The sequence below is a fragment of the Canis lupus genome, chromosome 28 (assembly GCF_003254725.2).
Source record: "Canis lupus dingo isolate Sandy chromosome 28, ASM325472v2, whole genome shotgun sequence".
NCBI classification, from domain to species: Eukaryota; Metazoa; Chordata; class Mammalia; order Carnivora; family Canidae; genus Canis; species Canis lupus.
Window position 1 is genome coordinate 31,606,747 of NC_064270.1, and position 253,433 is coordinate 31,860,179.

General features: G+C 41.5%; 1 protein-coding gene across 12 annotated transcripts; it reads right to left on the bottom strand.

Annotated features, from left to right (window-relative positions):
- Window positions 1–77,684: 77,684 nt before the first annotated feature.
- ATE1 (arginyltransferase 1) lies at window positions 77,685–239,813 on the bottom strand. 12 transcript variants are annotated; one of them, XM_049103402.1, is made up of 13 exons: window positions 239,605–239,701; window positions 238,768–238,840; window positions 236,785–236,848; window positions 233,903–233,965; window positions 229,137–229,240; window positions 227,873–228,127; window positions 223,227–223,459; window positions 220,159–220,287; window positions 194,028–194,060; window positions 167,212–167,393; window positions 162,972–163,071; window positions 122,018–122,138; window positions 77,685–81,053 (listed from the first exon to the last, which is right to left on the bottom strand). In XM_049103402.1, the coding sequence occupies exons 2-13, from the start codon at window positions 238,799–238,801 to the stop codon at window positions 80,875–80,877; spliced, it is 1,497 nt and encodes a 498-aa protein (XP_048959359.1). In that variant the 5' UTR covers window positions 238,802–238,840; window positions 239,605–239,701; the 3' UTR covers window positions 77,685–80,874. The 12 variants fall into 12 exon arrangements, 11 of the variants coding, with proteins under 11 accessions (XP_048959359.1, XP_048959358.1, XP_025323246.1 ...); XM_049103401.1 differs by lacking the exon at window positions 239,605–239,701 and adding an exon at window positions 239,068–239,201; XR_007406804.1 differs by lacking the exon at window positions 238,768–238,840 and adding an exon at window positions 162,545–162,593 and having other exon boundaries at window positions 81,025–81,053; window positions 239,605–239,789.
- Between the last annotated feature and the right edge of the window lie 13,620 nt (window positions 239,814–253,433).

Below are 253,433 nucleotides of genomic sequence, written 5' to 3' on the forward strand. Positions count from 1 at the left end.
TAAAATGGAAAAGCTCCATGAAACCAGAAGCCATAGCATTGGTATGACTAGTTCATCAGACCACTGGTCAACGCAAGAAAGCAGAAAGGTGATGGTAGGTAAGACGCAGAAGACGGGAACACAGAACAGGAGATCTGAGCCAGCGTATTAGCGCCCATCCCTGGCCAACTGGGCTTGTGCAGTCAGAACACCTGTTGGGTCCTAGGAGAACAAGGGTGCTTACCCTAGGGAGGAAGTGGACAGAAAGCTCTGGAACACCTTCCCCTAGACCCATGACCACAAGATCAGAGCCAGGAAGAGCCAATGTGACATGAGAGGGAGAAGACATGAAATCACCGACTCCAGTGGATGCATCAGCCCCAATGAGTTCAGGCCAACCAGATAACTCTGTTTATCAAACAAGCACTTGGGTGAGCACCAAGCCACCCACCCACCAGGGTCCGGAGAGTACTGAGACATTGTCAGGTAAGTCTGGATGCAGAGAGGGGAGGAATGGAGGAAGCAGTCTAGGCAAGGGCTAGCCTGAAGACAGAGGTGCCTGATGCTGGGGTGGGAGCACAGGCCACGGAGGGGCTAGCATCAGGGTGATGGGGAGCAGTAGGCACCTGCTGTACAGGTTAGCTGCCTACTGGGAACGGAAGGGAAGGGAGGGGAGATGGAGGGAGAGGGGAGGGAAGGAGGAAGGCGGGTGGCGGGAAGGAAGGGGAGGCGGCCAGGAGGCTGGGACTGAGTACAGAGAAGTGGATATGCGGCTCACGGACCGGGGAGCAGCCTGTGCCAGCCCAGTGCTGTCCAGCTCGGTCCTCGGCGCCCCCAGCCTGCCCAGAGCCCATCAATGGCGCTTTTGTGATTCAGGTACAAGCTGCAGCCCCTCCTCTGCCCCGGATGGAGAGCTCAAGGCCTCACATCATCTGGTACCCACACAGGGGACTCAGAGGGCAGGGAGGCAGCCTCTCTCACTGGCACCAGAAGCTACAAACAACCGATGATCACTGCCCCTTTGTGTGGGAACAATGGGATCCCCAAGAGCCCTTCCCCGGGTGGGAGAGGAAGTCTCAGGACAATGACCTCCCTTCCCCCATTTCCGAGTCTGCATGAAAATATAGGGATGGAAGAAATCTCCATGTCATAAAGTCTCAGGGGCCTAGTGACCTAGGCAGGCCCCAGGTCCCACCTGTATGTTGTCATCACCTCTGACACGGTGCCTGCCCGGCCACCTTCTCATCTGACACGCGGCCCACACCTTATGGGACACCTCTCTTTTCTTATCAGAACTTATCACTGTTGGACACTACAGTGTAGCTACTTACTTGTGTGTTGTCGGACTCTCTCTTTACCGAAATGCAAGCTCATTAGAAGCAGAGAATTTGTCTCCTTCAGCACAGAATTCCCAGATACTTAGTAGGTCCTCAATAAATATTTGTGGGAGGACTCTGACCCCCGTAACTTCCCACACTGCACTTGCTCTCCCCCACCCCTTAAAACTCGGGGCTCCACTAACACTGTTCCGTGGTTCTAGAACACATGTCCAACCCCGCCTTTGTCTGGACAGGTGTCATTTACTCTCCAGCATTTAGCTTGATGGATTCTCCTCCAGATGTTCGCTCTGCAGCCCCAGTGCAGACTCAGCACCTTGGTACAGGCCATTAGATTTGCTCTCATGTATTGAAATTATCTGCTCATGCATGACTGTTTCATTCCATGGAACCAGATGCTTCTTGGAGGTAGGAGGAAAAAATGGTACCTTTAATTTTACTAATTTCAAATTAATATTCAGCATTTCCATCAATTATGAACATGGGCCTCAAGCCGCAGTGTTAGCAGTGACTACTGTCACCAACCCAAATCTCAGTTTTTTATCATCTTAGAACTGTTGCAGACATTGTAGAATAGCATTTGCCCTCATCATTGCCTTGAAATGTAGCTATTACTGTAATTGTGACTGTCCTTATTATACCCACACTGAATCTCATCAGTGAAGAAGCATTATTATCCTACCCTACATCTTAAATATTTTCATAACCATTGAAATTGTATTTCAATACCCCTGCCGTCCTTTGTAATCTTGTGTATTTTCTTTCATGCATTTAAAACCATTATTCTGAGGTCACTGGATGACGGAGGGGTCCCCGTCTCCCACAATGAACAAGACCAGATGCATCTCCCCTAGAACTGCGCTCCATGGGGTGAGATAGAGAATGAACACATGCACAAATGAATAATAATGTAATTTCACATCGTGAGCACTACCATGTGAAAATAGGGCAGGGTAAGAGATGCGGGACAACTGGGTGGCAGAGGGGGAACTGTCTGGATGGTGGCTCAGGAAAGCCTTTCAGAGGGTAGGACGTTTGAGCAGAGATCAAGATGAGAAAACGTGACTGGTACGAAGAGCCTGGGGACGGACACCACAGCAAATGCAAAGGCCTGAGTGGGACATGCACAGTGTGGCCGGAGGGGGCAGGAGGGGGTCGGATATGCGGAGGAGAAGGGGAGCCCGCTGGGAGAGACCTGCAGGCCTCTGCAAACCTGATGCAGAGCTGGGGTTTCATCCTGAGGGTAATGGGGGCTAGCAGAGGCATGACAGTAAAAAAGCAGAGACATTTCCCAATCAGTTGAAAAGCTCATTTTGACTGCCTTAAGGAGTTGGAAACAGAGGCTAGTGAAGAAGCCATGGTACTCACCCAGCCAAGAAACACGGGATCCTTGGACCAGCATGGGAGCTGGAAAGGGGATAGAAAGTGGTTGGATCTGGAATATATTTTGAAAACAGAGATGACAGGACTTCTGATGGACTGGAGGCCATGGGAGGAGGAGGAGGGCTGAAGGAGAAGAACCAAGGCAGCTCCTGGCTGGGGGCCTCGGCAGTGGAGGGTGGCAGTGCCAAGACGGAGAAGCCAAAGAAGGGAGCAAGTGGGGGAAGCCTGGAGCTCTGCTCCTGACTGCACGGGGTGAAACCAAATCCCAGGGCGCCTGGTGGCTCAGTTGGGCAGGTGTCTGTCTTCAGCTCAGGTCATGATCTCCGAGTACTGGGGATCGAGCCCCGCATCCGGCTCCCTGCTCATTGGGGAGTCTGCTCCTCTCTCTGCCCTCCACCCCCCCCCCATGTGCTCGCACATGCGCATGCATGCTCTCTCAGTCTCTCCACTAAATAAATAAAATCTTAAAAAAAAAAATACAAATCCTCCACAACCTGGGCCAACCCCACTGCCCACCCCTGTCCAGCTCGACTCTTAAGGCAAATACTCTGCCCTAGCCGAGTCTGTTTGCTCCGGAGCACTCCCTGTTTCCCACTCCACTCTTGCCAAGGACCCCAACCCTCTACTCACACGTGAGGACCCTCACACGTGAGAACCCTCTACTCACACGTGAGGACCCCCTCTTCCATGCAGACTCCCTGCAGTCCCTCGTTCCTCCGAACCCCTGCACTCTCCGGTCCCCTTGTCCAACGCAGTGCACCTGTCCACTCTGCTGGTCACTTTGCTTCCATCCTCTCTCCAGGTGGCGTCAGTCCTCTAGGGGTAGGTGTGGTGTCCCCCTGATGCTCATAGAGCCCGGTGCACATGGAGGCGTTCCCGGGCTAGTGCTGATGCATCTCAGATGTTGATCCACAATCAGAGCATCCTGGGTCTGCCAACAGCTGGAGCCATTGGTTTTGAAATCTTTGCTTGGTGGTCCCCTAACTACCAAGGGATAGTTGGTAGTTAGGGGAAGCCATGGGAGGAGGAGGAGGGTTACTATAAACTAAATATAGGTAGTTATTATAAAATATGAAATTCAGAACAGTTTCTTTGTCTCCTTTTTTTCCCTGATACCAGCCCATAAAGTGTTACCCCTCCTTTACAGGTAACTGAGTTATTATAAAATATGACCTTATAAAGTATCTGTGAAGTTCTGAAATTCTTTTAAGCTTATCCCAGGGTCGTTTTAAGCAGAAAACTCCCCGTGGGCTTAGTTCTATCGGTAGCACAGATGGATACAAGACCAACACCCAGTCTGGTTAGAATTTCTTAACTAGTTTTCAGATCCCTTTGGCAAGGCAAAATCGGGGGGGGGGGGGGGGGGCGGTCCTTTCAAAGCCAAGCCTCCGCATCTACAGGTTCCTAGCGATGAGGAGGGGGAGAGATGAGTCTGCATGTCTCTGGAGCCACTGGTTTTCTTTCTGCCTCCCAACCACCCTACCCAGTGCCGGCAGCTGGTTCCGTGTAGCAGTCTAGAATCGCGCATGTGTCCCAGTTTCCCACAAACACTGCAACTTGGTCTTCATCCTCAGCATGGACATTTCCAATCGCCTGCCAGGTCCAGAGCGCACATCCACTGCTGTTTCACGGCAAGATACAACCCTAAGGACTGTCATGCCCTGGAGACAAAGACAACCCTGAAGTTCAAAAGTACATTCTGTTTGTACAAGGAAAGCCCCCCCCCCACCCCATCCTGCCTAAGCATCCACCAAGCTGGCAACCAGCTGCGCACACACAAACTCAACCTGGAAATCAAGCAGCTTCCAAGGATTCAAGGTGGGGTGATGTCCCAGCAGCTCCACATTGTGGTAACTGGAGGAACGCTCCCACCTGGGCATCTCCACTCATCTTTGACAGAGGGGCAGGTGATCGGACGGTGGACTCATTCATGGATCCCACAAAGAACTGGGAAGCCTTCGTACACAACAAGGGCAGGGGGCAGCTGCAGAAAGCTCTGGCTGGTTCTCCTCCCTCAATGTCCTCAAACTCTAGTCCAGAGGGGAGAGGAACCCACCAAGCCCTGCTTCTGGGTGCAGTATGGAGGTGCAGTCACCAGCTTCTAGACCAGCCCCGGGGAAGGGCTCCAGGGAGGACCCGGACACGAGAAGTAATGCTGGGGACGTGACAGGGGCCGTGTGTCTGACTTCAGGTCGTGGTTCTGCTCGGCTCTTCGAATTCTCAGGCTCCTGGTGAGTGAAATAAGCGCCAGCTTCTGGGGAAGACAGAATGGAGTCTTGCATCCCAGCCCAGGCCCCGAGCCACTTTTTCACCTGGGCATGTTCACTACCTCTCTGGTGCTTGGTTTTATCCTCTGTAAAGGAGGGGTAATATTTTATGGGCTGGTATCAGGGGAAAAAAAGGAGACAAAGAAACTGTTCTGAATTTCAGAGAGCCATGCCTGGCCCACAGCAGCCGCTCAGTGAATGGTAGCGATTGATCTTACGAAGCAAGACCCGAACAGTAATTGGAAGACGTTCAGCCCTCCAGGGCCACACCCAAAGGAGGGAAGGCAGGGTCTCAATGAGGCAGCCACCAACACAAGCGATCCTAGGGCGGGATGCATTTGTTCAGTCTTTTTGCCACTCACTTCTGGTGTCATTTCCCAGGCCCGCGTTCGCAGCTGTGAACTGGCCTGCCAGCCCCCCGGGGCCTGTGTTGTGCCCACCAAGCAGTGCGGGGCGGAGGGAAGCACGCATGCCAGGGAGAGAGGAGCCCTGATGGATGTGAAGCAGACCAAGGAAAGCTTTGCCGGCCAGATAGATTTTTGCAGCCTATTGATTTTGGAAGCCCATTTGCAGAACTCATCTAAGGCTCGTCCAGGAGGCCTGTCCACAGCGCGGCGCCTGGAAAAATGAAGCAGAACACTTGTTAATTCCTTCTGTGGCTCCGCGGCCACCGGGCTGTGCCAGCCCCTGCTCCAGTGACTGCGAGGCTTGCTCGCTGCACACTTCTGCTTCTCCAGGCTGCCCCAGGCCCCAAGTGAGACAGCCAATTCCCTGCCTGTGTTACAGAAAACCGCAAGTGTATAAGCAGACCAGGGAGGCAGCTGAGGCCAATTGTACCTATTATAAGTAACACTTAATTTTATTCTTTTGATCTGTATTTTTCTCTGAATAAAAATGCATTTCAGAGTAGTAGGAGGTAAGTAGGACAGTGAGCCTAATCAATCTTGTGAAAATGTTAGCCTCCCACGTATGTGCCTGTCACAGTACCCAGACCATCAGCTCCCGGTTAGAATAGTGACCTACCTGGCCGGTCATGCTGTAGTCACCCCTGAATTCCTGTGTTCCTCTGTATGGACGAGGCACATTCAAATTAAAGCCATCAGACCCACTGCAGGTTTTACCTGTAGACAGAAGGTCAGTTATAACATCCGATTTGCTCTCTCTTTCAAAAGGCACCTGTTTTTGTTTCTTGTGGGGTTTTTTTAGTTAGTTAACCAGACCTAGGGTTGAACCTTAACCCTGCCACCTGCTAACTGCTCGATCTTGGGCAACAAAACCTCTGCATGTTTTGTCAGCACCATCTGGGAATGTTACCTACTTCATAGGATTGCTGTAAAACGTACTGCAAGGACTCTATGGTGCATCATTATTGAACCATGAGTGAACTCAGAAAAAAGATGCTGTCAATTAGGCCGTGATGCACCATCACTTAGCACAGGGGTTGGCATGCTATTTTTGTATGGCCCACGAGCTAAGAATGGCTTTTATATTTGCAAATTTTTTTAAACACACTATAAAACAATATTTCGTGACACATAGAAATTGTATGACACCCAAATTTCAGTGTCTATAAATGAATATTATAGGATATTTATACACATATAGGAGCACGGTCATGCCCATTCAATTACCTGTTGTCTATGGTGCTACAACAGCAGAGCTGAGTAGCTGTGATGGAGACTCACAGAGACCCTAAAACATTTACTGGCCCTTTATAGAAAATTTTGCTAAACTTTGGCTTAGAATATTAACTTTGTCCTTATCAAACAAACTCTTTTAGATTTATTTAGATAGTTTTTTAATTAGACACCATTCTATTGCATTCCTCATGAAATGAGATGTATAAGTGAATTAAATTGGCTAGGGGCACTTGGGTAGCTCAGTCGGTTAAGTGTCTGACTCTTGGGTTTCGGCTCAGGTCATGATCTCAGGGTTGTGGGATCAAGCCCCGCATCAGGCTCCACCCTCAGTGCAGAGTCTGTTTAAGACTCTTTCTCCCCCTCCCTCTGCCCCGCCTCCTGCTCGTGTTCCCTCTCAAATAAATAAATCTTTAAAAAAAATAAAAATTAAAAATTAAAAATTAAAAAATAAATAAAACAAATTGGCTAAAATATTCCCAAATCTTCTCATTCAGAGCCCTATTCTTCTTAATTATCTTTTTTTAAGTATTTATTTAGTGATCTCTACACCCAACATGGGGCTCAAATTCCCAACCCTGAGATCAAGAGTTGCATGCCAGCCAGGTGCCCCTACAATTATCTTTTTAATCAAGACTTGTTACCATCCATGTTTTTCCACACAGTACTGTCCTCTGTGCCTGTTGGAGACATAGCATTGCTTAAAATCCTCATTCTGGAAGTATGTAGATTCTCTTAAAAGAGTTCTCCTCATTATCTCTAGAATTTTTGTCAAAGACGCTGACCCTGCAAGTAGTGATGTTCACGCACAGGTAGGAACATCTACAGCTGTCTCTGTGGCTGACAGCTGGGATGAAACCATGCTGGGTTTTTTCATGCTAAAATGTGCGTGTGTTGGGGGAATATGCACAGTTGAATGTGTGAAATATGAGGCTTGGCACGTTGCCTGGCCTGAAGGAATACTCAAGCCACACGAGGATCCCCTCTCTCCACACCCTCGTTTATGAGATGCTTTGGTTGCAAGCAACAGAAACCAGCTCCGCGTGATTTAAGGGTTTATTTGGAAGGATGGAGGTGCTAATGGAGCTGAAGAAAAGGCTGAACATCTGCCTCCAGGTTTTAGAGCAGGGGAAGACTTCAAGAAAGAACTCCGAGAAATCTTCACATAGGAGGAGGGCTGGAAGGGATCCTGGAGGGGCACGGGATTCAGAGAGGCAGAGAGCGTCCATCCCAGCTGGAAGGAAGGCATCGGTTTATTGGGTGCCTACCATGTGCTGGGCACTGTGCATACATATAGGACCGATGGCAGGGCACTCAAGCAGAGTGGTGGGAGATAGGGAGAGAGGCCAATTTCTGGAAGGTTTTAGCACAAGATGGAAAAAGTCCCCAGTTTTTATAAACAGGATCCCATCCAAAGCTCTAGAAGGTTTGTTTGGTTATCCTGGCCCTGGCTTTTCACAAGCTGGGGGTGGCCAGTTTATTGGATAGACCTCCAGAAGCTCGTGTCATTGACTCTCCAGATAGTTCCTATCTTCCGACTCGACTTTGCGAGCCTAGATGAGGAGTGTGTGGAGGCCCACTCCTACTGCGGACTCTGAGAAAGCAAAAGCAGAGGACCGGCTCCCGGGAAGGACAGGTCCCCGGGCAGGAAGGTGCTGTACTGGGAGGCCCGGCAGGCAGCCAGCTGCTTGGTGGTATGAAGCAGCCCAGAATTTCCGTGGGGAGAGCCAAGTGTGGAAGCAGCCCTTAAAGCGTCTCTTCCAACTGTTCCAGCAGCCAGGGAGCACGGTGCCAGGTGCAACGCTGACAGAGTGACCCAGGGGAGCATCGGAATCAACACTTGGCCCAGGGGGTCTGGCCGCAGGTCAGCAACAACACAGGTGGCAGCGATAGCAGGAAGGGAGCACTGGGGTTCCGGAGGGGCGAGAGAAAGCGCACATCCGCTGGGCCCACGCACCGTGCAGCTCGAACCCACGGAGTGATGGAAGCTCCGCTCCCTGCCCGAGAACAGCACCGTCTTTGTACTGCTTCCAGAGTCCCACTGTTGGTCGGGGAGCACAGGCTCTCACTCATCTTCGCCGGCTGTCTGGGAGAAACTTCGAATCCTGCTTCCGAATCCAATGCTACACCTGTCCATCTGATTCAGTTGCGTGACTCCTTCCAAAAATAGTAACATTAAAACTCTCTTGCCCTCATGTCCTGACTGAAGGATGTGCCAGTTCAGGTCTTTCCGGGTCGGGCAGAGGCAACCCGAGCCCATGGGAGCCAGGGCCTCCCACACGTGGAGCATGTAGCGTCTTGGTCCTGGGAAGCCCCACAGAGCAGAGGAATGGGGCCCGGGCTGCTTTATAAACCACGCCCGCTAGAAAGTCCCAGAGCTCTTCTCTTTGGCCTCACAACACCTCCTCCCCAACCAGTCCCTCTTCCTGATCCCCCTCCTCTGGTAAGTCAAGTCAACTTAACCAATATTTATTGAGCAGCTACTATGGCGAGCTTTGGGGATACAAATACAGATAAACATCTCGGCTTGAACTGCGATTGCCTTCTAGCTGAAGGTGGGGTTCGGGGGACATAAATAATAAACCTAATATGTAAGTAATTTATACAGCGTGGCATAGGGAACCTGTGGGGATTAACAGAGTCCATAGATGGAAAAGACCAAGAACCATGACTTCACACTGAGCGCTCCCTGGGTACCAGCTAATGTTACCAGAGGCAGCGGGGAGGAAGGGCTGAGCAAGCCAGCCCGATGCCCGGCTCCCGCCCCACCTCTGCTGTGAACCCCTGCAGGGCCTGGCCAGTGCAGCTCACTGCTCTGGGCTGCAGCCTCCCCGCTGTGCTATGGGGGGAACAATCGTACCTACCACCCAGGGCTGTTGCGGGGATCAAATGAGCTGATACAGCAAAGCCCTTAGTGGGGTGCAGGCCCAGCTTCTACGTCCCGTGCTTGTTAACCCTCTTCTCTGCCCCCCCATTGCTGACTATTGCAACGAGAGCCCTCCTCAAGGCCAGCTGAGATGTCACCCCAGTGAACACTGCTTACTCTGCCCAAGGCACTGCACTGCTTTGTTTTTAAACTTCTTATTTTGAAATCGTTTCAAGCTGACAGCTAAAAGAAAAGCCGCAGGAATGATATAGAGGACCTCTACGGACCCCGTACCCGCCATTCATCAGTTTCTAACATTTGGCTCCTTGTGTTCTCTCGCTGTCTTTTTTCCCCCTTCTGGATCATTTGATAAAGATGGCAGATATCATGCCCCTTTGCCCCTTAGACTTCTGTGTGAGATCCCTAAAAACAAAGACATTCTTTCAGGCAACCACAGCACAGTCCTCACATTCTGGAATTTCACATTGACATAATATTTGAATCAACAGTCCAGATTCCAGTTCTGCCCATTGTCCCAATCGTATCCCTTACAGCATTTTTTTTTTCCCCTCTAGTCCAGAATCTCATACAGAATCACATACTAGATTTAGTTGTCACGTGTGCTTGGGGACTTAGGACTCAGCTGCAGAAAGGCATGGTGTCCTGTCCCTAACATTTACCAGACCCATGCCAGAGCGCCAAAGGAGGCACACAAACCATAGGTCTAAATATCTAAAGGTTGTTTTTGTAAAAACTGTTCATCAAAATATGTTCTCTCCTCCTTCAAAGCAACTGGAAGGCCCAGTTTCCAATGTAGAACTCTTGGACTCCCTGGGGTTCTGTGTTGGAATCCACGACTGGGAAGAGCAGCGTCCCGTCTCTGGCCTGTAGCCTGCCCCCCTTCTCTTGCCATCCAGACTCTGTCCCCCATCATTAGGAGCCTTGTACGCACACAAATGGACACCCCAGTCTGTACTTCCAAGTTTCATCTGTACCCCACAAATGGCTGCCCTTGGTGCTCACATCAGTGATGTAATAGGGAGGAGGCCTCCTCAGGTCCATGTGGCCCAAGAATTCTGGCCTTGGTTATGGATGGCATTGGCCATATGTGGCATGCCTTGGAAGGGGAGAGGAGGCATGGGCTCCAGCTGGCCCCACAGACTCCTTACCCTGTAGAGATGGATGAGTGGAAGGAGCATGAGAGCAGGGCCCTGGAATCGAACAGAGATCCCTCTGTCTAGGCCAGAGGGTAGTACCGAAATCATGGTCTCTGTTCAAGAGTTTAGAGTCTAACAAAGAAGATACACAGATCATCATAATCCCATGAGGTCAGTGCTCAGGAGAGGTGAGCCTACACCGTTACTACTTCAGGGTCCTTACTTACCCCTGTCTTATGGCAGCAACTCTGTCATGTGTATACGCATCATCACCCTTCTTGACTTGCCTTGATGACGAGAACTGTGTTTTTTGGATCTACATTTCTTACACTTAGTATAGTGCATGTAACAGCATAGCCCTTCAGAAGACAAGGACTAGATGAATGAAGGAACACACAGCCGATGAATGGATGGGTGGATGGGCAGATGGATGAATGGATTGGTTTATGGATAGATGGGTGATTAGATGAATGGCTAGGTGAAAGGATGGATGTCTGGATGGGTGAATAGGTAGTGGATGGACAGATGGATGGACAGACAGGTATATGATTGGATGGATGGATGTATTTATGGATAGATGGATGAATAGATAGATGGACGGATGTTTAGATGGGTGAATGATGGGTGAATGGTCAATTTCTGGTCTTTCCTGAACAGCAGATCAAGGGAAAGGCAGGGCAGTGATAGGAACTGTCAGTCCTAGAAGGGGTCCGGAGGCTGTTATGTGACTGGCCAAAGTCACATAACCAGAGGGTTATCAACAGCAGAGTTCAAAAGACAACCTAATATTCTTGACATTTGGAATCATCACTTCCGCTATGAAATGGAGCCTCTCCTGACCTTCAGCATCATAAAGCCTGACACTCCCCTCCCTAGATCCATGGGGAACCTTCTGTTGGAGTTACTGAATGCCCTCCCTGGCCCCTGTGGCTGTGACCAGCCTACCCTTTTGTTCAGCCCTAGCACCCTCCTCCTCTGGGGAGCCTCCTTGATTACTCCTCCCTTTCCAGCCCCCAGCCCCGACGGTTAGGTCTGTAGTGTTGCTTCTGTGAACTTCCATTTAGCTCACGTGACCTTGTCACCTCTCCCTATCGACCTGCACAATACATCTTATTTCCTCAACTACATGGGGCTGTGGCGTCTGTCCGTGGCACCTCCTCAGGAGCCTATCAGTTGCTGCATAGCTTCTGCTCCATCAATCTTTGATATTTGAGCTCCAGGACTGGTGGGGTTGAAGCACTCTACACGGCCATAAAAATTGGGTCATTGACAATTAATCTCTCCAAGTTTCCATGTGAAACCTCTTGCTACATGCCTAAGAATTGTAGCACTTTGAAAAATATATATTTCTCATTAGCCATTCCTGCCGCCTCAGCTTTCAGCAAAAACTTAGAGCATAAAAGCCAATTTACCACATGCTCCCAAACGATTCACAGATTTGAAACAGCAACAAAGACTAGGGACTGGCCACATGCAGGAAGGAAAAAAAAGACGACAAAGAAGATTAATTGCCTTTGGAAATAAAAGATAATCATTGAGAGCACAGTGATAGTATGTGCCAGTGGGAAAGCATTTTCAGAAATACCATATTCGCGTCGTGGAGAGCTGGACCCAAGCTCCCACTGTGACATCAAAGGGCCAAGTCATGTGGCTGGTAACGGGGATGGTGGGGGAAGACCTAATAATAGTCCTGTTCTTGCTAACTCTGCACATTTTGGCATCAAAACGTCCCCTCCACGGGTTGTCCCTGGAGAGGTTGGCAAATAGCCAGGTCATTCTCACCTGGAGACCTGCTCAGCTCTGGGGGCTTCTTAAGGCCTGTGAGGGGGGCAGCAGTGGGGGGGCAGTTTGTCAGTGGTCGCAGCATCTGACCCCAGGAGAAAGCAAGAGAAATCAGAGGGGAATAAGTGGGAGAGAACACATTGCCCACTCTCACCCGGACCTCTCCAGACCTCCAGCCAGGTGCCCCCACCCTCCCACGCCTCTCTCTCGCTGGGACTGGCAGCCAGCTCTCAAAGAGCAACGGGGACAGGAAACAGCAGCAGATCCACAGCTGGGTGCTGGAAAGCTGGCGCACAGGAGGCTGAGGATGGGAGGAAATTTGTTTTGGATGTGCGATCCAGATGGTGGGGGTGCCGCGGGGAGAGAACTGGGGCAAGATAAGAAGATACAGTGATTTAACTAGAAAGGGGGGGTGCTCAGGGCCAGGAGTGTCAGAGCTCTCTCATCACAGCTGCAGAAGCCACCTCTCCTTCTGCCAGCACAGCCTGCCGGCGCTCAGCCCAGCCACATCGTGATTTAATCGGCCTAGGGTCCACAGTTACTCGGCCAATAGCGCAGCCACCAGCCACATGTGGCTCTTGAGCACTTGAAATATGGTTCATCCCGTTTGAGACGCACCCAAAGCACAAAATACGCTCCTGATTTCAAAGAACTAGTATGAAAAAAAAAAAGTGCAATATCTCATTGATGATTTTTGTATTGATTACAAATTGAAACAATATGATTTGCATACATGGTTTAAATAAAAAGGCAAACACTAACTTCACTGTTTCTTTTTACTCTCTTGAATGTGGTGACTAGAAAATCGGAAATTACATATGTGGCTCATAGTTGTGGCTCACATTGTATTTCCATTGATCGGTGCTGGTCTATATCCTTATGTACTAGCTCCACACACCAAGTTCCAATAATTCCATCCAATTCAATGAACACCCGAGGTGCAGGATACCACTGAGGATATAAAGATGGTCTCAAAACATCACTGCCTATTAGAAATCGCTTGCTGAGTTCTTAAAACTCCCCACTTGGCTGTACAGACTAATGATGTTGGAATCTCAGGGCTTGGGACCTCAGACCTCAGTGTTCCTATAAAGGCCTCCATAGGGTTCCAACGTACAGTCAGATTGAGAACCAGAGCCTTAACACATGGGGCTCAATAGTTAGTGAAACAGAGGGATCTGAAACCCTACTGTGTAACGCAGCCTGGGATAGTCAATGTGGGAGGTTCCAGAGCCATGGAGGAGAGGAGAGGAAGGCGTGGCTCCATTTGGGAATCAGTACAAAGTGGGATTTAGATAAGGCATTGAGCTGGGAGCTCCTAGGTTGAGGTGAGCTGAGGATGCAGGTGAGTCACCAGGCAGAGAGGAGCCCAGGCTGGGACTGAGGCTGGGAGGGCAGAGCGTTTCTGAGTCTGGAGCTCTAGGAGAAGGCAATTCTCACAGAGGGGTCAAGGTTAGAAAGGCAGCAGGGCCAGATCCTACAGGTCTTTGAAACCCAGGATGCAGGACTGAGGAATCTGGAAAGGCTGAGTGAGGGAGTTGGGCACAGACTGGAAGGTGACAGATTCGGGGGCAGGGAGTGGAGACGGGGAGAGGGACGAGAGACACAGAGCCTGCCACGGAGCGGCCACATGGCCCGCTCTCTGACTAGATGGTCGCCCCTGGAGGTGGCTGTACCCTAGCCCCGTTCTAAGTAGGCCCATGGCAAGCATCAGTTCAACAAACCAGTCAGAGTTTCAAAGAAACTGCCAGCATTCAGCTCCCCCCCTGGCTGCTAGAAGGAGCAGGGAAAGGTAAGAGCATTACCTTCAGTTTGCCCATAGTTTCTGGCTTCTACCCCCAAACGGTGGCCCTTCAAGGCAGTAGGGTTTGCACACAGGGACCCGCGGTGGGGAACTAAGGGCCCATTGTGGTTCTAAGGAGCCGGCCTTACACTGGCACCTGTGCCCTCCAGGCTGCTGAAGAAACCCAGCTGGAGCACATGTATTTCCAATTTCAAGATTCCTTGTCCTCACAGGCAGCAAACCTGGGCCCACTCACCCCACCCTCACCCCAGTGTGTCCTTGCTTACTGACGCAACAGCATCGCATCCTGCCCTAAAATACCCCATTCACACATACACAACTTTTTTTTAAGATAGATTTATTTATTTATTTATTTATTTATTTATTTATTTGAGAGAGCGCGAACGAGTGGGGTGAGGAGCAAAGGGAGAGGGGGAAGAGAGAGAGAATCCTCAAGCAGACTCCCTGATGAGTGCAGAGCCCAATGTGGGGCTCGATCCCAGGACCCCAAGATCATGACCTGAACCGAAATCAAGAGCCGAGGAGCACCTGGGTGGCTCAGTGAGCGTCTGCCTTCGGCTCAGGTCATGATCCCAGGGTCCTGAGATTGAGCCCCCCCATCTGGCTCCACACTCAGCGGGGAGCCTGCTTCTCCCTCTCCCTCTCCCTGCCACTCCCCCTGCTTGAGCTCACGTGTGCTCTCTATCAAATAAATAACATTTAAATAAAAAATATTTAAATATTAAATAAATGAAACATTTAAAAAATAAATAAAATCAAGAGCCGAGCTGCCCAGGTGCCCCCCACCCCGTGCATAACTTTTAGGGCAGTCAAAGCATGATGTGCTGCTTCGAGTTGTCGAAACATTTAGAATTGCATCTTCCAGGGAAAGGCATGAGTGGGTCTCTAAATGCTGCTGTCCGCCCAACCTCAGGGCAAGTAAGGCCCATTGCAAAATAGACGGTGGGTTGCTTGGGCCGCCTCAGCGTCCAGCAGCCTGACAGCTCTGCGCCAGCCCGAAGAAGTAAATGTGAGACACCAGGGTCAATGCGATCGTTAATAAGAGCCTCGTTCTGTAAGCCATGGGATGGGCTCGAAGAAATGTCTATTAATCGCGACTCTGCTAACACAGCCACTCCCCACTGCCGCAGGCTTCCTGCCAACGAGGCATGTAGCATTCCTGCACAGGAGAATTCCCCTGGGAGCACCTGGTTTTCTCGCAGAAGGACGCTGAGCCTTTCCCTCTGCGCCTGGCCCCTCTGCCAAGCTGACTAATTTGCCTCCCGGGGCCTCCGGAGCCTGAGCAGAAACCAGCTCAGGAAGCAAAGCTCCGGGGCGCGCTCCCAGGATGCAGTTGCTGAGGATGCTCGGACGGCCTTCCTCTCCGGTCCGGTCCCTGGGCTTCCCCTGCTTCTCCTCTAGCTCTTCAGTGCATCACTTGCTGCAGCAGAGGACACTCGGGGCTGCGGGAGGCACTGAACTTTAACCCGCCGAGCAGTGGGGGAAATGGGAACAGTCAGCGAGGACAGGGCCAGGGGGATCTCCCCCTCCCCGGCTGGTCCCCATCCCACCGGAGCCCGAAGCCCAGAGGTGGGAGGAGCCAGCCAGGTTGTCCCCGCACAGGAGACCTGACAAATGACCAAATGCCAGGGGTTTCGTATGGCACCTGCCCCGGGGAAGGACTGTAAACACAGACAATACATTTTAATGAATTTTCCTTGAAGATTCTGGAAGATTCTTTTTTTTTTTTTTAAGATTTATTTATTTATTTATGATAGACAGAGAGAGAGAGAGAGAGAGAGAGAGAGGCAGAGACACAGGAGGAGGGAGAAGCAGGCTCCATGCCGGGAGCCCGACGCGGGACTCGATCCCGGGACTCCAGGATCGCACCCTGGGCCAAAGGCAGGCGCTAAACCGCTGAGCCACCCAGGGATCCCCGATTCTGGAAGATTCTATAGCTGATTCTGGCTCTTACTTTATAGACAGGCAAACATTTTGGAGAGTTTTAAGTGGTTAACTGAATTCACACAATACAAACAGGCCCCGGGGTCCATCCAAACCTGCACATACTTGCAAGCTGACACGAGGCAAAATCATCCTTGTAGCTTCACCTTCCTCAAGAGTCTTTTTCCGGCTCCATCGGTTCAGCCCCTATCCATGGAGCATCCATCACCGTCTCCGCTGCGGGACATGGCATCTGGCAGATAGTTGTCGCTACGGTAAACATTTTTGTTTTTTTTTGTTTTTTGTTTTTTTTTTTTTTTTTTACTTTTTTTTTTTAATTTTTTTAATTTTTATTTATTTATGATAGTCACAGAGAGAGAGAGGCAGAGACACAGGCAGAGGGAGAAGCAGGCTCCATGCACCGGGAGCCCGATGTGGGATTCGATCCCGGGTCTCCAGGATCATGCCCTGGGCCAAAGGCAGGCGCCAAACCACTGCGCCACCCAGGGATCCCCGGTAAACATTTTTGAATAAATGACAGAGAAGACAGAGTCATTATTCTGAAAGGACTCACAGACCAGGGAGGAGGGGCTATGAAGCAAACCTTGGTCATGTAGCATGGAAGGTGCCAGAGCCAGGGGCGGTGGGGAGAGTGGGGGGATGGCCGTGGCCCCCAAGGGAAGAAGGGCTGGGCTGTTGGGCTGTCTGGGAGAGGAGGCCTGCCCAGGTGTGGAAGATTCTAGGAGTTTGTCCCGACGACAAGGGGTAGGGGCCTCCTGTGAAAGGAAAGCCCACTAGGTTCACCCAAGGAAAAGCAGCTGATTCCAGCCTGTGAGTATCGACTGGTGTCACCGTCCCCGTCCTAAGGGCCCAGCTGCGGCTCAGCACCAGACCTGGGGGCATTCGGTGCTGCACCTGAGCCCGTAGGGTAGCCACCAGGTAACTAACCCCCCGGGGAAAGTAATGAGCACAGCCTTTCTGGGGAACAACAGCTCTGATCCCAGCTGACCTCAGTCTGTAGACTTGACCGCCCCCCACCCCTGCTGAAGAGAAGCCCCCATGTGCCACGTGAGACCCTACTAACCTGGCCCCGGCCACCCTTCCGCCCTCGCCTCGCCCCTGCCCACTCCGCTCCGACTCGGTCGTGCGGCCAGGTTTGTGTGCCCGCACTCTGGCTGGTGGCCCTGCCCACACCTTCCCTGCTTCGTGTCCGCTCAGCTCGTCCTGCTTAAGGCCCTCGGGAACTTCTGACTCTCTCTTCTCTTCTGACTCTTCTCTTCTACATCTGTGGCTGCATATTAGATCACCCCAGGGCCTTTTAAAACATTATCAGCTCTAACTGGCCCCAGACCAGTGAATCAGACTCTCCGGGTGGGGCCTGGGTCCCAGGGCTGCCTTAACAAAGTCCCACCAGCTAGATGAGGTGGGGGGGTAGCGGGGTGGTGGCGCCTAAACAACCAAAATTTATTGTCTCACAGTTCGAGAGGCTGGAAGTCCAAGACCAAGGTGTCGGCTGGGTCGGTTCCTTCTGAGGCCTCCCTCCTTGGTGTGCAGATGGCATCTTCTTCCTGTGTCTTCACGTTGTCTTTCCTCTGTGCCAAGCTCCTGGTCCAAATTGCTCCTGTTATAAGGACACCAGTCATGTTGGATTAGGACCTACCCTGATGACCTCATCTCAACTCGATTACCTTTTTTTTTTTTTTTTTAAGATTTTATTTATTTATGAGAGACACACAGAGAGAGGCAGAGACATAGGCAGAGGGAGAAGCAGGCTCCCCTTGAGGAGCCCAATGCAAGACTCGATCCCAGGACCCCGGGGTCACAAACTGAGCCAAAGGCAGACATTCAACCACTGAGCCCCCCAGGGGCCCCTCGGTTACTTTTCTAAAGACCCTATCTCCAAACAAGGTCACATTCTGAGCGACTGGGGGTTCAAACTTCAGCCTGTGAATTCAGGGATTGAATTAGGGAACACAGCTCGACCCCCAGCAAGGGCTGTGCACGCGTCTCAGGCGCTGCCGCCTGGGCCTGGGCTCAGGACCTTGTTCTAAGCTGACGGGGGGCCCACACTGGTAGTGCTCCTGAGAACACTGGGGTGTCAGGGGTTCTGCTCTGCTCTGAGTGACGGCCCCCGAGCCCTGGGCAGTAGACACACCAAGAGGTCCTTTGTTTCTGCGTTAGAGAGTCACAGAAATAGGAGTCCTGGTAGAGGTGCAGTGAAAGTTTCAGACCCCTCCCCAGTTTTAGCCATTTAATTTTCTATTTTCTATTCTTTTCCTCAAAGAAGGCCTCCCCACACTGGAAAAGCCTCACAAAACCTGGATCACAGAACTTTTCCACGGTCGGGAAGGCTTCCTCACAGAGCCCATGGGGACCAGCCTTCCTCCAGGTCATCTGGGCCCATCCTTCGCATGGAACGCTGATCCTTAGGGTCGCCACACAGCAGCCTAGTCCCATGTAAGCAGTTTCCCCAGAAAGCCCACTCAAGGGGATCCCTTGGTGGCTCAGAGGTTTGGCGCCTGCCTTTGGCCCAGGGCATGATTCTGGAGTCCCAGGATCAAGTCCCACATCGGGCATCCTGCATGGAGCCTGCTTCTCCCTCTGCCTGTGTCTCTGCTTCTCTCTCTCTCTCTCTCTCTGTGTCTCTTATGAAAATAAATAAATAAATAAATAAATAAATAAATAAATAAATAAATAAAATCTTTAAAAAATAAAAATAAAAAGAAAGCCCATTCAAGTGTCTGTTTACATCTTCCTGGTCAGAACTGGACACATGGTCCCCTAGCTGGAAGGGAGCTGGGACTGCAGGGTTTTTTTAGCTGGGCTCGTGGCCTCCCCGAACAAAACGATAGGCACCTAGCACTGTCCACCATGGCTCTCCACATCCGCGGTGTCTGAGTGGCCCCTGTCTGTTTCCCACTGAGATCTGCTTGTCCTCTGGGCAGTGGGGGAGCTGGACCAGAGGACGGGGTGGCCTGAGGCCAGGACCTAAGGCACAGATAATGGGGGGGCATCGGAGACAAAAGGAAGGCTATTCAGGGGGAGGAACAGCACGAGCAAAGGATGGCAGTGGGAAAGGATGGGACCCGGGGGTACTTGGTAAAGCGCTCAGCACGGTTGCAACACAGGGTAGCGAGATAGAAGGCGAGGGCAGAGGGGGAAGGCCTTGAAGCTTCCACAACCCTGATCCACCATAACAGGAATGGCACCTGGGGGCTTCCAGAGCCAGCTTGACCAAAGAAGTACCGTTTGCCACATGACTAAGCCTGACAACTAGTTCACTCTCCTAGCTATTCACTCTCTATTCTGGATGGAAAACAACGCTGGCCTTGTTTTCTAGAAAATTCCTCCTGAAGGTGCATATTTGGGAGAGAGGAAATACTCTGTGCAAATAATCTCTCTCTTGCATTGATGGCCCTTCGCCCCCCTCTCTCTCTGTCTCTCCCTCTCCACACACACGCTTTTGACAACTTGGAGGGCCAGGGTGCCTTCACCGGCCTGCATGTGTCGGCCGGCAGACTGACTGCCCGCTCTTGCTGCTTGCTTGGAGCTGAGCCATCAGCAGTAATTTGCTACAGAAATTGTGGTAAGACAGACATGAAGGCGGCCATCAGGGCAGACATGGGGCCTTGCTCTGCTTCAGTGGGGAACAGACTCCTGACGCCACCTCCCCATCCCAGCTCAGGGGTGGATCTGAGCGAGGCGGGTGCTCAGCCCAGCAGCAGCAGGAGAGAGTGAGATGAAAGCTTCTGGCAATCTCCCTGTGGCTGATACCAGCCCGGGGTGAGCAGGAGAAGTAAGACACATCTGCCCTACCAAAGGGAGAGAAGTGGCACCAGAAACTGGCGGATGTGAGGCCCGTACCTGGGGTCATCTGTCTTCAGGCTCCGAGGTTGTCCCGGCATGCCAGGAGCTCCTGGGGGAAACAGCCCCTCCGTCCCGAGACGTGCCCTAAACTGGGTGTAGCCTTGAATCATCATGTAACTTGGGTGGGGTGGAAAGTCTTCCAGGACTTAGCCAAAGGCAGAGCAGGTGCAGAAGCTCCTCTCCCTCCTCCCTGAGTGCTGCTGTGGGTTGCACTCCTCCCAGGAGGAAACAGGGGAGCTTCTCGTTCCAAGCTGGCTGCCTGCAGAAGCTAGGGATTCAGATCTGCTGTTTTGGAAGGACACCCGGGTGCCGGAGGGGCTGAAGGGGGAAACAACCCCCCCCTTTACAGGTGTTTCTTTGACTTTTACAGGACAGCCAAGCTCCTGGGCTGCTCCTGCCAAAACAAGTCTAAGAGAATGAAGGCAAAGCTGAGCCCCGAGCAAAGGGGCTTCTCACGATCCTTAATGTGATAGTTTTTGCTGTCACTATGGCAGGAAAAACTGACCCTCTGATGAATGTCACTGGCAAGGGTGACCATGACCCTTGGTTGAGTTCTCAAAATGCCCATATCCCAGGGCTAGTCTTATGCCCACCAGCCTGAGAAGCACCTGCCTAACCCACGTGGGAAGATATACAGAGTAAAAGATACAGCCTGGCTTCAAGTCCTACTCGTTGTTGTGCGACCCCAGACTGCTTGCTTGACCCCTCTGTGCCTTGGTTTTCTCATCTGTAAAGCAGGTGCAACCGTACTGGCCAGAGTGTGCGAACTGAAGGAAATAGTGCATTTGATGTGCTGAGCCACTCCACCTGGCACACAGCAGAGCCTCCAGAAAGAAAATTGGCTGCTACTTTTGTTAATAAGTATGTTAGGGTGCTTGAGAGATGCCTAGGCTAATGGAAATAATTTTCGTTCTTGGAACGTAGGCTGCCAATTTGACAGTCCTGCCAGTGGTCCTTCCTCCTAGCTCCTCTGAGTGCCATCCTTCAACTCAGAAGGGACTTTGCCAACCCTCCTGCAAGCTGTCTACTGCATGCCTTGAGCAGCCAGTTTTTTGGTGTTAAGGAATGGTCTTACGGGTATTTCCTTACCATGGAAGCCCAAAGAGCTGGGAGCTATGACTTGTCCAGTAAATCCATAGAAAACCACATCCCAATGACTTTCCTTAAGTATAAAGAGATGCTCAACCTTCCTCATGAAAAAAAAAATGGCATAATTTAAATCCTGTTAGATACCATATTTCACCTTCCAGATTAATAGGACTCAAAAACACTGCCAACATCCTACGTGTACATTATTAGGAGGCTGGTTTGGTCCATTATGGGTCATGCGGACCATGAAGAAGAATGAAGGAAACCGTATCTGAGGTATTTGCTTAAACCGAGCACCAAACAGTGAGGACAATGTGCTACTGTGCAGGTAAAAAGAAGTAGGAGAGCGTTTGCATGTGTCATGGAGTATGTGTAGACTATCTCTGGAATATTCCCATCAAGTCAAGGGGGAGCACTGGTCACCTCTGGGGAAGGAAAGTAGGTCCAGGTGAGTCTGCTTCCCTTTGGTCCCTCTTGACTTTCTGCTTTGAAAACTTTTATCCTTTTGTAGTGGGTGGCTGGCCATCCCCTCATGGCTTCATCTAAACCTAACCCCCACCCAGAGGCCCCATCTCCAAATACCATCACAACGGGGGTTAGGGCTTCAGCATGTGACTCAACAAACGTTGAGTTCATAGTGGCACAACCACTGAAGCCCATGAAGGCTGGAGAGGGAGGCTCAGGTTTGGCGTAGAGCACAGTGTCTTCAGTACATGAGGATTTCGGTTTACCGGATGATGGTATGGACCTGGGAAAAAAGACCGGGGGATCTAGGATCTCATCCGGCCACTCCAGGATTTTCCCCACTAGACAGCCACAAGTGTGTCCCAAGGGTCATTGCTTTTCTCTGACTTGGTAACTATTGGGATTAAGGGCGAATGGGGAAAACGGAATCAAAGATGACCCCAAGATTTCAAGAAAATGGGGGTGGGTGACAGGAAGGGCCGCTGAGGAAGGTCCTGATTTCTTGGAGATGCAGGGTGGGTGGGATGTGGGACATGTGGGTGGCATTCAAATCTGGCCATATTGGGTTCATATACTGGGCAAGTCACTCCATCAGGGAAAGATACTCCAAGAATCAGAGAAGTGCAAGGTGGCTGCCTGGAGGCCACTGGACAGGCAAACACTGAGCCCCTACTACACACCAGGAAGCACCTGGTACAGTACTGCTGGGGTTCCCCTCTGAGGCAGCATTTGACAGTTTCCCTTCTACCTGGATAACCCCAAAATAAAGAGCTGGAGACGGAAGCAGAGAAGCCTGAGACTGAATCCTGTGCTGAACTGAACCTCATTTCTGTACCCATGAAACGAGCATAAAATACCTTCCCCAGAAGGATGCAGGGTGATGTATTTCAAAGCATGGTGCCTGGGACCCCTGGGTGGCGCAGCGGTTTGATGCCTGCCTTTGGCCCAGGGCGCGATCCTGGAGACTCGGGATCGAATCCCACATCGGGCTCCCTGCATGGAGCCTGCTTCTCCCTCTGCCTGTGTCTCTGCCTCTCTCTCTCTCTCTGTGACTATCATGAATAAATAAATAAAATCTGGGATCCCTGGGTGGCATAGCGGTTTGGCACCTGCCTTTGGCCCAGGGCGCGGTCCTGGAGATCCGGGATCGAGTCCCACATCAGGCTCCCGGTGCATGGAGCCTGCTTCTCCCTCTGCCTGTGTCTCTGCCTCTCTCTCTCTGTGTGTGACTATCATAAATAAATAAAAATTAAAAAAAAATAAATAAAAATAAATAAATAAATAAATAAATAAATAAATAAAATCTTTAATATAAAAAAAAAAGCATGGTGCCTGACACCAATAAGGACTTTTAGCAAATATTTTATCAGTATTAAATTATCATGTTAATATTAAATTAAGTATCAAAATTTCACGTAATGTAAAATTATATAGTTGTACTATACAAAACCATATATTTAATATGTAATTATATACAATAGTATAATATATATAACAATTATTAAATTTATTGTAATAAATTAATATTTAATAATATTTAATAATAATAATTATTAAATGTCTAATATGTTTATATTTAATATTTGATTTTAATATCTATTATCTAATATTATTAACTGATGCTTAGTGGTTAATAGCAAGGACCTTGGAGCCAGACCATATAGGTTCAAATCCCCTAGTGGTTAGATCTCAGTTTCCATCCATAAAATGGGACTGTCATGAGGATTAGCTGAGCTACTAGGTGACAAGCACTCAAGACCGTGGTGGTAGGGAAGTATTAGCTAGTGTCACTAAGCCAGTCCTAATACTACTGGACGTGAAGTTGGGCGAGGGTCTTAGCACGCAGAGCACCCATCTATGGGTGATGTCACCTTTACTGTCACCACATAAAATACAGTGTGACATCTTCCACTTCTTTCACCACTTCTTTTTTTTTTTTTTAAAGATTAATTTTAGAGAGAGACTGAGCATGAGTGGGGGGAGGGGTAGAGAGAGGGGAAGACAAGCAGACTCCCTGCTGAGTGGGGGATCCCCTCCCCAACGCAGGGCCCAAGATCATGACCTGAGCCAAAACCAAGAGTTGGACACTCAACACTCAACTGAGCCACCCAGGCGCCCTTTCCTTCCCCACTTGTTTAATGAGGTTAAGCTGAGATCCTGCTTTTCCTCGTGCTCAGCTTCCTGGAGCTGGAGGCTGCTGTCACACGGAGGGCCCTCTGGTCCCAGGGGGCACCTGGCCGGTCCTCCTGCAGCCTGTGTCCACCAGGCCTCAGGGGGCTTCCTGTTAGTTAGAACAAGGCCCGTGGTGCCTGGTGGTGGGAATCCCAGATTCAGGATGGGCGGCCTCCTCGGGAGACCCCACAGTCCCACTCGGGGAGCTAATGGAGCCTCTTAGGGAGAAAATTAAGGTGCCAACCTTTGTGACCCAATACCGCCAGCCACGGGAGGATCAGTCAGCTCAGATTGGGGACCAACATTCAGAAACAGCCTGTGAAAAGCTGCTGGCAATCTAGAGGGAAGGAATCACAAAAAAAGTAGGCGAGGCCTGAGATGGGGGTGGAGGGAGGACCCTCCTCCTCACCTGATCCAAGGAGAGAAACAGGCTCTGAGGGGAAGAAAGGTCAGGGAAGGGACCCTGTGGTCCTTTGTGGAGACAGTTGTCCTGGCTTCTCAGGACAACGGGAGGGGGTTTGCTGGCACAGAGCTTGGGATGTCAGGCTCGTTTCCCAAAGCACTGGAAAACCCTGAGATCTGAAGTCGAATCTGAGTGAGGTGGAGAGAGAAGATGCCCTGGAACTGAACCCCCCACCTCCTAATCAGGGCCTCGAGTTTCAGATATCCCAAAGCACCCCTAAACCCGAGGCACTCTGGCTAAATCCAATGCACAGGGACTTCCTGCCCTACGGGTTTAGGGACTTCACTGTTGGTGCCACAAGTTCCCATCGTGACTTGCTAACCCCCTGCCAAAGAGGCCCCAGCCCCAAACACCAGGGTACGGAGAGGCCCCGAGTCTGGGGTAGTTGAGGCTGTAAGGCTAGGCTCCGGCAGCCCGGCCACAGAAATAGAAGCTATTTTACACGCTTCCTAGAACCTGCACAAGATGACAGCCCCTGGGGCCCGGAGCATGAAGGAAGACCAGACTGTTTTACTGCGTTCTAGAAGCTCCTTTCCTCAGAATGTCTCAGAATGTCTTATCTACACCCTGGCTCCCACAGGATGGTCCAGCTCTAGGACCATCTGTTGCTCCCACTGGCCCATAGGTCCTGCCACTGCGCCTGGGCTTCTGGGGTTCCCTCCACCTGGGTGTCCCTGCCCCTCCCCACAGCCACCTGCACTTCCCTGGTCAGAATCCTTGCTGCTGAGAAACCCAATGACACAGCCTATGTGAGGTGCACAGCAGAGGACTAGAAGGCCAGACCCCCAGGAAGCTGGGAGTCTCGAAGGTGCCCAAGATTTACAGGAAAGTAGTGCAGGCCCCAGGTGACACCCAAGGAAACAGCTTAAAACACCCAGCTCCAGAGCAGAAAAGAGAACCCCCAGTGTAGGGGCAAGGGGGGCTGGTGCCCAGAGGGGGGCTCAGCCTCTGACAGAGGCCAGCACAGCCCTGAGGCTGACCACGGGGCCCTCGCAGAAGTCCCCTGGCAGGAAGCTCAGGAGCGGAGAGAAACACCCAGCGAGACTGAAGAAGGGGCTACACTTCCCTGGCTCTCAAACAATGGCATTTTTAAAAACTTTTTTTATTTTGAAATAATTATAGATACACAGGAAGTTGCAAAAATAGTGCAAAGGGGAGGCCCTGTACCCTTTACCCAGTCTCCCCCCATGATAACATCTCGCATCACTGAAGCTCGACATCAAAACCAGGAAGCCGCTGCTGCCTTTGGGACAATTCACAGCCCTCATTCAGGCCTAAACAATGGCATTTTAGTCACCTCTTGAAACGGTGTTAAACAATAGCTGCATTGCCAGGAATTTCAACACTGCTCTCAAAGTGGCTTGGCGCACCTGGCTAGGGGGACCAGTGTCGCAGAGGCCCAGGAAACTCTGTCCTCCCCTCTGCCTTCGACTCCTGATGAGAGCCTTGAAGGCAGGGGCAAAAGGACACTCCCTCCACCCCCCCACCTCCCCCAGTTTCACCAGAAGCCAAGGAGAACAGGTTGACAAGGAGAGAAGGGGAAACAGAGGCAGGCCACCAGCCTTCCTGCTCTTGCTCTGTGCTGGGAGCAGGTGAACAGGCGGACGTCGGTGCCGAACCTGCATCTCGGTGGCGGGTTCTTTAGTCTCTTGCCCGCCCGCCTTAGGACAAGTCCTTGCAGTCTTGTGCCTCAGTCTTTTCGTCTGTGAAATGGATGCATTAACAGGTGGGAACCTACTGCACAGGCCCACGAGGAGGATTCGGTGAGGTGATATTTGTAAAGAGCTCGGACACCTATTGGGCACCTAATAACTCTACACATGTGCTTGATAAACTAAAGCTAAAAATCAAAATGAGATAAAATATCCATAAGTGACTTTTCAGGAGAGCAAAGCAGGTGTTTTTCCATATAGCCCAGAGTACTTGAGGCTTTGGGGAAGCACGGAGGTCTTTGAGAGAGCATTTAATTGCTATGGAGGACTTTTTTGCTCCTAAAATCAACGAAATAGGTAAATAAACTGGAGATGATTGAAGATGACTAACCACGTGCTCTGAATATGGTGGTATTTGAGAACAACCATCAACCTCACCATGGGGGCCTTGTCACCAGTAGTGCTGTTGTCCCTAGTCCTGGTGCCTGTCCTCATCCCTTGTAGGATGAGCAAGACCTAACTATACCAGGTCTACGGAGTCTCCGTAGGGAGCTCCACAAGGCTAGGGGTCAATCTGGACATTTATTCAATACTTGGTTCATTGTCAGAAAGTCCATCAGCCCTGAAAGGACACAGGCAGACTGTTACCGGGGAATTTCTAACAATGAAAGAGGATTCCAGTTAGTGGCCATTGCAGGATAACCAGCCTGATCCCAGAAAGGGACGTGCCCCGGGGCTCATCTGCTGGTTGAGACGGGCTGGGAAGACCTACGGGCCAGGGGTTGACTCTCAGCTGGGCCACACTCTCTCTGGGGCCGTTCAGAGAAAGCCAGAAATCCTTTTCAGCCCAGACCACAGCAGCTGGGACTGGGAAGTAGGAGGTTAAACAGATTATGCGCTCAACAGCGGGGAGCTCCTAATAGACCCTATTCAAAGGGGACCTAAGACCCAAGGATTCCACAACAGAATCTGGCAAACCCACAGTGCTTTATTTCATTATAGTGGTTGAAAAGGAAAGCTACGATTTTTTTTTAATTGTGATAAAATATAAGTCATATCAAGTTTACCATTCCAATCCGTGGCATTAATTACATTCACAGTGTTGTGCTAATATCACTACTGTTTATTTCCAATTTTTTTTTCAACACCTTAAACAGAGACTCTGTCTCCATTAAGCAATAACTCTCCATTCTTCCCTCCCATGACCCCTGGTAAACTCTGGTCCACTCTTCGTCTCTATGAATTTGCCTACTCGAGATATCTCATGTAAGTGAGACCATATAATATAATATTCTGTGTCTGGCTTATTTCACCTGGCATAATGTTTCCAAGATTAATCCATGTTGTATCCACATATATATGTGTGTCAATTCTTCTTTATAAGGCTGAATAATATTCCCTGGTGTGCATGGACCACATTTTGTTTGTCCATTCGTCTGTTGATGGACACTTAGGCTGCTTCCACCTTTTGGTGATCGTGAATCATGGAACACAGATACGTAAGTCTCTGAAGTCCCTGTTTTCTAGTATTTTGAATGTATACCTAGGAGTGGAATTGCTAGGTTAGGTGGTAAGGAAAGTTTCCATTTTGCTTCAGAGCTTTACTTTCTTGGCCAAGGCTTGTCCTAGACTACCAGAAGGAGCCACATGGGCCACACGTCCCATAGGCCATGCTGCTGGAGCTCAATCATGAATTAACTTGTGCTTTTCTTTCTTTTTTAAGATTTTATTTATTTATTTGAGAGAACAAAGCAAGAAGGGGGGGCGGGAGAAGCAGACTCCACACTGAGCAGGGAGTGTGATGCAGGGCTCCATCCCAGGACCTCAGGATCATGACCTGAGCCAAAGACAGATGCTTAACCAACTGAGCCACCCAGGAGCCCCTAGCTTGTGCCTTTCTTACAGCAAATGGCTCATACCTTGAGCTTTGACTGCAGCATGATTGAGAAAAGTGAACCAAGTAAGACCCAAGGAGAAGGTGAAGGGAACATGAACCCCTTCCGCATAGGAAGCCTCTGGCACAGAGAAGCTCACCAGGCACCTGGGAGGAAGCGCAGAGCTGGGGCTCGGGAGGATGCCCTCTGCAGGGATTGAAAGCCCAGCTCAGTGAGACACATCTCCTCCTTAGAAGCTACTAATATTTGTTTTAAAATGAGCAGCTCCTACCAGCACCATGACACTTTTTCATCACCAATGAGTTTAGGAGAGCCCCCCCGCCCACCTTTTTTAATCAATTTTACTTACTCATGCAAGGCTCCATGATTTAGGCTGAGGGCTCAATCTCCATCTGTCATGAGCGGAAACACCCTGGCACTTCCTGGAAAGGTAGCCTTTGCAGGTGTTTGGGGATATGACCTTGCATTCACCTGTTCTGTGAGGGTTAAATGCGGTGATTGATGAGAAGCACTGAGCATAGCACCTGCACGTGAGTGAGTTCTGGGAATGAATTTTATTCAACGGATACTAAGAGTAGCCTGAACGCTGCTCTCAGGTTGCTTACAGTCTAGGAGGGATGGTTTCAAGCCCAGAAGCAAGGAAGGTCTTACAGATGGGGCATTTGAGTTGGGGGGGGCATAGGTGGGGGTGAAGCCCAAGGGATTTGACCAAGGTGTGTGAGAGCAGTGCACGACCCCTGTGGCACAGCCCCAGTGGCACACACGTGTGTGCATCACAGACCAGGAAGCTTGTTAGAAATGCAGATTTTCTGGCCCCATCCCCAGAGAGAGCAGCTTAGGAGGTGTGGAGCCCTGGAGCGAGGCTGGGAAGCTGCAGTATTAATCAGTCCTTTGGGGGATCTCAGTGCAGGTGGCTCTTGGGTAGGGTTTGGGGGTTGCTGGCCAGATGGGAGGGGAGCAAGTTAGGAGGAATTAAATTTAGATGAGTCACGACCTCAGAAGGTCTTGAATCAGGAGCACCTGGGTGGCTCAGGGATTGATCCCAGGGTCCAGAGATCGAGTCCCACATCAGGCTCCTCACAGGGAGTTTCTCCCTCTGCTTGTGTCTCTGGTTTTCTCTGTGTCTCTCATGAATAAGTAAATAAAATATTTAAAAAAAAAAAAAAAAAAAGGTCTTGAACCAGAGTGAAGGTATGGGTGGGAACAGAAGTTCAAAGGAGAGAAAATAGGACTTTGAATGGTCCTTCTGGTACCTGCCACCTCATGGATGAACCTGGAAGCAGGTGAAGGAAGCCAAGCAGGAAGGGTAGCTATTGTCTGACTCTATTTACACAAAATATGCAGAATAGGGACATCTGTAGAGAGAGAAATCTGAATAGTGGTTGCTAGTGTTTGGGGGAGGAGGGTGGAGGTGACTTCTGATGGAGATAAGGCTCCTTTTAGGGTGGTAAAAATGTTCTGGAAGTAGACAGTGATGATGGCTGCACAGGGTTGCGAATGCAACAAATGCCACCAAGCTGTCCCATTTAAAACTGTTAAGATGGCAATTTTTTTTATAAGGTTCTTTTTTTTTTTTAAGATTTTATTTATTTATTCATGATAGAGAGAGAGGCAGAGACACAGGCAGAGGGAGAAGCAGGCTCCATACAGGGAGCCCAACATGGGACTCTATCTGGGGTCTCCAGGATCCGGCCCCGGGGTGAAGGCCACGCTAAACCGCTGAGCCACGGGGGCTGCCCCAAGATGGCAAATTTTATAGTATATGTATTTTACCAGAATAAAATTAAAAGTAACTGAGCATGTTTTCACATGGGTCTGTTTTTTGTTTGTCTGAAGAGAAAGAGGGAGAGAGCATGCAAGCATGGGGAGGGGGAGAGGGAGGGAATCTCTCGCAGACTCTGCGCTGAGCAGGGAGCCCAACACGGGCTCGGTCTCACCACCCTGAGGTCATGACCTGGGCCGAAATCAAGAGCCGGATGCTTAACCGACCGAGCCACCCAGGCGCCCCACATGGGTCCCTGTTATAGAGCGTGAAAGGTGACTTTCCCCTGTTCCAGCATAGAACATGGGGTCGGTGGTCCCAACCAGCCAGTGTCGCAGGGTATCTTACCTATATTATTTTGAGGGTAGTTGCTCAGGACCCCTGTGGGGGATTTCTGCAAAAAAAGAGTCCGGAGAAATAAAGCCTAAGGTGTAAAAGATGTGCTGAAATGCATACCCACAATCTCCCTCTCTCTGCCCGCACACAGCACGGCGTCTTGAGGGAGGTCCACCATCAAAGCTGCTTCACGCTCTTATTTTTGCTGGCAGGAGAGAGCAGGAGGCAGAAAGGAGGAACTGCAGACACTGGGGCCTTCTGGGCAGAACCAGTGCTCCGGCCTGCTGCAAAGAGGACAGGATCCTGGGCAAGGGGGCCAGGCCCGAGCCTCCGGGATGCGGCCTACAGAGCTCAGGCTTCGCTGCTGCTCCTACGTCCCAGGGGCTACAGTCCCCCTTCTCTGAAGGAAGCAGAGCAGAGGAATCCCTCCTACACCGAGACTCAAGGCCTTGGAAACCAAGCTAATGGCCTGGCCGGCTCTCGTGGCAGATACTCAAGTGCCCGTGGAGCCAGCCAACACAAACAGGGCTTTCAAAGCAGCCTCTAGAAGCCATGTGTACCTAGTACCCAGTTCCTGTGCCCACCTGAAGGTGTGGGAACTCGACACCACCTGCAGAGACGCCGTGCCCCCCTCCCCACCCCGTCCCCCCGCCCCCGGGTGGGCTCCTTCAGGAAGGAACGCTGTCAGAAATATTAGTTTAGCTGCTGGCCCTGAGGGGCGAGAATGCTAGAAGGCTCTGGTGGGTATAAAGGACCGCTGTTTTCTTTTTCTTTCCTCATGGTAGGTTACAAGCTCTGATGAAAGGATGGACTTTGATCCCACTCTCAGCCATCCCCAGGAAAGGGAGAGCCAAGGAGAGAGCCAGCAAAGCCAGGAACCTGCCACGAATGATGCAGAGTCAGCAGAAAGCCATCTCCCTCGATGTGGAAAGAAATTGTTGCTGGGGACTCACTGAGTCCTTCCAGAAGGTTACATTTTAGGAATCACCACACCTCAATGTTTTCTGCTTGGGCTCCAGAGACCCAGAGAGTCTCTATAGCTGTGCATTCTTGCCAGAGGTTCGCCAGCACTCCTGAAACGGCTCGCTTGAACCCAAATCCATTCATTCGTTCGTTCATGGTTCATTCTCTGTATACAGAACTGGCCCAGGGGCATCTCTGGGTGGCTCAGCGGTTTAGCACCTGCCTTCTGCCCAGGATCGAGTCCCACGTCGGGCTCCCTGCATGGAGCCTGCTTCCCCCTCTGCCTGTGTCTCTGCCTCTCTGTGTGTGCGTGTGTGTGTGTCTCTCATGAATAAATTAAAATAAAATAAAATAATAAAAGAAAAGAAAAGAACTGGCCCAGGTACAGTGGAAGCTCCAGCCCAGCCCAGGCTCAGTACCCCTCTAAGTAACGGACACGGAACACATACCTGCTGAGCAAATGAATGACTGAATGAAACTTGGTTTTCTTTTATTTTTTTTTAAGACTTTATTTATTTATTCATGAGAGACACACAGAGAGAGGCAGAGACACAGGCAGAGGGAGAAGCAGGCTCCATGCAAGGAGCCCCACTTGATCCCAGGCCCCCAGGATCACACCCTGGGCTGAAGGTGGCGCTAAACCACTAAGCCATGGGGGGGGGGGCGGGGGGCTGCCCTGAAACTTGGTTTTCAAGACTCACAATCCAGTTGGGATGACCACAAACACAAGGGTAGTTATATGAAATAAATAATACTGTGAGAAAGAGTCAGATTAGGGGCCAGAGCGTGTACGGATGGTCACCTCAGCTCATAAGGAAAGCATCACTCCATCAACAGGAATCTATTTTAGTTCCATTGACTGTGAGAACCTGCGGGGGCTCATCCCTCCTGAGCAGCTGGAAAGAATCGAGTTGTAAAGGACACACTTGGCGGGAGTTGGGTGGGGGGTGTCTTAGAAAACCAGCAAGCAAGAGAACTCAAAGCCCTCCAAACCTGGAGAGGCGGAGGCCACCACCTGCTTTCCAACATGTCACAGGGAATCCAGGCAATACTTCCCGGGAAAGGTTTAAAGGATTTTTTAAGAGAAAGTCGCCTTTGATAGAGTTTGCACAAAATGTGTTGTAACGGCTGCGTTCATGGAAGACCCAGCTGCATCTTTATACAAAGCATTCAGCCAGCGAGGCATTGTATGGGAGAAGGAAGCAGAGGCCTTTGAAGCTGGTTGTGTTTCTTTGGGTGGCTTAGATTTTCCTGGGTGACTGGTTTTCGCATATCCATCTTCTGGTTCTAACTTGGCCTCCACCAAGCCAGAGACTTAGGCTCTACCTTGTTGCTTATTAACTAGGAGGAATGTATGTGGGGCTTTTCGGTGCTTTCAAGAACTTTGCCATTGTAACAGAGCTGATTTATGGTTCTGCTTTTACAGCTCCAACCCTGTTTCAATTTGCCCAGAGAAGCGGAGGTCTCTCCTCTGTACAATGCACCAATTACTCATGGATCCCAAGTGAGGCACAAAGGAAGGGGAAACCCAGTTGCCAGGGGTGGGGGCTGCTGCGATCCTTCCCAGGTCAGGAGTCCTGGATAAAACGTGGACAACAAACTGTGGGCGATGCTATAGAATTCCCCACCCTAGGGCAATTGAGGCACGCAATCCCCAGGCGGGTAGAACCTACTTATTTCTAGGACTGTTCCAATCCGATCACACTTTTCAAGAACAGCTAAAACATGCCTCCCGCCAACCGGAGGAAGTCACTTCACACTTGCTCATCAATATTTTCCTCTCACCCTGCCTGATAGTCAATAGGGCACCTGTTGAATGTCCTAACAGAGGGAGAAATAAGCACGACTCACTTCTGAGAAGGGAGACGGGCAAGTCCTCTCATTAGCCAGATAGGTTTCTTCTGGGTGAAAATAAAAATCGCAAGCCTGGGAATCAAAGGCGAATCCAGCCTTGAAGGGCTTCTGGTGGCTTCGTGGGGGATTGGCTGGGGTTGCAAAGGGAAGGTCCATGCTGACCCATCTGGCTTCCCACCACTGCTGAGGCTATTCATTCCTTAATTAGAAGGGCTTTGGGATTTTTCAAAGGCCTTTTAAAGGAGTCTTGCTTACTCCTTTACTCCAACCAAGGAGCCAGGACTTCTGCTTCTGGAACTTGCCTCTACTACTTACTGTTACCACTGCTTCAACTTCCTCTTCTTATTAAACAGCTAGATTTGAAGATTTTTGCATCTATAAGTGTACGTGCCATTTCTGGGCTTTATTTACTGGCATTTATCAGAGATAGCCTCCTTCCCTTCTGCTTTTTAAAATTTGCTTTTAAGGGATGCCTCGGTGGCTCAGTGGTTGAGCATCTGCCTTCAGCTCAGGATGTGATCCCAGTTGGGGGATTGAGTCCTGCATAGAGCTCCTGCGGGGAGCCTGTGTCTCTGCCTCTCTCTGTGTCTCTCATGAATAAATAAATAAAATCTTAAAAAAAAAATTAAAAAAATAAAATTTGCTTTGAATGTAAAGAATTTTTTTACCTGAAAAAAAAAAAAGGTTAAGCACACCATTGATGCCAACCTTGGACCCTCAAAGGAAGAGTGATTGCTCTCAGGGCTGGAGTCTTCGACACCCATCCCAGCCCCCACCCTGCTGTCCGGTGGTGGCACACTGGGGACAGCTCCGTTTATTACAGCGCTTGCCTCTAGGTATAAAAATCTTGAACAACTGCTCTTGTAGGCAAATCTGCAAACTGCCTGAGCTTGCCACATGCTGAAGGGGAAGGGGAAGCCGACACGCTGCCAGGTTTCTCCTGGAGGGCATTAAATCGCAGCGGCCAAGCATAAAAGGAGGCTTTGCTCAGAGCACAGACCCCCAATTCGCCTACGTGGCGGCTTATGCTGCGGACCCCTTACTATTTTCGATTTTTAAAATAAATAACCCTGAGGGGAAAGCTGGCTTTACGTCAACGCACAGAAATTTAATTTTAACTTCTATGAATACAGCTATTAACCAGACGGTCCCTTTCGGGTAAGAAGGGCTCCTACCAGCGGAGACCTTGGCTGGGACTCGAGCTCATGTGTTTCCAGAGCAGTCCAGTGTGTGCATCTGAGAGTGTGTATTTTAAGAAGGGGAAATAGCATTGCACAACCGAGCACCTTTTACTTCTCTGTCTCTCATTCAAAGAATTCTTTCCAGATCCTATCACCTTGAGTAAGGAACTCCCAAAGCAGAAACTCCCCCGTGCTCCAAAGGGAAAGGCACATGACTCCCAAGTTTGAAGGGGACAATCCCGGACCACGGCGCCGAGCCCTAGTTCTGATTCAGGAGGCCCAGCTCTCAAAGCAGGTTGCAAAAGGGCAGTTGTGAAAGCAGCTCTGTGCATGCAGCCCAGCTCAGAGGATGGCCCCGGCATTCCCCCAGAGGAAACAATTACTAGGCTCGGAGGGGAGTTTGGGTGAAAGAACAGTTCATCAGGCTGAGAAGAGTGCATTTAGCAGCATCAATAGTTTGTATGTCAGAAAGGGCACAAGACAATTTTAAAGAAGCCTGCACAGCAGAGAGACCTTTTTCCCCAATTATATTTTTTCTGCAGCATTCCCACACTTTCAATTTTTAAAAGTGAGCAGCAGAAGGGAAATTTCACTGTAATATCTTGGGTCCATTTGTTCTTTGTCGAAAATACTGTTTTTCTACCAAAGGCTGATGGCTTGTACGGGGTCCCCCCCATACCCTATGTTACCCCCACCCCCACCCGCCTTCTAAGAAATCAATAAGACATGCTTGGCTAAGGCAGTCTATCTATTCCGTTATCAAAAGTCCTAGATCTAGTTTAAACCTACAAAACAATGTATCCTGAACGGGTTTGAAATGTGGCTCAACCAACAAAGTGGTTTTTATGGAATACCTGGATATGATAAACACGTGGCCCATTAGGGCAGAAGAGGCCCCTTGGTTCATGCAGTCACATCAACCTCCTTTTCTTTCCTCCCACTAACCAGGATAGGCAGAAGGAGTCCGCTGGTTAAGTCATAGCCCAGGAATATCACAGCTTGCTTCTTAATTTGCGATCCTTCTCTATGAGCTTGGACAAGTTAATTGACATCTAGTTTCCTGACTTAACCTCTCTGCAAAATGGAGGCTTTAGAAGTTTCAGCTACAGAACGAAATGACTATAATTCAAATATAACACTTCTTTGCAAATCAAGGTCAAGTTTAGGAATTTGTGAGAATTATTTGCGGGTCCCCCAAACTGCCCAGCCCCAACCAGCATTCATCTTAGCGCCAGTCCTCTGTCTTAGCAGAAAGCCCCAGTCTAGTCTCTGAGGCTTAGAAGGGATCCCATTTGTCTTCATCTCCTTCGTCCCCATCCTTTGGGTACAATTTTGCAAATGTTTTCATAAACTCCTCCTCTAATAATATCTCCTTTATGCCCACACTGGCCCCACCCTTTGGCATGGCCATTGCATGACACTAAGAAATGGTTATCTTTATTTTTTCTTTTTTTTAAAGATTTATTTATTTATTTATGAGAGAGAGAGAGAGAGAGAGAGAGAGAGAGAGAGGCAAAGACACAGGAGGAGGGAGAAGCAGGCTCCATGCCCGGAACCCGATGTGGGACTCCAGGATCGTGCCCTGGGCCAAAGGCGGGTGCTAAACCGCTGAGCCACCCAGGGATCCCCCTTTTTCTCTTTTTAAAAAAAGATTTTATTTATTTATTCATGAAAGACACAGAGAGAGGCAGAGACACAGGGAGAGGGAGAAGCAGGTTCCCCATGGGGAGCCCAATGCAGGACCTGATCCCAGGACCCCGGGATCACGACCTGAGCCAAAGGCAGACGCTCAACCACTGAGCCACCCAGGTGCCCCAAGAAATGGTTATCTAAGCCAGACTGCTTATCACAAAGATCTTCTGCCTCAGTCTCCCCTGTCTGTAAGGATATGCATAATAATCCTGTTCTTGTGTGTGTGCATGTGGATACAGCCATTTCTACATTGGCTTTGAATTCCTTAGAAGATGCTAGGTTCTGGCTTAATTTTTAATTTCTTATTACATGTGTCACTTCAGAAGAGGAGTAGCAGCAATAAGAACAATAAAAGCCAGGGGTGAGCTTGCAAGGAGAATGATACCAATTACCACACATCCAGATCATAGCTCTGAAAAAGCAGCTGAGGACAGGAATTAAGATGCTGAAGCTTTTTAAGTCTTGTAAGTACAATTCTTTGAAACCCACTATCTTTCAAAAACATCGTAATGATCTTGCCATCACGACTTCAAACAGTCCTAATGAAACCCACAGAGAAAGACACGCACAGCTTCCCAGTGGTAAGGGGAAGAGATTCCCTTCGAAAATTAATAGAAAGTAGACGAGTCATTACACGTAGCCGTCCTGTTGCTACAATAAATTATTACATTGTTGTAGGCTTTTATAAAATTAGATACCACAGTAGCAGGGGGAAAAAAAATGAAACCCTGTCTCCTTTATCGGAAGGATCAGTGGAAACTGAAATAACTCCATCCTGAGAGAGGATTAAATTCTAACCTTTCCAAAAAAACGTCACTGAAATGAAAAAGCCCATCGAACAGGGTGCTTCGTGCTGGAGCCTGAGCCTGCCTCGGAGATGTGTACTGTGATAGGCACCCTGCCTGCCTGTTCCTGCAGGTCCTAACGAGATGATGTCTTTCTTATACCCACCTGCCTGTCTCACATCCAGGCTGGATGACAGCTAATAGCCAGCAGCTCAGAGCAGGGAGCAGCCTGGCTGGTTTGAACTAGTTTAAAATGACACATGTAGCTTCCTTATCACACATTTTGATAGGTTCATGGCTCCCCTTACTGATCAGATACCCGGGGAAAAATATCTTTGGGATAATTCTCATTGCTCAGCTCCCTCCTTAAGGAGCATATCAACCGTCTTGATCTAATTAAATTGCAAAGAAAACGTCTCTTCCAATGGCCTCCCAGACCACCGCGTTACCACAGGTAACACCAGCTCGGCGGGATTTGGTTTACGCGTTGGTCTTGTCTGGACTAGAGGAATTGTATCTTCTGAAATTCTTTGATAATTGGTATTCCTTCTTTTTGTTCCAAAGAGCCTTAAAAGCTTGGGCCCCTGCCTTTCACATCCTTTGCATGCCTATGTACCTGATGACTGGTCCCATGGAACAGCCCAGAGGACGTGCTAAGGACCCCTCCGTGAGGGTCTTCTCTCATTAAGCCTCCAGGAAGCCTTCTGCTTCTTCATTGCTCTTCTTCTTTTTTTTTTTTTTTAAAGATTTATTTATTTATTTATGATAGAGAGAGGCAGAGACACAGGAGGAGACTGACGCAGGACTCGATCCCGGGACTCCAGGATCGCGCCCTGGGCCAAAGGCAGGCGCTAAACCGCCGAGCCACCCAGGGATCCCCTTCATTGCTCTTCAAGTGAGAAAGTGCAGCAGGAGAGATGCAGCTCCAGAAAGATAAGCCACCAAAGACCTGCTGCTTCTCTGGGAAAATCAGCTGGAAGAAATCTTAGGAGCGGCTCAGGCAGGTCTCCCATTTTATGAATGAAAAAGCAGAGGGACAGAGAGGTCTTGTGATTGCCCGATCAGATTGCATTCCTCCCCGACCTACACCCTGGGGGGGGGGTGTTTCTCTGCTCTCTTGCCACTCCCCATGGAATGCCCTCTCGGAGACTTTGGCTCCTCTACTCTGTGACAGGCCCATCCCAGCTAAAGCCCGGCCAACGGCCACAAGCCAATAGCCAGCGACAGCATGCCAAGCCCAGGGAGTGAGGCAGCCGATGCCACCTGGAGCCAAGACAAGTTGGCCCCTCCAACCCCTTACCCAGACTGCAAAATCCTCGACAAACCAATGGTGGCTTTAAGTCACTTTGTTTTAGGGTGGTGTTTGCTGCACAGCAATGGATAACCAACCACTCTCTGAAATGATCTTGATGATATACTTATTCACTTTCCATGACATTCCTCCCCTTCCCCCCACCACCCCGCCATTAGGACATGAGTTCCATGAACTTATCCATGTTATCCCGGGACCTCCAGCACTCAGCACGGTGCCTGGCCCCCAATATATACTCAATAAATATTATTTGCATGAATGAATGAATGAATGAGAGAGGTCGTACAAGTTTTGACCGGTTATGCCTCAAAACCCAGTGTCCTGCTCCTAATCTTCATCCTGTTCTATTATCCCCAGGTACCACCATTACATGAATTTCTCTCATGAATCATCCGCTTTGGTCTTTAGCGGGGATTTAAGTCCTAGAGTCTGCGTGATTTACTCAAGTATATGTCTTTAATGCCTAAGGAAACATGCTCAAGGCTAAACATATCTCTAGCTAATCATTCAGAGATTGATTCCCATGGACGCTACAGTAATCCTAGTGGACATCTATCGAGCACATCTACGGCTCAAGCTCTGCCTTCAGCCCTTTATATGCATCAACCCCTTTTCAGTACCCTATGAGATGGGTACTGTTACTTTTACAGACTGAGACCCAGAGATGGGGAGAGAGTCCCTAACTTGCCCACGGTCACTCAGCTAAGTGATTCATAAAGCCGGTGGGTGGGGCTGGCAAGTGTGCCCAGCAGAGTGGGAAAAGGATCCTCCCACCTTGGAAACTGAGCAGGCCCTCTGCTGTTTTTGTTTTTTAAGATTTTATTTATTTATTTGACAGAGAGAGAGAGACAGAGAACACAAGCAGGGGGAGCAGCAGGCAGAGGGTAGAGGGAGAAGCAGACTCCCCTCTGAGCAGGGAGCCCGATGTGGGGCTCGATCCCAGGACCCTGGGATCATGACCTAAACCGAAGGCAGATGCTTCACTGACTGAGCCACCCAGGTGCCCCTCCTCTGCTGGTTTTATCAGAGCTGAGCATGGTTACCCATCCCTCCCTGGTCTGGCTCCTTAAAGACTTGAGACCAGGCTGGAGGCTGCTGCTGTGATGGGTTTCCTAGAATGGGGATGGCCTCTTATCAAAGGCTGGGAAGGTAATAGAGCAAATAGCTCATCTGTCTGTCTCTTTTTATTTTTTTTTAAGATAGATAGATGATAGATAGATAGATAGAGATTGATTGATTTGAGAGAGAGAGCGCTCAGATGGAGGGAGGGGCAGAGGGAGAGAGAGAGTTAGGGAGAGAAGCAGACTCCGCTGAATGCACAGCCCGACCTGGAGCTCGGACTCACGACCTTGAGATCATGACTTGAGCTGATCAAGAGTTGCACGCTTTAACCAACTAAGCCACCCAGGTACCCCCTTCTCGCTCATCTTCTTAAGCCAAGTTTCCAGAGTTTCCTCCAGCCCAACCACAAGGGCACACTTGCCTTCGGGCAGAGGCTGGTATGTGGGTGCAGGGGGAGATGTCTGCAGGTCCACACAGAGAAGCGTCCAGACCCTGAGGTAGAGGTGCAGCCCCGATGTCCTCCGTGGGCGCACCCTGCAATCCAGCACTCCGTCTTCAGTTCAGCGTGGCTCACGGCTGCCGGGCAGCCAGCACGACCGGGCACGGCGCCGAGTAAGGCCTTTCCTCGCATGGTCAGGAAAGCAGAGCCTGAGAATCGGCGGTGACCCGAGGACGGGGTGCTGGAGTTTCCTTGGAGCCTGGATGACTTTATTTCCAAAGTGTATCTTAAAAAGCCGTAGGGTCCCGCCCTCTGGAGCAAAAGCAAAGAAAAAAAAATTTCTTTTTTTTTGGTCTTCTATTTCTGTATTCAGGCAGGAAACCCACCTCGAGGGCACCGGCTAAGATGACCCTTCGTAGGAGCTCCGCGGCCTCTGGGGCTTAGCATCTCCGGACGGAGGCGAAATAAGCAGCCACCTGGTCTGGCACAAGCAAGCAGAGTTTCTGCTTCACGGGCTCGTTCGTGCCAACCTGGTGCCTTTTATCCCCCCCCAGCCACTGCCCTAGAGCCCATATCCTCTCCCTGCAGCCAGCTGCCTGGGATCGGTGGGAATTACGTGGCTGGATGGAGAATGGGTGTGGGGAGAAATGCCTTCCCTGGGGCTTCGGGTCTAGCAAGATACCAGTGATCAAAGGGAAGACAGAGGCCTGGATGTGCCCGAGTCGGAGAGGGCGCACCTGTGGGAGGGAACCCAGGCCGGGCCTGCCCCCGGGGCAGTCAGGAGAGAGGGCTCTGCAGGCTGCCTGCTCCCCCGCACACCCCGGGACAAAGGCCCTCTCAGGCTTTCTCTGGGTCCTGAATGTGAGTAAATCACCACTGCAGCCGAGAACAGTGTGTGTGCCAGACTCAGCTTCTCTTTAAAAACGGTTCTGGTGGGCCTGGGTGGCTCAGTGGGTTAAGCACCTGCCCTCGGTGACGATCCTGGGGTCCTGGGATCGAGCCCCGCATCCCTGGGGCTCCCTGCTCCGCGGGGAGTCTGCTTCTCCCTCTCCCTCTGCTCCTGCCCCTGCTCGTGCTCTTTCTCTCAAATAAATAAATTATAAAAATCTTTAAAAAAAAAAAAAAAAAAGGGATTCCCCAGGTGGCTCAGTGGTTTAGCACCACCTTCGGCCCAGGGCATGATCCTGGAGACCCAGGATCGAGTCCCGCAACAGGCTCCCTACATGGAGCCTGCTTCTCCCTCTGCTGTGTCTCTGCCTCTCTCTCTCTGTGTCTCTCATGAATAAATAAATAAAATCTTAAAAAAAAAAAAAAGCGTCCTTAACCTTGGTGTTTTAAAACACAAACAAAAGGAAACAGGAGTGATCCTTGTTTATTTCCCTCGTGGACTTTATAAACACACCGTCCCGACCATCCACAGCCTCTGCCGTAAGCTCCAGAAGACAGCCTTTCTTCTCAGGGAAGTTTTGAAAGTTTTTACCGGTTTGAAGAGTGAGAGGAGCCTTCTAACTAAACTTGTTATTTTCAGCTCAGCAAGAGCTTCATTCAATTCTTGGGCTTCAGAAATCACGAGAACTGGGCTGAGGTCCCAGCTGCCACTGCCCGGCCGGGTGACCCGGGCACGCTGCTCAGCATGCAGGCCCCTCTTCTATCAAACGTGGCCCGTCGTGCAGATGATAGGACGGCACCCCCAGAGCCTGCATGGAGATCCCAGCCTTCGAGGTCACTGTTATCAGTTCTGTGCACGTTCGGCTGACGGGGACAGGAGGCTCAGAGCAAAGGACAGTCATTTGCCAGGTTCCCTGGAGGACACTTGAAATTTTACCTTTGAGGTTGGCAGGACTGTGAGCTTCTCATTCCAGAGGAAAATGCAGTTCCAACAGCGTGGAGGGGCAGCCCAGGGCCATAGTGTGTGTGTGTGGGGGGGGGGGGTTGGCCTGCGGGGTGTGGAAAATCAGTGCCTTTTGATTGCTAGCCCATGGGACAGTGTCCCTGTTGGCGTGGGTCTGCCAAGGAGGAGTGACAGGGATGAGGGCCCAGAGGGCAGCCACTTCAAGAATGTATTTCCAATCCTTCAAGTCACTCTTTGTAAGTTAAAATGGGCAAATTACTAATATAATTATTATCTTCAATTTAAAAAAAAAAACTTTATTTATTTATTCATGAGAGAGAGAGAGAGAGAGGCAGAGACACAGGCAGAGGGAGAAGCAGGCTCCATGCAGGGAGCTCAATGCAGACTCGATCCTCGGACTCCAGGATCACACCCTGGGCCAAAGGCAGAAGCTCAACCACTGAGCCATCCAAGCGTCCTTATTATCTTCAAATTTTAATGAACTCTGGTATGGCTATGACTTACAGACATATTTCAGGTAAGTATTTCTCTCTCTTTTTTTAAGATTTGATTTTTTTTTTAAAGTATTTCTCTCTCCTTAAGAACAGGTATCCAGACTACCTCTTGTCCCTCTTTTTAAAAACAGAACTTCTGCTTTTCAGCTGGGCACATGGTTACTCAGAATAGAAACCAGATCTCCCTGATTCGCTTGCAACCAGATATAGCGAAGCTATAAATTAACTTGTGGCAAGTAGGATGTTAGAGGAAGTGGAGTGTGCAGTTTTTCTGCTTTTCTGGCTGATTGGTAGGTTAATGTGATGGCTGGGGCTTAAGCAGCCATTTTGGACCATGAGGTATAAGCTAAAGCTGGCAGAGAAGCAAGAGAAAAGAAGCCAAGATCATGGGGCCATCTCAACCTAGATTGCCTATCCTTGGACCTAATTAATAGAGAAAAATAAACTCTCTCATATGAGCCCATATTACTCTGGATTTCCTGTCATGACCAAATTGAATCCTGCCCATCTTTCCATTTATCCCCCATGGAGCCATCTCCAACCACTTATGACCCTTTCCCCTCGGTGGTTGTGACCTCTCTTTCTGACCTTATTTTTAAGATCTCTCTCATTGATTATATGCCTTTACTTCAAGACGTCAAGCCAAGACTTGATGGATTCAGTGTTTGTGCTTTAAAGACCTTTTTTTTTATAAGGTTTTATTTATTTATTCATAGACACACAGAGAGGCAGAGACACAGGCAGAGAGAGAAGCAGGCTCCATACAGGAAACCCGATGTGGGACTCGATCCCGGGACCCAGGATCACCGGGGCTGCCCGCTTTAAAGACTTTTGATGAGTTGAATGGGAAATCTTGATATTTGTCAAATCTCTTAGAATAATTTAAAAGGTCCATGTAGCTTTATATACCCTGCAAAAAAACAGTCATTTGTGCTACCACCTGAGAACAAGATTTTACTGGTAGAATCAAACCCCCAACTTTCTCCCAGTCTCACCCTTCCTGAGACCTCTCAAAAAACAACCACATATCCAGGTATACCTGCAAAAGGCTTAACATATCAGCATTTCCCCTTTGTTTTTGGATTACTGAAAGAATCTCTGCATTTCTGAAAATTCACACAAACATTGAGGGCTTTTTTATTTTAGCAAACCATCTTACCCCTCCTCCTATTCTCACCCCCTCCCCCCCAAAAAAAAACCAAAACCCACACTGAACTCACTGTCTCATTCACAGGAGCAGGCTGCTTGGCCCTCAACCCGACATAGGCCTAGATTTTTCCCCTTAGGTATTGCCAAGGAGGTGTTTGCAGTTTTCCAAAATGCAGCCCTGAGAGGAATTACTGAAAGACATTCGGCAAAGTAAATACAAAATAAAATGCAGGAGCTTAAAATATTCCAAGTGCCCTGACCATCTATCATGAGCTGACTCTCCTCGGAAGAAACCAGCACACACATAGCTCCCACAATCTCTCCACTGCTTCAAATATCCATGTGTGTGTGTGTGTGTGTGTGTGTGAGAGAGAGAGAGAGAGAGAGAGAGAGAGAGAGAGAGAGAGAGATGCTGTGTTCATTTTGTTGATACCAATTTGAACAAGGGCTTTAGGAAAAAACTTTCCTGGGAGCTGTGACAAGTTCTACCTCTGCCTCCAAATTAATTCAGAATTCAGTCCTCAAGCTCACACCTACTCATCTGGGGACTGTGCTGCGGGCCCAGAGAGTGGAGTCTTCGGAGCCTGACAAGGACAAGGCTGATGAAGGTTGAAAAAACCAGGCCTACGAGAAAGGCTGAAGGTGTGCTGGATCGATTGGGACTGCAGAAGGCAGAGTGAAAAAGGTTTTAAAATAACCCGCAGGTGACAAAGCCTTCAACGGACAGAGTCTGTTCTCCAACTTGGGAGAAGACGTTCCCCATAAAAGACCCGGAAGGAAGAATGAAAGATTAAGGTACAACAAAGGCATAATGTCCTAGCTGGTGGGACCATTAGTCGAGGGACAGGGAAAGGCAACCCTCGCTCATTCCCTGTGCATCTTTATTTTATTTTTTTAATTTATTTGAGAGGGAGAGAGAGCATGAGAGCTCAAAAGCAGGGGGAGGGAGAAGCAGACTCCCTGCCAAGCAGGGAGCCTCACATGGGGCTCGATCCCAGGACCCCGAGATCATGACCTGAGCCGAAGGCAGATGTTTAACCGACTGAGCCCCTCAGGGGCCCCTCCCTGCACATCCTTTAAAGGACAGAAGCCACTCACCTGAGCACAGAGCTGGAGGGTCGCAGGAGACATCTCCACCTCTGGTGTGACAACGGCAAACCAGGTCACCTCCCAGCCCAAGATTTCATGTCCTGCATCTCCTGGGCGCGGGCAGCTCCTTTCAAGGTGACATTCGTGAAGTCTCTGAAAGCACGAGGGGCAGGTGTTGAGTGAGCACCACGCATTATCTCTGGTCTGTGAAGTGCCAGCTTTCCCCAAGCCCAGAGCTTCCTATTGTTTGCCCGTCAACAACTAGCCCCACGGCGATGCGGCCCATGCTTGAAAATATTTATTTTAATGGAAAATAAACACTGGTAGGTAAACTCAAGCAAAAGTGCCGTATTGAGGGAAAATATCCCATTTATTCCAATATGCCTGTAAAAATGGTCACTGGAAAAACTAGCAAGTAAACCCCGAGAGATGCAGGGCAGTGTGGGGGCCTTGGGAAAGGTAACTTTTTCCCTCTTTGTTCCAGTTATAGATAGTTTGGGTTCTGAGTGTAAACTGGCCCACTAACCCACAGCCACGGCTGACGCTATTACACATGCATAAAAGTGAGGAAATTCAGTTATGAATCCCATTGCCACAGTAACTCACACACATCATGCAATCTGTTTGTAACGTGCACTACCGAACGTCGTGTTAACTTTTATGGTCTCTATTACATATGTGTGATGTGAAAACGTTATAGCAGGAGAGGGAGTCATAATTCTGAATTTTCTGATAGTTATGACTTTCAAGTGAGTGTAAAATGGCTACTCTTTTCCCCTTGGTTTTTCTTGCTTTCTGGTTGAGTCTGCTTTTCATTGTATCTTGGTTTCTCAGAACTTCTCTGGCAGATCCTTTACTGCATTACAGAGATGGATTATTTTATTTACCTCTGTCCAAAAAACATTTAGTAAGTGCCTAGTATGGGAAGAGGAGCTGCAGGAGATACAGAAGTGCCTAAATACCTTTTGTGTTCTCGATTTTCAACACGGTACACAGTAGGGCCGTGACAGACACACAAAGGTGGGGAGAAGGTACTTCCTGATGGTGCTTCTGACCTCACAGAGGGCAAGAAAGGGGCAGGAATTCAAATGTGTTCACCGCTACACAGCAATGTGCTAGGTAGCTTAGGGACATTATTTTTGTTGTTGTTGTTTGTTTGTTTGTTGTTGTTGTTGTTGTTTTTGCTTAGGGACATTATATTTTGTCCCCTACATTTTATACGAAAGGCATTATCCCATTTTATTTTATTTTTTAAATTTTATTTATTTATTCATGAGACACACACACACACAGAGAGAGAGAAGCAGAGACACAGGCAGAGGGAGAAGCAGGCTTCACGCAGGAAGCCTGATGTGGGACTCGATCCTGGGACCCAGGATCATGCCCTGGGCCGAAGGCAAGCGCTAAACTTCTGAGCCACCCAGGGATCCCCCATTATCCCATTTTAAAGATGGACAAACTGAGGCCCACACAGCTAATACTAGCCACCAAGTAGTGGAAGCTGGATCGGACCTTCAGTTTGAATAACCGAAAGCTCACTCTCTTTTCTATCATCTCAGGTATCTTCCGCCATCCCAAGCTAGGTCTTGAAGAATATGTAGGTTTTATTTTTGAAATCTTTTTTTTGTTTGTTTGTTTTTTCTTCCATCCCTAACGCAGAATAGATTTAATATTAAGAATTCAGGAAGCACGCGGGGCGCCTCGGTGGCACAGTCGGTTGAGCATCCGACTCTCGGTTTTGGCTCAGGTCACGATCTCAGGGTTGTGGAATCAAGCCCCACGTTGGGGTCCACACCCAGTGTAGAGTCTGCTTGAGATTCTCTCTCTCCCTCTTCCTCTGCCCCTCCTGCTCGTGTGCGCTCTCTCTCTCTAAAATGAATACATGAATCTTTAGAAGAAAATCCAGGAAACACAGAATGTAGAAAGAAGGAAAAAATGCTTATGACTCCAGTCCCCAGAAACTACCACTCCGAATATTTTAGTGTCTTTTTCCTCAAAAGTTTTTCCTGAATCAGAGCTTTTAGCTATTTATTGTTTATTATACAAGTGTTGTTCTTTTACATGAAAGTGTTCATGTCTATGTTTTTTGAGAGAGAGAGAGCAGGAGGGGCAGAGGGAGAGAGAGAATCTTAAGCAGTCTCCATGTCCAGTGCAGAGCCCAATGTGGGGCCCGATCTCATGACCCTGAGGTCGTGACCTGAGCTGAAATCAAGAGTTGGACACTTAACCGACTGAGCCACCCAGGTGCCCTTTCATGATTTTCTTTTTCAATTTAGCATAAAACTGTTCCAGGTGGGGAGAGTACATCAGGTGAGTGGGAGGTGAGTGGAAAGGTATGTGGGGTGGTGGACACAGCAAAGACAGGGCATGGGGCACCCAGCATGCCACAGAGCTTGGCTGAAGCTTCTGAGAGCAGGTGCGCTCCAATCAGGAGCTCCCAAGTGCTTGGTTTCAGGGCTGAGCTCTGTTCCATGAGACACATATATGCACACTCTTCAGCATATGGACAGCATCTGAGAAACGTTAAACACACTTGGATGCGGAGACGCCGAGGGGGGATCTAACTGCAGTTGTGCCCCGGGCCTGTTATGCAGGCAGCAGTCCGAGGTAGGGCAACAGAAGGCATGTAGGATTCTTCTTACAACACCCACCAGGGGAGGGAAGGGCGGTCTGAAGGGAGGCAGGTGCAGAATACGAAGAAGGAAGAATATGGATGAGTGAAACATGGACTGGAGCTGTGCAGGTATTGTGATCCCAAACTCCAAAGGCAGGAGCTCAGCGAAGCTTCGAGTTGTAAGAGCTGAAAATAAAATCGAACTATTTCCTGTTTGGTTTTTAGGTACTCGTTTGAGACCGATTGCAAGTAAGGGAAACCCTCCATTGCCATCCTAAGACAAATCTGCATGATGTTTCGTTAATTTTGTACATTTTTATCACTTCTAATGCATGGGGGAGGCATCCACATGACCACATCTTGGCATAGAATTCTCGGCTTTCTCCCTAAAGCCGGGGACAGAGGTGGCAGGTGCTCCTGACACACGGAGGCTGGGCTTCACAAGTGGTGGGTGTGAAAGCACGGAGGACCATGTCCCTGGGAATAAGTGGCTGCAAACATCTCGGTGTGGTTCCTGTCACCGGTGTTATAATTTTTTGTTTCTATGTCTCACTCCTCTAGTTGTGAATTTCTTGGGCGCACACCGTGTGTCGCCTGTATTCTAAGCACCTGGCACAGTGGCAAACAGAGTGAGCCCTCGATAAGTTGTTCTTGGATGAAGGAATCGTGTGTGCACGTGTGTGTAATCACACGTCCATGCCTATGTGTGTACCTATATACGGTTGTCTGTATATGGATATGTGTACGTGTGTATATATGCTCCTGTGTGTACGCAGATTCGTCTATTAAGGTGTATCTGCCCCTCGTCTGGCTGTACTACCCCCATTCCTGACCTGAGCAGCTTAAGAAAGAGACCTTGCGGGATCCCTGGGTGGCGCAGCGGTTTAGCGCCTGCCTTGGGCCCAGGGCGCGATCCTGGAGACCCGGGATCCAATCCCACGTCGGGCTCCCAGTGCATGGAGCCTGCGTCTCCCTCTGCCTGTGTCTCTGTCTCTCTCTCTCTCTGTGTGTGACTATCATAAATAAAAAAAAAAAAAAAAAAAAAGAGAGACCTTGCTTACTCACCAGGGCTCTGTTCTCCTAGACGGGCAGGCCTTGCTTCGCCCAAGTGTTCTGAAAGAAATTCCCTGCAAATCAGAATTTTCTACGTTGAATCCAATTCTGAATGTACTGAAGGAGTCTGTGACCGAGTGTATCCCTCACACGTACTTTTGCAAAGTGCACTTTATAGAAACGCACGTCAGCAATCTTAGATTTGTCTGTTTTCAAATGCAAGATCGATACACCATGTATGCTTCAACCTGGGGCAGGCCTCCCCCGCTTCCACTTCAAACTTTGCTCATCCCCCAGGGCAGCTGGAACAAGGACTCTCCTTACTTGCTTGTACAGGGCGGGGGTGGCTCAGTGGAACGTAGCAGAGGATCCACGTGGGGATGTCCTGGGCCCTCCAACACCGGGGTGCCTAGGATGAGTGACAAGAATGGGCATAGCCCCTCATCATGCTTAGCACAGAAGTTTTACCAAATAATATAATAGTTCCACTTCTGCTCCATTAAACGTGTCAATAGCATGTAACACTGAAGCCGGATATTAGTGCAGAGGACAAAGGTGGGCCTCTCAGAAGGGACTGACCACTATGTGTGTGCCGACCTTGCTTGAATGGCAGGGACTTTGGTTTAGAAACAGGATGTGCGTTTTCCTCCGAGAGAGAGAGGAAAATGGAGAGAGTTTGGCTGTGGCCTCGGCTGTCCTCACAGGGCCTTCGCACCTGCTTCTTCCGTCACACGTCATCCACATGTCCAGCAGAGTTGGGCAATTGTTTGGGGGAAGGTTGCAAGTTTGTCCAGGCTGTCATAACACAATGGCACAGACTGGGTGGCTCAGAGGAGAGGAATGTATGTTCTCACAGCTCTGGAGGCTGGAAGTCCAACATCAAAGTGCTGGTTGGTTTGGTTCCTTCGGAGGCTTCTCTCCTCGGCTTGCAGATGGCCACCTTCTTGCAGTGTCTTCACATGTGCTTCTTCCTTTGCACACACACTTCCGGTGTCTGTCTGTCCACCCTCTTCTTTCAAGGACGCCGGCCAGAGTGGACGAGGCTCACCCACCCTAACGGCCTGCTGTTGACTTACCTCCCCCCAAAGATCCCATCTCCAAAGGCAGGCACCCACTAAGGGGCCTGGGGGTCTAACTTCAACTCATGAATTCAGACGGGGACCCACCGGGGCCTGTAACAGGAGCGCACTCTCCACGGCCGAACACCGCCTATCCTATGCACGTTCTACAGGTGTGAGCACCAGGACATGGAAGCACCTGCCTGCCGGGACCTGCCTCCCCACCCCCCTTGCCCAACCACAAACCAGTCAAAGAAGAAGAAGACCTGCTCTTTGCAAAGTCCTCACCAGGGGAGCAGCGCTGTGAGCCTGAAATCTGTCTCTAAGATACGCAGTGTCCACCCAGGGAGAAAAGCGGCTCCCCTCACCCATGTAATTAATTCTCCATGCTGAAGCTATTCCCTGGTGTCGATTCCCACTGCCTTCTACCCCCCCCACCCCCCCACCCCCACCCCAACCATCTCTGGCACAGTCAAAAGCAGGTTGACGCTGACAGGCGATTATGCAGGCCCATGAATTCATAATTCAAAATAAACCCATCAAAACATTTGCTCTTACTTTTAACCCCATTGTCCCCCGAGTGGAAATGTTAACACACAACAGCAGAAGAGATAAATATGGCAGACAAAAGTTTTCCCACAGCCTTTAGCCCCTTAAACATTCTAATCCCATTGAGGATATTTATGCCTGGCCAAACACTGCCACTGGGGGCTGGGCTCCTGCCGGTGGCCCCCTCGCAGCGCCCGCCGCCTTTGTAGAGACCAGCTGCCCGTTGCTATGGCGATTTGGTTACGGAAGGGCAAAGCAGGGCACCTAACCCAAGTGCTTTTTTAACCAAACCACATGCTTATTAAAAGAAAGGAGAAAGTTTCCATTAAAATATCTGGGCTGATTACATTTGGAAACTTAATAACATGTGTTGACTCAAATGACTCCCATTGAACTGAACCCCAGCAGGACTTAAGAGTTCACCGGGAGAACAAATATCTCTGATGAAACTTGGCATCTTAACCCTGTTTAACATTTTAATTAAGAAGGGAAAATTCGGTGTCATTTGCTTTTCTGCGGTCTCCAGGAGCGGCAGGGGACATGCTTGAGAATTCCTCCGAGAGGGCAGGCGGAAAGAAATACATTAGCTAATTAGGGATGATGCAAACATCTATATACAAGATATATACGTGCCACTGCTTGCTTTCCTCGCCCGCCTTCTCTGCTGCGTTTCTCCTACCAGACAGATTTCTTAGAAGAGGGTGCGTGAGTGTACCTGCTGCTTCCTCTTAATACTGTTAATTGACAATTAAAGTATCGCTTGGGTCTTTTGACTCTACCCAGCTACAGAAGAGCCGGGACAGGGGCACACATCTACAGCCCCGCTCTTGGGAAATGCCCAGAATTTGCTAACTTCAGAAAACTCTGTCCAAGCCTGCATTTCATAAACATCAAAACTCATCCTTTTTTTTTTTTTTTTTTTTTATGAGCCTTTCCTTTTTCTGGCCACGCAGGCACCCTGGGGAAAGTTTCTTAGGATGGCCCAGTTAAGCAGAAAATATTATCTTCCCTGTTTTGCAAATGAGCTTGTGAAAGGGAGTTTAAAACAGCGGCCAGGGAAGGGCCGCGGCCGGCAGTGGCGGTGGGGACAGCGGTCGCCTCTCCGCCTGGGTCTACTGGCTCGTCCCAGTTTTGGGGGGAAAAAAGCACATTGAAACAAAAAACAGTAGGAGAGTCGGCTTCGCCGGAGGACGTATAGAGATCCCCGGTGTATTTCCAACCCGAATAAGAGCCAGAGGCTTTGTCTCTCTGTTTTAGTTGGTGTCGCTTTGCTCGGAAACCCTGAGTCCACCCTGTGCCCTGAGTTTGGGTTAATTTTCAGCTGGGGGCTCCCGTTGACGTCCCTTCACATGCCACCCGGTCCTGCGTGGCCGAGCGTGCCCCTCCTGGGAAGCCTCCGGGCCCTGCTTGGCCTGCCTTCTCCCAGGGCCCCAGGGAAAGCGATGCCCCCCAGCCCCCCCATCTTGGGGCCCCAAAGGGATGGGAAGAACTGAGCTATGTGTTAATTGCGTTAAGGCGCTTTCTCTAATGAAATAGTGGCTTTCTCCATAGCAACGGTGATTAGAAGATGCAGAATGGCAGGTCGTCGGGGCCGTCTGGCTGGGAAGTGACGGCCACTTTACAGGACAATTCAGCGCAGAGAGAAGTTTATTGTGTACATTTCACCTAAGCTGACTGCTCAGGTCACACTCCCCAAAGCCGCTTTCTCCCCCTCCGAGCGCTATTTTCAGGCTGACTTGGGGGAGGGAGCCACTGGGATATTTGCTGCCTGGCTGGGGGGAGGGAGGAGTGGTCGATGGGGGTGGAGGAGAGAGAGAGAGAGAGAGAGAGAGAGAGAGAGAGAGAGGAGAGACCTAGGAGAGTTCAGAGGATGGAGGAGAAAAAAACCCCAAAGCTTGCAGCTTGAATGTAAGGCCGCTCTCAAGAAGCTCCCTGCTTCATTAAGCATCTTTAAAAATGCTCATTGAGATGCCCAGAGGCGGTAAGGTGAATTCCCTTTCCATCTTGTGCACCTTTTCTAAAGCGCACGGCCTTCCTGCTCCATACACTGTGGGGTAAGCGATTTTCCAAGTTGGAGGGAGGGGGGAATAAACGTCATCTGGGCCAAACAGGGTAAGATAACAGATTGCAGAACAGGGTAAGATAATGGTCCTAACAGATTGCAGGACCCCAAGCGGGCGGGCAGGAGGCATCCTTCCCACGCTGCTCTCTCCTGCTACTTTCACAGCCAGGTTCTGGGGCTCGTCTCTCTCGTAGATAAACCAGAAATATGACAGGGTGGTTGCTACGACCCAGCTCACACACAGACCACGCCTCTGATGCCCACTTCAGGAGGGATGGAAAGGCCACCCTTCAGAGGTAATGGACTAAGACTTGCCAGGAGGCACTCCCAGGAGGTGAAGCACATTTTGGAATACGAAAAGAAACTAAATATAATCGTGATTTAAAAGTCCAGACTCAAGCCTGCACATAGCCCAAAATATGTTCTCAACTTATAATGGAATCAGATTGCAATGTATCCAGTTTAAGAGCATGGGCTCTGGAGTCCTGGGCCTGGGTTAGATTCCTGGCACTGCTCGCTCAGCTGTCTAAGATGAGAATTAAAAGGAGAGAATTCTGTAGAACACTGACTTCCCGGCATGTAGCAACTGCCCCAAAATTATAATAAAAACGATCATTTTTATTATGCAAAGTAATGCTGTATTACCTATGCATACCACTCTATGACTCAGAAAGTGCTTCCACTTATCTTCCCTCTTATAATCTTCCTAACGACTCTGGGCTATTCCGATAAGCCCTGGTTGTGCCTCGCTGGAGTGAGATCAAAGCTCTGCACCAGGCACTGCCAGGTCAAGCAGAAAAGGCCAGTTGCTGAGGACAAAACAAACTGAGAAATCCAAACTTCAGAATCCAGCCCTGGGAACTGGAAGTGTTCTAGGCTATGGGATACAGGGGTGAACAAGGGCAGAACAGTCCTGCCAACCTGGGGCTGGCAATTCAGGTCCACATGGGAGAGGTGAAGGGAGCAGTGGGAATGCAGAGCAGAGGCAGTTGACCCAGGCCCAAGGAAGGAAAGAAATCCTATTTTTATTAACGAAATAGGATTTAAAAAAAAATAACAATCTTATTTTTATTAACAAAATGTTAAAGATAACATACTTAAAGGGTCTTTAAATGTTTAGATTCTCTAGGAAATGAAAATGCTATTTATACTGGCATAAAGTATAATTATTCACACTTTCAAAAGTGTTTGAAGAAAACTGGATGAAGGCCACAAATCTAAATGTTTATAATGCCAAGAAATCTGTGTGCTACTGTGATTTGTTTTCTACTTAGAAAATAAGTCATTTCAAAAATTATTATGACCCAAACTTTCCAATCCTAAGGGAAAACTTCAAGTTCTAAACAAAAGCTAATATACAATTTAGTTTGAGCAAACAACTTTCTAATTACATTCTGTACACGGCCCGTTATCTGGGTATTTAGTCTGGGTATTTAAATGCTCAACATTCCCCAAAGGTATTTACCCAAACAGTTGCAGGAGCATCTGTTACAGATTATTGAAGACTATAGTGGTCTCCAAGACTGATACTACCCCGACCGCCACCCCGAGAGCAGACAGTCCCTCCAATGTGGTCACCTGTACCCTTAAAGTGTGGTGTTTAAAAACGTGGTCCAAGACCCAGTGGTTTCTGCTCCATCTGGGAGCTTATTAGAAATGCAAAACTCGGGACACCTGGGTGGCTCTAGCAGTTGGGCACCTGCCTTCGGCCCAGGGCGTCATCCTGAAGTCCCGGAATCGAGTTGGCTCCCTGCGTGGAGCCTGCTTCTGTCTCTGCCTCTCTGTGTCTCTCATGAATGAATAAATAAAATCTCAAAAAAAAAAAAATGCAAAACTCCAACATCCCCACCCCCTCCCTGTGCCTTTTTAAAAAAATTTTTAAATGTAAAAAAATTTTTTAATCTAATAAAACCTAGAGATCACTATTTTTTTAATTTTTAAAGATTTTATTTATTTATTTGAGAGAAGAGAGGGACAGCACAGGGGCAGAGGGAGAGGGAAAAGCAGACTCCCAGTTGAGCAGAGAACGTGTGGGGCTAAATCCCAGGACCCCAGGATCATGACCTGAGCCAAAGGCAGGCGTTTAACCACTGAGCCACCCAGGTGACTTTGATTTTTTTTTTTAACATATTTTAAAGGAACTGTTGTCACAATACTCAGGACAAATGTGACAGTTCACTAACAGGCAAGAGTACAACTCCTATCATCCTAGGATAGCCTCTCTCTAGGAAGAGCTAGTTCATAAACTAACTCAGACAAGGGTGGGGGAGCTAGGCCTTAGCCGATAAGAACAAACTCAAAGCTACTAGCCTCAGTCCCCCATCCATATGCTCCATCCCTTCCCACTATTTGCACAACCCTGGTCCTGAGTTAGACCTTCCACTTTCTAATTCAAATACGCATATGAGTCACCAGGGATCTTATTAAAATGGAGATCCTGATTCAGTAGGCACGTGGTTTGCACAAAGCAGAGGGAAAAGGCACACGGGCTGACCAGAGACTGCATATCCTAGCCTCCCTTGCAGCTAGGCATGGCCACGTGACTCAGTCCTGGCCATTGGTAGAAAAGGGGAAGTGAAATGTACAGCTTCCGGGAGCTGACCTGAAAAGGTAAGAGCCCGCCTTTCTCTCCTCCACTTGTCTTGCTGGCTGGCTGGAGCCTCGTGGAAGAGGATGGAGCAGCAATCCTAGGTCACGGAGGGGCATCCACATGCTAAGGATGGCAGAGCAAAGAAGAGGCTGGATAAGTGGCAAGTGTGTAACTTGTACCAGCTTTACCTCCCGATCACTACAACACGACTTTATTTCTCTATCTCTTACCATACCACCTTTGTCTATATATGTGATTTCTCATGACGGACTGCAAGCTTTTTGTGGACAAGGACCAAATCCTATTTCTTTTTACACTCTTTACATTGTCTGGTTGCATATCTTGCCGGTGACAGTAGGTACACAAAACTCAGTTAAAATGAATGAGCGGATGAACTAATGAATCAATGAATGACTGACTTCTTATCAAGAAGCACTTGCTAACCTCCCACTGGCCAAAGATGGTTCTCTAGGAGCTTCAATAAGGATGATAATCACAATAGATTAAAACTCATAGGACATGCTCGAATATGTTAAATATGCTTGGATATGCATATATAGTATATAAAATTATATCTACATATTGCCGAAACCGTATAGGAAGGGCTTCTAGGTAAAGGGCTTCCCATAAGGTTCCATTTTATGACCTGCATGGGATTTTGGCAGCTGTTTGTCTTATTATAGTTTACTAAGCTATTTTTTGGTTTTTGGTTTTTTATTTTTTAAAAATTTTTATTTGTTCTCAGAGACACAGAGAGAGAGGCAGGGACACAGGCAGGGGGAGAAGCAGGCTCCCTGTGGGGAACCGGATGTGGAACTCGATCCCAGGACCCTGGGATCACGACCTGAGCCAAAGGCAGACAGTCAACCACTGAGCCACCTACTTGCCCCTAAGCTATTTTTTAAAAGATGTAAGTGACTCCCCCATACACAGGGATCATGCTGAGGTGCCATGACTGTCACTCTGTGGCTATGCCACCTATGGAAAAGACTCCAAATTGGCCATGTCCCCCTTAACTAGTCTCAGCTCAGAATTAAAAAAAAAAAAAAAAAAAAGGCTTAGGATCTGGTTAGATCAACTTCACTTCCATCATTTTACAGATGGGAACACTCTGTTTCAAAGGGTTAGTTCAGAACTACTAAATCACACTATGACCATATCTTGTATTTCCTACCCTACCCATGCTCTCTTCTCTCTGTCGCCCGTCATGCATGGACATACTGACCATCATACCATGAAGGTTAAAATATTAAAATCAGAGTGATTTTCCTGCTTTCTTCTACACTTAGTTCAAAATCTAGAGGATTCCACGAGGACACTTTTCATAATTAAATAACCTGATTCAATATTCATTTAAGATAATATTCATTTACCTTTAGTCACTACTGCTATTTAAGTATAAGGACATAATCTCCTTTGGTAAAAAGTTGAAATAAAATTAATTCATTCGATTAATGAAAAATCCAAATGGTAAAAAAAACCTGAAAAGCTGTAAAACTAACTTTAAAGGCTATTTCCAGTTTCTCCATCCAAACCATAGTTATTGCTACCTCTTTGCACACCTCCAGAAAATAACTGACACAACTATGTATGTGTGGTATATCCATAAGTAGATAAGTATAGTCCTTAGAATTATTTTACATAAACTAGATATTATATACAGATCAGTCTTTATTTTGCATTTGTCACTTAGTGACACATTTGGGGAAGATTTCTATTTTATTTTATTTACTTTTTTTTTTGAAGATTTCTATTTTAGCATGTAAAGCTGTACTTAGTGTTTTTTAATGGCTGGATCATATTATATTATACTTCTGTTCCATAATTTATTTAACTATCCTTTACCCATTTAGTTCTTGCCATTTTATGCTACCATAGACATGCTGAAGTGAACATCCTAGTACAGAGGTTGTTGTGTAATTTTCAAGGATGTTCATAGGGTGGATTTCTTAGCAACAAAATTGTTAGATCAAAGGATATGTGCTTTTTGAATTTTGAGAGATATTGTCAAAACTCCTCTCTGTTTCACAAAGTTTTACACTCCCCACAATAATGTACTTAGTGCTTAATTCCCCACATCATTCATAGCCTGGGGTATCACCACACTTACATTTTTGACAATTGAGTAAGTGAAAAATTGTACATCACTGGTGGTTTGGCTTGCATTTCTTCAATCATGAGTGAAGTTGCTTATCATATCATGTGCTTATTGGTAACTTTACTTTTTTTCTGTGAATTGCAGGGTCAAAATCCTTTGTATGTTTTTTTTTTTTTTTCCTTACTGGACTTGTATTTCCTCTTAAAAGGATTAGAAACCTAGAATTCTGATTCAGATGCCTTCAAGGATGACTTTCCTTTTATTACCAAAAGGATTAACTTCATATGGCATAACATTAGCTTCTCTATTTTAAAATTTGGTCACTCTGGAATGTTTACCATTATACAATGTGGTTAGGTAACATAAGAAAGAACCAGTTATTATACTTCCTTACCATTTTCATGATAGTTTCTTGACATCTTTTTAGCCATAAAATTTAATCTAATTCTTAATAATTGTGTTATGCAAATTATATGGATTTAATCTTTTAATCCCCTTCTCAAATCCAGCAAAAGTTTGTCACATGGAGACTTCTTACCACATTCAATACAAAATATATAATGAGCATACCAGACTTCTCTGAGACCCAATTTCCCTACCTGTGATGGAAGAGGGCTGAACTAGATGTTCCCTGAATTTGCAGTTCTTTTTAGATCCAGCATCCTGTGAAGCTGTGCCCACAAACCATGAGCTCAAATAGAATCAGTTTAGGCCTAAAAGGAGGCCAGGTTATGTGGAACGAGAATAATGTCTAACATGAAAATCTGATAATAGGTGACCGAAAAGCTTCCTTTAGTCTTATGGCAATGGGACATGTAAAGATACCTGCAGACCCACCCCATCTGGACTTCACAGTTTCCAAAACATTCTTTGCAACTATGGATGAGGCCACTCAAACCCCACTGGATCATTTCTTTGTTGGCTGAATCCTCAGTGAGATCCTAGTTCCCTGTGCACATGCAATTAATTGTCCCAAATACAAATGAAGAAACTAGGACACTCAAGCAAATCCCCACATAGTGTGCAAATCCCCACATAGTGTGCTTTTTAACTGAAAGCCCATTTCAGTAAGTGTATTGCTGGCAACAGTGTTAGCATTATTATTCTAAGACTGGTATGTGTGTGTTGCAGGATAAAGTAAATGAGTAATTATATTGGTATCATTGGGGACTGAGACTTTTCAACATGGTGAAAAGAGATGTAGGCAGATACGAGATTGGTTCCAGTAAGTAATATATAGAGAGCCCTAAATTTGGGTTAGAAATACTATTATGAACTCATGCTACAGTTTATTGTTTTAAAAAGTATTTCCTAGGTTTGTCCCTTGAAAGGGCCTAAAGTGACCACCAGCCCAGTAGCAGTGAATATCCTTAGTACCCAGTTTGTGGTCTCTAAATACCATTTCCCACTAAAAAGCTCCAAGACTTGGGGCACCTGGGTGGCTCAGTGGTTGAGCATCTGCCTTCTGCTCAGGGCATGATCCAAAGGTCCCGAGATTGAGTCCCATATCAGGCCCCCTGAAGGGAGTCTGCTGCTCCCTCTGCCTATGTCTCTGCCCCTCTCATGAATAAATAAATAAAATCTTAAAAAAAAAAAAAAGCCCCAAGAGTCCTAAGAGAAGTGGCTTCCTCCAGAATTGGGCAGAAATTTGAAAGATGAGTTTGGAACAACTTATCCTACCAAAAACAACTGAAGCTTTCAAAGGCTTCTGGGATTCTGTCAAAAGGCCACAGCAACAAATCTGAAATGGAAACCATAACTCAAAGATAGGGCTAACTGAATGATCACTTAAGAAAAATAACTCTAAGGGAGCCTGGGGAGCTCAGTTGGTTAAGCATCTGCCTTCAGGTGAGGTCATGATCCCAGGGTCCTGGGATTGAGCCCTGCATCAGGCTCCCTGCTCAGTGACAAGTCTGCTTCTCCCTCTGCCACTCCCCCTGCTTGTGTGCACTCTCTCTCTGTGTCAAATAAATAAAAAAGAATAATAATTATAATGGATTAAGACCCACCAATTCTGTTTACATCCATAAGTTCATATGATATTTTAAAACAAACTTATTGGGATCCCTGGGTGGCGCAGCGGTTTGGCGCCTGCCTTTGGCTCAGGGCGCGATCCTGGAGACCCGGGATCGAATCCCACGTCGGGCTCCCGGTGCATGGGGCCTGCTTCTCCCTCTGCCTGTGTCTCTGCCTCTCTCTCTCTCTCTCTCTCTGTGACTATCATAAATAAATTAAAAAAAAATTAAAAAAAAAATAAAACAAACTTATTGGTTACTTTTGGAATGTGCTAGGAAATCAACTCCTTATTTTGAAAGTTGCTAAATAACAAGAATGAAGCACTTAGCCTAGTTTTTCTATATGAACTGTGCTTTGGGGTCAAATAGTTGATGATGTAAGTTATCTTTATAGATAACAAGTGAAGATGAAATGATAAAATCAGAATATCACTATTTTCAACCCCTAACTAAATAATGCATCTAGGCAATAATCACTAATGGCTGCTAATATCAAAAAGAGAAACAGCCAGACCTTTTTTTTTTTTTTTTCACTCTATTGAGAGAACACCATTACCTATGAAGGAGTCTTATTAAAAACCCCAAACCTGGATTTCATTAAGCCTTGAGATGGAATCAGCAATTGACAAAAAATACAGGGGAAAGAGGAACAGGTGCAATGACACCATGGGGACATAACCAACAAAGTCCAGACTTTGAGAAACTCTGCAGGACAAATGACCAGGTTTCTTCAACAAGTAATTCCAAGGGGGGGAAATGTACAGAGGGGACTTCAGATGAAAATAAACCTAAAAGACATATTAACTGGGATCCCTGGGTGGCGCAGCGGTTTGGCGCCTGCCTTTGGCCCAGGGCGCGATCCTGGAGACCTGGGATCGAATCCCACGTCAGGCTCCCGGTGCATGGAGCCTGCTTCTCCCTCTGCCTATGTCTCTGCCTCTCTCTCTCTCTCTCTCTGTATGACTATCATAAATAAATTTTTAAAAAAATTAAAAAAAAGACATATTAACTGATTGCAAATGAGGGGACCTAATTTGGATCCTAATTTAAACAATTAGTAAAACAATTTATAAGATAACTGAGGCAATGCTAATACCAAACATTCAGTGAGGTAGAGGAATTGTTGATGATTGCAAAAATGGAGCTATGGCAATGAATGCTAATGGTTTATGGTTAATTATTTTAAGAACATAGTGTCTTTTAAAGATACACGCTGTAATATTTCTTGATGGAATGATATGACATCAGAGTTTTATTTTATTTTTTTTAAGATTTTATTTATTTATTTATTTATTTATTTATTTATTTATTTATTTATGAGAATACACAGATAGGAGAGAGAGAGAGAGAGAGAGGGAGGCAGAGACACAGAGGGAGAAGCAGGCTCCATGCAGGGAGCCCGACATGGGACTCGATCCCAGATGTCTAGGATCACACCCTGGACTGAAGGCAGCACTAAACCACTGGGCTACCTGGGCTGCCCAACATCAGAGTTTTATTAAAAATAATTCAGCCCACTATTTGCTTTGACGTGGATGGAACTGGAGGGTATGATGCTGAGTGAAATAAGTCAGTCAGAGAAGGACAATCATATGGTCTCACTCATATGTGGACTATAAGAAATAGTGAAAGGGAGTATAAGGAAATGAGGGGAACTGAGTGGAAAATCAGAGAGGAAGACAAACTGTGAGAGACTCTTGACTCTGGGAAACAAACAAAGGGTTGTGGAAGGGGAGTTGGGTGGGGGGATGGGGTGACTGGGAGACGGGCACTGAGTGGGGCACGTGATGGGATGAGCACTGGGGGTCATACTAATGTTGGCAAATCGAACTTCAATAAACAAATGTAAAAAAAATAAAAAATAAAAAAATAAATTCCAATTACACATAAAAAATAATAATAATTCGGAATGAGGAGGGGAGTTGAGGTAAAGGCAGAGCAGTACAATACAGGAGACGATCGTTGTTGAGGCTGTGTGATGGGTATACGGGGGCTCCTTATATTACTCTAACTTATATGTTTGAAATCTTCCATCATGAGAAATTTCTCTTTTTTTACAGTTACCTGCAATCCCAAGGGTGCTAAGTCTCCACTTTCTGATCTGACATTGAGCACCCTGAATGAGCCCACTGGCCCCTTTCAATAATCCCAGTAAATGAAGAAACTTTTGGTCACAACTCTTGTGCAGTTGACATTGCTCATGAGGTCCGTGTGTTGGACAATGGAATTGTCCATTCTCTCTTACACAACAGCCTCATTGACCTAAAGAAATACACCTCTGGGGCACCTGGTTGGCATCTAACTCATAGTTTTGGCTCAGTTCATGATCTTGGGGTCTTGGGATCGAGCCCTGTGCTCAACAGGGAGTCTGCTCGCTCATTCTCTCCCCCCCCCCCCCGTCCCTCCCCTTGCTCACATGCTCTTTCTAAAATAATATTTTAAAAAATTAAAGAAATACACTCTGACCAGAGGGACCCTGGAAAGGACCTGCCTACACACACACACACACACACCTAAGAAGGGGGTGGTGAACAAGACATTGTAATGATAATTCTGGACGTCTAGCTCCCTCCTTTCCATCCTCAAACTCTCAAAGCTCAACCTTTCCTCCTTTGGGAGTCCTCATTCCTGGAGAAATGAATGTATGTCCCATAGAGTCATAGCACAGAAAGGATTTTCAAGAGGTTCAATCCAGCCTTCAACTGGGATGTGTAGATAAGGGGGTGGGGGTGGCCCATGCAGCCAGCATCGGAGAGCTTCCACCCTCAGCCTGTGGTCTTTTCCTCTGACCATTTCTCTACTCTCTCTTATTACTCTTGGGTTACTTGTGAATTCGTTGGTTAACCCTATGGTGAAATATGGTGCAACAGTGACTTTAGTCCTCAAAGAAGACCTGGCCCCTATTGCAAAAGTGTATCATCACTGTCCCGTTCTGCAGAGGGACACCTTCTTGATGACTGTAACCTGTGAAGCTGTACAATTTAAATAATTTGCAACATAGAATCAAAAGAACATTCTCTGATTCTAATCATTGTACTGGAACTATATGAGACACACACACACACACAGATAGAGACAGAGAAGGAGAGAGAGACAGAAAGAGAAAGGCAAAGTATTAATAATTGAGGAACCCAGGTAAAAGATTTGCAGTGGTTCTTTGTACTATTCTTACAAATTTTCCACACGCTTGAAATTATTTAAAAATACAAACTGTTAAAGCATGATGAGGAATCTGAGACTTAGGCCCACTGGTGCTAGAACCCAGCACTTTCCCGTGGCAGCCCAGTGCTGTCCCATTCCCTGTGAGCAAGGCAGTGTGTGCTTCTAGAAGGAGACAGTGTCTGGCACCCAAGGAAGAAGTGATTCCTTCTCAAGGGCAGGAGATGAGTGGAATCAAAAGCTAGAGCCGTCAGCACTCTCTTAGGCCAGAAGCCTGGGGACCTTTATTACCAAAACAAAATAACGACAATCAGAACAAAACAAATATTCCGTATAGTTTAATCTTTATTTTTACAGGATTTGGCAGGAGCCGTAAGGTCTGGAACGGTGGGCCTTTTGGGGAACTCTGTATTTATTAAAATGGTCTGGACACTGCTTCATATTATTCTTTCTCTTCCTTTGAAGCAGGAATGGAAAGTCTCCTGATAAATGGGCAGCGCATGGTCCAGATTTGTGTAACTAGTCTCGTATCCTTTTATGCTCCAGCACCAAAATGTACTCCTGCGGTTCACCTTCTTGAGATTCTAGGTTCTCAGCTACCTAAACTTGCTACAAATCCTGTGCCAAGTACAGCACATGGACCCTCGGTCATGTCAACAACAGGACAAAGTTTCACCTGGAAAGTTTCATCTGAAAGAACCTTATAAATATTATAGAGTTACTGCAGGGGACCTAATTCATCCTTCTTAGAGGAGAGGTGGAGTTCCTGCCCTTGGAGTTTATATTTTGTTATTCTACAAGTTCCACATAGTTTACAAAGTTAACTTCTTCTGCCAAATACTGAAATTCATCTTCATGAAACAGTACAACCGACAACCGGGTTGCTATATCATAATGCAAGCTTAATTTAAAAATTATTTTAAAAATTTAACTGTTGAAACACATGTTACCAAAGCTACTACCATCTTAACCATCTAAAATGTACAGTCCAAAAAAAAATAAAAAATAAAAAAAATAAAATGTACAGTCCAGTAGTGTTACATACAGTCTCGTTGTTGGGCAACCAAATATCTAGGACTTTTTCATCTTGCAAAACTGAAACTCTGTACTCACAAAATAACGACTCCCCATTGGCCTTCCTCCCTCTCTGTCCCCATGAATTTAACTCCTCTGGATAGATCCATGGAACCACACGGGTTTTGGCTTTCTGCAACTGGCTTGTTCCACTTAGCATAATGCTGTTAAGTTTCATCTATGTTGTAGCCTGTGTCGGAACATACTCCCTCCTTAAGGCTGGCTAGTGTTCCATGATGTGTACTCACGTTTTCTCCCACCATTCATCCCTGGGGGATGCTTGAGTTGCCTTCACCCTCTGGCAATTGTGATAAATGCTGCCGTGAACTGGGTGACAAATATCTATCTGAGATCCTGCTTTCTTTCTTTCTTTTTCTTATATTTTATTTGTTTATTTGAGAGAGAGAGAGAGAGAGCACAAGCAGGGGGAGCAGCAGGCAGAGGGAGAGGAACAAGCAGACTCTCCACTGAGCAGGGAGCCAGACACGGGGCTCGATCCCAAGAGCCCAGGATCATGACCCAACCCAAAGGCAAACACTCAACCAACTGAGGTACTCAGGTACCCCAAGATCCTGCTTTCAATCTTTTGTATATATACCCACTAGAGGAATTGCTGGATTATATGGTAATCCTATTTTTATTTTTATTTATTTTTATTTTTTTTAAATTTTTATTTATTTATGATAGTCACGCAGAGAGAGAGAGAGAGAGAGAGAGAGAGAGAGGCAGAGACACAGGCAGAGGGAGAAGCAGGCTCCATGCACCGGGAGCCCGACGTGGGATTCGATCCCGGGTCTCCAGGACCACGCCCTGGGCCAAAGGCAGGCGCCAAACCGCTGCGCCACCCAGGGATCCCGGTAATCCAATTTTTAACGTTTTGAGGAACCACCTGTATCATTTTGCATTCCCACCAACAGTACGCAAGGGTTCCAATTTCTTCACATGCTCACCAACACTTGTTCTGATTTTTTTTTATAGAAGCCATCCTAATGAGTATGAGGTTAAACTTTTATGTTTAGAGTTTAATTGTACAATGAAAGGCTGGCTCAAAGAAATATCAGGAACTGGTGAAAAGACATGGAAGGCGTTGTCCTTTTTTTTTTTTTTTAAGAGTTTATTTTTAAGTAATCTCTACGTCCAACGTGGGCTCCAGCTTACAACCCTGAGATCAAGAGGGTGCGCCCCACCGACCGAGCCGGCCCAGGCATCTCTACCTTATTTTATTTTACAGAGCAATGTCCTTTGCCAATTACTCAGCAAGACAGCGCTGCTTTGGAGAAAACACCGAAGCTGCAAGGCCGTGAGGAGCCGCTTGCCCTGGCTGAGCTGAGAGCCAGCGGGTAGGCAGACTTTGCCCGAGTCGGGGAGGAAAGCATCGGGGTGCTAGGACTTCGCTGGAGATGAATGGATGGGGCTCAAGTGACTCGGTGTCAGACGCGCGAGAGAGGCGTCAGTGATGCCACCCAGGCTGCAAGTGGGTGAAGGCGGGGCCGGGGATCAGTGGCATCGAGTACGCAGAGTGAAGGGGCAGGAGCTGGAGAGGCTGTCAGGAGGCCCCGCGATGACACCACGGACGGAGGTAAAAAGAAGTCAGGCGACTTGGCCGGAACAAAGGAATTTTTATTAATCTGTCCCACGTAGGCTCGTACCGCCGACTATTCCACCCGGAGCAGAGCCAGAAACCGCCCCCCCCCCCCCACAGCTTTGGCCGAAGGGGCCAGCTGAGGCGCCCACGGAGGCGGGCGGGGGGTGGGGGCGATGCGCGGCTCTCAGCACCCTGCTCGGGGACCCTCCGCTCTGCCCTCTGCGCGACGAAATCCGCGGGGCCGGGGCGGGCTGCAGGCAGGGCCCCTCCGAGGGAAGCAGGGCCAGCAGGCGGGCGGCGGTACCCCCTGGCTGGGGGCGCGGCCCCCAGCAGCAGGCAGTGAGGACGAGTCACGGAGGGGAGTGTAAGGAATCCGAAGCGCATTCTCCAAGCTGGAAACGCTACCTTCATGCATCCGACGTGTTGTCAACGGAGTGTGCCACCAGCTGTGTTGTCAACGGAGTGTACCACCAGCTGTTCTCCAGCCATAGAGCGGGGAAGGCGCATGGTGTGCAGAAATTCTGGAGTCCCTAGCACCCTGCCTTCTATAGAACCAGCAGCCAGCTTCCAATTCAACAGCAGGGACTACCCTTGGCCTATCACACGTAATGAATATTTGCAGAACGTGTGTGTGTGTGTATGTGTGTGTGTGTGTGTGTGTGTGTGTGTGCGCGTGGATGTGGGCTTGCATGCAATGCGGACGCATTTGGTTTTCATTGTCCTTAACTGCCTGGAGGAGTAAAAGCTCTCTCTTCCCTGGAGAGGACGTGTGGGTCAGCCCATACGTTTTCCAAGCACAGCATGTGGCTTCTGTCACATGTCCCTTATTAACATCCGTGGGAGCTGGCGGGGGGGGGGGGGTCATCTGGGAACGCATGGCCCCGAACTCCCTGAGGAGAGGGGGCACTAGCACCAGCTTTAGTAGCCGGAGCAACACGTAGTGCGGTGTCTTATGCCAGACCAGGGCCCCGCAGTCCTGAGGTGAGTGGCTGGTTAGGCCCCGCGGCGCCCTGCGGCCCAGCACCTGCCTGTCCAGTATGCATCTAGTGGTCACACCGAGAAGAGGTGGGCCGACGCCTGGGGAGAGCATCTGGCACACACGGGCCCTCTGGGGCGGACAGCAGGGCGCGGCCTGGAGCCCCCAACACCAGCCTCATCCGAACGGGCTCAGGGAGAACCCGGGCTCCGGCATCGACAAAAGTCACCTTGCACGTAAGAAAGGTGTAGGTGGCGATCTTCCAGTTTTGTTCCCACAAAGGGGAGGAAAAAACCCAAAACCACGATATCAATAAAATGAATATTTGCTTTTTTCTTATCATTTGAGACCTGGACCAGCCACCTTGACTACCATGCATGGGTTTCTGCACTTCTCAATAAAGAAAAAGTGATCATTATATGATGGATGTCCGTCTACATTCTCAGAGAAAAGCCTGGAGTGACCTTAGCTGAGAACGCCTATTATATTGATTCCTGGTATAAGCAGAATTTCACGGGGTGCCCGGCTGGCTTAGGGGGTAGAATGTGTGATTCTTGATCTCAGAGTTGTGGGGTCGAGCCCCACGCTGGGCATAGAGAGGACTTGAAAAAAAAAGAAAAAGAATTTCAAATTTTACTCTGTCCTTTCTTATTTTTTTAAACATTTTCATTTATTTATTTGAGAGAGAGCCAGAGGGGGTTGGCAGGGAGGAGGGAGAAGCAGACTCCCCACTGAGCAGGGAGCCCAATGCGGGGCTCCAACCCAGGACCCCGGGATCACGCCCTGAGCCAAGAGCAGATGCTCGACCCACTGAGCCACCCAGGTGCCCCTGTCCTTTCTCTTTATTATTTTTTTAAAGATTTTATTTATTTATCCATGAGAGACACAGAGAGAGAGAGAGACAGAGAGAGACAGAGAGAGAGACAGAGAGAGGCAGAGACACAGGCAGAGGGAGAAGCAGGCTCCAGGTAGGGAGCCCGACGCGGGACTCGATCTTAGGTCTCCAGGATCACGCCCTGAGCCAAAGGCAGGCACCCGACCGACTGAGCCACCCAGGGATCCCCCTCCTTTCTCATTTTTATCTTCTTTTTGTCCTCTGGTAAATCCTGCTCGATCACTCAGCAGGTGCTCCCCGCGGCCCACGGGGGCTGTCTGCGGCCCGGCGACAGGACCTCTGTTCCCGGAGCCACCAGCCCACCAGGAGCCCGACAGCATAACCAACGGGAAACCTGGTCTGCAGGGAGCAGGTCTCACCCACCCCGACTGCAACGGCACCCGAACTGCCATGTCGCACGCACGCCGGTGGGTGGGCGCTAATTTAAATAGTGGGGTCAGAGGCTCCCGGGGTGGCCGGCGGGGAGCTGGTTCTTCCCCAGGCCAGGTGAGGGGAGGACACCTGTCCCACCCACAGCTCTCTGCTGTCAGAGCCGGTGTCCCCTGGTGCCCCGTCCTGCTCATTGGCCCCAGGCGGCTCGCTGCCTCTCCCCCTCCCGTGTGTGTGCGCGCGTGTGCACACGTGTGATATGTGCACGTTTTCTTTTCACCGTCGAGTCAATTTTCTTAGCCTTGCCCCCATTCTCAGCTCCTGAAACGCCCCCGCGCCCTCCTTCCAGCCGCAGTCTCGCTCTTCCCGGATCACCCGTCCCGCTCACGTCCACCCTCCCTTCTAGGCCCTAAGGCTCAAAATTGGCGGCTGCCTCGTGGACTCTTCCCCCGGGGACACGCGACCAGCGGCCCCTGCCCGCAGTCCCGGGGGCTACTCACCCCAGGAGGAGGAGGGCTGCGGGGATGGCGGGGGTGCGGACCTCTCCCGCTCGCCCCCTCTCTTGGTCTCGGGGTCCTTTCTCGGGGGGCCCAGAGCTCCTCGTCCTCACAGCCCGGCGGCAAAGGCGCGTGAGTGTTGGGGTGGACCCCAGCAGCTGTCCCTACTCCGGTGCCGGGGCACCCCCCTGGGCCCGGCGGAGAGCACCCCACCTGCACGCCGACCGCCCCCAAGGGCCAGCGGAGCCCCTTGCTCCCTCCTCCCGCTTCCTCCCTCAGTGCACCCCGGCCCCAGGAGCGCCGCCCCAAGCCCGCCTGGCTGTTCTGACACACCGCGTGCACCTGCTGCCCCCGGCCCCCTCTCCTCTTCTGGGGACCTCCCTCCTCTCTTGGTTTTAGCGCACCCCTTACGAAGCTCGGCGGGAAGGCCATTGCTTGTCCGCACTGACAGCGCAGGGATTTGGGGTTTTACACTTAACAGTCCAGGAAGCAGCATTCCAGAGAGGAGATGGCACCCCCCGGAGAAGCAAGGGTGGCCGTCAGCAAACCTCACCAGGCGGCAGCTCGGTCAGGGGCCGGTCAGGGGCGCCCGCAGCCCACGCTCTAACGGAAGTGACTGCGCTGCAGGTGCTCTAGGAAGACTGGAGAAGCACTGATGTCAAGGACTTTTCAATGCTTTTCTACCAGATTTTTTTTTTTTTTGCAACTGGAGTTTTGCAACTGGAACTGGTTCACCAGCTAAGTTGGCCACATACTCGGTTGCATCTCCCTGGGGCTTGTTCTCGTGGGGGGCACCCCTGCCCATCTGTCCGGCCTCCCCCTGGGTGCTCCCTGTAGGAGAGGCTTAGGATTCTTGCATATTCCGTCCGAGGTCTCCTGGTGAAAACAACAAACCGAAGTTTAGCTGGTGGTAAGAAATAATCCGGGGATCCCTGGGTGGCGCAGCGGTTTGGCGCCTGCCTTTGGCCCAGGGCGTGGTCCTGGAGACCCGGGATCGAATCCCACGTCGGGCTCCCAGTGCATGGAGCCTGCTTCTCCCTCTGCCTGTGTCTCTGCCTCTCTCTCTCTCTCTCTCTGTGACTATCATGAATAAATAAATAAAATCTAAAAAAAAAAAAAAAAAAAAAAGAAATAATCCGGCTGGCTGATTTCGTGGTGGGTGTGCTCTGTTTCTGTCCGGGGAGGTGAGGATGTGGCTTCTCTGCTGCGGCTGGGACTCTGCTCCTTCCAGCCATAGCTACGCCCCACTGCCGTCCACAGTGGTTCCCCGGGGCTGCCAGAGAGGCCGTCGTTTGCCCCTGGTGGCATGTCAGTGTAGGAGCCACCCATCAGGTGCTTCCCTCTGCCTTCCACTGTAGCACCCAGGACTTTCTTTCTAGTTCTTGATATTCCAGCCAAGTTAAACTGCACGCTGCCCCTAAGCATGCCCTGTGTCTGCCTCTGCACGGGCTCTTACTCTGTTCCTTCTGCTGGGAATGCCCTGACCCTCCTTTCTCAGAATTGACCGTAGGTCAAAGATCAACTCCCTCAAGAAATGGCTTTGACTGCCTTCAGTTAGATGCAAGCTTTTCTTCCCGAGAGCACCCACTGGATTTCATCTATACTCTTAGACCTTAGTTCTCCTTCCAGCTCACCGTTTGGAGTCTACCCTCCATGACTGTGGTCTCCTGAAAAGCAAAAGAACCCAACTTGCCCCATCTCTGAATCTTTAGTAATGCCACGTGTTCTCACACTCATGGTTTCTTACTCAACACACATGCTTCAGCAGACCTTCCCTGAACATCCTTAGCAAAGCGGTCTTATGTGCCACCTAACACACTAATCCAGCATTCTTACTAATCCATTTATTATAAATTGTCTCTCTCTCTTCCTAGAATGAAATTCTAAGAAGACAGGGACTCAGACGTGTTCACTTCTGTGGCACAGACAACACTTGGTACAGGACAGGTCCTCAGAAAGTTGCTGGGTGAATGGATGAATCAATCAAAACATGAATGAATGAAGCCTCTGTGTAACTTGGATTTTGCCAAGAGAGAGCTTTCCGAGAACAAGCATGTTGAGAGCCTCTAGCCTCTGGGAGGGGTGTTGGTCTGCAGCCCTGTGATGTCCGGGGTTAGTATGAGGGCTGTTTGCCCTGGAACCATGCCTGCCCCCAGTTGTAAGGGGCATGGCCTACCGCTCGGCCATGTGGCCATTCTCGGCAAGTGCCACGGTGTCCTCATCTCCCTAAGCAGGACGCCATCCACATGAGCCAAGCTACACGTGTCACACAGTTGGGCCTGTCCTTCAGTGCCTTGTGAGCTTCGAGGAGAAGCAGTGGCCTCAGACAATTTAGGAAGAGTTAACAGAATTTAAGACCAGGTGAAAGAAATAGCAAGGACGTCTTTGTGATTAATGCTAAGTCTCTCCTTAGCACCTCCACCTGAGCGCTCTCAGGGAACCCCCCCCCCCCCGGTGGGTGAAGTCCTGAGGGAGGGCGACTGGCTCACCAATATGCTTGGGTGGTGGTGAGGGCTCTCTTCTGCACTTGCACAGGGTGATTTGCAAAGGTTTTCTCCTTTTAAGATCTCGCTTAGGCGCAGGGGAACTGCTCCCTGGGTGCAGAGCGTGTCAGTGTGTGTAAGACGGCCTCTGTGTCCTTTGCAAGAATGTCTTACCATATGCAAAATGAATTAAGGGGAGAAGTCCAAATTAAATAGGGATTACACTGATCCACCTTAAGAATTTTCAATTCATATTGGTCCTTTTGGGGGGGGAGCGCTAAACCAAAACAGGCCTGCCCTCAAGTCCTGGGGTCCACATGCCCATTAGCCCAGGAATTCCTTATGCAAAACAGCCAAATGTCCCCAGACAAGTCCTCTGTGCATGCACCCCTGGCTGCCAAGACACGTCAGCACCCCGGCATGCCCTGGGTCCTTTATTCCTTTTTCTCACTGTTCATTTGGCAGCAGGTGACCATGAAGGTAGCTGTTCAGACACAAATATCCACACAAGCATACTCTTCACCTCTGGTGACCTAAGAAGCTATTCAGCACGTACCTATCCCCCCTCCACACTCCCCCCATCTGTGAACACGCCATCAAGCAGAAGCACGGATGCATCTCTTGGAGATCACCCTCCATCACTGCCCCATTGCAAAACAGACTGGTTATATTTCTAAGGTTATACAGAGAAACTCCTCATTTTATGTACATCAGATTTACAACTCTTCTTTATGGGCATTTCCGTTGTTCTTTACGTGTTAAGAGCCTGCAGGTTCAATAGATCCCACTGTGGACTCACTTCCCAGGCATGCTTTCTCAACCTTTCCACTGAGTGCTGGGAGGCTGACTCTAAGGAGCAGGCCGGCCTGGGGGCCTGGGGGCCTGGGGCTGGGTCTCGGCACCTACCTGACACAAGCATTCTTTCTCTAGGGAGATTTCTCAGATGAATCCAACCTCTGGCCGGCTTTCTGAGGGTAGCATGCATCATTCCTATGGCCCGACGTGTGCTGGTTTTCTCAAACCTTAAGAATTGCGACAGGAAGAAGGTCTATCGGATATTGTAGACCAGGTGCTCCCTGGGAGGTGGCACCTGGTCTGGACCTTGCAGATTTAAATGTCTGCAGCTGGAAGAGATTGGGCAAGACTGGTGAGACTGAGCAAAGGTAAGAAATGGCGAGATGGCCGTGAGTGGGGTTTTTGGAAGGGAGATGTAGCAAAAGGTGGAGAAAGAAGTTGGGCACGCTGGTGGGGCGGTCGAGGCCTCATGCAGTAGGTGATGCAGAGCTGTCTGATGTGGGACCAGGAGAGACGGATCAGAGTCAGACGAGTGATGGGCACATAAACAGGCTGGGAAGGTTGGCAGGCTATTGCGGTGATCCTAGTAAGAGGCACTGGGGGGCCTGGCCTGGCCCAGTGAGGCTGGAGACACGGAGAGACTGGGCTACTGCCTTAGGCCTGGAGATCCCAGAGCTAAATCACCAACCAATATAAAATGTTGCAAATGTGCAGATTTGCTTTGCGGTTGCTTTCCTTGCAGAAAGAAGACTTAATTTCAAAGACAACCCAGATCCAAAAAAAAAATCAAGGGTGTGGGAAATAAGAAATACAACTTATATCAAAAACATTGGCCCAACTGGACCAAAAGGGACCTCCCTTCCCAGGCAGGTTTAGTCAAGGGGGTTGGAAAACAGCAAGAAAGTTTCCTTCTGCCCCCTGGTGGCTTTCGGGAGGGCTGAACTGGAAGGGCAGAAACCAGCAAGGGGATCCGTTTTTCCACCTTGTGACCAATGTCAACGGAGCAAACACCACTCCAGCCGCCAGGAAGACGGTTCAGACGTGCTGACCTCTCAGGGTTTCTGCCTGAGGTGGGGGAGCAGAGGCCGGGCCACCGCCGGGGTCGCCTCGCTGAGCGTGAGCAGGTGGCTGTGCCCACCGCCCAGCTGGACAGAGATGCCAGCTCCGGGCCCGCTGAGCAGTCGCTAGAACGTGACCTGTGCGCAGAGCGCCCCTGACGGTGCTCAGGAAACCGCTGCACGGGCCTCCGTGCGCAGGCGGCTGGCCGGGGGCTGGGCGCACAGCTCTGCACACAACACGCTTTGAATTAGGTTGGGGTTGTTTGCTTTGGGGGTGGGGGGGGAAGAGCCACCAAAGCCACCAATCTATTTCCAGCTTCGGCCTGCCAGCCCACCTCCTGCTCCCCCTCCCCATCACATCGCTACTTGTCCACTCGAAAAAATGTGATTTCCTGCCCTTTTGGATGATGCTCTTCGGCTAACGTGTGGCCCTGCGAAAAGCCAATTTTAAGAGGTCGTGCCTCTTCCAGAATCTGCCTTGGTGCAGACGAATCATGCCGAAGGCCGAGGGGGGGAAACGCAGGAGCCGTCGGGGGCTGGCTGAAAACAGTCCGGTCATTATTGGTTAAACCGTAACTGGATAGGGCAGCCCGCTGGGCCGAGCAACGGGCGCAGCCCTCGGAGCACAGCCTGCTTTTCCAGAGCCTGTTGTTGGGTTTTGCCTGACACAAAACAAACAAAAATGCGCATAATTGTACCAGGCCTCCAAACCCATTTTATTCTCCCATTATACCCAGGAAATCCTGAATAGTGGCGCCACTGGGGAGTGAGGCCCTCCGTGGGTTCCTATGAATAATTGTTTACCCACAGTCTATTAGGGAAAGGCCGGCCAGGAGAAAGTGCTTACCTTCTACCGTTAGTGTCCTCTGTGGACGCAGGCATTTCAAAGGGATTCTAATTCCATAGGCTTGAAGACCTGTTTCCATATGGTGAGTTTCGCCGAGAACTGTAATTTATCCAGTTAATAGGATCTTTTTTGTTACTTTAACAATTTCGAATAGAAAGATTTGAATGCATTATACACTTTTTCCCGTATTAGAGTATATGTTACGCACTGAAACTGGCCCCTTGACAATTCAGCATTGTCATTCCCAGGGTCAACTCCGATTGACCCGACAATGATGTGTGCTCAGGGGCTGTTGAGATGTTTGGGGTTCTATGCCTCGGATTACTAGGGTTTATGCTTTCTTTTTTCTTTAATATTTTGTTAATATTTTCATCACTTTTCTTTCTGTCGACATCTGCTTTGGGGAAGATGCAATGGGCTGCAGAGCAGTGGCCCGGCGAGGCCACTTCTACATGGCAACTGTCCTCGACCTCTGCCAGCTGGGCTCCCGCCTGCCCAATTCACCTCTCCTGATGAGGAAGCCGAGGTTTGCTTGCCTGCTGGTCCTTGTCTAAGGTCACACAACTAGTTAAGGGATCCTGGAACTTGACAGTCCAGCTGGTCAGGAGAGTCCAGGCTCCCTCCATGTTTTGTGAGCTTTTTTTGGTTTTTGGTTTCTTTCACTTACTAAGGTTAATAAAAGGAAGTGGTTTCTAGTGGAATGTGGTCAGAAGGTTGATCGAGGTCTGCTGCTGGCCCTCCGCACACTACAGTCCATCTTCCCTCCTGCAGACCAGGCTCCCAGTGCCACTGTCCACGGGGGCAGGGTTGAATGTCAACGGGCAGACAGGGAGAGCTGGCCAGGAGGTGATGTACCCCCTTCCAGTAACATGTCATTTCCAGTTCACTTTATCCTTTTACTTTGGCACCAACAATTTCTTCTCCTTATGCCACATGGCCCAAGTGGCTTTCCCGTGAGTAGGGCATGAGCTCTAGAGGGGGGATGCAAGCCCAATTTAGCTTCTAAGAGGCAAGTTTGTTTCTTTTTTTTAAACCTTACTTTTAGGGATTTCTGTTCCAGATGGTGAAGTGGCTGGATAAGCAACCTGCAGATAAGCAAGGCCCAAGATTCATCATCACTCACAGATAATGCTGACATAGAACAGTTTCCATATCTTAACAAAGGCAGTAAAGGAGTAATAGAAATGAATAATGTGCTCATTATCGTAAGCTCAAAGTGTTCTCCAGGCTTTCTCTTCCCAACTTGGATCCTTTATTTCCAAACTTCCTTGACAGCATCTTTGGTGACATTATCAGAAATATTAATTACCTCAAACATGAACCACCAGCGGCTGTAGATGCAGAGCTCGTAACTACACAGTTGGCCACACACTGATGTTTCTCTGGCCTTCTTATAAAAAGCATATGGAATAGACTTAAGTAAATCACAATGTGGCTCTCAAGAATAGGCAGGAGACCAGGGAGGCTAGAGATAGTAATTCTGAATTCCTGTAGGCACCGCCCTGCATGCGGTGCAGAGCCCCTGGTGGCCACAGACCAATCTCAGGGGCTTCTTCAGACCTCCCACCGCCAGCTCTGCTCATGGGTGGCCACAAACAGTTTGGTGAAGTGAATCCAAACGAATGTCTCCATATCTAAATAATGTGCCTCTAGTGAAATTCCACAAAGCTCTTCATGTTGAGGACATTGATACAGTTTGGGTCAGAAGTAGAGTGTACTAGGAAAAAAACACCAACAGTAATCAAAATAACCCTTAAAAATACAATAGTAAAGGAATAAAAAATCTTTAAGGCAGATCTGTAAATCAATGTAGTCTGTCTTCGGGACTTATTCATGTGAGGTAACCACCAGCTGTGTATTCAACGGTACAAGAGACATGTGTAATGAGGACTTATTTTTCTCATTTTCTTTTGCACACAGCTTCACTGCATATTTTGGGGTAGGCTTCTTGTGAGAGATGCATTTAAATCCTTTTATTGGTATAGATTCAAAGATTTTTACTGATACATTTATAAAACACTTTTTTTCTACTTGATCAAAAATAAACATGTAACTAGAACTAGAAACCTGAAAGAAAATTTGAGATGCAAAATAAAATAGAAATGATAGGGGTGCCTGGGTGGCTCAGTTGGTTAAGTATCGGACTCTTGGTTTCGGCTCAGGTCGTGATCTCAGGGTTGGAGGTTTGAGTCCCGAGTCGGACTCCCTGCTTGGTAGGGAATCTGCTTCTCTTTCTCCCTCTGCTTGTGCTCTCTCTCAACTAAATAAATAAAATATTTTTTAAAAAAGGAAATAATAGTAAAGCACAAATACTTTAGAAATATTTCTGGATTAATTTCTCAGTCATTCAAATTGTTCATTAAACATTATCTCTGCACATAGCTTAACTTCAAAGATTTTATTTGAGATGGGAGGAGGGGCAGAGGGAGAGAGAATCTCAAGGTACACCAGCCCCCTTTGTAGTAAAAAATCTGCAGATAACTTTTGACTCCCCCAAAATTTAACTCCTAATAGCCTACTGTTGATGGGAAGCCTTACTGATAACATAAACAGTCAACACGTATTTTCTATGTTATATGTATCATATACTGTATTCCTAAAATAAAATATGCTCTCTTGGAGAAAACACATGTTATTAAGAAAATCAAGGGACGCCTGGGGCTGGCTCAGTGGTTGAGCATCTGCCTTTGGCTTGGGTCATGACCCAAGGGTCCTGAGATCGAGTCCTGCATTGGGCTCTCTGTGGGGAGCCTGCTTCTCCCTCTGCCTATGTCTCTGCCTCTCTTTGTCTCTCATGAATAAATAAAATCTTTAAAAAAAAAGAAAATCGAGGAAAATACATTGTCAGTATAGTACTGTACCTATTGAAAAAAACCCCACATAGAAGTGGACTCACCCATGCAACCCCAAGTTGTTCGAGAGGCAATGCTGAAAGTGTATAGAATTGTCCATATACAACTGAGCTAGGGTCCTTAAGCTCTGAATTCACAAACCTAAAATGCTATTTTTATTTCATGATCAAAAAGCTCTGTTAGTTGAGAGATGCTATTCAGACTCACTGAATACTGAATTAACAAAGTGTGATGAATGGGACTTCATGAAGTATTCATGAGTCCTCATTTAATGCTAATTAAATAAAATTTTATGAAAGGCCAGTGTTAAATGATTTTAAGACCCTGGCACTGACTAGCAAAAGCACGAAAAATTAAGGTCCAGAGGGAAACATGATCCAAAATCACAGAGTTGAATTATGCAAGCAGGAAGTACAACATTTATACCTTTTGGGTATGGTAGCTTAGCACACAACATATTAACTAGTTTTAGAAACCACTTTTTGCCTATTGGCCTTAATCACACTGTAATGATCAAAGAACCAGGTATTTGTGCAAGTCACTCATGGTCTGCTTAATGCATACTAGATGAGGGAAGCCACCTTGGAGGAGGTGGCTGAAACATTTATTATTGAATTCCATATAAAGGGTAATTCTTAAAAAGTCACAAATGCAGGATGCCTGGGTGACTCAGCGGTTCAGCATCTGCCTTCGGCTTACGGCGTGATCTCGGGGTCCTGGGATCGAGTCCCGCATCAGGCTCCCTGCCGGGGGCCTGCTTCTCCCTCTGTCTGTGTCTCTGCCTCTCTCTCTGTGCCTCTCATGAATAAATTAAAAAAAAATCACAAATGCCACAAAAGATTTGCTGCACTGGGTTTCATTTTTTAAAAGATTTTATTTGAGAGAGAAGGAGAGAGAGAGAGCGCATACGAGAAGAGGGGCAGAAGGGGAGGGAGAGAAAGAGAGAATCTCAAGCAGACTCCCTGTTGAGCTCCGAGCCCAACACGGGGCTCAATCCCACGACCTGGAGATCAGGACCTGAGCCAAAATCAAGAGTCAGGTGCTTACCCAACAGCCCTCCAAGCGCCCCAGGTTTTGTATTGTTTACAGCACTTCCATTTGGAATTGCTTCTTCACATTGCAGGTGGAGAGATGTGGTGAGAAACCCAAGTGTAAAAATCTGCAAGCTATTTTGAAGTTCTAAAGGAGTGAAAATTTGGCATGCAAAATATACTTAGAAACTTTAATTCCTGGTCTAATTGGAAATTAGACCATCAATAGGAAACTATTTCCTGGACAGGACTGGACTGAAGATACCAACTGTGACAACCAAGTGAATATAAAAATGCAATTTTACTTTGAAGTAAATCTTAAAAAGCCAACATATTTTTCAAAGTAAAAAACTTAGCTAAATTAATGATGGCCCACTGTTTTCAGGTATCCCATTTTTTAAAAAGATTTTATTTGACAGAGAGAGCACAGCAGGGGAAGCAGCAGAGGCGGAGGGAGAAGCAGGACTCCCCACTGAGCAAGGAGCCAGACACAGGGCTCCATCCCGGGATCCTGAGATCACGACCTGAACCCAAGGCAGATGCTTAACCGACTGAGCCCCCCCTGCACCCCTCAGGTACCCATTTTAAGGGCTTCTGTTGTATAAAGAATCAATGAATCAGAACCTTAATTTGTTTTAAATAACCCTAAGTTTTTAAATAAGGCATTTTCTAATTGGAGATTTTAGAGGCATTCAAACTATAAAAATGGTAGGATAGTCTCCCAGAAAATATTTAGTTGAGGGACAATGAGAGGAGGTGGTACTAAGTTTTAAAAGCTACATAAATAAATAAATAAATAAATAAATAAATAAATAAATAAATAAATAAATAAATACTACACATTTTCTGAACCTTTGAGTTCGGAGGAAATCCCTACTGTTGGGGAAAGGCACAGGGACGGGCTATGAGAGAGGTAAGAACCACGTGACAGGGTGTGAACCATTAATGGTCAATTGCAACTCCGAGTGCCCATGAGGGTGGGGGGAGGCTCAAGTCTTAAGCTCCCTTTCTCAAAAGATAACTAGACACAGCGGACTATCATTGGACAGCCATTAAAACTATTATATTCTTCCTCATTTATTTTCATGTTCAAAATAGATTAAAATGTGCAAAATTATGAAACAATATACATGGCATGATTCCATTTTTATTTAAAAATAAAACAAGACATATACATACACGTAGGTAGAAAAAAGTCTGAAAGGGTACAACGTAAAAATGTGAATGGCAGTGGTGATGGTTACTGATGGCATAGTAAGTGATCTTGTATTTTTTTCAGTATATTTTTCTATACTGCCTAAGCACTCCCTGGTGAACCCTGCCCCCTTTAAATAAGAAAAACAACAAAGCTATTTCCATTCTGGAAAAAAAAAATGTCAGTGGGACTTATAATCAATATTTAAATCACCTGGAAAATAGGCTTCATTTTTACCCCAAACCTACTAGGGTCCTCTTTACTATAAAAAGACAAAACACTGGGCAGCCTGGGTGGCCCAGCAGTTTAGCGCTGCCTGTGGCCCAGGGCATGATCCTGGAGTCCCAGGATCGAGTCCCATATCAGGCTCCCTGCATGGAGCCTGCTTCTCCCTTTGCCTGTGTCTCTACCTCTCTCTCTCTGTTTCTCATGAATATAAAAAAAAAAAACTTAAAAAAAACCCCCCAAAACACTTGTAAATGTGTTCCATAAATATACTGTGGACTATTTGTGAATGATAAAAGCAAATTTTGCTTTATGAGACATTTATGAAAATTTCTCTATAAACTAAGCTTTTTAAGAGAAATTATATTTGAGTTTGCTATCTAGATCCTATTTCTAATCCCTGTGGGTAAAAGAATGTCTATTTCCCAATTTATCATGTGAAATCCAGATGTTTCACTTTTTTTTTTTTTAGGTATTTATTCATTCATTCATTCATTCATTCATGAGAGACACAGAGAGAGAGAGAAAGAGAGAGAGAGAGAGGCAGGGGCAGAGGGAGAAGCAGGCTCCATGTAGGGAGCCTGACGTAGGACTTAATCCCAGGCCTCCAGGATCGCACCCTGGGCTGAAGGCAGACGCTCCACCACTGAGCCACCCAGGCGTCCTCAGATGTTTCACTTAAAGTGAGATTTATTTTTATTTATTCCTGAGAAAGCAATCCATCATGCTTTGACTTGGGTAACCAAATGATCTGGAATTCCCATAATTACTGTAAATGAGATACGATGATTCATATAGCCAATGTTTTCTGCATATTCACTACAGGTAAAATGTAGTAAAAAACTGAAAAGTATGGAAACATAGGTCTTTTAAAAGTACTGACCAGCTGGAGCCACTGGAGATAGAAACAGCTTTATTTTTTTCCATTCAAGCTTTATCAAATGGACTGTTCAAAATGCATACACAAGAGCAAAAAAATATCACATGCAATCAAACTTGTTTTGCTTTACAGTCACTGGTTTTCTTTTGGAAAAGAATACATATTTGAATAAATTCTAATTCAAACATTATGTTTCCATTTCATTTCCTTTTCTTTAAAGTTAGCAACCACCAACACATTCTAGATAACTGATCATATTCTTTCTCATTCTTATTCACACTGAAATAGTATAAAGCCTATAAAATCAAACCATATACTGCTCAGAAATCTGAAAAGGTTCATTTACATAATAGAGTCCGATATGTTAAGAAACAGCACACAAGTGATATTTTGAAAAATGGATAAAAAATAGGATACACTGTCTGAAAGCAAAGATAAACAGTAATAATTTCTTATCTAAATAATTTTAATCAAATGAATAATATATTCATTTGGTAATAGCCTCTTTTATAGAATATTTAAAAAAGTGCTCAGATTACATTTTAAAAAAATAACAAAAATCTCACAGAACTGGGAGAATTTAAATAAAGATGGCAGCTGGGAAACCTTGATTACATTTCTGCTCCCAAGACAAGGAGGCAGGTGTGAATTTACCTGCATCCAGAAAGGAACGACAACTCTAAGACGGTAAACACACAGCTTCTAGCCTTGAAAAGATAGAAACTGTCTTTGAAAGGTTCTCGAGTGTCTTTCTTTGGATGAAAGCCATTAACATAAAACCAGATTTCTCAGCTAGACTGCATGTCGACTGACAAAGCAGGGTCACTTGCCTTGCTGTCCTTTCCTAGCACGCGATTAATCCTCACTCAGCCAGGGCTCAAAGGAACAAATAATTAACTCATTAGGATCAATAGACAGTCTATTTCCAAAAGAACAGCACATGAATACAGTAACGGAGTAAGAGTTTTTGCGCCCAGCTCTCTCTGGTGGCTCACTGCAGCCAACCTTGACCACTGCCGCCCTCAGGCGCAGCATCCCGGTTCTCAGACAGGAGTGATGGATCACTTTCCTCTGAAGGAACCCTAACTGAATTCTGCAGGAGGAAACCAGAGTTGTGGTATGATGTAAGAGTCAAGTTTTCTCTTCAAGGCATACTCAAGAGTTGTGATCTTTAGTGCTGCCGTCCTGCCAATCATGGGGATGAAAGTGGGGGTGATGAGGTGGCATCAACGTGAATGTTCCAAAGCCAAGAGTACCAAGATCCCACCCCACCGCGCTGACTTTCCACGTACTCAGATTACTTGTAACACTTCTCAAGTCCCACCTGGAAATGTCTTCCACAATTCAGGTATGCCCACAAAATGGTGTATAGAACATAATTCTATTTATAAGAAAATTATATGTGTGTAGACATATAACAATTTTTTCTCTGGTATGGTTGAACTTCAGATTATATTTTACTTTCTTATTTATGGTTTTACTAATGTTTTAATTGCTTACAGTGAGTATCATTTTGTAATCCTAAAAACATTAAGCTATCTTCAACTTATGAGGGCAAAAGAAAAAAAGTTCTGTAGATTCTGAAGGCAGTTCCAAACAAGAGCCCATCAAATACTCTTGGGAGACTATTTTGTAGAACAAAATCCCAAAGAATGAAAAATCTATGTGATCAGAGAAAATGGCTTTCCCTGCTACTCTATCCTCAGTTGGCAATGTGTCTGTACACGGCAGGTGTTACACAGACACACACACACACCCTCTCAGAAATGAATAAATACACAGTTTATTTGGATGTTGAATTTTAAAATCAATGTTTCATAACCCTTCTTTTAGCTAACTGAAATTATTTTCTAATGTCTTATCTAAATTCAGTGCATTTAGGAGACAAAAGTTTCACATCAGTAGTGGGTTTCAAAGTACTACGTTTTATAATACGGTTTAAAAAAAAGATCAATAGGAAATAAGCAAAATGGGGAATGGAATGAACCCAGTGGCCAAGCAGCCGGCAGCAGATGGGGATCGGCTGAGAAAGAGCAGAGGAAACTAACCCTCCCCGGTCCTTGATCGACTCCAACACAACTGGGTCCTAACTGTGACCTGATCCGCCTGAGTCTCCTCCTTCCCCCAGCACAGTGCCTGCCAGCCTGATGGTGGTGGACAAGGGACATTTGCTGACTGGGTGAGGGGCCAGAAGAAGGTGAGGAGAAGGAGCTAGCATGTGCTGATTCCCAAATCAAAGGGCAAGACATGGATTGCTCCACCTCTTGCCCTAGAATAGAGGTCAAAGTGATTCCTACGCTTCATTAAACGTGATTTGTAGCCCAGCTATAACGTGGTCAGATATTAACTAATTTTTAATCAATAACCAAGGGCAAGTGTCCTGAGTTCTAAGGAATGAAAAAATTAGTGTAAAGTCACTTCTGATGGGTCTTAGGTCAAGGCAGGAGCCAACATTAAAAACAAAAACAAAAAAACAAAGACCTACAAAAACCTCCATTTCTTAGATTTTTAAAAATAGAGCAAATAATATATACAACTAGGATAATCATATATCTTGTTGTCCAAACTGGGATACTTTTGAGAGCAAAATTATATGAGAGTAATAATTATTCTAGAACAAAACAAGCATGTCAAGACAACAGACACGATGGGGACTGTCCTGGGTAAATGAACATGTGATGTTCACACGTCGTCCTTTCTTTCAGGTTTGTATTTTCTTTTTCTGAGTTTTCCATTAACTATATAACATTCGGCAGTAAGACTGAGCTGAGTAACAATAGTTTCGTTCTCCTGAGAGGACGTTTTTGAAGAGATAAAACCGACTCCCCACCTTCTTCCCCATCTTTACAGTCTCGTAGCAGAAACTAATGTCGTAAATGGATCTGAGGAAAGCCTGCTGTAATTTCTTTCACAAAACAAGCACAACGGTGATTTAAATGACTTAAGATCCACTTATTAATTTTGTTTTCCAAAAGAGTAACACGAGACATTTATACCGTATCTTGTTCATAAAGCAAACTTCCAAAATGATAAAGCCCCACTCAGAGGTTAGGGCACAACATATTTTTAAAATCTTTATATTAACCAGGAGAGTCTCACAAATACATTGCCACAAATATTTTAGAAAAGCCATAGAAGAGTCTAAATAAAAATCATCTATACTGGGGGTAGGCTGGGGGTCTCCCCAGGTGCAGCGTGGGTACCGGTCAGTTCCGCAGCAGCAGCATCCGCTCGGAGCACACCTGCCCCACCAGGCCCGCATACTGCAGCACGGCCGCCTCCTCGCTTGGGTCCTTCTGCTGCTTCTTATAGATGCCGTAGGGCATTATGGCTTTCCTATGGAACACCTGCAAACGGTCGGGTTCCTTACTGCGACCTTCGTCCACTGCAAGGACAAAAAAAAAACAGTCGTTAAGGAAAGCCCCATGTGAAACTCCTCTTCGTATCTGAATTGAACAGTATTCAATTTGAGTAACAATGATGTATGAAGAGGTCCTCCTTGAGCAGGAAGGATGTTTAAGCGAGAGTGTGTGGGGTTTGGACTAAGGATGCTAGTGGTGATACTCTGCTGCAAGGTCCCTCCCCCGAGAGCGGATTCAGGAGGAATTGGAGGCAATTAAAAAACTGGCCTTCAACACACTATTTTCTCTTAATGGTCAAGTTTACCACCCCGTTCCTGAGTCTGAACTGATTCTGTCTCTCCTCCATGCCCACGTACTGTCTGAGGTTTTCATCGCTGCAATGAAGCTTTCTGTGACCCAGTGGCTTGGGCAGACTGGAGCTGAGCTGGTCCTGGCACTGGGGGTGCAGGTTCTGGGGGCGGGGAGCAGATCCTTACAGGACGGGGCAGGGATGGCTGGCAGCTCCGGCTCTTGGTTCTCCTCTTTTGTCACTGAAACAGAGCCCTGGCTTCTATAGGACACATGGGTGGCCTGGAGGAAAGAAAGCCTGTGTCCCAGCCTGGCCAACAGGATACAAGCAGAAGTGTTCTGTGGAGGTTTCTGTGCATCTCTTAGGAGAAGAGCTGGTCTGTGCCCTTCAACCCTTCCTTCACTGTGCTGCTTGCAACGTTAATGTCATGGCAGGAGCAATCTCTCTCTCTCTCTCTCTCTCTGAGCCTGACATTAGATTTCCCTTAGGTCAGCAACAACAAAGCCAGAAGGAACCTGGGTGCCTGAGGACTCTGTGTAATAAAACTACTACACCAGCCCTGGCCTGCCTATGTAAAGAATTTCATAGAAAGAAGCAGCTATCTTGTTTAAGGTTTCTACTACTGGCAGTTGCTCCTAATTCTAACTAATACAGGGAACAATTTTACACTACCTACTAGAATGTACGATGTCTTCCATCACTGACTCAGGCCACGGCTAACAATTGTCCTACGGCTGCGGTTTTCAACCCTGACTACATACTGGAATCATCCAAGGAACTTTTAAAAAATATCAAAAAAGCCCTGGATCCCATCCCCAGACATCCTGACTGAGAAATTGGTCTGAATAAAACCTAAGCATCAGTATTTTCTTAAGCCTTTTAAAGTGGGTTGAGTTGGGGCGCCTGGGTGGCTCAGTCAGTTAAGTGCCAGGCTCTTGGTTTTGGCTTAGGTCACAATCTCAGGGTCATGAAATCAAGCCCCCCCCCCCCCCACCATTGGGCTCAGCACTCTTGTTGAGATTCTTTTCCCCACTTTCCCCCACTTACAACTCTCTCTCTACAATAAATGAATAGACAAAATTTAAAAAATGATTTAAAAAATAAGTTGGTTTGAGAACCACTGTTGTAGAAAAATACACATGCTAGTATTTATATATGTGCCTAAGGATGTTTATAGTCATACTCTCTGCAATACTGAAAAACTGGAAACAACCCGAATGTTCACTAATGGGGAACTGGTCAAATTGTTAAGGTAAATGCATATAATAAAATGTTACATAGCTATTAAAAAAAGACAAAGGAAGAGGCTGTTAAGTGAAAAAAAGAAAAGGTACAGAGTAAACTACTGTTATTTATAAGCCTAGTATATGCACAGGAAAAATCTGAGCAAATATGCATCAACCTTTTTACAATACTTGCCTAGAAAGACCCCTTCTTTCTCCAGAAAAACATGGCTCGCCCTCTTGCTTCATCAGATTATTTCAAATGCTGGCTCTTCAGAGGGCCTTCTCTGACTCTATAAAACAGCATCCCCGCTTTGTTCTCCTGAACTCCCTTCACTGCACGGACTACCACCTGACATACATATTTATTGCCTGTTTCCTTTTCCACTCAAAAGTCCTATGAGAATACAAATTAAATGAAAAAATTTTGACTGCTCTGCCCACTAATATTTCCCCAGAGTCTAGTACAATGCCTGACAGTAGGTTCCCTATACATATTCGGTGAATGAATGAATGAGTCTATCTCTGGGGGCAGCAGTATAACCGGGGCCTTTCACGGTGTAGGAAACATACACACATATACATACTCTCACCATTTCGTGGATTGTCTATAATTGGCATAAGGCTTTTATAATTTTAAAAAGTTGTTTTTAAGGTTGATTTACACATTTTGTTTTTGTTAATTTGGGTCTTCTGAAAATGAAAAGTAGAAATGCTAGTTTCCTTTTCAACAGAAGGACTGTTTTAGAAGATTTCTCAGGGCTTTCAGCTGTAAACTTCAAGTCAAATCACAAAGGTCCTGATGGCTTTCACAATAGAGTTGCTATGAATTCAACATTTTATTGGGCACCTCACACGAGGCTCTATGTTTTTGAATATTTACACCGCTTTTTATTATGTAATGGAAGCAACAATTAAATGTTTATTCTTCCTCAACTGATGCTGTTTCCTCTACTGGGTATTCATGAATTAATCTGGATTAATCATCCAAGATCAGTTCAGAAGACCCAGAAGTCACACTATACTTTCAATATCTAAAAGCAAGAGATAGAGAGAACCCATTTTACGGACTTGTATCATAGGATTATCTCAATCATCAGAAGATGATGAAGTGAGTTAGGGCATTCCAAAATTGACTGCACTCTACACCTGTTCAGAAATTTGTTATAGGGAGATAGATGCAAGCTAATCATGTACTGTTGCCCCAAAAGATGTTCTACATTGTCAGAGAAGGCCACGTTGGTCCACATGGAACCTGCTTGGGAAGGTATGCTGACATGAAGGGAAGGGGAACACCCAGGATGCTAGCCAGAGGGCCCTCAGGTCCACAGAACTGAGTGTTGGTGTAGTTAGATTTTCACTTTCCCCAGGACACGTTCAGAGGCGATCAAAGCAGAGGATAGAATCCATCCTCTCACTCCTGCTGTTTTATCTCCAGTGCCATGTCTGGGCCTCTGCCCTCCCTGCTTCTACTGTTTGGCTCTGTGCTGCAAGAGGCTGTAGTGAAGGGAGATGGAGCCACGGTTTCTCCCCAAAACCTTTCCTCTTTCTTCCCTGGCTCTGCTTCTTGGCAGCAGCTCCAGCTACTCTTGAAGTGGTCAAGGTTCCAGCTTCTGTTGGTAGCCCTGGCGTGGCTCAGGAGTGACCCATAGTGGTGATGGCTTCTGGCTGCTGCTCATCTCTGCGTCACTGTGCCTTGCCCGGCTCTCAGCAACACTACACTATCTGTTATCCCCAATTTCCTGCATTAAATGTTCTCTGTTGTAAGTACCTGAAGTGGTTTTGGTGTTCTTGGTGAACATACCAACCCCAAAATACGTATTCTTAACAAATTACTTTGTCCAGCTGAAGAAGAAAATCCACATACTTTAACACAATGAAATATTTAGCATTTACTAGGTTTCCACACCCTTTACTAGGGCAAGTGATAAAGGAAAAAGGCAACAACCTGGTTCTTGATGTCAATTTCAGGCATGTTAATATCCAAACACTGCAACAGACAAGTACAAACAGAAATCTGGTAAAGGTCACTGAGAACAGCAAAGGAGAGAAGAACACTGGCAAAACTGTACAAAATCTTCTAAATCTAAAATGTTGAATTTTTCAAACTGGAATTTTAAAGTATGTCTGATGAGAGAAAGCAGCAGAAAAATGTTCACCTTTAGCCCAGAAGGCTGACCTAGAGCCCCCCCCCCCCGAGTTCGGATAAGGATCAAATATGTGCTGGTCGCTACATTTTTAAAGGGTCTCACGACTGCCTGTAACATCTCACCAACAGTTAAAATCAAGCTGAATGATAAGCACCAGAGAAATCTTGCAAAAGTAGTTTTAGGAGTAGAGATTTGAAGATATTTATGATCTAATACTCCATGCATGTTCCCTCCCCCTTGAGTACCAAGCCTATAACCACCAGCTTTCTACAGCAAACATGCACCTCTTTTCTGACCCCGGGTCCTATCCCAGTGCTGTAATAAAAGCATCTTTTTGCACCAAAATCATCTCAAAAATTCTTTCTTGACTATTTGCTGATGGCCCTACAACATATCTATATTTAGCTTTATGTGGGACCCAGGAAATTTAACAAAAATCCCCTACCCCTGGACAAGCAGAGCAGGACTAACTCCATTTTGTGCTACACCCGCCACCTCCTGTATCACCCCCACATGACCTGCTTATTGCATAGGGCACTGCCCCACCCTAGTCAAGCAGAGGGCACACCCTAATTGGAAATCCGGCTCAGTGATGGGCCGGTTCAAATGGATACTTTAGGGTAAAATGTAATTCAATCGGCCACCTGCCTGTAGACCTACATGACTGTGCAACTTTCTGCGCATCCCATTGGCCACTGGCCCCTATAAAGTTGCTAAGCCTCTTAGTCTCAGGGTCCAAGTCCCTGCTCTGCTGTGTCGGATATACTTGGACCCAGGCTCGAGCTTGTAAATAAACCCTCATGTGTTCGGTGTTGGCTCCTCTGTAGTTTCTCGGATTCACAATCTTGGGCACAACACTTTATAGAATGATGTGTAACCATTTAAAGCTTTATCCTAAAATATTTTAGGACAAACATACTTTAAGATTCAAACTGGAACCCTCTAGCAAATAAAAATGTAAGATCTGATATGCCATCATTTTATCTAGAATGAAATGGAACTCTCTAACTTTTATTCTTTTCTAATATGATACATAAAAATAAAAATAGATTAGGAAAAACCCCATCATTGTGTAGAATTTATAGCAAGTATTTTAAAATGCTCCTCCAACAGAGTAGGAAATTTTGTAGCGTTTCGTTTGTCAAAATACAGATTTCATTTCTCTTTATTAAGGTTACAGGAAGAGTTTTAAAATTATATGCATGTCAAATTTGGGAGAAAGACTACAAATATGCAAGCTCAAACCACTGAATTCCAAGTGGGCTTGTGATGTCACTGCATCTATTGTTAAACATATATAATTAATTTTCGTAAAACGTCTAACTTAACTTCTAGCCTTTTTAGAGAGCTTTATAGCACAGAAATCAATCAAGTCCCCCCCACCCCCGTTCTTTTTACTCCAATTACTTTTGAGGCCTTGTTCTGAGTCAAAGTAGTCAAATGCACAATACACTTAAAAAGTAGGTATCAACTAGCTATTCACTTTTTAATGTCATATGCAATTACAAAAAAGAGATAAAAATGAATTTTAAAATCCTCTCCCCATTCTAATTAGTGTTAATAAATCCAAGTCATTTGAAGATGCAAATATATTTGGTTGTGGTGCTCAAATACCTTGGAAATGTGTGAGGTTAGTGCTATCATCACTAACACTAACTAAATGGCACTGACTCAATCACCAATTCACTGATCTAAAGCTTTTTATTAATTTATTGAAATACAAATTAATTTTCTTAATTACCTCAAATTCTTTAGTTTCTCCATTAAAACACTTTGACCATACAAAAGGCACTGAAACATCATAAAGATAAGAAGTAGCACTAACGCATTTCTTTCCCCACCTAAAAAGACTTAAATTGCAAGTCAAACTTGAAATGTAAACTAGAATTCTGCCCAAAGATGAGACTCCACAGCTGCCAGAAAGAGAGGATGCAGGGCCACATAGTAAGAGAAACAAAGGAAGGGTATACTTTTATAAATGTTTTAAAACTTGACATTTCAATAACTTGAACTAACTCAACAAATTTCCTGGGAGCTATTCTACATAAATACCCAATAATAAGCATATTAATTCTTAAATTTTAGATTTTTTAATCATAAAAGTAATGCTTGTAAAAACTCAAAGAATGTAGAAATAGAGTGATGTCAGGCCCCCACACAGAGCCCTTTCTCTCCTGCTCTTCTCTCTGCCTCACCAAACTTCCACCCACATTACCAGTGCTTAACAATTTCAGAGGATGCATTTAAATATTAGTTTTGGATCACATTCTACCTATACCTTAAATTAAGGCCAAAAAATCAAATCCGTCACTCTTTCAATGGGTATACTGTATTAAACTTCAGAAACTGGGGTGCCTGGGTGGCTCAGTTGGTTAAATGTCTCTTTACCGACTCTTTGGTTCAGGTCATGATCTCAGGGTGGTGAGATCAAGTCCCACATCAGGCTCCACGTTGAGTGTGGAGTCTGCTTAAGATTCTCTGCCTTTTCCTCTGCCCCTCCCTCCTGTTTGTCTGTGTATTCTTCCTTTCTCTAAAAAAAACAAAGTAGAAAATAAAGTCTAATTGCTAAAAAACAAAACAAAACAAAACAAAACACTTCAAAAACCACTGATTATCAATATAGACAAAATACAATTCACTTCTGGGCTTAACAATCTGCAGTGTTGTTATCACTAGTTACATTTGCAATGAAAGCTAATTTTGATTCTTAGTGTGTTTACTAAAACCAATTTAAAACCTAAACAAGAAAAATCCTTCCAAATACTGAAAATACCAAAAATAAGTTATGATTTATTTACTAAAGTAAAAAAAAAAATTGCATCCCAATCCTCACAAAACCATTTATGATCACCTTCAATCACTTGCCTGACAAATACCATCAGTGCTTGTAGACAAAAACCTACACAGCTAAATCCATACAGTACAACAGGCCTCTTCTTCTTTTTTTTAAAATAAAGGTTTTATTTATTTGACAGAGAGCAAGAGAGAGAAAGCGTGAGAGTAAGAAAGAAGCAGGGGGAGCAGGAGAGGGAGAAGCAGGCTCCCCGCTGAGCAGGAAGCCAAATGTGGGACTCAGTCACAGGATTCCAGGATCATGACCCAAACGGAAAGCAGATACTCAACCGAATCACCCAGGTGCCCAACAGGCATCGTCTTGAGGGGGCCCCAAAGAGATTAGAAAAATCCATTCTGAGATTAAAGACCATTTGCCATCTCAACCAAGGGAAACTGCCAGCTTACTGAGAGGTCTTCGAAATGTGTGCCAACAAGGATCTCTTCCACTTTTTCTTTCTCTAATGTATCACGATTTAATTTTGTAAAATAAAAACCAAAACAATCCTGCAAATTCTCTGAGTTGAACATTTGATTACTGGCAATATAAATATGCTGTTAGATCTATGATGTTTTAATCTTCAAGGAAAACTCGTCATGATGGGCAACGACTGCTTGATATTTAGTTATAGGAGATGAAATGTGCCTTACAAGTGCTTTCCAAGGAAAAGAATCTAGAGATCAAAGCTTTACTTGTTTTTACGGGGATTTAACTCATTCATTATTCTTAAAATGTCTAGGTTTTCCAGAAGATGATGAAACAGTCTACTTTCTTATTTATTGCTACAGCATTATTACATAAACATGAAAACAAATTACATACTTTATAGTTTCTCATCAAGATGGTGGTACAGGTGGCAGACCTGGCAATGTCAATGAAGCTAAACAGAGTTGGGTAAAATTGTGAAATAATGGAAGAATGTGAAATTTTGGAGAGGCAAGATAGAACTCAACTCTGAAACCAAACTCAAGTCTGGAAAGTTCAAAACCAAATATGATTCAGAATATTTCTGAGTGACAGGTAGTATTAATAAATGTTTCAATCACTGTGGGGAGGAAGGGGACAATCTATGAAAGGAATATTTCAGTCTGGACAGAAAAGGGCCAGGCAAAAGAACACACAGTATATGTGACAGAAATGAACTCAGCTCAATTAGCTAATTCTTCAAGTCCACTTGGTGGGGAGACTTAAACATTTGCTTTGGGAATCCAAAAGCAATCAGAGAGAATTACAGTTTTGTAATCCATAAGGAATAACATTGCTAGTCATTTCACTTGGAATGTTCTTTTGGACAAAATGAAAACAAATCTAAGCTTAGCTTATGTAAAATACCATTTAATTATAGCTGTATTGATATGTAATTCTCTGACCATACAAATCATCCACTTAAAGTGAATTATTCAATGGTCTTCAGTATATTCACAGACCTGTGCAGCCATCACCACAATTTGTAGACCATTTTTGACATTCCAAAAAGAAACCCCATACCTGTTAACAGTCCCCATCCCCCTCAATGTCCCTAGTCCCAAGACCAATCTATTTTATCTCTGTACACGTTCTTTTGTGACTTCTTTTACTGAGCAAAGTGTTTTCAAGGTGTGTCCATACTGCAGCATGAATTAGCACTTCCTTCCTTTTTATTACCAAATAATAAGTCATTGCATGGACACGGTGTTTTTTACTTATCCTGTTAATGGACAAATGGGTTACTTATCCTTTTAGACTATTATAATGTTATGAACATTTGTCAGAGTTTCTGTGTGTTTTCCCTTTTCAATATACCTAGGAGTGAAACTGCTGGGTCATATGATAACTCTGTGTTGAACCTACTGAAGAAATGCAAGACCGTTTTCCAAAGTGGCTGTACTGTTTTATATTCTACTGGCAGTGTATAAGAGTTCCAGTTTTTTCACATCTTCATCAACATTTGTTATTGCCTGTCTTTTTGACTACAGTCACTCTGAATGGGAATGAAATATCTTACTGTGGTTTTAGTTTGCATCTCCCTGATGGCTAATGATGCTGAGTTTCTTTTCATGTGTTTGTTAGCCATTCACATATCTTCTTTGGAGAAATGTATATTCACATCATTTGCCCATTTGAATCTGAGCTTTTTATTGAGTGATAAGAGTTGTTTATATATTCTGGATACTAGATCCTTATCAGATATGATATGCAAATACACCCTCCTATTCTATGGATTGTCTGTTGATGGTGTCTCTGGAACTATAAAAGTTTTTAAATTTTAACGAAATCTAATTTATTCATTCTTCCACTTTGTTGCTTGTGTTTTGGGTGTCATATTTAAGAAACCATGCCTAATCCATGGCTATGATGATTTCTTCCTATTTTTTCTAAGAGTTTTATGGTTTTAGCTCTTACATTTTGGTACAACCCATTTTGAGTTCATTCTTGTATATGTTGTGAAATAGGGAACCAATTTCATTCTTTTGTGTGTAGATATTCAGGACTATATGTTGAAAAGATTATTTTTCTCTTGCTGAACTGTCTTGGTATCATTTTTGAAAATCAACCAGAAGTATGAGAGTTAATTTCTGGACTCTCAATCCTAGTCCACAGACATATATATGTTTGTCTATATGACACAACCACACAATTTTAATTTTATTCTAAAAGATTGTTCAGCTATTTGGGTTCTTTTTTTTTTTTTAAGATTTTATTTATTTATTTGTGAGAGACACACACAGAGAGAGAGAGAGAGAGAGAGAGAAGCAGAGACACAGGCAGAGGGAGAAGCAGGCTCCCTGCAGGAAGTCTGATGTAGGACTCAATCCCAGGACTCCAGGATCACGCCCTGGGCCGCTGGCAGGCACTAAACCGCTAAGCCACCCAGGGATCCCTCCCCTTTCAAAGATTTTATTTATTTCAGAGAGAGTGTATGAGCACAAGCAGGGTGGGGTAGACAGAGCAGAGGGAAAGAGAGAAGCAGACTCCCCGGTGAACAGGGAGTCCAAGGTGAGGCTTGATCCCAGGACCCCAGGATCATGACTTGAGCTGAAGGCAGATGCTTAAATGGATTCAGCCATCCAGGCAACCCTGGGTTTCTTTAATTTTCAGGTGAATTTTAGAATTGTCAATTTCTGCACAGTAGCCAGATGTTATTTTAGTAAGGATTGCATTTAATCTGTAGATCAGTTTGAGGAGTATTGTCATTTCACCAATATAAAGTCCTCTAATCCATAAACATGGGATGTTTTTCCATTTACTCAGGTCTTCTGTAATTTCTTTCAAAAATATTTTGTATTTTTCAGATTGTAAGTTTTATACTTCTCTGTTAAATTTATTCCTAACAGTAATTCTTTCTGATGCTATTATAAGTGAAATAGTAAATTTAATTTCCCTTTTAGATTGTTCATTGCAAGTGTATTGAAATAAAGCTGATTTTTGTTACTCCAACTAGTTAACATACAGTGTAACATTAGTTACAAGTGTACAATATAGTGATTCCACACTTCCACACATCACCTGGTACTCATCACAACAGGTGCCCTCCTCCGTCCCCATCATCTATTTAACCCATCCTCCCATCCACCTTCCCTCTGGTACGTGTATTGATCTTTTATCCAGCAATCTTGGTGAACTCATTTATTAGTTCTGATAGTTTTTTAGTACATTCTTCAGGATTCTCTACATACAAGATCATTCATTTGCAAATAAAAATAATTTTACAAAATTCTTCCTTTCTAACCTGGATATCTTTTATTTCATTTTTTTGCCTTTTTGCCTCAGTGAAATACCACTTTTCTAAAGAAAAAAATGCAATTTGGTTAAACTCATCATACAATGGTAACTAAAAATAACTCCTAGCTCACAGAATAAGGTCACCTGAATAAAACAGGACAATATTAGGCCCACAGTCAATTGTGTGCAAAACTCACACCAACTTTACCTCCTGCCTCAGCAACTGCTAGCAGGATTTAATACTGGTTATCTTAAGTAAAATGGTAATAAATAACCCTCTTCTGATGATAAGGGTTGTATTCTCTCAAATTTTTGTTCTATTTTTTAAGACTTTTTTTTTTTTTTTTTTTTTTAAGTAATCTCTATACCCAACGTGAGGCTCAAACTCAAAACCCTGAGATCAAGAGTTGCATGTTCCACTGACTGAGCCAGCCAGGCGCCCCTACTGTGTTTCAACCCTTAAATACTCTCTTAAATACTTCCTATTTCACCATCAATGTTTACCCTAATAAAGGCGACGTTAAAAACTGACAGTGGAGCCTGCTTCTCTCTCTGCCTGTGTCTCTGCCTCTCTATGTCTCTCATGAATAAATAAGACCTAAAAAAAATTTAAAAAAAATTAAAAACCCTGGCAATATAATGAAAGAAATGTAAATTAAAACACACAAAACATGCCATTACAGAATTTCTCCAAGACAAAGGGGAAGTTAGTTTGCACAGCTGCTGTTGTGTGCAGGGGCTGGGGCTGGAGCCAGAGAGGTGATCTGCAAATTCAAGGTTGGCAGGACTGGGCAACCTCTGACCTGTGGTCAAGTGATTAGTAACATGCAAGGGAAATGGTTCTATAAATACATATACTGAGAACAATGGGAGTCAGATTTCTCTGTCAGAGAAGGGAGAGACAGACAGAAGACTAGAACAAATCCTACTGTGTTGGATTAAAACTGGAGGTACTGGGGAAAACTTACATTTCTTATACATTGTATAAGACAAGTAGATGTAAAAGTAGGTGTGTGTGTGTGTGTGTATGTGTGCACACCTGTGCACATCCACAGACACGCATATCTCTGTTCTAGAGCTGTCTGCTGAGAGGACTTGGAAACAAAGAGACCCCTGCAGTGATGAGCACACTTACTGGCCAGATCTTGTTTTCTAAATATACTCTCTATGAGAAAAAAAATGAGAGCTCCGAAGAGAAAAGTCTGAATGCAGATCTGGATCAGGCAAAGTACAAGATGAGCCTGGAATATTTTGTGCCACAAAGTAAGTAAATGCTCAAACGATGGGGATATGTCAAAAGAACAGAGGAGTCACTTAGAAAAGGTTCCTTCTGGCCATATCTGAGACAATTTGAACATTCGAAATAATGAGAGCAATGGATTATAACACATTGACTAAAATGCTAGGATTCCAGTAGCCCACACTGATAAACAGGGAGAAGGGACTGTTCTCTCTCACAGTGGAACGCCAATCGATAGAAGGAGAAGGGATGATGGAATTAGAAAATCATCATTAAAAAAAAAGAAAATCATCATTTGGTAGCCATCTCAATAAGTGATTCAAGCAAGAACCATCATTAATGAATGTAAGAACTAGCAGACATAAGTTCGATAGAATAAGATATATTATCTCACCAGATCTCCCTACACAATACTTATTACTTATTAATATATACAAAATACTTACTGATTTTACAGTGGAGACACTTGGCATTTATTACTTGACCAAGTGATGTAAATTCAACTGCCCAGCAGTGAGATTGGGGAGGAGGACAGTGTGCACCTCCTCAGACGATGCAGTAAGAACACAGCATCAGTTCTAGGGGATTCTTGCCAAAACAATGTAACCTGGATCTGATTATGAAGACACACCTGATGAACAAAACTGAGGAATATTCTACAAAGTAACTGGATGGTACCTTCAAAAATATCAAGGTAATGAATGATAAGGGTATATACCAAGGAACAGTTTCAGACAAAAAGACACTAAAGAGACATGACAGTAAATGCAGTATGCAATCCTGACTTGCATTCTGGATAAAAAAAAAAAAAAAAAAAGAAAATGGGAAATAGTGCACGTGTGTGAATGAATTTTTGTGTCATAAAGGCCATTACTGGGAAAATCGGGGAAATCTGAACAGGGTCTATGGATTAGATAGATGGTGGTGACAGAACACTGCTACTGTCCTGGTCTTGATGGCTGGTTATGTAGGAAAGTATTCTTATTTTCAGAAAATACACACCGAAATATTTAAGAATGATGGCATAATATATCTGCAACTTATTCTCAAATGGTTCAGAAGAAAAATACAGTGTGTGTGTGTGGGGAGGAGTGAGAAGGCCAATCTTTACAACTGGGGAACCCAGGTGAAGGGTGCGCAGAAGTTCTTTGTATTAGTCTTACAATTTCTCTGTTAGTGATGAAAGGAAATGAATTTTCAAGCCATGGAAAGACATGGAGGAACACTCAATGCATATGACTAAGTGAAAGAAGCCAATCTGACAAGACTACATATTGTATGATTCCAACTTCTAAGACATTCTGGAAAGGGCAAAACTGAAGACAGTAAAAAAAAAATCAATGGTTGCCAGTGGTTTGTGGCAGGGAAGTAGGAGGATAAATAAGTGGAACACAGGATATTCAGGGCAATGAAACTACTTTGTAGGAAACTGTAATGGCGGATACATGTCATTATACATTTGTCAAAGCTCATACAATGTACAACACATAAGGCAAACCCTAACAGAAAATATGGACTTTAGTTAATAATAATGGATCAAATTGGCTTATTTCACTAATGCAAGATGTTAATAATAGGGCAAACTGGAGGTGGGAGACAGAGGCAGATGGAAACTCTGTTCTTTCTGCTCCATTTTTCTACAGACCTAAAACATCTTCAAAACAGTCTATGTAGGGACGCCTGGGTGGCTCAGCAGTTTAGCGCCTCCCTTGGGCCCGGGGAGTGATGCTGTTTTTTTTTAAAACTTAAAAAAAAAAAAAAAGTCCAAAAACTATTTTTTTTACTAGTTAGAAATGTGTAAACTATTACTGTTGTTTTAGCTATGCATTTCCAACTATACTGTGAAGAATATTAAACATGCTACTGGCAGTTAAATATGTAGCAAATGAGTAATTGAGAAAATCTGAAGTTAATTTATTACCTGGTGAAAATCAAACCTGATAAAATCTGATCCAAGTTTTGTAAAAGGCTTATTTGTATCACTAATATTACTTAACTTTCAGAGAGATTACAGCAACCAGTTTTAGGTTTAAAAATCCAAAAAGAAAAAAAACTTTCTAAAACGTAAAGCTGTGACAATAACAAAGCATTTAACAATAGATGATACCACTGACTCTTACTCCTAGTGTTTTGATGGTCTTTGAACTGATTTTTAAGGAACTATCAATAATCTCTCTTTTTCTCTCATCTCTGTTAATATATTGGGTTTTTTCGTTTCCACAGTTACTTTATCAAATTACAAATAAAATGGGACACTTGGGTGGCTCAGCAGTTAGGCATCTGTCTTTGGCTCAGGGCGTGACCCTGGAGTCCCAGGACTCTCATGAATAAATAAATAAAATCTTAAAAAAAAATTACAAATAAAATTAAATGGAAGTCTGCTGACTTCTAATACAAAATTAGCAGGCAAAACATTATTATAGAAGATATAAAAAGACAAGCAAAATTATTTTGTATGTTCTTATTTGCACTGTTAAGGTACACCTGAGTGTCACATTCTCCATTCTGAAGCTTTAATGGGATCAGGAATGAAAAATGGCCACATGAATGTGGTAGCATACAAATTTCCCTACTGTAGTAGCCTTGGTGTTTGTTTTCTGTGATGGGTTTCTTAGGTTTTTTTGTTTTTTGTTTTTGAGAGGGGTTTTGGTAATTCTCTGTCCTAGAGCACTATTTTTAAAGTCAATTGCAAGAAATTGTTACCATACCCTTAGATTCATGCCCTGGTTGTTTTAAAGATGTCCTGTATGTCTGACTGCATGATAGGGTATTTCTGTACCATTATCAATAGGCCCTACTCCCAGAGACTCTCATGGCTCCACACTGTATGCTGAACATCAGAATTCCCTGAAACTTCCTGGGTGACTCTACTATGAAACCAAAGTTGAGAGCCACTGCATTAGAATTTGGTTTATTATATGTAATACGTATTTTCTTATTTTTTTTAAGGTTTTATTTATTTATTCATGAGAGACAGAGAGAGCCAGACACACAGGTAGAGGTAGAAGCAGGCTCCCTCTAGGGAGCCTGATGCGGTACTTGATCCCAGGACCCCAGGATCATGCCCTGAGCCAAAGGCAGATGCTCAACCACTGAGCTACCCAGGCATCCCAAAAGAAAACTTTCTGACAATAATCTCAAAAAAAACAAACACATCAACTGCCACACTCACCCAATATGAAATAGATAATGTAAGATGCCCTATAACTAGTGAAGAAATCGAGTTTGTAATTAATTTCCAAAAAAGAAATCTCTGGGCTCCAATGGTTTCACTGGAAAATTCTACCAAACATTTAAATAAAAATTAACCCTAATTCTACACAATCTCTTTCAGAAAATAAAAGAGAAGAGACCTAAATCAGACAAACCGCAAAGCGGTATCCTTATGAATATGGATGCAAAAATCCTTTACAAGATGTTAGCAAACATGAATTCAGCAGCTGCATGTATTCCAAGAAGGCAAGGCTGATTCACTGATTTCAGTATTTGAAAGCCAATCAATATAATCCCTCATATTAACAGTTCAGAGAAAACACTTACATAGTCACATCAACTAATGTAGAAAATACACATGATGGATTCAACAACCAACCAGGCATGATAAAGTCTCAGAAAACCAGGATTGCGGGGGGTGGGGGTGGTTCCTTAACTTGATAAAGAATGAAAGCTTTCCCCCCTAGGATTAGAAATAAGGCAAGGATTCTATCTTCACCATTTTTATTCAAAATAGTGCTGGAAGTTCTAGCCAATGTAATAAGATAGAAAAGGAACTGAAATGCACCCAGATGGGAAAAAAAGAAATTAAACTTTCCCTATGTGCATATGACGTAATTGTGTCTGTAGAAAATCTTAAGGGCCCTATAAAACAAATATCCTTAGGACTGTAAATGAGCCCAGCAAAATCACAGGATAAAAAATAGAACATACAACAATCAACTAAACTCACAATCTGAACTCAAATCACACACTTGGTAAGAGATTACTATCCTGGATATAAAGAACCCCTAAAACTTAACAACAGAAAAATCAAGTAAGTTGATTCAAAACAGGCAAAAGACATTACTCCAAAGAAGACTATAGGTGGCCAATGAGCATATGAAAAGATGCTCAATATCACTCATCATTAGAAAAATGCAAACTGAACCACAATAAAATACCACTTAACACCCATTAAGATGGTTATTGTCAAAAAAACAGAAAACAGGGCAGCCCAGGTGGCTCAGCGGTTTAGTGCTGCCTTCAGCCCAGGGCGTGATCCTGGAGACTCAGGATCGAATCCCACGTTGGGCTCCCTGCATGGAGCCTGCTTCTCCCTCTGCCTGTGTCTCTGCCTCTCTCTCTCTCTCTCTCTCTCTCTGTGTGTGTCTCTCATGAATAAATAGATAAAATCTTAAAAAAAAAAAACCCCAAAAAACAGAAAACAGCAAGTGCTGGCAAGGATATGGAGAAACTGGAATGCTTGCACCACTGCTGGTAGGAATGTAAAATAGTATGGCCACTTGGAAAAACAGTACAGTGCTTCCTCAAAAAAGTTAGAATTATATAATCCAGCATTCCATTTCTGGACTTAGGCCCTAAAAAACAGAAAGCAGGGTTTCTTTCTTTCTTTTTTTTTTTAAGATTTTATTTATTTATTCATGAGAGACACACAGAGAGAGAGGCAGAGACACAGTCAGAGGGAGAAGTAGGCTCCATGCAGGGCACCCGATGCGGGACTCGATCCTGTGACCTCAGGATCATGCCCTGAGCCAAAGGTAGGTGCTAAACTGCTGAGCCACCCAGGGATCCCCGAAATCAGGGTTTCAAAGAGATACTTGAATACCCATGTTCATAGCAGCATTATTTAAACAGCCAAAAGGTGGAAACAACCCAAGTGTACATGAATGGATGGATGAGTAAACAAAATATGGTCTATACCTACAAATGGAATATCATTCAACCTTAAAAAGAAATGAAATTCTAACATATGCTACAACTATGAATGAACCCAAATTAATAGTCAAATTCATAGAGACAGCAATCAGACCTGTGGTTGCCAGTTGCTGAGGGAGAAAGGAATGGGATATATTGTTGAACAGGTACAGAGTTTTGATATGGGACCATGAAGAAAGTTCTAGAGATGGATGGTGGTGACTGTTGTATAACAGCATGAAGGAACTTAATGCACTGTGTCTTATACTTAAAAATAGTTAAAATGGTACATTTTATGTAATTTTACCACAACTGAAATAAATGATTTCATTTTTATTTATTTATTTATTAAAGATTTATTTAGTTTAAAGAGAGAGCACATATGAGCAGGAGAGGGGGAGCTCAGAGCCTGACTTGGAGCCTGACTCGGGGCTTGATCCCAGGACCTCAAGATCATGACCTGAGCTGAAATCTAATTGGCCACTTACCCAAATAAGCCCCCCAGGCACCCCAATAATTTCATTTTAAAAGGCCCATATGCTTCAATATACTAACAATGAACATATGGAAATTGCGAAACATAAAAAACCACACCATTTATAATTACTTGAAGAAAAAAATACCTGTAAATCTAAAAGAACGTGTATGGGACTTACATGCTGAAAACAACACAAGGCTGATAGAAGAAATCAAAGAAGATTAAATAAAGACATAGACAATCCATGTTCATGGATTAGAAGACTTCTGAGAAAAATATTAATTCTCTCCAAGTTGATATATAGATTTAACAGTTCTTAACAAAATCTTTGCAAGTACTTTTATTGATATAGGCAATTTATTCTAAAATTTATACAGAAAGACTGGGAGAGCTGAAACAATTGTGAAAAAGAATAAAGTTGGAAAAGAATCATTCTACCCAATTTCAAGACTTGTTTCATAGCTCAAGTAATCAAGACTGTGTAGTGTTTACATAGGGTAGACACACAGATCTGTGGAACAGAATAGAGAATCTAGAAACGGTGCCATACAAGTCTGGCCAACTGATTCTGATAAAAATGCAAAAGCCATTCAGTGGAGGAAGAGCCTGTGCAACAAACAGTTTTAGAGCATTGGATATCCATAAGCAAAAAAACAAATCTTGATCTAAACTTTACATCTTGAACAAACACTAACTCATGAATCATATGTTACATTAAAAGTATAAAACTAACAGAAGAAAATCTCTGATACCTAGTGCCTGGTGAAGAGTTCTCACAACACCAAAAGCATGATTCATAAAAGAAAAAAAATGATAAATTTGGACAGCATCAAAATTAAAAACTTTTGCTTTGTGAAAACCAACAAAGGACAAAAAGACAAGCTACTGAGGACTTGTATTTAAAGTATATAAAGAGCGGCACCTGCCTGGCTCAGTCAGAAGAGTGTGCAACTCTTTTTTTTTTTTTTTTTTGAGTGTGCAACTCTTAATTGTGACTTTGAGTCCCACATTGGGGCTCAAATTAGAAAATAACTTACATCAACTTTAAAAAGTATAAAGAATCCTCCTAACTCAACAATATAAAAACAAACAAGACACAAGGATACATTTTACTGAAGGGAATTTATGGACGGCAAATAAGCACATGAAAAGATATTCATCAGCTATCAGGGAAACACAAAGTAAGACCCTAGTGAGACACTGCTATTCACCTATTAGAAAAACACACACACAATAACAAAACCAATGCTGGCAAGAATATGAAGAAACTGGGACTTTTATACACATCTGTGGTAATATAAAATGGTAGATACGGCCACTCTGCAAACAGTCTGGCAACTTAAGTTTTTTTTTTTTTTTTAAAGAAATTAAACATATACTTACCACAGAACCTAACAATTACACTTTTGGTCATTTATCCCAGAGAAACAAAAAATAAGTGTACACAAAAACCCGTGTAACAAATGTTTACAGTGGGTTTTTTTTTTTTTTTTTTTTTGGTGAGAGTCCTAAAATGAAAACAACCCAGATGTCTTTCAACAGGTAAATAACTGTGGTACAACAATCATCCATACCATGGACTACTCAGCAGTAAGACGGAATGGATTATTAATACATTAAGAAAGAGAGAAAGAAACATACACACACATATACTCTATCCACTGCCCCCAGTCCCCACACATATAGAGATGGAAAGAGGGAAATCACAAAGGAAATACAGTAAAATACCTAGGACATTCTTACTGGGCCATGTCTTTTATTTTATTTTATTTATTTATTTATTTTTAATTTTTTTTAAAATTTATTCATGATAGTCACACAGAGAGAGAGAGAGGCAGAGACACAGGCAGAGGGAGAAGCAGGCTCCATGCACCGGGAGCCCGATGTGGGACTCGATCCCGGGTCTCCAGGATCGCGCCCTGGGCCAAAGGCAGGCGCCAAACCGCTGCGCCACCCAGGGATCCCCTGTCTTTTATTTTAGCATAAGCACCCCTAATAATCTCTCAGATTAGTAGTCAAGGTAATATTTCAGGATTTTACTGACTTTCATAAGCAAAAACAAAACTACAGCATTTTATGTACAAATTGAAAACATTTTCTGGTTTTATTATATACTGTGTTCTTTAAAATTATGTCTGCTTTTGAACCTTAAGATCAATTGCTTGCCTTTACTTCTGGTTAAAAGTTCAAACTGCTATAAAACCAAACACTTTGATCAATAAAGCCAAATTTCAATAAGTCTGATCTGACTTAATAAAGCAATAACTCATTGTGCTGGATTTTTAATATTGTATTATTCACGACGAGTAGGGGATTTATAAGATTATTTCCTTAACTGAAAAAATAATCATATCAGGACCTTTCATTACCTACTATATTTAAGAGCAATCTCAAAATGAGACTTTACACATTCACTGTTTTAAAATATCTTGAATGAATGAATGAATGAATGAATGAATGAATGTCTAAAACTTGAACATAAAACACTCAAGTCTTGGGTGCCTGGGTGACACAGTCGTTGGTTAAGTGTTTGACTCCTGGTTTTGGCTCAGGTCATGATCTCATGGTGGTGGGACTGAACCCTGGGTTGGGCTCTGTGCTCAGTGTGGGGTCTGCTGGAGATTCTCTCCCTCTCTCCCTCTGCCCCTCCCACTCATGCTCTCTCTTTCTAAATAAAAAATCTTTAAAACACCCACCAAAATTCAAGTCTCAAAGCTAACCAGGATATCTGTAAGAATGGCACTTGCCTTGTTAAAGCTTACAAGAAAATTTAAATAATAAAACCTATAAAACTAGCAAATGAAACCAAGGCTGCGGGGGACGGGACACACACACACACACACACACACACACACACACACACACACCCAACCAAACAAAACATCAAATTAGTTCCCTCAAAAATCCCCACAAAAAGCTGAGATAAGTAAAGGCCATCTCTCTCCACTGTAAATAGTAGTCTTCCTTCCTTCCTTCCTCCTTCCTCCTTCCTTCCTTCCTTCCTTCCTTCCTCCCTTCCTCCTCCCTTCCTCCTTCTTCCTTCTTTCTTTCAATTTTATTTATTCATGAGAGACACACAGAGAGAGGCAGACACACAGGCAGAGGAAGAAACAGGCTCCCCACAGAGAACCTGATGTGGGACTTGGTCCCAGGATCCTGGGATCACAACCTGAGCCAAAGGCAGGTGCTCAACCACTGAGCCACACAGGTGCTCTCCATTTTTTTTTTTTTAATTTTTAAAAAAGATTTTATTTATTTGAGAGAGAGAGAAAGAGCATGCAAGAGAGCATGCATAAGTGGTGGAGAGGGGCAGAGGGAGCAGTAGACTCCCCATCAAGCAGGGAGCCAAATGGCTTGATCTTAGGACCCTGAGATCACGGCCTCAGCCGGAGGCAGATGCTTGACCTACTGAGCCATCCTGATTTTTCTGAATGTCAATATAAAAGACAATTTGCTGGATTATGAACCATGCTTAATGCAGAGGTACTGTTAACCCAGGAAGAAAGGTTAGAAGAAGCTCTTCTAGTCCCAGATTCACCAGCCATACTCAAAACACACCTTAGATTTTATTTTTAACCCCAAACAATGGTGGGAATGCAAAGGTAATGAATAGAGTTAATGGCTATAATCAGTTTCCAAAATATTTTATGCAAATTAGAGAAAATGTAACTCTTTTTTAAAATCCTCACTCCATCCGTCCCCCAGATCTCTGCCTGCAGGGTCTGATATAAGCCAAACTAGTGAAGAAGAAAATGTAACTCTCACATCCCTTTTTTAAAAATGCAAAGATTATACAATTCCAATAATTTCTATTTGTTCTCACAATTCAGAGACTAAAATGGAATGAGCAATAAGGTCAATACAGAAGAAAAATTAGCAGTGAGGAAAATGCATGCATTTTTTCCTACTTTGGCCAACTTTGCTCACAAAAATGCAGTTTAAAACCTCAGCAATTTTGTCCCTGCAAGCCATCCTACTGTCTACTTAAGTTTTTCCTTTTTATTATGACCACTTAGGAATGGAGCTTCCCCCCCAACCCCCGTCTCCCAGCTTTACTGAGGGAAACCTGACAAAAATTAGAATTGTGCATACTCAGGGTGTACAGCATATTTGGGTATATGTACACACTGTGAAATGACTACCGCCATCAAGCTAACTAGCACATCTATCAAAAGTTGTTTTTAATGCAGAATCCTTTTATAGGAACAGTATTCTGGTTGCTGTTTGTCATTTTCTATGTGGGTAGCTTTCCCAACCTGACAGTAAACTCCTTGAGGGTGGGAACTAAATCTTGTACTTCCCAGCTGAGGGTTCAAGCACCTGATTTCCCCAGATGCTGGAGACACAAAGACACACAAGGCGCAGTGCTGAGTAGGCATCCCGTAAGTGTTTGTGGTTGGTGGTGCTGCTCTTTCTCCTACTTTAATTAACAGACAAGCAACAGAAGACAGATCCTCAGAGCAACTACCCAGCCTTCCTCTACTTTCTTGTTAATTAGTACCTCATGTTTATTACTCAATGTCTGAATTCTCAAATTAAATCATTCTTGGATTATTTTGTTTCTGAATATGTAGTAAATGTTGAAATTAATCAGGTCACAAAAGCTTTAAATCGTGTTCTGTGCTAATCCATTTTTAGGACAAGAACGGTATCTGGCATCTTCATAAAACTCCCATTAATTAAGGGATGTAAGATGTAAGGAAATGAGGCTAACTGTAAACAACCCGTCAAACACGCCCTAGGATTATCTGGAATGAAAGGCTGTGTCTCAATGCTTCACATCCTAGGCTAGTCTATGTCTGCTTCTCCAGATAGACTAAGAATTCTAGAAACAAAGACACTGTGTGGAGAGTACTCATGCTCCAGATCTTTTATGAAATCACAGAGCTCAACTGAGGACTTGTACAAAGAGAGGAATCTGGGCCCAAACTTGAGAGGGAACCACAGCAAAAATCAACTGCTTACGCAGCACTTATGGATACTTCTGAGACAGCCAAGAGCTATGAATTGCTTTGCTACTGCTCAAAGGCCCCATTGATTATTGGTCCCTAATCCAGTGAGCATAATCACCTGAGTGTTTTGACTCTCCTATCTATGGATGCTAGGCTGGAACCTGCAATCCACTTCCACGAAGCAAACTCCCTTTTCGAAGGTGCTAAACATAAGCACTAAACCAACTAAGTTTTGCCCTATGTTCTCCTGGTATACTACTGTCTTGCTCCGAGGAAGAAATGTTTTCTTTTACCCTTGTACAGCCACAAAGGTTTTGTTGTTTTAGCTTTAATCTTACTAGATTCTTCCATCCCTTTCTCATGCTATCAGTCCAGCAGACTGTTCCATGTATTTCCAGAGTGTCTGCTGTGCTTTCATCATTAGGTTACATTTGCTTATGATGAAATCCATTTGTTACTTGCTGACTTAAATCTCCCCAAATGACTCAATGCTCTTGGTTTTCATTTTCTTCACAGTGCGCCGAAAAGGTCTACTTTGAAGTCAAATGTTTTAACAATGGAAATGTGTGTGAGGGGCACTATAATAACAACATTAAAACTCCTTTCTTGTCATTAAATAGGCAAGCTAACCAGCAACCAAATCAGTTAAGGCAACATTTCACCGCTGATACACAGAACTGCTGGACAGTAACAGAATTCTCTGTGTTCCAGGCCATTCCTCAGACTATCTCCTGTGTTCATTAGCTCTGACAGATCTGACACAGAAACTGAGTTGTCTTCATGTTGCTCAGCTACATGATTTATTCACAAGTCCCAAAACTTAAGACTTTCTAAATTCCAGGGTTTTTTTTTTTTTTTTAAAGTTTAAAATAAATCTCTAAGAACTCTTCCTATATCCCAACTACTTCTTTCTAAGACTTGAACTTGTTATAGAACTTTTGAGGGCAACAACACAAGAGGACAGAATCAGAGGCCTTATATAGAACAGTGTTGTTTGGTCCTCTGAATCCAAACATGTTTCTGTTACATATTTTTAAAAAGTCTCAACTATTCCTGTATTGTATTTTGAAAAACAAAATAATGTGACTAAAAACGAATAAAGCAGTGTTATAAAGCACTCTATTTTTAGTCCATACACACTCCTTTCTCTTGAAAATCATTTTTTTTTTTTTAAATACAGTTGATCCTTGAACAACATAAGTTTGAACTGCATAGGTCTACAGTGCGCACAGATTTTTTTCTTTTTTTTGATAAGTACAGTCCAGGCTTGTAAATGTATTCTCTCTTATGATTTTTTCTTACTGACTTTATTGTATGCATAGACTACATAATACATATAACAATTATGTGCTAATGGACTGTTCATGTTATTGGTATGGCTTCTGGTCAGCAGTAGGCTCTTACTAAGTTTTGGTGGAGTCACAAGTTGCATGCTAATTTTCAACTGCATGGGGGGTGGGTGGGTACACCTAATTCCTGTTGTTTAAGGGTCAACTCTATGTTCAGAGACGTGCAGTTATGAAAGAAATGGCTGCAATCTGTAGTGAAAGCCAGGTCTATGGTCCCAAAATAAACGCTAGCACCCTGGCACATTCAGAAAGTACAAATAAACAAATGGTCCCTTCTGATTTTCCTTGCTTTTTTGTTTTTCCCTTGCTTTCTTCAGAATATTCGAAACTCCAGGGGCATGTAGGTAGCTCAGTTGGTTAAGTGTCTGACTCTTGATTTTAGTTTATGTCATGATCTCAGGGTTATGAGACTGAGCCCTGTATGGGGCTCTGCACTGGGTATGGAGCCTGCTTACAATTCCTCTCCCCCTCTCCCTGCCACCCCCTGGCCCTCGCCTGTCTCAAGAAAGAAGAAAAGACATGTTGAAAACTCCTAATTTTAAAAATAACAATATAACAGAATAACTAGCTGATTGCAGAGAGCTTTTGTCAAAAGATTTGCAATAACAGATTTAACAACAGGGTGTTTTTAAAAACATATTAAAAAACAGAGTTCAATTTATAATCACTAGATCCCATTTGACTTTTCTGAAAACATTATTTTACTTTAAGAACCAGTATCATGCAAACTTAGTGAACCATCTCAAATACACTTATTTACATTTAGTCAGTAGATCACAGCATCTAACCCCCCCGCCCCAATACCCTCTAATTTCATTAACTTGAAAGGCTTTTTGTTTGTTTAATTCACAGTTTTGAGGAATTATCTGGCATCACTTTAAGATGTGTATCAAAGCTCCCACGTGAATGGTAATTTGCTTCAGACTGATAAAGCTTGTAGAGACAGCAGGCGGGAAATAGTGCTGATGAGAAGTTCAAAGAGCACTAGTGTTCCAGAGCTCTCCCAGGCACCTGCATCACAGGATTTCATAATCAACTGTCACACTTATAACGGACTCTTTGGAAGAGACATATCTTTCCAAAGGAAACTTAACTCTGAATGTGAAATTAGAATGCTGAATTCCTGATGCCAAGGCTCAGATGGCTGCAGTAAACTGCTGTCATCTGGCTAGAGAAATGATCTATGCAATTTAACATTAAGTAAACAAAAAAGAAATTAAAAGAGGAAAATACCTATAATAATTATTTAAATTTTCTTTAGCACATTCAAATCATATTTACACAGAGTGAAATATTTTTTAGGGGCGCATGGAGGGCTCAATTAAACAACTGACTCTTGGATTTGGCTCAGGTCCTGATCTCTTGGGTCATGAGACTGAGCCCCATGTTGGGCTCCTCCCTCAGCAGGAGTCTGCTTGAATCTTCTCTCCCTCTGCCCCTTCCCCTGGCTCACACTTACTTTCTCTCTCTCTCTCAAATTAGCATCTCTATATAAATGATATTTTTAAAAGGCATCTTTGAGGGACATCTGGGTGGCTCAGTTGAATAAGCATCTAACTCTATTTTGAATCAGGTCATGATCTCAGGGTTGTGAGAGCAAGCCCCACACTGGGCTCCTTGCTCAGCAGGGGGTCCGCTTGAGATTCTCTCTCCCCCTCTCGCCCTCCCCCCATGCATGCTCTCTCTCAAATAAATAAGTAATCATAAATAAATAAGTAAATAAATGGCATCTTTGACTGCATAATCAAATCAACAGATACAGTATTTCAATCCAGAGTTTGTCAAGGGATTTAAGCCTTACATAAGGTCATTTCTTCCTCCAAGGGCAGACACATTTGGAGAATCCAGATACTTGGTAGACAAAGACAGTTACATTACAAAATAAGAGTGAAGAGTTATTTTAAAAATAAGGCATGCAGTTGTATAGTTTGTGAAAATACATGATAAATGATGATAAATGATGAGATTACTGTATGACACCAAAGAATACAATTTTGTTTAGTTTTGGACAGTTTGTAGTTAACTGTCTAGGTAGGGACATAATCTTTGTTATATCTGATCAGTAAAATTATAGATGCAGGCCACAGTAAAAGACAAAAATATCAGAATCTTCACCAAAACAATAGACCACTTATGAAAACAAAGATCTGTGCTATAGTCCTCGGTCTGTATCTACTGTAGAAGAGAGGAAAAGAATCAATTTGTCACTTTGCCAATGTACAAGCGACTTTTCTTATCCAAAGCCCAGATATACGTGGATACAAAGAGTAAAACACAAAATGATGTCTTAGCTACTAATATCACTGGAATTAAGAAACAGAAAGAGGCCTGGCAGCAACAGACAAGGAAAGCCTGGAAAGGTGGAACTGCTGTTAAAGAGAAACCAGTTCAAACTTGCACTATTTCTTCCCTGCCTATAGCTTAGTTCTTGTCTATAACCAAGACCTTCTTCTCAGGCTTTTGATAAGTGGGTCCATTATTTCAAACATACAAATTTCATTAGACACACTCAAAATATCCCATCTAGAGCCCGTACCCGAAGCCTGCACCTAGGGAAATAACTGGTGATTCAAATGTGGCCACTCAGGACAAGAATGTGGCTGTGTGAGGCACATTCCTTGGTCTGGTATCAGCTTTCAGGGCCAGGGATCACTGGATGTACCCACTATATACAGATAATATCTACTGGTCACCACAAGACTCTCAGTAACTATAACTGAGTGATGTCTACAGAGCAATTTAAAGAAGTCCTTCCAATGACAAATATACTCTAATACACCCGCCCATCCCAAACCCTTTCTACTACTTCTACTTTGTTTTCCTCATGAATACTGATTTAGAGCAATAGAGTCAGTGTGAGGATGAAATAAGACAATAAATGGTAAGCAATACACAGACCAACAAATATTAATCACAGCAATCACTGCTACCACTACTACATCTACCAAAAGAGAAGTGGTGCAGAGCTGGAGTGAGAATCCAGGGCTCCTCTCCCACTCCCATTTCTCAGTTCTAAAACAAATTCAAAATTATTAGAGTGCATCACATAAGTAAAGATGAGTGTTGTTCAGCACTTTTGTTCTGGCTGTCTGTGAGGAATGTGGAAATGGTTATGGTCATGGTGGAAAATCCATTTCTTACAGTGGACCACATTCAAGTTTTGGAAAACACTCTCTTAAACTACTTGGCCTCACCTGAAACTACAGCTTGAATCTTCTGATCTCAATAATGAGAATGGGGGAAGATGGGTAACAGGGTACAGTGTAGTGAAATCTAGCACAATTATGGCAAATGCTACAATGTTAATATGGTGCATGCTTGGTGCTTCAGAATCATTTACCTTACATTTATGTAATGCATTCTAGTTTTTAAGCATTGTGATCTTCACAAAAAAGTCTGAGAAATTTTTGGAAGTCACAAAACATACTAGGATCCTTTTTGAGTGTTGCGTTTTATAAGTTCTTTATATATTATGGACACTAACCCTTTATCAAATATGTCATTTGCAAATATCTTCTCCCATTCTGTAGGCTGCCTACTAGTTTTGTTGATTGTTTCCTTTGTTTACAGAAGCTTTTTATTTTGATGAAGTCCCAATAGTTTATTTTTGCTTTTGTTTTCCTGGCCTCAGGAGACATCTAGAAAGAAGCTGCTATGACCAGTATCAAAGAAGTTACTGCCTCTGTTCTCTATTAGGGTTTTTATGATTTCAGGTCTCACAATTAGGCTTTTAATCCATTTTGAAATTATCTTTGCGTATGTTGGTGGGAATGCAAACTGGTGCATCCACTCTGGAAAACAGTATGGAGGCTCCTCAAAAACAACTAAAAACAGTTCCTTAAAAATAGAACTACCCGGGGCACCTGGGTGGCTCAGTGGTTGAGCATCTGCCTTTGGCTCAGGTCATGATCCCAGGGTCCTGGGATGGAATCCCTCATCGGGCTCCCCACAGGAAGCCTGCTTCTCCCTCTCCCTATGTCTCTGACTCTCTCTCTCATGAATGAATAAATAAAATATTTTAAAAAATAGAACTACCCTATTATCCAGTAATTACACTACTAGGTATTTATCCAAAGAATACAAAAATACTAATTCAAAGGAATACATGCACCCTGATGTTTAAGGCAGTATTATCTGTAATACCCAAATTGTGGAAACAGTCCAAGTGTCCATCAACTGAGGAAAGGATACAAAAAATGTGGTCTGTGTATCTACCACACACAAACACACACTCTGTAATATTACTCAGCCATAAAAAAGAATGAAATCTTGTCATTTGCAATGATGGAGATAGAGCTAGAGAGAACTATGCTAAGCAAAGTAAGTCAGAGAAAAACAAATACTATATGATTTCACTCATATGTGGAATTTAGGAAACAAAACAAAAAGCAAAGGGAAAAAAAAGAGAAGCAAACTAAGAAACAGACTCTTAACTATAGAGAACTGATAGTGACCCGAGGGGAGGCTGGAGGAGGATGGGTGAAACAGGTGATGGGGATTAAGGAGGGCACTTGTGATGAGCATGGGGTGTTGTATCGAAGCGTTGAATCACTGTATTGTGCACTTGAAACTAATATAGCACTCTATATTAACTAATTGGAAATTTTAAAACTTAAATTAAAAAAACACTAGGATCCCTAACTTTATGTAGTCTGAACTTCCCACTTTACAGATAATGAAATCAAAGCTGAGAACTTGTGGCCTGCCTAAAGTCACAAAGCTAATGTGTGACAGAACTAGTACTGTTGTCTTTGTCTTTCTACTTTAAATATGTTGGCATTCACACTCCAGTAATGGTTAATATTAGGTATAAATTAATAGACTGATTTTCAAAGTTATTAATGAAAAATCAGAAAAAGCTACAAAAGATACTAAAAATTCAATTGAATATAGTATCATTCAACTCTTAATTTGAGTGATGCTAAGGACATGAGAACGTAGTATGTTGGTCAATATGACAATACCATCAATTCAAAGATCTTTAGAGTTAGTTAGGAATCAATGGCATATCTTTAGACCTAAATGCAATCCACATGATAGTCAAGTTAAAACCTTCTGGGCTTAAGGAATGCAAACTGCAGTGAGGAGACCAATAACTAGCTGAGGAAACACTTGGTCACTGGCTATGTGTCTGCCTCTTAAGGATACGGAGTCACTGCAAAGGCACTGTATATAGGCTCCAGTGTGTCTTTCAACCCGGAAAAACTCTGAATTAAGAAGGAAAATGTTTGAGAATAAATACTGCGGTATTAATAATGGTGTCAAGGAATCTGAACATTTTTGCTGTTTTTGGTACTTAGAACATTTGATTGAACTGGGTCCATTAGACTAACAAACAGATCACCCTCATGGCTTCATCTGTCATCTTAATAAACATTCAATCTTCAGTCACAGAACGTGGCAAATCTCTCCACTGTTTAGGTCTCTGAACAATGCTTCGTAGTTCCCCAGTGTAGCGGTCTTGATAAAGTATATATCTAAGTACTAAATATTCTTTTATGCTACCGTAAGTAGTTTTTTAAAAAAAATTGTTGCCAGTATGTAAAAATACAATTGATTTTTGTATATTAGCCTCACATCCAGCTACCTTGCTAAAATTTACTTACTTGTTCCAGTAGTTGATTAATACACTTCTGAAAATTTTCTATGTAAATAATGATTTATGTCTAATAACAGGAAATGCATAGTTAAAGTAACTGATTTAGACTTGTGGCTTCCAAACTAAGGAAAAATTTAGGTTCATTCCATCTCTAAGTTTGTTATATTTACATGAGTATTTTATCATACAACTGAATCAAGAGGGAAACTGAGTACATTACTTTTATAAAAGTTTAAAAATGTTTAGACATTTAATTTGCATTTTATAAATGCAATCAAACATTATTCAAAAGCCCCTTAAAAAATGATTGCCAAAATGTGCAAAACTTACACACTGAAAATAAGATTTGTGAGTTTAAATGTCTAAAGAAGAAACAGAGGTTACTTTAATAGACTATCACTATAATGAGTAATAAGTTTTGAAATTAAAGTGAACCTTGGCATTGCCTTTCTTGCAAACAAAAAGCATGCTCACGGCACCTAAAACTTAATATTCAACAGTTGATATTGGTATACCCATGAAGTTGAAAACCTAATGTATAAATCTTTGAAAGTTGAAATAAACCATTCCAAAAACTGCAAGTTGTCATTTTTTTAGTGAGTTGTGAAATCAATTTAGTGGGTCAAGACAGCCATTTAAAAACAATAAAATAGTTTGTTTAAAAAATTTAGTGGGTCAAGACAGCCATTTAAAAACAATAAAATAGTAAAGCAAATGGAGTGTATCACATCTAATGAGGATAAATATTATTTCATGGAACTTTGATTTCAATTTCATGTCTATACAGATAGATACAATACTTGCCCACATGCATATGTACACATGCTGTGTACTAGGTGGAGATACAAATTGTATTTTTTCTGAGTTGTAGTTAAAACTGAAAAAAAAAAAAAAAAAAACAAAGATGCCCCTCAAGATCATGATCTATACAAAATGAGCTTTTTCTAAAAAACAGCATTCTATTTTTCCTCTATCATATATTGATGCATAGGAGGCACTTTATTCGGTTTTATGTTACTGGGGGCTAACAGCCTTACAATTATTCGGTAAATGAAAAGGGGCTTCACTTAGGGATATAACCACTCTTATATCTAAATGGCACCAAGGAATGGAAATCTCTAGCAGGTCCATTTCTGCTACACAATGTGGTTCATAATGTGGCTGTTATCCTGGTTACTTCAGTCTTCTTCAATAAGCCTACCTTAATTCTGCTTTAGCTCCCCAAAACTCAGGGCCACAGCTTGTTATGTCTCTGAAACTGTAAAATCACTCTTTCTTCTCTGGATGCCATTTCCTCTTCTTGCAGGTAGTTCAGTCAGCTTGTCACCCTGGTCTTCAGAGCCTGTGACAGGTGCAGTCCTGTAATCCTTTCTATGACATTTTGCTCTATTTGTCCCATCTTCGGTTCCTTTCTAACTGAATTCAGATGCCATTATCATATTTCAACCATTTCCTTGTCAACAGCCTTAAATTCCTGCCCTTTTGTGGCAACAAACAGTTCTGACAAGTCCTCATCCTGGAAGAAAGACAACTGTCTGCCTCCTCCAGGCTTCTGGAGAAGAATCTCATCTACACAATAACCTTTGATTTTTTTTTTAAGTTTTATTTATGGGCAGCCCCGGTGGCTTAGCGGTTTAGCGCTGCCTTCAGTCCAGGGCGTGATCCTGGAGACCCGGGATTGAGTCCCATGTCGGGCTCCCTGCATGGAGCCTGCTTCTCCCTCTGCCTGTCTCTGCCTCTCTCTCTGTGTGTGTCTCTCATGAATAAATAAATAAAATAAAATAAAATAAAGTTTTATTTATTTAAGTAATATCTACCCCCTCCCATGGGACTTGATCTCAGGACCCCAAGGTCAAGTGTCACATGCTCTTCCACCTGAGCCAGCCAGGCACCCCTCAAGCTCACTGATTTTTTTTAAAGATTTTATTTATTTATTCATAGAGACACAGAGAGAGAGGGGCAGAGACACAGGCAGAGGGAGAAGCAGGCACCATCCAGGGAGCCCGACGTGGGACTCGATCCCGGGTCTCCAGGATCACACCCCGGGCTGTAGGTGGCACTAATCTGCTATGCCACCGGGGCTGCCCAAGCTCACCAATTTTAACAAGGACTGGCAGTCAGCTGTCTCCTGTTCTTATCCTGCCACCACCCCCATCACTAGTACCTACTTCAAATGGAAAACAAGAGGCATCAGATGAGAAAGCTTTCCACCTGCTGCCGCCACACCAATATATTTATCTTCACTTGCACTGAGCCCTTCCTCACCCTCTCCTCTAACAAAGGGTCCTTACTATCTAAGGCTCATCTTCCCATCTGTGTGTTTGATTTTTCTTGTGCTTCATGTCAGAAACCTTGATATATTGACTTCCACCCCTCTTCTATTATCGTTAATCCTTCTCTGCCACAATTCCTGTCAGCTTTTAAAAATGCTCAAGTCTCTCATTTTTTGAAGGCTTTCTGCCATCAGATTTACTGGCTAGTGTCTTCAAAATTCAAATTTGACTATGTGTCACCTTCTACTCAGTTTTTTAAAAAAGATTTTATTTATTTATTCGAGAGACAGAGAGCAAGTGAGAGAGAGCACAAGCAGGGGGAGGGGCAGAGGGAGAGGAAGAAGCAGACACCCCACTGAGCAAGGAGCCCAATTTAGGGCGGGGGAGGGTCAATCCCCGGACTCCAGGATCATGACAAAGGCAGCCACTTAACTGAACCACACAGGTGGCCTTTCTACTCAGTTTTTAAGCCCTGACACGATTTCATTCTCATCCAAACTAAGACAGGTCTTGCCAAGATCCTCCCAAAGGTGCTTCTCAAGCCCTGTCAGCAGAATCAGATGCTGCTCCTGCTCCCTGTCTCTTGAACCTGTTTCTTGTGACTTCTGTGACCCCCACACTCTCTTGGCTTCTCCTTACACCTCTTTGGTCTCTAATTGGGCTCTTCTTCATCTGCTCAGTCATTCCATGGTAGGGTTCCTCAAGGTTCTCGCCTGGACCACTGTTTCCCACTGCAAACGACCACCCTCACTCATAAGGCTCCTGTGCACGTGCTAGTGCTCCGTGCCTCTTTCCCAGGTCTTTCATCAGTGTTGGGTCTGTACGTCCAACTGCCTCCCTGACACCTCTGTTCATGTCTTGAAACACCCTCAACTCACCATGTCCAAGCTGAACTCACCATTCCTCTCCTTCTCCCCCAAATCTACTCCTCCTTCCATGTTCCTCATTTCAGAAATGAAGAGTCAGCATTAACTCCGTTTGTGTCAGAATCTAAACAACGCTTTCTCCCCACTCTCGCTATCAATCAACCGGCCAGTTCTGTGTACCCCACCTCCTGAGTACCCTTGGCACCTGTTAACTCCTGTCCAAATCCCATTTATTACCACCCTAGGCCAGGCCACCATCATCCTTTGCTTCAAGTACCATATGCAAAACCTTCTTGATTAGTCTTCCTACGTTCAGTCTTAACTGAGTCCTGGTCATTCTCCACATGTGGAGTAGCAATGACAGAACTGCTGATGTCACTCTGGTGCTTAAAATCCTTTCCTGGCCTTCTAGTGCTTTCAAGAGAAACAACTGAAGCCCTTATAATGATTAGCAAAGTCCTGGGATGCCTGGGTGGCTCAGCGGTTGAGCATCTGCCTTTGACTCAGGGTGTGATCCTGGGATCGAGTCCCATATGGGGCTCCTTGCAGAGAGTTTGCTTCTCCCTCTGCCTATGTCTCTGCCTCTCTCTCTGTGTCTCTCATGAATAAATAAAATCTTTAAAACAAAACAAAAAAATTATTAGCAAACCCCTTCACTAGCTAGCTGCATCTCTCCCACCTAGCTGGCCACCCCACCCCCAAACTCTAAGTGTGCTACCTCTCCCCGCAACCCCAGGCCTTCTAAATATGCTCTTCTCTCTCCCTGAAGTTCCTGCATTCTCTCTCCCTTTAAAAATTCTAACAGGTCATTTCATCTGAGAAGCATACCCTGTCCAAAGCCGGGCTGAGGACCCTCCCATATGGACTAATGTCATCTTCTATCTCCCACAATATGCCACTAACCACACTTCACAGCAACGCTGGATAACCGTCTGTGTCCTCCACTAAGCTATCCTGGAGGGCTGAGTAATTTACATCTCCATCATAAAGCTGTAATACCTGGCTTAAGAAATACTTGCTGAATGATTTTATGAATTCTTCACATTTTTGATTCTGATTCCTGGCTGGCTCCTCCAACTATTTCAAATTAAATTAGCTTTTTTTTTTTTTTTTTTTTAAGTCCACTACTTTCCCATATTTGTGGTCCTTACTCTATCTGCCCCAATACAACTGACATGTTCAGCTGACACTAGGGACATGCCATCTCAATCTGTACTTCTACATTAGACTTTTTAGGCATTGCCTCTTATCTCCCAGGCTTCACCTCTGTCTCATACCATGACTAATGTGAATGGTTCTGTGATGGGCAGATGGACAAGGTCTATCTTCCTTCTCCCTTTCAGATGCAGCAGCCTGATCTCCATTTGTGCATGTGCAAATGCACAGTACAGAGGCATTAGCACCCTGTGAGACCATCATCAGCCAGTGGACAGTGAAAGCCAGGGAGACAGTGAAAGCCAGGGGACACATACATCTTCTTGTGGTCCTTCAGGCAGCCAATTCTGATATGCCCGAAGGTTTCTCAAGGGACTGAGCTCCAGTCACTGAAGTGCTTGCTGGTCTGCACTGTGCACACACACCACTCCATTATCTTTCCCTCTTTCCTTTTCTAGTTCACCCTCTCCAGCCCCAACTCCTGCTCCCAGGAATGCAAGCCTGTTTCAGGATCTGCTTCTGGAGGGAAAGCAGGCTAAGTGTCTCTTCATTATAAAAATTTTTACTCTTGTTTTCTTATTTTGATAGGGGTTAGTAAAAAAGGTAGCTTTACTTCCTTCCCGATTGTCAACACATCCTTCCTATTTTCGGACAAATTTCATTTTATTATCAGTGAACACTCCATGGAGCATGAAAAAGTCAAGTATTCCATAAATGTTGTCTATTTCAAATGAATGGCAGCTAGGAAAATACATTTCTTACAGGAACAGGAATTCTACCCCAGTTTCCATGTTTATATTAAAAAATTTTGCTAGCATCACATAAAAGAACACTTATAAAATAAACAGACCCTCTCAACACCTTCATTTTATAGCTTGCTTGTTTTTCTGCAGAGAGACTGAATATTAACAGACACAAAAGAGAATCTAAACAGTTTAAAAATACCTTGCAAAGGCAGAGACTTCATTCCTATATTGAAACCGGGTGTGAATAATATAAAAAAACCCTTTGGATTGTTATGTTTGTCTTTGGGTCAGTTCCTCCAACAGCTAGTAGACAACTGTATTACAACTGGCAAATGATGCAAGTTCCAAAATATAGCACCAAAATATAGCACCAAGTATCTTTCAAGAATTTTTTTTTCAATTAAGCTGATGATTCATATTCTGTTACTACAGAGGCACCAGTTAAACCTAGAAATATTAACTGATAATCCACAAGGTAGGAAACCGTTCAATTAATTGAACATTATTTAGGGCTGATGAAAAGGACTGACATCCTGGGATATGCCCTTTCTTTTGACCCTTCTTATTTAATCTTTAATCATTCCATCAATTGTCAGAGATCATTCAATTTATTGGCTAAGCAAAGTTTATAAATTCTTTTATCATATTCATGTTTTTAAATTTTAAAAATTTGTTTAAAAGCAGAATGCACAGAAATCATCAATGCTTAAAGAATTTCAACACTTTCTGGATAGCACTAAATTTTACTTCCATTATAATACAGTATCCTTGTGAAGGAATTACATGTTTTCTCAAAATTTTCTAAAGTACCTGGATCAGAGTATTAAAAGAATTCTATTGTTATCATGTATCAATGACAGTAATCTTATTTTTATAAAAAAGCATATGAAATCCATGGCTTCCAGCTCTGATACATAAGTGTACACTCCATTTATAATATATTAAATGCCTTGAATTAAGATGCCACAAAGCTCTCTAACAAATAAAAACAAGCCTCTAAAATATTCTAAAGCTTTGCCAGGCATTATGGTGCATAGACCGAACCACACCTCTCTATGTTTTTATACATTCTGACATTTCTGAAACCCAGATGCATCTTACAGCTGATGGACTCATAGTCTAATTGGCAACATTTTTCCTTAGTAGTAAATCAAATAAAAGACTTAAAATTGATGATGGCTCACGTTCAAGGGGACATCATTGTTCATCCTATACTTAAACAACAGGTATGGGTTTTATTTTTAATCTTTAACTGGCATTTTGGACAACCTCTTCATTACATAAAAAATGTCATTTTTTTATTCAAACAAACAAACAAAGCAGCCCTGTACGACGTCACACAGTAGAACCAGGCAGAACTAGTTTTACAGACATGTTCTGAAGCAGCATGATAGCTTCCAGTTTGCTGGATGGAATGATTTAGAAATTAAAATTAATTTAAAAACTGGGTGATTATAAAAGGAATTATTTACTTAAAAATTTATCTATTCCATAAGAAAACAGAAAAGGATCAGAGAAATATTTCTTTAACAGCTAAATGGAAACCCTGAGTCTGCTTCAAGCTTTTTCAGAGCTATTGCAGCCTGCCTCCGGCCAGGGCTCCAACAGTTTTCAGTCGTTGGCTCACTACTCATGCATGCCTTTTTGAGCAAAGACTGGCTGGTAAAAATTTGTAAAGCAGTATTTTGAAAACCTCTCTCATGCAAGACTGGCTTTAGGACTCAAAAAAAAAATGAGAACAGTCATTGCCAACCATTGAAGTTTAAAACCTCAGTATTAGTCTGTTGTACATTTTTTACTAGGAAATGCAGATACTAAAATGTTATAATACTTCAGTGGTATGCACAAATACCACAGGAGAGACTTGTTTTTTAGCTCCTTAAAGGTCCTCATTAAAAAGCCATGTCAAGTAGGGAAACCTAGTTTCCAATTTTTAAACAGGAGTCATATTAGTGCTACACTAAAGTCTGGATAAGAAAGGATATCTTTGAAAAACAGTTAACTGGGAAAAGATAGAGATAACATAACGAAGTAATATTTTCATGTGGATAGGAACACCTGGGTGGCTCAGCAGTTGAGCACCTCCCTTCACACCCAGGGCGTGATCCTGGAGTCCCGCGATCAAGTCCCACATTAGGCTTCCTGTATGGAGCCTGCTTCTCTCTCTGCCTCTCTCTCTTTGAATAAATAAACAAAATCTTTAAAAAAATTTTTTTCAAGTGGATAGACAGTAAACTGAAAAGTTAGAAGACTGTAACTTTTTATATTTTCCAAACCAAAACATATTCTCCTGATTCACCAAATATAAAGGCCAAATTTCTAAGACAAAATTTTGTTTTGATGCTGGGCTACAACTGGTTCTCTCTCCAGCTGGCTACACATCCCAGGATCACCATCTTCACTGGCAACAAAGAATGTGTGTTTACTAAGTATCCAACATTCAATTCCAAGTAGACAGGTCAATCTCAAATCCAGCTTAATTCTACACCTATAATAATTAAGAAAGACACTGTCCACTTATGTTACCACTGTAGCACATTTTTGGGGGCTCTCAGAAGTTCTGGTAAGTCTGCTTTCTCATTATGTATTATTTCCCAGTGGTCAGGGTGACATCGTGGCTAACGTATGCCCTTTTGCGGGACCATGAACACAGTATTCAGGAAGTAATACCAGGCTTGGAAAAACCAGGTAAGCAAATATAGGTCAGACCTTTTCTAAACCTGATTATTTTATATACAGTCAGAGTGGGACTTGCTTTTTCTATGGGCACATGTGACAGAGATTACACAAGTATAGAAAAAATGCCAGGGAACCACTGCCAGCAAAAAAGAAGAATGGAGTAAAGAAACAAACAAAACAACATAAAATAACATCTTGGAGCCTTGGGACTTCAGAGGATCAAACTACAAGAAAGCTCCTTACACTGGATTTTCATTAAACTGTCTGGAAAGAGGTAAAATGTCCTAGAGATTCTCTAACCTGGGTAAATGCATAAAGTACTAAGACAAATTAGGTTCTATTATTTTTACAGCAAATTTAAATTCAATATCTTTACTAATATTACGACTAGACAAATTCAGAAATTTCTTACAAATATTTCAAAGTTTGTATGGAAAAGAGGGAGTGAAGTCTAGACCAATCTGTGGTAAAATGTCTATGCTACTGTAATTATCAAGACAGAAATAAAGACTATTCTAATTAACTCCTTTGAAATCAATACTAAAAATAAGCACTCATAAAAATGAGAGAGCAATATCTGGACTAAAGTTATTTTAAATCTCTGATTAGAAACAAGTATTCACTCATATTTTTCACAATAAATGATATCTGAGGGGGTCAATAATGAAACATTCCACCATGTCCTGAGGATCAACTGAGGTCAACCAGGAGGAACCAGAGGATAGTAATGGCAAATAACATATGTTCAGTGAAGCTGTCAATTGTTATAAATCTGGAACCAAAAGGATTTTTACTATCAATAATAAATAGTACAACACCTGTATAACATTAAGAGTCAAATCAAATTATAATTTATCATGGTTCTAAAACCAACTCCAAAACATCTGGTTTACTCTGTCAATACCGCTTGTAAATATCTGTGTTTAGACACTGCCTATCACCCAAGTAGTGGCATTTGTCCTGATGAATCCCCAAATCAGTGGTCAAGTAGTTTTTTACCTTACTAAAAAGGAAGAAGCAACAAAGAGCATTCAGTAAAAGAAAAAAACAAAAGTGTGAAGCATGATTCTTGCTGTTTTTAAAAAATGTACACAGATGTATGCAGAAAAAAAGATCAGATGGAGAGCATGAAAACAATGATAGTGATTACTGCTGTACAGAGACACAATAGGGTCATTTCAATTTCTTACCAGTGGTTTTATGGATTTGAATATATCTTCTACTGTTCCCAGTAAATATTTTTAAAAGATAATTTAAACAAGAAAAGCAAAATGTAACTGCATCGAAGAATTTTGGAATTCTATACATATTCAACTATCAATTCAATAAGCAATCTAATAGACTGTTACTTAAAAATTATGTGAGAAACTTCTCAAATCCTTTCTTTATAGTCAGCAGAAGTCCTGAATTCAAAAACAAAGGACCTATTTATGAACAAAAGGACGTCTTAAGAGTTTTTCAAGTTGCTTCAGTTTGTCAGGCCCTCCCCCCACCATACATTAAAGCAGCGAATACAACAGGTTTTTACCGTTATGCAGATTTCCTCGTTAAGCAAATAACCATATAACCCAAACCTCCAAAATGTGGGATGTGGAGAAGTGGGAGGTCGAGGGCAGGAGGGAATAGGATTTCCAGAAGCTTACACCAATACAGAATAGAGGGAAATGTGATTTCCCTTACAAGTGGCCCTGATGCACCTTGTAGCCAAGTTCTGTTTTACAGAGACCTGGGGTGATCAGCTGTGCCTTCTCCAGAGAAATTTAACTACTGAACAGCTGGGAGGAGAAACACGATTTAGTGGAGGAAAAAAAAAAAGCACCATGCCGACTAACCATGGTGTCCATATTAAGCTCTATTTTGTGTGAGTCAGAGTTTGGGTCACGTAAAAGTAAAACTGGCCCAAGAGAAGAGAGTAGTTTCTCACGATTGCCATTTAAATCTCAAATGACAATGTTTCACAGCATGCTCAATACATTCCAGTATGTAACTGCATTTTAATTTCCTAAAACCACAGGATAGAAGTCTGATTTCAAATAGTGTCTGGACTGTGATATTCAATACTGATAAAACTGTATGGTGTTCCCTTGAAATTTCCAAAGATTCAGCATGTGGAAAAGTATCTTCCTTTTCTTTGAAGCACTACTCTTGGAATTTACTCCTCTGACTTTTGTCAATGAATTCTAAACAATGCATATTAAGAGCTAAAGCTTGTGCCATAAGAAATGTAATTTAATAGATTACAGAAGGAGAACTTGCTATGTACTCTTCACTCAACAGTGTCATACTGCTAACATGAGACTTCAAGTTTTGCCATGAAATGCTCATTTGTGCTTACTTTGGAAATGAATTTAGAACCTATTAACATGAATTAATCTTTACTCGAATGTCCCTTCAATACATGGAAATTATTCAGTTATCTTTTCAACTTTATAAAACAGGGAGAGAGAGCTTGTGACAGCCTAAATTTCCAGGTATTATACAAAAGAAGAAACCTTTAAAATAGATCAAAAAGGAAAGAAAAGGAAGAAGGTGAAACTGTGTCTTAAGTTTGGGAGTCAGAAACCAATTCACAATCATATTATTTAGTTGGAAGGAACTTAGACATTTTTGTATGTGAATATGAAATAATGCAGTGAAGATGGTTAAAAGTTTTCACCATAAGGGAATGGTTCTGAGCTGCCCTTGAGAAAATTTGCAAAAAGGGAAAAAAAAAATTTATGAGGGGACAGTGGATTAAAGTATGTGTTTTTCTCCAAACTACTTAATATTGCTTTTTGCTTTGAGCCTGACTCAAATACTAATTGACAAATTCAATGTCTGTTTTATTTAAGCAACATATCTGTTTGATCTTGATCAGTCAGGTGTAATTTTACTTATAAATAATGAAATTCTAATTAACAATTGAAGGTGCAAGAACTATAAAGCCATAGTTGTTCAATGAACCTAAATATCTAGGAAACCTGGGGGTGATCTTGGGGAGCCTGGCATATGAGTCAAGTGGGTCCCTAGGGCCACATCTTCATCAGATTCTAAACTATCGTCATGTATGAGAAGTGTCCACTCTTGATTCATAACAGCTTTTCAAGGATGTATCAAAATACAATGTAACATGAAAGAAAAAAAAAACCTGATTTGTGGAGGAAAAAAATGTACATCCTAGAACAGAAGAAATTACTGCATTTCTTTTCTTGTCCCTTTTGTCCTATTTGATTTTTCCATTTATTCTCTTCCCCTCTCCTGGCCTTTCCACTTCTCTTTTCTGATTTCTTTCCAAGATGAGACCACAGATGACTAGATAAAAAATATTTTATTTCTAATTGTGCATCAGGCATCTCCTCTGGTGGGCTGGGAGGACTCAGAACCCAGTGAAGCACACAGGGGAACACCCGGGAACTTCAGTCTGAAGAAAACCACGCACAGGAACTTGATGCAATCCATCACAAGAGTATCACAACTCACACGTGATGAACAAAGCCACAGTGGAATGCAGGGAGGGCTGTGGAGGCGGACTGCTATAAACTGAGGGGGATCTAGACAAAAGGGAGGTGAATAGAATTGCACATTTTTTTGGAGACAGGAATCAGATCAAATAAAGGCAGATGCAGACAAAAGTCTGTGGCACAGTGTACGAGACACAGCATGCTAATCTGCCTAGTAACCACCAACTCAGCAATAATACGGGGCTATTCTCAGTATGTTTATCTTCTTTTGATCCTCATTACAGCTCAATAAGGTACATTCTATTATTATCTTAATTTTGAAGGTCAGGAATCTGAGTCCAGGAAGATGATGAAACTGCCTAAGGGCACAAAATTTACAGACTGATGATGGAGCCAGGATGCAAATACAGGAAGTCTGGGCCTGTGGCTATACTTTTAGTCTGTGCCTACTACTAGTGCACAGAGTATCCATATGGGGAATATGGAGATCAAATATGGCTGGGCCTGGACTGCACAGGAGGGGGAAGGAGGGACAGAGAAGGAGAAGCACCAGAAATGTAAGAAGAAAGTCAAGAAAGTATTCTCTCTCTCTCTCTCTCTCTCTCTCTCTCACACACACACACACACACACACACACACATACACAAAAGAATAAGAAAGTATTGTCACAAAACCCTTTCCAACCTATTGGCCCTCAGGAAGCCATTCCACAACTTTATTCAGCCCAAGTGGTCAGTATTTCTATCTTCTTTACTTCAACTAAACCATCTAGTGAACAATTCTTATGCATTGGGAACAAGAGAAATGGAAAGTGGTTATCAGCCCTCAAAGCATTTAACAACTAATAACAGAAGAAGATGGGTAAGTAAGGAGCAGAAGCACATGAGGTTTCTGCATTTATTTCCAAAAGTGAGGGTGATACCAAGTGCATGCACACTTGGTATCTCCCTGTCTTATGCATACACGCACCACACATGCACACACTCATGCATATTCTACAATAAATAAAGAACCACCTGGACCTTATGAAGAGCCAAAGCCACACACATGGAACCCAAAAACATTGTCAATGATTCCCAGCAGAGCTCTGCTCTGAACATACCTGCTTCTGGGTCCTGGTTGAAACGGCAGTACTTTGAGTTCTCAAGTGAAGACAGGCACTGCTCAATGGGCACCCAAACATACGTCTCAGGACACAACAAATCAGAAGGTCTATACTGACCCTAAAGAGAAGTGAAGGAAAAAAAACAGAGACATTAAAAACATAGTAACCTCCTGGTTACAAGGCTCCAGAGTTCTAGGAGAGATTTTAATGACCAATTTAAACAAAGTCAACCAGAAACAGCTTTCCTGTAAACACTAAGCAACTCTAGGAACTGCTTTCCCATCTCAAGATGCACATTTGATTCAAAAACTAACAGTAATGCATCACTATTTGCGATGCATCACTATCTGGAAGATTCGAGTTTCTACTTTTTTTGGAAAAAATACTTAATATACAATCCTTGCTGAGCTGATTGCAGAGAATACCCAGTTTTGAAATCAAAGTGAAATGTCTTTTCACGTATGACAGCATTACAATTTACATCAGGCGCAAACTTCTTTTCCAAAACGGAATTTTAGGATGTTTTCATTTGTAGACTCAGTTGATAATAATCATTCCATGCTAATGTATTAAAAAGTACTGTTTTGTCAAGACACTTCCACAAACAATCTAAACTGGTAAATGTAAATAAAGTTTAAAAAAACATTACAGAAATTATAGGCAAACCTCTAAGATAATAACACTCTCAAGTTTCTTCAAAAATGCCATTTTAGCAAAAATTATTTATAATTTATAATCCAATTATATGCCCCAAATATAAAACAAAGACTATACACTAGCTACTAAAGAAAAAAATCCTTTGCCTATATAATCAACAGGAGATGGCACAAATTAAGTGAAATCATTCAGTGAAAAATTTCAGAAGTATCAAAGTTAATTAAAATTTTAAGTATCTCTTCTCTAAAATTCTGACTTTCAAAATTTATGATGGAGGTTAAAATCCAGTATGGTGTTTTCCAATTCTGTCTAGCACAATGCACAGTAAGAAATACACTTTACATCATAACCTAGTAATAAACATTACTGCAAATATAGAAGTAGAAACAACTTTTTACTATAAAATGTTTACCCGTGTTAAGTAATCTTTTACTTCCTAACCTACTCCATTTCATTTTTTTTATATGATGCAATTGAACCATAAATACTGCTTTTACAAACGGCAAGTGGGTCACAGCCTCAGAGTTTGAAAAACACAATCTAGTGCAAAAACCCTTTACAAAGAATATTGCTGCCACAGACCCAACACTGTTACATACCTTTACATCAGACAGGCACTCTGTAAACTGCCTGCTATATGCAGGTCACTATAGGAAGCCTCACTCAGATATACAAGGAACACCACACCCTCCCAGCACTCGAAGCATCCAGAAGTCCGCAAGCAAATGGGGGAAGAGTGTACATGAGGAAAGTGTGTGCAAACCAGCTCCTGCGGGAGAGGCTGGGAGAGAGGTCAAGGGGGATGTGGAGTTTTATTGGGGATTTAACAGATGACTGGAGTTAAGTCTAGGGCAGGATGAAAAGGAATGAGAACACTCTAGAGGAAGGGAACAGGATAAATGAGGACGCAGAGTGGGGCCTGGTATAAGATCACCCTGAGGAACAGGAAGTAGCGGGGTACTGCAGAAATGGAAAGGCGGTTGGGACAGATTCTATGAGGCTTCAAAATTCATGTTTCAGGCTATATTCGAGATGAGATGGGAATGCTTACTGGCTAAGGGAGAAAGCATGACAGGAGGGAGACTAGAACTCAGGTGCCTGACCTTGACCTTCCCAGACTGTTCACGGCATTGCTGCCGCCTCATGGCCCTGGAGCTGGAAAGGCCACCAGTAAGGGGCAGCTCCAGGCAGTCCATGTACTCACCAAACATGAAAATTGGACCTAACACAGGACTTGTTAAAGATGGATTCACAATTAGTAGGTGCAGTGAAGCCTGGTATTCAGTGAGGTCTATCTTATCAAATGCAACATCATTCTCTCCATTAATTCAGAAACTGTTTTCTTGGTGGAAAGAAAGCAGCAGCTTGATGCGATGCTGACCATATTGACAAATCTGAAAAACAATCTAAAGCAATGCGTTTAGGGACGCCTGGGTGGCTCAATGGTTGAGCATCTGCCTTTGGTTCAGGGTGTGATCCCGGGTCCCTGAGATGGAGTCCTGAATTGGGCTCTCCGCAGGGAGCCTGGTTCTCCTTCTGCCTATATCTCTGCCTCTTTCTGTCTCTTATGAATAAATAAATAAAATCTTAAAAGACAAATAGGTAAAGCAACGCATTTAAATCTTCTTTATTTTCATTTTGGATTATAGACCATTTTAAAAATCTGATGAGGGGAAGAAAGCTTAGTAGTATAAAAGGTAAAGATATAAAACTTTTACAGAGGAAAAAAAGGAGTACGTTTTCTTCACCTTAGAGTATACAAAGATTTCTCAGTGTTAGCCATTACAAAAAAGCATTAACCATAACAACAACAACAACAACAACAACAACAACAAACACAACAAACTACGATGAACTGGGCTTCATGAAAATTATATACTGTTTTTCAAAAAAATTTTAAGAAAATAAATGGGCAAGCCAAGACTAATAGGAAATATTAACAAAACATATACTGGAAAAAAGATCTGTGTCCAAAACACATAAAAAAACTTAGCTCAATAAAAAATTCATTTTTTTAAAAAAGGCACCAAATATAGATAAATATACATAAGTGCCTAATAAGCACCTGAAAATATATTCAACATCAGTTACCAGAAATGCAAATTGAAGCAGTAACATATCACTGCACACCTACTAGAATGGCTAACATTAAAAAGACTGAATAACAAGTTTTGGCAAGGATTTGGATTATGCAGAACATGGATACTGCAGGTTTAAAATGGTATAACCATTTGGGAAAATATAAATATTCTTGGACATGTATCATTTGTGGGTATGTCTAGGATAAATTCCTTGAATTGGAATTGATGCATGTCAGGGTTTTTACATTTTATAGCATAAAACTATTTTCCATAGAAGTTGTGCCATTTTACATTTCCATTAGCAACATATGGACAGAAGTGTTCGTTTCCCCACATCCTTACTAACACAGTATACAATTGAAACTTTCAATCTCTGCCAATCTGAGAAATGGCATTTCATTGTCGTTTTTATTTGCATCACAAAGCTTTCCATACGTTTAAAGCAATTTGTATTTCCTTTTCCATAATGTTGGCCCACTCTGTTGTTAGATTTCTGGTTTTATTATTTGAAAAACTCTTTATATAGTAAGTAAATTCACTCTTAGTTTGCAAAATATGTTGTACTTCCTAGTTTATGGGTCTTTTGACTCTGTATGCCATTTTCTTTCACCATGTAGAAATCTGATAAGTGGTCAAATTCATCACTGTTTAAAATGGTGTCTGAGTTTTGCAATATAATTTTTAAAAGTCACTATCACCCAAATATTATAAAAACATTTACATGTTTTTTCTAGTACTTTTATGGTTTCATAATTTTACATTTACATTTATGCTCCATCTGGAATTTATTTTGGTGTAAGGTATAAGAAAAGGATCTAACCTAATTTCTTTCAGATGTTACCAAGTGGCCTCATATCATTTTAGAACCATCGTTTTTCCCCCACTGATTTAAATGTCTTTTTGATAACTTACTAAATTTCCATACACATTTAGATCTCTTTCAGCACTTTCTATTTATTTTGATATACTGATCTATTCACGTGTCAGTGCCACACAGTTTTAACTATTAAAGCTTGATATTATATTTAATTTCTAGTAGATCTAACCATCCCTCTATCACTGCTCTTCATTTGCAGAATCTTCTGGCTCTTTCTGCTTAATTTTTCTATAATTCTGTACTTAGGGGGCATCTGGCTGACTTAGGATGCAACTCAATCTCAGGATCATGAGTTTGAGCCTCATGATGGGTGTAGACATTACTTAAATAAAATCTTAAAAATAAAATAAAATTCTGTACTCAGTACAAAAATATTATCATTATGAACAAGGAAACTAATAAAAATGTTACGGTGTATTCTGTCTATTGTGATGGCAGGACATAAAAGCAGAGAATCCCAAGAATGTTAGTAAAAAGAATATATATGTATCATCTTAGGTTAGAAGCAACCCAAAACATACAGATGATACCATTTTCTAATTTAAGGGAGAACTGAATGATGACTGGCTAAAATGCACAGATCAAATACTTGGGGGCAAGGTGGGGGAAGGCAGTCAAGCATCACCTTAGAAGTCTTTTTTTTTTTTTTTTAAGATTTTATTTATGTATTTATGAGAAACGGAGGGGGGGGGGAGCAGAGACAGGCAGAAGGAGCAGGCGCAGATGTCCCACCTTAGAAGTCTTTAAAGGATTAAACAGATTCCATGCAGATAGGCAGATTCATCCACAGACACCTGAACCCAGTGCCTGAATTTAGCAATGACGCTGACATTCAAAAATATTCAGTCACTGAACAGGAAACGAATCCTCACTATGCAACAGACACTAGATGCTAGGAATAAAATGACGAACAAATAAACGCATGCCTCTAGGGGCACCTGGGTGGCTCAGCGGTTGAACGTCTGCCTTCAGCTCACGTCATGATCCCGGGGTCCTGGGATTGGGTTCCGCTTCAGGCTCCCCAGAGGGAGCCTGCTTCTCCCTCTGCCTATGTCTCTACCTTTCTTTCTGTGTCTCTCAGGAATGAATAACTAAAGTCTAAAAAAAAAAAAATGCATGCCTCTAGATAACTCACGATCTACTGGCAGTGACGGACCTGGACAAAGATGAAGTGAACATAGCATAGCTCAGTTGGTTAAGTGTCTGACTCCTGATTTCAGCTCAGATCATGATCTCAGGGTCATAACATCAAGCCCCGAGTTGGGCTCACTCACTAAGCATGGAGTCTGTTTGAGACTCTTTTTCCCTCTCCCCTCCCACCTCAACCCCTCTCTCTTAAAAAAAAAAAAAAAAAAAAAAAAAAAGAAGAAGAAGAAGAAGAAGAAAGTATAACTGTGTACAGTAGTTCAAAGTTCCTAAATTTTCACAATATTCTTTTCAGGCAATACTTGTTCATAACAGTGGGTCAGAGATTTTCTTTTAAACTATTTTTTAAAGATTATTTATTTATTTGAAAGAGAGAGAGAAAGCATTAGAAACAGAGCAAGCATGAGTAGGGGGGCAGAGGGAGAGGGAGAAGCAGGCCCCCCACCAAGCAGGAAGCCTGATACAGGGCTTAATCCTCATGACCTGAGCTGAAGGCAGATGCTTGACTGACTGAGCCACCCAGGCACCCCTCTTTTTAACTCTATATATTTTTTCAGATTTTATTTATTTATTCATGAGAGACACAGAGAGAGAGGCAGAGACGTAGGCAGAGCGAGAATGTAGGCTCCCTGTGGGGAGCCTGATGTGGGACTAGATCCTAGGATAATGACCAGAGCAAAAGGCAGCCGCTCAACCACTAAGCCACCCAGGTGTCCCTTTGTAACTATTTAAATACTTCATTTATCTCACTGAAAAGTCACAAATGTATACACTTTTAACTTATGCTCATCATCCGAAATCAAGTTCTTAAGATTAGATTAAAACATTATTTTTCTCCCAAGTATAGGCTTATCTCAGTGTTTCATATCAAATATTCTCTCAGGCCACCAAAGAATACAAAAAGTTTCATGAAATAAACCACTCTGAAATGTTATGCTTTCTTACATTTCTAACATTAGCTGGTTGAGCGTTAGGAGACCAAAGTGCTTAAGGCTCAATTTAAAGTCGCCACCAGACAAATGAAAAACGCAGGGGCTTGAAATCTACCCTGCCTTTGCAGCCAATGTAAGAAAATGAGAAATGGCTGTGCTAAGAATGTAATTACTTAAGGATTTGGACATACTTTCCCCGTAGTCAGAAGAAAAAATATTTAATCAACCTCTAAGTACATTCATTCATACTGGAACAATGAGGTAAAAGCAGATTAATTCTTTCCTAGGGTGCTGACTCTTTGTAAATAAGAAGAAATCAGAGTTACCATAGATTTCTCAAGTACTCAAAATTTTGAAAATGTAATTGGTCTGACAGGGCTTATCTTACAAATTTTTTGAGCGTTCTTGCAACTGGATCTATAATTTTAGAAGATAAGCTTCAGACTCCATGCACCATCTCAAACCCCACCCCCCTCCGGCCAAGGACAGCACCTCATGAAATGTTACCAAGCAAAGGCACCTATTTCAAGAGGGAAGCCCCGGGGGAGGATGATACAGTTCAAAATTAAGAAGCCTGGGAAAGGTAAAATCGATCTTCTAAAAAGCCTAAAATTAGAAGATGGAATGCCTATTCCTTACTATTAATTATGTGTTTCTGGGAAGGGATAACCACTCCATTCAAAGTCCTTAAAGGGAAATAAGTTCAGCAACCTCTGGGAGCTACGGCTTCACCAGCTGTTGTAACTTCTGTAGCTGTTTACGAACTGTTCTGGACTGGAAAACAAGAGGAAAAACAAGCAACAACTAAGTGCCTCTACATTTTGAGTTGTCAAAGAAGGGTGAATATGTTGCTCAGAATGCTCAGCAGTATTCAGTATTCAATTTAATGATTTTATTCCCTGATTTCACTTTGTTTAAAGAAAACTACTTAGACTACTTGTAAAACCTAAATTATACTTATACCCCCACCAAAAAAAAAAAGAGAATAAATTAAAATATGGTCATAATATTTCCATCAATTTTACTGGGTTGTCATAGATTGAAATTCAAGGAAATTCCAAAGTTAAATCGAAAACAGTAGGGGAAAAAAACTAGCTAAATACATTTCCTGCTCGATTTCCTTTAAAAATAACTGCTTCTTCTGGAAAAGGAGATCATACAATTTTGGTTTTTGGTCAATGGAATGAACAGGCATTCCTTTCACTTGCATGCTTTAGACCATAATTTGAAGAACATTATCATATTGATCTAATTTTCTACCCTATAAAAGAATCACAAAATAAACTATAAGGAGACTAGCTTAGTTAAGCAAAACATACTAATCAAAATTCAAATTAAAAATTACATCCATTTTGATAACTAGAGGTTAAAAACATCTTGCTTTCATTTCTTACCAAATAAAAGTGACACAGGCATATAAAGAGCATATAAAAAGGGTTAAGTATCTGGAAAAATCTGATTTCACAATCATTAACAATTTTGGCAAGGATACTTTAAAATAGATTAACATTCTTTATTTCTAATGAAAACACACCCAACAACACTAAGAGACTCTCCCTTAAGTTAAGGTATAACTAGTCAGAAACCTGGATCTTTGAAGGCAAAAGCAAAATTAAGTAGATGGAGGCAAAAAAAAAAAAAAAAGGTTCTAGCAAGCCATGGCAATCAATCCTTTTTTTTGGTCACTTTTTGAGACGCAATTCACATATCTTAAGATTCACCTTTTTAAAGTGTACAATTCCATTGTGTTTATGTATATTTTGCAAGGTTACCCAATCAATATGACTACCTAATTCCATAATATTTTTATCATTCTAAAAAAAAAAAAAAAAGCCCCGTACCCATTAGTAGTCACTTCCCAAGCCCTCTCCCTGCAAGTCCCTGGCAACCATTAAATCTACCGGCAATTCATTTTAAAAAGGAGTATTTGTTTACATTGCCACACTTCCTATTAGAGGCAGAGTAAAACCCAAAGCCACAACACAGCCTACAAGGCCCTAGAACGTGGCCCCTGTTACCTTCCTAGCTTGTCTTCCAGGACTTTTTCCCTCTTCGTCATTCCACTCTGGCCACACTGTTGCTCCCAGAACACATCAAGCCTGCTCCCGCCTCAGGGCTTCTGACTGTTTTCTCTTCTGGTCCTACAGATATTCCTGGGACTGTCAACCACTTTTAAGTTTTTGCTGAAATGTCAACTCAGCGAACCCCACCTATCCCCCCTATTTTTCTTCCATAAGACTTGCCACTTTCTAACACTCTTGTTAATTTACTTATTTATTACATCTACAGGAAACTCACTGCTAGAACAAAGAGTTAGGAGTTTTAGTCTGATTTGTTTACTGACATATCCCAAAATCCGCTCAGTAAATAACTGTTGGATGAACAAACAATGAATGTAGGACACCGGGCCCATGCCTCTTCTACTTCCCTCCCTAAACACAGTGGAGGTCAGTTAAATACGTCTTCTTGCACATTAACATGGCATGCACGGGTCCACCAGTGTTTGCTGAACTTGTATTTATGATGCAGCTCCACTTCATTTCTACTGTATAGAAACAGTTCCCAACCTTGGGAATGCTGTGATTTATCACTGAAGACTCAAACTCAAAGTACATTATCATGGCAGGATCTGGAAGAGTTACTGAAATTAAAAAGTTCTCATACTCAAGAAGGTTAGAAACTACTAATTGATGCCAATTTAGTTTTTTTCCCCCCTCTCAAAGCTGAAAATATTCCTTTCTTTATTTCATCGGCACACACTTTCTTTTAAAGAAATGCATAGCTTTTCATACTAAGTTTCATTTTTAGAAAAGGAGGAGGAAACATGACTTGAGAGAAAGCCTCTTCATCTACCCAGAGTTCAGCAGTGTCATTTTGGTGATGAGAAGGAACAAGGACAATCAGCCCTCTCAGCATGTAAGAACATAGTCTTCATGGGGTGCCCCGAGCAGCTGACTTTGGCTCAGGTCATGATCCCAGGGTCCTGGGATTGAGCCCCAATGTCAGGCTTCCCACTCAGCAGGCAGTCCTGCTTCTCCCTCTCTCTCTGTCTTCCCCCCATCTGCTGTGCTCTCCCTCTCTCAAATAAATAAATCTTAAAAAAAAAAAAAAAAAGAACATAGTCTTCATGATTCTGCACATACAGGAGCTCAATCTCAGAATAAATGACAAAGGTAATGAAAACAGACACCATTTTTATTGTGCAAATGAAACAGTAAGATCACATAATGGTAGTGATCTAATTCAACGGTTCTGGTAATGAACTTAGAACTAAACTTATGATTCCCATCCTCCTTCTATACCTAAATTTTAAAATATTTTTAAAGGATTTTCAAAGTAAGTTCCAAAAACCTTAAAAATCACAACTCGGTTCAAGAGGCACAGACTTCACTCATCATCAAAGATGAAAGGATGGAATGAGCCTTGTGACGCACTCACAATCTGTTGGGGAAAAGGGAAGCCGTGTTTCAGTAACTATGGTAGCCAGGGGTAAATGCAGGGGAGTGGGCGCAAAGTGCCGGGGAAGCACGAAAGAGCTGCAACATGGCTGTGATACTTGGAAGAATGAAGACTATACACAAGCTGCTGGTCAAACACAAGGATGAGACAACCAGCTTTCTCAACCAGAGAGAGGTCTCTTCTGTAGCGTGTCAGTCTGAGTAGCACCATGTTTGGAAAAAAAAGTTAGACACTTACCAAAAGCACAAACAGATCCAAGACTTATATGGCCGTCTCCCTCCTAAGCTCCCAAATACGTGTCCGTCATAATTTCACCAAATAGGAAATGAAATGGGAAACAACCGTTTCAGCTCCACAGATTAGTAAGTGATCCTGTGTGTGATTTGTGGACACTTCAAAAATAAATGTCTCTTCAGCTTTCCATTCAAAATGTTAGGTTAGTTATAAAGGCTAACTCCATCTTTTCTCTGAACAAATGCCCATTTCCATAAATTCAAATTTATTACCAGCATATATCTTTCTTCTTAATACAGAACGATATATTCGAAGTAACTTTGAAGTTCATGAATGGACCCTACTGTAACTTGGTATTATCTGGAGAAATGTCATGAAATTGACAATTTCAAAATTACATTCTGCTTTATGTTTTTACATCTTCTTAGATCCCTACAGAAGCACTTACTATTGAATGTATAGTAAAAAATAATAGCTTATCACTAACTACCCCTTTTTAAATAAATGTACAGTATTAAAAGGTCTATTCTTTGATTATAGTGAACCCAGAAATAAATGATTCTAATTTCTAAAGGGCTCCAACATCACTTAAAAGCCTTTTTTTTTTTTTTTTTTTGCCTTTATAAGAAGATATATATGAACTCATGTGCATTCAGGACTGCAAATGTTTGCAAATCTGACATATAAGAAAGAATTCTCTCTGAATATTACTACATTTGTCTTTATATTGAGTTTAAACATGCAAATGAGAAGTTATTTCTTTAGAGTTAAAGGATTTGAGACTTATTTTTCTCAGAAAAAAAATCAGAAAAAAGTAAAGAAATGCTTTCATATGATATTCACCCAAGTTAGCATTCTTGGTTTTTAATTGGAAACATCTGGGGATGGGCTTGGCAGATTGCAATAAAATTGAAGTTACCAATTCACACCCTGCCATTTTGAGGGTATTTTGTTTTTACAGTTTTCAAATTAAAACCAAACGGACTTTCCTTTGAACTCTGGTCCCGAAGCAAAGATCTTTATGAGATTTCACTCTCAAGAATACTTTATAAATATTTTGAAAAATACGAAGGATTTCGCGAGTATTTGAGGAGAGGATAAACCAGCACAGTTTATTTTAAAAGTTCAAGTTAAATTAAAATGTAAGAACACGAAAAAGACAGTATTATTTAAATACACACACACGTGTGTGTGCGCGCACACGTACGCATACACACAGAGTAAACCCCAGTAGCACTGAACAAAGAAGAAAGATTTACCAGACATTTAAAAGTCTTTATCAGGTAAAGTTGATACCGGTATCTCAACTTTTCCACGATAAACCTATTGATTTTACTAAAACCAATTGCTTAAAGAGAAGCTCTAAAACTACATCAACAAAAATAGTTCAAAATAATCCATTAGAGTGGGCTGTACCTCCAGAGAAAGTAAGAACAAGGGCTTATTAAATCCAGTCTTTTCCCTGAAAGACAACACCAGTGCAATCCCATCCACAAAGTACTACAGCAGACCCCTTGCTCCCTGATTTCATTACATAAACAGAGATTGACTTTATCAGTCCCCAAGAGAGTGCTTGAGAAGTAACTCTAGCTGCTCTGTTTTCAGAAACTGTGTTTGGATTGTGCCACGCTCAGTTGGCGAGGTGAGCAGAGACCAGTGAAGACAAAGGGCCTAAACATCTGAATCCATTTGTGTTCCCCAAATTCTGAGAGCCAACAGATGTACTCCATGTGCTGCTAGGCTAAGCTTTGAAAATTTAAAAATACATATTTTTTCCACTGACAAACAGAAAGTGATGGTATTCTGTGTTTCTTTAATTAAAATCCAAGGGTTTGCAAAGGCTCCGGGACTTATGTTAAAGCTTCCTTAAGACTGGGCTATTTATTTTACTATTAGCAAATAATAGAGAATAAAGATTCCAATTCAGTTTTAATCACAATCTTTGCTTTTATTTTGGAAACCCTGGGTTAATCTTTTTTCTTCTAGAAAATACAAAGAAGGCTTGTGAAGAAAAGATTCAGGGAGTCAACTTACAGTCCAAATTTAATTTCAAACTGAAGGGTCATAAGTTGAAAAGGATGAAGAAAAAAAAAGAGAATGAAAGACAAAGACAATAAGAGAAAATGAAAATGTAAAACCCAAAGCTGTTTAATTTCTGATAAAGATTAGATATTCACAAATATTCATGAATATTTGTGCATGTGTGCGTGTCTGTGTATTAAATCTGGCCTTCCCTGTACTAGGAAGAAGAATCAGATTAGGTGTTTGCTTTGTCAGGTTTGAGGCTTTTGCTTGCAAAGTGGCAGGGAGTCATGGGCTCTGCCCCTGCCTGAGGCAGAGCCGTCCTCAGCTGGACCACAGCAACTGGCAGACTCCAAGTTCTCCTGCACTGAATCCATCCATCCTCCTACTGCCAACAGAGAATGGACTGTGTCATCGTTCTGCTTAAAACCCCTTACAGGCTGTCCAATATCTATAGTAAAGTACAGATCATCCTTTTTTATTTTTTTTAAAGATTTCTTAAAGATTTATTTATTCATGAGAGACAGAGAGAGGCAGAGACACAGGCAGAGGGAGAAGCAGGCTCCATGCAGGGAGCCCGACGTGGGACTTGATCCCGGGTCTCCAGGATCACGCCCTGGACTGAAGGTGGCGCTAAACCACTGAGCCACCTGGGCTGCCCAGATAATCCCTTTTTAAAGTTTAAAAAAAAAAAAAAAGTCAGAGGCAAAAAAAAAAAAAAAAATCACAGGCCTTTTAAAGATACTGTTGTGATTTTAGTTAACGGCTGATGAGAAACTGTGTAAGACAAAAAGCAGTACAAATTCATGAATGCTTTTAAATGAGTTTGGATATTTTTAATGACAGGAGAACCTACATATGTTTGCATAATCATACTATGCTCACATGTTTATTAGCCTGCACAGAATCCTAGACTTCTTGCTCCCTGGCTTAGACCAGGCACCTTGAGTGTATGGCACAAGATGTGTTGTCAGCCTATACTCTCTTTCCTGGGCACACTCACACCAGGGCACTCACATCCAGGCATAGGCTTACTACTCACTTGGGTCTAAATGCTTCCTGTGAACCTAAATGCTGCCTCTTTCTCTCCCAAGCTCTCCTTGGACTCCCCCTCTCAGGCAGAATCATCCCCTGCACTCTCTTTCCTGCAAGTCAATGGGTACTTAATAAATGTCTATCGTCTCCCAGACTCTCTGCTAAGGTCCTGTGCACACCACGGTGAACAGTAACTCGCCAGTTTCAGTTCTCAGGGACCTTCTAGTCTAGAAAGGAAGGGGACTTTAAGAAAATAATCACACAGAAACATACCATTACGAAGTGTGACAAGTGCTATGATGAAAAAGCACTTCAAGCAGTATAATAGGGACCCTTATTTTAGATTGGGAGGTGCAGGGTTGATGTCTTTAGTGGTTATCTGCATTTCTGCAGAAGTCTTTTCTAGAACAATATCATCTCTTAGAGTTGTCTGTTTACAAGCTGCTTCTCTTACTTCTGCAATCCCCGCCCCACACCCAGTCCCCTCTTCAGTTTCAGTTTGGGAGTTTCCAGGGGGCTGGGAGGACATCACTTCTCTGCATTCCTTGTGCCTATGTAGAATTCCTTATGTGGACTCAATTCCCAATAAATACTTATTCGAATATTTATTCAATTAAACTGAATGTGTCAAGCTGTATTTCTTAAAATAGACAATCAGATAATTTTTTCCCCAGATTTTATTTATTTAAGAAAGAGAGAGAGAGAGAGACCGAGCGCACAAACAGGGAGCAGCAGACGGAGAGGGAGGAACAGACTCCCTGCTGAGCAGGGAGCCCAACGCAAGGCTCGATCTCAGGACCCTGGGATCATGATCTGAGCCAAAGGCAGACACTTAACTGACTCAGTGACCCAGGTACCCTCAATCAGATAATTTTAAAACTAGAAGGGCTGTAGACCTCCCTAGTTAGTATCTAGTTTCATTTTAATATTTAAAAAAGGAAGGGGGACAGAAAAGTTAAGTGACTTAAGGCCAAATACTGGTAAAGCCAAGATTAGAAGCTCAATCTTAATATTCGTTAAAATTCCCAAGCTAAAACCAGACCTAAGCATGAACACCTACAGTGTCAGCAACATCCTATGTTCTCGTTTATGAAAGTATGCCTAATCAGAATCATTTAGGATCTGGACCCTTTAGAAATATGTAACTGTCTTTATTTTTCAACCTTCCTTTTAAAGTTGATATGCCCTGAGTCAAACAGATGCTGAAAGCAGTTCATGACAAACACACAGCTTTAATAAAGTCAGTAAGCGGTATCTGATTGATCATGTCTCTAGCTGAAGCAATTTTTTTTCCAGTAAACATTTTTCAATGCCTGAAAACCTTAATCGTAAAAGTCTGTTTAATTACACCCCTGAGGAAAATAAGAAGTTAGCTATAACCTCATATTTATCCCAAGGGTGTGATCTTTGGTAATCATTCCTTTTTTTCTGCCTGATGGAAAATTCATCACAAATGACTTAAATGCTTCAAGTTTAAGGATAACCTTTCCCCTCTCAACTGTAGCAGTAGGAGTCAGGGTAGAATTTACATCCTATCCCCTTGGATGTCATCAGTATTCTGTGTCGCTGCAAGGAAGGACTTGGAGGAAGGTTCATGTAACAGCCCACACTTCAGCAAACTCAAAACATATCTGGTAGATATTTCTTCCTTTTCTAAATGACCAGTTCTAGAAGTATGATGAACACAATGATTTTCAACTTAAATAGTTTTTCACAGGGTGAGCAAATCAAGTCCAGTCACAGAATTTTAGACAAATTATTGTGAATAACTTCTTCTGTTACAAACACCAAATAATCTCAAGCAACAACTTGAGAATTCTGACTTCTTCTAAGACATTCAGTCTAAAATATCATATTGGTCCAAACTCAACCATGTCATTAGAATAAAATTCAGAGTTATACAGCTCCTCTGGATCATAGTAACCATTAATGCCTCTGTTCCATTTTTTTTTAGCCCATTACAAAGCCATATATGCACCAAACACAAAAAATATTTAAGAATTTTTCATATTTTTGTACATGTCTGAAAGTGTTATTTAGAACTCAATTTAAAAATACATGCACATAAAGGGAAAGTGTTCAATGGCTAAACCATTAAAATTCTTCTTTAATGGCATCTTTACACAAAAAATACATTATTCTAAAATCTTAAGGAGCCAATCATCATCTTTCTATCAATAACAGTTTGGTAAAATCAAATAGCATAGTTATCTTGTCAGTTTACCATGTCAGAACTCTCTGGAAATAGTATCAATAAAATTAAAGCTGAAATCTACAATTTCCAGATGTGGGAAAGTATAGTTTTGACAAGTTACTGTTAGGCAGAGCCTGAATTATGGTATCTGTATAGTTTTGAGCCTAAAAGTGTGGAGCACTGAGGATGTTTGGAAGCTATCTATCTACAGGTGCACTGTCAGCTCCTGGTGATGCAGTATCTGAGTAATACAATGTGGGACACAGCACAAACTCTAGCAATGATTCTGCTGTATCATTATGAACTCCCCGGTTTAAAGATATTTAATGTGTTTCAATACACTCCAGTTATCCTTTCTGATGCTCAAATTGTTCATATTTTGTCCAGTGGGAATCAATTTCAATTGGCCTCTGAGAGTTTTTGATATAATCCTAGTAGTTAATAACTTTTACACTTGCTAATAACTTCATTTCATCCTCACACAGATTGTTTAATAAAGGAGTTTTTATTATCCTCAAACGTCACCATGTGTTTTTGAGCTGTGGATTTGTAAAGCTATCACTAAATAAATTAAGCTTTCATCCAATTATTTAACTTTAGTCTTGGGGAACAGTACAGTCTCTTGAGCCTCTGAGCCTGATGTACTTACAGGATGACCGCAAAGCATCACACAAGACAAATGTAAGCTTTCCAAAGCACTTTTAGCAAAATACCCACTTTTAACTGAAATGCATATATAAATGTATAAAAACTAAAATAAATCAACTGCACTGGGAACAAAAGAGAAACTAATTATATTTTCATATAAATTTGAGTAAAAGAACTAAATGTCTAATTTTTTCTATAATCTGAAGTAACTAATTTTTCATAAAGATTATGTCTATATGATTATTAAATAAATAATATTACTCTTACTAAAATCCTAACAATAAGCTAGTACTTAAAATCTTAAGGAGCCAATCATAGTGGTTACTATGAATTGGGCAATACTCCAACTGCACTACACATACTACCTTATTAATCCTCACAACCATGCCATTCTACAGATAGAAACACTGAAGCTTAATCTGTACATATAAGAAGGAATGAAACCGACATTTGAACTCAGCTCCTTGCCTTTGGAAACTTGATCTTAACTCTGTTTTCTCTTGATGAAATGGAATGTTTAAATTCCGTAAGGAAATATATTTATAATCCAACTTTCAATTGTACTTCATTAAGAAAATGTGTAAATACTTAAATTTTAAATATTTGCCAATAACTGGAATTTTGAAATATGTTTTTAAAATCTACTCTTCATGGGACACCTGGTGGCTCAGTGGTTAACCATCTATCTGCTTTTGGCTCAGGAGTGATCCCGGGGTCCTGGGATCCAGTCCCATATCAGGCTCCCTACAGGGAGCCTGCTTCTCCCTCTACCTGTGTTCTCTGCCTCTCTGTGTCTCTCATGAATAAATAAAATCTTAAAAAAAAAACAAAACAAAAAAAAAAAAAACTACTGTTCCTAAGACATTGTGAAAAAGAAAAAGATTCTATCCCTGGGTAACAGGTTGAGGGAACAGGATATTCAGTCTCTATGACCCCAGAGATTACCAATGAACTACAAAGGGGAAAAAGCAGTTCTAGATATCCTGAGACTGAGAGAGCATCACTTCAGGAGGTAGTATCCTGACTAAAAAGTTTTACCTGAATTATGAATAATCACAAATTCAAATTATGAGACACTGAATTCTTCAAAAATGTCAATGTGAAAGAAAAAAAAAAAAACAGTAACAGGTCTAGATTAAATGATACTTTAAAAACCCAGGGCATTTGGGTGGTTCAGTTAAGTGTCTGCCTTTGGTTCAGGTCATGATTCCGGGGACGTGGGATCGAGCCCTACATATATTCCCTGCTAAGAGTGGAGACTGCTTCTCTCTCCACCCCTTACTCTGCTTGTGCTTTTTCTCAAATAAAATCTAAAAAAAACCCAAAAAAACAAAAAAACAAAAAAACCTCCATAAAATTAAATAAAATGTATGATCTTTGAAAAGATCTCTGATTGAGGGGAAAAAATAAAGGGTATCAGGACAACTAGAAAATTTGATATTATTTGATTGTATTACTGTAGGAATATTAAACTTCTTGAGCATGACCATGGTATACAGTTAAGTACAAGAGTATCCTCGTTCTTAGAAGTCCCATGTTGAAGTGCTGAGAAGAAATGTCATGATCTCTGAAACTTTAAAATAGTTTAGCAGAAAAAATACACAGAAAACGACATATGTATACATACAGTAAGATAAATGTGGCAAGATGATGATAACTGTGGCTGGCTCTAGGTGAAGGTGTACGGGTGTTTACTGTACTATTCCAACTTTTCGGTAGGCTTTGAAATTTTCAAAATTTTTCAGAATTTTCAAAATCAGACTCAAAACATACTTTTCTCTACCAGGCATCTGTGTATAGTCCCACAGTATTCTCTGTCCCTTTCTTCTAGAAACTGTCACATTTCATCTGGCAGGATAGTTATGCAAGTGTTTGTCAAAAATCTCCTTGCAGACAAAGCCTACATCTACCTCATGAAGACTAGCAGAATGACCTACTCACTCAAGATCTTCCAAGTGCTTCATTCAAAGTGGATCTTGTAAATGGGGGCTTAATTAAGTATTTGTTTCCTCTGCCATACTACATGTGGGTGATGATAAATGGTTTTCAACAATACCTAAAAGGACTCACAACAGAGGTTATTTCATGACTAATAAACTATACCATATAATCCCTTAAACTTAGAATCATTTAAAACTGTTAAATATCAGAAAAGCTAAATTTTTAAAAAGTACACAAAGGTAATCAATCACTATTATCTAGATTTAATCTATAAACTACTATGGAGTAACTCATGGTTATTACCTCATATATTATAAGCTTAAATTTACATAGGTTAAGAATCCATTTTAAAATTTGTATCCTAAGTTGGTAATATGTATTCTAGAAACACCATAGTAATTTTATCATTGAACTTCACATAGCAAATTGTCCTGATGACTGGGTTTTGTGATTGCAGGAGAATGTGCTAGATGATGAAGATAATAATGATGTTAATTTAGATGTGTATAGACTGGATTAGCAGGGCCATAAAATAAAAGTAGGTTAGTGCCATATTGTAAAGTAGGGGTCAGTAAATTATGTCCATGGGTCCAAACTGGTCTGCTGCTTGTTTGCATATGGCCCACAACCTAAGAATGGTTTTTACATTTTTAATGGTTGAAAATAAATCAAAAGAAAAATAATACTTTATGACAGATGAAAATTATATGACACCCGACTTTTGATATCCATAAATAAAAGTTTTACTAGAGCACAGCCAGCCATGCCCATTTGTTTATGTATTTTCTATGGCTGTTTTTGCTACAAAGGCAGACCATATGGTCTGTAAACATAAAATATTTACTATCTGGCCCTTTATAAAATAAATACCAGAGACAGAAATTTCAATATCCAGTAGACAATGAGGACCCATGGGTGTGTTTATCTTGATATTCATGGGGTGCTACACTTTTGTGCACTTTTCTGTATGTATAGTTTGCCTCAATAAAAAGGCATCTTAAAAAAAACCTAGTGAAGGGTACAGTATATGAAAGAAATAGCATTAGCATTCTAGTGAAAATTATAGTGAAGGATACGGGTTTATGAAAGAGAGAACATTTCCATCTTTCCAAAATTAAACATATAAAATAGTGATTTCTTTAAAAAAGATTTTATTGGGGGGCGGGGGAGAGAGACAATGAGAATGAATATGAGCAGGGAAGCGGTGGCGGGAGAAGCAGATGCCCCGCCAAGCAGGGAGCCAGATGTGGGACTCCATCCTGTGACTTTTGAGCTGAAGGCAGACACTTCACCGACTAAGCCACCCAGACACCCCAAATAGTGACTTTCTAAAGGTGCTGTCAGAACCAAGGTTTCACCCGTGATAAAGAGTCCAGACTATGGATGGCCAGATATGGAAACTACAGAGATTAACCTGAGCACATCAGTTCAAGAGAGTTCCAGAAACTAAAGGCAACCCAAGCAAGTAGCACAGCAGGATCTGACTCAAGTGAACAGACACACATAGGCTGGGTTTAACAGCAAGACTCCCAGGATCTAGGAGGGCTAGAAGAGTGAGGTAAATTACTCTGGTTTTGATTTAACTCTTACACGGCAACTATGAAAGTATACAGACAAAGCCATATCCAACTACTCTCCAGTCTTACACAACAAGATTGAAGGCCTGTGAACTCTATGGCAATACTTACTGGTTAAACCTATTTAATTACATTTGCTTGAGTATCATCAATTATAAATATTATAGAATAATTTGTAGCAAAATCCACCTTATCCAAAGTAAACAGCACTAGTGGTGAATGAACTAAAAATGCCTTTACAGTGTGTGAGAAAATGCATACAAATACGCATACCTTCAACGTTTTACTGCATATGTCATTCATTCTTTGATTCAGGACCAAGTCCTTTCTTTGGGGATGTATCACTGTGAAGTTCAGTCACTGGTTCTTTAAAATACAGTGAGAATTGGGGCGACTGGCTCAGTTAGTTGAACATCCGACTCTTGATTTAGGCTCAGGTCATGATTTTAGGGTCATGAGATTGAGTCCAGAGTCAGGCTCAGCATGGAGTCTGCTTGTTCCTCTCTCTCTGTTCCCACCCCTGCTCACATGTGTGTACACTCTAAAATAAATAATTAAAAATTTTTAAAAAAGGGCAGCCCGGTGGTGCAGCAGTTTAGTGCTGCCTGCAGCCCAGGGTGTGATCCTGGAGACCCTGGATCAAGTCCCACGTCGGGCTCTCTGCATGGAGCCTGCTTCTCCCTCTGCCTATGTCTCTGCCTCTATCTATAGGAATAAATAAATAAAATCTTAAAAAATTTTTTTTTAAAATACAGTAAGAACTTAGATATTTAGGAAGTACAGAATCTTTCCAGATCTTTATGTACTTTTTTTTTTTTTTTACCCCAAATTCTTTTAGTATCTCATTCATGGCTAATTTGGTAGTTATTTATGATTCATCTTTGAGTCTATCTAAAGCATTCAAAATAAGTTTAATGAAAGTAACTACTTTTTAAAACGTAATTCATCAGTTTGCTTAATATTTAATTAAATTATATCATTTCAATAACAAGTAAAATTGCCATTAAAAAAAGGGATGAAAGGGCAGCCCCGGTGGCGCAGCGGTTTAGCGCCGCCTGGGGCCTGGGGTGTGATCCTGGAGACCCGGGATCAAGTCCCGCGTCGGGCTCCCTGCATGGAGCCTGCTTCTCTCGCTTCTCTCTCTGCCTGTGTCTCTGCCTCTCTTTCACTCTCTCTGAATAAATAAATAAATAAATCTTAAAAAAAAAAAAAAAGGGATGAAAATAGACATGCATGCATGCATGAAGTGTAGTCTACCAGCCATGAACATGAGACTGCCTTGGGCTTAACTGGGTAAGTTTTATGGAGGAAATGGAAGGCATCAAGGGATAAAATGAACACAAAAATAACAGACTGAAGGCACTGGGCAAGGTGAAGCCAGCCACAGCTGGGACTTTGAAACCAAGGCATGGCACTGACCTACCCACACAGTTAGTGTTCTTAGGCTCCATGGGCTGAGGGTGATAGCTAAAATGTTTATCTGCAGAAGATTCAGTGACCTACTTAGGGGTTGGAAGGAAAAACTGGAACAGTCAAGGACAGAGCCACTGTTGTACTCAAGAGGAAATAAAGCTAAAGAAGAAGAAGAAAAAAAGAACAAAAATGGCAAAAGACAATGATCTATTTTTATATTGTTTGATGTATTCTTCATTTGTCTGGCCAGACTGTCCCCTTAAGATAAATAAATTTAAAAAAATAACTTTTATTTGCCTTGTTACAAAGAGGGCTGACATCACTGAGTTATTCCATTTTTCTTATAATCCTCTGGAGAACTTGCAAACCAAAGCTGGGAAGTACTGAAGGAACAAAAGTCACCTGTAGCACTTCAACATGAAATTAAAAGAGCCACAAGAGATCAATACTCTGCCTCCTAAAAGGTAGTACAATACCTAAATAGATCCAGGGAACAGTGAGAATGAGGAGATTAATTTACATTTTATCAATTTATAGAAAGAACTAAAAGGCAATCAAGTCAAGTGAATTTTTAATGTAAAAGTCTGAGAGAAACAGAAAAAATTTTTTAAAAAAATCAACTGGCTTATTTTTCCTGAAACAGAAAGTATCCTTTGTTATATTCCTGTGTATGTTTACAAGTCTAATTTTAAGCAGCTTCTGATATATGATGTTCTTCTACTCTCCATGGAAGAAAAGATCCCAAATGAATAGACACACAATATAGATGGATTCCTTAGTTAGCATGAATGTACAGAAGAACTAATTCTGGGATAATGTCTCAAAAGGAAATATGCAAAAAGATGTTTGCCATGCATTATTTATAACAAAAAAGTGGAATGAACTTAATAAATGTACGGTGGCTCAGTAAATTACGGCACATTATTATAACATTTGCAGTCATTTAAACATCGGGGGTAAACAAAAGAGTTAAGGAGAATAGGAAAACACTTGTTGGAAAAAGGTAGAAAAGAAAATTGTATATATCATCTAATAACCATGAGGGAAAAAGAACCACATTTGTATTTACTAAAGCCTAAGGAAATACAGCAAAATGTCAAGAGTGATTTGCTCTGGGTGAGAGAATTGCAGACAATTTTTATTTTTAATACTCCCTTTATTCCCTTTTCCACAAGAGGAATTATTTTTAAATTAAAAAAAGAAAGAAAAGAATAAGAATAGAATGGGCGAACAGTAAATAGAAGGAAGCAGGAAATAGTCATTTCAAGGAAGGTGACTCTGGAACTGCACAAGCTACTCCACTCAGTCACCTTTATCATTCTCACAACCCCATAAGTGAGAACACATTCCAACAGTTAAGAAGATCTGAGGTGCCTTTTCAGAAATATTGATATATATTTTACTTGTGAAAGTTTAGCATGCCTATGCTTCACGCAAGTCTACAACATTAAATAAAATGCAGGAGCCCCTCCACCCCTTGGAGCTGCTAATCCAAAATATAATTTTCCCTTTCAAGCGGGAAGTGGAAGACACAGACACACACCAGTGGCCACCACTGAAACAGTGTCAAGGGGCTTCAGTTGTCCAAGCACAGCACCCAAAGTAACCACCAAGTTTGCACACAAGTATATAATGACAACTACATCACCATGCCCCCCCTGTAAGACACACACCTGAGATTTTAAAATAAAAATGAGGGAAAAATGCATGTCTTAGGAGAGTTGAGATACAGACTTGTATGGCCTGTGATGACTCAGTGTTTTTAAAACCTACACAAGTTCCTCACATTGGAATGGTGCTATAAGGGAAGCAGCGCAGCACAGCACAGTGGGGCATGGTTTTAGCCTGTGTCTATCTGTATGCAAATTCTCTAGCATTAACTAGCCGTCGGCCCTTGCACCCTCTGTGTCCCAGGCTTCTCATCTATAAAATGGTAAAAATGGTAACACCTGTGTCTGGGACTGCTATGAGAATTACCTGAGTAATTATGCAACTTATTTACCAAAGCACCTGGCACAGAGTGAGGAATTTTTTTTTAAATTTTATTTATATACCCACAAGAGAGACAGAGAGAGGCAGATTTACAGGCAGAGACAGAGAAGCAGGTTCCATGCAGGGAGCCCGATGTGGCACTCGATCCCGGGACTCCAGGATCACACCCTGGGCCAAAGGCAGGTGCTCAACGACTGAGCCACCCAGGCATCCCCAGAATGAGGTATTTTAAAGAATCACACAATATAGTCAACTTACTTTCAAGTACAAAGTTAAAAAAAATATGCATTATGTTATATATGTGTAAGTGTATAACCACACACACTCATGTATCTATGTGTACATGGTGGTGGTGTGGAACAACAGGATAGCAGATGGACTAAAATATTACCAATAAGTGAATCTGAGAGGAGCCACCCAGGCACTCCCTTTTTGTAACATTTTTATTCTTGTACCTTTTCTGGAAGTTAGAAAATATTCCCAAATAAATAACTAAACAAAGCAAAGCCTACCATTTGACTATTAATTGTAATAATATGTAACTGAACCCTCTAGTCTTACTATCTCCCTTAGCATACTACCTGAGGGCTTTGGGCCACATCTGGAAGTGGCAAGAGCTGAATTAAAAAACGGTGCATTCACGGCATGTTCAAAAAACTAAATAAAACTGCTTACCAGACTCTCATCTAGGACTCACCAATTTTACTAAGCTGATCCCAACAAAGAATTTAACAATGCCTTCAGGAATGAATTCATTAGATTTAATTTGAATTAAAGCAATAAAAATACTTAGCATCTCCCTAGATCCTTCTTTCTAGATTCTATATTCAAAAACATGAAAAACTTTTTATCATTCTCATGATGTTTTCCCGGTGAGCCAGGGGCAGTGCAACTACATGAGCCTGTACTAGAATACGAGACCTTGAATACAGGGAAGGCAGAAATTTCCCTTCTACAAGTCTTATTCCAAATTCTTAACTGAAATATGGACTACAGTCTATGTGACTCCATGATAATACCAGAGGCATATAAGCATCCCCAGGATGTCCTTTGTTAAGTTTTCCTCAGGTAACCCAAACTAATGGGAAGAAAATTAAAAGGTGAGAGAAGTCAATAAATGGTAACAAGGAAAAAGGAAAGGAAGGAAAAAATGGATCCCTCCAAAAGAAGGTCCTTATTCTCCTAAGTCTCTAATACTTCTGATTATCTGGTTCATCCAGGTGGTCATGCAGCACTTTAAAATTTTTTCCACCTTAAAATTCAAAGAAATGCATCTGGTTTGTAAATAAGTTATGCATTTCTAATTTTCATTATTTCAACTTACTGTTTTGTTCCCTTAAGAACATTATTAGTGAAAATACAAAGAAAAATATATATTGATTTTCTACACCAATGACCTTTCTCCCCTGCTTCAATCCTTCACCATAACTTGGTTTAAAAAACAAGTTCAAAACTTTGCCTGGCTTAGCTACACATGCAGTAAGCAGCAACAAACAACAAAACTTACTGTTCAAATTAAGTCAAACTTGGTAGTGCCACGTCAGAAAAGCAAGTATTATATATCCTAGAAAAAACTATAAACTCATTAGCACCACCCTGGTCTCAGTTTTCAGAGTTAGGCCAGAAGAGTCCAGATGGAACCTGTCTCTAAGGGATCAAGGTCCTCCTAAATCACTGGTACCAACCATGATCTGTATGTTTTCATTTTGTTTTTCAAGATTCTTAGGCGAAAAAATTCTCAACCTTAGTAACCTGTTTCAGTATTTTAAAATTTCAGATAACATAAAATTCTCGGGGAATCCCTGGGTGGCTCAGCGGTTTAGTGCCTGCCTTCGGCCCAGGGTGTGATCCTGGAGTCCCAGGATCGAGTCCCACATCAGGCTCCCTGCATGGGGCCTGCTTCTCCCTCTGCCTGTGTCTCTGCCTCTCTCTGTTTCTCATGAATAAATAAAATCTTAAAAAAAAAAATTCTCTACCATCTGCTCACATTAATTTTTAAGTCAATTTTTTAAATGTAGAATTTATCTCACTCAATACTACATCACAAGCCCAGGCACACAAATGGTTAATAACTACTCATCTGAACTCCCCATCACAACCCTAAGGACATCATCTTGGAAACAGAGGATAAAATGTTTCACTGATGGGAAAGATTAAAAATATTCCTGACATGGGTTTTATCTAGTTCTATTTATACAGAATAATTTACCAGCTCTTTCCCTTCTTATTCTCCACCCCAAACTTGGGTGGGCAAGTGCTTTATTTACGTGGATACGCCTATTAGGTGCCGACCACAATACTGAGCACCGAAGGAAATGGCACAGCTGTTGGCCTCCCTAAAGCATCATGCTGCTGGTAGATAAGTTTATTAGTTTGGCTCTTGGCCTTGAAGAAACAAAGAAATTCACTCAGGAGATCCAGTAAGTGGCTGGCACTCATGGTGGAGGGGACAACATTTTAGGGGAAGGAGAGCATGCACGAGAAACTGAGGGCAGAAATATTACTCATGTAGGGTCAGGCTCCAGAGAATTCAACACTATCCAGGAAGACGAGGAACTCCAGGTCAGATGAAGACCTCATGGATAACAGGTCATAATTTAAGAACTGGCAAGCAGGTCTAAAAAGAGGTTATCATGTCCTCTCAACAGCAGGAGGCCACTGACTCTGTTTCTGCTCCCTCTAATCTCACTGCCCTCTCATCTTGATATCTGTTGATTCACAGAATCCTTTGAAAAGTAGATAAAAGAAATCCAAAGACTCTCTCCTCCAGATAAGTGTGCAGACAAAAGTTTGTCTACAATTAAAACTTTATGGACCTGTGTTTACAAAAAGCCTTAAACTCACTCTGAGCTTTTGTCACTCTATCTCTGGGTGGCACTCTGTAGGCCTACCCCTACTAAGCAGTGATCCTCCCTATAGTCTCAATCCAACTTCCTCCTAAGTAAGAGAGGATCTCATTGATTTGGTACCCCACTCTTCAGTGTGCAAAGCTTTAATGCTGAGTCCTACATGACACTAATTCACCCAAAGTTGACTACCTTCGGGTCAGGCCCAATGCCTTGTCTAGTTAATAGTGATTACAATGGCAGTGTTTAACAGTCACTAAGCATGGTGACCTAAATCAAAAGGCTGCATTTCTTTTTGGCAGAGTGTGCAGGAATAGGAAGTTCCCTCAGAAAAGGGGTAGGGGCATGGCAGATGTCTGAGTGCAATGGACTTTTTCTATGCAGAACAAACATAATAGAAAAAAAATGGGGAAGGATAAGTGCAAACTCCCACATGGGTCAAAGATTAAATTTTCAATATTATATATACATGTCTAATGGTTGAAGAACAGTAAAGGTGCCGTAAGATAGACTTTTCAAGTTATACATTTATGTTGCACTTTGCCAAGAAAGAAGAGAAATGAGATGGCAGAATGAATGAATGAAGCATGCCCTGGTGGGCACAGGTGTGTCTAAAGGCCGATGGTGAGGAATCAGAAGGAAAAGGGAATCCTCAAGGACCATGTAAAGGAATCTGGATTTAAGAGAACTGTGTGGGACACCACAGATTTTCTAGTCGAACTGTCTCATGCACAGTATAAATCATCCTTTAACAGTTCTGTGGTTGAACCTGGACCCGGGATGGAAGGAAGTGAGGCAGTCCACCAGCAATGGATACCAGGCTTCCTCTGCTCCTCAGTGTGGTCATTTTAAACTTACTGCCCTATATCCAAGATAATTATGCTACTCAAGGTTGCTTCCCTTTAGCTAATACACAAACTCAGACAATAAGGGTTTTGAAAGTGTCCCATGTGACAATCTCACAATTGCCTTATTTTTATGAAGACATAAGAACCAAGAGAACATCTACAGATGTAAGATGTGTGCCTTGATGGAGAGTCCTGGATGGGGGAGGGGTGTGTGTGGGGGGGAAGCTGTCGGTTTCATTCTAGCACCAACATCAAGGTAGAATAAACAGTTGTTAAACACGTACTGCGTAAGTGCTCCTTTAAAAAAGCTTAGTTGTGAACATGTTAGGCTGAAACACATGAGCACAGAATGTGCCAAACCTCCATCCCAGTAAAGCTGACAGTGAGTATAAACTCCCATCTTCCAATGTATATGCCAACACTGTGTCCTCTGTACAAAAAAAATGAATTTAGCTGCTAGGGTAAGTTCACTTGGCTATTATTAAGCTGTCAAGTTTCTTTTTATTTCTAAAAGCAAAGAAAAGAGAATGATTTATAAATATTAAAGACAGACCCTAGCTTGCACATTTGAGAGATGTCCAGGTTTGCCAGATATAGCTCATTGTACAGAAACATTAAATTACCTTTAAGTTGACATGAAGGCCACCCATAAACCCCTGAAAGAAAATTTAAGACAGTCCTGGGGTCATCAATGGATATATGGCTGCAAAGAGTTAGGAATTAGACCCAAGAAACTTCTCTCTGGTGTGTCATACAGGATAGTTTGTTTTGAGACTGTTATGGTGAACCCCAAATTAATCTTTCTGGCAATTCCTTTCTGACAGCAGTAGTCAAATTACCCATGGTAACTCAGCAACTGTAAGGCCCTACAGACTTCAATAGTAAGTGGGTAACCCTTTAAGCAGGGTTTCCAAACCTTGGCACTAATGACATTTCGGGCCAGAGAATTCTTTGATGCTAGGGGTTGTCATGCGTATTGCATAATGTTTAGCAACATCCTGGGCCTCTACTCACTAAATACCAGTAGCATATGCACCCTTCTCCCACTGTCCCATTGGGATAATCAAAAGGGTCTCTAGATATGGGACAGGGGTGGGGACAAAATTGCTTGATAGAGAACCATGTTTAAGGGCAAGTGGGAACAGGAACTTAGAGCGGGAAGCCTTTCACTGCCCCACTGTAGCTAATATGTTAGATCATGAAGCAAATCAGTGTTAGTGTTTAGACTGTAAACTTACATAATTATGAAGACTAGAAAAGACTATATTGTTATTTCAAGGGCTTTACATATAATTTTTCTTCAGGTAGATACATTTCTATATCAACCTGTTTACAAATAAACCTTTCAGTTCAGGGGATCCCTGGGTGGCTCAGTGGTTTAGCGCCTGCCTTTAGCCCTGGGCATGATCCTGGAGTCCTGGGATCCAGTCCCACATCAGGCTCCCTGCATGGAACCTGCTTCTCCCTCTGCCTGTGTCTTTGCCTGTCGCTCTCTCTGTCTCTCATGAATAAGTAAATAAAATCTTTAAACAAAACAAAAAACCTTTTAGTTCAAATATAAACCACATATAATATTATACAGGACTATCATTACAGAATTAACTAATGTTATAAATTATTTGCAATCTTTTTTAATTTGCAGAAACATGTAGTGCAAGAGTATCTTCACTCCATCTGACAATTCAAACATAACTATTACCTTAAAACAATATTTTAATAAACTTACCTTTAATTAATATTGTTGAAATCATAAAAAGACCTATCCTGTAGAAATGCCAAATGACACCACTTTACTTGGCATAGATATGCACTTTTCTTCTAATCAATAATCAAATCAGTCATTATTCTCATGTATTTATCCATCCGTTCATCCAAAGATTTACTGAACATTTACTATAAATCAGGAGTTGCTGCTAAAATTATATGATAAATGAGGTCAAACTCCACCTCTTGAGAAGCTTAGAGTCTAAAGAAACAAACAGATGGAAAAACATATATTTATGATGCAGTACAATTGAGGAAAGGTTTCAGAGTGGGAGCAAACCTGAGTTGAATTTTGCAAAGTGAAGAGGAGTAAACGAAGGGTATCACTGCTTTAATATGCTGGTGAAGAAAAGGTCTTTTATTTTTTTTAAGATTTACTTATTTATTTGAAAGAGAGGGAGCCTGAGCCAAATCAAGAGTTGGACACTCAAGTAACTGAGCCACCCAGGTGCCCCAAGAAGGTCTTTTAAAAGCATGATACAGAAGCCAGGAGCACAGAGGAAAAGGATTAATAAACTGGATTGTATAAAAAAATTTTAAACTTCTGCATAATTAAATGTTTAAACAATAAACAATGATATAAAGCAAATGACAAAATGGGATGTGACTAGCAAATGGTAAATGTTTGGTATACAACTATTAGTACACAAAGAGCTTTTCATTGTGTTTTGATCATTCTTGTAACTGAATGTTCACAAAACTGTATCACCCAGTTTCGGTGAAAGAAGTTCTCTGCATCTCTGAACCTTTTATTTTTTAAGTTATTTGGAAGAAATGTCCAAAAGCAAGTGACTTACTTGCACACCCTTCAATACTGAAATCAAGAATTAGCTAGCCAGTATCATTCTATAGGGAGAAACCTAAAGTTAAAGGAGGTGTTCACTTATTTAATGGAATCAAGGTCAAGTCTGAAAAAGGGAAACCTAAGACATTTTATCACAATACAAATTTAACAACACAGAAATCATTTAATTGAGATACTTATTAAACTGGTTATATGCAGGCAGTGCCCTTAAGAAACTAAAAGTAATTATTCATGTGGGAAAAAAAATTCAGTCTTGATCCTTAGCGCAATCTTACAGCAAATATTTCAGATCAATTACTGAAGTGTGAAAGGTAAAACTCTAAAATTCTAAGAAAATAAAACATTTCCATGGTCATAGGGCAGGCAAAATTTTCTCGAACAAGACACAAAAGCCCTAAAGCTAAACTGAACTACATTAAAACTAGGAATTTCTCTTCATCACAAGATATCATTAAGGGTATATAAGGGTAGGCAGTGAGTGAAAGAAGTTACCTGTAAAACATGTATGCAACAAAGGATGCAGAATGCTGGGAGGACTTCAACAACCCAATAGATAAATGGGCAAAGACTTGAACAGACACTTTTACAAATGGCCAGCAGACATATGACAAGGCGTTCAACTTTGTCAGTCAACATCAAAATGCAAATAATTAAAACCACAATGCTCCCTTCACATTACACTATCATCAGGATGGAGGGCACCTGGAATTCTCACCACGCTGTTGGGGAGAGTGTCAATTGGTACATTTACTTAAATTATGGGCAGTATGAACTAAGCCCATGATCTAGCAATTCCATATCAAGGTCTATGCCCAACAGAAACATATGTTCTCCTGAAGACAGGTAAACAATGCTCATAGTTGCATTAGCCGAAATCTGGAAACAGTTCACCCCCAGGAGAATGGGCACACAAGCAATGAGAATAAACCACCCATTGTTACACATGCCACATGAATAAATCTCACAAATGTACTGCTGAGTGCAACAAGTCAGTCAATAAATAAAACACAGAGTGATTCCATTTATGTTAAGTAAAAAGACAGGCAAGATGAGTCTACTGATTATCTTTGGGGTTGGATAATAATCCATGGGAGCATGAGAGAGGTTTGTGAGGAGCTGGAATATTCTGTCTCTTGATCTTGGTGCTGTTGCACAGGTGGAGTCACTGAAAATTTATCGAGCTGTACAATTAACAAAGGTGCACTTTTCTGTATACACGTTATGCTACAATAACCAGTTTTTTTTAACTTTTTTTAAAAATTTTTATTTATTTAGTAAAGTCACAGAGAGAGAGAGAGGCAGAGACATAGGCAGAGGGAGAAGCAGGCTCCATGCACCGGGAGCCCGACGTGGGATTCGATCCCAGGTCTCCAGGATTGCGCCCTGGGCCAAAGGCAGGCGCCAAACTGCTGCACCACCCAGGGATCCCTTAACTTTTTTTTTTTTTTTTTAAGATTTTATTTATTTGTTCATGAGAGACACAGAGAGAGAGAGGCAGAGACATAGGCAGAGGGAGAAGCAGGCTCCCTACACGGAGCCCGATGTGGGACTCGATCCCAGGACCCCGGGATCATGACCTGAGCCGAAGGCAGACGCTCAATAGCTGAGCCACCCAGGTGTCCCAGTTTTGTTGTTTTAAACCACTACAGATAGGTAGCAGAGACAATCCTTGGAAAAAATAAACTGGACCACTGAGATAGACCTGACTTTACTTTTTTTTCTAAGCTCTGATTAGAGACTTGTGAAGAAGTCAGTCCCATGCACACTTATGTACTGTTCCCCTTCACTTCCCAGCTTTCCTCACTCAGAGAGATGCCTGCCCTTCACATGTAATGCACGTCAATAAACTCACTGGGCACCTTCTATGTGCCAATTAATGAGCTGGGCACCAAGGTGACAGATCAACCATGGTTTCCTCAAGGACCTGACAAGCAGGAACCATGTCTGATCACATTTCCTCTTGCCTCAGCACCTAGCATGATGTTTATACAGAGGAAGCCCTCCATAAACACTGACTGATCACATATGCCTACAAACAACTGGAACACAAGAACAGCTATAGATAATGCACTTAGAAATGACAAGAGCTCACAGGATCGAAAAGGCTGCCTCTAGCTCCACTCAGCACACAGGGAATGGAGCTGGTAGGGGCAGCAGTGGGCAAATATGGCGAATGGCTTCAGTGAAGAGCTGGTGCAGAAGCATGGTCTGGAAAGGAAGCTCCAGCTGGCACACGCAGGGCTAAGTGCAAGACCTTTCCAAGGTAGGAGAATGTACAAGGCATAGAGGAAGGGAAGCTGGAGAGCATGAAAGGGTTTTTATTTCACTGTGGGCAGACCAATGAGGAAAAGGATGGGAAAAGGCACAGGATTAAATATGCTTTTATTCCCCAGTTAACATTTACTTTTAATTAATACGCAAATATTTTAGAATTCTCCAAAACTAAAAGCTATATGCAACTCATCATAAATCTAATAAACAAAGCCGTTTTTATGAATATCAATTCCAAACTCTTCCTTATATTACTAAAATTAAAACATGAGGAGCAACTGGCTGGCTCAGTCCATAGAGCATGTGACTCTTGGTTTTGGGATAAGTTCGAGTCCCACTTTGGGTGTAGAATTTATTTAAAAAGATGAATAAAAATCTTTTTTAAAATGTGAGTTAATTCAAACTCTGGGCACGTTAAGTATATTGAGCTTCCATTTTCTCATTTGTGATGAGAAGCTTAAAACACATGGCCCTTAAGCAATTGTTTTTTGACTCTGATGTGGCAAATTTCCACATGTAACAATTTTAGAAACAAGAATTTGTGATGAGCATGTGAATTCTTTTATCTCCCACTGCCTGTAGGAGGCATCAAAAATCCCTTACTAAAATTATTCTGTGGTCATTTTTTCTACTGACTATGTCTAATTCATCAGACATTTAACATCCAGAACAATAGATGCTGAATCGTCAACTCCAGAGTTGTGTTCTGTGCTGTGGGTAACCGATGAGATCACTTGTATTTCTTTCCGACCAACAGTAGCAAAGTCACCCAAATGCATCACCCGGGGCTGCAATACTGTAGTAAAATAACATTTGCTAATTTGTCTGGTCAGGAAACTTTGAAAAGCGTGGGAGCTTGGGGATTTCAACAGCTCCTGATTTTGCAGATGCAGCTTTGTAAACCCCAATTTTTTCCTGTAGGTGCTTTTATAAGAGTAATGCCAACTGCCTTCTTTTAAGGCAAACTCCTGCAGAATTCCAGGGGTGCTGTTTGACCACAATCAAACTGAGGCAAAGACTTGAAGAATGATTAATCACAGATGAATTACCTTTTTGTTTCTTTTCTGACATTTCCTAACTCTTTCTGATGTTTCAACTATCTAATGTCGGGCCATGTCATGCTACCAAAGCAGACTGCCTGAAATCACTGTTTACTTTGGCCTGCATACAAGTCTGGATAAGGATTTAGTCAAAACACCTCTTTCAGATCACAGAACAGCCTTACAGCAGCACTCTGAGAGACAACACGGAGAAGGAATTATAAAAATTATGGCTAACATCATTTCTATATACTCCAACTTTTACTTTCAAGGGAAATAAAATAGTTTTGAATTGTATGGAAAGAAGTCAAAATAGAGAATACGAACTAAACTTTACATAAATGTTAAACATTTTGGAAGCACAGGAAAATTCATTTAAAATATATTTAGAAAACAAAGCAAATAGAATTAAAATAGGAACTTGATTTTTTTAAAAGTATATATAATACTGTGTGTATATGTATACATATAAACTATGTAACATATATAAACTATATAATGTGTATATAAAATAAATACAAAGCAACAGCTCAGTTTATTTTTTTATTTTTTAAGATTTATTTTTTTTATTTACTTATGATAGACACAGAGAGAGAGGGAGAGAGGCAGAGACACAGGAAGAGGGAGAAGCAGGCTCCATGCCAGGAGCCCGACGTGAGACTCGATCCGGGGACTCCAGATCGCGTCCTGGGCCAAAGGCGGGCGCTAAATCGCTGAGCCACCCAGGGATCCCCAGCAACAGCTCAGTTTAAAAAATACTGGCTATTAGGCCAAATGAAGAGAAAACGTATTCAGGTATTCACCCTCTGCAGTGCCAAGTACTCCAGGAAGTGACTCTTCCTATCATCAGAGTTGCAGTAGGTCAGTCCCATTCCCATTGCCAGGCACTGACTCAAGACACAGACAAGAGGCACAATTCTGACAAGTAAAATGGGTAAAGTGGGCTAAGAGCCTTCTTGATTCGGTTTCCCTTAATCTTAAAAAGAGATACAGACAACCTCATGCACATCGGGATAGCTACTGTCAAACAAAACTGGAAAATAACAAGTGCTGGTAAGAATGTGAGGAAATTAGAATCTGTGTGCAGAGCCACTATGGTAAACAGTATGGTGGGTCTTCAAAAGATTAAACATAGAATTACCATAGCATCCAGTAATTCCACTTCTGAGTATATACATAAAAGAACTGAAAGCAGAAACTTGAACAAGTATTTGTACAGCCAGGGCAATCCCTGGGTGGCTCAGCGGCTTAGGGCCTGCCTGCCCAGGGCGTGATCCTGGAGTCCCGGGATGGAGTTCCACATCAGGCTCCCTTCATGGAGCCTGCTTCTCCCTCTGCCTGTGTCTCTGCGCCTCTCTCTCTCTCTCTGTCTCTCAATAAATAAATAAAATCTTTAAAAAAAAAAAAAAAAGTATTTGTACAGCCATGTTCATAGTAGCATTACTCACAATAGCCAAAAGATGGAAGCAACCTAAGTGTCAGTGGAGGAATACATAGAAAAAATATGGCATATGTGTAATATGGAATATTACTGCCTTAAAAAGGAATGAAATTCTTATATTTGCTACAATATGGATGAACCTTGAGGACATTATAATAAACCAGTCACAAAAAGATAGATACTGCAGGATTCCAGTTATATGAGGTGCCTACCAGAATCAAAGTCGGAGACTCAAGTAAAATGGTGGTTGCCAGGGGCGGAAGGGAATGGGGCTTGGAGAGCTACAATGTACTCCAGACTTGCAAGAGTTCTGGAGTTGGACAGGAGTGATGATTGAACAGCCATTTGGACGTACCTAATACCTCTAACCCATACATTTCAAATGGTTAAGGTGGCCAATTTTGTTACGTATATTTTACCACAATTAAAAATATTTGTTTAAAAAAAGAAGGAAGCCTGTGTGGCTCAGCCAGTATAGTTCAGCCAGTAGAGCTGACCTTGATTAACAGCTCAGTTTGGGCAGCCCCGGTGGCGCAGCGGTTTGGCGCCGCCTGCAGCCCAGGTCGTGATCCTGGGGACCCTGGATGAGTCCCACATCGGGTTCCCTGCATGGAGCCTGTTCTCCCTCTGCCTGTGTCTCTGCACCTCTCTCTCTCTGTCTCTATGAATAAGTAAATAAAATCTTAAAAAAAAAAAAAAAACAGCTCAGTTTATAATCTCAGGGTTTTGAGTTCAAGCCCCGTGTTGAACTGGGCATGGAGTCGACTTAAAGAGAAAGAGAGAGAAAGACACAGGAGAGATATTATTCTTTTCTAATTCTAGCCATTGCTAATGGCCTGTGATGCCCAGATGGGCAGCAGCCACCTTGGAACCATGAGAGAAGCAGAGCTGGAAGACTAGTATCACTGAGCATGGCAGAAAGCTGCACTGTCGCCTCTCACTTTGGTAGGGTAACTCTCCCAAGGAAAAACTCTTCTAGGTTAAAAATACAATTTCTATTCATGTCAGCCAGCTCCTGAGCCCTCAAACTGGTACTGATTTATGCCAAAACTGTATCCAGTTCTATTAACATGGCCACAATCATTACAACAGGTAACGAGAACAATAACAACACATATCAAGACAATTTCCTTTCATTAATGACTATTTTCCAGCTCTCATAAATTCTTTTGTGACTATCCTGTGCCTTATATCTAAGACTATAGGCACAAACAAAACACATCTCCACTAAGGAATGTTTATTTTATGTACATCAACCTTTTACACACACACACCAGCAGAATCAAAAGAATTCAATAAAAATGCATTTTAGGGAATATGATATGCACAAAAATGTAACTGCTGTAAACTAGCAAACCATGGAGGAGGTTTTATAGCAACATGTGCCATCTATGTAACTATGAAGATGACCACATGGTGATTTTCATCTTGCAGTGCTCATCATTATCATTAGCACGACAGGCAAAATCAAAATTCATCACCATGTTAAAAAATGCCTTCTAGGCTATGACTGTCACGGTATTAAATGAAATGCCTCACTGAGATGAATTTTCATAAGCCAACTGGGTACATCTCTAGGTATGGCTGCATATGGAAACTGAGCGACTGCCCAAACTCTCACACTGAGCCATCAGAAACTTCTCAGATCATCTGCCTTCAGGGTCAGTTCTGGGTCTGCACAGCTCCACAGAGGACAGTTTCCATCTATGCGGACATGTACATCTCTATCCAGTGATCACTGTCCTGTACCATGTGTTTCAGTTATCTGTTGCTGAGTAACAGACCACTCCAAATCTTAATGGCTGAGAGCCACAAGAACTTATTATTCCTCATGATTCTGTGAGTTGGCTACAGTTAGGTGGCTCTTCTGACAGTATCTGCTAGGCTCAATCAGGCAGCTATGTTCATTCAGCAAGCTTGGCTGGGGCTGAAACATACAAGATGGTTTCAAGCCTCCCAGGTGATGTCTCTCTCCAGCAGTATTGGCCCTTTTACATCATGGTGGCTGGCTCTGAAGACAGAGCAAGGGGAAGGTGGCAGTCCTCTTAAGGCCTGGGCCTGAAGCCCTAAAAAGTTCTTTCATGGTATCCTGTTTATTAGCACAAGTCAGAAGGCCAGTCTCATGAGGGCAAGGAAACAGAATCTACTTCTAATGGAAGGAGCCACATGCACATACAGGTTAAGAGGAACTGATGTGCATAGACACCCTTGGAAACCATCTACCAAGGCATAGTCCTCCCTACACATAAAGATAAACTCATCATTTCAGCATGCCCTCATTAAAACTCATTACTCAATAAAAAAAAGAACATGTAAAACCAGTTTTTTTGTGGGTTTCTTAGACCTGTTGTTAAATACTTTCATTTGCTCTACTTCATATAATAAATGTATTATATGGTGAAGGCTGTAACTTATCATGTCTAAATCTACACAAGAAAATCTAAATGATACATTACTCTAGTTTCTGGTACAATTATGTATCACTGGGTGCCACTGTGCTATCATTATCTGTATGCCCTCTCAGCTGTAACCTTCCTTAGGGCAGAGCCCACATCTACACTGTTCACAGCTATAGTCCCATTGTCTATAGAGTGTACCAGGTGCCTAAAACATTGCTCCTTCTCAGTTATTAAAAATATGCCTATTTTAAGATATATTCCTTTTTTTTTCTTTAAAACCAACTAGAAATACACAGATTTTTCCATGGATATTTTACAGTGTGGCAAAAATACGCCATTATTAACGCTTAAAATACTTAGTTCTGCTCCATGAAAGAAGATACACTTTTAACTATTTTTGTAGTTATATGCTAAATTTACCCTCACTGAATCTGGAAAATGAAAGATTTTACAATAGCATGCGATTCATTTTCTGTGAGTTACCTTTTGTTGGTGTCTAGTTATAGACCTTCAAATTGCAATGAGAAATATTTATGCTTGAACCAACATCTACCTTACAATTTTGAACAGCACATATCTGATTGAGAATTCCCACTTTTATAAGCAGTTGTGCTGTTCCTTCATAACTGAGGGTTCTCATTTGCTAAAAATATAAAATATCCTTAGATGAAATGAAAACATCTATAAACAGAACAAAATAGTCATTTTATTCCACCCACAAACATCTGAGTTCAGACTTTTTTCTGCCCTAAATCGACAAGGCCAAAACCAACAGACACCCTGCAGCATAACACAGAAATTATGCTGGAGAGGTTTACCATTTTGCACACCAACCCCAATAGAGTTCAGTGCCCACCTTCCTCCAAACAAAGGACAAGTGTCCACAATTCTGCAAATTTTCATAAAGAGAGGCAGTATTGGTATACAATAGCATAAACCTCTGCTTTTCCCCAGTATGAACTAAACTAAGAAGAGTAGCTAATAGCACAAGCAGGCCACTTAGAAATTTGGGTGCCATTTATCAGCATATAAACACAACTTTGACAGGTCTCAACATAAGCACAGGTAACAATTTTGTGCATGCTATCCAACTGGGTAGATTCTATCCTACTAGTCAGTGCAAGAAGATTCTATACTCAAATTGAGATAAAAGCACAATACATCTCAGGGTGCCTAGCTGGCTGTTAGTAGAGCAGACAACTGTTCCTTTTTTTTTTTTTTTTTAAAGATTTTATTTATTTATTTATTCAGAGAGAGAGAGAGAGAGAGAGAGGCAGAGGGAGAAGCAGGCTCCGTGCAGGGAGCCCGACATGGGACTCGATCCCGGGTCTCCAGGATCACACCCTGGGCTGCAGGCGGCGCTAAACCGCTGTGCCACCAGGGCTGCCCTAGAGCAGACAACTCTTGATCTCAGGTTCGTGACTTCAAGCCCCATATTGGGCATAGAGCTTACTTTAAAAAAAACAAAACAAAAAACTCACAATGTATCTCATTTCTGCATCATTCCCATTTTACAGCTGCAAAATCAAGACCAGATGTAGTTAAGCAACTCCTTCAAACTGTTAACACACTCCAGTGCCAAGACCTCCCCATGACACCACAGTACTTATCAGTCAGTACTCCATGATATTGAATCATTGTTAGAACTGCCTGTGTGTCACACTATTTGCAAAGTATAAGCTGTCCCAGTCATATTCAGTGAAAACTTGTTAAACAAGGAGTTTCCTAACCCTTCAGCACTGGTATTTCTTCTAATTCAACAAATATATATTAAAATTATCTACTGTGCAGCAGGCACACTTTTAGGTATTTGGCATACATGATGAATATAAATGTCAAGAGAGTCTCACAAATGTATGCACAGAAGACAGACTTGATTTTTGGGAAGAAACGTAGAATGCTAAGGGAGCTGGGGTGGGGTGGGTGGGTGGTCAAATCTAGCTTTAGTGCCCAGTATAGATTACTGGAGCAAGTGATCCCCTAGGCTGAGAAATGAGGGAGGAGGAGTTTGCAAGCATGGAGAATGGGTAAAGGGAGAAAGTAAAACAAGAAGTCAGTAAGGTTAAAGGCCCGCAGGTGGGAAAATCCAGCTGAAAGACTCTCGTCAGCCTTTAATGTTCCAGGACCCAGATAACAAAGTGTAGATATGAGCTTCTTCAATTCTGAATTGACTGAACAGAAAACAGTCAACTTTAAAATGAGAAATAATCATCTTTCCAGTTTATTATTAGGCTCTCACATGTGAAAAATTAATCTGGTGAGGTGGTTCTCAAGCCTGACTTCACATTAGAAGTTTCTGAGTGTAAAAAAATTTTGACACCCGTGGTTTGCCCCCAGCCAATGAATCAAAATCTCAGAAGGTAGGTTCCACATATTGGTATTTTTAAAAAGTTCTTCAGGTCATCCTAAAGTATAGCCAAAATGGAAAACAGCAGCAACTCAAAAGGAAAGGAGCACTGCATTGGCTGTTACCAAGCTCATCCTGAAATGACCCCTCATCTTCCCACTGGCTGGCTTCCTGTCAATCAAATTTTAGCCTCAATATTATGCCTCTAAGAGGCTCTCCCTGACCCTGCTCTAAAAAAGGAGGTACACCTAGCAAGTATTTACCACACCAATCAGTGCTTACTCTGATCTATTTGTCTTCTTTATTAACTTGTTGTAGGTCGCTGAGACTACGGACACCTTGCCTGTATTGTTCATTGCTGAATTTCCAGTAGAAGCTAAATAAATATTACATGAATACTACAGGAAAAATAGAACAGGGTAGGCATTGGGGGTTTTTATCATGCAAATGGAAGTTAAAAAATAATATCCTGAAGCTATAATTCTGACAAATTTTGGTTGGGTATGATTAAGCCACACTGACTGAACAGTATGGAGAGCATTTTTAAATACTTAACTAAAAACTCGATATGAGCCAGACTTCTATTTTTTAGCAGAGCTTAACCCAGGAAGGAGACTGAAGAAGAATCTATAGCATTTAGTCTGGACTGGAGTCAACAAAGGTGGCATAAAAAGTCTTCATGCTGGGCAGCCCGGGTGGCTCAGCAGTTTAGCGCCGCCTTCAGCCCAGGGTGTGATCCTGGAGTCCCAGGATCGAGTCCCACGTTGGGCTCCCTGCATGGAGCCTGCTTCTCCCTCTCCCCGTGTCTCTGCCTCTCTCTCTCTGCATCTCTCTGTGTCTGTCATAGATAAATAAATAAAATCTTTAAAAAAAAGAAAAAAAGTCTTCATGCAAAGGTAGGGGTGATGAAAATACGGTCAACATCTCCATGGATAACAACAACAAAAGAATAGGGTAAAATATGGAGCAATTAAGATTTTGGTTTAGACATAAAGAAAAACTCACTGAGGGAAAAGTCTTAGGACACTAGAGTGGCCATTACAGATGGGAAGTAAAGTCATATTTCTGCAAGTTCCTAGGACTGGCATAAAAATGCTTTTGTTTAGGGGCATCTGGGTGGCTCAGTTGGTTGAGTGTCTTGCCTTTGGCTCAGGGCATGATCCTGGGGTCCTGGGATCGAGGTCCGCATTGTGCTCCCTGTGGGGAGCCTGCTTCTCCTTCTGCCTATGCCTCTGCCTCTTTCTCTGTGTCTCACATGAACAAATAAACAAAATCTTTGAAAAAAAAAAAAAGCTTCTATTTAGAAGGGGTCATGCACAAGTATACAAAGGAAGATGAATATATAGAGTGGCTTGAGTTTTCCTGAGTATTATACCATATCGTAGTATCAAGAGTACTTGAGTTTCCTACCCTGAACTTATTTAGATGTGGTCCCACCAAAATGAGCTAGGAGAACAGAATACTAGTAAAAACAGTACCAAACAGGTATTTTTGGGAAGACAGAAGTATGCTCATGCTTTTCCTTCCACAGAGAATATATGTTTAGACCTATCACCTAAATGAATAATTTAGGCCTAACAGAAATATACGAAGGATTAAATCCACAAGTTACCTATACTGTGAACTTAAATATGGGATTAAATCCCAGCAGGACACCTTGACTACTAGAAGACCTAGGCTGTATCAGCATAAAACCAGCAAGGTACTGTGTATCAACCCTTCTTTCAAAGCTAGTTCTACTCCTGGAATCCACAGATTCTAACACTGCAAGTGTCCCTTCCCGTGACATTCAGCACTTAACCTCAATGCTCTGGAGCCACTTTTGCTCATTCTCCCATTTAATCACTAAGTTTTGTGGAGTACTCATTTGTATGGGGTGGGGGGAAGGGAGGAGAAATTCGTGGATTAAAAAGATTTACGACACATATCAACCAAATGTATGGACCCTGTCTGGGTTCTAAGTCAAACAAACTGTAAAAAAATATGAGACAGCCAGAAAATATGAACATTGACTAGATACAGGAGGATATTTAGAAACACTGTTAACGTTTCTGAGGTGTGGTGATGAGATTATGTTTTCAAAATGTTCTTATCCTTTAGAAATACACACTGAAATACGTACAGAAAATGATGTTCTGGATTTGTTCCAAAATAATTCAAAAGATGATAGAGGAAGGAATGGGGATGGAAGAATAGATGAAGTACGAAGGAACTGAGAATTGCTGAAGCTAGGTAATAGGTACAAAGAGTTTAATTAAAGAGAGTCATAAAAGATAAAACTTATTTTAAAAGGAAATTCTGACATATAGTTCAATCTCACAATAATATGACGAATTACAAAGTCAGAACAGCAAAGGCTGTGGTTCTCACTATAGAAAGCTTTGTTTCTGAGGCAGCAAAGTGATTTCCTTAATTAATCCATTCATCTCCCTTTCAAAACCCAAATCCTATATGCCCTGAGACAAAAATCAGGTTAAGGATGCGTTTTTCTATAATGAAAATCTTACAAACATTTGCATTATTTTTTTTAATATTGAAAATACCTCACTGCTTACATCGAGCTCCAGTTTTTGTGGACTGTGACTGGGTCCAAAGGAAACAAAGCTAAAACAGGAGGGAGGGAGAAAAAAATGGGAGGGTGGGGATGGGTTAGGATGCACCCAGACAAGGTAGTGCTATGCTACCCCCAAGTAAGCAGAGCCCTACTGAATGTTCTAGAATAGCTTAGAATAGCTAGGATTTCTATATTTGGTTAATTTCTATAGACTAACCTGTACTAAGCAACTATTAAGTGTCTATATGTCCAATACTTTCCTAGGCAATGAACAAGCCAGATTCCATGAAAAGTTTAAAACATTTAAAAATAATTCATGATATACATTGGAAATATACAAGCAAGTTAAACTAATATGATGAGAAACGATGAAAGCTAAAGGTTCATGAACTGCATCTAGAGCAGACACGTGGTAAAATCAGCTTTACCTTATATTTCATCTTGGGACATGAATGAATGTAGAAACCCATATAATAATAGCTGAGTTGAGATGTTTTCTGATGAAGTTGCCTAGTAAAACCAATTTCTCTGCCAAAAGAAAAAAGATGAAGGTACAGTTAAATCTAGTTTCAATACTCAAAGTATATGTAATTTAATATCAAATATCTGATAAAATCTGAAAATCTAATATTAAGCTATTAAGAAATTCTAAGTGTTGAAAGAAAATTTAGAAAATACGATAACTTTTACTAAAAAGACATAAACAACTCTAAATTATTTTGAGCAAATGCATCTAAGTTCACATTCTATACTTTGAACATATTAGTTGATCTAAAATTCAAACAGCATAAAAATAAAGAGATCTATTTAATACACTCTCGTTATCCCCTGGAGCTCTCAAAAGACTAGGTTTATCAAGTGAAAAACAGTGCAAGTTTTATAAAACTTAAAACCCAACATATTTCAGGAAGAATGACTATTATTATGACCATTTACATGCAAACACTTGCAACTGTATATGATGTATAACTCCTTCCTATGTCTAGATGCTACTCTAATATTTATTCTCCCTAAAACTAAAGAGTGGGAAAAAACTATGCTATCTCACCATTTTTGCTCTATTTGTTGGCATAGGGGAGGATTATCTCAACAAAGATACTGTCAGCAATGCCCATGCTTGAAGTGGTTTTAATAAGCACCTGGATAAATCTGGGCACAGAACTTTAACCCACTTGCCCAAATGAATGCCTGCTTGTACTTGAGAGTTTTAAGGAAACTTTAGTACATTTCTAGAGTAGGAGGAAAAGTTGTTTGTTTTCACGTTTGTTCCTTGAAGGATGGCCTCTTTTCTTTTCTTCCTTCCTTCCTTCTTTCCTTCCTCTCTTTTTCTTTCTTTCTTCCTCTCCTTCCTTCCTTCCTTCCTTCCTTCCTCCCTTCCTTCCTTCCCAATGTATGCTTGAAACTCTAGGAGAAAATTTTTTAACTGAATAATCTGTGCATTTTGCAAGTTCAAATTTAAGTCACTGAAGGGTTGTGACCCTACATACAAATTCATCTGTAAAATAACAGTATTTCTAAATCCAAGCAGACTAAACATTATTAGCCTACAACAGAATAACTCCTACAATTCCTAGAACTAAACCAGTTTCAAGGTTCAAAGTGAGGAAAAATGCACTGATACAACCAACACAGGACCACCCGCCACTGAAACGGCACTCCTTTATTTGGTCCTGCATTCCTACTCTGCTCCCCTAGTTGTTTAGGCCCAAGCCTAGAGCCATCCTTAACTGTTCTTCTCCTCTCAATCCCAGATCCAATTCATCAACAGGTCCATCTGGCTCCATCTCCAAAGTATACCCTGAATCTGATCACTTCTCACTACCTCCACCTCAGCTATTCTGGTCCAAGCTAGCATAAAGGCTCCCCTGATGACAGCAAGAGTTTCCTGACTGGCTTTCTGGTTTCCATACTTGCTCCTCTATAAATCCCACAGAGTGGTCTCAGTCGTTTCTTACAATATTAATCAGATCAGATAACCTCCCCAAACCCTTTGCCTTCGAACTGGGTTGGTATCACACTTAGATAAAATCTAACCTCCCTAACATGACCTATCAAGCCCAGCTTCATAGGCTCTCCTCACCAGTACCACCTGCATCTCTGCCCTCCCTGCCTAACTCCTATCTACTTCCTCCCCCATATCCTAGCCACACAGGACCTATCTTCTCTTTATTCCAACTACCTCAGATGTTGTACTACCCATACTTCTACACTTAGATTTTTACATGGTTGGCTCCTTTCTTTTTTCTTGGCTTCTAAAATGTCACCTATTCAGAAAGGTCTTTCCTGACCACCTTATATACAAAAAAACCCTTCATGCCTACCACTGTGATTTTATTTTTGTCACAGCATAATGGAGTACCTAAAAGTATGTTGGTCTTCTAACTTACTGCTTTGACAGAGTTGGAAACCCTGTCCATTTTATTCATTTCTATGAATTGTGTCCAGGACACATAGCTTCTTCTCAAACATCTGTTAAACAAATTAATTCATTTCTCAAATTCATCTTGCTAACAAAACAAATGCCATGCTCATGATCCCCAATTCAAACTTTTTAAGCCTACAGACTAGGCTATATACAAATCTACATTAATTATAATTAAAATACAAAAACTATATTCATTGTGCAATTGCTGAAGAAATTAAGAAATGGAGGGAAACTAAACATATTTTACTACCCTATAATCAATAATGGAACTGGCAATTTATTGTCTACTCTTAATAATTTTGCTTCAAACTGTCAATCTCCTGGCTGCCTTTCCTCTTCTATATAGCAATCATAATCTCAAGAAAACTAAAAGGAAAAAAAAAAAAGAAAGAAAGAAAACTAAAAGGAAGTGACAAGACTGTAATGCAGGGGCAATCTCCCTGTTCTCAATTGGCAACAACTTGATAGTCCCAGGCTCCTCTGCTTCTTCCTCAAAGCTCTCCAGCTCTAGAATTTCAAGAGATACACCAACCAATAAGTAGAACTCTTTATAATTTTGCTGGCAATTGATTATTTACTATCTCAAATGCAGGAGGATTTCAATATCCCTTAATTTACTGAGATATGAAGCAATATTTCATATATAGATTAGAATTCACTATGTAGGAATAAATAGTCTTAATATTTATCGGAGAAGTCTAAACAAATCCATAGCTACACACTGTAGACTGATACATAAAAATAAAATAAAATAAATAAAATAAATAAAATAAAATAAAATAAAATAAATAAAACAAGAAGGAAAATGGCAATAATTTCAGTGTTGGCTGATTTTGGTCCAAAGAGAAAGCAGCTTTTCTAAGACAAAATATACACTTCTAAAATTAGAAAATGTAAATGCTTTAAATTATCAGTTCTAATTTCATTGATGTCATAAGCATTATGAATATATATTTTTTAAGATTTTATTTATTCATTCATGAGAGACACAGAGAGAATGTAGAGACATAGGGAGAGGGAGAAACAGACTCCTCACAGGGAGCCTGATGTGGGACTTGATCCCAGAACTCAGGGATCACGCCCTGAGCCAAAGGAAGACACTCAACCACTGAGCCACCCAGGTGTCCTGTATTATGAATATTCTTAATTGGTTTATACACCAATACATAAGAAAAATAAAAGATTATTACAGAGATCAGTTTTAAATACTATGTAATTTTGAATCTGCTATAAATTGGCACTAAGAGGCAGGTTGGGTTAAAAATACCAAGATGGAGAAATTTTCTTTATATTACAGATCACCAAAATACACAAAATCAATTATGGACCAGATTTTTTACAAAAATCAATTGGTGACTAAAGAAAAATATCAATTCTTCCACTTTTATAATTCAGAGAAAAGCACATACACAATAAATAAGATAAATGATCTGAAAGTGTATCTTCCCATGATGTGAGAATATGACCATCGGACAGAGACCAGGAAAAGAAAAAACAATGACAACATGAGAATGAGAGAGAGAGAGAGAGAGATAGAGAGAGAGAAACTCAAGCTCTCAGGCAAGCAACCAAAAAATAATTTTCAGCCCTCCTTCCCTTCCTTCTCTATCACATATATACACAGACAAGAAGGAATAGAAATTAAGTACTTTCATGCAATAAGGCCCTAATCTTTCTACCATTAGGATAATGCAAACTATCTGTACTGTGCTGCATATATTTGCAGCCATGGATGTAAAAAGGAAATAATCTTTTGATGAGAGCCACAGAGGTAAGTGTACAGTTAGTGACTTCCTATTCTGGTTCTATATACTTTCTCTAACTATACATTCTTTTCAACAGACTCACATTGCTTCAATTTACATAAGATTCATTTAACTTTTAATTATGAAAAAATATATACAAGGACAAAAATATGCCAATGCCATAATATTTAAGTAACATTAAGTGGTTCTTGATAGGGGAGCTTAAATAAACGCATAAACAAAAAAAGCACCCCACAAATACAATGACTTGTCATACACTAGATGATGTAGATAACTTAAAAAGCTAGGAATTACCATCAGATATTAGCCTCAGTTCTGAAAGTGGTATCCTAAATACCAATATATAACAGACTACTATAGCAACAAAATTATGGACTATCAAATAGGATTTCTCCTGTTATATGATGAACTAATAATCAAATGAGAAATTATGTGAAGTTCCATATGACGCATTACAGCTGTCAAAAGTAATCTTACCGTAGTGCAGAGTAGACACCCAAAGACAGGAATGAATAATCAGGATCGTAGTACAAATACACAGACGATACACAGTATGGAAGAATGTCAATCACCCCCACAGCAATGATTCTTCCATCAAGCCAATACTGTTGGTGAAAGGAACCGTAACCGCAATCTGGTCCATGAGGGGGATTCTCTGCCTGTGAGAAAGCAGACATACATGTGAACAGTTTGTTGCCTTTTATGTTAAAAATCTTAGTAATTATCCTATTATACTTTTACTTTGTAACTCCTAAAATTTCCCATGTTGCCATCATCCTCTGTAGTCACACCCCATAAAACTTATTTGTATAAACATTGACCAAAGAAAAGAATGAGAAAAAGAAATAAACAAGATTTTTTTAACTTGTTTAAAAACTTAACAGTAGGAAATATAAAGTTCACAGGACAAGTAAATATTAAACTTTATTTTTCTGTCCCATACAAAAATTGGGAAAGTAATAATGTATAAGAATATATGAGAGAAGATGGAGACCATAAAAGGAGAGAGGTGGGTGAGAAGAAAATTGCCACCACACTGCCAGCTAGGCCTGATCTGTGATGACCCCCCACTGACAAGGCATATGACCCCATTATTTTTTCTAGGTAAGAGTTTCTGTGTAAATATAAAAGAGCTATAGCACCTCCCCTTTTTGGCCAAAGGAAAATAAAGTTATTTCCTTACCGTTATCTTAATGTAACTATAATCCGACAAAATAAATTTCAGAATATAACCACTATCTGTAAATAGTTGAATGACATTTTTCATTTTAAAATTCAATAGGACTTTACTTTTTAAAGATTTATTTTTAGAGAAAGAGAGCGCACAAGCAGGGGAGCAGGGGAGGAGCAGAGGAAGAGGGAGAAAATCTCAAGCAGACTCCCTGCTGAGCATGGAGCCTATTGGAGGGCTCAATCTCACAACCCTGAGACATCATGACCTGAGCCATAACCAAGAGTCCAATGCTCAACCGGACTGAGTCACCCAGGTACCCCAAAAATTCAGTATGATTTTAAGTACAACCATTGTTAAATGAAAATCATGGAACATAAATTATGACACATGATAAAAAAATGCTTTGCTAGGGATGTTAGAGATTAACAATTTAAGTGAGTAAACAGAACAGCACATGTATATTATTTTCAGAACAGCACATGTGTATCATTTTCATACAGCTATAATCACAGATAATATGTATGAATAAAAGTAGATGAGAATGAAGAAAAATGAAAAAAGTCAGTCTACTAATATTAAAACCAGAAAAAAGATATTACAAGATAGGAAATCTATAGATCAGTATCTCTCATAACACAGATGCAAAAATCCTCACCAAAATATTAGTAAAACAAATCCAACGACGTATAAAAAGAATTATATACTGTGACAAAGTGGGATTTATTCCAGGTATAGAAGGCTGGTTCAACATTAGACAAGTAATTTTTTTTTTTTTAAAGAAAGAAGCAATTAATGTAATCCACCATGAAAGAGGCTAAAGGAAAAATCCTGTAATATATCAAATGACACAGAACACACCTCTGGCAAAATCCAACATCCATTCATGACTAAAAACTCAACAAACCAGGAAGAGAAAGGAACTTCATCAACTTGATAAAGAACATATACAACAAGCCTACAGCTGACATCATTCTTAATGGTAAGAATATGGATGCTTTCCCCAATAAGATTAAGAACAAGGCTATATGGGCAGCCCGGGGGGTTCAGTGGTTTGGTGCTGCCTTCAGCCCAGGGCATGATCCTGGAGACCCGGGATTGAGTCCCACGTCGGGCTCTCTGCACGGAGCCTGCTTCTCTCTCTGCCTATGTCTCTACCTCTCTCTCTGTGTGTCTCTCGTGAATGAATGAATGAATGAATGAATGAATAAATAAGTAAATAAATCTTAAAAAAATTAAAAAAAAAAGAACAAGGTTATGATATCCTCTCTCATCACTCCTATTCAACATCATACTGAAAATCCTGCTAGTAATAAAATAAGAAAAGGAAATAAAATGTAAAAAGATTGGGAAGGAAAAAAATAAAACTGTTCTTATTCACAAATTTACCATGTAGAAAATCCCAAAGAATCAATGACAAAAAAAAAAAAAAAAAGGAAATAAGCAATTATAGCAAGATCAGAGGATACTGAGTTAACAACTGAAAGTCATTTGCTTTACTATAAGCCAGCTACAACTGGAATTGGAAATTAACAACCCAATACCATTTTTAAAACCAAATAAAATTACATGCCTAAGTATAAATCTAACAAAGTATGTACATAATATATATGCAGAAAATTCTGACAGAAGCAATCAAAGAAGGGGTAACCAAATGGAAAAATATTACATGTTCACAGACTGGAAGACTCAATATTGATTAGATGTCCATTCTTCCCAAATTGGCTCACAGATTTAATTAAATCCCAATCCAAATCACAGCAAACTGTTTTGTGGATATCAACAAATTTATTCTAATATTTAAATAAAAAGGCAGAAAACCTAACTAAAATAGCCAACATAATATTGCAGAATTAAGTCAAAGGTCTGACACTACCTTATGTCAAGGCTTAGAATAAAGCTGGGGCACCAGCGTAGCCAACTCCATTAAGCATCAGACTCGCTTCTGCTTAGGTCATGAGACTGAGCCCTGCATTGGGTTCTGTGCTCAGTGCTCAGTGCAGAGTCCACTTGAGATTCTCTCTCCCTTTTCCACTCCCTGCCCCTCCCACTTGTGCTCGCTCTAAAAATTAATTTTAAAAAAAAGATGAAAAACAATAAAGTGACAATAATCAAGACAGGATGATCCCGGTAAGAGAACAGATAAGTAGAACATTGTAACATGATCGAGAGCCCAGAAACAGACCCATGTAAATATGGCCAACTGACCTTTGACAAGCAAAGACAGTTCAATAGAGAAAGGACAGTCTTTACAACAAATGATGCAAAAAAACTCTAAATCTAGACACAGACCTAACATCTTTCAAAAAATTAACTCAAAATGACCATAAACCTAAATGTAAAATGCAAAACTATAAAACTTCTAAATGATAATGTAGGAGAAAATCTAGGTGACCTTGGGTTTTGTGATGAGTTTTTAGATACAATGCCAGAAGCACAATCCACAATAGAAATAACTGACAAGCTGGACTTCATTAAAATTAAAAACCGCTCTGTGAAGCACACAGAATAAAAAGTGAAGCCACTGACTGGAGAAAATTACAACACATGTACTGGATAAAGGACTGGTATTCAAGAAAAGAAAGACTCTTAAAATTCAACAGTAAAAAAACCAAATAGCCCAATTAAAAACTGGGCAAAGTATCTAAGCAAACACCTCACCAAAGATGATGTACAGGTGGCAAATAAGCATATGAAAAGATGCTCAAACATCATTTGTTAGGGAACTGAAAAGGAAAAAGAAAAATCCAATGAGATAGTACTATCCAACTATTAGAATGGCCGAAATCCAAAAACCTGAATATTAAATTCTGGCCAGGATATGGAACAACAGAACTCTTATTCATTGATAATGAAATGTAAAATGGTACAGACACTTTGGAGGACAGTTTGGGCGTCTCTAACTAAGCTAAACCTAGTGTTATCATATAAAACAGTGATCACATTCTTAGGTATTTATCCAGTTTGTCTAAAAACCTAGGTCACACAAAACTAAGGCCTGCATGCAAATGTTCATAACAATTTTATTGATAATTACCCCAAACTGGAAGTGATCAAGATATCCTTCTATAAGTGATAAACAAACCATGATACATGGAATACTATTCATCAATCAAAAGAAATAAACTATCAAGCCACAAATACACAAAATGAAGAAACCTTAAATGCATATTGCTAAGTGAAAGAAGTCAGTCTGAAAATGCTACCTACCTACATTCCAAATACATCCTGTAAAAGGCAAACTATAGAGACAGTAAAAAGAAAAAAAAAAATCAGTGGTTGCCAGGAGTGTGGGGGATCTGGAGGCAGGATGAATAGATGAAGCACGGGGACTTTCAGATGAAACTATTCTAATTCTCTACTGGCAAATATGTGACATTATGCACTTATCAAAACTTGCAACTTTACGACAGAGAGAGAGAGAGAGAGAGAGAGAGAGAGAGAGAGAGAGACTTAATGGATGCAAACTAAAAGAAAATCATTTAGGAAATTAAGGGATCCCAGGAAGGAACAGAAAGATGACATGAGAATCTAACTGTATTACAGAGATAAGAAGCAACTTGCCTGAAAAAGGTTGGGAGGGGAAAGGTGCTGAGTTCAGTAACTTTTGGGGTGCATAAATATGAAGGCAAAAGGAAATCTGCCTGATAAAGTTGTTTTACACATGAGACTACATTTAACAATTCTGATACTGATACATAGGCCTACTGTAAATGAATGGAGGTTTCTCACTCTTAGAGTGGAAATTCACAGATAAGCATGGGAAAGAGGCTAGAATGATCCACAGGGTAGCAGATTTGAATTAGAAACATGAGTCTCCATATGAATCTCCACTATACTAAGTTTAACAAATTACATGTTGCATACAGAAATATTTGGTTACATACAGAAATATTTTTAGGTCTATATATATTAAAGATATGTTCATGCAATAAGAGTTAGTATGCACACATTATTTCTTTACTCTGTCAGATGAGAAGGCCTAAAGAAATAATACCGTACTAGCAACAAGCATGCCTAGCACCCAAATCTTGGTTTCTCCACTCTGCAGTACAAGGAGTAAGCCTCTTTGGGAAAATGGCTGATTCCAGGGCTGGGACAGGAAATATACAAGATAAGCCTGGTTCATCTTTTTTAAGATTTGTTTGAGAGAGAGAGAGAGAGAGAGAGAGAGAGGGAGAGAGAGAACAAGCAAACAGGAAGAAGGGCAGACGGAGAGAGAGAATCCCAAGCAGATTCCACACTAAGCACAGAGGCTGACTTGGGGCCTAATCCCAGGACCACAAGATAATGACTGGAGCTAAAACGAAGAGTTGGACACTCAGCTGACCGAGTCACTCAGGTTCCCCCAGCCTAGTTCATCTTGTAGTGTCAAAAAGTAAGACAATACTTAAACACACACACACACACACACACACACACACACACTGGTGGGGTTCTATCAAAGGGGCAGAGGGGACAGCTAAAAGAGCTCCCAATAGCCTAAGCTGGAGTAATTAGAGCAACAAAATCAAGTAGTACTAGATTATAACTCAAAGTATAAAATATCCATGAGTCCAAACTGATGTATATGATTAAAAAATTAGTGAATGTGGAAGAAAGACAAAACTCCAACGCAGAAGAATTCCAAAATGTTTATGTGGATACTCTACCCCAAAGGTAAGGAACATAACTCTACTGAAGTGTGGCTATACATAGGAACTCCCTTCCAAAGACTACAGGTACGGGAAAGGGGTTAAAAGAGTAACTGCACAGGTGATCAAGATAACAGCAGCAAATGGGTGCTAGTAGTATCAGTGACTTCTAAAACTTCCACTGTTACAGTTAAAATGTTGTTTGGGCAGTAACTGTATTTTTAAACTTTTAAGAGCGTCCACCACTGGGGACGCCTGGGTGGCTCAGTGGTTGAGCATCTGCCTTTGGCTCAGGGCATGGTCCCAGGGTCCAGGATCGAGTCTCACATCGGGCTCCCTGCAGGGATCCTGCTTCTCCCTCTGCCTGTGTCTCTGCCTCTCTGTGTCTCTCATGAATAAATAAATAAAATCTTCAAAAAAAATAAATAAATAAAATAAAAAGCCATGATTATCTCCCTAGAAAGATACAGTTTGAGGAGAACAGGCAACAAACAGAAGCAAAAAAAAAAAAAAAAAAAGAAAAGAAAAAAGAAAAGATAGAGTATTCATCTGTTAAAACTATAACACCTGAACTGACACCAATACTCTAAATTGCTAATGAACTTGAAGTTGAATCACCTGTCTCAGAAGCCAGACTGCTCCAAATACGTAATTCTACCCAAATTCCTATATGTCACTGAATTTTATGAAAACCATCTTTTAGATGTTAAGCAAGCCCTGAGGCTCATAGGAATGAAGCTCCCTGCTTTTAAATATAATCGTGTAGGAGAGCAACCCTGCAGTGACATGGAGCCAGAGACAAGCTGTCAGTTTATGCTACGTAAGGTGTGGAGCCTGTCAAATGTCAGGAAGCCTCCAAGTCAAAAGCTAAGTGAATGACTTTGAGATGAATCTAAATTCTTCTATAATTTCAATTTAGTGCATCATTCTAGGACTTATTAAATCTAATGCGTGCATTCATTAAAAAATGTATTTATCAAAGACATAATAAGTAGGGACTTAATAGGCATATTCTCAGTAATAACCAAAAGTTTAGGTTAACCCCTAAACTAATAAATCAGTCCTGCCGGCTGGACAAACTTGAAACCTTTCCAAACTGTAACTACCTTCTCGGTTCCACTATTAACCATTTTGTTCAATCCCTGGACCTCCCATTTAATAATCTCCTTCCATTTACTTCACCTGTTTGTTGTCTTGGGAGTCCTGTCACAACCAGTGTCCTACCACCGGCATTATTCCGATCTCTCAATCCATGTGGAAGTCAAGGGTCTCCTCCATCTGCAAAGTACTCTTTATTTATAGAAGCATGGGCTGCCTTATAATTACTGAGAAAAGAATAAGTCATACAACTATCTACTCTGACCCCCACTATTTAGCACAGATGAGGAAACAAGAAATCCAGGAATCAATTAAGCAATACAATGATCATTAAATCATGGAGCTGTAAACTGACATACAAACTAGCATCCTAGCCCCTAGGCCAATGCTATTTTTATGCTATCTTAAGAAAATCATCTAATCAGACACATTTAAATATCCTCACTTTTCAAATATCCCTAGGATATCCAAGTTAGTAAGTAAAGCAACACAAAAAGTATTTCAATGCATGGCTTTCAACAGATTTTCTTAAAGCTTGTTTTGCTGTATTCCTTTTTTCCCCCAACATGTCTGACAATTAAAATATGAATGATTTCCTTTTTTCCCTTGTGGGAGTTTCACTGACCTAATTAAAAAAAAGAAAAAAAAAAGATCTAAAAAGTGGAAAACAATCTAAGTGAAGGCAGAGAAAAAGCTATTTTTTCAAATAATACATCTGGTCGCTGCACTATTGGTTAATAATGATTTACGGTTCTCAGTTTGGTAAGTCAGTCAATACTTTCAAGTTTTTCAACAGGTACGTGGCAGCTCTGGGAAATGGGCGGAAGGTGAACCTAAATTACTGATTGCCTTGGCCCTCCGTGAAGAGATGGAGCAGCCAGGGCTCCCAAATCACTCACTTCTGGCTGGAAAATTTGGAAAAAATTCAGTGCCTACCATGTTTCCAATACCATAAACTTGACTGATTTAACTACCATGCTTCGTAGTTATCCATGAACATACATACACACATCTGCTGAATCACTTTTTATCCTTCCACCTGACATAAAACAGCCATAACAGGTTTTCCCTCAAATAAGATCTCTTAGCTCAAATTATCTAACACTAAAACATGGAAAGAATACAGAAATTTGAGGGACAGAGCAAAGGTGATAAAAACAAAGAATAATAAGGAAAGCTGTGAAATCAGAAATCAGCAGAACTCCTGGTTATGTCTCCCCATTCAACAATATCTTTGAGATCCAGACTCACTGAAGTTGATCATGCTACATGCTTCAATATGCTATCATGTGGATACGTGTTGGTTTTTATGAGTAGTAACTAGAGATTATCTTTTTTGCAAATGTATGTATTTTCAGCTAACACAGATCTGTTGCCCTCACCTCCACTAGGTCAAAGAACTACATCTTACAAAGTCCCTTCCCTTCCTTCTCCCAGGCACTCAGCCCCTCAGCATCCAGTCACTGACTAGTCCTTTTTTACTGACTGCCTTGAGAATCCTATTTTAATATTTGGAACTTCAACCTCTTACTTTGTTAAAGCCTATTAACTGTTAACAAAAACAAACCAAAACAAAGCCTATTCATTGTTAACACTCTTCAACTGTTACTTAAAAACACAGAAGGTGATACAATTACAGATTATGCAGAAAAATAGACACTATTTGGGAAAGAGAGTAACAGATGTGCATGTGGGTATCATGTAAATCATCAGCTCTCAAACTTCTTGGTCTCCAAATCCCTCTATTCTTTGCAAGGAGATTTTGCTCATTGAAGATAAGGCGTTCAGGAGAGATTTATTGTACTAGATATTAAAACTTGTGCTTTTAAAAATATGTATTTGTTATTTTTAAAAAATAACAATAAATAACAGTATTAAAAATATCTACATTTTCCAAAACAAAACAAAAATTTAGCAAAAAAAAAATGGCACTGATTTACATTTCTAGAATCTCTTTAATAATGTCTGGTTTGGCAAAGGATAGCTGGATCTCCTATCTGCTTCTGCATTTGCTGTCATCATGTAGCTTCTGGAAAACATCCCCATAAACTCATAAGAGAGAGAAAAATGCCAATAAAATATAATTTTGACCTCAAGGATCCCTTGCTAAGGCTTCAGGGACCACTAGGAATTGCAGGACACTTTTGAGAAGCACTCACATAAATGGATTTTTAAAAACACAGGTAGCAAAGGAAACTATAAACTGTTAAGCTACAAAAAGAAAGGAAGGAGGGTACAGTGACTTGAGTCCAGGATTTAGAACCAAAGTATCTGGACTTGAGCCCTAATTCCACTGTACACTTTCTGGCTATTTTACCTTAGCAAGGCAATAACTACTTTTAAAGATACCTCTTTCTGCATTTTTTTTAAAAGTAGATTCCATGCCCAACGTGGGGCCTGAAGTCACCACTGTGAAACCAAGATTCCCATGCTCTAAGGCCGACTGAGCCAGCTGGCGTCCCTCCATTTCTGCATTATTAAAACAGAAATCCTACTACTACTCACCCTCAAAGGTCATTGTGGAAAAAAAAATGATAACGTACAATGAAAAGCACCTCACAGACTGTGAGCAAATCTCGGTCAGTTTTTGCTTTTAGTTTTAAAGGGTCTGAATGGCACACCCTAAAAGATTATGTCTGTGAGATTATGCTGGTAGCCCCTATAACAGCAGCTATTCAAATTAATAGCAGCTATCTTAATTTCATCATAAATCAGTGATATGATTAATATTTAATATTGTTTATATTTACCTTTATATATAATATTATCATACATAATAAACAATTTATTTTCCTCATGCTTGCACTTCACATAGTTCTGGATATATGAAAGAATTAATAAACAAAATTATTTCTCAGAAGTTCTTCCATTTCAAGGATTTAGCTGATAACAGGAAAAAACATAATAAAGCTCACCACTGGCTAGACAAAAGAAAAAATGTCTTAAACACCAGAGAAGAATAGCAAAGTTTATGGATGAGTGAACTCAGCAGTATAACATCAAAGGCACTATGTAGGAATGGCATCAATATTAATAGGCCAATTCAGCTTCTAGGTAAACTGCTCCCCAAATGGCTGTATATATACTCTGATAAAGTATACCTGTCTCCTGACCTACCTGCCTCTATGTACCTCATTTATGCTTTAAGAAAAAACACTATTAAGACTCAAAGGAACAGACAAACCAGGAGTCACACATCAGGTACCAAAGGCAATATTTATTTGTTGGAGAGACTGAACCATAGGTTCAAAGACAGTAACAGGGACAGTCTTGAGGGATTTTGAGTAGAATATGCTCTGTCCTTCCACAACATTCAAAAGTACCCCTCCCAAACTATACTCGTTTACACAAAAATCTACAATTAAACTATTAGTGCCTGTTTTTTTTTTTTAAAGATTTTATTTATTGGGGATCCCTGGGTGGCTCAGTGGTTTAGCGCCTGCCTTTGGTCCAGGTCACGGTCCTGGGATCTGGGATCGAGTCCCGTGTCGGGCTCCCAGCATGGAGCCTGCTTCTCCCTCTGCCTGTGTCTCTGCCTCTCTCTGTGTCTCTCATGAAAAGATTTTATTTATTTATTCATGAGAGTCACAGAGAGAGAGAGGCAGAGACACAGGCAGAGGGAGAAGCAGGCTCCAGGCAGAGAGCCTGATGTGGGACTCAATCCCAAGACCCCGGGATCATGCCCTGAGCCAAAGGCAGGCACTAAACCGCTGAGCCACCCAGGTGTCCCCCTGCCTTTTTTTTTTAAATGACAGTTCATGGAGGCACCAAAGGAAATCATTTTACGCACCTGATTAAAAGTTTGCATTGTTTTAAAAGAACTTATTCTTGCAATTGTTTTCTCTTTTGTTAATACTTTCATGAAACACTGCACTGAAGTTCAGATTCATTTTTTTTAAAGATTTTTAAAAATTTTTTAAAAGATTTATTTTAGAGAGAAAGAGTGTCAGCATGAATGGGGGGAGGGGCAGAAGGAGAGAGAATCTATAGCAGACTCTCCACTGAGGGAGGAGCCCAAGGCAGAGCTGGATCTCAGGACCTGGAGATCAGGACCTGAGCCGAAATCAAGCAGGCTCCTCACAGAGAGTTCAATGTGGGACTCAATCCCTGGACCCAGGATCACGCCCTGAGCGGAAGGCAGATGCTCAACTGATGAGCCACCCAGGTGCCCCTCCATCTAAGAAAATCCCAGGATCACGCCCCACATCGGGCTTCTTGCACAGAGGCTGCTTCTCCTTCGGCCTCCGTCTCTGCCTCTCATGAATAAAGAAATAAAATCTTAAAAAAAAAAAAAATCCAAACTAAATTTGGAAATAATATGGTCTAAAGAAAATAAATGAATTTAAGTTGGAAAATATAAATAGCAATACTCAAAGTTAGGACATATCACAGTCTTGTATAAGTAATTTAAAAATCAAATGTAAAATAAAATAAAATAAAATAAAATAAATAAAATAAAAATAAAAAGTAAATGTAACCAATTCCTAATTTGTTGGCAATCAGTACACTAAAGATGGCCACTAACTTAACACACTTCCTGGTTCATAACTATATTATATGGTAGATATAATGACAATCTACCTGGAAAAAGAGTCTAGCCCTGTTTCTAGTTATGTCTAAAAGTATGTGAAATTAAAATACTTTAAGGGCCAATTCTGAGAAAATATATGGTGATTGGTCATGAAGCTCCCACCAAAGAACTTTCCACTTTCCTCGAAATGTCCAGGACAAGGGGACCTCTCCATTACCATGCACTTCCATTCACTGACTCAACACTCAGGCAGTCAGCTCTTTGGGTGGTAAGAGAAGGTACTAACACAAGGTCGGCTTCCAATAAGCCCTTGCTCCCCTGGCAAAATCTCCCCTCCTAAGAAGACAACCACAGCCTTCAACTAGTTGGGAACATTACCTGGTGGATTTAGCTATCAACAGGCATTGTAATCACCACCACCAAGGAATATTTTGTCTTTCTTTTTTGTGGCTGATTCTGACAGTAACATAAATTGTGATGTGATACATGCTAGATATCGACATTTTACAACCCATCTTATATTATAGGAGATGGATGCATTGATCATAACCTTCAAAATATTCAATTACCTTAGTTATATGTTATAAATTAAATAATGCTAAGTCTGTAATAAGACAACCAAAATTAGTCTATGCTGCCTTAATCTGATAGGATTATTTCCAGTCACCACGTATATTTCATTTCGAAGACAATTACATTTAAATAATGCTAATAAAAAGTATGTAAAAGTAACAATATTTTCTTTTACTGTATCTTAAGCAATATTTTCTCTGCTCATAAAGCAAGCATATAAAAGCTAATTTTACTAAATAATATAAATGGAATAATTTTTATAGCCTTAAGGTTAGGAAGAATTCTTCTGATGTTGCTAGTCACACAATTCTCTCTGGTTGCCCATATAGTACCAGGTAAACCTCTAAATGCCTCAATTTCATCAGAATCTCTAAATTGATGAAGATTAGCTGGTCACTGAAGAGGAACAACATATGCCAACTGCCTCGATTTCTGCTGGTAATCTCAATAAACAACTAAGTAGCAACTTTTTTTTTTTTAATATTTTACTTATTTATTAACGAGAGACACAGAAAGAGAGAGAGGGGGGCAGAGACACAGGCAGAGGGAGAAGCAGGCTCCATGCAGGGAGCCCGACGTGGGACTCGATCCCGGGTCTCCAGGATCACACCCTGGGCTAAAGGCAGCGCTAAACCACTGGGCCACCCGGGCTGCCCAGTAGCATCTAACTTAAAAAATTTTTCATCAGCTCCTATTACGTCCATGATGCTGATACCAAGACAACCTTTATTCACTTCCGAATTCACTTCCAAATTAAACAGAACTGTAAGATGAAATAAGTTAATTACAGTATATTCACATGAGGAACTGTTATATAGTAAAAAACCATTTTTACCAAGAATTTTTAATAACGTGATAAACATTTCTCCAAGTTAAATGAATATAAAGTGGTATGTATGATCCTAACTATATGAAAAATTTCCCTCTCTACATGTGTGTATAGCATATACACACATAAAAAGATGGGAAAAAACATCCAATACTGTAAGCACAGGGTTCTTGGATGTTACATATTCTTTTCTTCGTTTTCCATACTTTTAGCAAAAATGCATTAATGTATAATCAAGAACTTGAAAACCGTGGTTCAAGAATTACTAGTATTAAAAAGAAACTGGTGGTATCTGAAATTTGACATAGGCCAAAAAAATGTCTGGGGGTTTTTATTTAAATTCAACTTAGTTAACATATAGTGTCTTATTAATTTCAAAGGTAGAATTTAGTGACTCAGCAGTTTGCATATAACACCTAGTGCGCGCACTCCACCACATGCCCTCCTGATTGCCCGTCACCCAGTTACCACCTCCCCTCCAGTGACCCTCAGTTTGTTCCCTAGAGTTAAGAGTCTCTTATGGTTTAAGTGCAGCTCTGGGCTTGATTTTCTATTGACTGAGTTATTTTACAATTTGGTTGGGGCAGAGGTTAACTTATAGATTTCTGTCCAGTGGAACAAGTAACCCAAAAAGTTATAGTTTAATGCTCTGTAGCTCAGTAATCAGTTGTTTTTATCTAACTTAGCAATCTCATCTCAACCTCTTATTAAATTGTGTGTATTATATATATATAATATATATAATACATATATATATATAATATATATATAATATATATATATCTCAAGTTTCACAAATGCTCCATGGACCAGTTCTAATGTATTACTGGTTCTTGCACTAATAACGAATCAAATAAAATTTGACATGTGTTCAATGCTCTATGTGTATGAGTATCATGCTTATATCTTTCTGAAAATGTAGTTTAACAGTTTTGGAGGTGACCTACTGAGAAGCTCAAATGAAGACTTAATGGAGCTAAGAAACACACAAGTGCCCTCACAGTCTGTGAGGCCCAGCCTCGTCTTCTCTTAACTCTCAAAAGACATTCCCATGGAGCAACAGACCTCCAACGCTGCTGTATTTCTCTGTCTTTTTCTCCCTCTCCACTAAGTCTGTGCTTTTGTTTTTGTTTCTGGTTCTCCTACAACCAGTAAGTTATCCCCCTTAGTGGCAGTAATAGATTTGGTTTATGGTCTGCTGGATGAATGATATAGATCTATTCTCTCTTGAATGAAAGAAGACAGAGACTCTGGTTTATTAGTTGTTTTGGTCTGTATATTTGTGAGTTCAATCAATTAAGAGAATAGTTTTTGGAGATCTAAACCAAGGAGTTTGTTTACTTGTGACCTGTAGCTCACATTGTAGGACTGGAGCTCAGAGCTATGAAGTATCTGTGAATTTGTGATTCAGAAAAGTCTTTATTTCTTATTGTATGGGAAACATTTTCCTACCTTCAGAGGGTATAAATGAATCATACTATCAGGTCTCCTTATTGGAGGAGCTCTGTAAAATTGATTCATAGATATAAACAAACATTTATATAAATCAAGTATTCTCCAAATTCACAGAAAATGAATCCTTACAGAAACTGCTAGCTCAGAAACATTTTTAAAATAAATCACACTGGCTTAATAATTTTGGTTTAAGGAAGAAAAAAAAAGGGGGCACCTGGGTGGCTCAGTCTTTCAAGCATCTGCCTTCAGCTCGGGTTATGATTCTGGGGTCCTGGGATTAAGCCTCATGTTGGGCTCCCTGCTCAGCGGGGAGTCTGCTTCTGCCTTTGCCTCTGCCCCGCCCCAGCCCACCCCACTCATGCTCTCTCTCAAATAAATAAAATCTTAAAAAAGAAAAAATAAATAAAGGCATGTCTTTTCTCTGATTTATTAGATTAGGTACAATATATGAATAGATTTAAAAAATCATCTTTGAGGCAGCCTGGGTGGCTCAGCGGTTTAGCATCGCCTTCAGCCCAGGGTGTGATCCTGGATATCCGGGATCAAGTCCCAAGTCAGGCTCCCTGCATGAAGCCTGCTTCTCCCTCTGCCTCTGTCTGTGCCCCTCCCTCTCTCTTCTCTCTCTATCTCTCATAAATTAAATCTTTAAAAAAAATAAAAAATAATCTTTGATGGTTTTCTAATAAAGATCATAGTTTAAATTTCCAAAACACTCATTGGTTTATTAATCAAAACGTTAACATCATTCCTACATAATGCTCATGATTCTGAAACGTGTAAATTTGTGTTTAACTGAATTAAGTTATAGTTCTGATGTTTAAAAATATTTTTCAATTGTGGTAAAATACATATAACATTTACCATTTTAAGCATTTTTGAGTGTACAATTCAGGGGCACTGAGTGTACATTCACAAGTTGTGCAATCATGGCCACTCTCTACCCACAGAACTTTTTCATCATCCCAAACTGAAACTCTGTATCCACTGAAAAGTGACTCCCCACTAGAACCTCTGTTCTACTTTTTCTCTCTGAAATTTGCCTACTCTAAGCTACTTCAGGTAAGCAGAATCACACTCTATTGGCCTTTTTGTGACTGGCTTATTTCACTTAACATAATGTCCTCAAGGTCCATCCATGTGTTGTAGCATGTGCCAGTCTCCCTCCTTACGGCTGAATAATATTCCATGGTATGCATATACTATGTTTATCTCTTCATCTGTTCATAGACACTTGTGTTGCTTCTACCTTTTGGCTATTGTGAACAACACCTCCACAAACACTGGTTTACAGTAATTCTTGGGAGTCCCTAATTTCAATTTTTTTGGGTGTATATACCTAGAAGAGAAATTGCTGGATCATATGGTAATTTGATTTTTAATATTTTTAAGGAACCGCCACCCATACATATGCCTATGAGCAATGCACAAAGGTTCCAATTTCTCCACATCCGAGCCAACATTTATGTTTGCTGTACTGTTGATAACAGTCAACAGTACAGCAACTAACTTCCTAACTTCACTGGGTATGAAGGTGGTATCTTATTGTGGTTTTGATTTGTAGTTCCCTAATGACTAGTAATGCTCAGCAACTGACAAACATTTTTATATATTATGTTTTATGGTAGCTTAAACATAACTTCTAAGAGTCTTAATTTAAAAATATGGATTAATATAAATCAGAAAACATAATGAACAACCTTTGGATAATTAAGTAGATTCTAAATAAGAATGAACACTAAAACAATGAACCTAATATTTATAAACTTGTCCTGCTTATTTATATATGCTATAGAATGACTGTATCTTTGGGTCATGTCAACAAACACATTCATCTTTGCCACTTTGAGACACTGGAAAAGAGATGCCTAAGAAATTGGTGGTGTTTGGGACACCTGAGTGGCTCAGGGCATGACCCTGGGGTCCTGGGATCGAGTTTCGCATCGGGCTCCCCGCAGGGAGCCTGCTTCTCCCTCTCTGCCTCTCTCTGTGTCTCTCATGAATAAATAAATAAAATCTTAAAAAAAAAGAAATTGGTGATGTTTGTATTTATACGCTTTCCCAGTCTGCTAAAATGCTTATATAAATAGGTAGTTCTCAATGAACCTACCTCCTAGTTTTGAGAACCCAAAGCTATCACTTTATAAAAAGATAGGATTCATATGTACCATATTAAAGGCAAAAATAAGAGATATACATTTGGGTATGCAAGGTAATAGCATACTTGTTTTTCATAGAAGAGAGAAAGTAGAATTGTTCTAAATGTCAGCTTGCTGCAGAACATAATAAAGCACAGAGAAAGACAAAACCAGAGGGACTAGAGCAAGTTGTAAGTTGAGGGACGTATATTTTGTTTGCTTAGTTTATAATGCTTGCGTCTCTAAAGTAGCTATAGTTGACCCTTGAACAACATGGAGGTAAGGACATCAACCCCACCCCCCACCAGCACAGCTGAAAATTCACGAATAACCCTTTGATTCCCAAAAACTTAACTACTAACAAACTTGCTACTGACAGAAAGTCTGATAACAGAAACAGCCATTCTGTGTTATAGGTACTATACACTGTTATTACAATGAAGCTGGAGATAATAAAATATTAATACAGAGAAAATACATTTACAGTATTGTACTATTAAAAAATTCACATATTAGTGGATCCAGAGTCCAAATCTGTGTTGTTCAAGAGTACTGTACAAAATATGTTAAAATGTTGGCTAAGTTCACTCAGTTTGAGGGAGCTCTTCATCGGAGATACCTTACTCTTTTATAAGTGGAAAAATGAGGGCTGGGCTTGTTCAAGGTCACAAGACCCACTCAGAGGAATGATAAGGACCCAAATCTCAAATTCTCAACTTTTGGTTCAGTGTTTTTCTCACTGGATGCCGCCTCTGTGGTGTCCCGTGTCAGAATATAATCACAATCTAGTAATATGTTCCATCTAATGTAATGAGTTAAGATATTTTGGAATTTACTAAGCCAAAGAAATCAAGAAATGTATTTCTCAGTGACATAATTCTTAAGATACGAAGTGCTTCAAAGCAAGCAAAACAGTTTACCTGAATGTCTACCACTTAAAACCAGAAGCACTGCAATAGCAAAACTTTGAATTGTACAGAGCTTAAATCATTAAAGAATGATTGACTTCTAGTAAATGTGTTTAATAAGTATGACAGAAATAAGGAACCGATTTTCTCATTTCTACTGCACAAATGTATAAGAATTATGATGTTAATCTGTTAACTGTTTTCTTTACTTTACATTTCCTTGTATTTTGAAATCCTAACAATCCAACAAAAAGATTTTTTGTGAAGCACCATAAAATGCTTACAAGGAAAAGTAACAGAATCTCATCTTCACAATTCCACAGATTAATCAATATTTATTGAACACTACAACAAACACTTTAGGATTGAGAGTTACTATCTTAATGAAACTTAATATCACTCAAGACTTGCTTTTCCAGTGTTTCTTACAGAGGGGAAAACCATTCCCCAGTGACAACCCAAACTGATATTTTTATTTAGAACTGAATGACTGCAAACATCAAACAAGACTGACATCCCCATGGAAACTAATCCACCCCAGGATTTACCATTCAAACATTTTCTGAAGCACTCATGCACAGTTAATGGGTAATGAAAATTGTCAAGGCAGATGACCCTAATTTTGAACACACTTGAAGGATCTTTGGCATAATAGTGAAAACCACTACTTGCTAAAGGAAGACTGACCTGGCAAAAAGGTATCTGGAATGGACTGTGACTGTAAGCTGCCTAAACTAATTTAAGTCCCTTGCCAGAATAATCTTCAACGAGGAAATTTATGGCATTTTTCTCTTTAAGATCTGGTTTTCTATCCTAGTACACTTTCTCTTATTCTCAGAATAAATTTAGATATTTTTATCATAGGAGATTGGTTTCCAAAAAAGATTTCCAGTTTATACAATTTCACTGTAAAACATAAGGTTTCAAATAACATTGGTTCAACTATCATGTGATATTCAAAAACAAACTGGAAGTAAGTTCATGTATTCACCCAATACTTACTGAGTGCCTGTGTGAGCCCAGGGAATACTATTTCAACTATCATACAAAAGATGTTCAAGCCCTACTTAATGAGCTGAATAGAGGGCAAATAGTCTACATCAGTGGCTTGAGGAGCAGTCCTGCCCAGCCCCAACTGCCCAAAAGTCTTCAGACCTAACCGAGTGGGAGGGCAATCAAATGATAATCCCAATGAGTTGGGGAATCTGGATCCAGAATTCTAACTGGTGCCTCTGCCCAACACTACTCAGCCTAATTCTACAGCAAAACTACATGACTCTTTCCCAACCCATGTAACCAAGAAAAACAACACCCCTCACCTGTATCTCCCTTCCCCCCAGTGGATCAAACCACAGCCTAGCTTTCCTTTTCTAATTACTCAATACCAATAGCAGCCTGACCACCATTCTCTGAAATCTAGCCCCCATTCAGATAGCTCTGTCTGCCCTGGTTCTGGCTCTCTACACGTAGCTGGTGCTCCCAGGCTGTCCAGACCAGACAGCAGGTGAAAGCTCTCCCCAGGTCACCAGCTCAATGCTCCTCCGAGCCTTCTCTCCACGGCAATCCAGGTCAGGGCAGCTCTCTATCTACATCCTCCTTGTTCGGTAAAGTTATTTTAACTCCCTTCCCAAGTCTAGCAGCTCAATCTTCTCCAGTTCACCCCTCCACTGCTACCTCTGCAAGCTCCCTTTAATTCTACAGAACCCAGTTTGAGTAACAGTCATTCCCTCTTCCAAATTCTGGCCAATGGAGATATCTTGACATCTACCAGAGCCACTCCAAGCAATGATATTTCATTTGCTGACAGACTGAAGAAATGATTAGGTTCCTAGGGGTCTTTTTTTCCCTTGACAGCAAAATGAGCGCCACCACTGGCTACAGGGCAGGGACACTTGTAGATACCCGCCCCTGCCACCTGCAATCGGTGTACACACACACACAAATGTACACATTACTTCAGTCTATCATAGAGCTTCAAGAAGCAGCAAAATAGCTCTCAACTTCAAAAAAAAATTGGAAAGATGGTTTTACAAGCTATCAAAAAATACTAATGGCTAATATTTAAAAATAAGAGTATTAACCACATAGCTAATATTTAAATATTCCTTAAAATATATCTATTTCAATATATAATGGAAGCATCTTGGGGAATACTAAAACTGCAAACACTACACAATAACTAGGGATGCAGTAAGGAAGCAAGATATCAAGCTGAATCAGATCTTTTCTATAAAATTTTAGGAAATTAAAAGATGAAGAAATGATATATACTCTTTTCTCCCAGCTTTATTTACACATGATAAAATTCACCCATTTTAAGTGTAAAATTCTGTGATTTTTAGCAAATTTATAGAATTATGGAATCATCACCACAATGCAGTCTGGGATCATCTCCATCACCCCCCAAAACTCCTATGAGTCTCCTTTGCAGTTAGCCCTCTACTTCTACCTCTAAACTCCACTAATCTGCTTTTTCAGTCTCTAAATTCCCCTCTTTTAGGTAATTCATTTAAATGGAAACACAATATGCAGCCTCCTGTATCTGGCTTCTTTCACCTCGCATAATGTTTTCAAAGATCACCCATGGTGTACCCTGTATCATAATTTGTGCCTCTTTACTGCTGCCATTCCATCATGGATGGACATTTATCTATTCACCAGGTGATGGACATCTAAATTGATTCCAGCTTTTGGCCATTATAAATAATGCTACTATGAACATTCACATCCAAGTCTTTGTTTGCATGTATATTCTCATTTTCCTATATTTTAGGGTCATATAGTAACCCTATCTTCATTATTTTGAGGAAATGAAAAACCATAGCTCTACCATTTTAACAATCCCACCACAATGAATAAGGTTGTCAGTTTCTCCACATCTTGTCAATACCTGCTACTCTCTGCTGATTATGGTCATTCTTGTGGGTTTGTGGTAGTATCTCATTGTGGCTTTGATTTCCATTTCCCTTGTGGATGGTGAGAATCTCTTCTTGTACTTATTAACCATTTGCATGTTTTCTCTGGTGAAATATATAATCAAGTCTTTAGCCTATTTTTAAACTATATCGTCTATCTTATTACTGAGCTGTAAGTTCTTTTTGTTATTGATTCTAACTTAATTCCATTTTGATCAGAGATGATTTCAATCCTTTTCAATGGCTGAGATCTGTATAGAGGGACAGCATCTGATCTGATGGTAGTCAATGTTCCCTGTGTACCTAAAAAAATATGCAGTTTATCATTGTTGGGCATAGTGTTCAACAGAGGTCAAAGGGGTAAAACTGTGTGATAGTGTTTTTCCTATCTTCTACAGTCCTTCTAGTTTTCCAATTGTTCTGTCAACTATTGAGAATGTCGTCCTAAAGTCTGCAACTGTAACAGTGGATTGGACTTTTCCTCCTTTCAATTCCACTGGTTTTTGCTCCATGAATTCCCAGACTCTATTATTAAGTGTCTCACATTTTGGATTACCATGCCTTTGTATGATGAACTGACCATTTTATCACTATGAAATGTCCCTCTTCCTTTCAGATAGCAGCCTTGGCCCTGAAGTCTACTTCATCAAATATGTAAATATAGCCACTCCAACTTTCTTATGATTAGCATCTGCATGGTATACCTTACTCTGGCATTTTTTTTTTAAAGATTTTATTTATTCATGAGAGACAGAGAGAGAGAGAGAGAGAGAGAGAGAGAGAGAGGCAGGGACACACAGGCAGAGGGAGAAGCAGGCTCCATGCAGGGAGCCCGATATGGGACTCAATCCTGGGTCTCCAGGATCACGTCCTGGGCAGAAGGTGACGCTAAACCGCTGAGCCACCCAGGCTGCCCTGGCCTTTTTATTTTAAATGATCCATGTCTACACAGTTAAGGTGAACCTTAATTTTTTTTTTAAATCTAATATTACAATCTCTGACTTTTAATTGAAGTGTTTGGATAGGTATTGTCCAACAGGATAGCCACTGGCCACATGTGGCTATGTAAATTTACTAAAATCTTAAAAATTTAAAATTCAGATTTTAATTTGAATAGGTACTAAGAAGCTCAGTACCTATGTATGACCACTAGCTACATACATACTTTGGATAGTATAGATACAGAACATGTCAACATAGAGTTCTGGTTCAGATAATTTATATTGAATGTAATCAGTAGGGTTGGCTTTAAGTGGACATCTTGCTATTTGCTTTCTATTTGTCTCACTTGTTCTTTGTTCACCTCTCCTTTTTCTGCCTTTCATGAAACTAAAAACGTGTTATCATGGCAATTATCTCCACTACTGGATAATCAACTATCACCGTTTTTAAGGCTGCTCAAGGGCAGTGGTTTTTCAACAGGGAGCCAATTTACCTCTATGGAACATTGGCAAAGTCTGGAGACATTCTGTTTCAATTCAGGGGGAGGGAACTACAGGCATCTATTGGGTAGAAGCCAGAGATGTTGCTAAGCATCACACAATGCACAGGATAGTATCCACAAGAAAGATTTAACCTATCCAAAATGTCAATAGTGCCAAGCTTGAGAAATCTTGCTCTTGGGTTTACAAAATATACCTCAAACTTATCGCTTCATGTAGTGCAAGAATCTTATAGCATTACTGAGGGAGAAGGGGGCAAAACAGGTGATGGAGACTAAGGAAGGCACCTGTCGTGATGAGCACTGGGCGATGTATGGAACTGCTGAACCACTATACTGTACACTTGAAACTAATATAACACTATATATTAACTAGAATTAAAACTTTAAAAAAATCTTATAGCAGTATTATTCCATTTTTTCCTTTCTGTCTTGCTATTATTGCCATATATCAATAGCTGTGATGTTGAGCTCAACCAATGTACCTCTCTGGACTCAATTTGCCTTACAAAATTCTCTGTGTGAGAACTGAAACGACATAAGCAAAGAGCTTAGCACAGCACCCATCCACCACAGGTGCTAACATCTCGATAAGTTGTTATGATACCTGTTGAATGAAGATTTTAACTGATTTGAAAGAATAGAAAGGGGATCCCTGGGTGGCGCAGCGGTTTAGCGCCTGCCTTTGGCCCAGGGCGCGATCCTGGAGACCCGGGATTGAATCCCACGTCGGGCTCCCGGTGCATGGAGCCTGCTTCTCCCTCTGCCTGTGTCTCTGCCTCTCTCTCTCTCTTTCTCTGTGACTATCATAAATAAATAAAAATTAAAAAAAAAAAAAAAGAAAGAATAGAAGGACATACCTGAACAGAAACCTAAGCCACCTACATTCACATATGGTGAAATGTCTTACAAACACCTCTCCTATAGATCTCCACCCCGAAATGCCGACAAGACTGCACCCTACTGGAGTGGCTGGCAAAGTCTGATTCGGAAGAGAATTTCAAGAATCTTTTAGCCTCTGATATATAATCCCCTTTATTTACCTACATTTAATTGAAGACATCTGTAGGCGGTGCCACACAAAATGTAATTCAGACTTAGTAATGTCAATAAAAATGTCCGTAAGGGAGAGGTCCGATGTAAACCTAGCAGGGAAGTGCACATCAGCAGCCACAGAGCCACATGAAATTAGGAATATAATGGAAATATGTTGCCTGACTTGACGAGGTGATAAAAGCTCTTTTCCCATAAAGCTTAATGAGCTCTATTAGTCTTCAGCTTACAGGAATGTAAAGGGGTCAGCCCCACAGAGGGAAGTAACTGACTTTCCACACATGGCTCCATTCAAATGACAGCAGATCAAATTACTGATGTAATTACTATAACCTGACAATTTCGTTAGATTCATGTGGCGGTTAACTATTTAGGACTTACAACAAAGGGACATGGTTCATTCATACTAGTTTGTGGACAAAGTGAAGTTTAAAGTATTCTTCATTTTCAACTGCAAGTCCCACATATTTTACAGTCTCTACCAGAATTATTTTTCTTTTAATCACAATCAGGGAAGGTGTTTGGGTATTTACCTTCCCCAGCTAAAATACAAGCTCAACGGCAAAATTAAACATTTGGGACTCCTAACACTCTCCTGCTTTGGCTTTGTTTTGGCTCTCAGACTGTGATGTGGCAAAGGAATAGAATCCTGAGTTCAGTGCTGTTGGAAGTTTAGGGGTAGCAGCCACTACCTATACTATCAGGCAGCCCCTGAAAAACTCTGGACTAAAAAAATTTCAACAGAAAGCCCTCAAAGGAGTTCTCAAAAACTTCAAGCAAAGAAAAGCACATTGGTCATCTCTCATTTTGCCCTATGTCCATAAGCTCAGTAAGAAGAGAGATCTGTAACAAAGGTAAAACTCCAGATCATCAAATGGAGAAAGCAGATCAGAGAGAAAATGACGAGATCACTACAATTTGATCATACTTTCCCTCTACTATTCACCAAAGATTAAAGCTTCTATACATACAGTCCCAATATTTAGCCAGATGTAAGTAAAAAAACATTTGTTTGATATACTCTGGCTGTACAGTTGGTAAACTCCAAGCACTATCTACACCCAAGAGCATCCAAACATGAAAAAGACAATGATCCTCATCTTAATACAGTAGTGCTAGGACTATATTGAAACATAAATACTAGGCCTTGTGTGTTTTTGGCTGACTCCTGCAGCCTCAGCCTCAGCCCTAGCTTATCCATCCATCCATCAAATACTTATCCAGTGCTTCCACTGTACTACTTTACTACACTAAAATCAGAAACACAAGGAAGCAAGAAAAACAGGGTCCTCTCTCATTGGGCTCACATTTGAGAAAAGTCTATTAGTGAGGTCTATTTAGAAGGATCTTTGCCACTGTTTGGTAATATTGCCCCAGTGGTGCAGTGGACATCAAGCTCCAGCCTCCTTATTCACTCCATGTCCAGGTAAGCCAATCCAGCCCAAATGTCTTCCACTCAAAACCATTCTTCCTGGTTATTCCTCAAAGCTCTTGCTGAAACCTTATCGTCATTCCCTTCACCTAAGCTCCTGCAATTCCTCTCCATCTTTTTCCCCTAAGACTAGATCCTGTTTGCTCAACAATCAGAGCCTTGCCTGATGTACTTTTCAAACACTGACTACAAAAGCCACCACCAAAAACCTACCAAGGTATCTCTTCTCCCCATTGTGGCTCCTTCATGGAAGAGCAAAGGGTGAAACAATTTAACATTTTGTGTATCTCCTTCTTAATTGGTTTCTGCATGTTTTAATTATTTTTAAATTGAGATCTACATGTATAATTTTGCATCCTACTTCTATTTCAATATAGCAAAAGTATTTCACACTGTTTTCTTCATCAACAGGTACTTAAGTATATGCATAATCCCCATTTTAATGGCTGTACTGTGTTCTGTTGATAATATGGCTTTCTGTACCATTATTTATTTGACCTCTTACTGTTGGACATTTAGACTTTATAAATTTTTTGCCATTATAAATAGTGCCATAATAAACATTTACATAAGTTTTGTCCCCACTTTTATTTCTCTGGCAGTGATTCTTAGAATTATTCCAGCACACAACCCATAAGGTATGAATTTATATAGGGTCTTAAATGTAGATGACAAAATTGATTTCTGTAAAGGATAAAGTATAAAAACAACTCATCCCATATCTTCCCAAGCATTTGTAAAAAAAGAAAAAAAGATTATCTTAACAGGTAAGCAAACATTTACCACTGTTCTTTTAAACTACACTTCTTTGCTTACAAGGTTAATTCTTAAAACATTTACTACCATTTGTATTTCACCACATCAACTATCTCATAAAATTCAACCAAAAATTGTGGGGAAAAAAATAAAACATTTTAAAATTGACTCCAAAAGATCTTGAAGTATAATAACCTTGTTATACTTTCCCCAAACTGCCTTTTAACTATATGTTTTTATGAACAAAATTAAGGATTTTTAACAGAAGCAAATCTTATTTTTCCATCCTTTTCTCTGTGATACTTCCCATTCTGCTATGCTTAAAAAAATGCTTCATCAACTAAAGAGCAGTTGTATAATTTATACTGTCTTCAAATTTCTTAGTTCGCTTGTTTTTGCACTAAACTTTATTTAAAATTTTATGTGACAGGATTTGTGCTTAGTGCTTACCACACACTATCTCATTTCATCTTAATAACTATAAAGTAGGGGATCCCTGGGTGGCTCAGCAGTTTAGCACCTGCCTTCGGCCCAGGGCATGATCCTGGAGTCCCAGAATCGAGTCCCGCATCGGGCTCCCTGCATAGAGCCTACTTCTCCCTCTGCCTGGGTCTCTGCCCCCTCCCCCCACCTCCGTCTCTCATGAATAAATAAAATCTTAAAAAAAATAACTATAAAGTATTACCAATTCCATCTTTAGATTAAAGGAAAAATGAAATTGCTCATGGGCTAAGCAAGCCTCCATCATTTCAAAGCCCAAGTCCCTCTAAACATAGCTTTGTTTCCCTCTTGATCCTGGATATTTAGAAAATGTAACCAAACCTGGATGGTACAGTTTTCCCTTGGCAATCATCAAACTGACCTCTGAGAGTATTCAATGTGCCAACTTGGTTTACACCACAAACCCACAATGTTTCAAAAAAAATCACATGAGTACAGTGTTACAGAAGCAGTGTGTGTGGAGAGTTGCAGAAGGGTGTGGCAGTGGACAAAGGCTCAACCTGAAGAGGGATAGGATTTGAACCAGTTGGAAACAGGGGATAGGAACTTAAAGTGAAATAAGCAGAAGCAAAAGGAAGGACAATGGAAAGGCAGAGAACAGTGTCTGATCACCCGGGGCTTCAGTGCAGCCCAAGAGGAAAATAAAAAATATTACTAAGGTTTTGAGTAGCACTTTATTTATTGAACTCACTTGAACTCATGATCCTGGGATTAAGACTTGAGCCTGAGCCACCCAGGTACCCTGAGTAGCATTTTAAAAATGCTGCCATGTCCACTGCTTCATTAGGGAGGTAAGACTTATCATTTGCATTTTAAAGATAAAAAACCCAGGCTCAGGGAAGTTGTGATTTGCCCAACTGTGTCCAGTAAGGGAAGGCATGCTCTAAAACTGAGATTTGGTTCTGAGTGCAAGCATCTCTCCCACTCCCCCTTCTTTCCTCCTCCTTCCTCAAAGCCTCATCCATCTTGTGTCAAATCACAGGTCAGCAGTTTTCCTGAGTATCTTTATCTCACAATGTTATCACTGGAGTCTCAGCTCTACACTGCAGAACCATTATGAGGACTCAAGGTGAAAGTAAATGTAGCACTGAGAGAGGGCGAGGGAAAAGGAGAGGAGGGGAGTGGGGGAGGAGAGGGAAGAGGGAGAGAGAGAAACAGAGGGAGGGAGCACACCTGTGCTTAAGAGAAGCTCAGTAATAGTTTATGCTATTGCCTTATCAATTCAGGGGTCTGAAAAAGTGCTCTCAGGCACCTGGGTGGTTCAGTAGGTTAAGCATCTGCTTTCAGCTCAGGTTATGATCTCAGGGTCCTGGGATTGAGTCCCTCATTGGGCTCCCTGCTTGGCAAGGAGTCTGTTTCTCCCTCCCTCTCCCTCCTCCAGGCTAGTACTCTCTCTCAAATAAAATCTTTCAAAAAAAAAAAAAAAAAAGTGCTCCCAAACCAAATGAAACTGGCCTGACAACAGGCACCCCCCCTCCCCCCTCCCTTTTTTAATACCAGGGCCATTTTTTTTTTTTTTTAATACCAGGGCCATTAAGACAGAATAAGGCTAGTGTCAAACAGTTATGAAGGAAGCAGACATAATAAGGCTCTTTATAATGCAAGACTGATTTCAGTTTACTTAAAAAAAAGAAAATGTCCTTAAAAAGAAGCAATGACCTGTTATGAAGGTGAGCAGCTCTGTAACTTAGAACAATTCTTATTCTAAAAAAAGTCTGTATTCATCTCATTACCATTATCAAAGAGGATGTGTTAAAACAAAACGAACACCTCTAAATACCAAATAAATGCCTAACAAAACATACCAATAGTGATGTCCGAGTAGTGATTCTAGTACTAAAGTCAGAGAGTCAACTCTTACCTCCAGAGGTGAGCTGCAAAGGAACCTTGTGAACTGTAGAGTCACATTTAAATATCAGGATCAGTTTCATCCAATAAATGAGCAGCAAAAGAAAACAAAAAAAGAAAAATTATTGTTACGTATTTTTTCAATAACAGCATCTAAAGTAAACCTTAAAGTCTATAAAATCAACATTTTTTGATTCACTGTATAGTTTTTATCCAGAGTACAGAAAAGTTCTATCTAGCCCATAGTTGGCATCCAGCTATTTAAAAATAAAATCTGTACAAACTCTATATAAAAATAAATTAAAGCACAACAAGCTAGTCCTAAAAGCTTTCATTTCTTAAGGTTTCATCTTACAACCCCTACATAATTAGTCCAAGACAGGAATCAGCAATCTTCCTGACAATGAATGCCACAAGCAAAATTACGTAAGAGCCAAGAGAAGGGAAAGATATAAACCAAAGGGGAATCAAGAAATAAAAAATCGGGATCCCTGGGTGGCGCAGCGGTTTGGCGCCTGCCTTTGGCCCAGGGCGCGATCCTGGAGACCCGGGATCGAATCCCACATCGGGCTCCCGGTGCATGGAGCCTGCTTCTCCCTCTGCCTGTGTCTCTGCCTCTCTCTCTCTCTCTCTGTGACTATCATAAATAAATAAAAATTAAAAAAAAAAAAAAGGAAATAAAAAATCAAGACCAGGAGAGAAGGCTGGCTGAGGCAAGAGTGAAAGAAGGGGAGTCCCCACACACACTGGTGCCCGGACAGTTCTCCCTTTCTCTTTCTCAGCCAACATGCATCCTTATTCTACTACCTCTTTGACACATATCAAGGCTTACACAATAACATCTGAAACTAAGCGTTATATATGCTGTTTCTCAGTATTTAATTAAGGAAACAAATTTAGGCAGGGTAGGAAGGAGCCATGAATAACAAAGCAAACTGCTCTGAAATGAGGACTGTCACATAACTCTATATATATTCATGATAATAATTCATAATGCTTTTTAGATGTTATTTATTAAATCAACATTTCAAATCCTTTGAGAGTTACTGTAATAATAAAATAGCCAAGTAGCATAAACTCTTGATCTTTCTAAATGCGAAATAACTACAATAAAATGCAATAGCAGGCCTGTTTCCAAGGGCTCTTGAACTTCCTCTCCACAACAAAGTTAGCCAGTACTCACAGGGAATACAAATAATTTGATTCTCTTTTAGAGATACACATTGAAATATTTTTCAATGAAATTACATGATGTCTGGGATTTCCTTCAAAATCACCAGGGGGTCAGGAGGAAGTATTGTAGGATAGCGTGTAGATAAAACAAGACTGGCCATTATATTAAACTGGTGAGGACAGGAGATGAATATATGCAGATTCACTATATAACTTTCTACTTTGTAAAGATTTCCAGTTTTCTACCGTAAAGTTTAAAAAGTACGGCACTTTCTCCCCGCAAAACTAAAGCAAATACATTTGTAAAATGTTACTAGTACACACTAAAGCCTTATAATTAACTAGTATCATTTAGGCCCTAGATAATAGGGTATATTTAAGCAACTTTTTTTTTTTAAGAGAACTTTCTGAAAGTGCAAGATCTACCAACATTTTAAGTTTTCATAATACTGATATGTAACAAATTAATTTTGTTAAAACTTAAAGTGTAACCTTGTGATCTTGGATTCTTTTCATAGTAGCCCAACATGAGAGGATCTCGGCCCTTCCTCCTGGGAGTAAAAAGTGGCAAGTAAAAGGCTAGCCAGTTTTAAGAGTGGAAAACAAAAGGTATGGAGAATTTTTATTTCAGAATGAGAAATCTGCTCTTGCTCAGTTTCTTTCCCTTTTCTCCACTAAGTGCATGTTAACTCTCTAGTACACATTATATTTTAGAACTTAGAAGTAGGGGCACCTGGGTGGCTCAGTGGTTGAGTGTCTCCCTTTGGCTCAGGTCATGATCCCAGGGTCCCGGGATCAAGTCCCACATTGGGCTCCCCACAGGGACCCTGCTTCTCCCTCTGCCTATGTCTCTGCCTCTTTCTCTGTGTCGCTCATGAAAAAATAAATAAAATCTTTAAAAAAACAAAGAAGAACATAGAAGTAGTTCTGGTTCAGCAGTAACTGATTTATCAGTTAGGATGGAGGTTACTTTAAATAATAAAAAGAAGCAGATAATTACTTTCCAGGAAAACTAATGTTTCCTTGCAGTTCCAATGCCTGACATACATCTCTGTCATGTGTGTATATAACATTCCTGTCACAGCTTTTTCAAAATAGACCTAAAAATTCCTGCACTGCCTAAAGCTGCCAAAACATGAAGTATATAAGTAAAAGTTCTCAATTCCCAAAGCAGTAAAAACAAAATAACAAATCACAAGGCGCACATTCACTTCCTATTCAAAGGACATGAAGAGATCCAAAAATGCTGCTTCTTGATTAGTGCACCAGAAAACCCACTGCTACTTCCCTTCAGTTACTTAGTAAATTTTCATTGTGAAATTACACACATATTCAATACAAGTGGTAATACCTTGAAAAAGAACTATAAAAAAACAAATTAATTGTAAAATATATTTTGTACATACACTGTAACTGACAAGAGAAATAGATGCCTTCTAACAAATACCTTCCAAATGTCTGATCAGTTTAAAAATGGCTCAGTGTTGCTGTTACAACACAACAAAAAAGACTATGGCCCCAGTCCATAGTCTCCATTAATACCACTTTTCTAACATAGTTATTCTAATGGGGCCATTTAAAAAATATAGTGTTATGGGCATAGTTAATAGGTTTAAGGGAAAGATCCTATTTTAATATTTAGGCAAAATGTTGAGAAAATAAAGAATTTAATACGTTTACAAAATATCTTACTGATTTTATAGACTGGAATATATTTCCTCATTCTAGAAAGAACTGGAGGTAAATATAACCACAGTTTTTTTTATCTATATACCTATTTAAAGACTACTTCTGAGAAATGTTGATTTAATAGTTAAAAATAGGAACTTCCCTGACATTTGTCTTTTCAAACGTAAACAGATAAGTTTTTCAATAACATTAATAACATTATTACTTTGACTCACTTGCTACAATTCATAAAAATTTTAATTGTCAATTATCTCATCTACTCTTGAATTTTTTCAAAAAATAAGGATTATGTTCCGTATTTAGCATCCAGGCACAACAGCATCAGTAGTACATTTAGAAAATCTTTCAAGCCTCTAAAAAGAGAAAAAGGATAGACCCAGATCAGTTCTCATGTTCCACAGCTAGGTACTGACTGATCTTGCTTAGAGTATTCTTACTTATCACTTCTAGCTCCATTGGTAGCCTATGTCATAACATCTCATTCCTTCCAGAGAAGCACTTGGGTTTACCAAAATTTTCTCAATAGTTTTCCAAGCACACAAAATCGTAGCTAAACTTCTTGTCAGTTATGAACAGCAAGTTCTTTCTTTTTCCAAGACTTGTTATTAACCATGCCATTTATGCTGGGGGGTAGGGTACAGTGGAGAAGGTGAGGGAGGAAGCAGGAGAGAAGAATGCACACTACTGGTTTTGTCAAAATATCCTGGTAAAACTACAATCAACTATTTATCTTTGCAATATAAAACATTCAACACATAATACAAGCTACTATATTCCTGAAATGCTTTTTCCATTTAATAAGGAATCATGTTAAATTCCCATATTTTAACAAAAAAGGAAACACTAAATAGCAATTTTTTTACAAGGCACAACTTTTTTTCCTAAACTGAAGAACATCAGTGAGTTATGCCTATTTGTCAAAGTGGAATTCAAGTCTTTCTTATAACTGTTCATATAGATTACTCAAAACGTCCTTGCAATAACAAAATACTTCTGCTGGTCCTGTTTCCTTGACCTTTCACCCTAGCACATGGTACTTACAAATTGTCAGGGGACAAGTCTAACAATTTTAGTTAGTCTATAATCTAGCAAGTCTTTATTTAAAACCTAAATCATACCTCAATGTAAGATACTAAGTTTTTTTTATCAGGAATTTGGAAGTTTTAGTTAAGAGTGTAAGTTAAATTACACTCCCTTTACATTCTCCCACAACTGCCAGTCCATTTTGGACTACTGGAAATGGACTGTTTTAAGGCAGTGCAAGTACTAAAATTTACGTTAAGAATGTGTTTTTCCTGAATTGCCAAGTCTTAGACATTAATGTGACTCCACAAAAGAAACAAAGTTCCATTATTTCATTTCATTGCAGAAAAATAAAACCTTCAAAAGCAGCCTACACAGCTACCATCCATTTAAAAAGTCATCCAGGGCATGGAAATTAAAGCTGTACTTAGTAGGAAGTCATGACGAAGGTCTGAGGACAGATCCTGTTTATCCTAATTTTAGTGGGGAATAAACAGAACAGATTCAGGCAATCCTTAACTTCCTTTCTAGAGCTACTCTCTAGTCCACCTGCCAGGAGGTGGCTGAAGGACTAACTGCTTGCACTGGCTTATTGGATTAGACCTGGAACCTCCGGACTGGCCATTAAGCATCAATAAATCTTAAACGATGACAAGGAAAATCATATTTACATCCTAATCTATTTAAACCTATGTCCTCTGGGCTACCACATGTCCTTTTTCACCAATGGAAAGGAAGAACAACGATCTAAGAGTTGGTCTGGAGTTTCACTAGCTTCATCTACTTCATCTTGAGGTTCCTTCAATTATTGCAGCCTTAGTTTTCTATCTGTAAAATAGAAGCCAGACCAGTTTTACCAACTGGTATCCTGTGGCACTCTTACAAAATTGCTCCATGGCCAAGTAAGTTCAAGAAATTCTGCATATTATTGCCACTGCATCTCCCCTCCTCATAGAGAACTGTAAAATATACTGATAAAATAAGGACTTTGAGAATTCCTGCCATTAAAAACAAAAAACCCTAAAAGATAAGTTCTGGGGATCAAAAGCACAGCATTGTGATCCTATGTAACAACACCATATTAAATAATGAAAGTTGCTAAAAAACAAGTAGATTCTAAGTGTTTTCAAGATTAAAAAAGAAACATTAACTATGTGAAACGATCAACGTATTAACCAAAATTATGGTCGTAATCACACTGCAATATAGGTGTATCAAACCAGTATGCTGTAGGCCTTATACAATATATGTCAATTATTTCTCAATAAAGTTAGAAAAAGAAAAACCTCTGACTTTATTTAATCTAATGATTTCCAAAGTTACGTGACCAGAAAGTTTTGGCTTTTGGTTTGTTTTTAATTTAACAGTTATTATTAACATTCTATAGAATATTCTACAATACTCATTCTGGGAAACACTACCAGTTTCCCCAATCTGTATTTAATAAAAATGCTCACTGAAAATACTCAAGATAGCTGTTTACACTATAAAAAAATCTAGTATGAACTATCAGTGAATTACTGGCCTCCTGCCCCTACCTTTTAAAAGTTTTGGTTCCTATTCAAAATCATCATCCTTCCCAGTATAAGACTTAATACTTTAGATTGGTGAATGGCTAATGCTCAAGACAACAGCGTAGAAGGAAGAAGAAGAAGAAGAACATAATAAAATGCCTCTTGAAAGATTCTAATATCTTCCCAGAATCACAAAAGCCCATAACACTAATACACAGAACTTCACAGATTTTGTTCTGTGTTGAGTCCAGTTGGCTAATACATGTCCTAATTAGTGAGCTACTTCAGTGCACAACTCTTTTACTACTTGCCACTCTCTATCCAGTTTCTAAAAGCAATAAAGATCTGGGCTATAACTAACTACCTCATTGCATGTATTCACTATGATAGTTACAAGTCTTATAAATAGTGACTTTGTTGTTGTTGTTTTAATAGTGACTTTATATCTATGAAACAAATAGCATGTATCTGAACTTACTAAAAATTCATTTATTTACTACTTTCTAAAATTAAATGGTTAAGATTGCAGATGAATCTGTAGTGCAGATAAGAATGTAATTTTACAGCTTGAAGAGCTCAAAAAGAATGGAATTTAAAAGAATTTCATCGTTTTGCAAAATTACTAGCACCAAACAAAATCACCAGTTCATATCAAAGGGCAAAGAAAAGGAAGCTCTTAGCAAAGTCACCAAAAAAAAAAAAAAAAAAAAAAAAGACTCCTGTATTAGTGATATCGTGTGCTGAGTCGAGAATCATTTGCTTCTCTAATAGAATCATTTGCCACAGACCTAATAACCTAAAAACCAGCTTGTTTACAACATTTAAATTAAGGACTAGTACAAAATATTAAAATATCTCAGAAGTATGGAAATAATTTAAAAGTGTGTTTATGAGGAAAAAGTGCCTTGGGATTTTTTAAAAATTAACATTGGTGCCAAAATTTTATATAATAAGAAAAATCCTTAAATCTATTGCTTTCTGGGGCACCTGGGTGGCTCAGTGATTGAGTGTCTGTCTTTAGTTCAGGTTGTGATCCTGGGGTCCTGGGATGGGGTCCCAAATTGGGCTCCTTGCAGGGAGCCTGCTTCTCCCTCTGCCTATGTTTCTGCCTCTTTCTCTGTGTCTCTCATGAATCAATAAATAAAATCTTTAATAAATAAACAAACCTGTTGTTTTCTTAATTTGCAAATGGAGTGTTTGGGGATGTATCAAAACTGAAAAGTTTTAAAATTGCATTCTTCTAACTATAACATTTTCTTAAGTATTGGATTGGGCAAATATATTTAAAATATACATAGATGTGAAAGGACTTATATCCAGAGAATATAAAAAGCTCTTAAAAATCAATAAACAGAAAGATATGAGAGCCCAATTTTTTAAAGGTGACGCAGACACTTAAACAAGTACTTTACAAAAATGAGGATATTCAAATGGCTCACACATTCATGAAAAGGTGTTTGACAAAAGGCAAATTAAAACCCCAATATAATACTGCTAAATATACCCACCAGAAAGGCTAATTAAAATGTCATACATGACCAAGTGTTGGTGAGGATGGGAGGTAATGAGAATTCTCATAAGGTACAACCACTATGAAAAACAGGCAGTATGCACAAAAGCTAAGCTATCATTACCCTACGATGGAGGAATTTAATTCTTAAGTATATACCCAAAAGAAATGAGTGCTGTGTCTACCAAAAGACAGGTACAAGAATGTTCTTAGCAACATTATTCATAATAGCCCTAAACTGGAAGCCATCTGCATGCCCATCAGTAGGAAAATAGACTAACTGTCCACTATCCATACATTGGAAGACTTTACACAAGAATGAAAGAAAACCACTATTGTAAGCAGTGTATGCGAAACTCACAACTGAGTAAAAAGAGGATACAGAAGAGTACACACTGCATGATTACATCTGTATGAAAGCTCAAGAACATGCATATCTACTCTTATGGTCAGAAGAGTAGCTATCTCCAGATGAGAGTGTACTGACTAGAAAAAGAGGATTTTAGCATGCTGAAAATGTTCTCAATCCGAATAGTGATTAAGGGACACATACATATGTAAAATTTCAATAAGCTACAAACCTAACATTTGTGAGCTTTGCTGTATATAAATTTAAAAATTAATTTCAAAAAAGAAGATAAGAAAAAACTATTGAGCTCCCCCTATGGATTTTTCCTATAAATTATTTAAGCCACAGAATTTTCAGTTAGAAGGAATCGTGGTGATTATCTAGTCCAGCTCCTCTAGCTTACCTCTGGATAACCTGAGGCCCACACATTATATTTGATAGTCAACAGCAAAACTAGGGTTAGAACCTAGAAGCCTGGGATACCTGGGTGGCTCAGTGGTTGAGTATACGCCTTTGGCTCAGGTCATGATCCTGGGATCCCAGGATCAAGCCAGCACACCCCCCTCCACCACCACCCCTGCATCAGGCTTCCCATGGGGGGCCTCTGCTCTCTGTGTCTCTCTCATGAATAAATAAAATCTTAAAAAAAAAAATTTTAAGAACCTAGAAGCCTTTCAAGTACATGGTTCCTTCTATTAAACCAAGCACTCAACACCACCATTAATCAGAACTCACACGAAGGCAGTTAACACCCAGATACCAAATCTCAGTGTTATAATAAAATAATGCTACAATATGGTGATAAATAGATATTCAGGTAACAAGGAAACAAAACAATTAACAAGTCCACAACAAAATGCATGTTAATAATAATGACAAATTCAACCAACAAATGGCAAAAAAGCAGGATTTCAACACTATGTTCACAAGCAACGTAAATGAAGAAGACCTCTCACATCTCGTTTCCCAGGCCCGCCAGTATCCCTGCCCTTATGTGAGCATGTCATGCCTCTCCTGTGGATCTAAAATGTATCTCCCGATGACACACACAGGCATCTACCAAGGAGCCCCTCTTTTCACAGCCTCCTCCCAATGTCCTTCCATAACTGTCACCACCACTCTATCCCTCCCCTTTTCTTGAACTGTTAGCACGTATCACTCTGACACTATACTACATACTTTTTATCTTCCTCACTAGCGTATAATCTGAGGGTAGTAGTTTTCTGTCTTGCTCACTATGCTGCATCCCTAGAGTCTAAAATAATGTCTGGACCACAAGAGGAAGTCAGTATTTGCTGCTTAAATGCCCACTTGCACTCATTCATAACTTGAATGAATCAAGTTATGAATGAATAAATGAATATTCATATTATTTCCTTTTTTCCCGTGTTTCTTCGTGGTTCCTGGCTACTTTGCAAAACTGTGTCACATCTGGTCAAGGTGAGGTGTCATAACCAGAGAGAAGCAGTCACCAGTAACCAAGAACTGCTATTGATGAAGAAATCAGCATGTGCCCTCCTCATTTGATCTTCTCAGAATGCCAGTGTCCTCCAGAAGCACATTTAATCCCCCGCAGAGACTTCAAGTATTTTTGAGGAGCAACTACTCAAGAGACTAAGGACAAAACCAGGTATCGTTACATTACACTAAGTTAGGTAAAAGAATTCAAACTGACCTTGAAAAACTGGGTGTCTTTCAAACATCTGAGTAACATGAATTAAGGATAAGCAGAAAATACAAAGCCTAGAAATAAAAATTAGCAGGAAACCACAACCAAGACATAATTTATTTTAAAAGTCCTCTGGTCAAAATACTAAGAAATATATTATCAGTAATTTAATTATTACTAAAAACTAATACTTGATTTTATTAACACTTTAATAATGGTTATAGGTACTGCCTGCATACTCATCAAATCAACGGATTCAAGTATCTCTCTACATCATACCAGGTACGTATATTTCCAATCATTTTTTAAAGATTATTTACTTGAGAAAGGGAGGGAGAGAGAGGAGGAGGGACAGATGGAAAGTAAGAGGGAGAGAAGCACACACCCAGCTGAGTGAGGAGACTGATATGGGGCCTGATCCCATGATCCCAAGATCATGACTAACCTGAAATCAAGAGTTGGACACTCAACTGACTGAGCAAGAGGTGCCCTTATTTCCAATAACTTCAATATTAATATTTTAACATTTTTAACATTAATGTAAACCTATGTAAGGATGTTTTTAAAAGTATTTTAAAATCCATTTTACTTGTTAACTCACATGAGCGAAGGGCTGTGTCTTATTTGTCTATGTATCCCTAGGACCTACCACAGTGACTGGAACATGCTAATAATTTAATGTTTATAAAAATCACCCTCTTCCAGAGCCCAGAAGAAAGCAACGTGGAGCCATTCTAAGTAGAAAATTTTGAACTATTTCTAGAATGACTGTCACAGAAAAACATACACACACACCAATATTTACGGATCCACACAATGTATCCCCGTTTCCCCTTAAAGGCAGAATTATGCTCTGGATAAATCATCAGGTATATAATACACATTTTTTACTTTTACAACTAACTACTGACTAGAATAAAATCAACTACTTTTTAACCATGCAAGCAGTTACCTACAATTATCTGGCATATCAAACAAATTACCATAGCAAAAGCACAAACTTTCCTCGTTTAGACTAGTTATCAATAGGCAGTATTGTTCACTTGTCAAGTCACTACCAGGAGGTTGTAAAACTCGAGGTCCCGCAGATTTAATGGAAAAAGCAGAGCTAACATACAAGAGCTAAAGACAAATGGTGCTCGCGACAAGATTATTCCTATCACCTGAGCTTTGCACTCACTAAAATGTGCTTAACTCATTGTAGGTAAATTTCACAACACTCTCTTTCAGGAAATTCAAAACAGCTTTTCCTTATTATAGAAGGACAAGAGCTTTTGACATCATTTGAATTCTCCTTTTGCTTCATGACACGAGTTTCAAGAACACTATTTTCTTTCTGAGTAGTTTTCCATTTGGCAACAAGTGAGCTCTCCCTCCAGCTGTTTCTCAAGAACAGGCAACTCGGCAGCTCATTCACACACTGGGCATCTACTCCATTCCAGACACACTGCTGGGCACTGTGTATTTCTTGATTCTGGCACCGTATTTTTATAAGTTGATGCAATGGCACAAAGTATGCTGTGGATTATGATACACTAATGAGCTAAGTTTTCAAAAGGAGAGATGTACTCTAAGAATAAGCAAGAAAGCTTTATCACAAGAGAAAAAAAAAAAAAAAAAAACCAGAAACATCCATAGTTCCTTTGTCTCTGCTTGAAGAATCACTCCCTCTGCTCCTCCCACCACTCATGTGCATGCACTATCTCAAATGAATATTAAAAAAAAAAAAAAATCAACATCCATTTCATACCAAACACTCCCCTTGACAGCCTAACATTCCATGTCACTGTCCTACCCCTAAGCTTTCAGAAAACTATGTAAGCCTGTTAATTATGATGGTTACTGGTATACTTACATAACTAGCAGTCAATTATCAAGCTACTACAGACTTTCAGGTACTGAAACTAAAGACAAAACCACAGAAGAGAGCAATAAAGGTTAAAATGAGAATACAAAACAGAATGCTTATGTCCCCAACTTACAGAAAAATCCCTTAAGCTTCTTTTCCCATTTTCCTCTTGATCATTACTAACAATAAACTTGGTGATCTAATTTCCAAGCCAATAATTAATATTTCTGCTCCTCCCTTACACCTGCTCTTTTTCCTTAATACTTATCCCCTGGTAACTTGCTATATAATTTACTAATTTATTACACTTATTGTTTAAATGACTTTCTCTGACCACCCATTCCCACCTCTGAATTTGAGCTATGCAAGAGCAAGGGATCGTTACATGACTTTTTCACTCATTTGGTAAGTCTACCAAGTGCCTCTAGAAGACTGCCTGGCACATAGCAAGTGCTCAATAAATATTTTAACAGAACATTAAGAAACCACAAATTAGAAAAAGAATGCTGAAACTAGACAAACTAATACAGTTAACTGACAGCAAAAAATAAGAAAGGAAAGATGAAAATAGAGAAACACCTTAGAGAAGAAAGCAGTCATGTGAGGCATATGCCACAGTACAACACAGCGAGAACAGAATGCTCCTGAGGGACTAGGAGGACCATTATCAGACGAGCCCAGCGCAGGGAACACCACAGGTGTGGGAAAGGCAGTCATTTTAAAAGATTAGGGGACATAAAAACCTTAGCAATGAAAATGTTCCAATTATTGGAAAATCTGCCTATGATGAACGTCTCATTCACTGATGTCAGTTATTCCATCTTAACTACTTGGGCCCACTTTCACTTTTTCATAGGTGAGCACTGCGGTCCAGCACAAAAAAAAACATGGAAACCAGTCGGTGTCCTGCCACTAACTACCAAGTTCTCGTGGACAACCAACCTTAATAGGAGAATTTACTCTACACAAGCACTGAGGTCCTTTCATCTCTAATGTTGTGTAATGCTACGATTTTATGATCTGAGACAAGTTTTAGATATTACTGACAAAAGAAACTTTAAGGAAGAATGTCCTTTTTTTCAAAAAAGATGTATTTGAGAGAGAGAGAGAGAAACAGTGCACTTGTGGTGGGGGTGGGGGGAGAGGGGCAGAGGGAGGAGGAGAGAATCTCAAGCAGACTCCACACTGGGCACGGAGCCCAACACAGGGCTCGAACCCAGCACCCTGAGGCCAGGACCTGAGCTGAAACCAAGAGTCAGATGCTCAATCTACTGAGCCACCCTGGTGACACTCAAGGGAAAATGTTCTTAGTGATAGCTGTAACTCCACCTCTTTGCATCTCCCCCACAAACTGACATTATCCTGGGGATATAATCATGTCTCTGTTCTAAAATATTTACGTAACTGATTCAAAAGCTTTAGTAATTTAATTACTAATGACAAATGTCTGGAAACACACGTAAGACACACTATAATACAAACCTCCCTTGATTTAAGAGCTATTCATAAAAAGTGGCTTGATTAAATTGTACAAATAACCATCTAACCTTTCTAATTTATTCAAGGAAGTTATCCCTGGCCTTTAAAATAAATAATAAATATTTCAAAATGCTGAGAACTTGCTATCATTCAAATTCTATTAATAGTTATTTATAAAGTAGTAGATGCCTACACATGATTGTCTGATTTTGCTACATAATTGAAGAAAAGTGTCAGTCTGATATAATGAATACTTTTCTAAATATAAGTCATAATTTTCATGTACATAGAGTAACATTATTATGAGAAAAATGGTTAATGTCTTTTTTAGGTTAAGTTCCAGAAAGTACTTAAATATTTAAGAAGCAAAGACTCATTTATAATGATCATACTCAATCCTTCAATGCAAAGTACTTCCAACAAATGGAAAAGGAAAGCATTTATCAGTCTTCACGGACTGTGAACACACCACTTAGCACCCAGCTCAGCAGAGCTGAGCTAGGACGGAGGTGCATGCCTGTTCTGGATCTGGAGCACCACCTGGTGGCCGGAGTGAGAAAAGAGGCCATTATCCCACCACCTTTCATTGCTCCATGGGGTCAGCATGGACCCAGAGCAACCTCCTTCCCTTTTCTTTACCACATGGTCGAGTAACATATGCCTCAATATAAGATAACTTTCCTCAAAATGAGTATCCTTCCGAAGAGGAGATCTCCTTAATATTTGAGACAGTCATAGGAAGTCCTCTGACCTAATTTAGAAAACTGCTTTTTGGGAAAGCACAGTAGTTCTAACTACCTCAGTCATAACTTTTAAATTAATAATACAAGACCACCTGATGGAATCAACAAAGTATTTATAGGTAAAAGGGCGTAATTTCAGAGTCCTGTTTCTGGAAAACCAAACAAACAAAAAGTGGCAAGGGGAAATGGGGCTGTGCTTACAACGCTGAAGCTCAGCAGTGAGCACACAGGGGTTCACCATACTGTCTTTATGCTATGAATGCTTGAAATTTCCAATTTTAAAGTGTTTTAAAAATTACAAATATGTCATTCAGATTTACTTATCGATCTTAGGGATATGTCTGTCAAGTAATATGTGAACTTTCCCCCCCAAAAAAGCCTCTAAAACCTAAAATTCCAAAACAGTTTATTAATCATTTTTTGAAAGTCTTAAGATTTCCTTAAAAAAAAAAAAAAGGTAACACTCTGAATGTCATGATTATCTACAACCAAATAAAGAAAAACTCTCCCAATGTTATTCAAGTAGTACTTACAGCCTAGCGTAACATTTCCCCTTATTTCCATCCACGGATTCAGTGTGAGAAAAAAGTTATGGGTCATTCAAGATGCTGTTTGTTAGATAATTTTTAAACCTTAGAATTTACACTGTTGAGAATTTTCCTATTTAGGACAGTCACAGTGATGTCATTTCTGTCATCCACTCAATTGCTCACTCCCTTTCATTTTCCTGTTGCCTGAGCATCAGTCTGCCACTTGTTTCCCAAAACTGTACAAAGTAAAAATGCAAAACACCATTCTCTCTAAACATTTCAGCCAATGATCATACAGGTTATCCGAAATAAGACACTTCCTCTAACATCTTTTCAATAATTTAAAAAATCAATCAGGAATAGGTTTCTCACCCATTGTCAAAAAAACCAAGTTTGGTACCACACTCTGTAGGGTACACTGTGGAGTTAAGGCACTCCTAACTGTAAACTGGAGTGCAAGAGGGTACAACATCTGGGAAGGGAATTTGGTGAAATCTAACAACATATGAACTTTTGCTCTTTGATGCACTATGTGAAACAACCATAAAAGTATACCTCCACACGTATATAATGACAAAATAATACTAACTGTAACCGCACAAAATTAGACCTAGGGGCACTTGGTGGCTCAGTCAATTGAGCATCTGACTCGTGATTTCATCGATCCTGGGAGTGAACCCCGTGCTGGGCTCCACACTCAGTGAGGAGTCTGCTTGAGATTCTCTCCCTCTGTCCCACCCCCACTCACATGCTTGCCCTCTCTCTCTAAAATAAATAAATCTTTAAAGGAAAAAAAAAAAAAAGAATCCAAACATCCATTACAAGAAACCACTTCAATAAACTATAGCACAAACTATTACCTCAGACTGATGAATCTCCAACCTCTACCTCCAAAACTAAGAATACAGTATATGTTAATTAATTGCATTTAAATTTAAAAAATAATAAACACAGAGTAGGTAAGCCCATAGAGAGAAACTGGATTAGTTTTTGCCTAGGGTTATAATTAAGGGGAGGAGAGAGGAGGATAAAAATGTTCTAAAATCATATACATTTCTGTAAATGAAGTAAAAAAACACTGAATTATAGACTTTAAATGGGTGAAACTTATAGCATATAAATTTTATTGAGATAAAGCTGTTAACAAAAAAAAAAACAAAAAACAAACTACAGCATGTCCTTTCACAAAACAGCATGTGGGTGAAGTAACAAAGAACTAGGATTCTCTATGAGATGCTACGACTGTGACCTTGGATATGTTTTCATGGAAAAAAGAACAGTGCCAAAAAGTGTACACAGGATGTTTCTCTTGGTGAAGAGGAGGAAAAAGAAGATTATTCACATGTATTTGCTTATTTTTGCAAAAACACACAAGACACCAGAAGGATAAACCAGAAACTCATCAAAATGCTTATTACTGAGGGACAGGGAACAGGCTGGAGAAGACACGGAAAGAGGACTTCTCTGTGTTTTATCTCTTTGGGTGGCTCTGGAACCAGATAAATATATCACCTATTAAAAAACTGAAATTAAGAAGTAAACCCCCAGGGCAGCCCCAGTGGCTCAGGTGTTTAGTGCCGCCTGCAGCCCAGGGCATGATCCTGGAGACCCTGGATCGAGTCCCGCGTCGGCTCTCTGCATGGAGCCTGCTTCTCCCTCTGCCCTCTGCCTGTGTCTCTGCCTCTCTCTCTCTCTCTGTGTCTCTATGAATAAATAAAATCTTAAAAAAAAAAGTAAACCCCCAAATTCAAAGCAAACTGAAATAAATGAACATAATCAATCTGGTATCATAGCCACAGAAGAGAATAAAATTATTCCATGTGACTTCTGAATATAGTACTCTGATGGAACTAGCTGAAGGGGATTATGTTCCAGGGACAAAAAAAAAAAAAAAAAAAAAAAAAAGATCAAAAAAGGATCATAACCAGCATTTATCAGCTATCAGTACAGTTATTGATACTGTAATGTTGAATCTACTTTATGTATATATAATACAAACCAAGTTCATAAATATGCTAATGTAATCAAGAAACACAAAAAAAGAAACAAACAAAATTAGGAAAGTCACGATAATATCACATGTTACATTTGAATTGGAAATAGCAACATAAACTCATACTACTGAATTCTTCTTGGTCTCTAAATTTAATCTCCATTAAAAGAAACCGAGGCTTCTTAGAAAAATGGCTGACAGGTTCCAAGACTGGGTTGGGAAATGTATAAAACAAGACTGGCATATCTTTCTGTTCTAGAAAACAGGAAGGCTCTCAATATTAAAAGGAGCCTATCAAAGGACAGAGAGGATATCTTGATGAAATGTGAACTGATCAAACTTTGGAGTTTGAGCAACAAAAAAAATGATGACTGTGACTATAAAGTACTGAATAAAAAAATATCCAGAAGTTTTGTAGTAGGAAAAAAAAAGGGGGGGGGGAGGGAGGGAAACTCATTTGTCACCAGCTCCTTTCTCTAAAATTGTAATTAAGATGAAAGAATTCAGCACTTTGCCTTCTTAGGAAAAACTACAGGTTATCCTCAGTTGATTAAAAGAAAATCTCCTCCAGCCTTTTTAAACAAGAAGAATGGCTATTAATACATGTATTAAAAGAGAAAAAGAAAAGCTAAACAAATCCCTATTCAACAACCAACAGTGAAATGATGGATCCAAAGATCATCAACAGACACTAACACCATTACCTGAAAGGTTGTTGAAGAAAGGGCATGCATCTGTGCTGAAATACCTCTCTACAGATTACTTGCTAATCACAAGGGGTATCTTGTCCTTACAATGAAGAGATCTGGAGGTCACTAGCTTAACATGGTGTTCAGAATTAGCATCATCAGCACCAAGACAACACACCCTTCCATATCTTCAGACATAATATGACATACACAAAATTACCAAATGAAGTACACATGGCAAGATTCTTTAACCTGAATCCAATCAAGGTTTAGACTTAATTTTTCAGTCTACACGAAATTGGGACCACAAAGAAGGTAAATTAGACCAGGAAGAAAGATTCAGACAAATACAGAATGTGGGACATTTTATAAGACAAATGGCCTGGGCTTTCAAAAACCAATGCCATGTAATGCCGTAGTAATGAACATAACTAACACCCTGATTTAGGCACAAAAATATGATTCTCCACTAAAAGGATTTGGAACTCCCTGGAAAAAAAAGGCAGATACCAAATCTGGAAGGAAAAGCTACAACACGAATCTAGAACATCTTGTCACGCCAGATAAGGAAATTCTTGATTAATGGGGTCATAGCATAAGGTCATGGGAGTTAACATGAGGGGAACCTAGTGGCCAAATTTGGGACAATTTAAGCATTAAAAAAATTATGCAGTGGATTATAAAAATATTGCAAAAGTTTTTTAAATCCATAAGTCCACAGTGATATCAAAAGGAATAAAGACGGTGGGTGGGAGTGAATAGAAAGATAATGTTCTTCTTTACAGTAAATATGCAATTTCCGGTCATAAACGAGGTAAAAAAAAATGCAATACAATTTGATAAATCATCATTCTGCAGCCTCTCCCATCTTCCCATAACTAATTTAGGCAAAGAACATCAAAGGACATTAATACAATTGGCTGATACACTGTTGGGAAAGAGATTATTCAAAATTTCTCAAAAACATCATCCTACATATTACTTTAGGGTATTGCATGCTTTACAATGGAAAGATCTAATTACAAAGGTGAAAAGGTCACTCAACAATAAAGAGATCTGAGGTGCCTGGGTGGCTCAGTCAGTTGAACAACCAACTCTTGATTTTGGCTCAGGTCATGATCTCAGGGCACCATCCTGTGCATGGAGCCTGCTTGGGATGCGCTCGCTTGAGCACACTAGCGCGCTCTCTCTCTCTCTCTCCCCCCCCTCCTCCTCCTCACAGGTGCAAGTGCTCTCTGAAAAACAAAACACATCTAGGTCGGATATACTAATTTTTTAAAAATGGGAAAATATAAATAAATACAGGACTAGATATTAGAAGACATTTGTAAATCATTGGTAATTTTCTTATGCATGACAATGATACTGTGTTTTGAATACATACATCTTATTTTCCAGAGAGGCAGGCTAAAGAACTTTAGTAAAATGTCATGGTGTACAATAGAAGTTAAAACAATTTACACATTCAAAAAAGATGAGGCAAACATGGAAAAATAACTATTCTTGAATTTAGATGATGAGTATACAGGTAGTCAGTATACTATTCTTTCAATTTTCTTTTTTTTTTTTTTTTTAAAGATTTAACTTACTTATTTGAGAGAGAGAGTACACACACATGAGGAGGGGTGTGGGGCAGAGGGAGAGGAAGAAGCAGGCTCCTTGCTGAGCAAGGAGCACGATGTAGGGCTCAATTACAGGATCCTGAGATCGTGTGAGCCGAAGGCAGATGCTTAACTGACTAAGCCACCCAGGCACCCCTCAATTTTCCTTTATCCTTGAAAGTCCACAATAGGGGTGCCTGGGTGGCCCAGGGGTTGAGTGTCTGCCTTCAGCTCAGGGCATGAGCCTGGGGTCCTGGGATGAGTCCCACACCAGGCTCCCTGCAGGGAGTCTTGCCTAGGTCTCTGCCTCTCTCTGTCTCTCATGAATAAATAAAATCTTTTTTAAAAATCCATAATAAAATTTAAAAAACAATTTAGTCAATGCCTCAGAAATGTGAAGAGACCACTGAAGCTATGAGTACAGTCTGTTTTTCAAAGCGTTCAGAAAAGCTGAGAATTTTAATTATTTTAAGGAACCAATGGCACTTAATAAAGATTAGATAACAGTATTTTCTATAATATAATATCAATAAAATTCCAGCTAAGATTCCATGTTTCTAGGACATGAAATTAGTGTTTTGAAAAACAAAGATTTGCCTATATGGTTTTATATTGTATTATATAAAAAATAGGTTACAAATTACACTCGTTTGATTTTATTTATATTACTTTCTGAAGATCTGCTATCTATCTGAATGACTGAAAACAGGAATGGAAGCAAACATGCTGGAGTAATTCATCGAGTCCTTTATAATCTATCTACAATTATGCGCTACTTCTCTAAGGATGTTACTAAAAAGAACCGACTTGCTATCTTATATATCAAAGCAGTCTATATATATATTTATCTTCTCATCAAATTTTTGAAAAAATAATCTACTTTCTTGGGTGCTGAAATGACTATTTTATGGCTATCAACAGAGTTAAAATGGATTTTATGCACTGATATGGTCGCTTGAAATCTCCAAGTTACAATGTGGACTTTTATTTACTTTAAATGCTTTACAACCCTAAAAGCAAAAAATGTTATTTTCTTGAACACAAGTGAGTTAGTTTCACCCATTATAGAAACAAAGCTACCCCATAGTAAGCCACTGCACAGAGCCCCTAGCAAAAGTCAGAAGAACACTTAAACTCTTGGGAGAACTGTTTTGGCTTCTCCTCCTGCCCCTGAGCACAGGGACACTGGCCATTCAATCATGCAGAAAATCACAGCCATGTACCAGGGGAAATGACTTCTGCACTCGAGGATGCATGAAATGGGTTCCTTTGAAATAAAACATCACACTTCAAGACTGGAAAGCAAAGTATTATGTTCAGATCAGTTTGTCAAGACAGCCAAGGCTATAGGTAGAGTGTGCTTACTTTCTATCTGTAGGCAAGGGTTTTGCCAAGTGAAGTAAGAATTTCTAGGATGAAAACACAACAGATAAAGGGCCTTGTCTGCAGCAGTGATCCTCTCCTTACACGGAACCATCTCTAAGGCAGCTCAAAGGCCTGAAAGTCCTTATTAACTAGCCCAAAATTTAACTATCTTACCTGGAGAAGACCAGAAGATGCTGCTCCTGACCACTGCCCTGTTTATAAAGCAGGAGTGTCCCTCAAAGGGAAATGACTATTATTACTCCTAACTCCAGAGCAGTAGCATGAGGGGCAAAGGGGCAGGCAACAAGAATAGAGTGCACCTCACCAATTCCCAGGGAAAGTAACTATATTTGCAACAGTGCATGGGAAGTTCAAGCCTAAGGTTATTCTTAAAAATTGAGATTTTGGTGATAAGTCAGTAAGAAGAGACCAGTAGTTTCATGAGGGAAATAAGCTAAGCCACAGGCCCAGCTGATACACCAGAGAAAAACATGAAGAGACAGCTAGGAAGAGCCCTCTTGGAGTCCAAACTGTAAAGAACAGCCTCAAAACTGTCCCTGCAAAGGGGCCCAAATTTAATTAAACCAGACTACAGAGCAATTTATGCCCAGGTCACTGCTGAAAAGCACGGAGCAATCAGCCAGCAATTAGCGTAGCCTAAGAGCTAGGTCTGATACCAACAGAAATAAACATGTTAATACAGGATCAAGATAAAATAGAAAACTGGGAAGATCACGGTCATCCCAGGGTAAATGCAATGCTCAAGGCTGAGCCCTAGGGAGTGACACCAGAGACCTCTCAGACTTCATATAAATGCATACTCTCTTTTCTTCCCTATTGATTTTATAATCAATTGTATAAAAGAGCATAATTGTGTTGTTGAAACTATGACAATATATTTGACATCATCGTTAAGAAGGTGGATGGGAACAAAGCTGTAACACTTTGTAACAGTGTAAGGAATTACACTAGATAGTAACTCAAATCCACTCCTAGCTACATTCCAAAGAGAAAGGAGTATGTCCACCTAACACTTGTACATGAATGTACACAGAATTTTTCAAAAAAAAACAAAAAAATGAAAACCACCCAATGTCCACTCATGAATGGAGAAACATAATGTGGTACAATGTCATATTATTCATCCATAAAAAGAAATACTGGTATATGCTGAAACACAGATGAACCTTGAAAACATTATGCTGCGTAAAACAAGCCAGTCAACAAGAGACCACATACCATATAATTCCATTTGTATGAAATATTCATATTAGGTAAACCCAAAGATGGAAAATGAAATAGTCACGCTTAGAGCTAGGGCATTCAAGAAAAAAAATGAGTGACTATTGATGGGTATGGGGCATGGGGCTTCTTTTGGGATGATGAAATGCTCTGGTGTTAGTGATGATGGCTACACAACTGAACGTACAAAAAAACCACTGAATCATATACTTTCAATGGGTGAATTACATCTCAATAAAGCTGTTATTAAAAAAAAAGCATAGTGCAGAGTCTTGATCTGCAAGATAATACTTTATTTCTTAGAAACTATATTCAGAGAGATGATGAACAAATCAGCTTATAAGAAAAATACCATTTTAGGGACGCCTGGGTAGCTCAGTAGTTGAGTGTCTGCCTTTGGCTCAGGGCATGATCCCGGAGTCCCAGGATCGAGTCCCATATCGGGCTCCCTGCATGGAGCCTGCTTCTCCTCTCTCTGCCAATGTCTCTGCCTCTCTCTCTGTCTCTCATGAATAAATAAATAAATAAAATCTTTTAAAAATATACCATTTTATAGGTCTCTGACAACTCTGTAAGAATGCAGTTAGATGTCAGGTAAATAAAATGCTATGGATGATCTCAAAGGATTTATCAAATCCAATACAGTATTTACAAAGCCATACTCACTTGAAATCAAAATACTGTTCTGTCAAAATCATTTTCACCGGCATAAATTTGCTGTAAGCATGTGATTCTATAAAGGAGATCACTAAGGCAAAGCTATTTGGCTATAATAAAGAAATCCATTACATAGTTCTATTTAAACACAAGGTCAAATCACATACCCAAAGTTCAGTACTACTGATGGTAGTGAATGTAAATGAAAAATGTACAGTTAACTGCATACAAAAGGAAATACAAATCTGAATGGCTCAAATTAAAATTTACTGTAGAAAAATTTAAATTAAATGCCATGTTCATCTTTCTAAAAAATATATATATATACCGCTTTTATAGTATGGATTATACCCTATAATATGCATCATTTATATTACATATTAGAGCTTCCCATAATATATAACAAAATTGAGAAAATGTAGCACACAGACGAATACAAAGCCTTGATTTTAAGATTATTTATTTGAAAGAGAGAGCAAGAGAGCACCAGTGGGGGGTGGAGGGGGGGGGAGGCAGAGGGAGAAGCAGACTCCCCAATGAGCAGGGAGCCCGATGTGGGACTCAATCCCAGGGCCCCAAGATCATGACCTGAGCCAAAGGCAGACACCCAACCGAGCCACTCAGGTGTCCCTACAAAACCGTTTTTAAAAAGCCTCAATCAGGGTGCCTAGGTGGTTCAGTTGGTTAAGCATCTGACTCAAGCTCAGCCTATCTCTTGATCTCAGAGTTGAGTTCAAGCCCCATGCTGAGAGGGGGGAAAAAAAAAGCCTCAATCATGCTTTGAGTCTAACTACAGAGCACCACCCTGGTGCCTCTCCTAGTTTCTGATTAGTATCTTCCCATGGTTAGTTGCCCCACAGGCTTCTCAAACACAACCTGGCCAACATAGAACTCATTTTCTGTCCCAAAATGCACAAATTCTTCGTCCTCTTGTGTTTCTTATCTCAGAGAAGGTCATCATGATCTACCCAATCATGTAAGCCAGAACCAAAAAAAAAAAAATTCAATCTGGACCCATCCCTCCCCTCCATTTCCAACTTCCAAAGTCAAACACCAAATCTTCAACAACTCTCTCTCTGAAGTGTCTGCTGTACCCTCACCATCCTCTTCCTACTAGTGTGGACTTCAAGTCCATCATACCTCGCTGGCTCTGCCTCAAGTCTCACCACTCTTTAGTAAAACCTCCCGCACACACCTGCCCTTGGCCAACATTCTAGTGGGAACCACTCCTCTACTCTTTTTAAAACATGTGGTTCAAATAAGTACCTTCCTCCACTGAAGCTCTTGGGTAGAACACGTGATCCAACATGACCAGAGTTCTCCATCCCCCAGTCATCACAGTGGCTGGTTCAGGGATAAGAATAGATCTCAAGTTGGGCCAATCAGTACCTTCCTTGGGACTTCTTACTGAAGTAAGAAGTGCACGTTATTTTTTGCTGAGATCACTTGTTGTGAGAACAACGTACCTTAAACTGACATCATTATCTCTGCCACCATGTGCCTGGTTCAGATTCGACCCTTACAAAGAAAGCAAGGTGGGAGACCACAAGCAAGAAACACTAATGGTATTTTCCTGAGATCTAGTGAAGCCAAAACTTCTTCATTACATATGCAAATAAATCCCTTCTTAAAATCAATTCAACTTCGGTTTTTTGTTGCCTATCAAATTCTAACACAACTAAATGGAATTCTCTAGTTACACTATCTAAAATCCTTCAATAATTCTTTATTACCACTAAGGTTAAAAGTCCAAGACTTTAAAGTCTACAAATTCTGGCCCCTTGATTATTTGATGGCACTACAAAACACCAAAAGTGAAGTAGAAAGATAAATGATAAACTAAAAAAAAATCTGCAACTTTTATCCCAAGGGCATAAGTCCTTATTATATAAACAGTGTCTAAGAAATGAATGAAAAAAAATCAATACTCCTAGAAAAACAAGCAAAACTATGACATGGTTCACAGAAGATAAAACTCAAATGGATTTTAAACATAAGAAAACATGCTCAATTTCATTTATAATAAAAGAAATGAAAATTAAAACCACACAAATTTCATTTGCATGTATATGGCAAAAATTCACAATTATAAAAATCTGAGTGACCAAGGCATTGGAGGAATAGGCATTCTCACAGATTGCTGGCTACAATCCCTGTGAAGAGGAACCCCCTGTGGAGAGGAACTGACCCAGCAACCTGAAGCTTCTAACAAATACACAATGACAAAAATACAAACAATTCTATGCACAAGAGTACACCTACAATGCTTTATGAAAGGGTAAAAGACCAGAAATCACCAAATGGCCACCATTAAAGGTCAGACTAAAGAAACCATGCTAATACTTGGCAGCTAGAAAATGAAGATTTCCATATATTATTCTTGTGTAACCTCCAAGTATGCTATGTTCATATAATAAAGAAGGGGAATCATGTGCATGTATATGTACTGTAAAAACATACATAGATACATATACACACACCACACAGAAAGATCACACACAAGCACATATATTGTATAAACATTTGTTTCTATTTTCAAAAAGTGTCAATAGAAGAAAGCAAAATTAATTCTAAGATAAACGACCCAGTTTCTTTCAAAAATGCTATTAAAAACAAGAGGGAAATTTATTTTAAATTAAAAGATGTTTAGAAGAATATCAATAAAAAAAATAAAAAATAAAATGTGATGCATAGATCCTACATGAATCTTGATCCAAACAAACCAACTATAAAAAAAAAAAAAAAAAAAAAAAGACATTTTTGAGACAGCTAAAGAAAATCGAACATATACTGGGCATAAGATGATGTAATTACTGTTAAGTTTGCTGAGTGTGATTACGGTACTGTAGTTATATTTTTTAAACTTTTAAGCTTTCAATCTAGACATTTCTCCTTTTTTAAAAAAAAAAATACTATGCAATGAAACGCTGGGACACCTGCACCCCGATGTTTATAGCAGCAATGTCCACAACAGCCAAACTGTGGAAGGAGCCTCGGTGTCCATCGAAAGATGAATGGATAAAGAAGATGTGGTTTATGTATACAATGGAATATTACTCAGCCATTAGAAACAACAAATACCCACCATTTGCTTCAAAGTGGATGGAACTGGAGGGTATTATGTTGAGTGAAGTAAGTCAATCGGAGGAGGACAGTGTATGTTCTCATTCATTTGGGGAATATAAATAATAGTGAAAGGGAATATAGGGGAAGGGAGAAGAAATGTGTGGGAAATATCAGAAAGGGAGACAGAACATAAAGACTCCTAACTCTGGGAAATGAACTGGGGGTGGTGGAAGGGGAGGAAGGCGGGGGGGTGGGGGTGAGTGGGTGACGGGTACTGAGGGGGACACTTGACGGGATGAGCACTGGGTGTTATTCTGTATGTTGGTAAATTGAACACCAATAAAAATTATTTTATTAAAAAAAATACTGTTTATTATGTATTTGGATTACAAAAGTGCCCAAGTATCATTTTAAATAATCCTTTATCCCTCGTATTTTCTGTGAACTGGTTATTCTATCTAGAAGCTTATATAGGGGATCCCTGGGTGGCTCAGTGGTTTAATGCCTGCCTTCAGCTCAGGGTGTGATCCTGGAGTCCCAGGATCGAGTCCCATGTTGGGCTCCCTGCATGGAGCCTGCTTCTCCCTCTGCCTGTGTCTGTGTCTCTCATGAATAAATAAATAAATCTTAAAAAAAAAAAAATAGAAGCTTATATAGTTCAGGCTCTATTTCTTCACCAAGAATATTCCATAGGTAGCATTTTATATTTCTTACATACACAGTCCTGTTGCCAAAAATGCCCTTCTCCCTTTTGGCCTGATAAACCTTTACTTATTCTTCAAGACTTGGCTCAGAAGTCACCTCCTTCAGAAAAAAACCTCTTTAACCTCCTGTCCTATACTAAGCTGGCTTCACCTACTTACTCTACTCCAATAGTCAACCCAAATGGCACTGGAAATGCCTATCCGTCTGTTGCCCCAATCAGGCTGTGAACACCATTAGCAATGGACTAGTCTGCAGGACTGGACACCTGAAGCTTAAGCAGGCAAAGTTCCAGGAAACGAATCTTTACCCAGTAAACATACCAGATCGTGGCCTTGTGTTGTGGCCCAACCATTCATACCTGATAAGCAGGAAGCACAAAGCCAGGATTTCCAGGGTAATAGGAAAGAATAATGTTCAAAAGGAGTAAGACCCCCTGAGAATATCAAAGATTGCTTCTTACAGCTGGCAGACTCCTTACTGTCATCATCCACAACTGCATGTTTCAACAGGGAACTTAAGGAAGCACTTCCCAAACCAGAATGAGTATGCAAATTGCCCAGAGACCTAATTCCCAATGCAGATTTGGATTCAGCACTGTTGAAGTGGGATCCCATTCCAGGTGGATGCTGTTGGTCTGCAGACCACACTCATCTAGTAAGATTCTGACCTGAAAGTCAGCCCCCCTCAGGGAACATACAGCATTAACTCCTGTCTTACTAATCATCTCTTTTAAGCTAAAACAGTCTGTGTCATTAAAACAAACCCAAAATTTAATTCTTCTGCATCTGTTGGCATCTTTCTTTTAATATATCCCCCTGTGAGAAATATGCAATCTCTCATTCATTTAGATCTCTCCAGCTGGAAAATAGAGGCCCTCAGTAAATGCTTGTGAAGTGACAGTCTATATAATCTCAACATATTTGATTCTTTTCCACTGGTTTCTTAAGATATGTTCACTGGTCCATCTTTCCCATTTAATTATTAACTCTTCCCTCTGTACATGACACATGGTCTGCTCTGGCACAAAACCAGCACTCGGTAATATCTGCTGACTCAGCCTGATGACTGGACACAAACACGCTACACCAGGTTCTTAGAACCGTGAATAAGAATCTATCCTTTTTCTCTGAGGGACTTAAATGCTCACATGTAGGACTAGTTTTCACAAAAGTTTAGTCATGTATATTGAAAAGGATCATCAGCTCTATGTAACAAGAAAATAGTGAAAGAAAGTTCTATATTATGCTTCTTCACAGACAACCTCATCAAGATAGGAAAAAACGTTTCACAAAAGGTACCTCAGTCTTCCCACATTCATCGGGTGGATCCTGGTGTATGGCCATTTGATACTTGACATATAAAGAAAATGACTGGCTGAAGGACGACTTGAACTCTGGGTCCTCAAAGGAGACAGGGACTAACCTCACCTTCAGAGCAAGGAAAATACAAGCAAATGCTATTGAAACATCTCTCCCCGGTGATGTGCTTCTGAAGGTGAGGCTAGAGTAAGATCTCCGCAAATCCACTTCCAAAGCTCAGCACTGGAGTTTTTCAAGAAATGAATAAACCCTGGAACGTGCTGACTGGCACGGAGCCTAAAGTGCTAACTTTATACTACTACATATGAAAATGTTTAACTCGTAAGGGCCAGGACAATTTGTTTTTCTTTTGTTTTTTGCTCTTTCCCCCTCTGTGGTTCTCTGCACAGAATCAACATTGTTGCTCATGGTAGTGGGGCACTACTTCTGTCCCCTCTACTAGTATGAAGTGTTTTAAGATTTTTCCCCTTCCACATTTTTCTTGGGTAATCTGGTTTATAAAATTACAAGCATATGAGAACTTCTATTAAAATATTCTATTATCTTTAAAAAAAATTCTACTAGCTTACTTTTCTAGTCCCACTCAGTTGTGTATAGGTAGTACATCAACAAAGTATAATTTGGCTTTTTTTTTTCTTAATAATTTGGCCCTTATGAACTCTGTCTACACATGACTTTTAAATGGAGATAAAGCATATTAACCATGTTGTGCAAAGCATGCCTGTCATAAAAATATAAAGGCTCTTTTGTTTTTTCCTCATAAATATTTTATCTTAGAGCTCTACTTATTAATTTTTAGAGAAATACATCTAGACATAATAACTTTAAATAAAGAAAATTCATTTTACGTGTTACTTCCACTTTGAAATTACATGAGACTAGCATTAATGTGTGTTAGGGAAAATCTGCACTTTCAGAATGCCTCTTACTCCATACTCCTATCATTTTGCAGATATGCTGCCAATTGAATATAAATACAAGGTACCACAAATAAATCAAGTTATAATACAATGGTATTAAATGGAGGGGAAAGTTCCATTTGCACAGAAAAATTACACTTGGCCTGCTGACCTGGCTCACAGTTGGTTTATCAGGTGGGTCCTTGTGAATAACCATCTGGTAACGTTTATAGACCTGGTAAGACTCCTGAAATGTGGCTTTGAACTGAGAACTTGGTGGAGATGATCTCACCACCCTCACCTTCAGAAGGAGTTAAAAAACAATGTTCATTAATTAATTTATTCCACAGAATATGCAATAGTTACTCCCACCCAAAAAGAAATCAAAAGTTTCCATATTAAAGCACAGACATATAATATTTTAACATTAAAAATCAACAAGATAGTAATATTTTTTTAAGTTATTTCTCCAACTTACAGACATATTAAAAAGGCAGAAAATCCTGTCTGAACTCTTAAGACAAAGACCTATGACTGAACTATGGAAGATGGACTCTATTGTAAAACAGCAGAATACTTCTGGCATTCAATACACAAACACAAATAAATACTCTTAATTCTAGGTACATTCAACTCACCTTCAGTAAATCAGTCAGAAAAAGTAAAAATGTGAATGTATTTTTAGACACTTTTCATGAATCACTGCTAACTCTAAACTTACAAATTTTTTTTATAAGTGTGAGAGACAACCCTCACAAAGTATTCCTATTTCATGGCAGAGTTAAGAACGAAGACTCTAAAGTTAGATTTCTTTTACTCAAATTTTCATGTCACCATCTTGGTCAAGCAAAGAAATTTACCTCCTTGTGCTCTAGTTTCCTCACACATAAAATGAGGATGAATTAACAACAGTTTATTACACAGTAATGGTGAACATTTATTTTAACATCAATTATTTATACTAACCAGCTAAAATGTTTTAGCAAAACAGAAGAGTAAAAGAAAAAATCAAATGCAATATAATAAAAATGCTAACTGGAAAATATTCATGTGTGCCATAAGAAGTCATTCTTTTGAAAAGACTGACATACAGTGGACAAAAAAAAAATCTCTGCCCATCTGAGGTATCGTTACATTAAAAAAGTAAAAGCTGCCCACTGTAGAACTGATATGGGAGATGGGCCTGGTGTCCTGAACACATGATTAGTTATGATCAAAAGACAAAGGACTCTTCATTACATAAAGTAGTGTATTCAATTCTCTTTACAATTTGAGAAAGAGAAAGTCAATACCAAAATCAGAGCAGCAAAAACAAAACAAAAAAACAAAATCTGAGCAGCTAGTCAAAGTTGTTAAGACTTATGTCTATGTCTGGTAATATATATGATCCCAAGGTTTAGACTGCATTAAGGTTAATTTTCAATATCAGGTCATTAGTGACACTTAGATAGTATTAAGCTGTAAATTCAAACAATGACCAGTTACTAATGAGATATGAGAATAAAATCATTAGCATTAATGTTTCAGAAAAAAATGTATAAATACCAAATACTGAAGAATGTAGACTTAATCTGGAATATAAATAAAAATTAATAAGAATACTCTAAAAGTAATCATACTATGCCTACATCTTTGAAATAATTATTGAGAGGATTAAAATACTATACCATAGTACTATTTAGTTAATTGCTAATTGCTGGCTCACTTATGTTTTATCATTTGTTGCCTTAATCAAGATCAGAATATTGGAACGGATAAAATAGTGATTTGCCTAGTATTATGTGCTCTACTTCACAATGTAACTAACCAAAACTGGCAAAAATGAAATTTTAAATAGTATATTTTGTCCCTTTAACTACTAAATTTCAATCAAGGGATACAAGAAACCAGAGTCCCTTAAACAGTAAGTAACATGCTAAAACTGGAATTAGTAGCCAAACCACCTAAAAGTATTTATTTTAAATCTTAAAAAAGAAAAAAAAAAGTTTTTCTCAAATAGCAGTTAGCTTACTAACTACAAATACTTCTCCATCCCAGTTCACTTTAATTTCCCATTATTTAAACAGCAAAACATCAATTTATATAACCTCAAATGAAAATAAACAAGGTACCAACAACAACAACAAAATAAAACACCCTCCAAAGTACCTCTAACTTGTGTGATGCATTCTCTGGTAAAGATTCAAAAATTAAATCTTCAAGTGATTTGGGCTGGTTGGATTTATTAGCCTTTGGTTGGAACAAAGATGGCGGTTCACCTTGAGCCTGGAAACCTGCTAGTTCTCCAGCTGGGTTCTGATGCATGAGTTTTAACCTTTTCCTTTCTTTCCGGATTTCCTTTGCTTTCCGACATGGAGGCTTACTCAAATCTGCCCCTTTGCCTAAAAACAATTGCAAAATATTAGATCAATCACATTTGACTCTAGAAATTTTTTTTTCTTCAAAAATCTCAAAGGTTCTATACAATTAAGTCCAAAGAGTTTCAATAGTTAAGTCAGCTTTGTAGATAGAGGTTTCGGGAGATTCTGGTGTAGAGCTCTAAGTTAATCATAAAATTCTACCTCAGAAGCAGAAACTGTCAAAGAAAATAGTCACAGAAACTTTTCACACAGCTCCTACTCTGAAAATTAAAAAAAAAATTAATATTCATCCACTTCTTTGCCTTTATAAGCTGGAAAAAAAAACTAAATATCTTCTACTTCAGGACACAGATATTTTCAGCGCATTCGTGAGAGATATTTCTCTCAAAACACTGGTGACATAAATACATGATTAGGAGTAAATGAGTACTAACCCCGGAAAACACTTTGGCAGGTTTTTCAATGAAAAAATGCCCTCACTTACTTTTAAATATTTGTGTCTATCTAACCAAAAGGACTCATTTGTTCAGTTCCAGTTAATAAGAGTTTAGTTTGAATTAAAAGAGAAAATATCAAACTTAAGGCCTTTAAGATATAAAAATTTTAACTTCAATAAACCACAAATTTTAGTGCATGCCCTTTCCCCTAGTAAGCATCTTCAAGGACTTGATGCTAAGATCATTAAAAGCTACAGGCAAATAATGAACACAAATGAAAACTTCAAAATAATTTAAATGCCCAATAACAGAATTATTATATACTTTTTAAAACTAAGCAGAATATCAAATAGTCATTTGAAATTCTTAGAAGTTTTCAGAAATTTGTCATTACATAAGATTAGAAAGTAATTCCACTTATGTATAAATAGATACATGGAAAATATTCAGAAAAAAGCCTGGAAAGAAACATACCACTCTGCTAACAGTCATTTTACACAGGTTTAGAAAGTAGAGAAAGGACTTTTCTTGCTCTTTTTCTTGCAGTGTTCTCTTTTCTCCAAATTCTCTAACAATGAACATACTTTTGTAATTCTTTTAAGGTTATTAACAAAAAATGTTATTTTAATATCCTAAAACAGTATTTACAAATCACACGAAAGTCAGCAATATAAAGTTTTATAAGACTAACAAGTTCAATTTTATAGAAAAGAAAATCAAGACCCAGAGTACTGGAGTACCTGGGTGGCTCAGTGGTTGAGCATCTGCCTTTGGTTCAGGGAGTGATCCTGGAGTCCTAGTATCGAGTCCCACATCGGGCTCCCTGTGTGGGGCCTGCTTCTCCCTCTGCCTGTGCCTCTGCCTCTCTCTGTATCTCTCATGGATAAATAAATAAAATGTTTAGGGACACCTGGGTGGCTCAGCGGTTAAGCGTCTGCCTTCAGTCCAGGGTGTGACCCTGGAGTCCTGGGATCGAGTCCCACATTGGGCTCCCTGCATAGAGCCTGCTACTCTCTGCTTTATGTCTCTGCCTCTCTCTCTTTGCTCTCTCATGAATAAATCTTTAAAAAAAATAAAATTAAAAAAAAAGAATATCTAATGGATCAAAGGATTTAAGCATTGAGCTCTGATCCATGGCTATTAGCATTAACAAAGAGAGGTACCCAGACATTATGTGTCTCAAAGCACATTTCCACCACTCATGAAGTAAACTTACCCACCTTCAAATAAACAGTTTTCAAATCTGATTAAGACTTCTCTCTCAGACACCTGGGTGGCTCAGTGGTTGAGCATCTGCCTTCAGCTCAGGGCATGATCCCGGGTCAGGGGATCGGGTCCCACATCGGGCTCCCTATGAGAAGCCTGCTTCTCCCTCTGCCTATGTCTCTGCCTCTCTGTCTCTCATGAATAAATAAAAATCTTAAAAAAAAAAAAAAAAAAAAAGACCTCTCTCTCCCCCCGAAAAAGCAAAACAAAACAAAAACACCAAAAACAAAAACAAAACAATTTAATCTTGAATCTGATCTGATTTAGTCTTGAATTTCTAGATCCAACTATCAATTTACAGGCCAGTACAGGAATATGTTAAACTGCACTGCAGATGTAATCAAATAACCCAGAACAGCCAACCTAGTTTCTTCAACAAATAAAGTGCAAATAAAAAGTGGAAGTGATGGACAGAACCTACAGACCTACAGAAATTTTCTCTGTCAACCAACTGCAATATGCATCTATGTTTGGATCCTGATACAAATACTTAAATATTAGAAACTTAAACATGGAATATTCAGTAACATAAGGAATCTTACTTTGGTATAATAGTGGTATTGTGAATATGTATTTGAAAGTTTTTATTTTTATTTTTTTTTTTAAGATTTATTTTAGAGAGAGTGTGCGCATGAGCTCACAGATGTGAGTGGGGAAAGAGGAAGAGGAAGAAAATCTTAAGCAGACTTCTTGCTGAGCATGAAGCCCAAAGCAGGGCTTGATCTCATAACCTAATGTGATCATGACCTGGCCCCAAATCACAAGTGGGATGCTTAACCGAGCTACACAGGCATCCCCAAAGTTATTATCTTTTAGAGATGCATTCTGACATATGGAACAATACAGTGTCTGGAATTTGTTTCAATACAGCATTGGAGGGGGCAACTGGATGATGAGTACAGATGAAACAACAGTTGCCCATAAGTCAGTAATAGTGTCACATGAGAGCAAGGTATGTGGAAGTTCATTCTGATACTGTCAACATTTCCAAAATTAAAAAATTTAAAACAAACTGTAAGTAATCTTATAACAATTAAAATAATAAAGAACTGACCCTATCACCCAAGAGAGTAAGCACTGAAAGAAATTATCTAAATCATATGGAACATTTTATTGGACTAGTCTTACTAATTAGAATGAAATCTCAGTTGGCATCCCTTTAAGTACCATAAAAGTACCATTAAAAAAAACTATTCAAGGGACGCCTGCGTGGCTCAGCAGTTGAGCATCTGCCTTCGGCTCAGGGAGTGATTCCGGAGTCCCAGGATCGAGTCCCACACATCCGGCTCTTTGCATGGAGCTGCTTCTCCCTCTGCCTGTGTCTCTGCCTCTCTCTGTCATGAATGAATAAGTAAAAGCTTAAAAAAAAAAAACTATTCAAGCAAAATGCAAACAAAATTTTCTGTATGTTAACATGATTTAGATAAGAAAAACTAAAATGGTAATAAAAATGTCTCCTTTGGATCATTTTGTATAAACAAATTCAAGAACTGAAGCATAACTATCCAAACTGACATTTTATGAAATAATTTTTTTAAAAAAACCATACAAGAACAGCTGGGGAGCTCAATGGTTGAGCGTCTACTTCACCTCAGGGCATGATCCTGGGGTCCTGGGATCCAGTCCCACATCAGGTTCCCCACAGGGAGCCTGCTTCTCCATCTGCCTCTGCCTCTGCCTGTCTCTCTCATGAATAAATAAATAAAATCTAAAAAATAATTAAAAAATTAAAAATCAGGGGCAGCCCCAGTGACTCAGCGGTTTGGCGCCACCTTCAGCCCAGGGAGGGATCCTGGGGACCCAGGATCGAGTCTCGCGTCAGGCTCCCTGCATGGAGCCTGCTTCTCCCTCTGCCTGTGTCTCTGCCTCTCTCTCTCTTGTCTGTGTCTCTCATTAATAAATAAAATCTTGGGATCCCTGGGTGGCGCAGCGGTTTAGCGCCTGCCTTTGGCCCAGGGCGCGATCCTGGAGACCCGGGATCGAATCCCACGTCGGACTCCCAGTGCATGGAGCCTGCTTCTCCTTCTGCCTGTGTCTCTGCCTCTCTCTCTCTCTCTCTCTCTCTGTGTGTGTGTGTGACTATCATAAATAAATAGAAATTTAAAAATAAATAAATAAATAAAATCTTAAAAAAAAAAATCAGACACTTAACCAAATGAGTCACCCAGGTGCCCCAATGTTGGATACATTTTTTAAAACCTAATTCTTTTATAAGTGGAAATGTAGGAAAAAAAATTTAGCTTTATTAAAGATGAAGCTAAACATCAAAATCTGGAAATTTTTAAACTAAAAATTCATTATGATTACAAAAAAATCTAATGATAAACTAAAGAACTTTACAATGTCTGTACTTTGAACATAATACCTAAGATTTACTTTGCCTCACTTCACACCAAAAATAAAAATGTCTAGCATTACATTTTTTCACAGATAAAAATTTGATCCTCAAACTTCCAGGGTCCTAAGGTAGTAAGAAGAAATGGAACTCTTTTAAAATACCTGTATTTAGGGATAACAAAACTATTATTTCAGGCTTTTTAAACATAACAGTTTTTAAAAGACATGATCTATCCATTTAAATTCAAGTAACAATAAATTCTAAAAATATGGATCTAAGATTTCACATAATTCGTGTTTTTAGCTGATAGGAGCCCAGGGGCTACAAAGTCTCAAGCACAAAGAAAATCACTTACCAGGACTCTAAAATGGCTGCAAAGCAAACTTGCCCTACCTGGTTTAGGAGCTGTGTGCACTTTAATTGGATGGGATGGTTCACCAGAGCCCAACTTCTCCTCTATATGTTGTGACTGAATTAATTCCTTAGATTCTTCTTTTTTGGGGCTTCTTCCTTTCTTCTTCTCTTCACTCTCAAAGCTCTCTTTGACGTCATCACTGAGTGTTTTAAGGTCACACTGTATATCCAATTTATTTATCAACCCAAAGTCACCTGCAACGGTGTCCTCCATGGTGGGCTCCATGGGCTCATCTACAAATCAGAAGAAATCAAAGTCCATCAGCCAGGCCATCTGACACAGAAACGATAAACATGGGGGGTGGGGGGAGTCCCCTTTTTTCCCCATGTGGGAGAGACTATGTGTTTGCATCAAATCCATTCTCCTGGCTTCCAAAGTAATAGACCTGTAGTTAAGACTGCAGTGCTCAAGCAGGGATGTGCACCACCAGTCCCTCTGCAGGTTTTAAGCAAGCCCCCACCAATGGAACATAACCAAATTGACATGTCCAATTAGGCCTTGCTTGTTTTTAAAGGAATTTTGTAACCCTGAACTTCCATTCTTTACCCTCCCCACTGGCTAGATTAGTAAAAACCAGAGTGACCTTGGAAATCACACGTTGAAGGAAGTCCCAGAAAGGATGGGGATGGGGTGGGGAACAGAGTTGCAAGCTAACATGGAGTACCCACGCTAGACTGTTCTATGAGGAAAGAAACAGACTTCTATCATTTTTTAGTCATTGCATTTTGATATCTTTTTGTTATAGCTGTTTACCCTGACACTTTTACATCACTCTTATGAATTAAGTTGTAGACATAAATAATTTAGAAGTCAAGCTCATCCTTCACAGTGACTGTGCAATCCTGTGTAAAGTGCACTGAAGCATCTGTTTCTCAGACATAATACCATTTTCCATTTACTTCACAAGGTACTGCGAGGATCAAGTAAGGTAAGAGTTGTCAAAGCACTGTGAAGACTAAAGTTCCAATAAACTCAAGACATCACAACATCTTTAAAACTGTCCTCCATCTTCTTCTGAGGCTGGACTTTCTTTCCCTGACAGACATTCCTTGTATCCTTGACTTTCTGGCTAGTGGTGACAGTCACAGAAGCACTAACAGCAATCCCCACCACCAGAGTAACAGTACAACCTGACTGTAGTTAAGGACCCATTCCCCTACTTAAGAAATAACCAAAAGTGAGAACCTTGGAAACCTACATCATTTTAAAGTAAAGAGCTTTTAGACCCCCAACTCATCTTACCCTCACAATTTCCTTTGGAAATTTCCCCTTTAGCCAGAAATTTCAACATTTTTTTCAAAACCTTCTTGTGAGATTTTGATGGCTGAAACTGTAAAGGTCGGCACCTAGGAAAGCAAAATAAATATTTAAAAAGTGAACTGAAACTAGAAGAAATAAAATGAATTCTGGACAGTATCTAGTACAGTGAGGCAAAACTCATGCCTAGGATTTCCAGTTAAAGACAAGGCTTGATATCGCCTCTAGTTCCACTCCAAACCTCACTACAACTACATTAAGGAATCAGAAAAAAAGAAAAAGACATAAATCCCTGAGAAAAATAGAATAGGGGAAATGTTGGATGCTAGACAGCACATTACAAGTGGTAACTGACAGCAGACCAAAGAATGTTGACTCCTGAGCCAACAGTGGAAAAAGCCAGAAAGATAACCAATTTTCTCTACATTCTCTCTCTACAAGTCTTAGGGATTGGTTGATACCTGATACCTCAGGAGATATGAGTGAAGGTGAGTCTAAAAATAGAAAGATCTCTTGAAATCTGTTTTCGAAGCAGTCAGATGTCTGAGGCCCTTCACCACTCTACCCAGATGACTCCCTACATGGCCCAGGGGAAAGCTGCACATTTAGGAAAGAGTAAAAAATAGGGCCTCCTACATAAGGAGGCAGGCACAGTGGAAAACAATTGAAATGTACCAGAAACAGGAAGCTTAAATTAAAATCTATGTACTGAACCGTGAGATCTCCAACCCATTTCCTAACCCAGCTGTAAACACCAGCACTTTCTCACCAGAATGTGATCAGACCTGAAGACCAGTCTGACCTCAGGAACTCCACAATGGGAAGTCAGAATTCCTGGACACTCGAGGAGAACCTCTACAAAGATAAGTGCCAAAAATACTGGAAAAGGTAACTTGGAGAATATACAGGAAGACGACAGCCTAAAAAAATACAAATATCCTAGGAAGAACACACTCTTGTTTCTCTTTAGCTATTACAACCACATAATGAGAGGTTATCGAAAAAGAGTCCAAAACCAAAAATTTCTCAGAAGTAAAAACTTAGGGACACTTGGGTAGTTCAGGGGTTGAACGTCTACCTTTGGCTCAGGGTGTGATGCCAGGATCCTGGGATCGAGTCCTGCAACAGGCTCCCCACAGAGAGCCTGCTTCTCCCTCTGCCTGTGTCTCTGCCTCTGTGCCTCTCATAAATAAAAATCTTTATTAAAAAACACTATTAAATAAAAGGAGTAAAAATATAATAGGAGAAAAAATTAAACAGAAGACTTGGAAATTCAACTTGAGGAAATCTCCCAAAAGATACAGCAAAAGGAATGGAAAACTGAAGAGAAAAAAAGTTCAACTGAAGACATTATTAAAGAATAAAAAAAAGAAAATGGGAAGATCAACAAAATAATAAAAGAAAACTGTGAAGGATATGATAAGGAGGCCCAGGTAAGAAGGACCCCTTAAATCTGTACACAATGAATGTAGACAGACACACCGCCAGATGTGAAATATCAGAACCCTGAGGACAAACAATCCTTCAAAAAGAAAACTTTTTGGACAAAGGAACAAGAATTAGAAGCAAAGCCTTCAAAATTCTAAAGCAATATTATTTCCAATCTACACTTCTATATATAGCCCAGCCAAACTAAAAGTTTGAGGGGTGAATTAAAACATTTTCAAACAGGGACACCTGGGTGGTTCAGGGGGACGAGCATCTGACTCTTGGTTTGGGCCCAAGTCATGATCTCAGAGTCACAATCTCAGGGTTGTGAGATGGAGCCCAGAGTTGGGGTCCATGCTGAGCACGAAGCCTGCTTGGGATCCTCTCTCTCCCTCTCCCTCTGCCCCCACTTGCACACTCACTCTTAAAAAAAAAAATTCAAACAAAGTAAAAAAAAAAAAAAAAAAAAGTACTTCTCGTATACTTTTTCTCAAGAAAGCTATTAAAAGATGAGCTACACTAAAATGAGGAAATAATTCAAGAAAGGTCAGAGGAGACATGGGATCCAAAGAGAATCCCCAAGGGATGCTTGGGTGGTTCAGTGGTTGAGCATCTTCCTTCAGCTCAGGGTGTGATCCCAGGGTCCTGGGATCAAGGCCCATATCAAGCTTCCTCTGGATAGCCTGCTTCTCTATGTCTCTGCCCCTCTCTTTCTGTGTGTGTCTCTCATGAATAAATAAATAAAAATCTTTAAAAAAATAACCCACAAAAAATACAAAAAAACAAAGAGACTCCCCAAGATGGCAGTAAGAAAAGATCCTGAGGTGACAGTGATGCATTACTTGGAGAGACAACCTGTCCAGATCACAGCAGGTCAGAAGACAACACAGAAATATTCATCAAGAGGACAGAAGTGATAGAGCACCAGAAACATCTATATATACCACGAGGAAATTTATACAACTGTAGGAGGATTTCTAAAATCACCTGGTAATGAGTACAGCAAACTATACTAAGCAAACAAAAAAGACGATTATCAACTCTGTGGAAAGCAAAAATTTGTGAAGAAAAGAAAAAGCATTCATAATACACAACTGTACAGCATATTTATAGGTCATAATATAGCAACTACACCCATCCAAAATTACAATACTTCTGAGCTGGAAAGTTGGCAATGAGGACAAAAAGGAGTTTGAATGTCACAGGGCATCAGGAATGAAATAAAGTAAATCCTTATTTTTCAAAGAGAGTAATCCAGAGATAATGAGAAAAAAATTAAGTTAAATCCTTACCTTTTAAAGAGAGAAACCCATAGATAATTTTTTAAACCCCAAAAGAAGATAATTTTATATAACCATATCACTCAAAGGTAGAAGAAGAAAAAATTTAGGAATCAGTTAAAAAATTTGAGAGTGACTGTACTGAGAGGAATTCGGGATGTTCAGAGGACTACAGTTTTGCATAATAAGCTTTATGGAATTGTTTGATATTTAAATTACTAGCATATATAATTCTATACAAAAACTAGAAAAAAAATTCATAGCCAAGGAAGCTCATCCTCATTTACACTCACATACTGGGCAGTCCCTAACATCTGTCTAATGAGCTACGTTGTATATTATAATCGCTTGCCTTCATATTAGGTCTCGTTATAAATACTGTAGTAAAAAGGCTGCATACTGTAGTATGCAAAATGACTCTATAATATCAATGCATATAATGAAGTTGTGTAAAGGATAACAATTCAGGATATGTTTGATATCATGCAAAAAAAAAAAAAATCACATTTCAGGGCAGGCTGGGTGGCTCAGTGGTTTAGCGCCTGCCTTCAGCCCAGGGCGGGATCCTGGAGACCTGGGATGGAGTCCCACATCAGGCTCCCTGCATGGAGCCTGCTTCTCCCTCTGCCTGTGTCTCTGCGCCTCTCTCTCTCTCTCTGTCTCTCAATAAATAAATAAAATCTTAAAAAAAAAAAAAAGATTATCTACATATTTAAAAAAGTAACATTTTATAATTATTTTGTTTTGCAAAGTTAACTGAATCCCTTTCATGAAAGCAATATACCCAGAACAGTGCTTTGCATTGAGAGGCACCCAATAAATTATAGAGGGTTGGTCTTTTTCTTTAACCCACTGAAACCGACCCTTTTTTTTTTTTTTTTTTTGACCTTTTCTGATTAGAGATTCTCAGGGTCCTAGCAAATCAGTCCTAGACTTACTTAAACAGAATCCTGGCCATAATCCAATAATAAATTGTTATTTGAAGGAAAATGACTTCTGCCTTTGACGATGTCACTGCTTCATAACCACTAAAACTGCAAGAGGACAGCACAGCTGTCTCAGTATAACAAGTGAGATGTTAGTAAACCACACACCCATCTTTCCTCTTTACTGTTCAGTTCTATGACCAGTTAGAGAAGAGAAAGGATTCTTAACCAGGAATCAATGGAACTCTGACAGCCTATTGGGAACCCACGATGATCCTAAAATTAATACACAAAATGTTAGATATTTTTGCCTATCTGCTCCCTCCCTTTTGTTTTGTTTTGCTGCAGAAAGGGTCTGTAACCTTTCATCAGATTGTCAAAAGTCTTCAACCCCCAAACAAATCAAGAGCAACTAAGGGAAAGAGGTGTGAGAATCAGCCAAACTGTGATGGCTACAATTGTGTCTGCTTTTCCATTGAGAGAATATATTCACATTGAAACTGTAGACAAATGCTTAACAAGGATAACATACTTTTCCCTAGTTTCTACCAGAAGAAGAGGAAGACAAGGAAGACAACAAGAGAAAAGAAGATCTTCAAAATCTGAGGGAAAATCCTTCCATGTTATGCTGGGGTTTGCTGGTTAAGCACACACTTTGTAAGAAAACAGACTTTTTCATTTAAGTTCTCCAGAGAAGAAAACTGCACTCTGAATATATATGGCAGATTAAATGTCAGTCCTCCTCCTCTTTCTACAGGCCCTATAGTACTATTTGAATGCAAGCACTATGTTCAGCGTGGAAATCCCCAAGCTAATAATATAAAAACACTTGATACCTAAAAGCAACTGGAGTATTTTTCTAATATTTCAGTGTCATGATACTATCGACTAGATTGCCAAATAGTACTTTTTCATATCCTATTTACACCCAAACCATTAAACAGTATTATTCTAAGATATTGAGGATGTATAAATGTAGCATCAGTATGTAAAAAAGATACAACTCATTTGCTTTTATCAAGAATGTACAGCTAGAATGAAAATTAACATGTAAAAAAAAGATGTCACTAAAGAATTATACATACTCTTTGTATTATACATAGATTCTCTTTCTTACCTTATTGTGTATTGAGGACAACATGTTTGATTCATGACAGGCTTGTACACATATTTCCCGCTTCTAAAATTAAAAAGTAATTTTGTTAATGTCTTACACATTTATCACATATACCAAAGTAGACTAGTACAGGTGCACAAAATTAATTAAAGTAAAAACCTAATCAATAATGTAAAAACATTTAAATTTATTCTTCATAACCTAAATAATCTTGCAATATAGGCATACCATGGACAGAGTCTAGCCTTTTCTTTCCTAAATCTTGACATACGTACTCCAAACTTCGTCACCTCAGACACCCTTCTCAGCAGTACCTGCAATCCTTCCAATACCAACACACCTCCAATCCTCAATACCATAGAGGCAGTCAGAGGAAACTGATCAGTTGTCGTGACACCAATATCCACACATGAGGGTTCCATGTGCACTAAACACAAGGTAGCCCAAAATTTGTATTTTAAAGTCCTAACCCCTAGTACCTCAGAATGGGACTGTATTTAGAAATAAAACCTTTAAAGAGGTGATCAAGTTAAAATGACAGTTAAAATGAGCCCTAACCCAATCTGAATGCTGTGAGTATAAGAAAAGGAAACTGGGAGCATCTGGGGGTTGAGTCAGTTAAGCATCTGCCTTCAGCTTAGGTCATGATCCCGGGGTACTAGGACTGAGCCCTACAATGAGCTCCCTGCTGAGCAGGGATTCTGCTTCTCCTTCTCTCTCTGCCTCTCGCCACCCCCCCTCCCCCCAATCGTGCTCTCTCTCAATTAAAAAAAAAAAAAGGAAAGGAAACTGGACAAAGAGACAGTAGGCACTAGGGATACACACACACAAAGAGAAAGGACTACGAAGCCACAGCAAAAAGGCAGCAGCAATGTATAAGCCAAGGAAAGGCCTTCAGAAAAAAATAAAGCTGAAGACACCAGATTTTTGGGAATTTCAGCCTTCAGTACTGAGAACAGATACCTGCTGTTCAAGATACCCAGTCGCTGGTATTTTGTTATGGCTGCCCAAGCAAACATACATGAACTTGGTTCCCAAGCCAGAAACATGGGAATCATCTCAGATTCCTCCCTCTAAAACAGTCAGCAAGCTTTTTACTTCTAAAATATACCTACAACTGTCCCCTCCCACTTATCTTCTAACCTACAGCCACCAACGATGACAGCATCATCATGAGATACCATCTCACGTCCAGATCCTGCCATGACCCCTGGAACAAGTCTTCCTGCCTTCTCAATAACTCCCTCAAGTACCTCTCTGCTATCTGAACAATTCACTTCCAAAACACAAATTCCATCACACTTTTGATGTAAAAGTTTTCAATGGCTCCCTTCTGCCTTAAAAAAAAAAAAAAGTTCAGGGCAGCCCTGGTGGCGCAGCAGTTTAGCGCCGCCTGCAGCCCAGGGCGTGATCCTGGGGACCCTGGATAGAGTCCCACGTCAGGCTCTCTGCATGGAGCCTGCTTCTCCCTCTGCCTGTGTCTCTGCCTCTCTCTCTCTCTGTGTGTCTCTATGAATAAATAACATCTTTAAAAAAAAAAAAAAGTTCTTCATGACATACAAAATCCTTTAACATCTCACCTAGATCTACCTTTCGGGCCTCATTATTAGGTTTAAGAAAGGTATGAAGTTTCATTTGCTATACTTAATCCCAAGTCTCTTGGGGCGTATTGGCACAGGGCACTTAACACTGTTCATATTTACGTAAGGAACTTTATATACTCTAAAATCGTCTGTCTAAAAGCAATTACCAAAAAAATCTTCGCCAAAGGCAATGTGTGGGCCTCAATGGAATCCTGATTCAAATAAACCAATTACAAAAAAAAAAAAAAAAAAGACATTTCTGAGACAAGCAAAAAACCAAGTCAAAGTAAGTAATAGATGACATCAAAAAATTATTGTGTAAAGTATGGTAATGGTATTGTAGATGCATTAAAAAGGAAAAAAGAATGTTCCTTAGAGACATATATTTATCATAGGCATACAAATAGAATACCTGAAATTGCTTTAATTTAGTTGTGGGGGTGGAGGGAACATCTTAGTCTGTTAGAGCTGCTCTAACAATATGCCATAGACTGAGTGGCTTCTAAACAACATAACTGTATTCCTCAACAGTTCTAGAGGCTGGAAAGTCCAAGATCCAAGTGCTGGCACACCTAATGTCTGATGAAGACAAGCGTCCTAACTCATATTTCTATTGTAACCTCACATGGCAGAAGGGGCAAGGGAGCTCTCCAGGGTCTCTTTTATAAGGGCATTAATTCCATTTGTTTAGACTCCACCTTCTGACCTAATCACCTCCCACAGGCCCACCTCCAAATACCATCAAATTAGGATTGAACATATGTACCTGGGGGAAGGGGTAAGAATGACACACAAACATTCACTCCATTGCACGGAGCAAGGAGAATTGATGAAACAAGATTGGCAAAATGCTAACAACTGCTGAAGCCTACTGATAGGTACATGAGGTTCCTTATACTGTGCTCTCTACATTTATGTATATTTGAAGTTCTCCTCATAAACAGAATCACTGTATGAAGAAATATAATAAAAAATTTCTTAAACATCTTTCCAAAAACAGGAAAACATTTTTTAATTTTATTAATTTTATTATTTATTTATTTATTTATTTATGATAGGCACAGAGAGAGAGAGAGAGGCAGAGACACAGGCAGAGGGAGAAGCAGGCTCCACACACCGGGAGCCTGACAGTGGGATTTGATCCCGGGTCTCCAGGATCGCGCCCTGGGCCAAAGGCAGGCGCTAAACCGCTGCACCACCCAGGGATCCCCAGGAAAACATTTTAAAGCAAACAATATGTTGCAATTTTCTAAAGAACCTAAATAACAAGAGCAGTATCTTTGTATTAAAGAGCTTTACCTTCGCCATCCTCGATCTATAAGATCCTGATAATCCTGTACTGTCATTGAATGCGCCCACATACCTGAAAAAAATAAGTGCCATGTGCCATTTTAATTATAGCAGGTTGCATTTTTTTAATTCAAAGCATTCTTTAAACCAAAAAAAAAAATCTGGTTCACACTGGGGAAATGAAAGTTTGCACATACTTCCTGTTTGACCTATAACACAAATGAAAGAGATTGGTCTTAATTTTAAAAATCAAATGCAGCAAAGTGATCATATTTAATTAAGAATTAGCCAATAGTCTATGACATCATACACTTAAGGTCCTTACTGTGATCAGATTACATCATACTTTCAAGCCATAATAATATCCCTAATAATTTAATAACCTGGTCTCTTAAGTGAAAAGCAAATAATGTCTTATGCATATAAATTTTCCTGATTTTTAGGTTTTTAACATAGTCTTGGATATTGAAAATAAAGCAAAAGTATACAGCAACGTTCCTTTTGTGTATAAAAACTGAAAGTAATCGAGATGCCCAGGAACAGAACAGTGATTACAAGAACTATGATTTTATCAATACGATGTAATAAGTATGCAATCATGAAAAAAATGAAGACTATCAGAAAAATATTAAAAGGCAGACTAAATTAATGTTAAAAGTAAATTTTTCTCTTATAAACAGCACACTGCATCACAGGTAGGCAGACACAGGTAGGCTTGACTCTGTATTCAGAAACAGAAATATCCAGAAGCCTGGCAGGCACTCATTAACAGGGAGTTATTTTATGAGCCTCAAATTCACCTACAAAACAGGAATAATAAAACCTACGTACCTAATAGGTGGGTTGCCCTATGGCAAAGATGATCAGAATCAAAATAAATATAATGGAAATTTACAGTTCTCTCTTTAGGTGAAAAGGGAGAAAGCAGATTTCTGCCAAGGGACTCTACACAAAGGACATCTATGTTAATCAATTTCCTCTTACCAAAATTACTAGAAAACTAATTAAGGATCTATGAAAATACTCATTGCGGATACCTTTAATAGAAAGTGCTTATTACATACACACTGTAGCCATAATATTAAAATTCTGGGAAAAAAAAAAAAAAGGAGGTATCCCTAACACCCTAAGGCAACCACTGCCACCATTTGCTGTGTTTCTCCTGGGTCTTTAACCTTCCAGGACTGTCACACACACGTGTCATTTGCCTCCTGTTTTCCTCCGTTTAACCCTACAGCCCTAAACATTTTCCTGCTCAGCTGATCTTCATAACCATCACTCCTAAGGGCTATCGTATCACATTCTGCAACCTCTTACCCACAAGCATCTAAATGAGCAATTTCCATTCGTGAGTAAACGGGCCCTACCCTCCCTAATCGTCCAAATCATTTTCTTGTAAAGCTGCCTAAATTTACATCTGCATGGTTATCCCGTTTTCCACCATGCTAGACTCCTTTCTTGAAAGATTTTTGGTTAAGTGTCAATGCGTGACACGGCAGGAAACGAACGCCCACGTTTTGCTTACAAACAAATCTTCCCAAAGAAACCTGAGCCACGATGGGAGGAAGGGGGGAAAAAAAAGTCGCCTGTACGCTAGCTTTGTCGTCCTTCTGGAGGCGGGTGGAGGAATGACAAGGCAGAGAAACACCTGGTAAATTTTTCTAAGACTTTAGTACAAGCAGGCGCCCTCGCCAGCAGCGCCTGCGGTCGGTCCCCAGCGTCTTGCATACTCCTCCACGGACATTTTATCCAGGTGTCCGTGCCCCAAGGATGCACACACGCCTATGTGCACACAAACAGCCCACCGGACACGCCGCCTTCTGCACCTGCGATGGGGGACGAGCCCCCAGCAGCAGCAGCATCAGCAGGAGCAGGAGGAGGAGGAGCAGCAGCAGCATCCAGCGGCCCGGCCCGGCGGAACTGACCGCACCACGGGGCTGCTGTCACGTATCGACCCCCCTACGGACTGATGACCGGCACCTGTTTCCACACCTGGGGCCACGGCGGGACCATCATTATCGCGCATCCGAGCACCTGCTGGAAGGATAAGCCTCTGGACGGGAACCTGATGAATCAGAGCTGGGGTTCGTTTTAATGGACAGCCACGGCCCGAAGCCAGCGAGCCGCGGGCCGCACCCCCTCCTCGGGGCGGGCCGCGGCGGGGGGCTCCAGCCGCCGCGCGGGGCAGCGAGGGGCAGCGCGGGGCAGCCCGGGGCGCCGCTCCCCTCCCCCCCGCCGGCTGCGGTGCCCCCCGAGGCCGCGACGCCCTCCCCCGCCCGCCGGCCCGCTCACCATTGGAGCGACTGCCCGACTCGTTCTTGCAATAGCCGCAGCGGTAGGAGTCCTCGCCCTCGAAATACTCCACGATGCTGGGCGACAGGGCGGCCCAGGAAGCCATGGTCGCGGCCCTCCAAACGCGACGCGACCTGACCCGGCCCCGCCGCCGCCGCCGCCGCCACCCCACAATGCTCCGCGCCGCCCGGGAGTCCCCGAGGCGCGCGCGAAGCCGCTCGGGCGCCCGCGGGCCGGGTTCGCCAGCGAGCCCCCCGCACGCTGACGCCGCCCGCGCCATCTTGACCGAGGGCAGCCTTCGCTATTTCCGTCCCTTCTCCGACCCGGACCGCCATCTTCGGTGAGGGTGAGGGGGGAGAGGAGCGTGCAGGGAAGCAGTCTGGCTAGAGACGCGCGGAGAGGGGAGCGGGAGTGTGGGGTGCCCGGCCCTGTGCGCTCCCAGGCGGGAGGCCGGCGCGGGGGGGCGCGGGGGAGCGGCGGGGGCGCGGGGGCCGGACGCCAGGTGGCCGCGCCAGCCCGGCCCGCGGGGACACTCACCGCAGGACACCTTGCCCTCCTCGGAGTCGCAGTAGCCGCAGCGGTAGCCGGCCTTGAGCCCCTTGTACTCCACCACCGAGGCCATGGCCGCCTCCGGGGTCCGCCGGGGCCGGCCACGCCTCTCGGCGCCCCGGGGCCGACCTCGGCGGAGCGCGGGGGCCCGCGGCGGGGAGGAGAGGCGGCCGAGGAGGCCGGGGCCTGGCGGGGCCGTCCCAGCGCCCCGGCCCGCGCCCCTCGGGGCCGGCCCCGCCGCGGCTGCCCGAGGCGTTCGCAGCGGCGGTGGCTGGGCCCCGGCCCCCGGGCCCCGGGCCGGGCCAACCCTCCGCATGAGGCCTCGCCTGTGCCTCGCCGCGAGTGCTGCAAGCGCCCCTGGCCAAGCGCCTGCTTTACAGACGCGGAAACTGAGGCACGGAGGTGGTGACTCAGTCGCTTCCTGCGGGTGTCCGCGTAGACGTTACCTCCTCGGGCCGGCCCGGGCCCCCGTGTGCGAAGCCGACTCCAGCTTCCAAACCGGCGCGTCCACTCTTAGTGCCATGTACGGGTAGCCCTGCAGCTGTTACGGGTTCCCCTGCCCGTGTTACAGGTACCCCTGCAGGTGTTACGGGCACCGCTGCTGTTACAGGTTCCCCTGCAGGTACCCCTGCCCGTGTTACAGGTTCTGCAGGTGTTACGGGTTCCCCTGCAGGTGTTACAGGTACCCCTGCCCGTGTTACAGGTTCTGCAGGTGTTACAGGTACCCCTGCAGGTGTTATGGGTTCCCCTGACCACGTTACAGGTTCCCCTGCAGGTACCCCTGCCCGTGTTACAAGTTCTGCAGGTGTTAGGGGTTCCCCTGCAGGTACCTCTGCAGGTGTTATGGGTTCCCCTACAGGTGTTACGGGTAACCCTGCCCGTGTTATTGGTACCCCTGCAGGTATCCCTGCCCGTGTTACAGGTTCTGCAGGTGTTACGGGTTCCCCTGCAGGTGTTACAGGTACCCCTGCCCGTGTTACAGGTTCTGCAGGTGTTACGGGTTCCCCTGCAGGTACCCCTGCTCGTGTTACAGGTACCCCTGCAGGTGTTACAGGTTCCCCTGCAGGTACCCCTGCTCCTGTTACAGGTACCCCTGCAGGTGTGTCGGGCACCGCTGCAGGTGTTACAGGTTCCCCTGCAGGTTCCCCTGCCCATGTTACAAGTACCCCTGCAGGTGCTACAGGTACTGCTGCAGGTGTTACGGGTACCCCTGCAGGTGTTCTGTGAGTGGCTGGCCTTGGTGAATTGAACAAACAGCTGTCAGAGCTAGTGGCTGCCTACTATTGCCACCACATCCTAGAACTTTGAAAGAGAAGCTGAAAATCTTGATTTTTTTGTTTGTTTGTTTTAGTTTTAATGCAGAATATTTTAAATGTTACTTTTAAAGATTGTGGAGTTCTTGTCTCTGTGTGTGTGTGTTTAATTGTACAAGCCAAACAAACCATTTATGTAGGTTGAATTCAGCCGGTGGACTTCCCAATTTGCAGCCCTATATTAAAGAGGAATTTTTTTTTTAAAGGAGTGACAGGAGCGAAGTATGAAAATGAATATTTCCAACAAGGTCATATTCCTTAATCTTTAGGTGCGTAGGTAATTTAGGCTTGTCCGTCTTTTATTTTTCCTGGTCAACCATAAAGCTGATTATCTTTTATCTTTTTTTTTTTTAAGATTTTATTTATTTGTTCATGAGAGACACACACACAGAGAGGCAGAGACACAGGCAGAGGGAGAAGCAGGCTCCCTGTGGGGAGCCCAATGTGGGACTCAATCCTGGGACTCTGGGATCAGGCCCTGGGCTGAAGGCAGATGCTAAACTGCTGAGCCACCCCGGCTGCCCAAAGCCAATTATCTTTTTGCAGTGTTTTGGAAAGTGAGATTATGACATTTGGAAAACAGAGGTAGACTTCTGAGATCAGTTTCAACATTCCTGACTCCAATGGATACATGCCTGCTTAAGTTGAGGTTTCTTGGTAGCCGCGTGACCTGTTCTTTTTTTTTCATGACCTGTTCTTTTTTTTTTTTTTTTTTTTAAGATCTTATTTATTCATGAAAGACACACAGAAACAGAGAGGGAGAGAGAGAGAGAGAAGCAGGCGCCATGCAGGGAGCCCGACGTGGGACTCGATCCTAGGTCTCCAGGATTACATCCTGGGCTGAAGGCAGCGCTAATCCGTTGAGCCACCCGGGCTGCCCTGCGTGACCTGTTCTATTACTAAGCATCACTTGTGCCTCAATGGGGGGTAAAAAAAAAACCCTAAGAAATAGCTGTGTAGCATATAGGAGGTTCTCCGGGCCCCTCCAGGTTTCTCCAGTTCCTCCTTCAAATTGAAGGTTCCTTGCTACATATCAATACCCATTAAGACAGACTTCATTTTGTCCATTATGGCAGATTTGAATATTCCCAATCCTCTCCTAGACAGGCTCTCATTGTGGAGGAAAGTAAAGGCCTGAATGGGATGAAACGAAGACAGCAGGTGCCATACTCAAACAAAGTAGAAGGCCAGGAGGCTTTTTGTTTTTCTTATAGTCCTGTACCAATTCACTTCTGTCCCTTTGTCCCAACCTTATCCCAAGCATTAGACCAACCTCTGCCAGGAAATGCCAACCTTGGGCTACAATGCCAATGTCCTAGGCATATGTTAACTCACTTAATCCTTACATTTACTTAACAACATAGGAAATGAAGACCAGAGAGGCTAAATAATCTGCTTAAGATCACACGACTAGAAAGAGATGTAAGAGGGCAGGGAGAGACCAAAGGTAGAGGCGGGCCACTCTCAAGTTGGTAGGTGGCAGGATTTTTTTTAAGATTTATTTATGAATGAATGAGAGCGAGCATGCACAAACAGGGAGAGGGACAGAGAGCAAATTCCCACTGAGTGTGGAGCCTGATGTGGGGCTTCATCTCACAGGTCATTAAATAAGGACCTAAGTCAAAACCAAGAGTCGGATGTTTAACCGACTGAGCCACCAAGGCGCCCAGGTCGGTGGCAGTCTTAATAAGCAAAGGGAACTTACATAGGAGGCTTCACTTGGGCAGCAACAAGATGAATGGATCCCCACACCCACCGCACGAGCCATGGCTATTAAGCACCTAAATCTTCAAAGTTTGTATAGAGAGAGGCCTTAACTGGGTTCAGTCAAGTGTACTGTGCAGGCATTCCCAATGTCACATCATTATCTCAAGGCAACGTCCTTGCAGCAACCTCTGGGAATGAAAAAAGCAAGTGGGACCCACATTCTACAGATGGGGGAGGAGGTGAGGAGGCTCTGATCACCTGGGTCCAGCTCATGGGTCAACTTGTGGTCATGTCTTTTTGATTACCTTCCACAGCAGAGGGAGAAAGGTGACAAAAATAAAATTCTGGAAAAGAGATCAACAAAGACTATATGGCAGTGGTTCCTAGATGTCATTATTTTGCTGAAAGTTAGTGACTAAGTTTTCATCTTCCAGGCCTAAATAAAAATAAAGCAAAGCTTCAGTTTCCCCCTTTTTGTGGACAGACATGGGAAGAGGACATTGTTGGATTATTATTTTATTCATAAAATTGCTAGCATCAGGTAGTGTTTAATTTTCTTACCTAATGACATGCTGGCAACACTAACGTGTGGACCGACCTGTTAACATTTTTTCCTTTTTTTTTTTTTTTCCCATTTTTCTATCACTAAGTGTGATAATGAGTCTGCAGAGCATAAGAGTGAAGCTCAGTATAAGGCCCTGATGAGGGATCCCTGGGTGGTGCAGCGGTTTGGCGCCTGCCTTTGGCCCGGGGCGCGATCCTGGAGACCCGGGATCGAATCCCACATCGGGCTCCCAGTGCATGGAGCCTGCTTCTCCCTCTGCCTGTGTCTCTGCCTCTCTCTCTCTCTCTCTCTCTCTCTCTCTCTGTGACTATCATAAGTAAATAAATAAATAAATAAATAAAAAATAAGGCCCTGATGATGTGAAAGGATCTGGATGGGATAGGCCCAATTCATGTTCCTTAAACTAAAGGGAATGACATGAAACACATTCCTCTTTCTTCTGGGAAAAAAAAAAAAGTATGTGAGTAGATGGGACCTAAGTTGAGTCAGGGAAAAATGAGTAAAATACAGATAACCTGAGGCAGAGAAGAGGAGCAGAGCACTCTAGGAAGGAGGTGTGGGGTTGGGTGGAGGATGGGGTAACTGAGTGACCAGCACTAAGGAGGGCGCTTGTTGGGATGAGCACTGGGTGTTAGACTATATGTTGGCAAATTTAATTTTTTTTTTTTTTAATGAAGGCATGGTGTGAGCAGAGACAGGCAGGCAAATAGGAACACCAGGGGTCTCAAATGCTGGTGACGTTGGAGCCCTTGAAGATGTTTTCCTCTGTGGGCTATTCACGGCCCAGAAGCCTCAGATTGGACCTTTCCCTCCATTATGTAGATGTGGGCTCTCCAATTGGTAGTGTAAAAATTAACCAAAGAAACCTCATTTAGAATGCGGGTGAAGAAGCTATCATGCCCAACCCTACTTACCAGACCCAAAAGGAAGAAACATCTTGCAGGGTGGATACTGTTTTACTACCCGGTAAGAAGAAAGTTCTTCCTCTTCCCCTGGCAACAACCCAGCCAATGAAAAGCTATTCTACATCAAAACTCCAATGGAAGGACGCCTGGGTGGCTCAGTGGTTGGATGTCTGCCTTTGGCTCAGGGCATAATCCTGGAATTCCAGGATCGAGTCCCACATCGGGCTCCCCACATGGAGCCTGCTTCTCCCTCTGCCTGTGTCTCTGCCTCTCTCTGGGTCTCTTATGAATAAATAAATAAAATTAAAATTTTTTTTTCTGTTTTCTGGACTAGCCTGTAGTTTTGCTGTGGCTGGCTTCCCTCAGATTGCAGTTCTAGGCTATCCCCAAATAAACCCATTTTTGCTAGTAAAATAACTGACAGTTTTATTTTTAACAGCGACTAAACATTCATGGCTACTGAGCACCTAAGATGTGGCTAGTGTAGCAAAGGAACTGAGCTTTTTATTTTACTTTATTTAAAATGTATTTGCATTTTTAAATTATAGTTGTATAGAACATTAGGATAAATGCCAAAAATCTACGTTCATGTAATCACATTCAAAATGCATAAAATCAAAGACAAGTAAAACTCTTGAAAAAGCCAGAGGAAAGAAAACCCGTACTAAATAGAGAAGCAAGAATAAGAATTACATCAGACTTTTCTGTAGAAAGTATGCAAGCAAGAAGAGAGGAATATGAAATATTTAAAGTGTTGGAGGGAAACCCATCAACCTACAGTTCTTTAGCCGGTGAAATTATCCTGCAAAAGTGAAAGAACTGCAGACATACCTTGGAGATACTGTGTTTCAGTTCCTGATCACTGCAGTAAAGCAAATCTTGTGATCAAGTCAAATGAATGTCTTGGTTTTTACAGAAAAGTAACTGTGCGTTGGCATTATGTCTAAAAAAAAAAAAAAAAAAAGTATATACCTTAATTTAAAATGCTTTATTAGGGCAGCCCGGGTGGCTCAGCGGTTTAGCACCTCCTTCAGCCCAGGTCGTGATCCTGGAGACCCAGGATCGAGTCCCACGTCGGGCTCCCTGCATGGAGCCTGCTTCTCCCTCTGCCTGTGTCTCTGCCTCTCTCTCTCAATCCTCTCTGTGTGTTCTCATGAATAAATAAATAAAATCTTTTAAAAAACTAAAATAAAATAAAATGCTTTATTACTAAAAAATGCTAACTACCATCTGAACTCTCAGCCAGCCATCATCACTGATCACAGATCACCAAAACAAATACCGTAATAACGAAAAAGTTTGAAACATCACAAGAATCACCAAAATGTGACGCAGAGACACAAAGTGACCAAATACTGTTGGAAAAATATTGCCAATAAACTTATTCAGTGCAGAATTGCCACAAACCTTCAATTTATAAAAAACACAATAAAAAAAAACAAAAAATAAAATAAAAAAACACAATATCAGCAAAGTACAGTAAAGTGAAGCTCAATAAAACAAGCTACTCCTTCTGAGACAAAAATGAAGGGAATTTGTCACCAGTAGACCTGGTTTGTAAGAAATACTAAAATTCTTCAGAAAGGGAAGATAATTTAGGTCAGACAAAAAAGGAGAAAAGCATTATTAGAGAAGGAATAAATGAAGATAAAACCAAATGTTTCATTTTTTAAAATTTAATTGTTCTGTTAATTCAAAATAGCAATTTGCCTAAGCTAATTTTATAAGTTTATGGGTAAGTGAATGACAGCAATGTTATAATGGATGGGAGAGAGAAACTGGGAGTACTCTTATAAGGTACTTGCACCACCTATGAAGTGAAGTAGTGTTATCTAAAAGAGAATTGGGTTAGCTGTCAATGTATAGTGCAAACTCAAGGATAACCATTTAGAAAAGAAAAGAAAATTGCTCTGCTAGGAGAGGAGAAAAAAAATAGAATCATGAAATGCACAATTAAAACTAGAGAAAACAGGAAAAGAGTGGAAGACAAAAAGAACAAAAAAAGAACAAGAGCAGTGACTTGAAAACAGTAACAAAGTAGATCTTGGGGTGCCTAGGTGGCTCAGTGTCTGCCTTCAGCTCAGGTAATGATCCCAGGGTCCCGTGTCAGACTTCCTGTTCAGCGAGGAGCCTGCTTCTCCCTCTCCTACTTGCTGCACCCCCTATTTGTGCTCTCTCTCTCTCTCTCTGCCAAATAAAAAATATTTTAAAATACAGTGGATATTAACCCAATTATACCAATTACTTTAAATGTCAATGGTCTGAACATACCAATTAAAAAACAGACTGTCAAAAAAAAAAAAAAAAAAGACTGTCAGACTGGATAAAAAAAAAAAAAGACCAAATTATATTAATTACCTATATTAATTATATCATATATTTACCAAATATATTACCTATCCAGAAACACCACTCTAAATGTAAAAACAAAGTTAGATTAAAAGTAAAAGGATGAAGAAAGATCTGTTGCTAGATCTATTGTTGTTAACACTAAACAAAAGCTAGAGTAGCTACAAAAGTAAAGTAGCTACTTTACATTCAAAGTAAATTTCAGAGCAAGGAAAGTTAGGGATAAAGAGGGACATTACATAGTGATAAGTGGTAAGTTCTCCAAGAAGACAATTTTTAATGTGTATGCACCTAGCAAGAATGGCAAAATATGTGAGGCAAAACCTGAGAATTGCAAGGAGAAGGGATCCCTGGGTGGCGCAGCAGTTTGGCGCCTGCCTTTGGCCCAGGGCGCGATCCTGGAGACCTGGGATCGAATCCCACGTCGGGCTCCTGGTGCATGGAGCCTGCTTCTCCCTCTGCCTATGTCTCTGCCTCTCTCTCTCTCTCTCTCTCTCTCTGTGACTATCATAAATAAATAAAAAAAAAAAGAATTGCAAGGAGAAATATGATGATAGAGACTTTGCACCCTTTATCTGGGTAATTGACAGATCAACAGGCAAAAAATTAGTAAGGACATGACTGAACTCAACAACACCCATCAATCAACTGGATCTAACTGACGTCTGTAGAGTACTTAATCCACTCTTCTCAAGCTCACGTAGAACATTCAAAATAGACCACCTTCTGTGCCATTAAAAAAACACCTCAACAAGTTTAAAAGAATAGAAACCATATAAAGTATGCTTTCAGAGCACAATGGAATTAAACTAAATTTCAACAACAGAAAGGTAGTTGGAGAATCCCAAAATATTCAGAGGTTAAACAACATGCAACACTGAGTCAAAGAAGCTCAGAAATATTCTGAACTAAATGAAAATACAGTTGACCCTTGAACAATGTTGGGGTTAGGGGTACCAGCCTCCCCGCCACCCCCCCGCCGACACACACGTCAAAAATCCACATATAAATTTTGACTCCCTCCAAAGCAGCTACTAAAACCCTACTGTTGACCAGAAGCCTTGTCAACAACACAATCGGTTAATATTTTTTGTATTATGTGTATTGTAGACTATATTCTTACAATAAAGTAATCTAGAAAAAGATGTTAAGAAAGTCATAAGAGAAAATACGCTTACAGTACATACTTGTAAAAAGAATTATATGCTGTTATACCTTTCAAAACAATGTAATTCATGTCATCAACCTGCTAAAGACAAATCAGTAGATGCAAAAAAATTTTGAGTTCTCAGCAAGAAAACAACCCAATTAAAAATGGGCAGAAGATCTGAACATATACCTACCAAAGATAAACAGATGGAAATAAGCATATAATAAGATGTGGAGCATCATGTTATTAGCAAATTGCAAATTAAAATGATAACAAAATAGCGTTCATACCTCCTACAGTGGCTAAAAAATTCACAACACTGATGACACTAAATATTAGCAAGGCTGTGGAGCAGTAGGAACTCTCATTCATTGCTGGTGGGGAGGCAAAACGTACAGCTATTTTGGAAGATAGTTTGGCAGTTTCTTATAAAACTAAACATACTCTTACCCTATGATCCAATAATCCCGGCGTAGAACCGAATTAGTCAAAAGCTTATGTCCACACAAAAACCTGTACACAAATGTTAATGGTAGCTAGTAGCTTTATTCATAATCGTCAAAACTGGAAGCCAGCAAGCTGTCCTTCACTAGGTGAATGCATAAACCAACAATGGAATATTGTTCAGTGATAAGAAATGAGCTATGAAGCCATGAAAAGATAGGAACACTTAAAGCATATTGCTAACTGAAACAAGCCAATCTGAAGCCTTTTCAGCATGAAAAAGCCATGCTGTGTGATGCCAACTACATGACATTGTGGAAGTGGCCGAACTGTGAGACTGTAAGGAGATCAGTGGTTCCTGGGGTTTAAGATGCAGAGGGAGGGAGGGACACATGGCTGGAACATGGGATTTTTAGGGCAGTGATAAAATTCTGTACGATGCAGTAATGATGGACACCTGTCACTATATGTTTGTTAAAACCCATGGAACGTACAACACAAAGAGTGCACTTGTGCCTATTTCTGGCCTCCCCCATTGGGTTGTGAGCTCCACAAAGGTGATGACTATTTCCACCCCTCCCATATTCCAAGGTTGGGTGGGATGGCATGTGTAAAATCACAAGCTTTGCTTTTAGACATCCATTTTTAAGTTTGGCTCCCACTGGGCAACTGTGTGGCCTTGAACACATCACATAACCCTCTTAGACAGGTTTCCTCCTTTGGAAAGTGGGCAGAGGGATCCCTGGGTGGCTCAGTGGTTTAGCGCCTGCCTTCAGCCCAGGGTGTGATCCTGGACTCCCAGGATCGAGTCCTGCGTCATGCTCCCTGCATGGAGCCTGCTTCTCTGCCTGTGTCTCCCATGAATAAATAAAATCTTAAAAAAAAAAAAAAAAAAAAAAGGAAAGTGGGCAGAATAGTAACATTACCAAATAGGGTGGTTGGAGTGTCAGTGTTGCATGTTTAGATACTATCAGAGGCACTCTTATTTTTTTACTTAAGTCTGATTTTCAACTCCTGCAAAATGGAATCAGCAGGCTGGCGTGGTTTCCAATGCTGGCAGTTAGTCTGTGACAAACACTCTGAAGTTTGTTTCAAGTTCCGTGTCATGAGAAGTGGTTAACAGTCATTTTAGGAGCCACTATTCACCTTCCCCAGCGAGGACTTCTCATAACTATTCCAACACTTTCCATGGCTTTTGACAAAAGATTAAAATTTAAGTATATGATAAAATATTTGTTAGCAAAAAAAAAAAAAAAAAGTGTTAACAAAGAGTTTATATTTTTCACAGAAAGACGCAACTCAGGCCACCTTTGGTTTATATTAGGGCAAAGTCTAGTCTCACTGATAGTTTGTTTCAACCTGGTTTGCTGTCAAAAAGGGTTGTTTTTTTTTTTTTTTTTTTTTAATCTCCCTGGCTTCTAGTCTTCATCCCTTGTTTCTCTTATCAGGAAAAAGAAACAATTCAAAGCATAATACTTATAAGTCCTTGTAGGTCCACGTGATTGTCTTTTTTTGTTTTAATTAAGCTGATTCTTTACTTAAAAAGAGGCTCATACTAGGAATTGCATATTTTTCTTTACCAAAAAGGAGGCTAGGGACGCCTGAGGTGGCTCAGTTGGTTAAACATCCACCTGACTCTTGATTTTGGCTCAGGTCATGATCTCAGGGTTGTGAGACTGAGCAGGATGTTGGGCTCCATGCTGGGCATTGGAGCCTGCGTAAGTTTCTCTCTCCCCCTCTCGGTCCCCTACCCCACTCATGCTCACTTTCTCTTTCTCAAAAAAAAAGGGGGGGGGGCGCTATATTTGGTTTTCAGGAGGGTAAATAAGATATTACCTTTTAGCACTTTATTTTTTTTTAAGATTTTATTTGTGAGAGAGAGCAAGAGAGCACAAGCAGGGGGAGCAGCAGGAGGAGAGGGAGAAGCAGGCTCCCCACTGAGCAGGGAGCCTGACACAGGGCTCCATCCCAGGACCCCGGGATCATGACCCGAGCTGAAGACAGACGTTTAACCCACTGAGCCACCCAGATGCAACTACCTTTAAGCATTTCACATAGTGCCTGGCTCCTAGTCCATGAAGCTAGGAATGGGTGGTAGTATGATGTTGTCACATCACCGGTGTATACAAATTTTGGCTGAATTAACAGCATGTGCATTTGACACCTGAGTGACATGACATTTGTTAGTGTTAAAATGGTATCTTGTGAGTATTAAAATGATGGTTGTAATATGGTCCAAGGTTTTGGTGTGAAAATAGAAATCACTGTCATGACTTGCTATTTGGAATTCTTTGAGTTTTGATAAAATATCCATGTTTACTTTCGTAATTATTTCATTTCTGAATGAGTTCAGGGTTGTGGTGTCAAGCACATCTCTACAAACAGAATATTTGAGTTGGGATAGATTTTATTCTCAATGAATAAGAAACCAGGTTATAATTAATCACTATATTTTCTCCTTTCACATTATAAGAAGTAGAGACATCTCAATGGTAAAAGTATAAACAATGAAGACTTTATTTGGACATCCACAGCTTAAATATATGGTGAATTGTTTCATTAACTTGTATTTTGACATTTGTGTATTGTCTAATTATGTACATAATTAAATAATATATGGCTAAAAGTTGATTAAGGAGTAGCAGAGCTCAAAACCTCCATAGCAGCAGCAGCAGCAGCATTTAACTGAGTGACACACCAGCTGAGTGATGGTGAGATCATGTGACCAGGCCACCTGCACACTTGTCCATCCTGCCAGCTACTGGGAATGTGCATGCAGGATCTCCCCTCGGCCCAGGGCTCTCCACAGATTCCATTCCCATGGAAGATACACAATATATATTTTCCCCCAATCCCCCCACAAAAACCCAACCAAACAAAAAAGACAAAGAGACATTCCTGTTGCCTTGGAAGATGTTTTCTCCAACTGCACCGAGAAGAGCTGTCCTTGCACTTTGTCTGTGGCCATTCAGCCCAGCTCACACCGGAGTGCATTCCCTGCCAACCAGAAGATGTCTTCACCTGCCACCTCACAGTAGTATCAATCTAGGATGGTGATGACACATAGAAAAGCTTGTGACTGCCTCTGGTTGTCCTAGAAATCAACCAAGACATCCTGAAGGATCAACAGTAGAGGGCTGAAAGTCTGAAAGAGGGCAGGGAACGTGGTGTCTGGAGAATAGGACTTTTGCAGGACAGAAAGAGACTGGAGGCCAGCGCTGGGAAGGCAGACGCCGTGAGGAAGACAGTGAAGAGCAAGCATGTTGTTCACAAAGCTGGCGATGGAGAGGGCACTGGCAGAGAAAAGGGACATGGATGATACACAGTAGAAGGCTCCCCAAGGGGACACCATGGGTGCCGGGCAGGGGGAGTGCAGAGAGAGCCCACAGAAGGAGCATCCGGCTGGGGAGACCCCACCCTCATGCCCTCCTCTGATGACAGACTCAGAATGGCTGGATCTGAGTGCAGAAGAACAGTAGGTATTTCTTCCTTCCATTTTGAGTAAAGGCAGGAGAATGTTCACTTATCTGGGAACAAGTGTAGCACAGGAATGAAAATTTTGTGCTCTGGCATCACGCAGGTGCACATCCTGCCTCTGAAATGGCCCCGGGACCTGTGACAAGGTCCTGAACCTCTCCGGCCTCAGTTGTCTTTGCAGTGAGGCCTGAGGAGTGCCTCCCTCACATACCATATGGGACACGAAGTGAAAGGACCCATTTAAGGTCCCGGCACATCACTCGGAGTATGGTAAGCTCAGTAAATGCTGTTACGGAGATAATACAAGAACCCCTTAGGAAAGAAAAACATGAAAGCAGAAGCAGGAGTCTGTTTAAGAAATTAGCTTTACTTACATGGTAATTAATAGTTTTGTTTTTTACCGGACTATGTTATAACCTCTTTTGCCACAAAGAGAAGTCAGAGAAACAGAATACTTACAACCCAGGTTGCTAAACATAGAACCTATTTGCTAACTAAGCAGGTTAAGAAATAAGAGTTTTCCAGGATACCTACATGTGGCTGCAAATTTCCCGGCTGTATTTTCCTGGATTAAATTTAAAAAACGAACTTTATTGCCATCAAATTTGGCTGAAACATAAACCTTTGACAAGAATCATGAAACATGTTCCAGTTAGCTGTTGGAAATTAATGATAGTTTATAAATTAAATTATTTATCATTTTATGCATAACTGAACTTAAAAGGGACTTACCTGCTTTGAAAAGTCATTTTCTCATCAAAGGCGAGGTTCTTTTCAATTATACCAACAGTGGTTTGTGGAATTAGAAAGAGCAACTCAGCCTCCCCTTTCCAGTGTTAAAATAAAGGTATTTGTTAGTCTCAACCTCAAACTCAGTATGGCTCTTTGTCCCTACTTTTATCAGAGAGCATTTCTTCCTTGCTCCAAGGAAGGCTAGAAGTCAGCCTTAGTGCTGCCCCCAGTAGACACAGAGAAATGCTTCTCGTTACATATGAAGAGCGAGTCCCAAATCACCTCCCTCCCTCAGTTCATACCAGAGCCACGTTTCCTGAAACCTTTCTCCAAATCCTAGTGTGGTTTCTTTTTAATCTTCCAGATTGGTGTGGGCCAAAAGCACCTGCGACCCTCGGATCGCAGTGGGTTCCCAGTCCCCACTAGAAAAGAAGATTAAGGTGAGGAAATACGTTTACTGAGAACTTTGGAGCCAGTAATACCAGCATAAAAAGTTTCTCCCTCAAGGTAGAAAGGGCCCGAGTGTTTCAAACCAAGCGTGCTTTGTCTGTTAGGCCTATGGTGTCAGTTGGACAGCATTGACCAAAACAGATGTCGCTTGTGCCCCCCACGGAGCCTAGACAGGTGGGCATGAAACAGTCCTCACAGATTGTGATAAGGGTCATGAAGGATGGGATTTTATTTGAATGAATACGTGGAAGGTCTGAGGAAATAACAAGCTAAACCTACAAGTTATGTACATAAGTACTATAGTCAGAGGTGCCGTGTTGTGTGTTTGGGAGTATATGAAGGAAGAACATGTGACAATGCTCAGATGGCAAAAAGAATATGGTTTTTGGGAAACAGAAAAAGTCAGAGTGCCTGCAGCACAGTGAGCAAGCAGTCAAGCTGAGAGGCAGTCAGGAGCCAAATTACAAATCCCATACTGGATTTGGGGATTTTTTCCTAAAAGCAATGGGGGATGCTATCCTAGGTTTCTTTTTTTTCTTTCTTTTTTTTTTTTTGATTATTTTTTTTTCTTTTTAGTTTTTTATTGGTGTTCAATTTACTAACATACAGAATAACCCCCAGTGCCCGTCACCCATTCACTCTCACCCCCCGCCCTCCTCCCCTTCTACCACCCCTAGTTCGTTTCCCAGAGTTAGCAGTCTTTACGTTCTGTCTCCCTTTCTGAT

Coding starts and splice junctions, on each gene's coding strand:
- ATE1 (XM_025467460.3), bottom strand. CDS start 239,173: ATGGCTTCCTGGGCCGCCCTGTCGCCCAGCATCGTGGAGTATTTCGAG. Junction 223,460..227,872: donor GCACACAGCTCCTAAACCAG/GTAGGGCAAGTT, acceptor AATTGTTTTTAG/GCAAAGGGGCAGATTTGAGT. Junction 163,072..167,211: donor GGTGTCTACTCTGCACTACG/GTAAGATTACTT, acceptor TTCTTTTGGCAG/AGAAATTGGTTTTACTAGGC.